Source organism: Bos grunniens, chromosome X (genome assembly GCF_055505025.1).
Source record: "Bos grunniens cultivar Pamir isolate PY7600 chromosome X, Bosgru_T2T1.0, whole genome shotgun sequence".
Taxonomy (NCBI): domain Eukaryota; kingdom Metazoa; phylum Chordata; class Mammalia; order Artiodactyla; family Bovidae; genus Bos; species Bos grunniens.
Window position 1 is genome coordinate 88,293,172 of NC_141194.1, and position 288,358 is coordinate 88,581,529.

General features: G+C 37.6%; 3 protein-coding genes across 34 annotated transcripts; 2 read left to right on the forward strand and 1 right to left on the reverse strand.

Moving 5' to 3' along the window:
• Nucleotides 1-4,207: 4,207 nt before the first annotated feature.
• DNAAF6 (dynein axonemal assembly factor 6) lies at nucleotides 4,208-53,183 on the reverse strand. 2 transcript variants are annotated; one of them, XM_086389649.1, is made up of 7 exons: nucleotides 53,046-53,183; nucleotides 46,155-46,292; nucleotides 41,318-41,381; nucleotides 38,984-39,089; nucleotides 36,156-36,252; nucleotides 10,562-10,647; nucleotides 4,208-4,406 (listed from the first exon to the last, which is right to left on the reverse strand). In XM_086389649.1, the coding sequence occupies exons 2-7, from the start codon at nucleotides 46,287-46,289 to the stop codon at nucleotides 4,277-4,279; spliced, it is 618 nt and encodes a 205-aa protein (XP_086245775.1). In that variant the 5' UTR covers nucleotides 46,290-46,292; nucleotides 53,046-53,183; the 3' UTR covers nucleotides 4,208-4,276. The 2 variants fall into 2 exon arrangements, with proteins under 2 accessions (XP_086245775.1, XP_086245774.1); XM_086389648.1 differs by having other exon boundaries at nucleotides 46,152-46,292.
• Nucleotides 53,184-53,241: 58 nt separating this feature from the next.
• Nucleotides 53,242-155,510, forward strand: NUP62CL (nucleoporin 62 C-terminal like). Of its 15 annotated transcripts, none has more exons than XR_015159812.1 (12): nucleotides 53,344-53,431; nucleotides 65,596-65,678; nucleotides 103,054-103,157; nucleotides 104,696-104,794; nucleotides 109,502-109,658; nucleotides 111,510-111,693; nucleotides 111,951-112,000; nucleotides 112,141-112,272; nucleotides 115,481-115,592; nucleotides 126,576-127,534; nucleotides 128,789-128,855; nucleotides 154,373-155,510. XR_015159812.1 is itself a non-coding variant. In XM_086389641.1 (11 exons), exons 3-11 carry the CDS (start codon nucleotides 103,100-103,102, stop codon nucleotides 154,459-154,461), a joined length of 915 nt encoding a protein of 304 aa, XP_086245767.1. In that variant the 5' UTR covers nucleotides 53,271-53,431; nucleotides 65,596-65,678; nucleotides 103,054-103,099; the 3' UTR covers nucleotides 154,462-155,510. The 15 variants fall into 15 exon arrangements, 9 of the variants coding, with proteins under 9 accessions (XP_086245766.1, XP_086245764.1, XP_086245770.1 ...); XR_015159815.1 differs by having other exon boundaries at nucleotides 111,543-111,693; XR_015159814.1 differs by lacking the exon at nucleotides 65,596-65,678 and having other exon boundaries at nucleotides 53,242-53,431; nucleotides 111,543-111,693.
• Nucleotides 155,511-159,606: 4,096 nt separating this feature from the next.
• Nucleotides 159,607-235,087, forward strand: RBM41 (RNA binding motif protein 41). Of its 17 annotated transcripts, XM_086389659.1 has the most exons (10): nucleotides 159,607-159,664; nucleotides 160,232-160,341; nucleotides 162,855-162,971; nucleotides 163,533-163,725; nucleotides 164,196-164,400; nucleotides 166,260-166,331; nucleotides 200,119-200,522; nucleotides 225,250-225,397; nucleotides 227,873-228,053; nucleotides 234,372-235,087. In XM_086389659.1, exons 4-9 carry the CDS (start codon nucleotides 163,570-163,572, stop codon nucleotides 228,037-228,039), a joined length of 1,152 nt encoding a protein of 383 aa, XP_086245785.1. In that variant the 5' UTR covers nucleotides 159,607-159,664; nucleotides 160,232-160,341; nucleotides 162,855-162,971; nucleotides 163,533-163,569; the 3' UTR covers nucleotides 228,040-228,053; nucleotides 234,372-235,087. The 17 variants fall into 17 exon arrangements, 12 of the variants coding, with proteins under 12 accessions (XP_086245785.1, XP_086245776.1, XP_086245781.1 ...); XR_015159818.1 differs by lacking the exon at nucleotides 160,232-160,341 and having other exon boundaries at nucleotides 159,607-159,971; nucleotides 200,119-200,223; XR_015159821.1 differs by lacking the exon at nucleotides 160,232-160,341 and having other exon boundaries at nucleotides 200,119-200,223.
• The last annotated feature ends 53,271 nt before the right edge of the window (nucleotides 235,088-288,358 follow it).

Here is a 288,358-nt window from a genome sequence, read left to right on the forward strand (position 1 = left end):
TCCAGAATGTATCTAAATTCTGTTCATAAACGTCATGCCTAAAACATACAGGCATGGAAAGTGATGGGAAAAGATACGCCAGGCAGGTACTAAAAAGTTGATGTAGCTATGTTATTGTTAATCACAAAATATTTAAAGCAAAAAATATTATTAGAGATAGAGTGTGTCACAGAATATTGATGAAAGGAATAATCCACCAGGAAGATAGAACAATTTTAAGTCTGTCTGCACCTAAATATATTGTCTTAAGATATATAAAGCAAACAAGGAGATTTGACCAAATCCATCATCATTGGTAAATTTTAATACACCTCTTCATGTTGCTACAGAAAGCAGGCCAAAAATTAACAAGAATATATAAGATTGGAACAACACTGCTTTAAAATATTTAAGTTGAAACACAACATTATAAATAAACTATACTTCAATAAAATTAAAATATTAAAAAAACCTTGAATTTATATATGTGTATAGAATTCTGTACCCAATAATTATTGAATATTCATTATTTAATATTCATTCTTTAAAAATACACACGGATCATTTATCACACTCTTTTATCACAATGCAACACAACTGGAATTTCCAGAAACAGATGATAAAAAAGAATGCAGTTGGAAATTAAAAGAATGTAGGTTATAAAACCAGTTTGTGTGTTATCTTCCTATTTGCAGAAAAATAATATCTATATTATGCATTAGAAAAAAGGGTTAGAAAGAAGCATTAAAAATGGTTAAGAGTGGTTATTTATGGTTTGTTTGCTTACAGGTGATTTTAATTTTTGCTTTATTTTTCCTTTATTTCTTTTTCTAAAAGAAAAATAAAACTTTCTGGCCGCTCCCCCTGTCCCAGGACGAAGGGCTCTTTGCACTGGACCCTGGTCCCGACCCATGGTAGGAAATTTTTGCTTTATTTTTGAAGAGCTTTTCTGTATTGTTAAAGTTTCCTGCTTGGACTGTGTAAGCATGCAGTTTTTTTTCTAATTAGAAAAAAATTAACAATGAATTTTACTTAGGATGAAGTGTAGAATAACTTGCCTGGGCTATAGTCTCCTAAGTGGTCTCCCCATTTCCATTCTTGCCTCCCAATACATCCTCTTCTCCAAAACACTTAGAATAAATTCAAATTCCTAACCTTAGCCTGTAAAGTTTACATGACATTGCTGCAGCCTGCATTTCCAACGTTACCACCAGTCATTGCCAGGTTCATTCTACTCCAGCTACACTGACTTTCATTTCCTTGAACTCTGTGCTCCAGGTTGTTTCCATTCTGGGTCTTCACATTTGCTACTCCTAGCATCTAGAAGCCCTATTACCTTCCTTCCCTCAACACTCTCTTTGCATGGTTAAATCCTAGGTGTTCTCCATGTTTCAGTTGAGTATCAAATCTTTTGGGAAGCCTTTTCTTCTCTCTTTTCCCAGACTAGGTTTGGTTTTTCTGATATTCTCAAAAGCACCCTTTCTTTTCCTTCATACTAATAATAAATTTGAAAATATGTGTTTATGTGTTTACTTGGTTATTGTTGGGTCTCCTTTGCTAAACTACTTGCTCCATGAGGACAATGACCATATCTAGTTTGCTCATTGCTATATGCCTAGCATCTAACATAGTGCCCAGCATGTGATAAATGCTAAGTAAATATCTGTTGAAAGAATTAATTAATGAGTGCATGAATGAATGAATCTGTACAAACTCAACCAGAGATTATAAAACCAACAAGGGAGGTAAAGTTCATGAAGGAGAAGGTTAATAATATGCCACAATCCTGGTTTTAACTTCCAGTTCTCTGGGTCATGGCTGAGAGGCCATGAAAAATTCTGAGAAGATAAATTTCCTTTTATATTCTCTTTATCTACACTTGCTTTAGTGGAGGATTTCTATTTAAAGGAGAAAAGTCCTGTGAATTAGTTTAAAAACAAACAACAGTGATAATGAAGTTGTTACTTCTGAAGCCAAAGACAGTGAAGTAGGATGATTTCTGGATGGGTATAAATTACTGGATCACGTTTCATTGTCTTGAAGCTCTGTTTCATTATAAAACTGATACAGTATCACATAACCAAATCCTGATTCAAGTTGACCTGGATATGCTCTATCTTCTCTTCCAGGGACAACTTGTACACATTGTCAGTTTGAATAATAATGGTCTTTGTAATTAGGGCCAGTACACAGGGGGAAAAAAAGATACAATTTCCACTGACTCAGTGTTGCTCTCTAGAGAAGAAAAATATTGGTTACTGTTTAGGCTTATTCCAGAGTTTAAAGTTTAGGGTGCAATCTTAAATTCTTAAAATGCAGCTTTTTAAAAAGATCTTATGAAAGCAAAGTAGGACACTCTTCATTCTGTAACATCATGGACTTAAATTCACAGACACTAATTTCCTTTCAGTTAATACCACCCTCAACTCCTGCCTCCAGAGAAGAAAGTCATGGTGGTAATTTCAAAGTCAAATTCTCTGCAAGAATTTAGTGTTTTAACACAACCACTTTTCCCAAATTCTCAGTCTTTTCCTTTTACTTGATCTAGTCACAAACTAGATGCTTAATAGTTGTCTGTATAATTAAGCTTAGAAAATATCTGGATGAAACTGGAACCTATTATACAGAGTGAAGTAAGCCAGAAAGAAAAACACCAATACAGTATACTAATGCATATATATGGAATTTAGAAAGATGGTAACAATAACCCTGTGTACGAGACAGCAAAAGAGACACTGATGTATAGATCAGTCTTATGGACTCTGTGGGAGAGGGAGAGGGTGGGGAGATTTGGGAGAATGGTATTGAAACCTGTATAATATCATGTATGAAACGAGTCGCCAGTCCAGGTTCGATGCACGGTACTGGATGCTTGGGGCTGGTGCACTGGGATGACCCAGAGGGAGGGTAGGGGAGGGAGGAGGGAGGAGGGTTCAGGATGGGGAACGCGGGTATACCTGTGGCGGATTCATTTCGATATTTGGCAAAACTAATACAATATTGTAAAGTTTAAAAATAAAATAAAATTTAAAAAAAATCAAAAAAAATTAAAAAAAAAAAAAGAAAATATCTGCTTGAGTATTTAGCTCACATCACATCATAATAGCTCACATCTTTCCATGATCTCTTTTCAAAACTTACCCCCAGGTAACTCCAGATTTCTGCAATGATGTGTAAGACTAAGCCACACAAGTTTTAAAATATGATTTATTAATAAATAATTCTAAAATAAACTTATGCTATATAGCACAGAAGAGGTAGGGCACATTGACATAATTCACAAAATAAGTATGTCCAATTATGAATAAATATAGGAAATGAGAGAATAGCATTTGTAAATGCACACATTTTTCTTTGTATTCAAGTGTCAAGGAATTCAACGACTAAATATAAACACAGTACCCAAAGAGGCATTGTTAATAATTATTAGTGCACAAAAGGAAAATATTTTAACCTAAATAGATCCAAACACTGAGAACAAGACTGAGGAAGCCGAATAACACTGTGTGTTCAAGAGTATTTCTTATTCAAGTAAAACAGGTTGTTAGTATGGTGCATCAAACTATTTATGTGTTAGTTGTGTGTGTTAGTTGCTCAGTCGTGCCTGACTCTTTGTGACCCCATGGACTGCAGCTCAACAGGCTCCTCTGTCCATGAGATTTTCCAGGCGAGGATATTGGAGTGGGTTGCCATTTCCTTCTCCAGGGGATCTTCCAACCCAGTGATCCAACCCTGGTCTCCTGCACTGCAGGCAGATTCTTTACCGACTGAGCTACAAGGGAAGCCTTGTATATTTATAATCTTCTGTTATTTGTATGCTCCTGAACAATAGTGAGAGCCTAAACAGAGAACACTAGAAATCCTTTGATTAAATGAAAAAGGAAATCAATTAAACTTTTCTGGTGATCATAATGACCAATTCCTATGTTACTAATTGTATCATGGTATAATCAAATGGCTTAAGGCCTTTAGACTATTGAAGTAAGTGAACCAACCATTTCTTGGTCATATTTCAGTTATTTAATTGGCATGTAGCAATCTAACTGGTTAACCTGTAAATTCCATCCAGCTATCACTATAAAAATGGGATAGCTTATTAGTATGAGAAAACACTATTTCCTACTAGATTAATAGAAATGACTGTAAATGATCAGAATAGCACTAGAATTGAACAGAAGCCCATTTTTCAATATGTCAGAATAATAAAGAGAAGACAGAAAACATTAGCTAATTTTGTCAAAGGTTTTTATTTTTTAATCAGTGTTATTTGCCACTTTTCATCCTTGTCCACACTGTTTCATAAGAAATTAATGAAATCCAACTCTCGTTTCATAGTCATGGTGACTTCGAGAGTCTCAACATCAAGTATATAGAAGGCGTTGGCACTGCTGCAGTCCACAGGATGGGGAAGGGTTAGCAGCAGCTTCCTGAAAAACAAAATAAAAACCTAGAACCAGTGACATCAAGAAGATACCACTTTTAATAAAGGCAATGGGAAGCAATATATATCATCGCAATGTTAGGAACCAAAAAACTAGACAGTATGAATACTGGATCAAAAATATGCCTAATTAACACAAATACTATACCTTTTTTTTTCTTGGCCCTAAAACTCCAAGCAGCGGTTTGGACCACCCCTCAATGCAGGAGACTTAAAAGACTCGGATTTGATCCCTGGGTTGGGAAGATCCCCTGGAGGAGGGCATGGCAACCTACTCCAGTATTTTTGCCTGGAGAATCCCATGGATAGAGGAGCCTGGCGGGCTACAGTCCATAGGGTCACAAAGAGACAGACAAGACTGAAGTGCCTTAGCAAGCAAGCAAGCTTATTTTTTCTAAATTGACCTCATTTTGCATTATATAAACATAGTCTCAGGCTATGTTTATTGGCATAGAAATAGAACCACTGCAACTTTAAGTTGTTTGGACAGATCTCTTGCCAGTCATCCTTATGTGTAGAAGAAATGTGACTGCCTGACAGAAATCTGAAATTCGAATAGTTCTACAATAATTCTGCTAACATTACTGTAAACTGAGTCTCTACTCCAGGTGTAGTTATTGAAATTCAGGCCTGCAGTGATTTCAATACCCAATCAATGAAAGTGCTTTCTTTTGCTTGCCTCTGGTTCTTTCTACTTTACATTGACAGAAATTTCCTGTGAGAGACTGCTGAGTGTAGTTTGTAGTTTATGGCTCAGTTGCTGGATAGCTGTATGCTTCAGACGCATGGCTGGGATGAGACATCCATAAATATGTCATAGTGGTATGAATCGGAATTATGCATGGGGTCAGCACATGCTGGTATCTGAAGAAAATTAAATACATGAAGCACTTGTTACCTCACATTCTCAACAGAGAAGGCTTGAGGATCTCTATAAAAAGTGGACAGAAAAGCTCTTTTAGGAGGTATAAGACCCAAACTGGTAAAGGAATATGGTAATTTGGGTAATTTTTAGGGGGTACTTATTGAATACTTGTACAAAAAACTAGTATTTGAAAACAAAAGCCTCGAAAATCAGTCTCCTCATTATTCATTTGCAAAGACCTAAATTCAGGAAACTGGGCTCATTAAAAGTATTTATCACACAGCTCTGGAACCTAAAGGAGAAGTTTTCTGTTACTTTTGTTCCATTCCAGATATTTAGGGTAGGAGAAACAATTCTCTCCACTTGAAGTAATGAAATCGCAATGTATTTTAATATACCCTGTAATATTTGGAATCTTAAAAAAAAAAAAAGTGGGTGCAAAAACCATGTAGAGTCCATCTTTTTTTTTTTTTTTTTTGACTGTGCCATGAAGCTTGCAGGATCTTAGTTCCCCGACCAGGGATTAAACCATGCCCTTGGCAGTAAAAGTGCCAAGTTCTAACCACTGGACCTCCAGGGAGTTCCTGAGAGTCCATCTTTTTAAAGTTGTTTACAATATAGGTTGTACTAGAGTTAGATTTGCTTCATCCCTTATTCTACAAATGATAATATATTCACTTTTAAAAGAAAGCAAAGCTCAGTGGTGACAGTTTCATTGCACCAAAAGACAACTATAAATCAGCTGAAGAAGTTCCAATGATAATGTGCACTTCTCTGTCCAGACAGAAATAAATTAAAAAAAAAAGACAGTTAGTGGCCATTGGAATGATCCATCCATCCCTGCATTTTTGTCTAGTCCTTAGTAGTATAGCTTCACATACAAAAATTTTGAGTAGAAACTGTATAACTTATTTAGGCTTTTAAAAGAAGGAAAGTATTATTTGTTGAGTGAATGAATAAATGAATTAAAAGCAAATAGGTCACTACAAAATGATATTTGAATAACTAGTATAGATCAGTACTATAATAAAATATGAATGAACATTTAAACCCAATCTCTCTGCCTTTACATTGAAAAATATTTGCTTTTTAAAAAGCTAAAGTTTAGTCACTGATCAAATGTTTATCCAGTGTTAAATGGATAACCAACAAGGTCCTACTATGTAGCACAGGGAACTCTGCTCAATGTTATGTGGTAGCCTGGATGGGAGAGAAGTTTGGAGGAGGATGGATACATGCATATTGGCTGAGTCCTTTTGCTGTCCACCTAAAACTATCACAACATTGTTAATTGGCTATACTCCAATATAAAATAAAAAGTAAAAAAACAGTCTCTCCAGTGTTGCTTTTCTTTAGAAATTATTTAAATGCAAATAATAATATATGAAAGTAAAAACAAAAAAATATCTATACAGTGAATTCTAGTTTAGAGACTTATATGCTTACATTTATATTAGAGAATTCAAGTTGATGTTTCTTGCCAAGAGATTTAAATATACAACAACCTTGTTCTGTGCATATTCACATAATGTACTTTTTATTTTATGTAGTTTATGAATTATTTGATTTACATATCTGGGCTTAAAAAAGATATGGCCTTTTTAAGGTTTCCTGTTGGAGATATAACTATTTTCAAAGAAAGCAGAAACAGCTACTGAGCTGCAATTCACTATTGCATTTAGAAAACTTTTTTTTAGGTGTTTATGTCTTTGAATATCAGTCAATTCAATCTAAATCAAAGGAGCACAGCAAAAGTGAGATAATCTAAAGTAACAAACAACCAGAAATTAACTCATGTTTATCTTTAGAATGTGTTTTTATTATCACATTCAAGGAATTCATTGAAGATATTCTTAGAATCCATCTTAAAAAATAATGAAACCCCATATGAAGATAAAGTCCGGAGATTTTGAGACATTATACAATTTCACCTATCTTTCTTCCTTTCTACCTACCCTGTTGGGAATCTATATGCCAAAACAACCAGTTTTTTTAAAATGAAGGATTCAGCAAACATTTCTTTTCATTCTATAATGCTAAAAATCTGGGTTTTATTCATAATTTTAATGCAATTGACTATCAATAGATTGATATCTAGTCAATTTAGTTAAAATAATTCCACTCATTTTCCCTTATAGGTACATGAACAGAATGTCCACTGTTATGCTTCTTGAAACCAGTAAGCATAGTGTTACAGGGTGTCAAAGTTAGAAACTAAAGAAAGTAGATGTGAATATCGGCAAACTCAAAGCAAGACACATTTCCAATAATACTAGTTCAGATAATATCAGGGCTCCAAAGAATGTTTGAGTTTTTAGGAAAAGTAATAAAAATTTTAATTCTTTCTTCTCCCTTAATTAATGACCTTTTTCTTAACAGACAGTACTTTTATGTGCTGAGCATTTAATATATTAGTACTGTATGATCCAAATGACCTACTGCAGCCCACATTCTATTTGGAAAAATATCTCTGTGTGAGTCTTTCATTTAGTGGGCTTTGAAAGGTATCTGGAATGACAGCATAGCCAGAGCAGCTGCCTAAAGATTGATGGAGACAGTGAGAACCGCTACGGGAATGGAAATTAACTCCATGGTGTGTAGATGTCTGTGCTTTTAACAAGTGCACAAATATCATGGAAGATTGACTGCTCATTTAACCAACTTCCCTTGCAAAGGTTGTGTGGAAAGAGTAAATGTGTGTATAGCATGTAATGAAAAAATTACTATACTCCTTGATGTCAATGGTGAAAATAAGGAATGTGATTTTCATAACATGAGACAATTTTTGAGTGAATACATTTTTAAAATTATATTAAGGAGAAAATATTTGATATGTATTCCTCTGTAGGTCATTTGTGGTTAAATTCCTCTATGGTAGAAATCAAAGTTAAGCTACTCATGTACATTGGTGTGTTTACACATAGAAGTCTTTTGTAGCAGAGATCAGATTTTGTTATTTTCTCAAAGCCCTATGATCAACAGAGAAGAACTATAGGTACTGATAATGGAAGGAAGATAATATGCTAGCATCTGACTGCTCCCCACACCCATTTTGAAATGTCTATGAGTTAACAAAGGTCCACTGCAGTCAACCAAGTGTGCTAACTGCTACACATCCAGCTGAAAAGTGAACAAAGCAATGAGATATTCAGATATTTTATCTAGCACATGCCAGGTTCTATTGATTCCTTCCTTATATAGTTAGTTTTGAGAGACAGGGTTGATTTATCCAGGTTTCAGGATAAACATTTTATCAGAATTTTACCTTATATATTGTGTTTGGGGAACAGCATTTGAACTTGTATAATAACAAGACTATTTTTGAACATATCAAATGTTTAATTGAATTATTCCATTATCATCTGCATTAATTTAAAATGTATTCATGCAACTTGAGGATCCAGTGATAAATTAGCTGTTAGATTTTTGTTTTAGGTAATTGATAAGTCTTTTCATTGATTTTTAGATGAATATAATCAAACAACCTTATGCTATGCTATGCTAAGTCACTTCAGTCGTGTCCGACTCTGTGTGACCCCATAGACGGGAGCCACCAGGCTCCCTCGTCCCTGGGATTCTCCAGGCAAGAACACTGGAGTGGGTTGCCATTTCCTTCTCCAATGCAGGAAAATGAAAAGGGAAAGCGAAGTTGTTTTGTGGAATTTACTCGACGTTTAAATGCTCTTTTGATGAATTTGTGGGGGAGAAAGTGTTCTCCCCGTCCTACTCCTCCGCCATCTTGGCTCCTCCGACCCAATCAAAAAATGGGCCAAAGAACTAAATAGACATTTCTCCAAAAAAGACATACAGATGGCTAACAAACACATGAAAAGATGCTCAACATCACTCATTATCAGAGAAATGCAAATCAAAACCACTATGAGGTACCATTTCACACCAGTCAGAATGGCTGCGATCCAAAAGTCTACAAATAATAAATGCTGGAGAGGGTGTGGAGAAAAGGGAACCCTTTTACACTGTTGGTGGGAATGCAAACTAGTACAGCCACTATGGAGAACAGTGTGGAGATTCCTTAAAAAACTGGAAATAGAACTGCCTTATGATCCAGCAACCCCACTGCTGGGCATACACACTGAGGAAACCAGAAGGGAAAGAGACACGTGTACCCCAATGTTCATCGCAGCACTGTTTATAATAGCCAAGACATGGAAGCAACCTAGATGTCCATCAGCAGGTGAATGGATAAGAAAGCTGTGGTACATATACACAATGGAGTATTACTCAGCCATTAAAAAGAATACATTTGAATCAGTTCTAATGAGGTGGATGAAACTGGAGCCTATTATACAGAGTGAAGTAAGCCAGAAGGAAAAACATAAATACAGTATACTAATGTATATATATGGAATTTAGAAAGATGGTAACAATAACCCAGTGTACGAGACAGCAAAAGAGACACTGATGTATAGAACAGTCTTATGGACTCTGTGGGAGAGGGAGAGGGTGGGAAGATTTGGGAGAATGGCAATGAAACATGTAAAATATCATGTAGGAAATGAGTTGCCAGTCCAGGTTCGATGCATGATGCTGGATGCTTGGGGCTGGTGCACTGGGACGGCCCAGAGGGATGGTATGGGGAGGGAGGAGGGAGGAGGGTTCGGGATGGGGAACACATGTATACCTGTGGCGGATTCATTTTGATATTTGGCAAAACTAATACAATTATGTAAAGTTTAAAAATAAAATAAAATTAGAGATAAAAAAAAAAAAAAAAAGAAAAGGGAAAGCGAAGTCGCTCAGTCGTGTCTGACTCTTAGCGACCCCATGCACTGCAGCCTACCAGGCTCCTCCATCCATGGGATTTTCCAGGCAAGAGTGCTGGAGTGGGGTGCCATTGCCTTCTCCGCAAACAACCTTAGAGCCCCACAATATCCAAAACGCTTAAAGATTGCTTCTTTCATGCCATCACTGTACAAAAAAATATCACACGCAAGACTTACAACTTAAAAGATTTTCACCTCCAGCTGTTTTTCGTCATAGATAAGCAAACTGTATCTGAATGTCAGGGACTATGTTTTGGTGGTATCAACCTACTCCAAATCTATGCATGTAAAGTGGTAAAAAATCTAGGTATTTACAAATATATTTATGTTTATATTAACCAGATCAAACATCTGAATGATTAACTGACTTTTTCACTTTTCTTCTGACTTTGGGGGTGATACAAAATAACTACATACACTTTTATAAAGGATATTGACAAAAGATTCATTAATATTATAACATTCATTATTCTAGCTCCAAGTTTTACTCACTTATTAGGAGTACGGAGGTCAAGGATCGTCTCCTGAATGTCAACTTTAATATCAGAAGGGTTGGTGTTTGGTAGTTTAATTTTCACCTGAAAGAAAAAATGAGAAGAAAAATACTGTTGTCTTGAAGAACAATTTGAAGAGTCCAATAAAATAAGAGGGAATGAGAACTAAAATTTATTTAAATGCCAACTATGTGCCAGACTCTGCTCTTATAACAATCTTGAGAAGCAGTGTTTATTATCTTCATTGTACAGATGGAGAAACCAAGATCCAGAGAAGTTTAGTGAGTGAACCAAGGCAACCATCTGTAATTTGACTAAGATTCTTCTTCTTCTAAGTCGCTTCAGTCGTGTTCGACTCTGTGCAACCCCATAGATGGCAGCCCACCAGGCTCCCCCATCCCTGGGATTCTCCAGGCAAGTACACTGGAGTGGGTTGCCATTTCCTTCTCCAATGCATGAAGGTGAAAAGTGAAAGTGAAGTCGTTCAGTCCTGTCCGACTCTGAGCAACCCCATGGACTGCAGCCTACCAGGCTCCTCCATCCATGGGATTTTCCAGGCAAGAGTACTAGAGTGGGGTGCCATCACCTTATCTGCCTTCAAAGTTATTATTGAAACACTTTGGTTACATGCCAGTACCTTCATTGCTTGAAGGTGCATGCTAGTACACCTGCTAGAGCTGGGAACCTTCCACTGCCTTTATATCACTGGGTACTTTGTATAAAAAATGGTTAGTTCTCATGTTGGGTGTGGGTTGGTGATGCTATGTTGTAGTCTCCTGGCATTAATTCCCATGCCACATTTCCTAGAGAACTGTAGGAGTCCAGAAAACTTGCTAATATAACAAAAGAGAAATAACAATATGACCACTACTCAAAAAATGGGACTATTTATTGATTTAATAAGATTTCACTCAAAACTTGTCTCATCTCAATTACCACACGGCCCAGCAATTCAACTCCTGAGTATATATATGTGTGTGTGTGTGTATTCAAGAGCATTAAAAACAACCAAACAAAATTATGTACATAACGTTTTTTGTTCAGGGCAGCATTATTCACAATAGCCAAAAGGCATCAAAAACCCAAATGCACATCAACTGATGAATGGATAAACAAAGTGTAGTCTAATCCCTACCGTGGAGTATTATTCAGCTATAAAATGGAATGAAATACTATAACATGAATGATCCTTGAAAACATTAAGCTAAAAAGTCACATATTGTAGGATTCTAGTTATCTGGAATATCCAGAATAGGCAAATCTATAGAGAATGAAAACAGATTAGTGGTTACTGGAGGGACTGGGGAAGGAGAAAAGAGGTGTGACAAAAGGATTTCCTTTTGGGTTGATGCAAATGTTCTGGAATTAGATAGTGGTGATGGTTGTGCAACATTGTGAGCACACTACATGTCACTATGGTAAATTGTATATTATGTGTATTTTATCACAATACAAAGTCTAATCTCTAACTCTAATCCATTCTCTTTTCAATAGAAGTTGATCTTTCTCTCAGCATGTAGTTTCCATGAACAACTTTAAGTTAAATTATGAAGTCTTCACTAATATGAGCTAGAAGACTTGAAATTCTGAACATCTGTTGAGTTCAGAGCTGGAATAACAAGGATAAAAGCAATACATTACAAAGGAAATACCTATCAAATAGTGGGGAAAAAATCAGAATTTCTTACAAGAAGCTTAAAATAGGCGATAGTGTTTTCACAATATAAAGTATGTGAATAAATACGTGTCTGTGAGTTATATTTTACTTTATTAAATCTGTATATAAACAAACATTTGTAAATAGAACTCTAGAGGTCCTACCATCTAAATGTATCCTTTGGTTCATATTTTCATTAAACAATTACCTCCTAATTTATATTTTGAAAATTCAAATCTACTAAAAAAGAGATGCTTTTAATGAGAGAAACAGAACATTTCTCAAAGAGGAAGTTATAGGGGCTCTACCTCAAATTAAATGAGCAGTCTATTGGACAAGAAAGACCAATTTTTCCACAAAAACATTCAGATAGGATAGTCCGGTTGAGATGTTCTTTAGTTGCCAGATGATTCATTTCACTTGGACTCAGAAATACAAAAATTTTTCTTTAGTTTGAAATGTTTATATCTTTCAAGGTAAAAGATTATTTCCCCAGTGTTGAAATGACATTTGAGTTTAAAAAAATGACTTACATGAAATTTTGATACAACTTTTGGGTAGAAACTTCAAAGTGGTTCTTAAAATCGTTTGCAAGTCTAATTAAGGGTAATTCAGAAACAACTCAGTAATTTTTCCTTTTGAGGAAATTAAAATTGTGTACTAAAATGGTTTCACAGGACAGGAGAAAGAACAAATTAAGTGGAATGGTACACATTAATATCTCATAAAGTAGAAGATTTGATGAAGAGTCAACAGAAAGACTCCTCCTGAAACATGAATCAGACTTCCTCAAAAATACTTTTAATGAATACCTGGAAAATAGACATGGCTACTATTGACTTAGAACTGACTGTACCCAAGACCTAACGTGTCCAGTATTAGTAAACACAGTATTTCACTGACCAAAGGAATTGATGTTCCTCTCTTTACATAGGATACAAATGGAATTCATTTAAAAATGTATTTTAATAGGTAACTAAGGAAAACTGATAAAAATTTCATTGGCAAATTTTTGATCTTTTGGGAGATCAACCTTTGGAATCAAATTTGGGCTTGAATTCTGGTTCTGCTACCTATTGTTAGGGTGGTGCAAAAGTAATTGTGGTTTCAGACTGAATTTTAAATAATTATAAATAGGCTCAAACACATCTTTATTAATCAAAATAAGAACCATTACAATCAACACATTTTTGCCAACAAGAAATAAGTTGATTTAATCATGTAGCATAAAAATCCATGCTTCGAGATTTGACGAACTCTTGGAAAACATTTTCTACATCCTACTGGTTGTGGAAGCATATTCCCTGCAAAAAACTGTCAAGATGCTTGAAGACAGTTGGCAAGAAGTCAGGGGAATATGGCAGATGAGGCAAAACTTCATAGCCCAATTCGTTCAACTTTTGAAGTGCTGGTTGTGTGACATGTAGTCAGGCATTGTTGTGAAGAATTGGGTCTTTTCTGTTGACCAATGCCTGCTGCAGATGTTGCAATTTTCAGTGCATCTCATTGATTTGCTCTGAGCATACTTCTCAGATGTAATGGTTTTGCCGGATTCAGAAAGATGGATCAGGCTGGCAGCAGACCACCAGTGACCATGACTTATTTTGGTGGAAGTTTGGCTTTGGAAAGTGCACTGAGCTGGTCGTTGCCAGTTTGTCATATAAAATTCACTTTTCGTCACACGCCACAATCCGATCGAGAAATGGTTTGTTGTTTCGAAGAATAAGAGAAGACAACACAACAAAATGATTTTTTTATTTGCAATCAGCTCATGAGACACCCACTTATCAAGCTTTTCCACTTTTCCAATTTGCTTCAAATGCTCAACGACCATAGAATGGTCGATGTTGATTTCTTCGACATCTTGTGTAGCTGTAAGAGGATCAGCTTCAATGATCCTTTCAATTGGTTGCTGTCAACTTCTGAAGGGTGGCCACTATGCTTCTCATCTTCAAGGCTCTCATCGCCTTTGCAAAACTCCTGAACCACCAGTGCACTGTACATTCATTAGCAGTTCCTGGGCCAAATGTATCGTTCACGTTGTGAGTTGTCTCTGCTGCTTTACGACTCATTTTGAACTCAAATATGAAAATCACTTGAATTTGCTTTTTGTATAACATTATTCCCATAGTCCAAAATTAATATAAAATAAACAGCAAGTAATAAGTCATTTCCCTGGGTTGAGAAGATTCCCTGGAGAAGGGCATGGCAAGCCACTCCTGTATTCTTGCTTGGAGAATCCCCATGGACAGAGGACCCTGGTAAGCTGCAGTCCATGTGGTCACAAAGAGTCGGACACGACTGAAGCGACTTAGCATGCATGCAAAGTCATTAGCAAAAAAAGCATAAAGTGAGAAATGCACATTGAAATGATGTACAACATAACCACATTTATTAAGAATGTATTTTAACATCAAAAGGCAAATTTCAACAATGCAAAAACTGCAATTATGTTTGTACCAACCTAATAGTTACTGTTTATTAGTTATCTATTGTGGTATAACCAAAACCAATTATACTTCCTCCCTCCTTAATTTATGACTCAAAAACAACAATTAACATTTATTATCTTATATATATTCCATAGGTTAGGAATTCAGAAGAGGCTTAGTTAGGTAGTTCTGTCTTAGGTAGGGTTTATCATGAGTTTGTGTTCAAGATATTGGCTGAGCTGCAGATATCTGAAGGCTTTATTGGGGCTAGAGAATCTGCCTCCAAGATGACTCACTCACACATCTGATGGCAAGAGAACTCAGTGTTAAGGGAATCACTGACCAAAACCACCTACACTGGCTAGGCACCACAGTAACCATGTGTATGAGTTATCTTACAACAGGAGGTCCTGGTAAAGAATGTGGAACTAACAAGCTACCACGAACAGGAAGAATTCAGGAAAGGTCAAAAGGAGAGAGGGGATGCTAGTTCAGATGTCCTACCAACCTCCCAGAATCCTTCTCACTGGAATCCATCTTGGCTGAGAGATACACCATTAGGAAGGACCCTGAGTCAGAATGATTGGCCAGAGACAGTCCAGAAACTAACTCCATTACTATAAACTGAAGACTGTGAGCCACGTGGCAGAGAAGTTCTTCTATGTTCCCTTACCCTGCTACTCTCCACCCAGGCACCCCTTTCCAATAGTCTCTTGCTTTGTCAGCATGTGTGTCTCTTCAGATAATTCATTTTCAAGTGTTAGACAAGAGCCCATTCTCGGGCCCTTGAAGGAGTCCCCCTTCCTGCAACATCAGTTCTTCAACACATGGACTTCTCAATAGGACTTAGAGCCTTGACTGTCCTTATGACACAACAGCTGTCTTCTCCCCTGAGTGAATGATCCAAAAGTGTGAGACAGAAGGCATGCCTTTTTCAGAAATGTAGCCTCAGAAGATGTATACTTTCATTTCTATAATATCCTAGTGGTTATACAGGTCAGCCCCATTCGATGTGAGAGTGGAATACACAAAGGGAAGGATATCAGAAGGTGAGAATCATTGTGGGCCATCTCAAAGCCTGACTACCGCTGTACCCAAGACTAACTTTAGTTTACACTTCTGCCTTCCAGCCATGTGGATAAAACAGGAAAAGAGTCCACTAATTTAAAGTTTGTGAGATTCCTTCTTTCCACCTTCAGCTTTTCTTCAGGAGAGTAGTCAAAACTACTTCTTCAGGCTCTTTAGGAATTCACTTTGAGGCTTTCCTGGAAATGGGTAAATGTAGGTCAAATTGCTTATCAATTGTTTTCACTGTCTTTCATTTATTCTCCCCTATGTGTTGTAACAGAGCTAGTTTAATATCCCTAAGCTTTTGGGAGTGGGGTCATTAATGTGAGATTTTCATTTTGAGGTTTAGATTTCCTCTTTATTGTCTTATTCCTATGTTAGATTTACATGACAAGATGGTTCTTAAAGACAGTATATTCCTATAATCTGTAGGTGATTAATATAGACTTTCCAGTTCCTCTGATAAGTGTCTTTGATCATATTCTAAGTTGTTTGAAAATCAAAATGAGAAAGTCAAATAGCAAGTGTTTGTTAGAAATCAACGATTTTAGGCTTTCTCCTGAACTATCACTTCCTGAATGCCAGAACATAAGAATAAGTGATGCATACCTTATATATGTGACTTGACCAATCTATGAGATCTACTGAAATTTTAGTGAGGCTTAATATATACAGAAAAATTTGAAAAACAGCAGCCATCTCCAGTATATTTGATTCTTGACAACGAAGTTAAGACTATATGAGTTTCCATTTGAAACACAAAAATATTAGGAGATTTTGATTAACAGAAAAGTTTGGTTAAGTCTCATTTTGAATTGCTTCAGTGATTTAACTTCCCATTGTTTACCTATGGAAACACATGTGAGATATTTTTTTCAGTGCAACCATAGTATTTTATAAAAACTCTCAGGAGCAATGATAATCTATAGGAAAATGAAAAAAAAAAAATTAAAGGGATAGATCCCCGTACTTTGAAATTGTATAAATATTTACCTCTGGATATAAAAATATGGAGGTATATGTTCTCAAAAACTAAGATATGAAACCAACAGATATCTTTTAAAAGTAGTGGATACATTTTCTATAACATTCCAGTACCATATGGCCATGTCTGTTTCATAAGATCATGAGCATGATTCCTCTCCTTTCACAGGAGTCCAGAGTAAGCCCAGCTCATTCTGGAGTAAGAACACTCATCTAGAGGACCTTCATACTTCTGTTGGTACCCACATTTATCCCCAAACACAGCCTCACTGCCATTATCTGTTTTGAGGCTGTTGGAACTAAATTCATTATACTTTTTATCTCTGCTGCTGCTAAGTCGCTTCAGTCGTGTCCAACTCTGTGCAACCCCATACACGGCAGCCCACCAGGCTCCCCCGTCTCTGGGATTCTCCAGGCAAGAACACCGGAGCGGGTTGCCATTTCCTTCTCCAGTGCATGAAAGTGAAAAATTAAAGTGAAGTCGCTCAGTCGTGTCCAACGCTTAGCGACCCCATGGACTGCAGCCTACCAGGCTCCTCCGACCATGGGATTTTCCAGGCAAGAGCACTGGAGTGGGTTGCCATTGCCTTCTCCCTTTTTATCTCTATTTGTCAATAAACACAGGAAGCCTCAGATTTCTAAGTCTTTCCTTATCACTTAATAATTACCATCTGGTCTTCCTAGCTTCTATTTTGTTTCCATTTCCTACCCCTTACCAACTCATGAAACCCTTCCATTAGATCTTCTGGAACACTAGTACAACATCCCTTATCTCATTAGCCTCTCAATATTCTCTGCAATTTTTCTTAAACTGATGGTTTACCTTAGTTTACCTTGATGACACTGATTCCCTTATAGTCTTCTCAATTTGTGCCTGTCTTTTTTTTCCCCCCTCCCAATTTTCGTATATCATTAGGCCTGCCTCCGCTTCCTTGCATCTTTTTAAAAATAAATCTCATGTCTTCATACTATACCACCAATTACCCTCCTTGTTGGCACCATCTACCAATTCCTGAGTCAGATTTCCTATACCTATTTCTCTAAGAATAGTTCTTTGTTCTCTATTGATATTTCTAACATTAACTGGTATCTTAAACATTGGTGATTTAAATATCCACTTAGATAACTTTCCAGCATCCTAGCCTCACTTCCTGATGGGGAGAGATGCCTTCAAGTCTTTGCACAAATTGCCTTCTCAGTAAGGTCTTCCCTGATCACAGAATTTAAAACTGCAGCCACTAGCTTCCCTAGTACATGCTATCACTTCACCTTGCTTTTTCCCCCTTCATAGCATTAATCACCTTCCAATGTAAAATACAATTTTGCATTTATTTTGTTCATTCAACTCTCCCACTGAAAGTATGCTTTGTGAATACAGTGATATTTGTGTTTTGTTTATTACTATGGGATATCATAGGTAATCAATAAATATGTGTTGAGTAAATGAATTTATACAAAGATGTTTCAATATTAAGAAACTGAATATACCAGTAGATCAAAAAGTAAAAATATCATGTTGTTGCTGCTAAGTCACTTCAGTCGTGTCCAACTCTGTGCAACCCCATAGATGGCAGCCCATCAGGCTTCCCCATCCTTGGGATTCTCCAGGCAAGAACACTGGAGTGGGTTGCATTTCCTTCTCCAGTGCATGAAAGTGAAAAATGAAAGTCAAGTCGTTCAGTCATGTCTGACTCTAGCGACCCCATGGACTGCAGCCTACCAGGCTCCTCCATCCATGGGATTTTCTAGGCAAAAGTACTGGAGTGGGGTGCCATTGCCTTCATTAAAAAGGCATTTGATCAATCAGAATAGATGAACAGGTTCTTAACACACAACACAAAAGTTAGTATCAGGGTGAATGAGGAAACATCAGAAATATTCTAAAGGGGAGAAATAAATAAAACCATTATTTACTACTATTATGTAACATAGTTCTGGAGGTACTAACTCATGCAATTCAACAGGAAAGAATTAGGAGGTAATTATCACTATCTGAAGGAAGAGCGGCAGCAGCTGTACGGTGCTGGAGCTGCTGCAGCTGCGTGGCGCTGGAGCGACTGTGGGGAGATACCCCACACTAAGGGCAGAGAAGCCCCAGCAAGACGGTAGGCACTGGAGCAACTTTGAGGAGATACTCCATGTCCAAGGGCAAAGGAGAAGCCCCAGCAAGACAGTAGGAGGGATGAAATAGCGTTTAGAATTAAACCCCATACCCGCCAGAGACGCTCAGAGGAATCAAACAAACCTTATGCGCACCAGGACCCAGAGACACCACAGAGACCAAGACAGAACTGTGTTTGAGTGTCTCCTGTGAATGTACGGGTCAGCAGTGGACTGCCGCAGGGGCAGGGGCTCTGGGTGCAGCAGACATGGGCTGAGTGCAGCTGACTTGGGTATGGCATAAGCCCTCTTGGAGGAGGTCACCATTAACCCCACCACAGGGTTGCCAGAACTTACACAGGACTGGGGAAACAAACTCTTGGAGGGCACAAACAGAACCTTGTGTACACCAGGACCCAGGAGAAAGGAGCAGTGACCCTAGAAGAGACTGACCCAGACTTGCCTGTGATTGTCCAGGAGTCTCTGGTGGAGGCGTGGGTTGGCAGTGGCCTGCTGTAGGGTTGGGGGCACTGAGTGTAGCAGTGAGTGCATGGAACCTTTTGAAGGAGGTCGCCATTATCTTCATTACCTCCACCACAGTTTGGTCCCAGGTAAATAACATGGAGGGAACACAGCTTCACCCATCAACAGAAAATTGGATTAAAGATTTACTGAGCATGGCCCTGCCCATCAGAACAAGACCCAGTTTCCCCCTCAGTCAGTCTCTCCCATCAGGAAGCTTGCATAAGTCTCTTATCCTTCTCCATCAGAGGACAGACAGACTAAGAACCACAATCAGAGAAAACTAACCAAACTGATCACATGGACCACAGTCTTGTCTAATTCAATGAAACTATGAGCCATGCCTTGTAGGGCCACCCAAGATGGACGGGTCATGGTAGAGAGTTCTGACAAAACATGGTCCACTGGAGAAGGGAATGGGCAAACCACATCAGTATTCTTGCCTTGAGAACCCCATGAATGGTATGAAAAGGCAAAAAGGTAGGACACTGAAAGATGAACTTCCCAGGTCGATAGGTGCCCATTATGCTGCTGGCGAAGAGTGGAGAAATAACTCCAGAAAGAATGAAGAGACAGAGCCAAAGCAAAAACAACACCCAGTTGTGGATGGAACTGGTGATAGAAGTAAAATCCGATACTGTAAAGAGCAATATTGCATAGGAATCTGGAATGTTAGGTCCATGAATCAAGGCAAATTGGAAGGGGTCAAACAGGAGATGGCAAGAGTGAACGCTGACATTTTAGGAATCAGCGAACTAAAATGGACTAGAATGGGTGAATTTAACATAGATGACCATTACATCTACTACTGTGGGCAAGAATCCCTTAGAAGAAATGGACTAGCCATCACAGTCAACAAAAGAGTCTGAAATGCAGTATTTGGATGCAATCTCAAAAACGACAGAATGTTCCTTTCCAAGGGAAACCATTCCATATCACAGTAATCCAAGTCAATGACCTGATCAGCAATGCTGAAGAAGCTGAAGTTGGATAGTTCTATGAAGACCTACAAGACATTCTAGAACTAACACCCAAAAAAGATGTCCTTTTCATAATAGGGGACTGGAATGCAAAAGTAGGAAGTCAAGAAATACCTGGAGCAACAGGCAAATTTGGCCTTGGAGTACAGAATGAAGCAGGGCAAAGGCTGATAGAATTTTGCCAAGAGAACTCACTGGTCATAGCAAACACCCTCTTTCAACAATAGAAGAGACGACTCTATACATGGACATCACCAGATGGTCAACATCAAAATCAGACTGAGTATGTTCTTTATAGCCAAAGATAGAGAAGCTCTATACAGTTAGCAAAAATAAGACTGGGAGTGGACTATGGCTCAGATCATGAACTCCTTATTGCCAAATTCAGACTGAAATTGAATAAAGTAGGGAAAACCACTAGACCATTCAGGTATGACCTTACGATTATACAGTGGAACTGAGAAATAGATTCAAGGGATTGAATCTGATAGGCAAAGTGCCTGAAGAACTATGGATGGAGGTTCATGACATTGTACAGGAGGCAGTGATCAAGACCATCCCCAAAAAAAGAAATGCAAAAAGGCAAAAAGGTTGTTTGAGGAGGCCTTAAAAATAGCTTAGAAAAGAAGAGAAGCTAAAGGTAAAGAAGAAAAGGAAAGATATACCCATTTGAATGCAGAGTTCCAAAGAATAGCAAGGAGAGATAAGACCACCTTCCTCAGTGATCAGTGTGAAGAAATAGAGGAAACCAATAGAATGGGAAAGACTATCTCTTCAAGAAAATTAGAGATAGCAAGGGAACATTTCATGCAAAGATGGGCACAATAAAGGACAGAAATGGTATGGACCTAACAGAAGCAGAAGATATTAAGAAGAGGTGGCAAGAATACACAGAAAAACTATACAAAAAAGATCTTCATGACCCAGATAATCATGATGGTATGATCACTCACCTAGAGCCAGACATTCTGGAGTGCGAAGTTGAGTGGGCCTTAGGAAGCATCACTATGAACAAAGCTAGTGGAGGTGATGGAATTCCAGTTGAGCTACTTCAAATCCTAAAAGATGATGCTATGAAAGTGCTGTACTCAATATGCCAGCAAATTGGGAAAACTCAGCAGTGCCCATAGGACTGGAAAAGGTCAGTTTTCATTCCAATCCCAAAGAAAGGCAATGCCAAAGAATGCTCAAACTACCACACGATTGCACTCATCTCACATGCTAGTAAAGTAATGCTCAAAATTCTCCAAGACAGGCTTCAACAGTATGTGATCCATGAACTTCCTGATGTTCAAGTTGGTTTTAGAAAAGGCAGAGGAACAAGAGATCAAATTGCCAACATCTACTGGATCATCGAAAAAGCAAGAGAGTTCCAGAAAATTATCTATTTCTGCTTTATTGACTATGCCAAAGCCTTTGACTGTGTGGATCACAATCAACTGTGGAAAATTCTTAAAGAGATGGGAATACCATACCACCTGACCTGCCTCCTGAGAAATCTATATGCAGGTCAAGAAATAACAGTTAGAACTGGACATGGACCAACAGACTGGTTCCAAATTGGGAAAGGAGTATGTCAAGGCTGTATATTGTCACCCTGCTTATTTAACTTATATGCAGCGTATATCATGAGAAATGCTGGGCTGGATGAAGCACAAGCTGGAATTAAGATTGCCAGGAGAAATATCAATAACCTCAGATATGCAGATGACACCACCCTTATGGCAGAAAGAGAAGCGAAGATCATGGCATCTGGTCCCATCACTTCATGGCAAATAGATGGGAAACAGTGGAAACAGTGTCAGACTTTGTTTTTTTGGGCTCCAAAATCACTGCAGATGGTGACTGCAGCCATGAAATTAAAAGACAATTTCTCCTTGGAAGAAAAGTTATGACCAACCTAGACAGCATATTAAAAAGCAGAGACATCACTTTGCCAACAAAGGTCCATCTAGTCAAAGCTATGGTTTTTCCAGTCGTCATGTATGGATGTAAGAGTTGGACTATAAAGATAGCTGAGCACCGAAGAATCGATGCTTTTGAATTGTGGTGTTGGAGAAGACTCTTGAGAGTCCCTTGGACTGCAAGGAGATCCATCAGTCCATCCTAAAGGAAATCAGTCCTGAATATTCATTGGAAGGACTGATGCTGAAGCTGAAACTCCAATACTTTGGCCATCTGATGAGAAGAGCTAACTCATTTGAAAAGACCCTGATGCTTGGAAAGATTGAAGGCAGGTGGAGTAGGGACGACAGAGGATGAGATGGCTGGGTGGCATCACGGAATCAATGGCATGCTGCTGCTGCTGCTAAGTCGCTTCGGTCGTGTCTGACTCTGTGTGACCCCATAGACGGCAGCCCACCAAGCTCTGCTGTCCCTGGGATTCTCCAGGCAAGAACACTGGAGTGGGTTGCCATTTCCTTCTCCAATGCATGAAAGTGAAAAGTGAAAGCGAAGTTGCTCAGTCCTGTCCGACTCCTAGCGATCCCATGGACTGCAGCCCACCAGGCCCCACCGTCCATGGGATTTTCCAGGCAAGATTGGTACTGGAGTCGGGTGCCATCGCCTTCTCCGACTCAATGGCATAAGTTTGAGTAAACTCTGGGAGTTTGTGATGGACAGGCAGGCCTGGTATGCTGCAGTCCATGGGGTCATAAAGATCAGACATGACTGAGCAACTGAACTTAACTGAAGGAAGAGCCTTCCAACTGGAATGAACAGAAAGAACCAGGTAATAACTTGACATACTGAAGGAACAGAAAGAAGGCCAGGGTGGCTAGAACATAATGAACAAGGAAGAAAATGTGGCATTAGATGAAACTGAAGAGGATGCAGGGGCAGATCATCTAAGACCTCAAGGATTAAGATAAAAAATTTGGATTTTGTTCTAAGTGCAATAAGAATCCACCAGGGGTTCTGAGTGAAGAATTCATGTGATACACTTTTTATTTTTATTTTTTTGTTTTTATTTCAGATCTGTATTCCATCTAGAAAGTATTTTTATTTATGGCATGACATAGATATATAACTTAATTTTTCCCCATATGTTAAACCTATTGTCTTAAATCCATATGTTGAACAGTATACCCTTTCCCCATAATTTGTAATAAATGCTGCATTCATTACAAACTGGATTCTACATTTATGTAGGTCTGTTATTTGACTATGCATTGCTCCATTGATCTGGTTTTCTATCCCTGTAGTCTTTCACTTGCCCCTCTGGCAGGCATATCTGGGGCTCTGATTCTCTTTGATTTCATCTCCGTTTATCTAATTCTATACAACAATGAAATTAAAAGACACTTGCTCCTTAGAAGAAAAGTTATGACCTACCTAGACAGCATATTAAAAAGCATAGATGTTACTTTGCCAACAAATTCCATCTAGTCAAAAATATGGTTTTTCCAGTAGTCATGTATGGATGTGAGAGTTGGACTATAAAGAAAGCTGAGTACCAAAGAACTGATGCTTTTGAACTGTGATGCTGGAGAAGTCTCTTGAGAGTCCCTTGGACAGCAAGGAGATCCAACTAATCCATCCTAAAGGAAATCAGTCCTGAATATTCATTGGAAGGACTAACGCTGATGCTGGAATTTCTCTGGACACTGTGGGAAGTTTCCAAAGGAGCAAGAGTGGGAGCAGGGAGATGAATCAAAAGAGAATCATAATGGTCCAGTTGAGAGGTGATGGTGGTTTGAAAGATGATGGTAGTTGTTGTGGTAATAACAATTAGATGGATTTAGAATATATTTTGAAAGCAGAGCCAATGAGACTTGCTGATGAATTGCACATGAGGTATAAAGAAGAGAGAAATAAGAAATGATTTAAATTTTTAGCTTGTGTAATTGGGTGAATGTTGTCTTCTCTTGAGATGAGTAAGATCAATAGGAAATAAGGTTGGGGAAGACAAGAGTTCTGTTTTGGACATGTTAGGTTTGCACTGCCTATTAAACAAGTGGGAGATGTCAAGTGAGAGGTTTGTTATAGGACTCTGAAGCTCATTGAAGGGATTAAGACTATACAGATGAGCAGCATTTAAAACCATGGGACTAGATAGAAATATATTAGAGAAATAATAATACATAGGTCTTTTTCAGAGACCTAGAGAACTTCAGGCAGGAGAAGAGCCAGTGATCTGGAAGCAAAGGAGATGAGGAATGTCCAGAGATTTTGGAGGAAAACCAGGAGAGTGAGGTCATTAAAGAGAAAAAAAGTGTTTAGGGTAAAATAGAAAGTGTCTTGCTACAGGGAACTAATGAAAAAGTGGTCAACCACAGAGTCTTTAAAAAATAAGAAATTCTCTACCATCTGAAAGTAGTTCTTGTTGGTGCCTTCATTTTAAAAAAGCACTCTTTAAGATTAAAATGAAATGTTTTCTGACAAAATAGACTTCATTTAGTTACAGAGTCTTAATATAAAACAATTAGAAATTGAGTGCTGTTTGTAAAAGAGTAACATCAAATCAGCTAGAGAGATAAATGTATCATGTTTTGAATTAGGTTTTGTGAGTAGACAGATTAAAATTCTATTTTAAATATAAAGTTTATTAAAATAAATACTTTTGTATTCAAAAAAAGAAGGAAGGAGTAATCAACAGGGTAGAATATTGCTGAGTGGTCAGTCTCATGTCTTCAACCTCTCTTTTTCTAATTTTATCTAGGACAACTCTTCATTTTTTAGGATTGTTCCTCTTATTGCAGGATTTAGAGAATTCCTGGCCCCTGAGTACTAAAGGTCAATAACATCCTGTAGCCAAAAATGCCTTTACCCATTTCTGTGTGCATGCTGGTCATGTCCAACTCCTTCCAACCCCATGGACTGCAGCCTTGCCAGATTCCTCTGTCCATGGAATTTTCCAGGCAAGAACACTGGAGTGGGTTGCCACTTCCTACTCCAGGGGATCTTCCCCACCCAGGGACCAAACCTGAGTCTCTTGCATCTGTTGCCTTGGCAGGCAGATTCTTTACCACTGAGCCACCTGAGTAGCCTCTACCCAATTCTAGAAGTCCCCTAAGGGCCTGTACCATGACTACTTCTTTATGGTTTGTTCATTAAGTCTAATGACATATAGTAGTCACTCAATAAATATTATATGAGTAAGTGAATGGATTCCTGTCATTAACTGAAAAGTATTCTTTCAAAAATCCCTAAATCAGGCCTCCTCTTCACCACCCATCTCCTCTCTCTCCTCCCTTTCACTGGTAAACTGTCTCAAAGAATAATCTATATTTACTGCCTTCTCTTCCTCATTTCTTCTCCACTTCTCAGCTTTCTGCAACCCAGTGTTAACCCCTATCATGCCTCTGAAGCTGCTCTCTTTCAAAAATCACCAGACTTCTTAATCCTGCTTTACTTCTCTGCAGCCGTAGATACTATTATGGTTTTCCCCATCTCTGTATATCCTTTTCTGTTCCTTTCCTTTATTCATCCCTCAAATATTTATATTTTCTATGGTCTATCTGTGAATCCACTTGCATGGATTCAGAAGGTTCTTCCAGTTCTGGTTCAAGAATTCTGGACCATATAATTAAAATATTTGATGAAACCTCCTCCAAATGACATAATCAAAATGTAAAATTACTGATTTTGCTACCAAGTAATATATATAGGACATCTTTCACCCTTATTCAATCCATGACCTTAAGCCCATTTCAAACTCCCTCCCTCCCTCTCTCTCTCTCAATCTATCTATCTATACCTTTCTCATTACAGGGAACTTTTTTTTTTATTACATACTGCAGCTAATGGGATCTTCCCTAACCAAGGATCAAACTTGCATTCCCTGCAGTGGGAGTGAGGAGTCTTAACTACTGGACCAGTAGAGAAGTCTTATAGGGGACTTTTATTTTCAACTCTACTAATTTTGGTATTATTTAAAACTTTAAATATATATAATTTCCATCATCAGATATATATTAAGTCTACACAGTTAGATTAGCTATTAAGGAGGTATTCATCCCCCTACCATCATTGTGGAAAAATATTATGATATTAACCATAATGTATGTATATTACTGAAAGAACTATTAGAAATTTAATTGAAGGTTTACTGTGCTGCCTGGAGCTGATAATGAGGAATTGTATTACAGCTCAAATATCTTTATCCCTGCCACACAGTCTGATATATAACCAATCAAGTAAAGTTAGCATAATCAGAAAGCCTAGAAAAAAAGGTGTCCATTCTCCAGAATTTTAAATGGAAAAGAGAATCCATTCCATTATCAAGCAGCCAAATCTATTTATTTATAAGAAGTAAATGAAAATGACTGTTTTAACCTTGAGAGAAATTGGGATTTGAGAAGCATACCATTCAAAAAACAAGTGAATTCTCAGAGGATGTGCAGACACTTTGCTCAGAATGATTGCTAGCTCCTTCTGAGATGAATACATGTGATAAACATGTGACTCCTGATTGTGTCTGCCAGATGGTGACTGACTCCCATCCTATCCCTGACTCTCACTCCATTCCCAGTTAGATTTAGAGATGGAGTAAGGCTCATATCCCAGTGAGGAGGTGACAATGAAAAATAAAAACAGGCTTAATGTCTTGTTTTCAAAGTCACATCAGCATGTTCCCTTATCAATAGAAATCCATTATAGTAGGAGCACCAAAATATTATATATCCATTGCAGCTCAAAAAGAGTATGAAGCCATCTGCTGGCTTGTTCCTGCTCCTAGAACAAATGATGGGCCATTTGGCAGAAAATCAAGAAACCTAGTCATTCATTTTTGGATTTTAGAGATAGTGAGCTGTTAAACACCCATGGGTAAAGATGGAAATCCACTGACCTACCTCTCCACTGCACCCATCCTCATTCCTGCCATCAACAGTCCTATGGGGAGGCCTCCTTACACATCTTTAACACCTAAAATTCCTTTTTCACACTCCCCAGCTTACACCCAAGAGGTCAGGTACCACAGACATCCCTGTTTGTCAGGGATAGGCAGGCTCCCATTCTTCTCACCTTGCTTCTATGACAGTTTCCTGGCTTCTCCATCATCGTCTGTATCTCTAAAGCCATGCCACAATTCCAACCTCATTTTGTTGACCTAACGTCTCTCAGTTTTCAATACCTAGCCTGGAAATTGACTGATAATTTACAATGTCTATTTGAACTTTGATTATTGAGCCTTCCCAGGGATCATCTATTCTGTCTTCAATTAGTCCCATTTCTGCAAGTTTCCTAGTATCCCTCTCCATACTTCCCCCTCTCCAAACACACACACTTACTACTTAAAAACAGTTCTACTTCATTCCAAGCCAGACGCAAAGCCAGCAAGCAGTCTGTGGTAGTATATTCTAACCCCTACAGAGAATAAACAGCAATCTGAAAATCAACATCTCTAGTCTCTATCTTTGAATTCCATACATATTTGTATTTCAAACTCAGTATAGCCCAAACTTAATATTTTTGTTCTAGAACTTGTCTTCTTTCTTTTGCACTCCATACCCGATCCCTAAAAAACAAATAAAGCCACCTTTTGTTTACTCTCATTCTAGAAGTAATACAGAGTAGTTATACAAAATACAGAAGATTCAGATGAGCAAATATGAATTAAAAAACATAAGCCTGTTATCCAGATATAAACCACTTTACCTTCCCATATCTTGATTAATGCCATCACCATTCACCCAGCCACCCAAGCTAGAAATCTGACTCCTGTTTCTCCCTTACACACCACATTCAACCACTTTCTAAATACTATCAATACTACAATTGAGAGCTTCCCTGGTGGTAAAGAATCCGCCTGCCTATGCAGGAGACACAGTCCAATCCCTATCTGGTAAGACCCCACATGCTGCAGAGCAACGAAGCCCACACGCCACAACCACTGAAGCCTGCCCACTTAGAGCCCATGCTCTGCTTCAAGAGCATGGGCTGCATGCAAGCCACCTCAGTGAGAAGCCTGCACACTGCAACAAAGAATAACCCCTACTCACCACAACTATTAAAAAAAAAAAAGCCCACGTGGCAACAAAGACCCTGCATAGCCATAAATTAATTAATTAATTCAAAAAATACTACAATTGATCCTTGAACAACATTGAGTTTGAACTGTGTGGGTCCACTTATCTGTGTATTTTTTTTTTAAATACATACATACTACAGGACTACACATCTGCAGTTGGTTGAATCCATGGGTGCAGATTCACAGATGTAGAGGGCCAACTATAAAGTCAGAATTAGATTTCTGACTGTATGGAGTGTAGGCACCCCAAACCCCCACATTATTCAAGAGTCAACTGTATCTCCAAAATGTCTACTGAAACCACTTTTTCCTCTCTGTCCCCACAGCCATAGTCCAGGCTCTTATTTCTCTTACCTGAACTAGTGCAACTATCAGCTGGTTTTCCTATCACCAGTCTCCCAAACTCACACTCATCTTTTACCATGATGCTGCTGCTGCTACTGCTAAGTCGCTTCAGTCGTGTCCGACTCTGTGCGACCCCACAGACAGCAGCCACCAGGCTCCCCCGTCCCTGGGATTCTCCAGGCAAGAACACTGGAGTGAGTTGCCATTTCCTTCTCCAATGCATGAAAGTGAAAAGTGAAAGTGAAGTCGCTCAGTCGTGTCCGACTCATCGAGACCCCATGGACTGTAGCCTACCAGGCTCCTCCATCCATAATCTCTACCAAATTCTCCACCATAATCTGCCAAAATAGAGTTGTTCTGAAATATACATCTACTCATTTAACTCACCCACTTTAAAATGTCTAAGAACTCTAAACCCCACAGTAAGTCCAAATTTCATGGCATCTGAGTCTGCTCAGGCTACCAAAACAAAGTACTATAGACTGGAAGTCTGAGTATGCCAGACATGCCAGCATGATTGGCTTCTGGTGAGAGCTCTCTTTCTGGCTTATAGATGGCTACCTTTTCATTATGCTCACATGGCAGGGATAGAAAGCAAGCAGAGAAAGCACTCTGGTGTCTCTTTTATAATGGCACTAATATCATCATGATGGCCCTACCCATGTGACCTCATCTAAACCTAGTTACCTGCCAAAGGCTCTATCTCTGAATACCATCACGTTGGGAGTTAGGGTTTCAAGATACAAACTGAGGGCGACACAATTCAGTCTGTAACATATGGTATGATATTCAAAGACTTTTACAACTAGCTCTAAGCTGGGTATTCTGTTTTATTACTCCATGCCAAAGAATCTTGGGGCTCGAAGACCATTACAAATAGTTCTCAAAACACACTGTATATTATACTTCCACAGCACTACACCTTTGTTCACCCTACTTACGCTTCTTAGACAGCTCCAACCTGGCAAACCATTATGTCCCTCAGATGTCATCAGATGCCACCTGTATTGTGAAGTTTACCCCAATTTCCTCTTTTTTGTACCCAGATCACTTTGCATACACTTCTATCAAATTCAAACTGGGCCTAGGTTCAAACTGTAGTTCTGCCAGAGTCTAAATGCATGACCTTAAGCAAGTTACTTAACTTCCTTGTGCTTCAGGAACTGTATTTATAAAACAGGAATAATAGCACTTATTTCGTCAAGTTTTGATGTGAAAATTAATGAGTTACTATGTGCAAAGTTCTTAGGGAAATGCCTGACACATAGTAAGCATTGTATCAATTGTTTGTTGTTATTATATCATGTTAAGTGAAAACAATCAGGATAAAAACTTTTATTTATGGACTGCAAATGTAGGGAAATGGCTTCACCATGGCACTCTGGCAATCTTGCACTATTCACATAGGCCATGTAGGCAAGGCTCAGCTGCAGTCTGCCCGAGGTCTTGGCAGAACATCCTGTAATTATCTTGGAGCTTGAGAAGACAGGTGGTCTTGTGAGGAGCTGTCTCAAGGCTGTTTCTTATCTGTCTTTCCACTTTGTGGGAAGCTCCCTATCTTGCAGGAGGCTGTCATGAGGTTCCAACAAAGCAAAGGACTTTCCACCTCCCTTGCCCTGGGTATAGATGCAAGCTATAAAACCGCTTAGCTGCAGTCTAGAGTTGGTTCTTCAGCAAGAGTGTCTCACTACTCATGTTACCTGTCATCTGGCTCCTGTAGTTCACTGTTGTCCTGTGGGGCAAAGGGACATGGGGATCTGACACCATGGTGATTCTGCTTATGCCATTTGTGTAAATCATAAACTACATCCTTTGGGGCTTATTTCCTTATTGGATGGATCTATGAAAATCTGTGCTGCTTATGGACTGTTTGATCTCTTAACAGTAATCACCTGGAGAGAAGGAGAACCTTACATTTATTTTGTTTAACACTGCATGTCAAGTATCTGGCCTACAGTAAATGCTCAATAAGTATGTGTTGAATTTTAAAAATTACAGAAAACAATGATAAATATGTATTCAAAGATAGGCATCAAATCCATTATAGTAGAAGTCTTGTGGGGAGGAATGGAGAGTATAGAAGATAAAAGATAAAATATGATTTAAGATAAAATAAAATAGAAGGATTCTACTCACGAGGATTAAAGAAAAACATGCATGCCATCTAGGAGAAAAGGCCCTCTAGACTCTCTTATGTTAGTATAAGAGACCTTGTAAGCTTGACCTTATTTTCTCAACTGTAATATAAGGAGGAAATCCTAAATCAACATCTTTCAAACTGTGTTCCAAAGAGCCCCAGTTTTTCTCCTAGGAGCTGTGTCATGGATGATAGTACCCGTTTAACTAAGGCAGCAGTATTTGTTTTATATGTTTGGCTTTCTCATAGAATTTTGCTTGAAGAAAAGGGCTGGCAACCCAAAACAAAACAAACATGCAAACCACTGGCCTAGTTCTAGCTCTAAAATTAATGTACAGCATGGTAATAGTTGATAATGCTGTACTGAATACTGGGAAATTGCTAAGAGAGTAGACTTAAGGTGCTCTGCCCACACACACACACACACACATAAATGGTAGGCAAGGAGATGGTATGTTAATTAGCTTGACTGTAGGAATCATTTCACTATGTCTATATATATTAAATTAACATATTATATGCTTTAAATATACACAATTTTATTTAAAAATAAGATGCCTAAATATAGATTAAGGCAAGGGAAGCTTGGTAGCTACAAACTCAGAATTGGAGCAGCAGGCATAATTTGGATAATGGAACTCTCTGGTTGGGGTTAGAAGGAAAGGGTGGAAGGTTTGCTGAAAACATGCATATTCCTAACTCTGATTTTTGTTTAGGACTCACTCTTTGATTTAGGACTCATAAATCTTGCTTTCTTATAAGGAGTCTGGAGAGGGTAAAGGAAAGCTGGCTCTTATACATTTTTAAACCCCAAATCAGTCCTTGTATTTAAATAGATTGTTTATGGTCCTATTATTGGGTTGGCCAAAAAGTTCATTCAGGTTTGCCTGCAAGATGTGATGGAAAACACGAACGAACTTTTTGGACAACCCAGTACCTTCCTCAGCTTTAGCAGATGGCTTCTTCTTAAAGTCTCTGTGTCAGATTGTTACATAGAAATCAGATCCAGGCCCCAAACATCATATTTAGCTAATTCTAAGGTGCTATTTTCCTCACATTTTTATGTTTCTCTTATTGGGATGAATCACACAATCAATGTTCATATTTAATGTGGTAGTATACGTATTTTTCCTTTGTTGCTAAACAAATGGCATATCTACAATTTGATGATGTCGTAGAGTTGAGGAAATGCCATATTATTAACAGAAATACTAAGCTTAAAATTTGTGCAAGAAATGTTTGAGATGAGGTCATCAACCTCTGCAGTCAGAGCCTTCCCAGTGGGGTTAAGTAATGACAGTGGATGTCATCATAAAATTCAAGCAAAAGCTTTTTTGAGAGACAGCTTACCAGTACACCATTGTCCACAATTATTCTTTATTCTTGCTTACACTCAATGCTTACCCAAATAGGCCATTCTATTTCATGCCTGGATACCTTACCATGTGCTCTTTCTTCTGCTTGGAATGCTCTTCTTGGAATGTTGTCCATTGGAGAAATCCTATCCACCCAACGTTGATCCCTTTCTACTTTGTCACCAAATACCTGGTATTGCCTCTAAATATGTACTTACCACACTGAACTACAATGATTTATTAGGTTTCCATTCCCTTAACTGTAAATTCCTTGATGGTAATTGACTGTTTATTATTTGTCTTTGCATCCCTAATACTTAAGGACAGTGCCTAATAAGCAGTAGTATTCAATAACTATTTAAAGATTGAATGTATGAATAAAAAGAATGCTATACATGTGGTGTAGTGCCATAGCATGAACAAATATTTCATTTGTTGCTGGCATTCAAAGGTATTCATGTCTTGTCCAAACCTTCTGAACTCCTGGTAAAATTACAATTGTCAACACAGAGCATAATTGTTAGTAAAAAATGAGTTAATTTGTGCTAGTTTTATTTCTCCAATCAATTATAAGATCATTAGAGGGGGAGATCAAGTCTTTTTCTGTACATACCTGTTTCAGATAAACTATACACTCCTATTCTGAGGTGTGATTTAGTTTCCAAGATTCTTCACTCAGAATACCTTTATTATTGATGCTAGTCAGGACTGGAAAAGGTCAGTTTTCATTTCAATCCCAAAGAAAGGCAATGCCAAAGAATGCTCAAACTACCGCACAATTGCACTCATCTCACACGCTAGTAAAGTAATGCTCAAAATTCTCCAAGCCAGGCTTCAGCAATACGTGAACCATGAACTTCCAGATGCTCAAGCTGGTTTTAGAAAAGGCAGAGGAACCAGAGATCAAATTACCAACATCTGTTAGATCATCGAAAAAGCAAGAGAGTTCCAGAAAAACATCTATTTCTGCTTTATCGACTATGCCAAAGCCTTTGACTGTGTGGATCACAATAAACTGTGGAAAATTCTAAAAGAGATGGGAATACCAGACCACTTGACCTGCCTCTTGAGAAACCTATATGCAGGTCAGGAAGCAACAGTTAGAACTGGACATGGAACAACAGACTGGTTCCAAACAGGAAAAGGAGTACGTCAAGGCTGTATATTGTCACCCTGCTTATTCAACTTATATGCAGAGTACATCATGAGAAACGCTGGGCTGGAAGAAGCACAAGCTGGAATCAAGATTGCTGGGAGAAATATCAATAACCTCAGATATGCAGATGACACCACCCTTGTAGCAGAAAGTGAAGAGGAACTAAAAAGCCTCTTGATGAAAGTGAAAGAGGAGGGTGAAAAAGTTGCCTTAAAGCTCAACATTCAGAAAACAAAAATCATGGCATCCAGTCCCATCACTTCATGGGAAATAGATAGGGAAACAGTGGAAACAGTGTCAGACTTTATTTTTGGGGACTCCAAAATCACTGCAGATGGTTTGCAGATAATTCTCCAATCAATTATAAGATCATTAAAGGGGGAGATCGAGTCTTTTTCTGTACATACCTGTTTCAGATAAACTATACACTCCTATTCTGAGGTGTGATTATTCTGAGGTGTGAATTTTTCCAAGATTCTTCACTCAGAATACCTTTATTATTGATGCTAGTCAGGACTGGAAAAGGTCAGTTTTCATTCCAATCCCAAAGAAAGGCAATGCCAAAGAATGCTCAAACTACCACACAATTGCACTCATCTCACACACTAGTAAAGTAATGCTCAAAATTACTGGACACCAGATTTACTAGTGTCTATTGCCAAAGTGAGTTGCATTTCACACTCTTGGTTAGATCCAGTAAGGTAGTCTCACTGATATCACTGGTATCGCCATTGTTACACAGAAAGAAACATCCTTTGCTTGGCAAATGATTTGATTTAATTTCATTGCTGAGCCATGAAATTAAAAGACGCTTACTCCTTGGAAGAAAAGTTATGACCAACCTAGATAGCATATTCAAAAGCAGAGACATTACTTTGCCAACAAAGGTCCGTCTAGTCAAGGCTATGGTTTTTCCAGTGGTCATGTATGGATGTGAGAGTTGGACTGTGAAGAAAGCTGAGCACCGAAGAATTGATGCTTTTGAACTGTGGTGTTGGAGAAGACTCTTGAGAGTCCCTTGGACTGCAAGGAGATCCAACCAGTCCATTCTAAAGAAGATCAGTCCTGGGTGTTCTTTGGAAGGAATGACGCTAAAGCTGAAACTCCAGTACTTTGGCCACCTCATGCGAAGAGTTGACTCATTGGAAAAGACTCTGATGCTGGGAGGGATTGGGGGCAGGAGGAGTAGGGGACAACAGAGGATGAGATGGCTGGATGGCATCACTGACTAGACGGATGTGAATTTGAATGAACTCTGGGAGTTGGTGATGGAAAGGGAGGCCTGGTGTGCTGCAATTCATGGGGTCGCAAAGAGTCGGACATGACTGAGCAACTGAACTGAACTGAACTGAGCAATTTTCATGGGAGAAATAGAAAGGCTCATAATAGTTTTATTTATTTAGGGCCTAAAATTTCTTTAGAGTTTAGAGTAATTCGCAATATCAAACATCAAAAACATAATCTTACAGTCATTTAAGAGAGAGAAATTTGAATATTACTGGTAAAACCCTGGGAGCTAATTACTTCAAGATCACTTGAAACCTAACTCGTTAGAGCTTGAAAAATCTCCTGAGGTCCTTAAAGATGCTATTCTCATTATTTTATTTGATCCATTGAATGTCTTAGATTTTGTTAATAAGAGAAAACCTGAAATTTATGCAAAAGAGAATCCATTTACCATTTGCTTAAGGAAAAATCTTAAGCATCTCCTATGGGCACCTCAGTATTCTATGTCATAGAGTATTCTAAGAGAGGGATGGGAAAATACAGATGCACAGCCTCTACTCTCAAAAAATAAACTCCCAGCACCAAACACCATAATTACTAGTGTATATTGCCAAAGTGAGTTGCATTTCACAGTCTTGGTTAGATCCAGTAAGGTAGTCTCACTGATATCACTGGTATCGCCATTGTTACACAGAAAGAAACATCCTTTGCTTGGCAAAGGATGCTCTCCAACATGCTGTACGTCATTCAGATAAGGGAGCCAAAAAACAATTTGGATGTCTTTTTAGAGTGTTAAGTCGGTAGTTCAGATCCAAAATTTAAGAGAAAAAAAATCCCCTTTTACATTCCCTAATGTAAGCTGAGTCATTAAAAGATATAGTATATTAATGCATATATATGGAATTTAGAAAGATGGTAACAATAACCCTGTATGTGAGACAGCAAAAGAGACACAGATGTATAGAACAGTCTTTTGGACTCTGTGGGAGAGGGCGAGGGTGGGATGATTTGGGAGAATGGCATTGAAACACGTGTAATATCATATATGAAACGAATCGCCAGTCCAGGTTTGATGCGGGATACAGGATGCTTGGGGCTGGTGCACTGGGATGACCCAGAGGGATGGTATGGGGAGGGAGGTGGGAGAGGGGTTCAGGATGGGGAACACGTGTACACCTGTGGAGGATTCATGTTGATGTATGGCAAAACCAATATAATATTGTAAAGTAATCAGCCCCCAATTAAAATAAATAAATTTAAATTTTAAAAAAGATACAGATATAAGAGATAAGACAGATTCAGGGAAGGAAATATTTCATTCTGATTGACTGTCAACTCATCAGAAATTAATAACCAATCAGATGCTATGGATAGGACAGAACTAGGATGAAAGAAAATTCAGTCCAGATTGGGTGGTGCTATTAGGCTAGAAACAGTGTGTTACATCATACGATTCTATTTATTTGTAAATCTTATCCACATGTGTAAACTTTTTATTTTGTACATGTTTACCAATTTTAAACAAATAGTCTATTCTATTATTTCCTTAGTGCCTCAAACATAGCAACCACTATTTTTAAAGGGCTTACAGCCTTGCATAACAGTCAATTTAACTATAATGGTCATATGGAAAATGGGGAAGAGGGGAGAGGCTTACCACCAGATCTTTGCAACATGCAGTTGACGCATCCTTTCTGGTCAATCCTAGGAACATATCTTCTGTTCCCACTTGCTGTTTGTACACAATTTCATATCTGAAAAAAAGCCAGTGATATAGAGACTCAAATGAAAGAGCAATTTCCTGTCACAGAGCAGAAAACTAGAAACTTATGAGGACGTAGTACTACAAAAAATAAAAGGACAAAATAAATAAAGTGCTTGCAGTTTTTCAGGCATAAAGAAAATAGAAGTCAGAAATTTAGTCAAAAACACCTAAAACTGTAAAGCAGGATTTATGTTGTATATACTTAGTTGTCTAAAAATAAAAGTTAACTGTTTCAGAGCTATACAAACAGTAAAAGTAGAAGGAAAAAGGAAGGTCCTTTCCTGGAAAACAATGGCTCAGAAGAATAGTGGGCCCATAATCTAGGGTTTCATGGATAGAAAGAAACCTTATGCCAAATTTAAGCCACAGAGTGAGAAAAATCCAGGCTTAGTACTCTTTCTGTCATTAACTGTATGATCTTGGTCAAGTCCCAAACTCATGTGGTCTCAGCTTCTGGATTTGTACAATTTATGCAAAGGGGTGAGTTTGAACTAAATGATCTCTATTGTCTTTTCCACCTCAAAAATTCTACAGTAGAAATACTGATCATGTAGACAACACAGCTACAACTACAGTGTTTAGAATCTACAGAATCCTTAGTTCAAGGAATGATTTTCCTGGTATTTTACCTCACACAAGACAATCCACAAACTTTCCTAGGCCCCAAATTTGGGACCCTAGGGATACAACCCCCAGCCATAAGTGAACCCTATCTTTTTAGATGGAATGAAATAAGCAAACATTTACAAATAATCTTGTCTGTTTAATCCTACTCTAATGAAGAAATGGCAAATCTCTGGATAGAAAGACTAAAGGACAACATTGAACTTCTGACCACTTGCGAACTGGAATACCCAAGGATGAAAGAGGGATTTCTCTGAGTTGGAACAGGACTAAGAGTAAACAGCATTTTGAGATGGAACACTTTTTTCTTAATAGACTATAACAGCTCCCAGGTATTTACACAGGTGAAACCGGGTTAAAACAAAACAGAAAGATATTGATCTACATGCCCTGAACTCCCACATGGATTTGCTCTAGCTGTTGCCCTTCCCCTCATCTCCAGATGCAATTTTCCAACTGCCTTCTATGTATATTTGCCTGAAGGTCCCACGGCACCTCACAATCCACACACCCAAAATCAAACTCCCACCACTTCTACTTCACTACATTCCCAATCGCAGTTAATGGCTTCACTCTTCATCCAGTCACCCAAGCGACTAATCTCAGCATCATCTTTGATGTTTTCCTCTTATTCATCATATCTAATCAAATACCAAATCTTCCTTCAAATATCTCTCAGATAAAGACCCTCATATTTCTCCCTAAGGTCAGTGACTTAGCTCAGCTCCTTATTATTTTTATTTGGTAACTTGTTATTCTTCTTTTGTGACCTGCCTGTTCCCATTCTCTATCCATTTTGTTCTTTATCAACTAGGACATTTTGAAATGTATTTGCATAAGATAGAAAATAAAGATTAAAAAATCTTATAAAGCAATTTTCTTCATATCCTTACTGGAGTTCTTGTTCACTTAAAATTTTGAGGGATATTCTTTCGCAGAACATCAAACATCAGGATGAAAAGTAAAAATTTACTCAGATTTGGAGCTTGCCACATATGGCTGTTTGACATTCACTAAACTATATGACAAATGAATGATTTAATTCTTACTTTCACAGGAATGTGTGGGCACTGTATAAACATAACCTGGGATTCACTCCCTTGATATTTAAGATGCAGACAGAAACCTTTTAAAATCCCCTTTGATTTCTCTTTTTATGAGATTTATTTTTTTTAAACATTGTTTATTTGAAAGTTGACTACTTTTTTTCCAGTTAATTATCTGCAGCCTCCCACTGCTTCTATTTTCAGAACTGAGGTAGAAGATAGAGGCATAGTTTTTTTTTTTTTTTAATATTGGACACAGTTTTACAGTTGGAATTAGAAAATTTCTGAGATCACTTACCATAGAAGTTTTCAATAAATTTTAAAGTACATTGTAATTCAATAAGTATTGCCTTTGTTTTTCAAGCTATTCTAAATATTCAACCAAGATTTTATTTTAACATACATATATTTAAAGCTTAGTGTATTTAATCGTTAATTTCAATTATGTATGTAAACATACTTTAATCTTAAAAGAATGAGTGATTTCATTTATTAGTATGCAAGGCTTTTATGATAATTCTAAAATTCATATTTATGATTCCTATTGAAAAGGCTAGAAAGCAAGCCTTTAATCCTGCCTGCAAAATATACTAAACACAATACTAAAATAAGTAGTAAATAGGTCCAGGTAACAGCTGATAATTGGTGGGAGAACATAGCATTTTACTCAGATTATGGAACACTAAGTAATTAAAAGCAAGTCTTTGACACAAAAACATGGCATAATAATTTAGTTTGTATGAATGCCTGTAATTTAATGGGCTGGTTTTATCCACTGTTACACACTATACAACTAAATGATACTAAATTTATAATGGAAGTGACTGTATTTTTCATCTTTTGCTAGATAATAACTGAAAGAAAGGTATTATGTTTTATTGTTTCTGCTCTAGAAGGAAAAAAATAATCAATTACACATGCCTTCTGTGTGTCACCATAGTTTTATCTTTTATGTGGTAGAAATTACTTTGTGAATCTTGTCAAAAATAGAACAGTATTAGATGACACATCTAAAACTCCCAAACATGTTCCTGACTTCATTTGACTTACTCTGGTGTGTCTCTAACATCGCACACATCATGATGCTCTGCTCCTTCTGAAACTTCCTCCGGATTCCAGATTTCTTCACAATTTTCACTACTAGTTTGAGGGATGACTGTGAAGAAAGGGGAGATAACACTGAACCTCCTGCCCCTTTTACTCCTTGAAATTCCCCCTGTCCTTCTTCACATTAAGTTTGGGATCACTGAAGTGAAACATTTTCTATTTGTAATCACTAGCTTGTTTTTTGGTCAAAGGAAGCTAAATTAGTAACAATTGACTTAAAGTTTTTAATTAACACACAACCAATACGTTGAAGAGTTGTAATAATGTATGTAGAAAATTTGGAAAAGATATATAAGCAAAAAAGAAGAAAATAAAATAATCTATAATCTATAATCCAACCACTCATGTTAGTCAATGATAGCATTCTGGTGTATATCTTCCTAGTCTCTCTCTGTATACGTGTATATACACATATCTCTCTATATCTACAAATATATATGTACACATACATATATGTGTATATACACATATAAAACATATAATATATAAATATTTAGTACATAAAATAACATTGAATATTAAATATATATTATAGATAATATATTTCACGACATATGTGCAAAGAAATATTACACTGTTTTACAGAAACAAGTAGGATCATATGTAAAATATTTTTACATCAAAGAACAAATCAAACATGCAATCAAGATGATTTGGGTAGAAATATTTTATCTTGTACTAAGCTATATTATTGAAGGCAGGAGAAGGGGACAACAGAGGATGAGATGGTTGGATGGCATCACCAACTCAATGGACATGAGTTTGAGCAAGCTCCAGGAGTTGGTGATGGACAGGGAAGCTTGGCATGCTGCAGTCCTTGGGGTCGCAAAGAGTCAGACATGACGGAGCAACTGAACTGCATGCAAGCCTGATATAATTCTTTAAAAATTCTATCAGTGAAAGAAATTGAAAACAGTTGAGACAATGATCGTTTTTAATCCAGTATTTTACTCATGTAGACGTGAGCTCTAAAGAAAATGTCTTTTACTTGTCTTTTATGTCAAACTGAGCATATTCCTGGGTTTCTACATGTCATATTCGAATGTTTAAAAGTAAATAAGCATGCAAAATCCTAGCTTGAATTTGTTCCAACTATTGGGGCAGCAAATGGCAACTCACATTAGGTGCAGAACAGTATTTTGAGTCTTTCAAGCATTCTCAGAAATGTACCTGGTTGTCAGGTTTTCAATACTGCCAGTTCTTTTGAAATGATCTGTGTCTATTTAACATGGGCTTTGTAAAGCATAATTACAGTTTTATATATAAAGTTTTATGTATGACTCATTGTTCTCAGAGTTTCGAGATTATTAGACATAACATTATAAGAAATACAGGCAGCACAGAAATACATCCAAATTTGAACTAGTCTTCTATGAAGTGAATATCTCTTGAATAACGCAAATATACTCTTGAGTATGTAGAATAATAACTAGTGAAATTTTAAAATTGTCCACTCAGACATCATTTTAGTCATTATTTTAAACATTTTTCCAGACAAATTTTTTTACAATTACCTAAGTACTTCATTTCCTTTCCCAGTCCATCCTCTGGTAACTGTGATCACAAGCAATAGAATTAGAACTTTCTAGATTTTTAAAGTTGTGTAAAACGTTCAACTCTGTGAAAATGTACAAGCCAAAACACAAGTAAAACATCCAAAAAGTATTTATTCTAGTTTATTGGACCCATGACTTTATAAGTCACCCAATGTGCTTTAATTTATGTTTTTCAACATTAGATGAAATCTTGTGGTTATTTGTTTTATTTTGTTTTCCAGAAGACTATTAGTTCAAAGGGGGCAATGACTCTATTTTGATCTCCATAATAGTCTCAGAGATGACCATACTACTTGGTACATAATAGGCCCTCAACAAATATTTATTTAATGAATTCATGAATGAATTCTGTGAAACTGCCTGAATACAGCAGCACAGAAGGTGAAGAAGCTAAGCATCTTGGTAACTAGACCCTAAATAATTAAAAAAAAGTTCTCTAACCACATGGACTTTCTTGTTTTTCCATCTCAGGAAACATCCCCCAAAATGTGAATAACTCAAGGCAAATTAACTTCAATTACTAGAAAAACAACTTACCGGCAACATAGAGTAAAAACTGCATCTTTATATGTAAATAGCTGTTCATCATCCCCACAATTATTTGAGTTCATCTTTGATAAGTGCTAGTGTTAGCATTACTCTCCCTATAATTTTGCTCCCAAAGAAGAGAGTATACTGATTATATTGATCTATATGCTATACTTCTTATAGTATAACTTACCTGTATTCTCTTCTATTTTTGGTGGTCCAATATTTCCGGGTCCCATGGCTCCCATTGCTGATGACTGGAGGAGAAGAAAAAAGTCCAATGTTCTATAATTACTACTTGTATAACTTATATGACCAGTAATACTTTAAATTTGATAAGATTTCCAGGTACAATTTAATTGAGCTACCCAGTTTAATTATCCATTGTTGTTATACAACCAAGAGACAGATGTCAAGTATTATTTTGAATAGGCAATGGCACCCCACTCCAGTACTCCTGCCTGGAAAATCCCATGGATGGAGGAGCCTGGAAGGTTGAAGTCCATGGGGTTGCTGAGGGTCAGACATGACTGAGTGACTTCACTTTCACTTTGCACTTTCATGCATTGGAGAAGGAAATGGCAACCCACTCCAGTGTTCTTGCCTGGAGAATCCCAGGGACGGGGGAGCCTGGTGGGCTGCCATCTATGGGGTCACACAGAGTCAGACACGACTGAAGTGACTTAGCAGTAGTAGTAGCAGTAATAAGGCAGAATTGATCTTTGATCAGACTAAATCCCCAGTTCCAGACCAGTGAATCATGTATTTCTGGGGATAGGAGAGTGAGCGACATTCATCTCTTTGAAGATTATAACCAAGCATTAGTATAACATGGATTTTGGATTTTGGCAGTTGTCTGGTCATAGTTAGATGGGGAACAGAAGGATGGGAAAGTTTTATAGAAATGGAAACAAACAACTAAATAGAGTCCAACTATTTAGACATCAAACAACTCATTTAAAAGTCTTAATAGCTTTTACTTCTTTCCACCGTGGGTATGAAATACTTCGTCTCACCACCTCATGACATTAAATGAGTGAATTTAAACAGCAATCCCAAAGTAATAGTGTCAAACACATGATGAACCACTTCAGTCTTCATGCAAATTCAGATTTACTTCACCATCTTCTGTACAAGCATACATACCCCCCAACACACAGCTTACAGGACTGCCTCTGGCTCACCAGCAGAATAGTTTTCTTTTTTCAACTAGGTATACCACTCATTCAGTTCAGTTCAGTTGCTAAGTTGTTTCTGAATCTTTTTAACCCCACAGACTGCAGCACGCCAGGCTTCCCTGTCCATCACCAACTCCCGGAGCTTATTCAAACTCATGTCCATCCAGTCGGTGATGCCATACAACCATCTCATCCTCTGTCATCCCCTTCTCCTCCCGCCTTCAATCCTTCTCAGCATCAGGGTCTTTTCCAATGAGTCAGTTCTTCACATCAAGTGGCCAAAGTATTGGAGTTTCAGCTTCAGCATCAGTCCTTCCAATGAATATTCAGGACTGATTTCCTTTAGGATGGACTGGTTGGATCCCCTTGCAGTCCAAGAGACTCTCAAGAGTCTTCTCCAACACCACAGTTCAAAAGCATCAATTCTTCGGCACTCAGCTTTCCTTATAGTCCAACTCTCACATCCAAACATGACTACTGGAAAAACCATAGCTTTGACTAGATGGATCTTTGTTGGCAAAATGATGTCTCTGCTTTTTAATATGCTGTCTAGGTTGGTCATAGCTTTTCTTCCAAGGAGCAATTGTCTTTTAATTTCATGGCTTCAGTCACCATCTGCAGTGATTTGGAGCCCCCCAAAATAAAGTCTCTCACTGTTTCCATTATTTCCCCATCTATTTGCCATAACACACATTACACCTTCAATACACTGGCAACCACTTCATTGGTCCCTCTCAGGAGTTCTTCGATATTTCAAGAAAACCCCAATTTTTTTTTACTTATTGTTCTTGCTGATGTCAGATTCTATGGCTCCAATTCACTCCGTTGCTGGCAGTCAAAACTTCTTATCACTTGGCCCTGGCCAACCAGCACCTCTAACTCTCCCTTTCCAGGATCCTGCCCTTATCTCCCAAGATTTCAGACAAGTACAAAAGTTAAAATGTCCTGTTTGGGCGAGAGAAATAGGGTCTGTCCTTGAAAGCTGGTGGAAAAATCTCACCTGTCTTTATTATGCTAAATTATTCCAACAGCTGTAGGTTATTAGTTATAAATTAATCATAACATTCCAACAGTTTCTCAGGCAGTAACTATTCCTTTCCAGAAAGTTGCTTCAAAAGTGCTATGTCTGTGGTTAAGGTGTTGTTGTTTAGTTGCTAAATTGTGTGATTCTTTTGTGACCCCATGGACTGTAGCCCGCCAGGCTCCTCTGTCCATGAGATTCTCCAGGCAAGAATACTGGAGTAGGTTGCCATTTCCTCCTCCAGGGGATCTTCCTGACCCAGGGATTGAGCCCACATCTCTTGTGTCTCCTGCATTGCAGGCAGAATCTTTACTACTAAGCCACCAGGGAAGCCCTTAAGGTGTTACAGGCATTTTAATGTGCAACTCTGTACTTTTTTTTCTTTTAAATCACTAAAGTCATATAAAATTGCAGTGCTTTTCTTAAGTTATTAATCACCAGAATACTAATAATACTAATAGTCAATCAGGGTAAAGAATTTTTTGGAACATGAGGGCCTCTTGTTTTGTTGAGTGCTTCCTTCCATAGCAAATAAAAATCCATAGAAATAAAAACTTGAACATTCCCGACAAAAATTGGTATGCCCCCTATGAACACTGATGATTGGATCAGTATATCAGAACAGAGGGGGAGTTTAAGTTGATTAACATAATGAAAATAAATAATTAAAAATAAAATTTTCACGTGAAAAGATGGATCAGGATAATGAAAAACAGTAAAACCATCTGGCAATTGTTTCTATAAGATTATCATTTCAGCCTCTACCATGAATCTACACCCAATTATCAGAGCAATTTATCATTGCAATTCATGCCACCCTGCAATATGTAAGAGAGTTAGAACATCCTTGGTATGTTATCTGTGCAAAGTGGTGAACCTTATTTCCCAAGGTCTTAAAATCCCCTTGTGAGTTTAAAAGATAACAGACACATTCTTTCCCAATCTCCTATATTCTTAAAAATTCATGGTGAGGATAGTGTAAATAAACCAATGTGTATGCAACAGTTCTAAATGCTGTTTACAGTAAGTGTATTTTCAAAAAAACATCACTCTTGTAATCATTCTGCAGTTCCCAAGATTAATGCATGTTAAAAAATGAAAAGCTATTTCTCTCCTGGAAAATTTAATAGTTCATTAGAAACATTAATTATTCTCCCACTGTTCTGATACTCCAATTCTATATCCTCTAATGATATCTGTACTGTGGCGTCTGAATGACCAATTATCTCAAAATTGCTTATAACCCAGATATACAGAATTGTACATTATTATAGTAATTTTCCTCTATAAATTGTACAATTTGGTAAAATGATTCTAGTGTCTTTATTCTCATAAGCACTCATCTTTCCCCTGAAAACGCCTCTAGTTGCAAATAAACATCACCATGCATAAATGCCAAAGGAAACAGGCTTTGTAACCAGGATAAATTCTTATCTATGAATCTGTTCCAGTTACAAGTTCCATTTCACTTTATTCAAGATCACTATTTCTCAAGCACTGACTATAATTTTTCTATATGGCATAACCTTACCTTTCCCAGGATGTACCACTCTATCTCAGCTAAGGTAGCAAAAATGAGTTTGCCTTCCCAACTTATCGGTATATTGCTCTTAACTTTTTCTTCTGTGTCTTATTTGTTGTATATCTTCAATGCTGTTACTAATGACCTGATTTTTCTTTCTTTGGCCTCTACTAAGAATTTTCCCTGATTAAAACTTCTTGGTTACTAATTCTGGCTTGGCTCCAAGCCAACTCAGTTCCCCTCTTCTACAAATTTTATTTCCATCTGCAAGTCTTACTTGCCCGGTTCCACCTAACTTCTTCCTGGAGGGTAGAAGCTCAATCCAGTGTCAACCTGAACCACTGAACTGGCTGCCTATTTAGATTATACTATTTGTTTTTCCACACTATGGGAAAAAAGAATTTGGGGAGGAGAAAGTTGATATGTATGTTCATGGGAGATGGTTTATTCATGGTAAACTGGCCATGATAACAAAGAACATTAAAATAATTTAAAGCAAATTGATATATTCTGCTATACTAGGAGATTTATGCCTTCAAACAAATTTTGTGTGCCTTCACATTGGCAGTCTGATAGTCAAAGTTTGCTAATGTCCACGGAGATGGAGAATGGAGACCAAGGGGTTACATGGAAGTATTTTGAGTATTCTGAGCATACTGGCAGTGAGTGTGAAATAGTCAAAGGTCAATTCATGCAACTCTCCTACCCAAAATGAAGCCCATCTTGCTGCTGCAAGACTCCCCAAGGTTCCCTTTCCTGACCCCAAATGCTATTTGGCTAACTAGATTCTGCAGCTCTATCTGAGCATACAGCTGGAAACCAATTTTAATAGGCTGAAGCTAGTTTGTCCCATTATTTGGCTCAAAATATTTTCTGTTCTGCTTTCATGTGTAGACAAATCAAAAAAATTAAGGGTTTTGGGGGTTTAATTAATACTGCCTAATTAAAATTATTTGTTTTATAGAAATATTGTCTAGGCTTAAAAATCCTAGCTACCACTCTTTGCATTGGTTGTCAAGCATTCTCTGGCCATAAATATAAATGACAAACATTTTGAAATGTGGCTATTGCTACCATAGTTACAGAACTATTTTCCTATTCAGTGTTCAGGTAGTTTAGAAAAAATATAATTATGTTTGCTAGAAAGGTACTAGAGGTTATACTCTCATGCATAATGAGCCCTGCAACCTCCTGTGAATATATTAGATGACACAGCCCTGCTCTCACAGCAAGGTTGGAACAAGTTGTTCAAATACAGTTTCATGACTTAGTGTGATCAGAACTAATTCATCTGTAAGTATACAACCACCTGTCCGGACTCAAAGTCATCCTCTTCAGGATAGAGTAGCTTAGAGAGAGCCTGTAATGCGGAAACGGAAGAAATTGTTTCAAAGTCCATATTTTCTGTTTCCATATTTTCATTTTCTGCATTTTCAGATTCCATATTCTGAGGAAGAAGATAATCAGAAAGAGGTTTTTAGTTTTCTATTTTATTTAAGACATGAAGATTTTTCTAAATTGTCCTATCTCCCTTCTTTCCCTGGGTCACTCCATGATCTCTTATTCCTCCTTGAAAATCCTTGTAAACTCCTTCAAATATATATATTGTGCTGATTCACAGAGACTCACAGACTCACAGGGCATCAAGTAGACAGAAGTATTCAGCTTGCTTTATTAAAACTTCATGCTTAATCTAACAAGCATTTCTTGAGCACCTACCTAGTGGTTCTCAGGTTTTAGAGTGCTTAAGAATCACTGGGGAGTTAACTAAAACTGCACATTCTTAAACTCTACCTCTAGAGAAAAGGTATGTCAGTGTCATGTAGAAAGTACATCATTATTTAGAAATGAACTTATGTAGACTACCTTTTTACCTTGTCTCTTTTACGCTAAGTTGTATATTCTATTTAGTGAACTGAAAAGGATGTTTGCTGGGGTGAATGTCTCAAGGAAAGTTACTCATTTCACACTTTTGCCTCAGGCAGCCCTGTACTTTCTGTTATTTAAAATTTTAATCAACCCTTGATGATGCCTCGCATTATATGGCTGTTTGAGGCCTCTAGTGAGTTGGTTCATTAACTTTAGTGAAAGTTTATGGAAACATATTTGTTTTCTCTTGATTATAATAGTGATACTATGTATGTCTATTGTGGAAATTTTAGGAAATAATACATTAAAAGTAGAAATAAGAAAATCACAAATACCTGTACTCCTACCAACCAGACATCAGTCTTTCAAAATACTCTCTACCATTGTATTTAGAGTAGGAGTTCAGGATTTTTAAAAATCTCGAAAGTGTCAGACTCTAATGAAAAACCTGAATAAAGACTGTAGAATTAGGCTTATTATTAGTGATTTGGGCATAAATATAATAGGAATCTTTTCTACACTTCTGCTGATATTTTTCAAACATTATTCCATAAAATTAATTGATAGGAAAAATTTCTTTAGCACTTATATTAAATGATCCATTAAAATGTTTCCATTGTGCACAGAAAAGTAATATAAAAGGATTCTCAAAAGAGTGCTGGTACAATCTCCTGTCAAAATCAACTGCATGTAATGGCAGTTTACAAATCTATTGTTTTACTCTTGTGTTTTACCATTATTATGACTTTCCTTTGTAAAAGAAAAACTGATCTGAATACTTATTGGAGATGTCAAGGGTATGAAACAAATGTTAAATAACTCTGTACATCTAGCATAGAGGCAAGTATATCACAGTGGTTAAGGGTAAGGGCTCTGGAGTCATGCTGCCTAGGTATGTATCTATCATTTACTTCCTACTCTGTGACTCTGGACACATCATTTAATCTCTCTATACCTCATTTTCCTTATCTATAAAATGGGAATGATAATAGTGCTACTTCATAGGGTTGTTACAAGCATTAAGTAGCTTAATACACATAAAAGAGCCAGGAAAAGTGCCTGGCACATAGCAAGTACTCAACACATGTTAGCTATTATTGGTTCTTTAAAATTTTAATTTTGCTGGGCATGAATATCATTTCTAATAATGATGTCAAATAACTTAATGATAAAACTCATTACCCTGAAAACTCATTAAATTGGAAAAGGTGAAATAAGAGGCAATAAAACAATCTTCTCTCACAGTATGGTCTGGTAGTCTGCTATGGAAATGAATAATTGACACATTAAATTAATGAAGAGGCTCCTGTTTATATTTTTAAAGTCCTAGCTGATTATGTGTTCATTAAATATTTACTTAACATTAAAAGCAAAAAGTTTACTGAAACATTTTCTACCTTAGACAATGAAAGAGAAAAATGGATCCAGATATCAGATGCAATGATATAAGTGGCATTTTGAGTTGAGATTGTACAATGAGACTTTTAAAAAACAAATATAGCAGAAAGTGCTTTATTATTCCAGCATTATCTACCTCACAGTATTGTTGTGATGGCTATATTATGCAATGTGGGTGAAAGAGTTTGCTAAAATATGAAAAGCTTTCTAAAAATATCATTATTATTTGGTACATAGTGCCAGAACCACAGGTACACAATGATGAAGACTGCTAGAAATCAATGGTGGGCTGGTGAGAGAGGAAGAAACTGGAACCAGTAGAGCTAACCCAGAAGAAGGGCATTCAGAAGTCCCAAATACAGCATCTGAGATAGCAATCAGAACTTCTATTCATGCATACTCATCAGCTTGACAGTGACATGGCAGCGAGAGTTTCAGGACATGAACACTGTTTCAGCAGAAAGGTTGAATAGCCATGGTTACAGCGAGGTCTATTTAGGTAAAGCAGGACCCTGGTCCACAGGTAGGGGTACAGGAGGCAGGGTGGGGTTCTTGAGGTGGGAGTTGGCAGCCAGAGAAAGGTTCAGAATATGGTAAGGTTCAACATCACAGCTAGAAAAGAGAAGAGGAACCAGAGACTCCATCAGAGGCTTTCTAATGTCCCAGGAGAGGTTATGAAAGAAGGCTGCGGTTCATTAGGTACATTGGATACTGTATTTAGGAAAAGCAGATTAATTCTAAATGCACATCAGTGGGGAAGTACCTCTGGCCTTGTTCTCATTTGGTGAGAGACAGAGCAGTGTGGGCAATGGGAAGCTACACCTGGAAGCTGAGTGTCTTCAGTAACTAGAGCCGGCATGTAGTCAGCAGTTGGTGAATACTGAACAAAGCATGACTAAATTCATACAAAAGTTGATTTCCTAGTCATCTTGGAAGGTTATACATTGATGGAAATTATGCTATCAATACTCAAAATATTTTGGAATTGCCTTCATATGTATCACCAAAAAAACAGGTGTTGCTATGGTATCACTCAGTTTGATTACACATCAGATTTGTCTCCAAGTGATTTCTAGCTATATCTAGATATCACATCTACTTTCAAACTATGAAGATCTGATATTTGAGGATATTCAAAAGAATGAGCTACAAGCCTTAAGGCGATTCTAAAAGAGTAGTTTCAAAAGTAATTTGAACAATAACAACAGCATTATAATAAGTGGATAGTCTCCCAAAGTGACTGCTTTGAAGGGAATACCACTCCTTGGGATGTAATACAAATCACAATAATTTATAATAATGCTCTTTATATCTGAAGTATATTAGGAATCAGACTTCTTAAATTTCAAATCATGCTGGCATAGAATGGCATAGATTCATACTTAGATAGATTGAAGTAGAAATATCAAAATAAAGTTGGTATGCCAGCAAAAATAATTTTTACCATAGCAACTATAACAATCACCTATAAGCACAAAATAATAAACCATGACAAGCTTCTTGATATTGTATTCCAACAAACAAAAGAATCAGCAATATTAATCAAAGAACAAAGTCTCTAAAGAGAAAAACAAGAATTTGAATTGTTAGAAAACTATATTCTAAGTTCAATGGAAATGAAGATTCTACTAGCTTTTTTAGAAGTCTAACAAATCAAGAATAATTCATTAAACTATTAAAAACTTATTGTAATTCATTTGATATAAATAGATCACATTGGAAAAATCAGAGCAAGATGCCTTTTTATGAGTTATGCACTGTTATTTATTTGTAGGACTATCTTTTATTTGTAAATTTCATATAAAATTCATTTTGAGCCTGGCAATCAAGGACCTTCAGGATATAACCCCAGCCTAATTTTCTGCCTTTGCCTCCTATTATTCTCCTACATGTAATCTGCATTCTGCTAAAAACTGAACTTCTAATTAAACATACCCTATAATCTCCTGCCTTTGTACTTTGGAATGTATTCTTCCTTTTGCTTACAGTAGTTGAGAGCATAGTGATTTTTCTGGCATGCCATTTAAACAGTCCAGGAATAAATTTAAGGCCAGTTTAAGCACGAATTTCATTTTAAAAATATATTGCTAAATGTTTTCTTTGAAGTTTGGTTATATAGAAAATAAATTTTCTAGACCTCCCCCCCTTTTGTTTTCTCTCACTCGCTTTTCAGAGAAGGCAATGGCACCCTACTCCAGTACTCTTGCCTGGAAAATCCCATGGACCGAGGAGCCTGGTGGGCTGCAGTCCATGCGGTCGTGAAGAGTCGGACACAACTGAGCGACTTCACTTTCACTTTTCACTTTCATGCATTGGAGAAGGAAACGGCAACTCACTCCAGTATTCTTGCCTGGAGAATCCCAGGGACGCAGAGCCTGGTGGGCTGCGGTCTATGGGGTCGCACAGAGTCGGACACGACTGAAGCGACTTAAGCAGCTGAAGCAGCAATAGTAGCACTCTCTTTTGTTGGCCAGTTCCAGTGGCAGAGTTTTCTAGACAATACCTTTCATTTTTCCCATATCAACTTGAAACCTTAGGGCCTTCACAGGTAATGGGGGGGATCTCTCTTGGTACTAGCCACAGTGAGCTAAAGGGGCAAATGCTTCAGGATAAGCTCTTTAACCAAAATATTGGAGCCATTTAGGGACTGCTGCTGCTGCTGCTAAGTCGCTTCAGTCGTGTCTGACTCTGTGCGACCCCAGAGACGGCAGCCCATCAGGCTCCCCCATCCCTGGGATTCTCCAGGCAAGAACACTGGAGTGGGTTGCCATTTCCTTCTCCAATGCATGAAAGTGAAAAGTGAAAGTGAAGTCACTCAGGTTGTCTACTTGAAAGTTACACAGTCATGTCCGACTCCTAGCGACCCCATGGACTGCAGTCTACCAGGCGCCTCCGTCCATGGGATTTTCCAGGCAAGAGTACTGGAGTGGGGTGCCATTGCCTTCTCCGATTTAGGGACTAAACAAGATAAAATAGGATTACTCCAGACTCATAGTACTGAAACAATAATATCAATAACTTGAGATTAAGTCAGACTGTAGTTAAGAGGGCTGGGGTCATGCTTCCTTTTTATTTTTACCTTTTATTTCTTTTTATTTTTACAGTGTCAATAGGAATGGCTCTCTGACTTGAACTAATTGGAGGAAAGTCTAGGTTAAATTGGTGAAAACTCTGAACTACACACTATTCAAAAAGAAATGATATCTTATTGATTCAAGTTTATATAGCAAATAAAATTAGAGTAATAAACACTTATCAAATATTATCATTTGGGAACTTGTTTAATAGGTAAACACATATCCCCATGTAGAGTGCTGTTTACAGCTGAATGATTTGAAAGCATTAAAAATTCATTTACTCTCAAAATTAGCATATCTTCTGCAACTTTATTTACACAGTGCCTTATTTAACAATTCCTGTATTAAAATTCTTCCAAAAACACAAAAGTAAACATCATCGCTGCCTATGTCTGAGTTAAACTATAATGTACTGGTTAACTGGGTTGTTTTTTTTTTTTTCCTTTCATTTTTGACAACTATACACTTCAATGCTTCCCTATTTTTGTTTTCCTTCTTTTTTGGCTGCACCATGCTTGTGCATGCTTTAGGAACTTCCCAACCAGTGATGGAACTGGTGACCCCTTCAGTGAGAGCATGGAATCTTAACCACTGAACGACCAGGGAAGTCCCTCCCTGACTATTAAAACTAATTCATTTTGACTTTGTTTTTAAAATACCAAGAATAATTTTCTTATTTTAGGTCTCTAACTTTCACTGCCATCAAGTGTACTAAGTCGTAAGTAACTAAGGGGACTTAACAGAGTTTTAATTACAATTTTAAAATATTTAATGGAGGATGATTTTTGAAAGTACCTGGGATATTTCATAAACATAAAGGTCAAGAAATGAGCTGCTTGATTTAGCATTTCCTATATCCATTATTTTTTATTTTAGCCAAACTTAATACACTTGCCAATAATTTTTGTTCTTTCTGTCCCATTCCCATACTTCATCTTTATCTGAAAAGTTGAGATGGCTCATTGTCCTTTAGTACTTTTAAATTTTCTCCCCAAGTCAACAGGTCTGTTTTATTCATTTCTTCAGGAAATAGACTCTATTCTGAATCAAAGCTCTTAGGAGAAATGACCCCTAACTCTAGGCTCAAATTCTATTCTTTACCCTCACTCAGATTTTATTTTTTGTCACAGTCTGTTTTTACCTTTTGATGCGACCAGTTCAACAACAATATAATGCTATCTCAATCAGCCCTTGGTGAGTAGCAGGTTTGGTAGGTACAAGTAGTCTTTTACACACCACGCTCCAGACCTCCAAGTGCCGTCTGACTGCTTCTCACTCAACTGATCTGACCAACATTCGTCAGAGCTCTCAGGCCACAGCGTTCACATTCCCTCACAAAGGGCATTGTCCACGTAGCAAGGGACAGTCTGAACAGCAAAATATCCCCTAAAAATATATCACAACCAAGCATGCTGGTCCAAGATAAATCATGCCTATACGTATAAAACAAAAAGTACACTGGCTGCTCCAACTTGGAGCACCCAGATCTACATACAAGGAAAAAGTTTTCACTCTCAAATTAGCGATACAACCATTAAGTGCGTGTGAGTGTCTAAAGACATGGGTAAGGCGTCACAGGCTCATTTTGGCCTTCTGACATTCAAGAAGCATCCATCCCTTGTCTAGTAAAACTGGCTCATATCACTCACATTCTAATACACTGAGTTTTGTTAAAGCTGAATCCTGCTTCTAGCAAGGCTGGGGGCATTTAGAACAAGACTGTTCTATCTGCAACTTGTGGCGTTTGCGGGGTATCTCTCAGAGCCATTAGTATTTAGAGGCCTCCCTAGTTTCTCGGATAGCTAAAGTATCTGAGGACCCCTTCTTTTCCCCTCCTAAGGGTCAGGTTTCCTCACCTGTGTCACTTTTGGGGTGACTCTCTTGGCTCCGAAAATAAACTGCGGAGAGCTCTGCGTCGCTCTGTTGCCTGGGTAACAACTTTGTTTCCCAACTCCCCCAACCCCCACCTCCGGGTTCCCGCTTGACTTTGCTGGCCAATCATGGAGGAGTCTTCTTTGACCCCCTCATGGGAATCAACCAATCGGAGCCCGTGCCTGTTGGGGTCTGTAGCCGCCCTTTCTAATTAACTAGGTCTACCCCTTTAAGCGTCGGTCTCAGTGAGCGTCGCTCCAGAGGGAACGCGCCCACTGCGGAGACCGGTTTTTTCCGGCCCCAGAAGGCCCCGACCCCGCCTCTCTCGCTGTCTCGGCCGCTTCACGATTTACTTCGAAGTGCCACCAGGGTAAGTTTGCGGGGTTTCGTTTGTTACGGGCATCAGCCAGTTCCCTCTTTACTTTTTTCCTGAGCGTGAATTCTAGGTCGGACTGTTTGTTCTCCCGCCGATCTGGAGCAGGGGGATGGAACGGTGGGCTCGGTGGCCCGGGGGTTGAGATTTTGCTGCGGCTTCGCTCGCGCTCTCCACGCCCCCTTTCTGCCCGGTGTTAGAGACGCGTGTTGTGATAACATCCTGATTTAAACCGTTTGTGTGTATGTGATGGCACCCCACTCCAGTACTCTTGCCTGGAAAATCCCATGGACGGAGGAGCCTGGTAGGCTGCAGTCCATGGGGTCGCTAAGGGTCGGACACGACTGAGCGACTTCCCTTTCACTTTTCACTTTCATGCATTGGAGAAGGAAATGGAACCCACTCCAGTGTTCTTGCCTGGAGAATCCCAGGGATGGCAGAGCCTGGCCCGCGGCCGTCTATGGGGTCGCACAGAGTCGGACACGACTGCAGCGACTTAGCAGCAGCAGCAGTGTGTATGTGTGTGTAGGGTGGGATCGCGTTCCCCCCACCTCCGCTCTCGTGGTGTGCAAGCCTTCGGGATCCGGAGCCCCAATGGGGAGCGCCTCTTCTGCTGCTGTGAGGCTACTAGAGGGCAGGAGCTACGTGTTGGTCCCACTCCCAGGAACGTCGCCGGACTCTGTGCCCTGCGTTTCCCGCCTTGGAATGGAGAAACGCAGGCATTCCGTGGGTTTGTCATTGCTTGACTATCCGAGTGTTTGCCCTTCGTCTAGAAGTTCCGTTGTGACCCTCGTTTCTCCAGAATCCTGTGGTTTGTTTGGCTTAATAAATATTTGGAGTGTTCAGAACTGACCGGCTATGTTCGCTAGTGGGTCGCTTCATACAGTATTTGTGTGTTGTAAGTGAGGAGAAATAGGGCGGCTTTAATGGATGGTTACTGTTGGTTTTCCAGGGCTTGGAATTCAGTTATAAATTAACTAAATTGTTTTTCTTCTTTCTGCTGTCTGGTAAATAGTAAAGCTTGAGTAATTTGTCTATTCTACTTGTTATTAGCACAGAAAACAAAAAGCGAACGTAGAACATTTAAGTTTTGCCTAACTTTTGGCTTTTTGGCCAAGTTACCTATGCCGTAATTCCCTTTATTACTGTAGGTGATCAGAGTTGAAGTGTATTAAATATTATGTCTCTCAGGTACTTGTGGAGCTTAAGTTATGTAAGCTATGCTGTCTCTTCTTTCTTGATTGCTTTTATCTTTCTTGTTCTCCCGCCGACCTGGAGCAGGGGGACTGAAGGGTATAGGCTCGGTGGCCTGGGGGCTGAGGAGATTTTGCTGTGGTTTCTTTTTTTTTTTTTTCATTATTATTATTTTTTAATTTAAATTTATTACTTTACAATATTGTATTGGTTTTGCCATACATCAACATGAATCAGCCACGAGTGTACAGGTGTTCCCAATCCTGAACCCCTCTTCCACCTCCCTCCGTGTACCATCCCTCTGGGTCATCCCAGTGCACCAGCCCAGAGCATCCTGTATCCTGCATCAAACCTTGACTGGAGATTCGTTTCTTATAAGATATTATACATGTTTCAATGCCATTCTCCCAAATAATACCACCCTCACCCTCTCCCACAGTCCAAAAGACTGTTCTATACATCTGTGTCTCTTTTGCTGTCTCGCATACAGGGTTATTGTTACCATCTTTCTAAATTCCATATATATGCGTTAGTATAGTGTATTGGTGTTTTTATTTCTGGCTTACTTCACTCTGTATAATAGGCTCCAGTTTCATCCACCTCATTAGAACTGATTCAAATGTATTCTTTTTAATGGCTGAGTAATACTCCATTGTGTATATGTACTACAGCTTCCTTATCCATTCATCTGCTGATGGGCATCTAGGTTGCTTCCATGTCCTGGCTATTATAAACAGTGCTGCGATGAACATTGAGGTACACGAGTCTCTTTCAGTTCTGGTTTCCTTGGTATGTATGCCCAGAAGTGGGATTTCTGGGTCATAAGGCAGTTCTATTTCCAGTTTTTTAAGGAGTCTCCACACTGTTCTCCATAGTGGCTGTACTAGTTTGCATTCCCACCAACAGTGTAAGAGGGTTCCCTTTTCTCCACACCCTCTCCAGCATTTATTGCTTGTAGACTTTTGGATCACAGCGATTCTGACTGGCATGAAATGGTGCCTCATTGTGGTTTTGATTTGCATTTCTCTGATAATGAGTGATGTTGAGCATCTTTTCATGTGTTTGTTAGCCATCTGTATGTCTTCTCTGGAGAAATGTCTATTTAGTTCTTTGGCCCATTTTTTGATTGGGTTGTTTATTTTTCAGGAATTGAGCTGCAGGAGTTGCTTGTATATTTTTGAGATTAGTTGTTTGTCAGTTGCTTCATTTGCTATTATTTTCTCCCATTCTGAAGGCTGTCTTTTCACCTTGCTTATAGTTTCCTTTGTTGTGGAGAAGCTTTGAAGTTTAATTAGGTCCCATTTGTTGATTTTTGCTTTTATTTCCAGTATTCTGGGAGGTGGGTCATAGAGGATCCTGCTGTGATGTATGTCGGAGAGTGTTTTGCCTATGTTCTCCTCTAGGAGTTTTATAGTTTCTGGTCTTACGTTTAGATCTTTAATCCATTTTGAGTTTATTTTTGTGTATGGTGTTAGAAAGTGTTCTAGTTTCATTCTTTTACAAGTGGTTGACCAGTTTTCCCAGCGCCACTTGTTAAAGAGATTGTCTTTAATCCATTGTATATTCTTGCCTCCATTGTCAAAGATAAGGTGTCCATAGATGTGTGGGTTTATCTCTGGGCTTTCTATTTTGTTCCGTTGATCCATATTTCTGTCTTTGTGCCAGTACCATACTGTCTTGATGACTGTGGGTTTGTAGTAGAGCCTGAAGTCAGGCAGGTTGATTCCTCTAGTTCCATTCTTCTTTCTCAAGATTGCTTTGGCTATTCGAGGTTTTTTGTATTTCCATACAAATTGTGAAATCATTTGTTCTAGCTGTGTGAAAAATACTGTTGGTAGCTTGATAGGGATTGCATTGAATCTATAAATTGCTTTGGGTAGTATACTCATTTTCACTATATTGATTCTTCTGATCCATGAACAGGGTATATCTCTCCATCTATTAGTGTCCTCTTTGATTTCTTTCACCAGTGTTTTATAGTTTTCTATATATAGGTCTTTAGTTTCTTTAGGTAGATATATTCCTAAATATTTTATTCTTTTCATTGCAATGGTGAATGGAATTGTTTCCTTAATTTCTTTTTCTATTTTCTCATTATTAGTGTATAGGAATTCAAGGGATTTCTGTGTGTTGATTTTATATCCTGCCACTTTACTATATTCATTGATAAGCTCTAGTAATTTTCTGGTGGAGTCTTTAGGGTTTTCTATGTAGAGGATCATGTCATCTGCAAACAGTGAGTTTTACTTCTTGTTTTCCAATCTGGATTCCTTTTATTTCTTTTTCTTCTCTGATTGCTGTGGCCAAAATTATGTTGGATAGTAGTGGTGAGAGTAGGCACCTTTGTCTTGTTCCTGACTTTAGGGGAAATGCTTTCAATTTTTCACCATTGAGGATAATATTTGCTGTGGGTTTGTCATATATAACTTTTATTATGTTGAGGTATGTTCCTTCTATTCCTGCTTTCTGGAGAGATTTTATCATAAATGGATGTTGAATTTTGTCAAAGGCTTTGTCTGCATCTATTGAGATACTCATATGGCTTTTATTTTTCGATTTGTTAATGCGGTGTATTACATTGATTGATTTGCAGATATTGAAGAATCCTTGTATCCCTGGGATAAAGCCCACTTGGTCATGGTGTATTACCTTTTTAATATGTTGTTGAATTCTGATTGCTAGAATTTTGCTAAGGATTTTTGCATCTATGTTCATCAGTGATATTGGCCTGTAGTTTTCTTTTTTTGTGGCATCTTTGTCAGGTTTTGGTATTAGGGTGATGATGGCCTCATAGAATGAGTTTGGAAGTTTACCTTCGTCTGCAATTTTCTGGTAGAGTTTGAGTAGAATAGGTGTTAGCTCGTCTCTAAATTTTTGGTAGAATTCAGCTGTGAAGCTGTCTGGACCTGGGCTTTTGTTTGCTGGAAGATTTCTGATTACAGTTTCAATTTCCATGCTTGTGATGGGTCTGTTAATATTTTCTATTTCTTGCTGATTCAGTTTTGGAAAGTTGTACTTTTCTAAGAATTTGTCCATTTCTTCCACGTTGTCCATTTTATTGGCATAAAATTGCTTATAGTAGTCTCTTATGATCCTTTGTATTTCTGTGTTGTCTGTTGTGATCTCTCCATTTTCATTTCTAATTTTATTGATATAATTTTTCTCCCTTTTTTTCTTGATAAGTCTGGCTAATGGTTTGTCAATTTTATTTATCCTTTCAAAGAACCAGCTTTTGACTTTGTTGATTTTTGCTATGGTTTCTTTTGTTTCTTTTGCATTTATTTCTGCCCTAATTTTTAAGATTTCTTTCCTTCTACTAACCCTGGGGTTCTTCATTTCTTCCTTTTCTAGTTGCTTTAGGTGTAGAGTTAGGTTATTTATTTGACTTTTTTCTTGTTTCTTGAGGTATGCCTGTATTGCTATGAACTTTCCCCTTATCACTGCTTTTACAGTTGCTGCGGTTTCACTCGCTCTCCCCATGCCCCCTTTCTGCCTGGTGTTAACAGACGTGTGTTGTGGAATTCTGGAAAATTCTCTGAAACTTCCAATTTTATATGTGTGTGTGTGTATATATATATATATATATGTGTGTGTGTGTGTGTATATATATATATATATAATATGTATATTTAAATGTGGACCACTACCCACTAATGAATTGTCATTCACACTTTGAAAACTCTGGTCTTAGATCATTGGTTTTCAAACTTGTGTGTGTTTAGGAATTATTTAAGATGTCTGTTACAAATGCAGGTTTCCCTAGCTTACTACAGGAACTGGTTCTGTCCCTCTGTGGTGGGCTCCCCCCAAAGGTTCATATAACAAATATAAAGTGCTGGGCAAGGTACTAGATGCACAAATATTTAACAAATAATAGTTTTCTTCTTGGGAAACAAATGCTATTTATGTTTAGGGCTATAACTGTCTCTTCATTTTGCCCCTGCAAGGTTGAATCCATCAGTTCAGTTCAGTCGCTCAGTTGTGTCCAAGTCTTTGCTACCCCATGGACTATAGCTGCCAGGCTTCCCTGTCCATCACCAACTCCCAGAACTTGGAAATAATTCAAATTCATGTCCATCCAGTCGGTGATGCCATGCATCTATCTCATCCTCTGCCGTCCCCTTTTCCTCCCACCCTCAATCTTTCCCAGCATCAGGGTCTTTTCAAATGAGTCAGTTCTTCCCATCAAGTGGCAAAAGTATTGGAGTTTCAGCTTCAGCATCAGTCCTTCCAATGAATATTCAGGACTGCTTTCCTTTAGGATTGACTGGTTTGATCTCCTTGCAGCCCAAGGGACTCTCAAGAGTCTCTCCAACACCACAGTTCAAAAGCATCAATTCTTTGGCGCTCAACTTTCTTTGTAGTCCAACTCTCACATCCATACGTGACTACTGGAAAAACCATAGCTTTGACTAGACAGACCTTTCTTGGCAAAGTAATGTGTCTGCTTTTAAATATGCTGTCTAGGTTGGTCATAACTTTCCTTCCAAGGAGTAAGCATCTTTTAATTTCATGGCTGCAATCACCACCTGCAATGATTTTGGAACCTCAAAAAACAAAGTCTCTCACTGTTTCCATTGTTTCCCCATCTACTTGCCATGAAGTCATGGGACTGGATGCCATGATCTGAGTTTTCTGAACGTTGAGTTTTAAGCCAACTTTTTCACTCTCCCTTTTCACTTTCATCAAGAGGCTCTTTCGTTCTTCTTCACTTTCTGCCATAAGGGTGGTGTCATCTGCATATCTGAGGTTATTGATATTTCTCCCAGCAATCTTGATTCCAGTTTGTGCTTCTTCCAGCCCAGCATTTCTCATGATGTACTCTGAGTATAAGTTAAATAAGCAGGGTGACAATATACAGCCTTGATGTACTTCTTTCCCAATTTGGAACTGGTCTGTTGTTCCATGTCCAGTTCTAACTGTTACTTCTTGACCTGCATACAGATTTCTCAGGAGGCAGGTCAGGTGGTCTGGTATTCCCATCTCTTGAAGAATTTCCCACAGTTTGTTGTGATCTACACAGTCAATGGCTTTGGCATAGCTAATAAAGCAGAAGTATATGTTTTTCTGGAACTCTCTTGCTTTTTCAATGATCCAACGGGTGTTGGCAGTTTGATCTCTGGTTCCTCTGCCTTTTCTAAGTCTAGCTTGAACATTTGAAGTTCACAGTTCATGTAATGTTGAAGCCTGGCTTGGAGAATTTTGAGCATTACTTTGCTAGCGTGTGAGATGAGTGCAATTGTGCGGTAGTTTGAGCATTCTTTGGCATTGCCTTTCTTTCTGGCTTTGACTGCTAGTTTGATCTTAAAGTAGGGAAACTTGAGAGATCCGAAAGATAAAAAAGACAACTAAACGTTTCTGTGAGTTATAGGTGTGACAAAGGGATATAGTTTAGCTAATTGTAATTCTTTTATAATATATAAACTGTTCTGAAACACTAATTAAATAATTTATTAAACCAGAATTAAAAGAAATTAAAGACGAAAGATTTCCCTCAATTCTGTTACCAAGATAGAACTGATATTTCTGTTTCTCTCCTATTTTATCCAAATGTATTGATTTTTTTTGCATGACCTTAATCCCTGTTTATACAATGCTTTGTTCCTTTTATTTAATACAGTTCTGGGAATTTTTTCTGTGTTGTTTATAGTCCTCATGTTTTTCATTATTGATGGCACCTTGATATTCCATAAAGTGAGATGTCCATAATTTACTCAGCCTAACTAAACCAACAACAGAAGATTTAGTTCTGATTATTCCATGTTATTGATAACACTGTAAAGTCTTGACTATTTAAAATCATTTGTATAGCTTTTACCTTCCATACACTCAAGAGGAATCCTAACAGGAAGGCCAGTGATCTGGACCTGAGCTGTGAGTTTTTGCCCCGTTGGATGTATGGATTTGCCCATCTATGTTTCTATGTGCTGGAGCAGCGGTTATCAACCAGGATATTCATTTTACGTATGAGTTAGGTTGAATATATTTTTAAACTAATAAATATGGACATTTTTAAAAGGATACACTTTAAGAAAATATATGAATCAAAGCAGATTCAAGTGCCATAATAACAGTCATGGTGATTAGCTTTCTTTTTGAATATCTTTTCCAAAGATTATATGAGTGTGTATTCATTTGTAATTTAAATTTTTATAAAGGAAGCAATTAAGTTGACTGGGAGAATAAAATCTGTAATTGTCTGTATTAACACATTCCCCGTTTTCAAAGCATACGAACTGTCTTGTTTTCTGTCATTCTAAAACATTAACTAGCCACTCTTTCTAAAGTTGTAAAATATTTCAAACAAAAAAGTACAGGCTGTTATACATTATCATCCATGTACTACCAAAGATTTAGCAAGTGTTAACCTTTTGCTATATTTTCATTAGGTACTGTTTTTTTTAAAGAACCAAGCATTACACTAAAATTAAACATAAAGCTAAAACACTACTTCTTTGTACCCCTTCCCAGCCACATTTCCTTCCCATCCCAGAGATATTTGTCCTTCTGAAGTTATTAAATATTTTTCCTTGTTTTTAAGTGCTCTCAAATATAGATGACCCATAATTGATTTGTAATATATTGTTTTGTATGTCCTTTAACATTTACAAAAACAGTCTACTGTATTTACTCTTCTGCAACTTTTTTAAGGTCAACATTGTTTTTGAGATTTATCTGATATTTATCAGTTTATATTGATAAATGTAGATAAAGTTAGTAATCTGGGGGTAAGATAGATTGGTAGATTGGGATTGACTTATACACACACTACTATATATAAAAGATAACAAGAACCTATTCTCTATATAGCACAGGGAACTCTATTTGGTGCTCTGTAATGACCTGTATCAGAGAAGGCAATGGCACCCCACTCCAGTACTCTTGCCTGGAAAATCCCATGGATGGAGGAGCCTGGTAGGCTCCAGTCCATGGGGTCTCTAAGAGTTAGACACGACTGAGCGACTTCACTTTCACTTTTCACTTTCCTGCATTGGAGAAGGAAATGGCAACCCACTCCAGTGTTCTTGCCTGGAGAATCCCAGGGACGGGGGGCCTGGTGGGCTGCTGTCTATGGGGTCGCACAGAGTCGGACACGACTGAGCAACTTCACTTTCACTTTCACTAATGACCTGTGTAGGGTTCCCAGGTGGTGCTAGTGGTAAATAACTCGCAGGTTTGATCCCTGGGTTGGGAAGATTACCTGGAGGAGGGCATGGCAATACACTCCAGTATTCTTGCCTGGGAAATCCCATGGACAGAGGAGCCTGGCAGGATACAGTCTGTAGCATCGCAAAGAGTTGGATACCACTGAAGTGACTTAGCTCGCAATGACCTATATGGGAAAGAAATCTGAAAGAGTGTGGATATATATACACTATAATCATGTATAATTGATTCACTTTGCTATACAACAGAAACTAACACAACATTGTTAATCAACTATATGCCAATAAAAATTAATTAAATAAAAATTTTAAATTATATAACATATATATAACTCACATAAATACTAAAATGTGAAGTGGTTTTTTATTTTTCAAACAGTTATTTCCATAACACAAAATATTCAAAAATGCTATCTTGCCATTTAATATGTACAATCTTCATAGGCTTCTCCCAGTGAAGTTATTGCACAATCCAGGAATAAAGCTTAAAACAGAAAATCACTTAGGAGTAATAAAATCTAAATTAACTAAAAAAACACTTAGTTATTTTTATTACTGTAAGGTAGTCTTTATATAACTATGCCACTTAAAAATTCCACTGTTGTTGTTAGACATTTAGGTTGTTTCAGGTATACAAATGTTCATGTAAATCATACAAATATTGTATGATTCCACTAAAAGAGGTCCCTAAAATAGGCAAATTCATAGAGACAGAAAGTAAAATAGAGGTTACCAGGGGCTGGAGGAGTGGGCAATAGGGAGTTATTGTTCAATTGGTGCAAAGTTTCTGTTTGCAGTGATAAAAAAGTTCTTAAATAGGTAGTGGTGATGGTTGAGCAATGTTGTGAATGTATTAGTACTTAATACCACTGAATTGTATACTTAAAAATGGTTAAAAGGGTAAATTTTACATTATGTATATTTTGCCACAATAAAAAGTTACAAACATAAGAATTACACTTATTTTTTGGAGACATATACTCTATGACTTGTTTTTTGTGGAGTAAAGCCCTGAGAAAAGTGAAATGTATTTTAAAAATAAACAAATTAAGTTGTATTAGCCAGATCTGTTTTTCCTGGTAAAATCAAATTTTTTGAAATCTTTAGATAATGCTTGTGAAATCTTTACACAATGCTTTGTAAGATTTTTATGAATACTGTACTTCAGAAGTCTCCAGTTTTTTTTTGGTTCTTTTTGCTTTTTTCCCTCTAAGGTTTTGTGGGAGGATACTTCTGAAAGTGAGTAGGCCTTTGAGGCTGTATTTTGCATTAGAATACCATTCCTCTTTCATTTCTTGGGCTAGTTTTCTCCGGTGATTTACTTTCCTTTCTCCTCCCCTCTCCCCCAACCCTGTTCTTTCATTGCTGCCCCCGCCCCATACTCTGCCAGTGCCTCCCCCAAGCTCTGCCCTTTTGGATCCCTCTGCCTTCTTTCCACTTAGCCCAGCCTTCTCTTTGGGTTTCTCCACTCTCCACTCTCGTCCTCTCTTGAGTACCACCCCCATCCCCCCACCCTCCCCCACTCCTGCATCCTTCTCAGCTCCTCCCAGATTTCCCCTCTCTTGAGTCCTTCTGCTCACCCTCCCCTTTGATCCCATCTCTGGTCTTTTCCAATTTTGTAACTGCTGAAAATAAGACCTGTTTTATGGAAAGTTACAGTCTTCTGAGGTGTCAGACTTGTAATATTTGGAAAGTTTGGTCTTAATTTGGGGATTTGAAAAACTCTTTCTAGTCCTTCCCTTCAAGGGGGCTTCCCTTGTGCCTCAGCTGGTAAAGAAACCGCCTGCAATGCGGGAGACCTGGGTTTGATCCCTGGGTTGGGAAGATCTCCTGGAGAAGGGAAAGGCTACCACTCCAGTATTCTGACCTGGAGAATTCCATGGACTGTGTAGTCCATGGGGTTGCAGAGAGTTGGACATGATTGAGCAGCTTTCACTCACTTCTAGCCCTTAAAATAAGATTCAGACATTATGGCCTTGACAAGTTAAAGTAAAAAGGAAGAGAAAAGCACTTAATGTGAATGATAATTAATGTGTTACATTGCTTAAGATGTTTAATATGAACTGAAATCATTTTCAGTAGCTCTATATTTTAGTTTGGCATAAAGTACAAATGATCACCATTAGAAGTTTGACCCCTTCCTATTTCCTTTACAGTGGCTGTATCGATCTCACCTCTCCCTATCCATTTCTCTTTGGGGACTCAAACATTTAGGATAAAATATTGGTAACTCAGTTTATACTTCCAGAGTTGGCATCAATGACTGTCAGTGCAAATAAGGACCTGCTGTACTTTGAGGCTTCAATTTTCCTAGTTTCTTCTTTAGTTCCATTTCTGTAAGGCTTTTCTTGGTGGAACAAGAGGTTTCTTCAGTGATTTTGTACTTTTCCTTTGCTTCTCTGCGTTTCTCCTTAGTTTGATAATTAATGATATGTTAAGGAACTGTATGTATCATCAGAAGTGACTATTTATAGGAATGGTTTTATAACATGACTAATCACATTGCATGAATTTTCAGACCAGATCGTTTAGTCATGATGTTCTTGAGAAGGTGAAGTGAATTCATGACACTTAATGGTTATCAAGTAACTAGGCATTTTAGGGAGAATACTGTCTCCAAAGATTTGCTTCCAAGAAGGTGGGGAAGTTTTTAAATCAGTTACAGGGCTGAACTTTTATACTAGTCACGTCTTGACAGTCATTTCTCAAAGTAATGTAGGGAAATAATGGCATGAGTGATCCCCCCAAATCATTTGTACTTTGTGAGACAGACGCCTGTAAACATTTATGCTGAAATGGCTTATAATAGGTACCCAGACTTGAACTTACTTTGAATCTGCCCTTTGAGAATCAAATTTATCTTCCTAATCTGTGTTACTTAAACTAATATCACAGTGAAAGTATTATGTCCAATTCCTTCACTTGCTACTTGTTTGACCTTCGGAAAGTGATTTAGTATCTTAGAGCCTCAGTTTCTTCAGCTATAATATGGAGATCAAAATAGTTTGTTGTAGGTAATTCAAAGATGAGGAATTTTAGATTCAATAAGTGATTTTGTCATTTTCCTTTTATATAAGAGATTCAAGAACTTAAGAGATAAAAATGGTGTATCCTGAAATGACCTACCATTATTTACTGATCCTCAGTCAGATTTCTTACTACCCAAAAGACTCCCGGGATCTATAAATGACGATTGATAGTATACAGAGAAGATAATTTGCATGCTGATAAATGAGATAGTCATGTAGTAATATTTTTAAATTGTAATTTGAAATGCAATTTATGTTCACTCTCTGGGCCAGCTCAGAGAGTGTTCAGTAAATATCCCTGATTGACTAATGCTTCACTGATAGTGAGGAGAACCCCAGCATTATATTTTGGAAAACTTTTGTATAGCACTTTACATTAGACAAGACAATATATGTGGAGGGCCCTTTGTAAACTTATTTTTAAGAAAACATTTTGGTTTCTTACTTAGTGGAATTGCCAGAATTTTAGAGGTGATTAAACTGAGATTCTAATGCATTTAAATGACTAGCATGGTCAGATAAGCAGTGTTACTCAGTTGTGTCTGACTCTTTGTAATCCCATGGACTGTAGCCTGCCAGGCTTCTCCTCTCCATGGAATTCTCCAGGCAAGAATACTGGAGTGGGTTGCCGTTCCCTTCTCCAGGGGATCTTCCCAACCCAGGGATCAAACCCGGGTCTCCTGCATTGCAGGCAGATTCTTTACTGTCTGAGCCACCAGAGAAGCCCTACGATAGGCAGTAACACTCATTGAATTGTTTTCTTCCTATCCAGGTATTTAATTAATTAATTGGACTACCAGACAAGGATCATCTGCCCATTTCCAGGAGCCTTTCCAGGGAGCTCTGGTGATTTCTGTATGCCTAGTGATTTTTCTGCAGAAGTCCTTTGCATGTATGAGAGTGTGTGTGTGTGTGGCGGGGGGCGGGGGTGTGTGTAAAGGACTCAGTTGAGTCGTTTACCACTTATCATTTCTTTATTTGAACATGTGTGCTTGCATTAAGGCATCCAGGGTGGAACTGTAAGCTGAGTTCAACATAAAAAGCTGTAGTTTTATGAACTTTAGGCTCCTACTCAGACAGTGTGGATAAGGAGAGAGCTTTGAAGAGGAATAGAAGTTGGCTAGAGGAACTCAACACTGAAAAAGACTCATAGCCCACTCATAGCCACATAAAGGGAGTACAGACTTGTTTTCCATTTTTTTTTATTAAAGCATTGATATGCAGAGAGAAGCTGAAGTGTGCTAAGATCTTTTTTGTTAAAAATGATATAGAATACTCATTAATTTCAGGTTTTGTTAGAAGAACATAAATTTAAACATGTTAAAATAAATAATTCAAGAGAAACTCATACAAATAAATATACTTAGAATATGTAACTTTTCCAAAGTATGGGAAAAATGAAGGAATACAGAAAATTTCATCAATCCAATTATGCAGAAAAAGATAAAAGATAATCAGTTCAGTTCAGTCGCTCAGTCATACCCAACTCTTTGTGACCCCATGAATCACAGCACGCCAGGCCTCCCTGTCTATCACCAACTCCCGGAGTTAACTGAGACTCACGTCCATCGAGTCAGTGATGCCATTCAGCCATCTCATCCTCTGTCGTCCCCTTCTCCTCTTGCCCCCAATCCCTCCCAGCATCAGTCTTTTCCAATGAGTCAACTCTTCACATGAGGTGGCCAAAGTACTGGAGGTTCAGCTTTAGCATCATTCCTTCCAAGAAATCCTAGGGCTGATCTCCTTCAGAATGGACTGGTTGGATCTCCTTGCAGTCCAAGGGACTCTCAAGAGTCTTCTCCAACACCACAGTTCAAAAGCATCAATTCTTCAGCACTCAGCTTTCTTCACAGTCCAACTCTCACATCCATACATGACCACTGGAAAAACCATAGCCTTGACTAGACGGACCTTTGTTGGCAAAGTAATGTCTTTGCTTTTTAATATGCTATCTAGGTTGGTCATAACTTTTCTTCCAAGGAGTAAGCGTCTTTTAATTTCATGGCTGCAGTCACCATCTGCAGTAATTTTGGAGCCCAAAAAAATAAAGTCTGACACTGTTTCCACTGTTTCCCCATCTATTTCCCATGAAGTGATGGGACCAGATGCCATGATCTTCGTTTTCTGAATGTTGAGCTTTAAGCCAACTTTTTCACTCTCCTCTTTCACTCTCATCAAGAGGCTTTTTAGTTCCTCTTCACTTTCTGCCATAAGGGTGGTGTCATCTGCATATCTGAAGTTATTGATATTTCTCCTGGCAATCTTGATTCCAGCTTGTGGTTCTTCCAGCCCAGTGTTTCTCATGATGTACTCTGCATATAAGTTGAATAAGCACGGTGACAATATACAGCCTTGACAGACTCCTTTTCCTATTTGGAACCAGTCTGTTGTTCCATGTCCAGTTCTAACTGTTGCTTCCTGACCTGCATATAGGTTTCTCAAGAAGCAGGTCAAGTGGTCTGGTATTCCCATCTCTTTCAGAATTTTCCACAGTTTATTGTGATCCACACAGTCAAAGGCTTTGGCATAGTCAATAAAGCAGAAATAGATGTTTATCTGAAACTCTCTTGCTTTTTCGATGATCCAGCGGATGTTAGCAATTTGATCTCTGGTTGCTCTGCCTTTTCTAAAACCAGCTTGAACATCTGGAATTTCACGGTTCTATAATTCAAGCCACGTTGTAATGTGGCAAATAAATAAGACAAAATAGGGTGGACTAAATAAGTGTCAAGTTGTATCAGTAGTCATATAAATGTGAATAAATTAAACTCAGCTCATTAAATTTCAGTGTCTCTGTCTATTCTATTTGCTATGTTGTATTATCTTTTATCTTTTTCTGCATAATTGGATTGATGAAATTTTCTGTATTCCTTTATTTTTCCTATACTTGGGAAGTTACATATTCTAATAATATTTGTATGAGTTTCTCTTGAATTCTTTAACATGTTTAAGTTTATGTTCTTCTAACAAAGCCTGAAGTTAATGAGTATTCTATATCCTTTTTAACAAAAAAGACTTTATCACACTTCAGCTTTTCTCTGCATATCAATGTTTTAATTTAAAAAATGGAAAACAACTCTGTACTCCCTCTGGGTGGCTAAGAGTAGGAATATCTGTCTCTGTCAATGTTGAGTTCCTCTAGCCAACTTCTGTTTCTCCTCAAAGCTCTCTCCTTATCCACACTGCCTGACTAGAAGCGTAAAGCTGGCAAAACTACAGCTTTTTATGTGAAACTCAGCTTACATTTCCACCTTGGATGAGATTCTTAGACTATATTTTAGGGTCTCCAAGGTGCCTCAGTGGTAAAGAATCCATCTGCCAAGTAGGAGATGCAGGTTCAGTCTCTGGGTTGGGAAGATTCCCTGGAGAAGGAAATGGCAGCCCACTCTAGTATTCTTGCCTGGAAAATCCCCTGGACAGAGGAGGCTGGTGGACTATAGTCCATGGGATTGCAAAAGAGTTGGACATGACTTAGCGATTAAATGACAGCAAAAACAAAACTATATTTAAAAATTTTGAGCTTTGATATTTATAAAAAACACACTGAAAATGACTCAGAGAGATTGAAAACAAAATGATGGGAAAAGATACACTAGGCATATGCTGAACCAAAAGAAAAATGGTGAAGCAACATTAATGTCAGATGAAATACTGTTTAAGGCAATTTAGTATTAAACAGATACTTCACACTGATGAAAGAAGGGAATCTACCAAGAGACTATCGACCATGAATCTGTGGCCCTTACAACATAGTCTTGAAATATATAAAGCAAAAGCAATGGGATTATAAGGAGAAATTGACAATCTCTAATAATAATGAGAGACTTAAAACACTTTTGTCAGAAACTGGTTAAGCAAAATAGATTAAAAAAATTTTTTAAGTACAAAGATGTGACAGATATATGATCTAAATGAGATGGAAAGTAAATAATCTTTAACTCCAAATTCTTAATGACAAAGAGCCATTTTTAATCCAAAGGTGATTTTCATTTATTTTATTTTTCAAATTCCTAAGGAAGAAAAAATTTGAATGTACATGCTACATTAAATAGAGAAATTCTAATAAGGTAACTCTTAAATTACTTCCAAATGAAAAGAAAGTCCAGAAATGCAAGAGCACAGAAAAATTCCACCTTTTGGTGGCTACCAGAAGTTTTAATTTGACCTACAGTATCACATTGATGACAGTACCCAGTCTGAAAGGATCAGTTTCTATGACAGTATCAGAACAATGGTTTGACAACAGTAGTTTTTCTATCAGCATTTGTAATATTACCATATACTTGCATATCATAAATATGTATATATAATTATATAACATGATAATGTAATATTATAATTTATAACATAATGCCTATAATCTCAGGAGATTAGTACCTTTGGGAATAGAAGACTAAATCCATGAGGACTTGCCTGTCAGTCTAGTGGTTAAGACTACACTTTCAGTGCAACGTTTGATCTCTGGTCAGGGAACTAAGACCCCACATGCTGGCCAACAAAAGAGAAAAAAGAAAATACAGCAAGGGCCCTTATTCTGTACAGAATACCTTTCTTTCTATGCCTTTCAGGACTGAGTTATTACATCATTGAAATCACCCTTTGGAGCTCACATTTTAAAAGTTTTAAGATGTGTATGACATAAAAATAAGCATGTCATATTAACATATTTAGATAAATTTTGTCCCTCAGAGTTCCCCTTGGGTAGGTGTTCACTTGTAACACTAACACTACTCAAGATACTGTGTTTAATCAATTTTAAGAGGTACAGTTTTCCATATTTTAACATCTCTGAAATTGAAATGAGTCTTAATAATTGATAGTATCTTACAATCCCTTTTGGCTCGGTGGCAGTTGTGAATGTCATAGTTGTTTCCATATGCACATGTAATATCAGCACATTTAGGATCAAAATCTGCATAATGGGTGGCTTGAGTGAAAATCCCAGAGAAAATAGGCAATCGCCTGAAACTCCTAGAGACCAGTGGTTGTGGGGAGTCAATGGAGAAGATGGTTAATCAAGTTTAGTTATTGATTATGCTGAAGTGGGAGACAAAAGGAAGCTAGTCTACATACTGGCAAAGCTTACTTGAAAGCACAGCAAAAAATGGCTTTTAGTTCTCTTGTGAGTTCTTTTAAGAATTGCTGCAGCAACAATGCTCCTGGTGGCACAGAAGACCTCAAGAAATTTGAGTTGAAAATTGAATTCTGAATATTTTTCTTAATGTATGCACATTTGATTAAAATCTGTGTCTAAACTGAAAGAAGCTCTTTCAAAAAGTGTGGGAAAATGTAAATGATAAGAAATTGTGACAGGTTGGTATATTTTTTTCCTTTTTACTGGTGCATAAAGTAATGGGGCTCTTAAATTTGATGAAATATTTTTGATACTAATTTCTTAGAATAGCCTTTCAGAGCTATTGTGTAAAAATTGATTGTTAGTCACAACCCATTTTATAAATCTTGACTGAGATAAAGTTATAAGTACACAGTGATTTTATCCTTACATTTTAAAGGATATTTAGAGATATTATTTCATCTTCTTCTAACATTTATGTTTGCTAATGAAGAGCCTGCTGGCAACCTGGTTGTTACTCCTTATTAGGTAAGTGTTTTTTTCTCTTTAGTAACTTTTGGATTTTTTTTCTATACTTAATATTCTAGGGTTTCATTGTAAAGGCTGTGTGTGTGCATGTGTGTGTATGGTGATGGGAGGGGTTACCTCCTTGCACTTGGTGGGTCTAAACGTGAGCACTCATTTTTCTTCAGTTTTAGCAAACTCATTTATTAACTCTGAATATTGTCTCTGCTATTCTGTTATTTTCCTTCTAATATTTCTTTCTGGATATATATTTGAACTTCTCTGTTATATTCTCATTATCTCTTTCTCTCTCTCTTCTTTCCCATCACTTTATCTGCCCTGTGTTCTGGCAGGTTTCTTCTGTTCTCTCTTCCTCTTTAATGTATTTTTCCTCTTCAGTTATGTCTAGTCTACTATTTAAACCTGTTCTTTGAGCCATTTTATTGCTAATACTGTAACCATTTCTTGGATATCTCCATGGTCCTTTTTCACATTCACTTGTTTGTTTTTATGGATATTATTTCTTTCTTGAGCTCCTTGAACACATAAAACATCTTAATATGCCATTCATATTGGTCTATTATCTCTAATTCCTTAGATGAGAATTTCCTCAATTTTCAGGTCTATAGACTACTTACTTAGATGTTTTATAGTCCTTTTTTGATATAAATTTATTTATTTTAATTGGAGGCTAATTATTTTACAATATTGTATTGGTTTTGCCATACATTGACATGAATCCTCCATGAGTGTACATGTGTTCCCCATCCTGACCCCCTCTCCCACCTCCCTCCCCATACCATCCCTCTGGGTCATCCCAGTGCATCAGCCCCAAGCATCCTGTATGATGCATCGAACCTGGACTGGCGATTTGTTTCACATATGATAATATACATGTTTCAATGCCATTCTCTGAAATCATCCCACCCTCGCCCTCTCCCACAGAGTCCAAAAGACTGTTCTATACATCTGTGTCTCTTTTGCTGTCTCACAAACAGGGTTATCGTTACCATCTTTCTAAATTCCATATATATGCGTTAGTATACTGTATTGGTGTTTTTCTTTCTGGCTTACTTCACTCTGTATAATCGGCTCCAGTTTCATCCACCTCATTAGAACTGATTCAAATGTATTCTTTTTAATGGCTGAGTAATACTCCATTGTGTATATGTACTACAGCTTCCTTATCCATTCATCTGCTGATGGGCATCTAGGTTGCTTCCATGTCCTGGCTATTATAAACAGTGCTGCGATTAACATTGGGGTACACGTGTCTCTTTCAGTTCTGGTTTCCTTGGTATGTATGCCCAGAAGTGGGATTTCTGGGTCATAAGGCAGTTCTATTTCCAGTTTTTTAAGGAGTCTCCACACTGTTCTCCATAGTGGCTGTACTAGTTTGCATTCCCACCAACAGTGTAAGAGGGTTCCCTTTTCTCCACACCCTCTCCAGCATTTATTGCTTATAGACTTTTGGATCACAGCGATTCTGACTGGCATGAAATGGTGCCTCATTGTGGTTTTGATTTGCATTTCTCTGATAATGAGTGATGTTGAGCATCTTTTCATGTGTTTGTTAGCCATCTGTATGTCTTCTCTGGAGAAATGTCTGTTTAGTTCTTTGGCCCATTTTTTGATTGGGTTGTTTATTTTTCAGGAATTGAGCTGCAGGAGTTGCTTGTATATTTTTGAGATTAGTTGTTTGTCAGTTGCTTCATTTGCTATTATTTTCTCCCATTCTGAAGGCTGTCTTTTCACCTTGCTTATAGTTTCCTTTGCTGTGTAGAAGCTTTGAAGTTTAATTAGGTCCCATTTGTTGATTTTTGCTTTTATATCCAGTATTCTGGGAGGTGGGTCATAGAGGATCCTGCTGTGATGTATGTCGGAGAATGTTTTGCTTATGTTCTCCTCTAAGAGTTTTATAGTTTCTGGTCTTACATTTAGATCTTTAATCCATTTTGAATTTATTTTTGTGTATGGTGTTAGAAAGTGTTCTAATTTCAGTCTTTTACAAGTGGTTGACCAGTTTTCCCAGCATCACTTGTTAAAGAGATTGTTTTCTCTCCATTTTATATTCTTGCCTCCTTTGTCAAAGATAAGGTGGTCATAGGTGCGTGGATTTATCTCTGGGCTTTCTATTTTGTTCCATTGATCTATATTTCTGTCTTTGTGCCAGTACCATACTGTCTTGATGACTGTGGCTTTGTAGTAGAGCCTGAAGTCAGGCAGGTTGATTCCTCTAGTTCCATTCTTCTTTCTCAAGATTGCTTTGGCTATTTGAGGCTTTTTGTATTTCCATACAAATTGTGAAATCATTTGTTCTAGCTGTGTGAAAAATACCGTTGGTAGCTTGATAGGGATTGCATTGAATCTATAGATTGCTTTGGGTACTATACTCATTTTCACTATGTTGATTTTTCTGATCCATGAACAGGGTATATTTCTCCATCTATTAGTGTCCTCTTTGATTTCTTTCACCAGTGTTTTATAGTTTTCTATATATAGGTCTTTAGTTTCTTTAGGTAGATATATTCCTAAGTATTTTATTCTTTTCGTTGCAATGGTGAATGGAATTGTTTCCTTAATTTCTCTTTCTATTTTCTCATTATTAGTGTATAGGAATGCAAGGGATTGCTGTGTGTTAACTTTATATCCTGCAACTTTACTATATTCATTGATTAGCTCTAGTAATTTTCTGGTGGAGTCTTTAGGGTTTTCTATGTAGAGGATCATGTCATCTGTAAACAGAGTTTTTTCTTTTCCAATTTAGATTCCTTTTATTTCTTTTTCTTCTCTGATTGCTGTGGCCAAAACTTCCAAATCTATGTTGAATAGTAGTGGTGAGAGTGGGCACCCTTGTCTTGTTCCTGACTTTAGGGGAAATGCTTTCAATTTTTCACCATTGAGGATACTGTTTGTTGTGGGTTTGTCATATATAGCTTTTATTATGTTGAGGCATGTTCCTTCTATTCCTGTTTTCTGGAGTGTTTTTATCATAAATGGATGTTAAACTTTGTCAAAGGCTTTGTCTGCATCTATTGAGATACTCATATGGCTTTTATTTTTCAATTTGTTAAAGTGGTGTATTACATTGATTGATTTGCAGATATTGAAGAATCCTTGCATCCCTGGGATAAAGCCCACTTGGTCATGATGTATGATCTTTCTAATGTGCTGTTGGATTCTGATTGCTAGAATTTTGTTAAGGATAGTCTTTGTCTTTGAGTTAATTTTCTCAGGGCTTTTTGGATTATGGAATTAGAAACATAGAGATACCTCTGATAAGTGATGTCGTGCACAACCTGCTTGGGCCCTGAAAGTTTCATCAGCTCCTAACTAGTGTTTATGCTAACATCTTAGTTTGAAGTTTCCACACCACAAAGGTAAATTGAATTCAGGCCGTCTGTGTATATCTTCTGTATCAGCTTGGGGTTCCTATGTGTCTCCATTGTCTTTTCCATCCTCCTATACGGATTTCCCAGATTTAAGCTTCACTAGGGCTCTATTGATTGAGGAGCCTGTGACCTTACACTGTGGCCTCAGATTTACCCTCAGTCTAGCATAATTCCAGCTTTTAGGGCACATATTCATTCAAGTCACCCCCTTGGATTAAGCAGCTTCAGCTTCTGCTCATAGATATGAATTCCCTGTCTGGCACCTGGAAATTTGTCTTTCTTTCTTTAAAAACTCTGGTTAGTATTTTTAAAATGTCTTTTAGCAAGTGCATTTAAACTGATACTTCATGGAGTTTGGAGTAGAAGAGAGTTGATTCCAGTGTGGATCCCAAAGTCTCCTTGAGATCTCTAGAATTTCTCTTTTTCCACTCCTCTCTTACTCTCATTTAGGGTTTGGAGTCAGGTGCTGGCTTATTTTTGGAGGAACTGGTACCCCTACAGGTTGGTTCACTTCTGGCTCTGCAAAGACAACCACTTCAGCTACAGGGTTTGCTTTCTCTACTCCTTGTATAGTAAGATTTAACTTGCGGATTCCATTCCAAACAGTTTCATCTTCTGCCAACCTGTTTTCATTCAGTAACACAACTCCAGATAGGCAGAATACAGGATTCAGCTTTGGAGTACCAGTTGCCTCAACTTCTATCCCAGTAGGAACTTGATTTTCCATGGGGTAAGAAGAGGAATATGATTCTTTTAGTGGCTACAAAGGTAATCATCTTTGAAAGACAAACTTTCAATTCAGAGTGTGGAGAGAAGGTAAAGGGATGGTATGGCATTTCTAAGTCAATTATTAGGAATTATGTCACTCATTCCCAAGATAGCCCTATAAATTGAAGTCATTTCTGATTTGAGACACAAGGCACATTGAATTCTGATCTGTAGTATCCTTTCATTTAATGTGAGCCATAGGAAGAGTATTCACTGGTTTTGAACATATATCATCTTGAAATTAGACCGCTTGCTTGTTAAATGTTTCTCTCTAGAGAGATCTTTGTCTATTGATCATTGTAATGACCTTGTATATACATTTTTTCCTCCTGCATCTCAGAATTTTTAAAGGGAGCATTTTTTAAAATGACTTTCTATGTAAATTCAGTTGGATCCAGCCCTTTCTTTCAGTAATACCTGATAGCCTGACAAAAACTGGAGTATTCCCACTGGAATTCTCCTCTATACTGTTAGTTATCTAATAACTTGTAATTGAGTGTTAAATAACCTTCCTTAGGATGGGTAATTTAAATACTGAAGCACATTTTTTCATGGGTCATGAAATACATTTAAAGTTTTCTAGAAACTCTATTAGAGGTATGCCTCTTGTATGACTTTATGATTCAGTGTCTAAAACAAAAAATTACATTTTTAATAAAATCTGTCAGATTCATAGAAGGAGTGTAGGTTCTTTTGTTGCTACTGAAAATAAACATTTCTGAACTACTCCTTCCACATTAAAACCTTTAAATCTTTTAGTTCATCTTAAAGTAGACCAAATGAGGTACTTTAAGGTAAACTAAAAGATTTAAAGGTTTTATCTGTGGATGAACCTTTATCTGTGGATGAACAGATAGGGAGCTCTGTACATGTATTCCTGGATTAATATCTGGTTGTCTTTCCTTCTGTATTGAGATGAAATAACCAATAGAGTAAAATCTTATAAAATGTTCATATTTAAAACTTAATTTGGAAGGGAGAACAACATGGTGGAGGTGTAGGTGGAAGTGGAGTACATCTCTCTCCACAGATACAACAGGAATACACCTTCAGACACAGAAGTGCATGCAGAACACCAGCTGAGAGAGGACAGGAGTACCTGACCAGCAGAAAAGAACATATAGACCCATGCAAAACTCGGTAGGATGAAGGAACTAGGGGGAAAAACAGGAGTGTTAGTAGGACTAAATGTGCCCTTGGCAGGTGGGGGAACTGGAGCAGGGGTCCGATCCCCACATTGGGGCAACTGTCTGAATCAGAGGAGAAACATTTAAGGTTGAGGGTGAAACAGCTGATCTGTGGCAGCCTAAATGGAATGAGAATCAGTCCTTGCTGCAGCCATACATACCCCAGGTGGCACAGTGGCTGGGAGCTGGAGTTTAGGGATTGTGGAGCAATCCTAGGGAGAGGGCTGCTGTTGACTGTGGAGAGATGGACTGAGGGGATATGAGGGAGGAGATCGTGTTGGGAAATGCCTTTGGAGGAAAGCCAGGCAGCCATGGAAGCAAGGCGATACTGCTGAGTCACACATGGGGGTGGAGCCATCACCATAGTGGGAGCTTCACCTCTCTCCCACAACAGGCCAGCACTGGCAGTTGAACAATAGAGAGGCTGGCCCATCAAATGCCTGATGCAACCTGTAGGGTTGCTTCAGTAGTGTTTGACTCTTTGCGACCCTGTAGATTGTGGCCTCGGAGAAGGCAATGGCAACCCACTCCAGTACTCTTGCCTGGAAAATCCCATGGACAGAGGAGCCTGGTGGGCTCCAGTCCATGGGGTTGCTAGGAGTCGTACATGACTGAGCGACTTCACTTTCACTTTTCACTTTCATGCATTGGAGAAGGAAATGGCAACTCACTCCAGTGTTCTTGCCTGGAGAATCCCAGGGACTGTGGAGCCTTGTGGGCTGCTGTCTATGGGGTCACACAGAGTTGGACACGACTGAAGCGACATAGAAGCAGCAGCAGCAGCAGACTGTGGCCTGCCAGGCTTCTCTGTCAGGGAGGGGAGTTCTCCAGGTAAGAATACTGTAGTGTATTGGCCAATACTGGTTGCCATACCCTTCTAGAGCACTATATTCCCTGTTGCCCTAGCTGCCAACTCCCCTGAGGACCTGATCCTGCCAGAACCCCTGCAACCCAAGCAACTGCACCACGTCCACACCTGGCCTGCACAAAGACAAACTGAAGTCCTCCAGGAAAGCCTCAGAAGCAAATACCAGTGGACAACCCACATACAGAGGTGGAAATAAAACCACAATTGAAACGCAGTGTCAGTGTAACTAAGGAAGAAGACCCAACACCCTCGCACCAGCTGTATCAGTTCAGTTCAGTCACTCAGTCGTGTCCAACTCTTTGCAACCCCACGAACTGCAGCACGCCAGGCCTCCCTGTCCATCACCAACTCCCGGAGTCCACCCAAACCCATGTCCATTGAGTTGGTGATGGCATCCAGACATCTTATCCTCTGTTGTCCCCTTCTTCTCCTGCCCTCAATCTTTCCCAGCATCAGGGTCTTTTCAAATGAGTCAGCTCTTTGCATCAGGTGGCCAAAGTATTGGAGTTTCAGCTTCAACATCAGTCCTTCCAATGAACACCCAGGACTGATATCCTTTAGGATGGACTGGTTGGATCTCCTTGCAGTCCAAGGGACTCTCAAGAGTCTTCTTCAACACCACAGTTCAAAAGCATCACTTCTTCGGCACTCAGTTTTCTTTATAGTCCAACTCTCACATCCATTCATGACCACTGGAAAAACCATAGCCTTGACTGGACGGACCTTTGTCGACAAAGTATTGTCTCTGCTTTTTAATATGCTATCTAGGTTGGTCATAACTTTACTTCCAAGGAGTAAGCGTCTTTTAATTTCATGGCTGCAGTCACCATCTGCAGTGATTTTGGAGCCCAGAAAAATAAAGTCAGCCACTGTTTCCACTGTTCCCCCATCTATTTCTCATGAAGTGATGGGACGGGATGCCATGATCTTAGTTTTCTGAATGTTGAATTTTAAGCCAACTTTTTCACTCTCCCCTTTCATTTTCATCAAGAAGCTCTTTATTTCTTCGCTTTCTGCCATAAGGGTGGTGTCATCCGCATATCTGAGGATATTGATATTTCTCCTGGCAGTCTTGATTCCAGCTTGTGCTTCCTCCAGCCCAGCGTTTCTCATGATGTACTCTGCATAGATAAGCAGGGTGACAATATACAGCCTTAATGTACTCCTTTTCCTATTTGGAACCAGTCTGTTGTTCCATGTCCAGTTCTAACTCTTGCTTCCTGGCCTGCATACAGATTTCTCAGGAGGCAGGTCAGGTGGTCTGGTATTCCCATCTCTTGAGGAATTTTCTGCAGTTTATTGTGATCTACACAGTCAAAGGCTTTAGCATACTCAATGAAGCAGAAGTAGACATTTTTCTGAAATTCTCTTGCATTTTCTGTAATCCAGCAGATTTTGACAATTTGATGTCTCTGCCTTTTCTAAAACTAGCTTGAACATCTGGAAGTTCATGGTTCACGTATTGCTGAAGCCTGGCTTGGAGAATTTTAAGTATCACTTTACTAGCATGTGAGATGAGTGCAATTGTGCTGTAGTTTGAGCATTCTTTGGCATTGCCTTTCTTTGGGATTGCAATGAAAACTGACCTTTTGCAGGCTTGTGGCCACTGCTGAGTTTTCCAAATTTGCTGGCATATTGAGTGTAGCACTTTCACAGCATCATCTTTTAGGATTTGAAATAGCTCAATTGGAATTCCATCACCTCTACTAGCTTTGTTCATAGTGATGCTTCCTAAGGCCCATTTGGCTTCACATTCCAGGATGTCTGGCTCTAGGTGAGTGATCACACCATCGTGATTATCTGGGTCATGAAGATCTTTTTTGTACAGTTGTTCTGTGTATTCTTGCTGTATAAGCTACAGATTAAATCCACATGATCAACTAGGCAGACTCTGTGTCTATGGAATACATAAAATGTCATTGAGAGCTCCCACAAAAGAAAACACACTAGTTCTGATAGCTGTGGACATTGGAGGCAAGAACACAGAGGAGTAGGGCAAGAACAGAATCTGAGCTCCCCCCAACAGCAGGTCCAGAGATCAGCACAGTGTTAGAGGGCATCCTAGGGAGGTGAAGTGGACTATGACTCCCAGCAAGGGAAAGGAATCTGACAGCAGTGGCTCAAGAAAAATATTTATTATTCTTATGTTTTGACTTGTTTTATTGATTCCTTTGGATTTTTTTCCTCCCCTCCCCCCCCCCCCCGTTGTAGTTGTCAATTTTATTGGCTGTATGAAATCTAATTAAGCTTTTGAGCTTTCTTTTTTTTCTGGTTTTTTTTTTTTTCTCAGTCACATTTTTTATTGTTGTTATAAACCTCTGCCTCTATCTTTTGCAGTTCTGGGGACTTTTTTTCCCCCCCCTCTCTTTTTTAATTTTAATTTTTTATTTTTTAAACCTATTATTATTTCTTCTCCATTTATTCCCTTGTTTGCTTTTCCTACTGTTCTTTCCCCCTTACAGTTACTCTTTAATATATATAAATCTTCTTTATCTACCACTATTTAACTTTACATATCTATTCTTTCTTTCTTTTCTTTCTTTCCTGTAGTCTCAACATATTTGTTAGTTTTATTTTCATTGCTTTATTCCCCAGTTGACACCTTGCTTTAGTTTTGTTTTCCAGTTTGTGCTTTAGTCTTGTTCTTAACTGGTAAATATAATTTTTTATTTCTTTTGTTCACCATGTCAATCTCTTGTACTTTATTTTTGTTGGTCTCTTTTGACTTTGCTTATGGGTGTATATGTATATGTGTATGTTCCATTATTTTAATTGTTATTTGCCTTATTTTGTAAATGTAACTTGTCTGGGGTTCATCTTTGGTTTCTCATTTTTGGATATTTGTTTTAATCTTACTTGATGCCATAACAAACCACACGTGGAATCTTCATACCTGACAAGATCTAGCCCTGAGCCTTTGGAGTGGGAGCACTGACTCCAAGACCCTAGATTACAGAAAACTAACCCTAGGAGGGTATCAAATAGTGAGAACTAACACAGAGGAAACCGCTGGAATAGAAGACCTGACATCACCCAGCCACCAGTAGCACTCTGTGCAGGATGCCTCATCTAAACAACAACAAAACAAAAATACAAACCAAATCATCAGCAGACGGGATAACCACCTGACTCAGCATTGCCCATCAGAGGAAAAACAAATGAACAAAAACTCAGCTTACACAAACCACTGGACCAAACTTAGGAGGGCAGAAACCAAAAGGAAGAAAGAATTCAACCTTGAAGTCTGGGAAAAGGAGACCTCAAACACAATAAGTCAAAAAAAATAATGAAAAACAAACAAGGGAATACAAACAAGAGAAATAATACATAAATGAAGGAACAAACTAGAAACACAGAAGTCCAAATAAATGAAGAGGAAATAGGCAAACTACCTGAAAAAGAATTCAGAATAATGATAATAAAGATGATAAAAAAAACCTTGAATGCAAAATGGAGAAAATGCGAGAATCAAATAACAAAAACCTAGGAGAATTAAGGTATAAACCTGCAGAGAAAAACAATGCAATTACTGAAATTAAAAATACTATAGAAGAAATCAATAGCAGAATATCTGAAGCAGAAGAATGAATCAGTGAGCTGTAAGATAAAATGGTGGAAATAACTTTTGAAGAGCAGAATAAAATAACAAGAATGAAAAGAACAGAGAATAGTCTCAGAGACCTCTGGGACAATATCAAACACACCAACATTCGAATTATAGGGGTCCCAGAAGAAGAAGAGAAAAAGAAAGGGTATGAGAAATTTCTTGAAGAGATTATAGTTGAAAATTTCCCCAACATGGAAAAGGAAATAGTCAATCAAGTCCAAGAGGCACAAAGAGTCCCATACAGGATAAACTCAAGGAGAAACATGCCAAGACACATATTAATCAAACTAACAAAGACTAAACACAAAGAAAGAATATTAAAAGCAGCAAGGGAGAAGGAACAAGTAACATACAAGGGAAACCCCATACACGTAACAGCTGATCTTTCAGCAGAAACTCTGCAGGCCAGAAGGGAATGGCAGGATATATTTAAAGTACTGAGAGGGAAAAATCTACAACCAAGATTACTGTATCCTGTAAGGATCTCATTCAAAATTGATGGATAAATAAAAAGCTTTTCAGACAAGGAAAAGTTAAGAGAATTCAGTACCACCAAATAAGCTTTACAACAAATGTTAAAGGAACTTAGTCAAGAAATACAAGAGAAGAAAAAAGATCTTCAAAATCAACCCCAACAATTAAGAAAATGGCAATAGGAACATATATATCAATAATTACTTTAAATGTAAACAGATTAAATGCTCCAACCAAAAGACACAGACTGGCTGAATGGATACAAAAACAAGACCCATATATATGCTGTCTACAAGAAACCCACTTCAGACCTAAAGACACATATAGACTGAAAGTGAGAAAATGGAAAAGTATATTCCGTGCCAACTGGAAGCAAAAGAAAGCTGGAGTAGCAATCCTCATATCAGACAAAATAGACCTTAAAATAAAGATTACAAGAGATAAGAAAGGACACTACATAATGATCAAGGGATCAATCCAAGAGGAAGACATAACAATTGTAAATATCTATGCACCCAACATAGGAGCACCACAATACATAAGACAAACACTAACAGACATAAAAGGAGAAATTGACAGTAACACAATAATAGTAGGAGACTTTAACACCCCACTCACACCAATGGACAGAGCATCAAAACAGAAAATTAATAAGGAAATACAAGTCTTAAATGATACATTAGATGAAGTGGATCTCATTGATATCTTTAGGACATTCCATCCAAATGCAGAAGAATACACCTTCTCAAGTGCACATGGATCATTCTCTAGGATAGACCACATCTTGGATCACAAATCAAACCTCAGTAAATTTAACAAAACTGAAATCATATTAAGCATTTTCTCCGACCACAACACTATGAGACTAGATATCAATTACAAGGAAAAAAGTGTAAGAAACACAAACACATGGAGATTAAACAACACGTTTCTAAATAACCAACAGGTTACTGAAGAAATCAAAAGGGAAATAAAAAAATTTCTAGAAACAAATGACAATGAAAACATGACAACTCAAAACCTATGGGATACAGTGCAAGCAGTTTTAAGAGGGAAGTTTATAGCAATACAATCCTACCTCAAGAAACAAGGAAAACATCAAATAGACAAGCTAACTTTACACCTAAAACAACTGGAAAAATAACAACAACAACAAAAAAAAAATAGTAGAAGGAAAGAAATAAAGATCCAAGCATAAATAAGTGAAAAAGAAATAAAAGAAACAATATTAAAGATTAATCAAACTAAAATCTGGTTCTATGAGAAGATAAACGAAATTGACAAGCCTTTAGGCAGACTCATCAGGAAAAAAGAGAAGAATCAAATCAACAAACTTAGAAATGAAAAAGGAGAGGTTACACCAGACAATGCAGAAATACAAAGGATTATAGGAGACTGTTATGAACAACTATATGGCAATAAAATGGATAACCTGGAAGAAATGGACAGATTCTTCAAAAAGTTCAATTTTCCAAGACTGAACCAGGAAGAAATAGAATTTATGAACAACCCAATTACAAGCACTGAAATTGAAGCTGTGATTAAAAATCTCACCAAAAACAAAAGCCCAGGACCAGATGGCTTCACAGGAGAATTCTATCAAACGTTTAGAGAAGAGCTAATGCCTATCCTTCTAAACCTCTTTCAAACAATTGCAAAGGAAGGAACATTTCCAAACTCGTTCTATGAGGCCACCATCACCCTGATACCAAAACCAGACAAAGACAACACAAAAAAAGAAAACTACAGGCCAGTATCACTGATGACCATAGATGCAAAAATCGTCAACAAAATTTTAGCAAACAGAATTCAGTTACATGTCAAAAAGCTCATACACCATGATCAAGTTGAGTTTATTCCAGGTCTGCAAGGATTCTTCAATATATGCAAACCAATCAACATGATATACCATATTAACAAATTGAAAGATAAAAATCATATGATCATCTCAATAGATGCAGAAAAAGCCTTTGACAAAATTCAGCACCCATTTATGATTAAAACTCTTCAAAAAATGGGCATAGAAGGAACCTACTTAAACATAGTAAAGGGTACATATGATAAGCCTACAGCAAACATTATTCTCAATGGTGAAAAACTGAAAGCATTCCCCCTGAGATCAGGAACAAGACAAGGATATCCACTTTCACCACTATTATTCAGCATAGTTCTGGAAGTCCTAGCTATAGCAGTTAGAAAAGAAAAAGAAATAAAAGGAATCCAGATTGGAAAAGAAGAAGTAAAACTCTCACTGTTTGCACATGACATGGTGTTGTACCTAGAAAACCCTAAAGACAGTATCAGAAAATGACTAGAGCTAATCAGTGAATTTAGCAAAGTTGCAGGATACAAAATCAGTACCCAGAAATCACTTGCATTTCTATATACAAACAATGAAAAATCAGAAAGAGAAATTAAGGCATCAATCCCATTCACCATTGCAACAAAAAGAATTAAATATCCAGGAATAAACTTACCTAAGGAGACAAAAGATCTATACACAGACAATTATAAGACACTAGTGGAAGAAATCAAAGACAACATAAACAGATGGAGAGATATTACATGTTCCTACGTAGGAAGAATCAATATTGTGAAAATGACTATACTACCAAAAGCAATCTACAAATTCAGTATGATCCCTATCAAATTACCAATGGCATTTTTCACAGAACTAGAACAAAAAATTTCACAATTCATATGGAAACACAAAAGACCCCGAATAGCCAAAGCAGTCTTGAGAAAGAAGAATAGAGCTGGCGGAATCAACCTTCCTGACTTCAGATTATACTACAAAGCTACAGTCATCAAGACAGTATGGTGATGGCACAAAAACAAAAACACAGACCAGTGGAACAAGATAGAAAGCCCAGAAATAAACCCATGCACCTATGTGTACCTTATTTTTGACAAAGGAGGAAAGAATATACAACAGGGCAAAGAGCCTCTTCAATAAATGGTGCTGGGAAAAGTGGACAGCTACACGTAAAAGAATGAAATTAGAACACTTCCTAACACCATACACAAAGATAAACTCAAAATGGATTAAAAACCTAAATGTAAGACCAGAAACTGTAAACAACCCTTAGAGGAAAACATAGGCAGAGCACTCGATGACATAAATCAAAGCAAGATCCTCTCTGACCCACCTCCTAGAGTAATGGAAATAAAAACAAAAGTAAACAAGTGGGACCTGATTAAACTTAAAAGCTTTTGCACAGCAAAGGAAACTATAAGCAAGGTGAAAAGACAACCCTCAGAATGGGAGAAAATAATAGCAAATGAAACAACTGACAAAGTATTCATTTCCAAAATATACAAGCAGCTCATACAACTCAATGCCAGAAAAACAAACAACCCAACCAAACAGTGGGGAAAAGACCTAAACAGACATTTCTCCAAAGAAGACAAACAGATGGTTAACAAACACATGAAAAGATGCTCAACATCACTCATGATTAAAGAAATGCAAATCAAAACCACAATGAGATATCACCTCACACAGGTCAGAATGGCCACCATCAAAAAGTCTACAAACAATAAATGCTGGAGAGGGTGTGGAGAAAAGGGAACACTCTCGCGCTGTTGGTGGGAATTGGTGGGAATGTAAATTGATACAGCCACTATGATTCCTTTATTTTTTTTATTTTTTATTTTTTTGAGATTCCTTTATTTTTTTATTTTTTATTTTTTTGAAATTCCTTTAAAAACAAGGAATAAAACCACCGTATGACCAGCATTCCCACTCATAGGTATATATCCTGAGGAAACCAGGGTTAAAAAAGACACATGTATTCTACTGTTCATTGCAGCACTATTTACAGTAGCTAGAACGTGGAAGCAACCTAGACGTCCATCGACATATGAATGGATAAAGAAGCTGTGGTACGTATACATGATGGAATATTAATAAGTATAAAAAGGAACACATTTGAGGCAGCTCTGATAAGGTGGATCAACCTAGAGCCTATTATACAGAGTAAAGTGAGTCAGAAAGAGAAAGATAAATATCATATTCTAACACATATATACAGAATCTAGAAAATGGTACAGAAGAATTTATTTACAGGGCAGCAGTGGAGAAACAGACATAGAGAATAGACTTATGGACATGGGGAGAGGGGAGGAGAGGGTGAGATGTATAGAAAGAGTAACATGGAAACTTACATTACCATATGTAAAATAGATAGCCAACAGGAATTTGCTGTATGGCTCAGGAAACTCAAGCAGGGGCTCTGTATCACCTACAGGGGTGAGATGGGGAGGGAGATGGGAGGGAGGTTCAAAAGGGAGGGGATATATATATATTCCCATGTCTGAGTCATGTTTAGGTTTGATAGAAAACAACAAAATTCTATAAAGCAATTATCCTTCAATTAAAAAAAATTGACAGGAGCTATACTATAGTACATGAGACAGAGATTAAGACCATCCCCATGGAAAAGAAATGCAAAAAAGCAAAATGGCTCTCTGGGGAGGCCTTACAAATAGCTGTGAAAAGAAGAGAAGCAAAAAGCAAAGGAGAAAAGGAAAGATATAAGCACCTGAATGCAGAGTTCCAAAGAATAGCAAGAGATAAGAAAGCCTTCCTCAGCGATCAATGCAAAGAAATAGAGGAAAACAACAGAATGGGAAAGACTAGAGATCTCTTCAGGAAATTAGAGATCCCAAGGGAACATTTCATGCAAAGATGGGCTCGATAAAGGAAAGAGATGGTATGGACCAAACAGAAGCAGAAGATACTAAGAAGAGGTGGCAGGAATACACAGAAGAACTGTACAAAAAATATCTTCATGACCAAGATAATCATGAAGGTATGATCACTCACCTAGAGCCAGGCATCCTGGAATGTGAAGTCAAGTGGGCCTTAGAAAGCATCACTATGAACAAAGCTAGTGGAGGTGATGGAATTCCAGTTGAGCTATTTCAAATCTGAAAGATGATGCTGTGAAAGTGCTGCACTCAATATGCCAGCAAATTTGGAAAACTCAGCAGGGGCCACAGGACTGGAAAAGGTCAGTTTTCATTTCAATCCCAAAGAAAGGCAATGCCAAAGAATGCTCAAACTACCGCACAATTGCACTCATCTCACATGCTAGTAAAGTAATGCTCAAAATTCTCCAAGCCAGGCTTCAGCAATATGTGAACCGTGAACTTCCTGATGTTCAAGCTGGTTTTAGAAAAGGCAGAGGAACCAGAGATCAAATTGCCAACATCTGCTAGATAATCGAAAAAGCAAGAGAGTTCCAGAAAAACATCTATTTCTGCTTTATTGACTATGCCAAAGCCTTTGACTGTGTGGATCACAATAAACAATGGAAAATTCTTCAAGAGATGGGAATACCAGACCACCTGACCTGCCTCTTGAGAAACCTATATGCAGGTCAGGAAGCAACAGTTAGAACTGGACATGGAACAACAGAATGGTTCCAAATAGGAAAAGGAGTACATTAAGGCTGTATATTGTCACCTTGCTTATTTAACTCATATGCAGAGTACATCATGAGAAATGCTGGGCTGGAAGAAACACAAGCTGGAATCAAGATTGCCAGGAGAAATATCAATAACTTCAGATATGCAGATGACACCACCCTTATGGCAGAAAGTGAAGAGGAACTAAAAAGCCTCTTGATGAAAGTGAAAGAGGAGAGTGAAAAAGTTGGCTTAAAGCTCAACATTCAGAAAACGAAGATCATGGCATCTGGTCCCATCACTTCATGGGAAATAGATGGGGAAACAGTGGAAACAGTGTCAGACTTTATTTTTCTGGGCTCCAAAATCACTGCAGATGGTGACTGCAGCCATGAAATTAAAAGACGCTTACTCCTTGGAAGAAAAGTTATGACCAACCTAGATAGCATATTGAAAAGCAGAGACATTACTTTGCCAAGAAAGGTCTGTCTAGTCAAGGCTATGGCTTTTCCAGTGGTCATGTATGGATGTGAGAGTTGGACTGTGAAGAAAGCTGAGTGCTGAAGAATGATGCTTTTGAACTGTGGTGTTGGAGAAGACTCGTGAGAGTCCCTTGTACTGCAAGGAGATCCAACCAGTCGATTCTAAAGGAGATCAGCCCTGGGTGTTCTTTGGAAGGAATGATGCTAAAGCTGAAACTCCAGTACTTTGGCCACCTCATGTGAAGAGTTGACTCACTGGAAAAGACTCTGATGCTGGAAGGGATTGGGGTAGGAGGAAAAGGGGATGACAGAGGATGAGATGGCTAGATGGCATCACCGACTTGTTGGACGTGAGTTTGAGTGAACTCCAGGTGATGGATGGACAGGGAGGCCTGACGTGCTGCGATTCATGGGGTCGCAAAGAGTCAGACACAACTGAGCGACTGAACTGAATTGAATGAACTGATGCTATCTAGCTGCCATTTAATGTATCAGAGAACTGCTTTATTTTTTTAATTATTTATTTATTTATGGGTGTGCTGAGTCTTTGTTGCTATGCCTGGGCTTTCTGGGCTTTCTCTTGTTGCACGGATGGGGCTGCTCTTCATTGCACTGTGCCAACTTCTCATTGCAGTGGTTTCCCTTGTTTTTGGAGCAGGGCTCTTAGAGCACATGGGATTTAATAGTTGTGTCATGTGGGCCCAGTAGTTGCAGTTCCCCAACTCTAGAGTGGGGGCTCGGTAGTTGTGGCCTACAGGCTTAGTTTGTCCTTAGCATGTGGGATCTTCCCGGACCAGGGATCAAACCCATGTCTCCTGCATTGGCAGGCAGATTCTTAACCACTAGACCACCAAGGAAGTCTGGAGAACTATTATGCTAATTTTTGTTCTTTTTCTATTTAGAGTAAATGCACAAAGATAAACAGGCAACACAGTTTTTACACAACCTACAGTAATTATAGGGGCTTTTAGGCTGGGTGAAGTGAATTGAAGTGAAAGTTGCTCCATCGGGGCCGACTCTTTGAACCCCCATGGATTATGCAGTCCATGGAATTCTCTAGGCCAGAATACTGGAGTAGGTAGCCTTTCCTTTCTCCAGGGGAAAATCTTCCCTACCCAGGGACCAAACCCAGGTCTTCTGCCTTGCAGGCAGATTCTTTACCAGCAAAGCCACAAGGGAAGCCCAAGAATACTGGAGTGGGTAGCCTATCTCTTCTCCAGCAGATCGTCCCAACCCAGGAATCAAACCTGGGTTTTGTGGCTCAGCAGATATAGAATCTGTCTGCAATGTGAGAGACCTGGATTCAATCCCTGGATTCGGAAGATCCCCTGGAGAAGGGAAAGGCTACCCACTCCGGTATTCTGGCCTAGAGAATTCCATGGACTATATAGTCCATGGGGTCACAAAGAGTCGGACACGACTGAGCAACTTTCACTTAGTCTGGGTGCCAGCATCCATACTAATGCTATAATAAGCAGAGCCCTATCACCCCAGGTAACAGCATCTACTCCTTTTGTTTTTGGCCCTGCTATCTCTGTTACTCAGTTACTCAGTGTGCAACTGCAACAGGCTTCTTATTCACATTGGTGGAAGTGCACTGCAGACTGGTTGCACCAGTTACAATATAGTCTTGATGAGGAATGCAGCATTTGTAGGATTACTCTTCACTCCTGCTACATGGGCATCTAGTGGAACAATTGTTACATAATCAATTGCTCTTTTCAACCATAGTGGACAGTCCACTGGTAGGGTTTGAACTGTGCTTTCTAATGGAGAAGCACAATATTGGATAATGGAGAAGAAGATTGATTTTGAGATTCTAATTTGATTGACTCATCCAAATATGACTTCCTTCTCTTTTTGGAGATTAGTAGTATTGAAGAATGTGATAGAAATTAAATCTAAACTGCTACTTCTGATTTTGCAGTTTTAGGTTTAGAACCAAGGAATGTTTGAGGGGGAAAGTTACAACCTTCTGAGAATGAGTAGTCTAGAGTCTAGACAAATTGGCCTCTAGTAATAATAGAGTTACCCTGAAGTGTTTTGTTCAACTTGCTTAATGCTTGTATTTACCAAGTATATATTTTTTCACAATCTGTTGCTATGTTCTGTTTTCCTTTTTAAAAATAAAACTTCCTAAATGAAATTGATCAGGAGGTACAATAGAACAGAAAAGAACATTTTTTTTGCAGTAGTATAAAATTTTAGAGAATATTAAAATAATGATGCAGTAATAAAGTGAGTTATATGGCATAGTTGGGAGATGGTAAAATATTTAGGCTAGTAGAGACATCTTACATGCATGGGTTATAGTTTCTAAATAAGTAGGATTCAGTAAAATACATTTAACCTAACTGGAAATTATTAGAAGAGATTTAGGATCTTACTAAAGCAAAATGCAACTAATAAAGAGTACTGGTTTATAAGCCATATAAGCATGGTTTTATTGTAGATGCCTCAGATGTTTTTTTTCTCACCAACATTATTTGACAATTTATTCTTTTTTTTCCCCCAGTGGACTGTGAAATTTTCCAGTTTTTATTTTTATTTTTGTACTTTACAATATTGTGTTGGTTTTGCCATACATTGACATGAATCCACCACGGGTGTACACATGTTCCCCATCTTGAACCCCCCTCCCAACTCCCTCCCCATACCATCCCTCTGGGTCATCCCAGTGCACCAGCCTCGAGCATCCTGTATCATGCATCGAACCTGGACTGGCGATTCGTTTCACATATGATAATATACATGTTTCAATGCCATTCTCCCAAATCATCCCACCCTCACCCTCTCCCACAGAGTCCAAAAGACTCTTCTATACATCTGTGTCTCTTTTGCTGTCTCACATACAGGGTTATCGTTACCATCTTTCTAAATTCCATATATATGCATTAGTATACTGTATTGGTGTTTTTCTTTCTGGCTTACTTCACTCTGTATAATCGGCTCCAGTTTCATCCACCTCATTAGAACTGATTCAAATGTATTCTTTTTAATGACTGAGTAATACTCCATTGTGTATATGTACCATAGCTTTCTTATCCATTCTTCTGCTGATGGACATCTAGGTTGCTTCCACGTCCTGCTGAGTGAGATATTTAAGCATTTTACTTTATGGTATATTTTTTTAAATTACATATTCATAGTCATGATTTCAGAGCTTTTAGAATCAACCAAAAAGGTAAAGTATTTTTATAATTACAGATAATAGAGAAATAACTTACTTATCATTTGTAATAGTGGTTATTGAACCAATTTTAATTGATTGGTTTGGCATTGTAGGACACAAAGATATGAAGTAGAGCATTAAAATCATTGTGATGCTGGAATAGTTGGTCACTGTCTTGGGGCATTATTTTAATTATGCAGAAATGAATTTTTGATACTACAAATAATACATATCTGTTATCAAAAAAATAGCTACAAAATAAATGTTTGAGTCTTGGCTCTGATATTTACTAGTTCTCTGACCTTGGAAAAGTTACTCTAATCTCTTAATATTCGGTTTGCTCATCAATAAGTGCTCAACATTTTACCTTGTAGGGTTATTGTGAGGATTGGGCATGTTAAGTGAATATAAATAAAGTAAATGCTTAGAACCCTGTCTGACATGCATGTAATAGGTACTCAATAAATAGTAGCTATGTTTGTTATTTTTATGAAAGTATACATTTCCCTGCAGTATTAAATATGTTGGATATTATCCCTTTTGTTTGTTTGTATTTTAAGCTTTGGTAGTTTAACACTGAAAATAGTATCATAGCATCGTGTTCATCTACATTTTCTTTAATTATTAGTAAGACTGACTTCTCTTCAAATTATTGATTAATTGTACTTGTATTCTTTTGGTATATGTTTGTGTGGGGAGGAGAGTGGGAATTGAATGAATTCCCTTTTCCCTTTTTGTATCTTTTGTTGCTCAGTTTCTTTTTTTTTCCCTTTTTTGGCCATACTGCGTGGCATATGGGATTTTAATTCCCTGACCCAGGATTGAACCTGAGCCCTCAGCAGTGACAGCATGGAGTCCTAAGCATTCAACCACCAGGGATTTCCCTGCTCAGTTTTCTAATATAGTGCTTATCTTTTTTCTTGTTTATATGCAGTTGCGATATCTTAACTCTGATATTTGTATAAGAAGTATTTTCATACCTGTGATTTCTGTTGGTGACAAAAATCACAGGTAATGCTAACCTTTGTAATTTGTTGCCTACCTTTATAATTAAGGGAAATGCTCAATTTCTGCTAGACATTAGTGAAGAGAGATGTAATTCCCCCCCCAAAAAAATAATTATTTTCCCCCATTTGTTTGTTTTATTTTTCTTAGAACTTTATGGATATTAAAATATTTTAAATTTTTAAATTAAGCTTTTTATTTTGATATAGATTCTCATGCAGTTGTATGAAAAAATACAGAGACCCCACCCACATCCCCTTTGTCCATTTTCTTCTGGTGGTAACATATTGCAAAACTACAGTACAGTATCACAACCAGGATGTTGATATTGGTAGTCAAGATATAGAATAGTTCTCACTACTACGATTCCCCATTTTACCCTTTGATAGCAACACCTACTTTTCTACTGCTCCCATACTCTTTAATCCTGGCAGCCATTAATCTTCATTACTATGATTTTGTCATTGCAAAAATGTTGTATGGGGCTTCTGTGGTGGTGCAGTGGATAAGAATCTCGGGACACAGGTTCGATCCCTGGTCCAGAAGATTCTACATGTCGCAGAGCAACTAAGCCTGTGTGCACCACAACTACTGAGCCCATGCTCTAGAGCCTATGAGCCACAACTACTGGGCCCACATGCCCTAAATACTGAAGCCCATGTGCCTAGAGCCTGTGCTCTGCAACAAGAGAAGCCACCTCAGTAAGAAGCCTGCATACCACAACAGAGAGTAGCCCCCACTCGCCACAACTAGAGAAAGCACACACACAGCAAAGAAGACCCAGTGCAACCAAAAATAATAAATAAATTTTAAAATGTTGTATGAATGGAATCATATGGCATATAATCTTTTGGGAATGGCTTTTTTCACTCAGTATACTTTTCTTTAGATCATCCAGATTGTTACATGTGTGTTTTTTGTTTTATTGCTTCATGGTGTTCCATGATATGGATGGACCTCAGTTTGTGTAACTATTTGTCATTTGAATGATTTTTCCTCTATAGGTCAGATGCCGGCTTTCTCTTGCTATTTTCAATATTTCTTCTTTGTCTTTAATTTTCAGAAATTTAGTTGTTATTAAGTGTCTTGGTGTGGATTCCTATCATTCTGTCATCGAGTTCACTAATCTAGGATATCCCCTCTAGTTGACTGCTGAGTCCTTTTGCTTAGCTTTAACTTTGCATTTTGGTTATTGGTTATCTGGTTATCTCAGATTTCCACTTGGCTCTTTTTTCTGTCTTCTGTTTCTCTGTAGAGATTTTTATTTCTTCTTCTTCTTCTTTTTTTTTTTTTTTTTTGTTGCTAAGGCTATTTTTTCTTGTGTTTTAAGTGTGTTCATAATTTCTTCTTGATGCATTTTTATCATGGATGCTTTAACATTTGTCATCTTGGTATTGTCTTTTAAAATTCCATCTAAGATCTTTCTGGTTCTTGGTGGGATGAGTGATTTTTAACTGAAACTTGGACATATTATGAGACTCTAAATCAGATCAAAGATTTTTGCTTTAGCTGGGTTTATTTGTCATGATAAAGAAGAGTTTCACTGTGTTACTGTAAGGTGGGAGTAGAACTTTGTTTTCCCCAGTTCGTCTCCATTGCTACCCGAGCCAAGTTCTGCTAGTTCTTGCTGGGCAGGAGTGGAAGTTCCTGCTTCTGATGTGGTTTCCACTGACACTGTGAGGACATGGTTCATTAACTGCTGGCAGAGATGACATCCTGGCTCCCTACTTGACCTCCTCTGATACTATCCTGGCTGGGATGTTGAGACACCTCACTGTAGCTTCACAGTGGCAGAAGTTTAGGCTCCTCGCTTACTGTTCTCTGGGATAGGTAGGTTGTGGGGCCACACATTTTTTCTGTGATGTTTGGTTACTGGAGAGTGGTTATTGTCTAAAAGTTTTCTTATTGCTCTGTCTCTTTCTTTGTCTTTTGTCTAAAGAGCAGGCTTTTGTTGGGTTTTGTTTTTCTATACCCATTGTTGTTTCTTGCTGGCCAGCCTGTCTGACTCCATGCCTGGGAAGTATGAGACAGAAAGAAAACCTATGGAATTCGTTACTACAGTGTTTCTTGGGTCTCAAGATCCCTAGCTGATCTGCCTTCTTCTCTCCACCTTTCGGTGTTTTCTTGTTTGTTTTATATATAATGTCCAGGGGTTTTAGCTGTATGTAGGAGGAGGAATAGGGGAAAGTACATTTTCCTGGAAATGGAAATCCTTAAGATTTAAATTTTCATGTTTTCAAATCTCTCATTCTTCTGAATTTCTCTCTCTGGACTTCTTTGTATAGACATTTTTCATCTTAAGATTTAATTCTTTTTGTTCTTTTGTGGTTTATATTTTTAGGAATTTCTTGCCTTCCTATTGATTACTTGAACATCTTTAGGAATCTGATTTTTTCTAAATGATCAGTGAATTAAACCATCGTATTTAATTAAATAACCATTCTTTCCCTACTGATTTGAGATGCTGCCTTCCTCATACACCAAATTATTATATATAGTTAGTTCTGCTTCTGGGTGTCCTATTTTGTTCTATTGATTTGTCCTTTCTTGTTCTAGTATCACCATTTTGTTATTGTAGCAAGTGCCACTATCTTGTAAGGTATGGCCACCTTCCCCTATTCTGTTAAAAAAAAAAATCATGCTTACTTTCTATGGTAAACAATTTATTAAGATAGTTGATATTTTCCTGTGTTCATAAACATGAAGACATTAAGGCTGATTTTCTTACCCTTATAACACTAGATGGAGAAAATTGTGATATTGAACTCTTCCTCTTGTCCAGTAGAGGCGATTTTCGCCCCCTCTCCCAGAGGATGTTTGGCATTATCTGGAGACAATCTTTTAAAATAATATTATTTATTTATTTATTTTTGGCCACGTCGAGTCTTATTTGGGGCCCTGGGGCTTCTCTCTAATTATGCACATGAGCTTAGCTGCCACGCTGCATATGGTATCTCAGGTCCATGACCAGGGATCAAACTCTCGTCCCCTGCATTGGAAGGTGGATTCTTAACCAGTGAACCACCAGGGCGGTCCCTCTGGAAACATTTTTGGTTTTCCAAACTGTGTAAGTGTTCCTGCATCTAGTGAAGCCCAGGGATGCTGCTAAATACTTTGCAGTGCACATAAAGGAAATTTTTACTGTCCTTGACACACAACACTTTTGACACCAAATATGTGGGGGTTCTTCCCATACCAACTAATTCTCTCAACTCTCCAGACTCCATCTGGGTATTCTACAGTTCAGTTATGATGCTCACCACCTCAAAGAACTCTGGAAAACACTTGACTTACAATTTCTGGTTCATTATATATGCTGCAGTTTAGGAACAGCCAAATAGAGAGACGCTGTAAGGCTGAGTATGGGGGAGCAGCACAGATCTTTCGTGTCCTCTCCAGGCACCAACACCGTCCTAGCACCTACACCAACCCAGAAGCTCTCCAAACCCCTTCCTTTAGGGTTTTGATGGAGGTTCCATTATGTTGGCATGAATGATTAAATCTTTTGCCTCTGATGATTAGACTCAGTCTCCAGTTCCTCTCCTCTCCAGGGAGGTCAGAGGGTTAGGCTAAAAGTTCCAACCCTCTAATCACTTTGTTGGTTCCTCTGGTAACCAACCTCTCAGCCTGAGGGGCTTTCTAAAGTTCACCTTTCTAACATAAATCAGATGTGGTTGAAACCTTTATTGCTCTTGGAGCTGTTTCTGGAACTGTGAAGAAAACTCAAATAAGCTTCTGTCTCTCTCATTACTTAGGAAGTTACAAGGGGTTTAGGATCTTTGTCCCAGAAAGGGGACAAGACCAAATATACATGCCTTATATCTTACCATGGGACAGCCCTCTGCCATAAAGAATTATTGGGTCCAATGTCACCAGTGCCATGTTGAAAAACTCTGCTGTAGTCCTATGATTAGGAAAATGAGACTTTGTTTTTTAAAAGAAGAGCTATTGGTTTTGCATTATTTATTTAGTAACTGGCCCGTATTACTGAAACCTCTTCAATAAAGAGTAAGGCTTTAGCTTGAAAGCAAGTCTTATTAAATGGTATTTGTTTCCTTAGTTACCTCTGGGTATGTGATTTAAGGTCAGGCTCCTGAAATTATGCCAGTATCCGAGACACATGATCAAGATTTTAAAATATGGGCATAAATCAAGTGTAAATTTAATTAGTGCTAGTGAAGAGGTTTAAGTAATGCAGCCAGTTACAAAATAAATAATGCAAAAAACAATAGCTTTCCCATGTTTAAGCAGTAGTAATTGGGAAATATAATGGAGGAAGTTCCCATTAACAATTTCAACCAAAAGTATGAAGTACCTAAGAGTGAACTTTAAAAATGTGCATAACCTATATGAAGATGACCATAAAAGTTTACTGAGGCATATAAGAAAAGACATGAATAAATGAAGACTACACGGACTCAATAGTATAAGAATGTCATCTAGCTCCAAATTAATCAATGCATTTAATATCATTCTTATAAAACCACAGTGGGAATCTTTGGGGGAAGGAAAAGAAGGAGGGTCTCGACAAGATTCTGAAGTTTAAATGGAGGGGATAAATGCATGAGATTAGTGATCTCTTGTTTTTTAAGGAAAGTAATGATAGCTTGCTTGTAGAAAAACATGAAAATATAAGTTTATTATCTGACTGTAAATTTAAAATATTTACTATAAAACTAAATGAGTTCTAGTGCTTCAATAATTGGAAATCTCTTGTAGAACAAGGATAGAAAGAAAAATCAGTGAAAAATTTTAAAGTACAGAATCAAACCTGGGTTTATGAAGATGACATTTCCATTCTGGAGAGAAAGGATGGAATAGTGAATAAATGAATTGCAGTAGCAGGCTAGCCAGGTGATTTGGGGGAAGCGGGTTATGTTTTGCCTAAAGAGGTTAACTGAAATAAATACTAGGTGAATTAAAGCTAGAAATGAAACCATAAATATTTAAATTGTATAAATATGAATATGAAAATGTATAAATAATAATTGTTGGGTTGGAGAGAGGACCACTTATTGAAGTATAATTTAAAAATATATAATATAGTCAGTCAAATGGTTCAAGAATAAGACTATAAACATAGTATAAATAGGTATACTGTCCCCCATCTACCTTGTATTACTCCCTCCCCCCTCCCCCCATCTATTCGGCTAACCACTGTAATTGTATATATCCTTCAAAAGTTTCTTTATGGCTTTGCTAGCAAATAAAAATATGTATTCTTAGCCCTCTGCTTGTTTTAAAAATATAAATAATAGTATATTCTACACACTGTACCTTGCTTTTTATTTTTTTTATTTTTTTCTACTTTAAGTTTATTTATTTTAATTGGAGGCTAATTACTTTACAATATTGTATTGGTTTTGCCATACATCAATATGTACCTTGCTTTTTAAACTTAAAGCTTTATACACTTATTTTAAACATTTTGTAGCTCTTTTCACATCAGTCAGTATATGAAGAGCTTCATCAGAATTTTTATAGCATCATACATTGTCTGCATGTGCTATAGTTTATCTAGACCCTTGCCGGTGGGTGTTTGGGTTGTTTCCTCTTCTGCTAATATAAACAGTGGTGCAATGGATATCATTTTACATGTCATTTTACAGATGTATATCTTTGTAGATAAATTTCCAAAAGAAGTATTACTGGTTCAAAAGATAGATGCATTTGTACTTCTTAAAACATTGGCCACTTATTTTCCATAGGGATTATACCAGTTTACACAACCATTAGAAGTCACAGAAGTTGCCCCTTTCTTCACAGTGTCCTCAAACAGTATATTACTAGATTTTTAAAAAAAATGTTTCTTCCCATATATTAGGTAAAATTGTTCTTAAGGTAGACATAATTTGTGGTTTTCTCCTAAAAATGAGGTTGAACATTTCATGTTTGAAGGAATTTTGAAACATGATATGGAGACATAAACCATAAAGGAGAAAACAGTGGAAAGATTTGACTACATAAAAAATAAAAACAAAATAAGAAAAGCAAATGACAAACTGGGGTTGGGAAGTACTTGCAACATTTGACTAAATAGTTAAAAATCAGTAATAAGAAGATATTAATCCAGTGAGAAAATGGGCAGATGATATGAATAGGCAATTTTGAATGAAGAAATTAAAGTAACCATTAAACCTATGATAAAAATTTAGTCTCACTGATAGGTATTGAATTAGAAATATTAAAACACCTTTGTGATAATTGGTTATTTCTTTAAAAGTATATATGTTATACATGTGGTGCTTCTCTTAAGTGAAACATAGGGATATTCTATGATATACATTTTATTTTATTATATTTTTAAATAATGCAATGCTACCATTTAAATTTTTTTCTTGCTATTATTTTATTGAAGGATAATTGGTTTAGAGAATTTTATTGTTTTCTGTCAAGCCCCAACATGAATCAGCCATAGGTATACATATATCCTCTCCCTTTTGAACCTCCCTCCCAATCCCACCCCTCTAGGTTGATACAGAGCCCCTGTTTGAGTTTCCTGAGCCATACAGCAAATTCCCGTTGGCTATCTATTTTACAGATGGTAATATAAGTTTCCATGTTACTCTTTCCATACCTCTCACCCTCTCCTCCCCTCTCCCCATGTCCATAAGTCTATTTTCTATGTCTGTTTCTCCATTGCTGCCCTGTAAATAAATTCTTCTGTACCATTTTTCTAGATTCTGTATATGTGCATTAGAATATGCTATTTATCTTTCTCTTTCTGACTCACTTTACTCTGTATAATAGGCTCTAGGTTGATCCACCTTATCAGAGCTGACTCAAATGTGTTCCTTTTTATACTTATTAATATTCCATCGTGTATATGTACCACAGCTTCTTTATCCATTCATATGTCGATGGACATGTAGGTTGCTTCCATATTCTAGCTATTGTAAATAGTGCTGCAATGAACAATGGGATATGTGTATCTTTTTTAACCCTGGTTTCCTCAGGATATATGCCTACGAGTGGAAATGCTGGTCATATGGTGGTTTTGTTCCTTGTTTTTAAAGGAATCTCCATACCATCTTCCATAGTGGCTGTATCCATTTACATTCCCACCAATTCCCACCAACAGCGCGAGAGCGTTCCCTTTTCTCCACACCCTCTCCAGCATTTATTGTTTGTAGACTTTTTGATGATGGCCATTCTGACCTGTGTGAGATGATACCTCATTGTGGTTTTGATTTGCATTTCTTTAATCATGAGTGATGTTGAGCATCTTTTCATGTGTTTGTTAACCATCTGTATGTCTGCTTTGGAGAAATGTCTGTTTAGGTCTTTTCCCCACTGTTTGGTTGGGTTGTTTGTTTTTCTGGCATTGAGTTGTATGAGCTGCTTGTATATTTTGGAAATGAATCCTTTGTCAGTTGTTTCATTTGCTATTATTTTCTCCCATTCTGAGGGTTGTCTTTTCACCTTGCTTATAGTTTCCTTTGCTGTGCAAAAGCTTTTAAGTTTAATCAGGTCCCACTTGTTTACTTTTGTTTTTATTTCCATTACTCTAGGAGGTGGGTCAGAGAGGATCTTGCTTTGATTTATGTCATCGAGTGCTCTGCCTATGTTTTCCTCTAAGGGTTGTTTACAGTTTCTGGTCTTACATTTAGGTTTTTAATCCATTTTGAGTTTATCTTTGTGTATGGTGTTAGGAAGTGTTCTAATTTCATTCTTTTACGTGTAGCTGTCCACTTTTCCCAGCACCATTTATTGAAGAGGCTCTTTGCCCTGTTGTATATTCTTTCTTCCTTTGTCAAAAATAAGGTACTAATAGGTGCATGGGTTTATTTCTGGGCTTTCTATCTTGTTCCATTTTGTGTTTTTGTTTTTGTGCCAGTACCATACTGTCTTGAAGACTGTAGCTTTGTAGTATAATCTGAAGTCAGGAAGGTTGATTCCGCCAGCTCTATTCTTCTTTCTCAAGACTGCTTTGGCTATTCGGGGTCTTTTGTGTTTCCATATGAATTGTGAAATTTTTTGTTCTAGTTCTGTGAAAAATGCCATTGGTAATTTGATAGGGATCATATTGAATTTGTAGATTGCTTTTGGTAGTATAGTCATTTTCACAATATTGATTCTTCTTACACAGGAACATGGAATATCTCTCCATTTTTTAAAATTAATCTATTTATTTTAATTGGAGGCTAATTACTTTACAATATTGTAGTGGTTTTTGCCATACATTGACATGAATCAGCCATGGGTGTACGTGCGTCCCCCATCTTGAATCCCCCTCCCACCTCCTTCCACATCCCATCCCTCAGGGTTGTCCCAGTGCACCAGCTTTGAGTGCCCTGTTTCGTGTATTGAACTTGGACTGGTGATCCCTTTCCCATGTGGTAATATACATGTTTCAATGCTATTCTCTCAAATCATCCCACTCTCGCCTTCTCCCACAGAGTCCAAAAGTCTGTTCTTTATATCTGTGTCTCTTTTGCTGTCTTGTATATAGGGTCATCATTACCATCTTTCTAAATTCCATATATATGTGTTAATAGATGTATTGGTGTTTTTCTTTCTGACTTATTTCACTCTGTATAATAGGCTTCAGTTTTTTTAATTAATCTATTTATTTGGCTGCACTGGGTCTTAGTTGTGGCACCCAGGATCTTAGTTGCTGCATGTGGGATCTAGTTTCCTGACCAGGGTTCGAACCCAGGCCCCTCACATTGGGGACTCAGAGTCTTAGTCACTGGGCCACCAGGGAAATTCCCCATGATAGTTTGAGGTTGGTGGTAATGTTCCCAGTTCCTTCCCAGCATCTCCTCCCTGTCCCCAAACCCCCAGTGGCCTTACATGTTTTGGATAGCAGGGTCTTATTTATTGTCATAAATTGTTTAACAGTTGGATGTAGGCAGCAACAGATTCAAATGCAGTTACTTATTAAGAACTTTTTTTCCCTTTGAAAAGGAAGAAGAATATCTGTAATTATGTATTGGAGTCTGGAAACGGTTGGTTCAGGTCAGCACAAATATTTATTGAGCACTTAGTATCATGTGCCCTGTGCAGTGATCTATAGTGAAGATGAAAAGATAAACTATTTTCTGTTAACCAGTTAATCTTATTTGTGTCTTCATGTACTTGATTTCTCAAACTTTATTTCTTTTATAGTTTTTATTTTAAATTTTCAAGCAAGCGGCCAAGTAATGTTTTCTGAAACTTTATTCCAGACTTCTATTTATTATTTTTTCTCACAGACTTATTGTATAATTCACATACCACATAATTTACCCATTTAGAGTGCACAGTTGATTGGTTTTTAGGATAGTCACAGAGTTATGCAGTCATTGCTGAAGTCCGTTTTACAACATTTTCATCATCCACTGAAGAAACACCATGCACATTATCAGTCACTGCCCATTCTTTCTTCACCCCAGTTCTGGCAATCACAAATCTGCTTTCTGTGTCTCTAGACTGCTCTGTTCTGGACATTTCATATAAATAGAATCATACAATATATGGTATTTTGTGATTAGCCTCAGCATGTTTTCAAGGCTTATCCATGTTTTAGCATATATCAATACTTCTTTTCCTTTTTATGGCCAAATAAAATTCCATTGTATTAATATACTACATTTTATTCATCATCTCCTCAGTTGATATTCATTTGGATTGATTTCTTTCATCTTTTATTATGAATAATGCTTCTGTGAACATTCATGTACATATTTCAGTGTGGATCTCTATTATCATATCTTTTGTTTGTGTTCCTAGAAGTGGAATTACTGGGTCATATGGTAACTTTATGTTGAACACTTTGAGAAAATGCCATACAATTTTATTGAAGAGACTACACTGTTCTACATTCCTATCAACATTGCATGAGGTTTCCAATTTCTCCATCTCCTTGCCAACACTTGATATTATCTGTCTTTTTTACTTTAGCCACTCTTTTTTATTTTTTGATGTGAAAGTTGCTCGGTTGTGTCTGACTCTTTGCAACCCCGTGGACTATACAGTTCATGGAATTCTGTAGGCCAAAATACTGGAGTGGGTAGCCTTTCCCTTCTCCAGGGGATCTTCCCAACCCAGGTATTGAACTCAGGTCTCCTGCATTGCAGGCAGATTCTTTACCAGCTGAGCCACAAGGGAAGTCCTTAGCCATTCTAGTTGCCATGACATAGTATCTCATTGTGGTTTTGATTTGCAAGTTCCTAATGACTGATGACATTAAGTATGATTTCAAGTGTTAGGTGACCCTTTGTACCAACAACTTTGCATCTTTCTGACCATTCTTGTTTAGTCACCATCTTCTTCTGACCACAGCCTGGAAAGGATCTCTACATTTAAGGATTCATGTCCTTACTTTTGCTTACCTGGATAATCCAGGATAAATTCCCTATATCACGTTACTTAACCAATTTGACCATTACCTCATCTATAAAATCTCTTTTGTCAAATAAGGTAATGTGCTCACAGTCTCTGGGTATTAGGATGTGACCATCTTTGGGGGACCATTTTTCTGTCTACCACACCATCTTAACAATATAAAAATTTCTGATTCATGCACATGAGATCTTTCCATTTATTTAGGATGTCTTTCTTTTAGTACTATTTTATGTTTTTCTGGATACAAGGCTTGCACTTCTTTTGTTAGGGTTGTACATAACTATTTTATTCATTTTGAATAATCATAAATGAAATATTCTTAATTTCATTTTTGGATTGTTCATTGATAATATATAGAATTGAAATTTATTTTTATATTGATCTTGTATCCTGCAACTTTGCAGAACTTGTTTATTGTTCTAATATATTTTTTATGGATTCCTTAGGTTGTTATGTATTCATGATCATATCATCTGTTAATAGAGATAATTTTATTTCTTCTTTGCAATCTGGTTGCCTTTGTTTTCTTGCTTAATTGTCGTGGCAAAAACTTTCTATGTATTATTCAAGTGGTAAGAGCAGACATCCTTGTTTTGTTTTTGGTGACAGTGGAAAAGTATTCAGTCTTTCACTATTAAGATTGATGTTAGCTGTAAGTTTTTCATAAATACCCTTAATCATGTGTAAGAAGTTCCCTTCTTTTTCTAGTTTGTTGAGTGTTTTCATCATGAAAAAGTGTTGGATTTTCTCAAATGCTTTTTCTGCTTCTATTGAGATGATCATGTATTTTTAAAATGATGAGATAATTAAGGTATAATTCATATATTTTAAAATTCACCCTTTTGAAATGTACAATTCAGTGTTTTTTTTTAATGTATTCACAGAGTGTGTAACTATCACTACTGTGTAATTCAAGAACATTCTCATCACCCCAAGAAGAAACCCTGTAACCGTCAGCAGTCACTCCTCATTACTCTCTCCTCCCAGCTCCTGATAACTAACCATTATTATACTTTCTGTCTATGGATTTGCCTTTTCTGGACATTTCATATAAATAGAATCATACAGTATGTAACCTTTTGTGTTTGAAAGTGAAAGTGTTAGTCGCTCAGTTGTGTCTGACTCTTTGTGACCCCATGGACTGTAGCCACCAGGCTTCTCTGTCCATGGGGTTTTCTAAACAAGAATACTGAGTGGGTTGCCATTTCCTTCTCCAGGGCAATCTTCCCAACCCAAGGATCCAACCCAGGTCTCATGCATTGCAGGCAGATTCTTTACCATATGAGCCACCAAGCCCAAGTATTCTTGCCTGGGAAATCCCGTGGACAGAGGAGCCTGGTGGGCTACAATCCATGGGGTTGCAAAGAGTTGAACACAACAGAGTGACTGAGCACACACGTGGACTGTAACCCACCAGGCTTCTCTCAGTGGGATTCTCTAGGCAAGAATACTGGAGTGGGTTGCAATTTCCTTCTTCTGGGGATCTTCCTGACCCAGGGACTGAAGTCACATCTTCTGCACTGGCAGACAGATTCTTTACCACTGAGTCACCTGGGAAGCCAATACTAAGCAGTACTGATAAACTATTTTTTAAATCAGAATTTTACTATGTCATGACAGGACTTTCCCGGTGGCTCAGACGGTAAAGCGTCTGTCTACAATGTGGGAGACCTGGGTTCGATCCCTGGGTCAGGAAGATCCCCTGGAGAAGGAAATGGCAATCCACTCCAGTACTATTGCCTGGAAAACCCCATGGACAGAGGAGCCTGGTAGGCTACAGTCCATGGGGTCGCAAAGAGTCGGACACGACTGAGCGACTTCACTTTTACTATGTCATACTTATTAATTTTCCTTGCTTTGTTGTTATTTCTCTATATAAGTAAAGTTTGTTATAATTGTGTTACTTGTTAAAAAATGATTTTGACTTTTTTCTTTTTGCTTGTTACTTTAATTTAGGGTTACTCCAGCATCTACTTTTGCTGCCACTGCTAGTTCAAACACCATGCTATTTACCCCATTTTCAGATTCTTCTATCTGCACTGCTGCTACTGGGCCCTCATGTAAGTTACTAGTTGCAAAGAAAATACTATTATTTCGTATTAGGCCATTTAACTCAATTTGCCAGTATAAGCTATGGATCTCTGACACCTCATAAGTTATCATTATGCTCGATCCCATCTGTAATTGCTGATATCAGTACTAGCTTTGCTTAAGAACCTAATTGTCATGGCTTCCGTTGTGAATTTTATATTAACATGATTATTACAGCTTAACGTAATGATTTTAAGCATATAATTCATTAACATTGTAATGTTTTGAAACAACTTCTTGAAGCTAATGGGAATAGGAAGAGTGGGAGTTTTGCCAAGTATGTTTGAAGGTTAGAACTCTTATTATCCTTGTGAATCAGATAAAATGGGAAACAAATGTTGGAGCCTTGCTGTATTTTATTCTTCTATATAGACCAGGTTTGTGATCCTTACATTTTACCTATAAGAAGTGTTACATGACAAAAGGACTAGCTGTAGTATTGTACTTTTATGACACTGTGAGATGCCTCCTGTTCTCTCCTCTTAAAGATGAACACCTGGATGTTTTGAGCTGAGAAGTGGGACATTAATTATCTCATAACCCAACTTCTTTGCTACACATCTTCCATTAGTAGAGTAATAACAAATGTTGAGAATATTGAATTCTGTATATATCTTAGGTAATTATTTTTTACAGGTCCACATAAACTGCTGGTGCTTTGGAGGCATCTGCACAGTGCCATGATAGTAACCATTAGACTTTGTTATTATAATCCTAGCAGTAATATGGTCCTCCCAAAGCTCTGTTATAGCAAAATTGTCACCATTTCTGGTAATAAAACTTGCCAGGAATTGCTAATACGTAGTTCAGCATGAAAAATGGTGGCTTGCCATTCCCATCATCTTGTGCAGTTGGCATAGGTGAACATTGGTTGAAATTGCAGGTTGCCACTTGAGTTGTATTTTCTTCCAAGTAGGGATGATTTTCATCTTGAGACATGACTGAGATTCTGGAAACCTCTTGATATATAATATCTTTCTCAAGTATAATAGATGTTGTGAATATGACCCTATCTGAGGTTGGGAGTTAGAATTATTGAATGAATTCCATTTTCAAAGTCTTGACTTCTGACCTTTGATAGGTTTTTTTTTTTTTCTTTCCTGTCCTTGATGTCCTTGCCTACAAAATGAAAAGAAATCTTGACCACATTGTTTTTTAAAATTAACTTTAATGAGGAGGTATAATCTACATGTCATAAAATTATTTTAAGTGTATATTTCAGTGATTTTTAATAAATTTACTGAATTGTATAACAATCACAATAATCCAGTTTTAGAACATTTGTATCATCCCAATGAGATCTCTCAGCCCCAGACAACTACTGATCTATTTTTTGTCTCTATCTATGCCTTCTCTGCACTTTTCATTTAAATGGGTTGACTATAGTTTTTTTAAGTTTAGCCAAAGTTACTAAAGGACTCCTCAGATGAAAAATACTCTATATAAATTCTTCATTCACTATTTTTGATTAAAAGGGTAATAGGTAGTTTTATGTTATTCTCTGCAGTTGATGCCCCAGTAACTTCCACTGGAATGTTTGGTGATACATCTTTGGGATTTGGATTAAGTTTCTCTGGAGCATATGGAGCAGCTGCTGTTGCATCTAGTAAGATTTTACGATTATTGGGATGTATTTGGATGCTCACTGGAAATGTAACAACAGTAAGTAGGTTGTATTCCGTAGTTTCTAGGATTCAGTTGGTTTTGATCATCTCATTGGAGTATCCAAAAGGTACATCAATGTTGAGAATTGTCGAAGCGTGGAAGGACATAGTTGATACCAATGATATTACTTCTTTTAGATGACTATAATCAGAGCCGCTATCAAACTCTTGTCAACTTTGAAGCTTAAACATTTTTATTATTGATCATACTGTTTAAAGTGACCCAATATATTGGGATTCCTAGTTTTAGTCTAAAAATTAATCTAAGATTTGACCTGTGTTGATCCTCTCCTAAAGTTAATTACAAGAGTTTCTGTAGATGTATCCTAAATTTATTTCTGCCAGTTAGGTACTAGGTAGGTTGTAAATTAAAGAAAACTTAGTTATCCATTAGTGAAAGTGTTAGTTGTTCAGTAGTGTCCTACTCTTTGCAACCCCATGGACTGGAGCCCACCAGGCTCCTCTGTCCATGGAATTCTCCAGGCAGGAATACTTAAATGGGTAGCCATTCCCTTCTCCAGGGGATCTTCCCAACCCAGGAATCAAACACAGGTCTCCTGCATTGCAGGCAGGTTCTTTACCATCTGAGTCACCAAGGAAGCCCCTAGTTATCCATTGCCTATTACCTATAGTTATCCATTGACTGTTACCTATTGTGAGCTGGGTGGTTAGAGGTCAGTTACTACTTAAACCTATCATTTAAGTTAGACTCCACTTTAGGGAAGTGTTGTTTGTTTTCACTTTAAAAAGTTTACTTAGGGCTGAAATGAATCTTTCTTCAAACCTGTCATAAGCTAAAAGTCAGCCCCTCTTAAGTTTAAAGTAATTATTCATAAATGGAGATGTACACCATCTTTTGCATGACCAACACTTAACTGAGTTTCTACTGTGTATTTGGCTAACTGGCCATCCTATGAGCATTATGAAGGGTATGGCTTGAGAACTTTTTAAGTTATTGTATTTACAAAAAAAATGTAACACATAGTTTCCCTTATAAAATGCTGAACAAAAAATTGATTCTTTCAGTCCTGGGTTGAGTCAGTGAAGTATGAATTTGCAAGCTCTTTGATGACTCTGCCGTACCTCACCCCCACCTAAGTCTTCAAATTCCTTCCTGCATACTGGCACCACTGCTACAAGCCCATGTATCTACCATTGCCTTGTGTTGTTAACCCACCTCCCATCAGATATGTTTCAACTCAGTACACCCAGCCCAGAGTTGTTTTTTTCCCTACTCACCTTTCTTTCTCCCCAAGTATATTTACTTGCTCAGATTCATCTCACAAATTAGCCCTGTAGGGCAGCTCTCAGATATCTGGGTCTGTAAATCTATCACTGTTTGGGATTGTTTTCTGTCCTAGATATAATCAGCAAGTTTTAAGAGAAGCTTGTTTGTTGTCAGTCTCATCTTTTGCATGAGTCTTAAGAAAGTGAATCTAAAGTGAGTCTTAAGAAGTGAGTAATGCTGTCCATTCCTAGCATGAGGTACATAGTTGTTGATCAGACAGGATAGGAAAATTGAATTGTGGGGTCTTTTAAAGGATGGCCTCACTATTTTAGGCTTCCCAGGTGGTGCAGTGGTAAAGAATCCATCTGCCAGTGCAGGAGATGCAGGAGATGTGGTTCGATCCCTGGGTCAGGAAGATCCCCTGGAGGAGGAAATGGCAACCCACTTCAGTATTCTTGCCTGGAGGATACCATGGACAGGGGAGCCTGGTGGATTACATACAGTCCATGGGATGTCAAAGAGTTGGACACTACTGAGCACACTGAGCATAGCACATTGAGCACTCACTTTGTTATGTATTGATTTTTAAGATGATCAGAATGAGATTTATTTAAATGTAAATCCAAATTTGTTATGTAATTATTTTCTATTATTTATAGAACAGTGCTTTCCTTTTAGTACACAGATAACATGGAGTTGACTCGTATTTAGTTTTGACCAGAGCTGTAACTTGTAAAATCAGACTGTGATAGAATCTTTATTCTCAAAACTATTGCTTCTTTTGGAATTAGTTGAAATATTATTGTCATTTTAATATTGTCTACTATGACAGAGCTAATTTATACCTTTTAAAAATACCATAAAAATAAGGAATAAAAAAAGACTATATAAAAAAGTTTAAAATAATCATACTATTTTTTATGACTTGATTCCTTTGTGTTTAGACTGACAGGTATTAATTTTCCTGAAGGTATCACACAGCATCTTTGGAGAGGCATTGATTTATGTTAATTTCTTTGTTTAGTGGTAGTGATGGTAGTTGCTTTTCTAAATATTACAGAAACCATATACACATGCATACATACATATATCACACACTCTAGAGGGAACAGTATGGTTCTTTCCTTAACAGCCTTTTTTCCAAACACATACAAACATACACTAAATGTGTTTGTTGTTGTTGTTGTTGTTTTCAAAAAATGGGATACACACACTTAATCTTAGAATTTGCCATTTTCTTAAGTATATATTATCTTTGGACATCTGTCCATGTCAGGAAATGCTGACTTAAAAAAATAAAAAAACTTCTTTGGGTGAAGATAAGCTCCTTTACAAGAAAGACTTGTGTTCTTCTTGATGGTTTATCTGTTTTTCTGTCTTGAATGTAGTAATTATACAATGTTAGAATGATTAATCAGTAAAGGGGGGGTCTTGATAATGGCATTAATTTTCAGCATTTCTGAAGAAGGAATTCTTTTCAGATCAGGTTTTTTATTCTTAGATGAAGAAGGTGATGACTTGTGTCAGTAAAGAATGCTATGTGGGATCTAGTCTGTAATCTCTGCAGTGTTTTAAATGATGATGACCCCAGAGATCTTTGGTATTTGGGCATGATCTTCTCTTGCCCATTCCACTTTCTAACACAAAGAATGGGAGAATTATTATAAGGATCCTTGTGGCCAAAAGGGAAATGAAATCTTGTGGAAAGCTAATACAGGTATTATCATGGCAATGAACTTTAAGGAAATTAGAATTTAGAAGTTGTTTTAAAGTCAGCTTTAGGGACCTCCTGAATTTAATGTTGCATAAACATAATTTAGCCATTCTCCTTTTGTCTTTTTTAAAATCTTTTTTAACTTCTTTTTGGTTTCTATGCCCCTTTTTCTGCCATACTATTTTAGCTTATTTTTAATTTTGACTTGCTCATGACTCTTTAATTTTACTTCTCGTTTTCCCTCTGTCAGTCCTTTCAGCTCCCCTCTGTTTATTGTCTGATTCTTTCTACATGTTTGGAAATATTTCCAAATTTCTGCTTAGAGTCTGATGCTTTCCATATTTCTGGAAATACTTCCATATTTTTACCTGCCATCTGATTCTTTCCACAGTTCTAAATTTTTGAAACTGAGATTTTGACCCATCTTTTATCCCTGTTTGGCTAGAGCTTTTTGTGCCAGACCCTCTCATAGGCTGCCAGTAGTGTAGATGCCCACCCTTGTGATCTAGGATCAAAGGATAGAGTTTTAGTAACTCTATCCTTCCCCATGTTTATTGCCCACTTCTCTTCTACCTGTAGTTCTCTCTTAGTTTTCTGAACTTTTATGTCAGTTTTGGTTCCTTCTTACACAATGAGCACTTAACAAACAATGCACAAAACAGTGGGGCTTTTAACTATAATACTGGCTAAGATGTATGCCAATTATGAGCTATGGTGTAGAGAAGCAGCAGTCTTCCCTACTGATAGGAGTACAAATTGGCAATATTTTTTTGACAGGGGAATTTGGAAAGAAATAATTACAATTTAGAGCATGCTGACCCTTTGGTCTAGCAATTTCATTTCTAGGATTAATTACACAGATGTATTCAAGTAAGTATGCAAGGTTAGAGATGTACAGAGATTTTGTGTAAGATTGCAATTATTCTTCTCTTCAAAGTTTAGCAGAACTTACCAGTGAGGTTGGATGTGAGAGTTGGACTGTGAAGAAAGCTGAGTGTCAAAGAATTGATGCTTTTGAACTGTGGTGTTGGAGAAGACTCTTTGGAGTCACTTGGACTGCAAGGAGATCCAACCAGTCCATTCTAAAGGAGATCAGTCCTGGGTGTTCATTGGAAGGACTGATGCCTCAAACTCCAATACTTTGGCCACCTCATGCAAAGAGTTGACTCGTTGGAAAAGACCCTGATGCTGGGAGGGATTGAGGGAAGGAGGAGAAGGGGACTGACTACAGAGAATGAGATGGCTGGATGGCATCACTGACTCGATGGACATGAGTTTGAGTGAACTCCGGGAGTTGGTGATGGACAGGGAGGCCTGGCATGCTGCAATTCATGGGGTTGCAAAGAGTCAGACATGACTGAGTGACTGAACTGAACTGAATGAACCAGTGAGGTTATCTGGGTCTGGAGTTTTCTTTATGGGAAGAGTTTAGAGGATTGATTCAATTTCTTTAATGGTTATAGGTCTGGTTAGGTTATAAATTTTATTTTTCTACACATTTATCCAAGATTTTCAGTTTTTAGCAGGAAGCTTAATCCAGGTAACTGGCCTGCCATATATTATAACAATGTTGAGTTAAAACCCATTACAACTTTGAATTCAAATTCACATTAAAAAGCACTTCTATGGTTTTTTTATCCTGAATGATCAAGTGCTGAGTTTTAAAATTTCTTACTTATTATTAACATTATACACTTCATTTTCCAGCTATAGCATCAACCACCACTACCACCACTGTTACCACCACCACCACTACTACTGCCACTAGTAGCTTTACCTTGAACCTAAAACCACTGACATCAATTGGGATTAATAACACTGTTCCAGTCAGCATTACATCTATACCTTTTACTCCGACTGTTAAGTAAGTATTCATTTGAAAATTTGTATCAGTTTCATTTTATTTGTCATACACAAGACATAGTTTGCTTGTATATCTTTAGAATAGTGTTTGAAAGTTAGGTAAATGACTCAGAGTCAAGGAGCAGTTAGAGAAAGGCTTTCTGTTTCTTAGAAGTTGAACAACTAAAAGGATACTTTTGTCTTCTGAATATCATTATAATACAATTATTACTGTTGCGAATAATAGATAATATTTATTATGTGATTACTATATGTTGAGCAATATGACAGTGCTTTACACAAACATCATATCATTTAATCCTCACAATAACTTTATGAGTTAGGTACTATTTTGTTCTCACTTTATAGATGAGGAAACTAGACCACATTAAGATTTTATAATCTGCCTCTGGTCATATACTTGGTAATGGTTGAGCCAGGATTAAAATTCAGGCAGTCAAGCTCTAGAGCCTGAATTCTTATAATTTATGCCAGTTTGGGGCTATTATGAGTAAAGCTGCTATGAACATTTGTGTACAGGATTTTGGTGAACCTGGGCTTCTCTGGTAGCTCAGATGGTGAATCTTCCTGCAATGCAGGAGACCCAGGTTCAATCCCTGGGTCGGGAAGATCCCCTGAAGAAAGGAATGACTACCCATTCCAGTATTCTTGCCTGGAGAATTCCATGGACAGAGGATCCTTTGGGGCTATGGTCCATGGGGTTGCAAAGAGTCGGACTTGACTGAACAACTAACACTTTTGGTGAACCTAACTCTCATTTCTCTGTACAGCCCATCTGTACAGTTACTGGGTGGTATGGCAGTTGCAAGTTTAGTTTTTAAGGAAATTGCTATAAATTTTTTCCAGAGTGGCTGTGCCATTTTACCTCTCCAACAACAATGTATGAGAGATCCAGCTTGTCCATATTCTCACCAGGATTTGGTATTGTCACTATTTTTTCATTTTTGTTGTTCAGTTGCTCAGTTGTGTCCGACTCTTTGCCACCCCATGGACTGCAGCCTGCCAGGTTTCCCTGTCCTTCAGTCTCTCCCAGAGTTTGCTCAAACTCATGTCCAATGAGTCGGTGATGCCATCCAGCCATCTTATCCTCTGTTGCCCCCTTCTTCTCCTACCCTCAATCTTTACCAGCATCAGGGTCTTTTCCAGTATTCAACTCTGCATCAGATGGCCAAAGCATTGGAACTTCAGCTTCCAGTATCAGCCCTTCCAATGAATATTCAAGGTTGATTTTCTTTAGGATTGACTTGTTTGATCTCTGCAGTCCAAGGGACTCTCAAGAGTCTTCTCCAGCTCATAGTAGTTTTAATATGCATTCCCCTGATGACTAATGATGTTGGACATCTTTTTATATGTTTATTTCCCATCTGCATATCCTCTTTGATGAAGTGTCTGTTCATACCTTTTGTCCATTTCTACTTGAATTTTGTTTTTACTAAGTTTTGAGAGTTTTATATATTCTAGATACCTGCCCTTTGTCAGATATGTGGTTTATGAACAGTTTTTTCTAACTCTGTAATTAAAGAGTGTTTCACCAAACAAAACTTAATTGACAAGGTCTGATTTATCACTTTTTCCTTTAATGAATGTGCTTTTAGTGTCAAGTTTAAGAACTCTTTGCCTAGATTCCAAAGATTTTCTCCTAATTTTTTTCTGAAAGATTTATCGTTTTACATTTGCTGTATTTCCTTAGGATAACTTCCAGAGACTTTGAATGGTTGTTTTTGAAATAATCTTTACCAGTTTTGGTGGTTTTGTTAGGGAGCAGGTTGGAGAAATGTCTGTAAAATGTGATATTTTTTCCTCTAAGTTCTTCTGTGTTATACTTTTAAAAATCTGATCATACTTTGGAAAGTATGATCATCCGATCATACTGTATCCTTTTTAGTGCAATCATAACTCCTGTGATGACATATGGTCAGCTGGACGGTCTGGTAAACAAATGGAACCTTGAGTTAGAGGATCAAGAGAAATACTTTCTTCACCAGGCCACCCTGGTCAATGCTTGGGACTATACATTGATGGAGAATGGTGAGAAGGTAAGAAGATGTTCTCATTAATTTACCTGCATTGTATAAGTATTTTCTGATGAACACAGGAAAATAGACCCATGTTTCATGGTTAATTTTTCTTTTCAATATTAGTGATAAACTTAAAAATATTTTCCTTAGGTAATAAGTGCCCTGAATTAGGAACTCTTTCATACTTGAAGTGTATATTACAAAATAAATATTGCCTTACAGTTACAATATAAATTCAAATATTTATACTATTATATTCTTATTTTCCTTTATAGATAACTGCTTTACATGGAGAAGTAGAAAAAGTGAAACTGCATCAGAAAAGGTAGAACCTTAGCTTCCCTAGGTTGGAAGATTAAAGATCTATGTCTTTGTCTGGTTGTTTTTCCTTGTTATGGTTTACTGACATTTATTGTGTCACTCAAAATTCGTTTCATCAGCCTTTCTATTGACTTTTTTTTCCAGGCTGGAACAAGAATTGGATTTTATCCTGTCACAGCAGAGGGAACTGGAAGATCTCTTTATCCCTTTGGAGGAGTCTCTAAAGGACCATAGTGGGTCTGTTTATCCACAGTATATAGATGAGCATGAGAAGACGTAAGTAACTAAAGATTGAGGAATAGGGCAGGTCTTAGCTACTAAACAAAGATAAAAATGACTTTGAAGGCAGGGAATAAAAATTGGGAGAAAAGTGCAAGTTCTGGTAGTTGCCATTTATCAACTTATTTGATTGCTGTTTATATTTTCAGGATGCTTGAAAGTGAAGTAGTCATTCTGGCAGTTTTGTTTTGTAGCATTTTGTAAACTGTTATTAATCTCAGGATTAGACATGACCACTGTTAAGTTTTTATATTTGTCAAGTTTGTTCTTAAATTAGAAATACAAATTTTATGTGTGTGGTATCATGATATTACAGAATATTTATGACCTCCTATTTATACTGACTCTTTTAAACCTAATGTTGATGCGATTGCTTCAGTGATAAGTCCATTTCTTATTTTAAAGGAAATTTGTTAATCTAGGCGCAGACTGTGTGGCTTTTAAACATTGAATGGTTTTGTCGATGTCTTAGATTGAATATATTTTATTTGTGTGTGATTTGGTCTTTACCTGAATATATTTTATTTGTGTGTGATTTGGTCTTTACCTGAATATATTTAATTTGTGTGTGATTTGGTCTTTACCTGAATATATTTTATTTGTGTGTGATTTGGTCTTTACCTTTGGTCAATATATTGCCAATATTCCCACAGTAACTTTATTTCTTTAGAACTGAGATTTGGTAATAAGGCCAAATTATAAAATGTTATTAGAAGAACATGTATGAATGTGCTACGTAAACTAAATCTGATTGATTTTATGAATGGCTTATTAGTGAATTAAGACTGAGCTTATTTTTTAAAACCTTGCAAGTTAACTTTTTGTAGATGTATTAAATGTGGTAAGTACAGCTAATCTGTATGAACTCTAGCTCTCTGTTTCTTCTATTGTATTTCAGCCTTTGTGAATCTTTTCATTTCACTGATTATCCTATGCATTCTATCATTTTCTTGGAAACAGAGTTACATTTTCAGCCATGTGATCCTACCTGTAGGTTGAAGAAACACTCACTTCAATTCAGTTCAGTCGCTCAGTCGTGTCCGACTCTTTGTGACCCCATGAATCATAGCACGCCAGGCCTCCCTGTCCATCACCAACTCCCGGAGTTCACTCAAACTCATGTCCATCGAGTTGGTGATGCCCTCCAGCCATCTCATCCTCTGTCGTCCCCTTCTCCTCCTGCCCCTAATCCCTCCCAGAATCAGGGTCTTTTCCAATGAGTCGGTTCTTCACATCATATGACCAAAGTATTGGAATTTGAGCTTCAGCATCAGTCCTTCCAATGAACACCCAGGACTGATCTCCTTTAGAATGGACTGGTTGGATCTCCTTGCAGTCCAAGGGACTCTCAAGAGTCTTCTCCAACACCACAGTTCAAAAGCATCAATTATTTGGTGCTCAGCTTTCTTCACAATCCAACTCTCACATCCATGCATGCCCACTTGAAAAACCATAGCCTTGACTAGATGGACCTTTGTTGGCAAAGTAATGTCTCTGCTTTTTAATATGCTATCTAGGTTGGTTATAACTTTGTTCCAATAAGTAAGTGTCTTTTAATTTCATGGCTGCAGTCACCATTTGCAGTGATTTTGGAGCCCAAAAAAATAAAGTCTGGCACTGTTTCCCCATCTATTTGCCATGAAGTGATGGGACCAGATGCCATGATCTTCGTTTTCTGAATGTTGAGCTTGAAGCCAACTTTTTCACTCTCCTCTTTCACTTTCATCAAGAGGCTTTTTAGTTCCTCTTCACTTTCTGCCATCAAGGTGGTGTCATCTGCATATCTGAGGTTATTGATATTTCTCCTGGCAATCTTGATTCCAGCTTGTGCTTCATCCAGCCCACCGTTTCTCATGATGTACTCTGCATAGAAGTTAAATAAGCAGGGTGACAATATACAGCCTTGACGTACTCCTTTTCCTATTTGGAACCAGTCTGTTGTTCGATGTCCAGTTCTAACGTTGCTTCCTGATCTGCATATTCTTTCTGATTGCTTTTAGGTAGTCAGATTTATATTGCATTGGAATCTTTACTAGAATCTTCAACAATCTAGGCAGCCAATTATCTATAAGTAGTTTGGGACAGAAAGGCAGTAGTTACAAATAAATTTAATTGAATTATTTAGTCTTTATAGACAAAGGTCCCTCTAGTCAAGACTATGGTTTTTCCAGTAGTCATGTATGGATGTGAGAGATAGACTATAAGGAAAGCTGAGTGCTGAAGAATTGATGCTTTTGAACCATGGTGTTGGAGAAGACTCTTGGGAGTCCCTTGGACTGCAAGGAGATCCAACCATTCCATCCTAAAGGAAATCAGTCCTGAATATTCATTGGAAGGACTGATGCTGAAGCTGAAACTCCAGTACTTTGGCCACTCGATGGGAAGTACTGACTCATTTGAAAAGACCCTGATACTGGGAAAGATTGAAGGTGGGAAGAGAAGGGGACGACAGAGGACAAGATGATTGGATGGCATCACCGACTCGATGGACATGAGTTTGGGTAAACTCCAGGAGTTGGTGATGGACAGGGAGGCCTGGTGTGCTGCAGTCTATGGGGTTGCAAAGAGTCAGATATGACTGAGCAACTGAACTGAACCAAACTGAACTGATAGACATTGAAAAATCCTTTGCTCACTTTAATTCTCATAAACATATTCATTGACTAGGTTAACTGTGTGTGTGTACACACACAAATACTTGGGATGGAAATCTTGAGAATTTAGCCAAATAATCGACTTGTTGTGAACTCAACAGATTTTTCTGACTTTGATTGTTATGAGTCTCATTTCTTAAAATATCTTTTCTTGGATGATGGTATGTATTTGTATGAGATTTTACTTTGAAAATTTATGTATTCAAAATTGTTGCAGACATCTCAGCATTTCTTAAAATCACTAAACACCAAAATAACTTCTCATATAACTAAGTAACCTATGGATTTATTCTGATATCTAATAGGTGAGGTAATGGGTGACTGTAAAAATGGCAAAGTGCATAAAAGCCTTCATCTATGTAGTCTTTTTAGAATATAGTCGTGAATGTTACATCCATAAAAATGTGCTGTTAGTCGTAACGGAGACACAGTGAGAAGATAGGGGAACGAGGGCAAATTCAATTGGCAGTATCATTCTTTGTATGTCAGTAACAGTGCATAGTGGAGAAAACATTTTTTTGTTAATCCCTTTATTTTACCTTCCTTTTCAGTTACAAGTTTGCAGAAAATGTAGATGCTCAGATGAAACAAATGACCCAAGATCTCAAGGACATCATTGAGTACCTGAATATATTTGAAAGTCCTGCTGACTCTACTGACCTGGTGTGTTAACTGCTTTATCTATTTAGACAACCAAAATTTAGTATGAAATTAGCATTCTGTTGTTCCTTTACCTAGTCACCTTCTCCTGTCCTCTATAGTGTTCCTTACATGCCTCCAGAGGTGCGAAGTTTTGGGTGTAGTTAGTGGAGCAGGAAATATTCAGGAGCACAAAAAGGTTGTGAGTTTTTTGTGATTATTTCCAGGAGGGTAAAAAAATTAATGGTCTCCCAAAATTTTCAGGGTTTTCTTTCTGTTCTTCCAATAAGTATGTCTCTATTCTAATTTTTCTATTCACTTACTCATTAGCTAGTTTATTTGCCCTTTTACATATTCATCTACATGTTGATATAATTGTGAGTATATGTGTGTATATATACATACACATGTTCTGAGTCTTGTAGGTATATCCAGGCAATCCTTAATTTATAATTAGCTTATATTTTAAAAGTTCAAAATGTCAACTACTCAAGACTTACAGTATATTTTTCCATAGAAATTTTAAGTATAGTTATTAGGTTTCCACCTGCCTTGTGGAATCCTAGTTAATTCATAATGTAAATTTATTATAACATGAGAAAATACAGCCGAGGCTCCAGTTAGAGAGTTGAGATGTTTTAAATTGATTTGGTGGTAAGAAAAGATTGATTTATTTTCCTTTATCTATACTCTAATTAAAGAACTTATTTCCTCTGCCTTTCCCTATTGTCTTAGTAGCTACATGGAGCCCTTTTCCCCACTCCCACCCCATGACAGTAATGATAAGAGAAGTCTCCTGTTGTGGGAGCTCAGGCTGTACTTTCTTTTTTTGTCTTTTTTTGAATACAAATTTATTTATTTTAATTGGAGGCTAATTACTTTACAATATTGTATTTGTTTTGCCATACATCAACATGAATCCACCACGGGTGTACACATGTTCCCCATTCTGAACCTCCCTCCCACCTCCTTCCCCAAACCATCCCTCTGGGTCATCCCAGTGCACCAGCCTCGAGCATCCTGTATCATGCATCAAACCTGGACTGGCGATTCATTTCACATATGATATTATACATGTTTCAATGCCATTCTCCGAAATCATCCCACCCTCGCCCTCTCCCACAGAGTCCATAAGACTGTTCTATATATCTGTGTCTCTTTTGCTGTCGCATACAGGGTTATCATTACCATCTTTCTAAATTCCATATATATGTGTTAGTATACTGTATTGGTGTTTTTCTTTCTGGCTTACTTCACTCTGTATAATAGGCTCCAGTTTCATCCACCTCATTAGAACTGATTCAAATGTATTCTTTTTAATGGCTGAGTAATACTCCATTGTGTCTATGTACTACAGCTTTCTTATCCATTCATCTGCTGATGGACATCTAGGTTGCTTCCATGTCCTGGCTATTATAAACAGCACTGTGATGAACATTGGGGTACACATGTCTCCTTCAATTCTGGTTTCCTCGGTGTGTATGCCCAGAAGTGGGATTTCTGGGTCATAAGGCAGTTCTATTTCCAGTTTTTTAAGGACTCTCCACACTGTTCTCCATAGTGGCTGTACTAGTTTGCATTCCCACCAACAGTGTAAGAGGGTTCCCTTTTCTCCACACCCTCTCCAGCATTTATTGCTTGCAGACTTTTGGATCGCAGCCATTCTGACTGGCGTGAAATGGTTTTGTGGTTTTGATTTGCATTTGCATTTTATTTGCATTTCTCTGATAATGAGTGGTATTGAGCACCTTTTCATATGTTTGTTAGCCATCTGTATGTCTTCTTTGGAGAAATCTCTGTTTAGTTCTGTGGCCCATTTTTTGATTGGGTCGTTTATTTTTCTGGAATTGAGCTGCAGGAGTTGCTTATATATTTTTGAGATTAGCTGTTTGTCAGTTGCTTCATTTGCTATTATGTTCTCCCATTCTGAAGGCTGTCTTTTCACCTTGCTTATAGTTTCCTTTGTTGTGGAGAAGCTTTGAAGTTTAATTAGGTCCCATTTGTTTATTTTTGCTTTTATTTCCAATATTCTGGGAGATGGGTCATAGAGGATCCTGCTGTGATGTATGTCGGAGAATGTTTTGCCTATGTTCTCCTCTAGGAGTTTTATAGTTTTTGGTCTTACATTTAGATCTTTAATCCATTTTGAGTTTATTTTTGTGTATGGTGTTAGAAAGTGTTCTAATTTCATTCTTTTACAAGTGGTTGACCAGTTTTCCCAGCGCCACTTGTTAAAGAGATTGTCTTTTCTCCATTGTTTATTCTTGACTCCTTTGTCAAAGATAAAGTGTCCATAGGTGCGTGGATTTATCTCTGGGCTTTCTATTTTGTTCCATTGATCTATATTTCTGTCTTTGTGCCAGTACCATACTGTCTTGATGACCGTGGCCTTGTAGTAGAGCCTGAAGTCAGGCAGGTTGATTCCTCCAGTTCCATTCTTCTTTCTCAAGATTGCTTTGGCTATTCAAGGTTTTTTGTATTTCCATACAAATTGTGAAATTGTTTGTTCTAGCTCTATGAAAAATACCATTGGTAGCTTGATAGGGATTGCGCTGAATCTAGGAAATGGCAACCCACTCCAGTGTTCTTGCCTGGAGAATCCCAGGGTCGGGGGAGCCTGGTGGGCTGCCGTCTATGGGGTAGCACAGCGTCAGACACGACTGAAGTGACTTCGCAGCAGCAGCAGCATTGAATCTATAGATTGCTTAGGGTAGTATACTCATTTTCACTATATTGATTCTTCCAATCCATGAACATGGTATATTTCTCCATCTATTAGTGTCCTCTTTGATTTCTTTCACCAGTGTTTTATAGTTTTCTATATATAGGTCTTTAGTTTCTTTAGGTAGATATATTCGTAAGTATTTTATTCTTTTCGTTGCAATGGTGAATGGAATTGTTTCCTTAATTTCTTTATTTTCTCACTATTAATGTATAGGAATGCAAGGGACTTCTGTGTGTTGATTTTATATCCTGCAACTTTACTAAATTCATTGATTACCTCTAGTAATTTTCTGGTGGAGTCTTTAGGGTTTTCTATATAGAAGATCATGTCATCTCCGAACAGTGAGAGTTTTTACTTCTTCTTTTCCAATATGGATTCCTTTTATTTCTTTTTCAGCTCTGATTGCTGTGGCCAAAACTTCCAAAACTATGTTGAATAGAAATGGTGAGAGTGGGCACCCATGTCTTGTTCCTGACTTTAGGGGAAATGCTTTCAATTTTTCACCATTGAGGATAATGTTTGTTGTGGGTTTGTCATTATATGGCTTTTAATATGTTGAAGTATGTTCCTTCTATTCCTGATTTCTGGAGAGATTTTATCATAAATGGATGTTGAATTTTGTCAAAGGCTTTGTCTGCATCTATTGAGATACTCATATGGCTTTTATTTTTCAATTTGTTAATGTGGTGTATTACATTGATTGATTTGCGGATATTGAAGAATCCTTGCATCCCTGAGATAAAGCCCACTTCGTCATGATGTATGATATTTTTCATATGTTGTTGGACTCTGTTTGCAATAATTTTATTAAGTATTTTTGCATCTATGTTCATCAGTGTTATTGGCCTGTAGTTATCTCTCTTTCTGGCATCTTTGTCTGGTTTTGGTATTAGGGTGATGGGGGCCTCATAGAATGAGTTTGAAAGTTTACCTTCCTCTGCAATTTTCTGGAAGAGTTTGAGTAGGATAGGTGTTAGCTCCTCTCTAAATTTTTGGTGTAATTCAGCTGCAAAGCCATCTGGACCTGGGCTTTTGTTTGCTGGAAGATTTCCGATTACAGTTTCAATTTCCGTGCTTGTGATGGGTTTGTTAATATTTTCTATTTCTTCCTGGTTCAGCTTTAGAAAGCTGTACTTTTCTAAGAATTTGTCCATTTCTTCCAAGTTGTCCGTTTTATTGGCATATAATTGCTGATAGTAGTCTCTTATGATCCTTTGTATTTCCGTGTTGTCTGTTGTGATCTCTCCATTTTCATTTCTAATGTTATTGATTTGATTTTTCTCCCTTTGTTTCTTGATGAGTCTGGCTAATGGTTTGTCAATTTTATTTATCCTCTCAAAGAACCAGCTTCTGGCTCTGTTGATTTTTGCTATGCTCGCTTTTGTTTCTTTTGCATTTATTTCTGCCCTAATTTTTAAGATTTCTTTCCTTCTACTAACCCTGGGGTTCTTCATTTCTTCTTTTTCTAGTTGCTTTAGGTGTAGAGTTAGGTTATTTATTTGATTTTTTTCTTGTTTCTTGAGGTATGCCTGTATTGCTATGAACCTTCCCCTTAGCACTGCTTTTACAGTGTCCCACAGGTTTTGGGTTGTGTGTTTTCATTTTCATTCGTTTCTATGCATAATTTGATTTCTTTTTTGATTTCTTCTGTGATTTGTTGGTTATTCAGCAGCGCATTGTTCAGCCTCCGTATGTTGGCATTTTTTAACAGTTTTTCTCCTGTAATTGAGACCTAATCTTACTGCATTGTGGTCAGAAAAGATGCTTGGAATGATTTCTATTTTTTTGAATTTACCAAGGCTAGATTTATGGCCCAGAATCTGATCTGTCCTGGAGAAGGTTCCGTGTGCGCTTGAGAAAAAGGTGAAATTCATTGTTTTGGGATGAAATGTCCTATAGCTATCAATTAGGTCTAACTGGTCTATTGTATCATTTAGTTTGTGTTTCCTTGTTAATTTTCTGTTTAGTTGATTTATCCATAGGTGTGAGTGAAGTATTAAAGTCTCCCACTAATATTGTGTTATTGTTAATTTCCCCTTTCATACTTGTTAGCATTTGCCTTACATATTGCGGTGCTTCTATGTTGGGCACATATATATTTATAATTGTTGTATCTTCTTCTTGGATTGATCCTTCGATCATTTTGTAGTGTCCTTCTTTGTCTCTTTTCACAGCCTTTGTTTTAAAGTCTATTTTATCTGATATGAGTATTGAAACTCCTGCTCTCTTTTGGTCTCTATTTGCATGGAATATCTTTTTCCAGACCTTCACTTTCAGTCTGTATGTGTCCCTTGTTTTGAGGTGGGTGTCTTGTAGACAACATATATAGGGGTCTTGGGGTTTTTTTTTAATTTAAATTTATTTATTTTAATTAGAGGCTAATTACTTTACAATATTGTATTCGTTTTGCCATACATCAACATGAATCCACCATGGGTGTACACGTGTTCCCAGTCCTGAACCCCCTCCCATCTCCCTCCCCATACCATCCCTCTGGGTCATCCCAGTGCACCAGCCTCAAGCATCCTGTATCCTGCATCAAACCTGGACTGGCGATTCGTTTCTTATATGATATTATACATGTTTCAATGCCATTCTCCCAAATCATCCCACCCTCTCCCTCTCCCACAGAGTCCAAAAGACTGTTCTTTACATTTGTGTCTCTTTTGCTGTCTTGGTTTTGTATCTATTCAGCCAGTCTTTGTCTTTTGGTTGGGGCATTCAACCCGTTTATGTTTAAGGTAATTATTGATAAGTATGATCCCATTGCCATTTACTTAATGGGTTCGAGTTTATACACCCTTTCTGTGTTTCCTGTCTAGAGGAGATCCTTTAGCATTTGTTGGAGAGCTGGTTTGGTGGTGCTGAATTCTCTCAGCTTTTGCTTGTCTGTAAAGCTTTTGATTTCTCCTTCATATTTGAATGAGATCCTTACTGGGTACAGTAATCTGGGCTATAGGTTATTTTCTTTCATCACTTTAAGTATATCTTGCCATTCCCTTCTGGCTTGAAGAGTTTCTATTGAAAGATTAGCTGTTGTCCTTTTGGGAATCCCCTTGTGTTATTTGTTGTTTTTCCCTTGCTGCTTTTAATATTTGTTCTTTGTGTTTGATCTTTGTTAATTTGATTAATATGTGTCTTGGGGTGTTTTGCCTTGGATTTATCCAGTTTGGGACTCTCTGGGTTTCTTGGACTTGGGTGATAATTTCCTTCCCCATTTTAAGGAAGTTTTCTACTATTATCTCCTCAAGTATTTTCTCATGGTCTTTCTTTTTGTCTTCTTCTTCTGGGACTCCTATGATTCGAATGTTGGGGCATTTAACATTGTCCCAGAGGTCTCTGAGATTGTCCTCATTTCTTTTCATTTGTTTTTCTTTTTTCTTTTCTGATTCATTTATTTCTAACATTCTATCTTCTACTTCACTAATCCTCTCTTCTGCCTCCATTATTCTACTATTTGTTGCCTCCAGAGTGTTTTTTATCTCATTTATTGCATTATTCATTATATATTGACTCTTTTTTATTTCTTCTATGTCCTTGTTAAACTTTTCTTGCATCTTCTCAATCCTTGTCTCTAGGCTATTTATCTGTGATTCCATTTTGGTTTCAAGATTTTGGATCATTTTCACTATTGTTATTTGGAATTCTTTATTAGGTAGATTCCCTATTTCTTCCTCTTTTGTTTGGTTTGGTGGGCATTTATCCTTTTCCTTTACCTGCTGGGTATTCCTCTGTCTCTTCATCTTACTTATATTGCTGAGTTTGGGGTGGCCTTTCTGTATTCTGGAAGTTTGTGGAGTTCTTTATTGTGGAATTTCCTTGCTGTGGGTGGGTTTGTATGGGTGGCTTGTCAAGGTTTCCTGGTTAGGGAAGCTTGTGTCAGTGTTCTGGTGGATGGAGCTGGATTTCTTCTCTCTGGAGTGAAATGACATGTCCAGTAATGAGTTATGAGATGTCAGTGGGTTTGGAGTGACTTTGGGAAGCCTGTATATTGAAGCTCAAGGCTGTGTTCCTGTGTTGCTGGAGAATTTGTGTGGTAAGTCTTGTTCTGGAACTTGTTGGCCCTTGGGTGGTGCTTGGTTTCAGTGTAGGTATGGAGGCGTTTGATGAGCTCCTGTCGATTAATGTTCCCTGGAATCAGGAGTTCTCTGGTGTTCTCAGGATTTGGATTTAAGCCTCCTGCTTCTGGTTTTCAGTCTTATTTTTACAGTAGCCTCAAGACTTCTCCATCTATACAGCACCATTGATAAAACGTCTAGGTTAAAGATGAAAAGTTTCTCCACAGTGAGGGACACACAGAGAGGTTCACAGGGTTACATGGAGAAGAGAAGAGGGAGGAGGGAGATAGAGATGACCAGGATGAGATGAGGTGAAATCAAAAGAGGAGAGAGCAAGGTAGCCAGTAATCACTTCCTTATGTGCACTCCACAGTCTGGACCACTCAGAGATGTTCACAGAGTTACACAGAGAAGAGAAGAGGGAGGAAGGAGACAGAGGTGGCCAGGAGGATAAAGGGGGGAATCAAAAGGAGAGAGACAGATCCAGCCAGTAATAAGTTCCCTAAGTGTTCTCTACCATCTGTAACACACAAAGAGATTCACAGAGTTGGGTAGAGATTCACAGAGTTGGGTAGAGAAGAGAAGAGGGAGGGAGGAGATAGAGGCAACCTGGTGGAGAAAAAGGAGAGTCCAAAGGGGGAGAGAGCATTCAAGCCAGTAATCTCACTCCCAAGTAAAAATGGGTACTGAAGATTGGGTTCTTAAAGGTACAAAATTGATCCGAAATACCAAAAAGCCAAGATTAAAAGTCTAGAGTAGAAGTTGGATTTTCAAAAATACAATATTAACAACAAAAAAAAAATAATAAAGTCACAAGAACTATAATATATATATATGAAGATTGCTTTAAAAAATAGGGTCTCTTTTTTTTGCAAAGTAACAGTAGGTTATAAAAATGAAAATTAAAGGAGTAATAGAGGACTTAAAATTAAAAAAATTTAAAAAAATAAAAATTAAAGAATGATAGGAAAAATAGTAAAAATATATGTAGGACTTTTTCTGGTGTTGTGGACAGTGTGGAGTCAGTTCATTTTCAGATAGTTCCTTGATCTGGTTTATATTTCTCAAGATCTATAGGCCCCTTCCTATGTAGTCGGTACTATCTACAGGGTTTTAATCTATTGCACCTGTCACTTCCAAGGAGGGTCCCTCTGTTTTAGCTTCTTCTGTTTGCTGGTCTCTTCAGTGTCTAATTTCTACCCTGACTCAAGGGGGCAGTGGTGGACACTTTTTTAGGCTCACTTGTTCAGTCGTGCTGTGGGGAGGGAGGGACGCTGCAAACAAATAACACTGGTGCATGCTTGCAGTGTCTTGGCCACACTGGGTTTTCCCCCACTCAAGGCGTGTGTGCTTTCCCTGTCTACACTGCTTAGGCTCTAGGTTGCTCTGCCGGGAACTGTCCGAGGCCGGCCCTGGGTTGTATGCACTTCCCAGGTCTAAGCTGCTCAGGTTCAGGTACTCGGGTGGTCCTCAGACGGGCAAACTCAGTTGGGCCTGCGTTTTGTGCCCTTCCCAGATCCAAGCAGCTCAGGTGACCAGGTGTTTGCTGAGCACGGTCACTGTGACTTATCACCTCCCCTGTCCCTGCCGCTCAGTTTTCTGGGTGTACAACTGACACACCTTCTCAGGCGGATGTTGACCGTCCAGAATTCCAAGAAGTCTTAGTTAGCAATGAAGCCTGCTTGCAGTTTGGTAGATAATGCATCTCTGGGGCCTCAGTTGCCCCCTTCCGGCTCTGGCTGCCCTCGCCTGCCTGTCACCAGAGGGGGATAGGCTGGTCTGCAGGCGGCTAGCTCTGCTCAGTCCTTTGTTCTGTGAGCGGGCCTGACGGTATCTTAGGTTATGGCTTTTCTCGTAGCTCTAGTCAGTCCTTTGTTCTGTGACCGGGTCTGGTGGTGTCTTAGGTTAGGTATTTTCATGTGGTAGCTATCCCACAGTCTGGTTTGCTAGCCCAAGTTAGTTCCCTCAGATTGCCCTCGGGGCATTCAGGCCCGGTCCTTATTCTAAGCAATGCAGCCCTCGCCTCCCTGCCCAGCCCCCACTTGCTAGTGGCGGGTGCAGGCGTCTGCGCTGCTTCTCCACTGGGGGAGTTACCGTTGGGCACGTAATCTGTGGGGTTTAATTATTTATTTATTTTTCCTCTCAGTTGTGTTGCCCTCTGTGGTTCCAAGGCTCACCACAGACTCGGCAGTGAGAGTGTTTCCTGGTGTTTGGAAACTTCTCTCTTTTTTAAGACTCCCTTCCCGGGACGGAGTTCCATCCCTACCTCTTTTGTCTCCCTTTTTATCTTTTATATTTTTTCCTACCTCCTTTCGAAGACAATGGGCTGCTTTTCTGGGTGCCTGATGTCCTCTGCCAGCATTCAGAAGTTGTTTTGTGGAATTTTCTCAGTGTTCAAATGTTCTTTTGATGAATTTGTGGGTGAGAAAGTGGTCTCCCCATCCTGTTCCTCCACCATCTTAGGACCGCCCCCCCCAGACAGTTGTTTATATAACATTTTACTAGCTTTTTTAATTAGAAGGAGACAGCATGGTATAGTTGAGAAAATACTAGAATTTTATTTAAGTCACTTAATCTAAGTCTTGGACCCTTTTGTAGAATGTCAAGGGTGGACTAAATGATCTTGAATTTTCCTCCAACTATAAAAATTTGCTATTCTCTACTTCAAGTGAATCTAAAATTGAACAAAAACAAATATAAATTAGTCTGAGTTTACACATGCTACCATCTTCCTGCAAGAGTTAACATTACAGACCTTCTTTTTAGTGAAAGATTAGATCACCATTGTGATTCCAAAATTCAAGATTGTTTTGTCATAGAACTTTGATGCATAAATAAATACATATAGATTTAGACATAAGGCAGAGCTGATGTCTTGTCTCTATCTTGAATTAATGTAAGATAAGTGTTCTAAACAGAGTACGTGAAAGGAAACTGTAATCCTATCCTTATTCTTTATCTCTACTAAGCCTTGGATTGTTTTATTTTGTTTTAGTAGTAGGGAGTAAATGATTTGAGTCTTGCATTTCTGTTTTTCCTGGCAAGAGTGATTGAGATGTTTAAGATGAGTGAATGCAAGGATAATTGCTTCTTGATAGCAGGACAAAAGTAGCAAGAAATCAGCAACAATTCATCTCTTTTCTCAGATAGCATAAATCATTGGACAGGAAGCAGAGAAAACATTTGCTGACCAATAAAATTCTTGTAGATAATTAATTATAACCAGATCAACAAAGCCTTATTACTGTAGGCCAATACACTAGGGTAGAAAAATAGCAAGTGTGTTCAACAATATTCACAGTGATGGGATTTACTTGTTTATTTTTACCATATTCAGGGGGACATAGGAAAGACCACTTACTTTCTGGAATTTTTATCAAACAAGTTTATATTATGGTATATGATATTCAGCCATAGATTTTTATAAAATTTCATTGTTCCTACTACAAATCTTATTTCTGTTTGTTATATTAATATACACTAAATCTGTTATTTTTATTACATACCACTTAAGTGTGGTAACATTTTCGTTTCTCCTTGTTTTTCCATATTATCCTGGACTTTGCCAGTATATTTGTCTATTTGTCAAAATTATTCTAACATTTTTAAAAGGATTAGTATTTTTGTTACAAAATAAATACATATGCTTATTCAATGTGTTCAGCTTAGAAAATATGAGAATCTGTAAAGAAAATTAAATCCCCTGTGTTACCAGTATTCTGCTAATACATTAGTATATTTCTTTCAAGTATTTTTGCTATACAGGTAAAAATACTTATTTTCTTTTAAATGGTATTGGAAACACATCTATATAAAGTTTTGGATTCTGTCTTCATTTAATATTCTTTCATGGTATTTTTCGCAAATTTTAACCATTCTTTGAAAATATGGTTATAATAACTGTATAATATTTCATTAGAGATGACTTTACCATAATATATTCAATTATTTTTTATTGATGGAGATATTGTTGCAAAATTTTACCATTTTGAAATTAACCTGGTGTATGTTTAGATCTCATTATTTCTTCTGGACAGATTTCTAGAAGTAGAGTATACTGAGTTAAAAGGTAAGACTTTGATGTGAAAGTCACTCAATCGTGTCCAACTCTTTGTGACCCCATGGACTGAATTCTCTAGGCCAGAATATGGGAGTGGATAGCCTAACCCTTGTCCAGGGGATCTTCCCAACCCAGGAATTGAATCTAGGTCTCCTGCATTGCAGACGGATTCTTTACCAGCTGAGCCACAAGGGAAGCCCAAGAATACTGGAGTAGATAGCCTGTCCCTTCTCCAGAGGATCTTCTCAACCCAGGAATCGAACCAGGGTCTCTTTCATTGCAGGCAGATTCTTTACCAGCTGAGCTACCAGGGAAACCCTGATAGCTCAGGGTTTGATATATATTTATAAATATAAATATTTGATATATATACACACATATATATATATCAGAATTCTGATATATATATAATATATATTATTTGATATATATCATAGTTTGATATATATATATATATATAAGACTTTGATATCTATTGCAAAAATTTACATTTTGAAGGGCTGGGTCAATTTATATTATCATAGGCTGTGTATGAATGTACCTATTTTCCACACACACTTGACAACTGAATATTACCACTTATTAAAAATTGATGATTTGGGAATCTTGCTGTTTGAGATAACATGGATGGACCTTGAGAGCATTATGCAAAGTAAAATAAGTCAGTTAGAGAAAGACAAATACCATATTATCTCACTTATATATGGAATTTTTGAAAACAAAAAACTAAAACTAAACCAAGCTTGGACTGCAAGGAGATCCAACCAGTCCATTCTGAAGGAGATCAACCCTGGGTGTTCTTTGGAAGGAATGATACTAAAGCTGAAACTCCAGTACTTTGGCCACCTCATGTGAAGAGTTGATTCATTGGAAGAGACTCTGATGCTGGGAGGGATTGGGGGCAGGAGGAGAAGGGGACGACAGAGGATGAGATGGCTGGATGGCATCACTGACTCGATGGACATGAGTCTGAGTGAACTCCGGGAGTTGGTGATGGACAGGGAGGCCTGGCGTGCTGCGATTCATGGGGTCGCAAAGAGTCGGACACAACTGAGCGACTGAACTGAACTGAAACCAAGCTCATAAATACCCAGAACAGATTGGTGATTGCCAGAGGATGGAGGTGAGTGGTGGGCAAAATGGCTGAAGGGAGTCAAAAGGTACAAACTTCTAGTTACAAAATGAAAAAACCATGGTAGCTACAGTTAATAATACTATATTACATATTTTAAAATTCCTAAAAGAATAGATTGGGAAAGTCCTTATCACAAGAAAAAAATTTTTTGTAACTGTATGGTGAATGTTAACTAGACTTAATGTGGTAGTCATTCCATAATATATATGAATATCAGATCATTATTGTATACACCTGAAACTAATATAATGTTATATGTATCAATTATACCTCAATTTAAAAAGTTAGTTTGGTTGATAAAAGGTCATATTTTAAAAGTTTTATATGAATTTCTTGTTCTGTCAAATGTCTCTTAATGTTCTTTACTTATTTTTGTACTATAGAAGTTAGGTGTTTTTTTTTTACTGAATTATAGGAATTGAATTCTTGACAGTTGAAATAGGTTGAACTAATATATGAACATTACAAATATAAAATAGCAAAAAAACCCATGCAATTAATACTTAGCATATTCTCAGTAAATTTCTTATCAGAAGAAATGTAAATAACTTCCCTAATTTCATTTTTTATGTTTATTTTTTGTTTACCATATCAGAATAATCATAATCTAAGAATCCTTTGTGGCTTTTTTGTGTGTTTGTTTGTTTTTCCAGTTTTTTAAATTTAATTTTTTAGTTGAAAGATAATTGCTTTACAGAACAGTTTTTTTATTTTATTTTATTTTTTGGTTATTCAAAAATTTTATTTTATTTTAATATAAATTTATTTATTTCAATTGGAAGCTAATTAGTTTACAATATTGTAGTGGTTTTTGCCATACATCAACATGAATCAGCCATGGGTGCACATGTGTTCCCCATCCAGAACCCCCCCTCCCACCTCCCTCCCCATCTCATCCCCCAGGGTCATCCCAGCACACCAGCCCTGAGCACCCTGTCTCATGCATTGCACCTGGACTGGCGATCCGCTTCACATATGATAATGTATATGTTTCAACACTACCCTCTTAAATCATCCCACCCTCGCCTTTTCCCACAGAGTCCAAAAGACTGTTCTTTACATCTGTGTCTCTTTTGCTGTCTTGCATACAGGGTTATCATTACCATCTTTCTAAATTCCATATATAAGCATTAGTATACTGTATTGGTGTTTTTCTTTCTGACTTACTTCACTCTGTATAATAGGCTCCAGTTTCATCCACCTCATTAGAACTTATTCAAATGCGTTCCTGTGTGTTTTTAGCTCCAGTGGATCTGCAGAATTCTGAATGTTCATTTGGACTTTCTACAGTGGATTAATCATACTTCAGGTGGGAGTTTATTTGTACCCCAAGTTATCTGTAAGTAGAAAATGTGATACAAGTCAGATTTTGTGCACCATGACCACACTCAAATAAGAGCTCAGTTGTAAGAGTACTATTTAACACGTGTTATGTCTGTATTAATTCTGAGGAACTGTAATTGCTTATTTTTATAAAATGAAATATAGGAAGGATAAACTAGAAACTAATGAAAGTAGGGGGTGTTTAGGAATGGAGTGGAGAAGGTAGGAATGGAAACAGGACTTTTCTGGGTATGCCTTTTTATACAGTTTTGGCTTCTGGACCATGTAAAAGTTTAAATATTCAAAAATTAAAATTAAACCAAAAATAATGGGAAGAAAGACAAATGCTAAAACTGAATACAAAATGAAACCAAACAAACCTGTGTAACTAATTTATAACATAAATATGCAGTTCAGATAACTTTTGTACATTGTGTTTTTGATCGTGCATCCTTACTAGGATGTAATCTTAATGATAAAAAGAACTACAAAGAAATCTTAAGCTTTCTTAATAAGTTTATCATTAGTTTCAGGATGATGCTATATATTACATATGTGTATGCTTGCTAAGTCACTTCAGTCGTGTCCCACTCTTTGAAACCCTATGGACTGTAGCCCACCTGGCTCCTTTATCCATGGGATTCTCCAGGCAAGAATACTGGAGTGGATTGCCATACCCTCCTCCAGGGGATCTTCCCGAACGGGATCAAACCTACATCTCTTACATCTCTAGCATTGGCAGGCTGGTAGCACCTCCTGGGAAGCCCATCATTATAAATATAGTAGAAAGCAAATGCACACATTTATTAATAATAGAAACCAAGATTTTCACTAAAAGATAAAGCAGAAATAAGATATTTTTCTTCCATATTTTGTTATAAATTTGAATTGCAAACATCAGTATGAATTACTGTTCCCTTTTTCTATACATGGAAAGGGCCAAGAAACAATGATATACCCTGATAGCAGCGAACACATCTAGCACCTTGATCTTGGTTTCTAGATACCATTACCATTAAAATGAACCAAGGCTTCTTAAAGAAATATCTGATCTCAGGTCTTACACAGGGAAACTACAGGATGAGTTTGGCACTTTTTATGCCAGAAAACAAAGATTATTCAAAAACTAATGAGATAGTCAGGACACGAGATGGTGCTTTAATGGGCTTCTACTGGCCAAATCAGGTTTCAACATTAAAAAAGAATAATGGCAGTGATGTATTATAATACACTGAAGGAGAAAAACCTCATGAGACTACAGTGAAATTCCCAAAAAGACAGAGACAGAGAGAGAAATGGGAGATGCAGTGAAGAATCTTTATAGAAGCATGGAAGCTAATAATTATAGAAGGAATGATTGTACAGCTAATAATTGTAGAAGAAATAGAGAACGACCATTTAAAACATTTTCAAACGAATACTTTCATTAAGGTTTCCATGATGTTGAATACCCTACCTCATTTATATTTAAACTGTCAGTCATTTCTTGGCCAAAAATATATATATATATACAGATAGGAAATGGATCAAATATGGATTACAAGTTACTGAGTGATTTTTAACTTTATTTAGGTATAGTTTATATACTCAATTTATATGCAGTCATTTTAATTGTACAATTTAATGAGAAAGTTACCATTTTGTAGCCCTGGCTTATCGATTGATTCTGGCAAGGGTCATCGAGGAATGCTAAAACCACTTAGTAATGCTAAAACTCTACCCATTATTTAAAAATTACAAAGGAGAAAATGTACCTTTGCAACAGTGCTATCTGACAAGTACCACTTTCATCAAGTGATCAAATTTAATATCACTAGTATTGCAATGAATTGACATTGTGTGCGTCTTGATCTGACGTGAGAAGTGCATAATATCCCATATGTAATATTCTTATTAAAAATGTTTAACCTGAATCTAATGATAAGAAGATAATCAGACATTCTATGGATAATATATTCTGAAAGATAATTGACTTCAACTCTTGAAAAATCAGTCATGGGTATCTAGAAAATTCAAAACAAAAAAAAATTAAGGGGATTGTTATAGATTAAAAGAGATATAACAATCAAGTCTACCATGTTAACTTTGATTAGATACTGGATCAAAGCCAAGAAGACATTATTTAGAACATTTAGGGAAACTGAGTATGAACTGCACATTAAATATTAAGGGATTTTTTATTTTCCTATGTATGTTATTATGGTTATGCAAGAAAATATTTTTACTCTTAGAAGCTGCATGCTACATTTAGAGAATAAAATTAGCTGCATGCTAATTTTATTTCAAGTGGTTCAACCAAAATCATTTGTGAAGAGAAAAAGATGGAGAAATTTGTGGCAAAATGGTAACAGTGGGTTAACCTAGGGAAAAGGTATTTAAATTTGTGACTTTTACTACTCTCTCAGCTTTTCAATAGATTTAAAATAAAAACTGGTTGGAAATGATTGTCATAGACCTTTGCCTAAATATGGAATATATTGAGATGTCAGTAATTGAGACAAATGGGAGCTAGTTAACCAATTTACTATTGGTAAAATAAATAGCTAGTTAACTATTTTTAAAGATGTGGTATGAAAATAATACAGATCTTCTTTGGCTTTATATATTCCTCATTCTCTGCATTACTAGAGGTCATCAACCATGAACTTCTGTTTCTTTCCCTTCCAAATATACCTATATCATCATCATCCATGTTTACTTCCTTCTTTCCTGTGTTAAAAGAAAAAATGTCCTATTTTATTCTAAACTATGGTTTGAATCATCAGAGGGAGGTTAAATTCTATATTGCTTTAGTTTGTGGTTCAGCTGGTAAAGAATCCACCTGCAATGTGGAGACCTGGGTTCAATCCCTGGGTTGGGAAGATCCACCAGAGAAGGGAAAGGCTACCCACTCCAGTATTCTGGCCTGGAGAATTCCATGGAGTGTACAGTCCATGGGGTCGCAAAGAGTAGGATACGACTGAGCGATTTTCGCTTTAGTATTAATTACCTGATGGGGAGAGGTTTCTGAATCAGATAGATATGGATTCAAGTCAAGGGATGTGTGTGTGTGCATTCTCAGTCGTGTCCAGCTCTTTGTGACCCTATGGACTGTAACCTGCCGGGCTCCTCTGTCCATGAGATTTTCCAGGCAAGAATACTGAAATGGGTTGCTATTTCCTACTCCAGGGGAATCTTCCCAACCCAGGGATTGAACCCCCATCTCTTGCATCTCCTGCATTGGTAGGCAGATTCTTTACCACTATGCCACCTGGAAGCCCTCAAGTCAAGGTATTACCACTTAAAAGTTGTGTGACCTTAATTGTAACTCAGTTTCTCTGAGTCCGTTTCCTCATTTTAAAAATGAGTAATATTTACCTTTTAGGGCTTTTGTAAGGATTAAAAGAAGCAACATTGACGTTTCCTTAAGCAGTGCCTGTTCTATGATTGGTGGTCGGTAAATGATAGCGGCAGAACTGGTTGTCAGAGTTTGCTGTGGGTGGAGATGGGTTGGGGGAGAAAGACAAAAAGGGTCATATGGTTCAAAAGGTAGCTATTAAATTGAGTCTAGAGAAGTCAGTTCCACACATTATCATTGAAAACCACTTACCTAGAGAAGTGGTTAAGAACAGCTGTGATGTGGAAGCCTGTTGGTGGCTAGAGAACACTGAGGAATGAGATCACACAAAGTTTGACTCAGTTGTATTCCTGTCTGTTGCATATTTTCCTACAGTGAACAATGCTTGGATAGAGTTGGGGGGATGTCAAAATGTAATTAGGTAAAGAAAGATTATAATGATTTTTTTTTCTCTTGGCTGGGATCCTCTTTGTCATAAATGAAATCTCAAGGCTCTCAGCCACTGTTTTCCTACTAATAAAATTAAGGTTGTTAGTGCTACCAAGAACGTACTGTATTATGTAAATGAAGGTAATGTGGTTCAGAGAGGTTAAACGACTTCCCTAAGAACACACAGTTAATTAGTGGCAGAGCTCAGACCAGAATAATAATCAGAATAGTATTCTTTCTACTGGTATGCTCTTAAAACAATTCTAATGTGGGCATCACTGGATATAAAAACAAATCCCAATCATTTACTTAACAGTAGAGGACATGGGTTTTCAAAATATAATGGTAGTACTTGGGTAGGATGTAAATTCTAGTGGTCTGGGTAAAGCTTCAGTCAACACAGTAAAAAGGTAAGACAATAGAGAGTAACGATTACTTGGAGTTACTTTTCTGCTAAAATTGAGTTGAGCTGAAGAGGCAACGAGAGCTCATACAGGTTCTCAAATGAGATGGAGAGGCCATGATAATGGGAAAAAGCCTAGAGATTCTTGATACTGTGGGACCCTTTTTTCTGTTCCCACAAGAAACCTTTCTTTTTCTTTTTTTTTTTTTTTTCCAATTTTATTTTATTTTTAAACTTTACATAATTGTATTAGTTTTGCCAAATATCAAAATGAATCATATCAGGAAAAGACTTGATCAGGGAATGGAGAGTGGCAGGATTTAATTATGCTAAGAGGGTTTTTTTTTTTTTTTGGTGGTGGTGGTTTATTTTCCTTCTTAATAATTAATGGCATCATGTCTGCTGAAATGGTCTGTGGACTGAGAAATTTTAAGGTTAAACTTTTCAATGAATCTCTTTATTCACATCCAAATAACAGTTTTTTTAAAACCCAAAACATATGTTATTTTAACAATAGAAATTTTAATGGAATTTAGAAAGATGGTGACAATAACCCTGTATACGAGACAGCAAAAGAGACACTGATGTATAGAACAGTCTTTTGGACTCTGTGGGAGAGGGAGAGGGTGGGATGATTTGGGAGAATGGCATTGAAACATGTATAATATCATATATGAAACGAGTCGCCAGTCCAGGTTTGATGCACAATACTGGATGCTTGGGGCTGGTGCACTGGGACAACCCAGAGGGATGGTATGGGGAGGGAGGTGGGAGGAGGATTCAGGATGGGGAACACATGTATACCTGTGGCGGATTCATTTTGATATATGGCAAAACCAATACAATATTGTAAAGTAAAAAAATAAAATTAAATTAGAAATTTTAAAAATTGTAAAGAGAAATCTCTAACTGGCAGTTTTTTCTAAAAAAATATTTTAAAGCTGAAATCTATATTGAAACATTTCTGGGAAATATTTTTATGATTTGGTATCTTTAATGACAGTACAGAATTTTTTCCTGCTATGAAACATAACTGTTGTGCTATATATTTAACTTAAAAATCAGCTTATCTTTAAAAGTGATTTGAAAATCACACATTACACTTTATATATGTTAAAATATTATACTGTCCAGTCAACTTTTCAATATCCATGAGTAAGTAGAGAACTAGGCCCCTTTCTTCCTCTAAATTACATAGAACTTCACTGATGGAACCAAACCAGGAAGAGGTAAGTATAAGAGTTTTGAGTGAGAGAGTGGCTTCCCAGGTGGCTCAGTGGTAAAGAACCCACCTGCTCAGTGCAGAAGACACAGGTGACGCAAGTTTGATCCCTGGGTCAGGAAGATCCTTTGGATGAGGAAATGGCACCCACTCCAGTATTCTTGCCTGGAAAATCCCATGGACAGAGGAGCCTGGCAGGCTACAGTCTATGAGACGCAAATAGTCGGACACAACTGAGTGACTGAGCACACTGAACATATATGCTGCTATTGTTGTTCAGTTGCAAAGTAGTGTCTGACTCTTTGCAACCACATGAACTGCAGCATGCCAGGCTTCCCTGTCCTTCACTATCTCCTGGAATTTGCTCTAACTCATGCCCATTGAGTCGGTGATGCCATCCAATCATTTTGTCCTCTGTCGTCCCCTTCTCCTCTTGCCCTCAATCTTTCCCAGCATCAGGGTCTTTTCCAATGAGTTGGCTCTTCTCATCAGGTGGCCAGAGTATTGGAGGTTCAGCTTTAGCATCAGTCCTTCCACTGAATATTCAGGGTTGATTTCCTTTAGGTTTGACTGGTTTGATTTCCTTGCCATCCAGGAGACTCTAAAGAGTCTTCTCCAGCACCATAGTTTGAAAGCTTCAATTCTTCAGCACTCAGCCTTCTTTATGGTTCAACTCTCAGATCGTACAGGACTACTGGAAAAACCATAGATTTGACTAGATGGACCTTTGTCAGCAAAGGGATGTCTCTGCGTTTTAATACACTGTCTGGTTTTGTCATAACTTTTCTTCCAATTTTTTCAAATTTTATATTTATCTATTTTAGAAACATTTTCTATGTCTCTTTTCCCCATGATTAATATAGCTAACTGAAAATTAATAGTAACTATAGTCAAATACTGGTTCCCTCTCTTGTCTTTCTCTTTGTGCAAACTTATGTCATTATTTCAAGATTGGCTTGATGGCAGTGCTGCAGTCACACATCTGTCTTCTCAATTGGCAGTCACTGAAACTGCAGCAGCTCCAGCTCTGCTGGGACCACTTATGACAGGGTTGGCAATCAATCTGAGCCAACTTGTTATTCATTTTAAATGTATGAAGCTACTTCTTTTAGAGCAGGGAGGTAGGGCTGAAGGTTAGGTGTTTTGTATTTCTTCATTTAATCAACCTTGTCTTGTCTGTTAATATTTATCAAACACCATAATAAAGAGACAGGCAGTGGAAAATCTTATGCTTGTCATTATTTGAAAGTTCCTTGAGTATTTTGATGGCATTTGCTTCTTTCATGAAGTGTCCCAGAGCTTTATGATGATAATAAGTGACTAAAACATATTTTACCCATAATCATTGTAGTCTCTCATGGATTACCCCATAATTATTTAATAGTTGCTCACAACATTTAGATTACTATTTATGACAGAAAGAGAAGAATCCTTAGAGTAACTAAAATGCCATGAGTTTTGTGATATTTCTCCAATATAGTTTATTAGCACTGATCTGTGAACACCTTAATTATTTATTTTTGACATAAAACATATTTGGTCATCTAGCATGATTCTACTAACTTGCATAAAATACCCTCAGGATCATTTTAGAGAAGCAGCTTTTTGTGATATGTCATAATCATACTTCACTTTTACCCAGTGTTAGCAGTTATTGTTTGAGAGATTATTTTAAATTGGATTTTTCAGGTCAGGGCATGTTTTTATCTTTTTTAAAAAACTGAGGTATATTTGACATGGAGCATTATATTAGTTTCAGATGTACCACATGATTCAATATTTGTACACATTACCAAATGATCACCACGACGTCTAGTTAACATCCGTCTCCTTACATAATTACCAAAACATTTTTTTCTTGAGATGAAAACTTTTAAGATCTACTCTCTTAGCGACTTTCAAATATGCAATACAGTATTAGTAACTATCCTGGAGAAGGAAATGGCAACGCATTCCAGTATTCTTGCCTGGAAAATCCCATGAACAGAGAAGCCTGGTGGGCTACAGACCATGGGCTCGCAGAGTTGGATGTGACTGAGCACTCATGCATACACACATTAACTATAGTTACCGTGCTGTATTTTTAAAGAAGCTTTGGCCCAGATAAGAAATGGTTAAAAAAATTTTTATTAATTACTTTTAGCCCTTTCATATCTGAAGCGTATCTAATGCTGAGATACCAAAAGACACCTTTGAATTTCAATCAAAGTGTCTTTTTCCTATTTCATCTTCTAGAGCAGAATCTGATTTACAGACTGAGCTGGTTTCTTTTACCTCTTTTTCTGAAATTCCTTGGGAAATCTTTGTGACACATTGGTTGATCGATGAGATCATCTCTTGTGTTCTGGAGTATAATGTTCCACTTCAGATACTTCAGAGGTGAAAGCTCTTGATCTGTCAGAGATGTGGCAACAACACAAAGACTCATTTTAAAGGTCTCTTTAAGCTCAACAGACAGCTACTTACTTGCCTGTTCCCATTGCCTATTAATTGAAAGGTATTTTATATCTTTCCATTGTTTAATGAGCTACCCACTCATCTCTGTTCCCCATTACAGACAAAATAGATTTATTGTCACACGATTTCTCCTTGATCCTGAAGAATTTCTTGTAGGTTAGATTAGAGTACTAAGATTAAAAATGATCAAGTCTTTAGCTCCTGTTAGCAAAGAATGCATGATGGTTAACATTCTCAGAGCTCCTCTTCCCAAACTTCTTTTCTATATGTAAATCCAGATTTGAAATGCACTCAATACATCTGCAAAATTAGATTTCCACTAATCCTCCTTGTGTACATTTTGTGCCCAAGTGAATTTCCTCAAGCTGGAGCGTTTCCCCAGATGAATTATATGTAACATCATTTAAATCACTCCCGAATAGTAGAATTTATATTGTTTGTGAGATATACAGATTTTTGTCCAAAGCAATTTTCTTCCCGTTAGTGACTAAAAACTATAAATATACTGGAGCCTTGCTATAATGCAGTTTAGGGGCCCACACTCTATGGCTACCTCATCTATGAGGTACTTTATCTATATAGTACTTTATCTATAAAGTGGACTGATAGTATTTCACCAATGAAATTTCCCCAGTTGGAGTTTAGATAGGACTGCCCTATTTTGAGCACTTCACTATGTGAAGGAATAACAAATAATGTTATGTTGTGGTGCCAGTTAGTACATTTTATTTAAAATTTTCATAGCATTTGACATACAGATGCATTGTAATAGATAAAGCATTATTAGATGGGAGTCTGAAGATATGAGTCCTGTTACCAATTTTCATTACTTTTGGCTTTTGGGAAGCCACTGAGTATTCTGGAGTTTTTAGTTATTCTCTTCATCCTAAGCTATTGTGGGAACCAAATAAGGTAATATGCTTAGGCATTTTGCTCAAGTGCTATATAATGGAACGTGTTCTTTTAGATGCAAGTCAAAACCACAGAGTAGTGATTCTCAATACAAAGCACCTACTATGTGTCAAGGTGTTCTCTTAAATCGGTGTAGGAGATATAAATATCAATGGCATGCATCTCTGCCTTGAAAAGTTTCAAAGTGCAAGTGTGGGGTCAGTAAAGAAAGAGAAACCTATCTTCTGTTGGTTTCCTAGAAGAGCTAGAATTTGAAGTGAGACTTGAAGATTAAATAACATTTCAACAGGTCTGAGGACCACTTCAAGTGTAATAATTCTACTATCTTTCTCCCACCCTGGCCTCCAAGAATTCACAATACCTTTACCATCTTTTGTTTTTATTCCTTTCCTTGAAACATATTTTTTATTAATTTTGAGTAAGCAGTAGTGCTATATACAAGCAGACTGTGTTATCATCATCACCTTAATGTATCAATGATAAGATCAAGATGATAAGATCAACTCATGGCAGAGTTGAGAGCTTTGTACGTCCCTATAAACACTCTTCTTTCCATCAGGCCATAGTTAGCACTAAGAATTCAAGTGTGTTTATTCTGAGTGTTACTTTAGTTTCAATAACCTGGGAATCTTCTTAAAAGTACCAATGACAAGTAGGAGGATAGTGTTCTCTCTCTCTTTTTCTCCCTCCTTCCCTCTTTCTTCCTCTCTCCCTCCACCTCTCTTCCTCTTCCTACCTCCTTCTTTTTGAATGAGAAATAAACCTTAATTAGGTTAAGCTCCTGAGATTTCAAGTTTGCTTTTAAACAGCAGCCTAACCTAGTATATACTACAGTAACTAAAAACCTTTAAATGTGCCTTTGGCTTAGCAATCGTACAGCAGTGAAGAAACCCATATTGGAAGCTGAAAAGATGGCCAACCATCCTAAGCAGTGAGAATAAATTTGTTAAAGCAGTTTGTTGCCTCACAAAAATTTGGGGTCATATTATGTGCCTAATCAGCAGGCACTTCTAGAAGAAGTTGGGACTCAAAATCTTATTTGTGTGGCTTAGTCTTTTACACTAATGAAATTTTTACTGAGGTAATTGTGGATTCACATATAACATAAGAAATAATATAGGTAATAAAGAAATAATGTAGAGTTCCTATTTCTTGTTACCTAGTTTTCGCCAGTGGTAACATCTTACAAAACTGTAGTACTATATCACAACTGGGATATTAATATCAGTAAAATCTGTCTTGTTCAAATTTCCAGTTTTACTTGTGCGTGTGTGTGTTTAGTCATAAACAAGTTTATATCCACAACCATAGTCAAAAATGCAGAATAATTCTATCACCACAAGAATTCCTCATATTCCCCTTTTATTGCCACACCCACCTCTAATCCCCCTAATCGCTGCTCCCCAGTTCTTGGCAACCACTAATCTAGTCTCCCTTTCTAAAATTTTGCCATTTTATAATACTATATAAAATGAAATCATATAGCATGTAAAATTTCGGGGCTGGATTTTTATCATTCAGCTTAGTTCCCCAGAGATTCATCTAAATTGCTATGAATATTAATATCAATGATTTGATCCTTTTAGTTGCTCAGTACTTTTCCATGGTTTGGATGTACTACAATTTGCTTACACATTCACCTGTTATAGTACATCTTAGATGTTCTCAGTTTGGGGCTACTTATGAGTAAAGCTTCTATGAATGTTTATGTACAGAGTCTTATGTGAACATAAGTTTTTATTTCTCTGGGATAGATGCTCAAGAGTGCAGTTGCTAGGTCATGTGGTAGTTGAGTGTTTAATTTTATAACAAACTGTTACACTGTTTTCCAGAGAGACTGTACCATTTTTTACATGCCCACCAGTGATGTACAAGTGATCTAATTTGTCTGTGTCCTAAACATTTGGTACTTTCACTATTTTTTTTTCATTTTAGCCATTCTGATAGATGTGTAGTGATATCATTGAAATTTTAATTTGCATTTTCCTGATGACTAATGATGTTGAACATCTTTTTCATGGGCTTATTTGTCATGAGCATATCCTTTTTGATGAAATGTCAGTTTTCATCTTTTGTCCATTTTCTAATTGGATTTTTAAAAATTCATTGCAGTTGTTATTTGTAATGACATAGAACATATAGCAACCCAAATATCCATCAATAGGAGCATGCATAAATAAGTTGATGTTATATTTGTTCAGTGGGATATTGTACAAGTATTTAAAAATTCACATGAACAAACTTGACTTACATCAACATAGGTTAATTTTAAAAACATAATGTGTGAAATGTGCGAGTTGAAGAATTATGTGTAGAATATATCTATTGTATCAAATATAAAAGTCTTCTGAATCACATTGTGTAATTTTTATGAAGATATATATATTCAGCAAAATATAGTACCATTGCTGGCAATATTTAACCACAAATTCAAGTCTGTGATTATGGCAGGAAAGGTAAGAAGTATATGGTATGATTGTGGGAAGTTACACAAAGGGCATCGTTGCTAGCTGGAATCTCATTTTATTAAAAACAGGAAAAGAAATAAAGTTATCAGGGTAAGATAAAATAAACCTTTATGTGGCATATAGCCATATTTATTATATCATTATTTTTCTACTATGTGTCATTAAAATATTTTAAAATAAGAAAGCACTTTTTAAAAATAATAAATTAATACCAATATGTAACAATATATTTCAACTTTATATGTTTATTTATTTAGAACATTATGAAGCTTGATTAGATGATTAATTTGGTTACTGAGAATTATATATTGTTGGTTACTATTTTTTTAAACTTTTTATCTTGTATTGGGATATAGCTGATTAACAATGTTGTGATAGTTTCAGGTAAACAGCAAAGGGACTCAGCCATATATATACATGTATCCTGCTGCTGCTGCTGCTAATTCACTTCAGTCGTGTCTGACTGTGTGTGACCCCATAGACGGAAGCCCACCAGGCTCCCCCGTCCCTGGGATTCTCCAGGCAAGAACACTGGAGTGGGTTGCCATTTCCTTCTCCAATGCATGAAAGTGAAAAGTGAAAGGGAAGTCGCTCAGTTGTGTCTGACTCTTAGCAACCCCATGGACTGCAGCCTACCAGGCTCCTCCCTCCATGGGATTTTCCAGGCAAGAGTACTGGAGTGGGGTGCCATTGCCTTCTCTGATATATGTATCCATTCTCCCCCAAATCCCCTTCCCATCCAGGCTGCCATATAACATTGAGCAAAGTTCCATGTGCTATACAGTAGGTCCTTGTTGGTTATCCCTAACTGGATTTTTTAACTGTTGTTTTGAGAGGTTATTGTGTATTCCAGCTACTACTAGTCGTTTGCTAGCTATGTGGTTTGCAGATATTTTCTCCTACTCTGTAGCTTGTCTATTCTTAACAGAGTTGTTCATAGGACAAAAATTTTACAATTAAGTCCAGTTTATCAGTTTTTCCTTTTATGAATCATGCTTTTGGTGTCAAGTCTAAGAGCTTTTTGTGTAGTCCTATATCCCACCCCCCCATTTTCTACTGTTTTTTTCCTACAAGTTTTATTGTTTTATATTTTACCTTTAAGGCTATGATCCTTTTTGAGTTAATTTTTGTATAAGATGAGAGGTTTAGATCAACTTTTTTTCCCTTTATGGAAAATTTTCCCTTATCAAATTGTTTCCTAGAATCACTGTTCCATAGATCTATGTCTTTCCCTCCACCAATGCCACACTCTCTTCATTAATGTAGCTATATACTAAGCCTTAATATCTTGGAGACTGATATCTCCCACTTTATTTTTCTCCATCAAGGTTGTTTTTGCTATTTTAATTTCTTTGCATTTCTATAAAAGTTTGCTGGGCTGTGATTTGATAGGGATTACATTAAATTTATATCATTATGAGCTACCAGGGGCTTCCTTGGTGGCTCAGATGGTAAAGAACCGCCTGCAATGCAGGAGACCCGAGTTCTTTCCCTGGGTTGGGAAGATCCCCTGGAGGAGGGCATGAAAACCCACTCTAGTATTCTTGCCTGGAGAATCTCCATGGACAGAGGAGCCTGGTGGGCTACAGTCCATAGGGTCACAAAGAGTCAGGGACAACTGAGCAACTAAGCACACACACATTAAATTTATAGATCAGTTTGAGGGGAAATGGACATCTTTCCCATGTAGAGTCTTCTCATGCATGAACATAGTATGTCTAAATATTTATTTAGGTCTTCTGTGATTTCTTTTATCAGCATTTTATAATTTTCAGCACTCACATCATATATATGTTTTGGTTTTGTTAGACTTACACTTAAGTGTTTCATTTTATTTGTAGTGATTATAAATGATATTGTGTTTTAAATTCTGGTTTCCACAGGTTCATTTTTACTACATAAAATCACAATTTTTAATGTTGATCTTGTATGCTTGCTGAATTCACTTCTTAGATCTAAGAGTTTGATTTGGGGAGTTTTGTTTTTTGTTTTTGATTCTTTGGGATTTCTACAGAGGTAGTTACATCATCTGCAAAAGGACGGTTTTCTTTCTTTCTTCCAATTGGTATGCTATTTCTTTCTTTTTGTTACATTGCACTGGCTAGAGCTTCAGTACCATGTTGAATAAGAGTGATGAGAGCAAACATTTTTGCCTTGCCTCTGAGTTTAGTCTTTCACTAGAAGTATATGATTTTAGCTATATGTTTTTTAATAGATGCTTTTTATTTTTTTTTCATGTTTTAACTCTGATTTAATACCCTTTTAATATAGAGTTTGATCTGAAGGTAAAGATCACAAATCAGTTTCCACAAAATTAAATTCTAAAATACTGGTTCAATTCTTCTAAATCAATCTTTTGTTCTTGTGTTCTAATAGATGCTTTTTAAATCAAATTGAGTTAATTCCACTCTTTTCCTGACTTCTTTTTAATCACTAATTTTTATCATTCATGAATATTGGATTTTGTCAATGCTTTTTCTACACCAATTGATATAATCATATGATTTTTCTTCTTTAACTTATTGATATGGTGGATTACATTGACACATTCTTTAAAAATATTTATTTGGCTGTATCAGATCTCAGTTGCAGTACACAGGATCTCTGTTGGGGTCCAGAACATGCAGGTTCAGCAGTTGCCGTGTGTGGGCTTGGCTGCCTCTGCAACATGTAGGGTCTTAGTTCCCTGACCAGAGATCAAACTTGCATCCTTACATTGCAAGGCAGATTCTTAACCACTGAACAACTGGGGAAGTCCCTACATTGACATGGTTTTAAACATCAAATGAATCAGCCTTACATTTACGGAATAAATTCTACTTGGTCCTAGTTTTTAGTTCCTTTTTTATATTATTGGATTTGGTTTGCTAGAATTTCTTGAGGATCTTTAAGTGTTTGAGAGATTTAAAAAATTTTATTTTACATTGGAATATATTTGGAATATAACATTGGAATATTACATTGGAATATAACATTTACAATGTTGTATTAGGTTCGGGTGTACAGCAAAGTGATTCAGTTATATATATCCATATATCCATTCTTCTTCAGATTATTTTCCCATATAGGTTACTACAGAGTATTGAGTAGAGTTCCCTGTGTTATACATAGGTCTTTGTTGATGATCTGTCTTTTATATAGTAGTGTGTATATCTTAATCCCAACCTCTTAATTTATCCCCCTCCATCTCTCTGCTGCGGAGAAGGCAATGGCACCCCACTCCAGTACTCTTGCTTGGAAAATCCCGTGGACGGAGGAGCCTGGTAGGCTGAAGTCCATGGGGTCGCTAAGAGTCAGACGAGACTGAGCGACTTCACTTTCACCTTTCACTTTCATGCATTGGAGAAGGAAATGGCAACCCACTCCAGTGTTCTTGCCTGGAGAATCCCAGGGACGGGGGAGCCTGGTGGGCTGCCGTCTATGGGGTCGCACAGAGTCAGATACGACTGAAGTGGCTTAGCAGCAGCAGCAGCAGAGAGATGTTGATCTGTAGTTTTCTCCTTTTTTATACTGTCATTTCTAGTTTTGTTATTAGGGTAATACTGGCTTCTATTTTTAGAAGCATTTATGAGCTGTTCTTGATTCTTCTTTAGGTATTTAGTATAATTCTCCAGTGAAACCATCTGGGCCTGGATATTTCTTTTGGGAAAGCTTTTTACATACAAAGTCAATTTATTTAATGCTTCTAGGTCTATTCAGATTAGCTTGGTTGAATTTTCATAATCTGTGGTTATTATAATTTGTGGTACACTTCTGCTAGGTCATTTAATTTATAAGCATAAAGTTGTTCATAGGATTTTTATCCTTTTATTGGCTGCAGGGTCTGTAGTGATATACCCTGTTTTATTTCTATATTGGTGATTTGTGTTCTCTAATTTATTTTTCTCTATTTTGGTAAAGGTTTATCAATTTTACTGATATTTTTTTGTGAAGAATTAAGCTGCTTGTTTCATTGCTTTTACTCAGTAGTGTTCCTGGTTTCAATTTCATTGATAACTGGTCTTATCTTCATTATTTCCTTCCTTTTGCTTGCTTTGGGTTCATTTTGCTCTTTTTCAGTTTTCTGGAATTAGGAAGTTAGATTTTTATTTGCAACCTCTCCTTGTTACTAAAAGAATTCTCTTCTAAGGCTTTCCTGATAATCAGCATTTTTGAAACCTCAGTTGTCATCTCTAACCATCAGTTTCACTAATGTTTCTCTGACTATCTGTTCTGAAGCTTCATGTTAACAAATATCTGCACATAAGATATCCCATGGCACCTCAAATTAAACTTATATAAAACTAAATTCATTATCTCCACTCTCTCCTGGGCCTCCCAGGTCTGTAACTCCTTCTACTTTTCTTTTTTTTCAGTTGATTGCTGCTATTTATTCAGGACTTAAGGTAGGCTGAATAAATTTCATTCAGTTGAATCAGTTCAGTTGCTCAGTCATGTCCTACTCTTTACGACCCCATGGACTGCAGTGTGCCACTCTTCCCTGTCCATTGCCAACTCTCTGAGCTTGCTCAAACTCATGTCCATTGAGTCAATGATGCCATCCAGCCATCTCATCCTCTGTCGTCCCCTTCTCCTCCCACCTTCAATCTTTCCCAGCATCAGGGTCTTTTCCAGTGAGTCAGTTCTTTACATCATGTGGCCAAAGTATTGAAGTTTCAGCTTCAGCATCAGTCCTTCCAATGAACACCCAGGACTGATATCCTTTAGGATGGACTGGTTAGATCTCCTTGTAGTCCAAGGGACTCTCAAGAGTCTTCTCCAACACCACACTTAAAAGCATCTATTCTTTGGTGCTCAGCTGTCTTTATAGTCCAACTCTCACATCCATCCATGACTACTGGAAAAACCATAGCTTCAACTAGATGGACCTTTGTTGGCAAAGTCATGTCTCTGCTTTTTAATATGCTGTCTAGGTTGGTCATAGCTTTTCTTCCAAGGGGCAAGTGTCTTTAATTTCATGGCTGCAGTCACCATCTGCAGTGATTTTGGAGCCCCCCAAAATAAAGTCTCTGACTGTTTCCATTGTTTCCCCACCTATTTACCATGAAGTGATGGGACTCTACGCCATGATCTTAGTTTTCTGAATGTTGAGCTTTAAGCCAACTTTTTCACTCTCCTCTTTCACTTTCATCAAGAGGCCATTTAGTTCTTCTTCACTTTCTGCCATCAGGGTGGTGTCATCTGCATATCTGAGGTTATTGATATTTCTCCCGGCAATCTTGATTCCAGCTTGTGCTTCATCCAGCCCAGTATTTCTCATGATGTACTCTGTATATAAGTTAAATAAGCACGGTGTCAATATACAGCCTTGACGTACTCCTTTCCCAATTTGGAACCAGTCTGTTGTTCCATGTCCAGTTCTAACTGTTAGTTCTTCACCTGCATACAGATTTCTCAGGAGGCAGGTTAGGTGGTCTAGTATTCCCATCTCTTTAAGAATTTTCCACAGTTTATTGTGATCCACACAGTCAAAGGCTTTGGCATAATCAATAAAGCAGAAGTAGATGTTTTTCTGGAACTATCTTGTTTTTTTGGTGATCCAACAGATGTTGGCAATTTGATCTCTGGCTCTTCTGCCTTTTCTAAATCCAGCTTGAACATCTCGAAGTTCATGGTTCACATACTGTTGAAGCCTGGCTTTGAGAATTTTGAGCATTACTTTGCTAGCGTGTGAGATGAGTGCAATTGTGCGGTAGTTTGAACACTCTTTGGCATTGCCTTTCTTTGGGATTGGAATGAAAACTGACCTTTTCCAGTCCTATGGGCACTGCTGAGTTTTCCAAATTTGCTGGCATATTGAGTGCAGCACTTTCACAGCATCATTGTTTAGAATTTGAAATAGGTCAACTGGTTTCCATCACCTCCACTAGCTTTGTTCATAGTGATGCTTCCTAAGACTCACTTGACTTCACATTCCAGGATGTGTGGCTCTTGGTGAGTGATCACGCTGTCATAGTTATCTGGGTCATGGAGATCTTTTTTGTATAGTTTTTCTGTGTATTCTTGCCACCTCTTCTTAATATCTTCTGCTTCTGTTAGGTCCATACCATTTCTCTCCTTTATTGTGCCCATCTTTGCATAAAATGTTCCCTTGGTACCTCTAATTCTCTTGAAGAGATCTCTAGTCTTTCCCATTCTATTTTTCCTCTATATCTTTGCATTGATAACTGAGGAAGGCTTTCTCATCTCTCCTTGCTATTCTTTGGAACTCTGCATTCAAATGGGTATATCTTTCATTTTCTCCTTTGCCTTTAGTGTCTCTTCTTTTCTCAGCTATTTGTAAGGCCTTCTCAGACAACCATTTTGCCATTTTGCATTTCTTTTTCTTGGGGATGGTCTTGATCACTGCCTCCTGTATAATGTCATGAATGTCCATCCATAGTTCTTCAGGTACTCCGTTTATCAGATCTAACTCCTTGAATCTATCTATCACTTCTACTGTATAATCATGAGGGATATGATTTAGGTCATACCTGGATGGTCCAGTGGTCTTACCCACTTTCTTCAATTTAAGTCTGAATTTGACAATAAGGAGTTCATGATCTGAGCCACACTCAGCTCCCAGTCTTGTTTTTCCTGACTGTATAGAGCTTCATGTTTGGCTGAAGAGAATATAATCAATCTGATTTCCTTATTGACCATCTGGTGATGTCCATGTGTGGATTCATCTCTTTTGTTGTTGGAAGACAGTGTTTTTTATGACCAATGAATTCTCTTGGCAAAACTGTGTTTGCCTTTGCCCTGCTTCATTTTGTACTCCAAGCCCAAATTTTCTTGTTACTCCAGGTATCTCTTGACTTCCTACTTTTGCATTCCAGTCCCGTATAATGAAAAGGACATCCTTTTTTGGTTTAGTTCTAGAAGGTCTTGTAGGTCTTCATAGAACCATTCAGCTTCAGCTTCTTCAATATTACTGGTTAGGGCATAGACTTGGATTTAGTATTGATATTCAGCAATGAGTAAACCTATGTTTCTTGTGTCTCCTGCACTGGCAGGCAGATTCTTTACTGCTCAGCCACCAGGGAAGCCCATTGATGATTATACTTTTTAAATAGCTCTTGAATCTTTTCTTTTAAGTAGATTTCTGTTACTGCCTTATTTAGGGTCTTCTTCATCTCCTACATTAAAAATAGAGCAGTTTTATTAGGTTTATGAAAAATATCAGCCCTTTGTCCACATCACATTTCCCATTCCCTGGAAACATATTCATTGTTTTAGCTGTTTTTTAAAAAAGAAACATTTCTACATCTGTAAAAACTGTATATACTATTACTTTGTAGTTTTTCCATTTTAGGCCTTCTTTTTACCACACCCATTTCTTTCTCTCTATCCATGTGTAATATATTATTAATAAAATATGAATGCAATATACAATTTTATATATATATATATAATTATGCAATACATATAATATATGTGGGGCTTCCCTGGTGGCTCTAATGGTAAAGAATCTGTCTGCAATGCAGGATACCCCAGTTCAATTCCTGGGTTGGGAAGATGGCAACCCACTAGAGTATTCTTGCCTGGAGAATTCCATGGACAGAGGATCCTGGTGGGCTGCAATCCAGGTGGTCACAAAGAGTCAGACACGACTGAGCGACTAACACCACCTTTCATAATATGTATACCACCATGGGTATATGGCGTTTATATTTTATATATACACACACACACACACACACACACATATATATATATCCCCTCCCGCCCCCCCCATCCCACCTTTCTGCTACTGCTACTACTGCTAAGTCACTTCCGTCATGTCCCACCTTTCTAGATGATCACAAAGTACCAGGCTGGGCTCCCTGTGTTATACAGCAGCTTCCCACTAGTTACCTGTTTTACACATGATAGTATACACATGTAAATGCTAGTTTCTCAGTTGATCTTACCTTCTCCTCCTTCCCCCACTGTGTCCACATGTCTGTTCTCTATGTCTCCATCTCTATTTCTGGCCTGCAAATAGGTTCGTCAGTAGTATTTTTCTAGATTCCATATGTATACATTAATATATGGTATTTGTTTTTCTAACTTACTTCGCTCTGTATTACAGGGTCTAAGTTCATCCACCTCACTACGACTGATTCACATTCATTCCTTTTTATGACTGAGTAATATTCCATTGTATATATGTACCACATCTTCTTTATCCATTCATCTGTCAATGAACTTCTGGGTTGCTTCCGTGTCCTAACTGTTGTAAATAGTTCAGCACCGCTTTAAATTACCTTTTCCTGCTAATTCCAAATCCTTTCTAGGGTTCAGATGTTACAGTTCTCAAAATTTTGTTCTTGTCTACTTTATTACATCTTTGTCCTTGTGGTTTTGTGCTTTTATGTTTTTCTTCTTTTTTTTTTAATCTCCTTACTGCCATTTCACAAGTGTTTTGGAATGCAGCAGCAATAAATGCATGTTTACGTCTTTAATTAGTCTTTTATTGGTCTCATTTTCCCAGTGTTACCCCAATCCGATTCACTTTTACACAACTGCCAGATTGATTTTGATATAATGATACTCTCTGCTAATCATGTCTTCAGTACTTCCCATTGCTCTATATTTTTTATTTGCATAATATACAGAGTGCCATGTATAATCTAGCCCCTACCTATTTTTCAGCCTCATCTTTTGTTTGCAGCATTACTTTTCCAAATTGAAGTAGAGTTTATTTACAATATTGTGTTAGTTTCAGGAATACAGCATATGATTCAGCTATCTTGCAGGTTATGTTCCATTATAGGTTATTACAAAATATTGAGTATGGTTTCCTGTGCTATGCAGTAAATCCTCGCTGCTTAACTGTTTTATGTATAGTGGATTGTATCTGTTAGTCTCATACCCATAATTTGTCCCTCCTTTCCTTTCCACTTTGGTAACCATAAGTTTGTTTTCTGTGTTTGTGAGTAATATTTATGGTTTTGCAAACACTCAGTTTTTGTTTATCCATATTTTTAGATATTTAGTTGATTCTCCCAGCATACCCCACCCCATCATTGTCTGCCTGGTAATTGCTCCCATGTCAGATCATCTCTTCTATGAAGCCTTCCTTGACTCCTGTTTTTAATAGCTTGTTCTATATACAATAATGTCAGCATTTATCATACACTGTTGTAGTTATTTATTCACATATTTACCTTCATTACTGGGATTTGAGCTTCTTGATGATAGAGGTTATATTTAGTTATTTCTCTATCTTCAGAACTTAGCATTGTCTGAGATGAACTTGAGCTTCCCTGGTAGCTCAGACAGTAAAGCGTCTGCCTGCAGTGCAGGAGACCTGGGTTCAATCCTTGGGTCAGGAAGATCCCCCTGAAGAAGGAAATGGCAAGCCATCCCAGTACTCTTGCCTGGAAAATTCCATGGATGGAGGAGCCTGGTAGGCTACAGTCCATGGGATCGCAAAGAGTCAGACATGACTGAGCAACTTCACTGGTTCACTGGAGATGAACTTGCGGGCCAGTATATATGTTTTTAATTTATTTGTCCCCTGGTATTTACACTGCACACTGTACTCAGTCTTTGATCGTAAAACAGATACAGAGGTAACAGACATGTGTACATGAATATTATTCCATGTTATTAAATAGTCTACATTTTAATGGTTGTTAAATTTTACATTATAAGGATACACTATTATTTAACTAGTACCTGTTGTTACATATTAGTTAATGTTTCTAGCTTTTTGCTTTTTTAAATTGTGCTTCAGTGAGCCCCAATGTAGGTAAATTTTAGGATATATCCATGGTTATTGGACGTAGATAAAGTTCTTAGAAGTTAAAATGCTGAATTAGGAGTAATATTTGTTTTAAAGGCTTTTGATTTAGGGTTCTTTCCAAGTAAGGTGCCCTAATTATATTTTCAACACCAATTCATTGTTGTTGTTCAGTCACTAAGTCGAGTCCTACTCTTTGTGACCCCATGAACTGCAGCATGCCAGGCTTCCCTGTCCTTCACTATCTCCCAGAATTTGCTCAAACTCATATCCACTGAATCAATGATACTATTCAACTGTCTCATCCTCTGTTGTCCACTTCTCCTCCTGCCTTCAAACTCTCCCAGCATCAGGGTCTTTTCCAGTGAGTCAGTTCTTCACATCAGGTGGCCAAAGTAATGGAGCTTCAGCTTCAGCATTAGTCCTTCCAATAAATATTCAGGGTTGAATTCCTTTAGGATTGACTGGTTTTATTGCCTTGCTGTCCAAGGGACTCTCTCAATAGTCTTCTCCAGCATCATAATTCAAAAGCATCAATTCTTTGGTGCTCAGCCTTGTTTGTGGTCCAACTCTCACATCCATACAATTCATTAGGTACCCATTTTTCTGCACCTGAAAGCATCATCACTACCACCATCATCATTGTTATCATTCCTTGCTCAAAGTTATAGATGAAAATAATATTTCCCTTGTTTAATTTACATTCCTGTCATTAATGAGGTTGAGTCTTTTAAAAATGTTTATAAACAATTTCCTAGGAAACTTCATTTCCTAAGTTGCCTATTTGTGTCTTTTGATCATTTTTTGTCAGATTATTTTTTCCTTTAATACCTCAATTGTTTTTCTAAAAGGAGAATAAGAGGTATACTATAGTAATGTTTATGAGAATACTTTGCTTCTGTTGATAGTGAATTTAATAGCATCTATGACACACCCTTATGGCAGAAAGTGAAGAGGAACTAAAAAGCCTCTTGATGAAAGTGAAAGAGGAGAGTGAAAAAGTTGGCTTAAAGCTCAACATTCAGAAAACGAAGATCATGGCATCTGGTCCCATCACTTCATGGCAAATAGATGGGGAAACAGTGAAAACAGTGTCAGACTTTATTTTGGGGGGCTCCAAAATCATTTCAGATGGTGATTGCAGCCATGAAATTAAACGACGCTTACTCCTTGGAAGAAAAGTTATGACCAACCTAGATAGCATATTCAAAAGCAGAGACATTATTTTGCCAACAAAGGTCCGTCTAGTCAAGGCTATGGTTTTTCCAGTGGTCATATATGGATGTGAGAGTTGGACTGTGAAGAAAGCTGAGTGCCAAAGAATTGATGCTTTTGAACTGTGGTGTTGGAGAAGACTTGAGAGTCCCTTGAACTGCAAGGAAATCCAACCAGTCCATTCTAAAGGAGATCACCCCTGGGTGTTCTTTGGAATGAATGATGCTAAATCTGAAACTCCAGTACTTTGGCCACCTCATGCGAAGAGTTGACTCATTGGAAAAGGCTCTGATGCTGGGAGGGATTGGGGGCAGGAGGAGAAGGGGACGACAGAGGATGAGATGGCTGGATGGCATCACCAACTTGATGGACGTGAGTTTGAGTGAACTCTGGGAGTTGGTGATGGACAGGGAGGCCTGGCATGCTGTGATTCATGGAGTCACAAAGAGTCAGACACAACTGAGTGACTGAACTGAACTGAACTAATATTTATAGGTATAACTTAAAAGTAATTACAGTAGAAGGCTATGCTTGTGTTTAATGACCAAATTGCTAATTTTCATAAATTTCTGTGAAAATCTTGCAATCTTTATCTGACATATTTGCAAGTAGACTAAGTAAGGTAAAGAAAACGTCTGTCCCTAAACAGAATGGAGCTAGCTGGAAGCAGTTTTACCAGAACCTTTTTGGGGGAAGTCATTTTTAAGAAATGTTTTAAACACACAAATATACTGTCTTAAACAATAGCTGTTTGAAGGCCTGTGCAATAGGCCTGTGCAAACATCACACCATCCACTTTTAGAACATTTCCATTACCTCTAAAAGTTCTCTCTAGCTTGTTTGTTGTTAATCCCCATTCCTACTCTGAACCCTAGGCAGCTACTTATTTACTTTGTCTTTATTGATTTGCCTTTTCTGGAGAGTTTAATTAAATGGAATCATATTATATATGGCCTTTTCTGTCTGACCTAATGTTTTCCAGGTTCATCTGTGTTGTAACATATCTCTGCATTGTATTCCTCTTCATTGCTGTGTAGTAGTCCAGTGTATGGACATATCATATCTTGTTTATCCATTCATCAGTTGTTTGACGTTTGTGTTTTGTCTTCCAAATATAATTTTAGCTCTTTAGGTTTAACCAGTAGTCCACCTTGTTCACAGTTAGAGGTAGGAATTCAACTTCATTTCCATGTAGACATGCAGTTGTACTCGTATTATCTGTTGAAGACTATGCTTCCCCCATTGAATTATCTTGGCACCTTTGTTAAAAATGAATTGACAATAAATATAAGATTTTTTCTGGACATTTTTTCTGTTCCATTGATCTCTGTGGCTATCCTATGATAATACCATACTGTCTTGATTACCGTTGCTTTGTAATAAGTTTTAAAAGTGGGTGATATAATTCCTGTAATTTATTATTCTATTTCAGATTATTTTAGCTGTTTTGGGTCCTTTGTCTTTCCATGTAAATTTTAAAGCTTGTTTATTTCTACAAAAAATAGCCCGCTGGAATTTTCATAGGCATTGCATTGAATTTGTAGATCAATTAGTGGAGAATTGACATCTTAAAACTATTGAGTCTTTCAGTCCATGAATATGGACTATCTTTTCATTTTTTTAGATCTTCTTAGTTTCTCTTAGCAGTGATTTATAGTTTTTATTGTACAAGTCTTATAGTTCATTTGCTGTTTATTCCTAAATTTATCTTTAGTTTATTTATTCCTGAGTATTTTAATTCTTTTTTATGCTCTTGTGAATGGAGTTGTTTTATTAATTTCAATTTCATATTGTTCAGTACAGTTCCTTTGTAAATAATGGCAAATGTGTATGGTGTATTTCCCATCAAATTTCAACTATTACTAGCATTTTACTTCTAGTATATCATATAATTTAATAGGCCTGCAGCAGTAAAAGAATCTGCCTGCAATGCAGGAGACACAGGAGACTCAGGTTTGATCCCCGGGTTGAAAAGATCCCCTGGAGGAGGAAGCAGCTACCCACTCCAGTGTTCTTGCCTGGGAAATCCCATGGGCAGAAGCGCCTGGTGGGCTACAGTCTATAGAATCACAAAGAGTTGGACACCACTGTAGTGGCTTAGCATGCACATGTGCAGGGACTAATCACTGATGCATATCATGGGACCATTACTCTGGGCGGTTAAGTGCCTAGGTGCAGTTTTTGCCCTTAAAGAATGACACTTCTGAAAAATATGAAGTATGTTAATACAGAAATAGTCTTGAGAATTCAATTTGAAAACATGACAAAATATTTATGGTAAAGCTTTCTTAATAATGCTGACTTGTGTTTCTCAACATTTCATTGATTTTTAAAAATGTTTATAAATTTACTCCTTTGCATTTAATATATATCAATCAGCAAATTAAGTAGATTGTGCTTATGTTGACACTTCTGGCCTCAAGTTAATGATTTGTTGTAGTGCTCATTTGTGCTTTTATCACATTGAAAAATGTTATTTAGGGGGAAAAATTGCACCCTGCAGTTTGTTATTTCAACAGAAAGGAGATGTTTTTTGCCAGACTGTTTTCCTACCCTTTCAGTAGACAACCATCATTTAAATCACTTGTTCTTAAAAGATGTGATCTTATAGTGCCTGTATGTCATAAGATAAAATGAGATATTATACTTCAAAAACTCTGTAACATCTGTTCTTTTCCAGTTGGCTGAAGAAAAAGTATAGTGCTCTACATTTTTTAGTTTTTCTCTTGTAAAATTTTTCTTAAATTTTTGGGCCCAGTTATTGCTTATCAGCCAGTGAGCATTAATGAACACTAAAACAAATGACCACATTTATTTATGCACATTAATTAAAAAACTCAGATTATCACACTTACTTCAACAGCTTATTTTTACTACAGAAAATTACTGTTTTATATTGTAAAACTAATGGTATTTTGTGTTGCTCTGCTCTGAGCAAATTTAAGGACCACCAAGTTAAATTAATCATTAAAATGAAATAGAAATATGAAGCTACTCAGTGTACTAATTTGCTTATAGGCAACAAAGATCTACACATTCAATTTCATGGCAATCCTGTATGGCACTTTTAGGCTGTAATGAGTAAAAAGCAGTTAACACTTCTCTTCAGCAAAACATAAATATCAGGATAGACCATAATTTCCATGAAAGCTAGGGAGAGAAAATCAAGAACACTCTTGTCCAGTAGTTTCCTACCAGATAGACACATGTTTTTCTCATCTTTTAATACTTAACACTATTAAAATTGACATGTAAAGTTTTATCAATCATATGTTGAAGGGAGAATTAAGTTATTATGTTCCTGGGATATTTCTACCTGTGAGTAATGTTGTGTGCCTTTTCCCCTTATAGACATGCTGCAGAGGAAGGTAGAAGAGGTAACACAAATTCTAGAGGATCATCGTTGGGAAGAATACAACGTCAAGATGGCTTTTGATTAAATGACCCTATTTTGAGCATGTTGTTTTTGGATTATACATTACCTTCAAATTTTGATGGTGTTCATTAGAATAGTATTTACAGCTACTATTCCCTCTTTGGTACAATAAAGTATGCATGCATTTTTTCCACTTAAATATTGTGCTGTTTGAAAATGATACTGTAGTTTGGCTTTTAGTATTAGCAAATCAAAACTTTATCAGCTCTTCTGTCTAGGCAGCAACCTCTTTGATGTTGACCCTGTGTGTCTAATTCGTGGCTTACTCTCCCAGATTCCATGTCTTACTGCCAGTACACATTGTCCTTTTCACTCCAGCCAGATCATAGAGAAATGTTTGCCAAAAAATAGATGCCAGCCAGTCTTTACTGGGTGCTTGTTAACATTCAGCATATAGTGTTAGCTACTGTGAAGTCTCTCTCCTCAAAGGCACTTACTGTCTCCTTTGAGATACAATTAATACAATTAATTTTCTATATGAAAATAGTATACACAATACAAGAAAGTGTGTTATGAATTACAGAAAGTATGCTATAGAAATTCAGAGAAGTGGGACTTTCCTAGTGATCCAATGGCTCAGTCTCTGTACTCCCAATGCAAGGGGCCCTGGTTTGATCCCTGGTCAGGGAACTAGATCCCACATACTACAGCTAAGTTCACATGCCACAACTAAAGAGTTCATGTGCCACAATTGGAAGTCCTTGCATGCCACAACTAAAGACTCTGCCTGCCTTAACTAAGACCCAGCTCAGCCAAATAAATAAATAAATAAAAATATTAAAAGAATTTCAGAGAAGGGAGGAAAAGTTAGAGTGGATTTAGGGCTTGAATTAGGCTATTTTTAAAGGGTATGGTTCAGGCAGTTTATTTTTAATGTGCAAATTATCTGGCATTTTACTTGATTTTAGCATGTGATTAATACTTGTGGGGTTTATGTATTTATTTGTTTTTCAAGAAAAAGCCTTGTTCTTAGCTTCTGATTTCTTGTGTTTTGTGTTTTACCTAAGTCATAAATAAAGGCAATGCTCTGAAAAATAAACTACTTAAAAAGTTTTTGAGTGACTAGTGCTAGTTGCTTGTCATTACTGTGCTGAATTTCTGTTGTACTGACTGAACATGACCATCCTGAAGGAGACATATTATGGAAAGAAAATATTTTTGAAATGAGTATTAGCGATTTACATCACCTTATGAGGAAGCCAAATATCAATACTTACATGGCCTCTTTTTTTTCCTACCCACACTTCTCAAAGTAGCAGCTTCTAATCAGATAAGTTTTTATTACCTCTCAAAGTTATAGAATATGAAAATTCAGAGGCCATTTAATTTTATGGATGATTTCTGTAGGTATACAGCTTTTGAGTATAATCTTGAGTAATCTTTAATGTTTGAGTACAATATTATTACTACTGTACCCTAGATAAAGAGATTTTCTGTATTTTTTTGGTGATTCAACTCTTGTAGTCTGTGAATACATTGTTTCACATTCAGGAAAGAGAACATAATATATAGAAGAAAACACTGGGTTTATTCTTGTCCCTGCTTGATTAACTGGACAGATACTTTCATTTGGAGAATTATCTTTTGTCTACAACATAATAGAGTTGGACCATATGAAAGTTTTCTCAACTGGAATAAACTAGTTTCCACTTCTCTCAAGTTTTGTGGTTCCTTTATATCTTTTCACTACCAGTACATGCTTACTATAAAACTTCCTCAGTAAAATAAGGAGGGGGCTATAGTTTTCCTGTTGACTTTGCATTGAGAGGTCTAATATTTTTTTTCTAGGACATAAAAGAGGCAAGTGAATGGCAAGTGACTTCTAAATCAGTGCAGTTACACTGTAAGTTTACTGGTGGATCTCTGTACTGTTTGGAGCCTTGGACTAATTTGTCTTTAAGGCTTCTGACTGTGGTTCTAACATGTATCTAAAAGACGTGGCTTCCCTGATAGCTCTGTTGGTAAAGAATCTGCCTGCAGTGCATGAGACCCCGGTTCGATTCCTGGGTTGGGAAGATCCCTTGGAGAAGGGATAGGCTACCCACTCCAGTATTCTCGGGCTTCCCTGTGGCTCAGCTGGTAAAGAATCCAATCCTGCAATGCAGGAGACCTGGATTCGATCCCTGGGTTGGAAAGCTCCCCTGGAGAAGGGAAAGGCTACCCTACCCACTCCAGTATTCTGGCCTAGAGAATTCTGTGGACTGTATAATCCATGGGGTCGCAATGAGTCGGACATGACTGAGTGACTTATACTTTCACTTTTTCACTGACTGTGGTTCTAACGTGTCTAAAAGATGTGACATTGTTGAGCAGACATGAATTACAAGATCAGAAATAACCTATTCATGCCAGTAATTTTAAGTCTACATTTTTGCTAGGTACTGGATTCTTGAGACCCCTCCACCCCTCAACCATTGTTAAAGACCAGCTGTATTAGCTGAAGGAGAATTCTTAAATTTGTCATGCTGACACTTTCCCAGTGCTTATCTACTTTTTTTTTTTTTTTTTTTTTTGTCCTTTGAAAAAGATGCTATATTTGTTCTCTCTGTAATGGCATTTATGCTATCTAATTTGGAGAATTTGAAAGACATGCACAATTGTTTACTCTTAATATTAGATGAGTGATGTTCTCCCTCTTCAAGAGAAGATTTTTGGTTTTAGCATCTTTCATATCTGGAAATTATAATTGCTTCATAATATATTCATCAAAAGTGTGTTGTGAACAAAGCACCTAAAAAGGACAAAGCCTGAAAATATGTCTATGTTAAGGAGGAACTTCTGGCTTAATTAAACTAACCTTGTTAAATTGTCAGAAAGACAAATGAGGCATATTTTTCAGCTTGTCATAAATTATTCTGGGGTGAATTTGTGAAATTACCTCATGATAAGATCTCTGTGCCCATGAATAACATCTGGAAATCTCAAAGCTTTTTATATACTGTCCAATATCCTTATGAACTAGGGAGAGGATGCTGTGGGAAATGGAATAGCTATTATTCCACAGTTAATAAATTTGGCAGAGCTAGAAATAGCCCAGTTTTCCTTTTAGTGCAATTTTCTAAGTGTTTGTCCCTTGCTACCTACCACTAAACTGGCTACAATTATACACAGGTACATAGAGCACTTCCTTATGACCTTGCTTTCTAGTAATTCCACTTCGTGTATGTCTTTTTAGCCATTCATTCTCCACTCATCCCACCTAGTGGATTTGTAATGTAGTGTGTATCACTTCAGTACAATTAGGATATATGTTTTATTAGAAGTTGCGTACAAGTCTGGTGTGGTGGTCAGTGTAGTATTTGTTCCACCCTTTGCCACCTTCCCAGGGGACAGACACACTAGCAACCTTGGTGTATTTTTCCATTTCATCGTGTATCACTCTGTCAACTGGACAGTTTGGTTGAGCAGCAGAATTCAGCCCCACCACCACAGAATTTACCTGATGTGGACTGTGATATGACCCACACTGTTTTTGCTTAGATTCTGACCCTGTTCTGTGCAAAAGCCACAAAAGGGCATGTTAAAGCTGTATCCATTCACCTGTGTGCTTCAGAAGCACAGTTGTTTGCATATGCCAGGTTTTGCTTGGTGGATCAGACAGCAGTAAAGAATCTGTCTGTAATGCAGGAGACTGGAATTTGATCTCCAGGGGACAAGAAGATCCCCTGGAGAAGGGAATGGCTACCCACTCCGGTATTCTTACCTGGAGAATCCCATGGATATAGGAGCCTGGCAGGCTACAGTCCATGGGGTCACAAAGAGTTGGACACGACTGAGTGACTAATACACAAGGCCAGGTTTTGGATAACTAGTATTTGCCATGACAGTCTCATCTTTTAGAAATTCTCAGGATAGGAAGTATGTCTTTCTTTCCCACAAGGTATTCTGCACATACAAGCAAGCACACACAAGATAGGTTGCCTAGTACAGAATTCTGTATTCTTCCACTTAGTGTTTACATCATATATAACTTCGTATATTTGTCACAGCTAATGAACCTTACTATTAACTAAAGTGCATAGTTTGCTCATATTTCCTTATTTTTTATTCAGGGCTCTTTTTCTGTTTCAGAATCCCGTCCAGGATACCACATTACATTTAGTTATCATGTCCCTTTGATTCCTTTAGCTATGACAAGGACTTTTAATGCTTTGGTCACCTCGACAATTTGGAGGACTTTGACTTTTCACTTTCATGCATTGGAGAAGGAAATGGCAACCCACTCCAGTGTTCTTGCCTGGAGAATCCCAGGGATGGAAGAGCCTGGTGGGCTGCCGTCTATGGGGTTGCACAGAGTCGGACACGACTGAAGCGACTTAGCCGCAGCAGCAGCAGCAGCAGAGGTCAGATATTTCATAGTCCATGTACTTTGAAATTTACATGTCACTTATGAGTGAGATTAAACGTTTTTCTTTTCACATACTTAAGGACATAGTGGAGAAGGAAATGGCAACCCACTCCAGTATTCTTGCCTGGGAAATCCCACGGAGAGGAGCCTGGCAGGGTACAGTCCATAGTGCAAGAATTTGACACAACTTAGCAACTAAACCACCACCACCAAGGATATATGTATTTCCATTTCTAGAAACTAGGAGCCCATTATCTTAACTAGTATGCTCTACCAGTCTCTTGAGTTATCTTAATTATCAATAAAAACATTCATGGGCTTGAGTATATGTGGTTGTCTGATTCTCAGGAAGTACAATGTCTTGTAAGCTTCTGTTAGAGATAGAGGTGAACCATTGATGCTAGTGATGTGGTCACTCTCTGATCTCTCTGGCTACACTGCAGAGGGTGGACCAGAGACTCGACTGGAAATAGCAAGTAGGCAGAATGTGGGATAAGAAGTCCTTGAAAGCAGAAGCAGGGTTGATATGGACACGTTCGAGGAAAATTAGAAGGGCCGGGATCTGGTGATACTGGATGAGAGAGTTAAGAAGTCAAAGGCGACTCCTAGGTTTATGAGCTGGATATTTTGGGTGTTATATTTAACCTATTCGAGAAATCCAAGAGAAATATTCGGGCAATTTACAATATACCGGTTGCTCAGTACGGGCTTTCGATTTCTAGCTCCGCAAGACTACAATTCCCAGAGCACCACGCTCCACCACAAACCCCTTCGAGTCGGCCGCGCAGAGTTCTGGGACTTGAAGTCCGCGGCCTGTTGTACCCAAGTTAGATCTAGGGGCCTTTGGAAACATGAAGAGGTAAGGGATTGTCTGAGAACAGACGGCGAAGGGCGCTCTGTTCTACCTTTTGACTTTTCAAATGGCTTTTGTTACTTTGGGTTTGGGGTATGTCACGTTCTGAGCATAGGTTTTCGTGTGAGCGGGAAGACAGAGGAGGAGGGAAAAGGGGAGACGGGCTGGACAGGCCTGTAAGGCGAAGTTCAGGAAGGGCCGCCGCCGCTGCCGGTCCCCGTAGGGATGCCCTCCTGGCACAGGCACCTAGGCAGCGGCGCTGGCCCCGGGACAGATGCTATGGCTCCTTTATGTTTCAGACCGACCCACTCAGGTAAAAGGGTCTTGATCGATTGATGAAACCAGTCTGTGCCGTAGAAACCCGGGCCAGATCCTTCCTGTCCCGCCCGACCTCCTCTCCCTCCTCAGAAATGGGCTCAAGGTGGGCGCGTTTATGTGCAGTGTTTGTGTTTATAGCGGATTTTTTCGGGCTCAGAGACTGTTTAGTACTTTCAGACCTGAAAGTAAGCAAGTGATACTTTGTTTCTACAAATTTGGAAGCAAAGTAACAAACCCGTATCCATCTATTGTAAGAAAAGAAAGGCACCGCTGCGAGCAGTTCCCCCTACCGGTTCTGCAGGAAATGGCAGCTTTAACGTGGCTGATCTTTGTTGGAAGCCTGCGCTGGCAATCGAGTACTGACGGTACACGAAACCTTTTTTAAGACTCCTTATCAAATTAGTTTTGTATTCATTCTGCAAGTAGAATAATCACTGGAATAAGGCGGTGCATTTAAATTCTTACAGGTATGATGCTGTCCTGCACCGTTAGTTTCTGCATCTTAAAAAAGTAGTTTCTGATTTTCCCTGCTTCAAAATGCCTTTAAAATTTTGTTTATAATATCTCTCATACATGCAAAATTATGAATATATACAGGTTAAAAAATAATAATAGAGTCGTCCTCACTACAATAGAACATTACCAGTATCAGAAGTCTGCTTGTGTGCTCCTGAGTGTTTCTCTTCCCTCCCTGAGAGGATCACTATCCAGTATTTTGCCTTAATCAGTTCTTTGCTTTTTTTCTTTTTAAATAGTTTTGCCACATATGAATTTATATCTAAACAAAATGTCGCTAGTGTTATTCCATTTTCAGCTCTATATAGACACATATTGTATGAATTTTTCTGGCACTATTTTCACTGTACATTTCTTTTTGAAATTTATGTGTGCTGATGTATTTAGCTATGATTTATTCATTTCAAAGCAACTTCAAATTTAGCAAGAACTTTCAGAATTCTAAATAATAAGGAAATATTAAGATACTTGAAAGGAATTTTTTAAAACCCTGGGCCTATGGATCTTAAAGTTGTTATAAGTCTTTCTAGAGTGTGGGAATTTTCTTTATAACTATGAGAGATATATCTTCTGTTGCTGCTAAGTCACTTCAGTCGTGTCCAACTCTGTGCGACCCCATAGATGGCAGCTCACCAGGCTCCCCCCTCCCTGAGATTCTCCAGGCAAGAACACTGGAGTGGGTTGCCATTTCCTTCTCCAATGCATGAAAGGGAAAAGTGAAAGTGAAGTCGCTCAGTCCTGTCTGACTCTTAGCGACCCCATGGACTGCAGCCTACCAGGCTCCTCCATCCATGGGATCTTCCAGGCAAGAGTACTGGAGTGGGGTGCCATTGCCTTCTCTGATACATCTTCTAGGTCTCATCATAAACCCAATAGTAAAGGGCTAAGAAATGTATTTAGTATTTATTTTCCTCATCGAGTTAACTCACTTTGCTTTTTTCTTTTAAAATCTGTTCTTGCACACTTAAATGGTCCTGCTATTTCTTTATGCTCAGAGTTTTTCGTTATTTAGCATTACCTAGATATCCACACAGTAGTGCTTAAGCTATAAAATGTTATGATCCCCTTCACCTTTGCTTCTATACTCTATCTTTTGGAGATCTCCTCTCTCACAGCTCCAGATCCTGACAATACAGATGACTCAAGATTTCCATGCGCAGCCTCAGACTCTCATCTATACAACACTTCTTCTCTCTCTCACTTTCCTTCTAGCCAATATCACCTTCTGTCACCTCAGGCTCAGTATGTCTTTGAAGCATTCCTGATACTTCATGCTGGTATTTCAATTGTAATAGTTAGTTGACTCAACATGGCTAAAAGAAGAATGACTTCCCTTTCCCAAACCATTTACTCCATTTGGAACTTCCTCTTTAGTTCATTGGTCCCATCGCTCAGTTACACAGCTTGAAATTTGGGGTTATTTTTCATTTCTTCCTTACCCCTATGTTCAAAAGGCCTTTCTCATTTAAGCCTTCCTTTCTATTGTCACTATTAGCACTCCACTTTGAACTTTCATCACCTCATGTTTGATAAATTATATAGTTTCCTAACTAGTTCTTCTGGTTTTGTTCTTACTAATTCATAAGGCTTATTATAACCACATTCGTTTTCCTAAACCATCGCTTGTACCATGTCACTTAACTGCCTAATAAATTGCCTTCTAATACCTGTCCATTAAGTTTGAGACCTCTTAGTTGGTGTATTTAAGGCCATTCACAGTCTAACTATCCCTCCAACATGATCTCCCAAGGTTGCCATACATGAATGCCAGATAAATTAAATTTCTTATTATCCCCCAGAACATACTTCTGTCTCTTCATGCTCTCTCTCCCTGTTCTTTCCTTCATCACACAGAGTCCTTCAAATGCCAGTGTAAGAATTACCTTTCCAAAGTCTTCATTTACTACCTTGCCTCCCAGTTATTTCTTCTGTGAACTCCTACTGATTTGGCATATGCTTCTTTATATCGTTCTTCTCTTCTTTCTTTCTCTCTCCTCTCTCTGTCAGTCTCTCCCTGTGCTTTTCATTCTCCCTCCCTCCCTCCTTCCTGCTCTGCCCTCACCCTAGGCACCTGTATACAACACATCCATATCTATTACTTTTCCCTAAATAAATTGCAGGCTTCTTAATGAGAGGGACTGTGTCTTGTGTATCTTTGACTCCATCAGTACCCAGCAGAGTGCATTCATTGTGTATAAACAGGTACTTAGTTAATGTTTGTGGAATGAGTGATAAAGGGCAACAAATAGAGAAGTATCTTTGAACAAATGGGATCACTAATGGTAGATAATATAGCTAAAGAATATATTTTGAGATTCAGTGTCACTTCTACTTTCTGTATATATCCTTGTATCTATTCCAGGGTAAATAGCTGTGTCAAGAGTGATGAGCATGTCCTGGAGGAGCTGGAAACAGAAGGGGAGAGGCAGCTGAAAAGCCTCCTTCAGCATCAACTGGATACCTCTGTCTCCATTGAGGAGTAGGTATTGATTTTGCAAAAAGAGTATCATAGACCCTCAGCTCCAGGTGACAGATAGCTCTTCAAGTCTGGGTGGAAGACTGCTCTCTCACCCCCCCTTTCCTTGACAGATTTCTACTGATTAGTCAGGGTTTTACTTCTGTGTCTCTTCTAGGAAGCCTTCCATATCCTACTCTGTCTGGGCTGAGTACCATTCCTGTGTCTTCCTTTAACATTCATAGTACTTATAATCCAGTAGTGTTATTGCCTGCTTACTTGCCACTCTTCTACAGTTCCTTGCACAAAGCAGAAACTGTTGTCTTTTTTACTGTTAAATCCTCAGTACCTGGCACAGTGTCTGATGCATAGTAAGTGTTCAGTAAATAAATATTTGATTCAGTCATTTGTTAGTCCTGGACTACTGGTGGAATTCCGTATCATTGTAGTAGTGCTTTAACCTAGAAATAGGATGTAGGAGAGAAATTGCCCCTGAGTTTCATTGTGCCTTCTAATGGCACGCCCCATTTCTGTGCATTGTGGTAACTTGAAGATGTTCTTACTCTCTTCCTGCTTGTTTTGCAGATGTGTATCTAAGAAAGAGAGCTTTGCTCCTGGTACTATGTATAAGCCCTTTGGGAAGGAAGCAGCTGGGACTATGACTTTGTCCCAGTTCCAGACACTGCATGAGAAGGACCAGGAGACTGCTTCTCTCAGGGAACTGGGGCTTAATGAAACAGAAATCTTGATTTGGAAGAGCCATGTTTCAGGTGAAAAGGTGAGTGGGGCAATTTTTTTTTCTGGAGAATAAAAAGGACAATTTCTTCATTTGATACTGAGAACATTCTCATTTTGAGTTCTCAAAACACTGAGCTTGTATCTAAATCTTCTTTGGTTTTTAAGGTAAGGACCTTGGTAAAAGAGATGCTGCTCCTTGACTTTTTTTTTTTAACAAATAGGATTTTATTTTTTTAATTTTATTTATTTTTGGCTGTACCATGTGGCTTATGGGATCTTAGTTCCACTACCAGGGATTGAACCTGTACCCTCAGTAGTAAAAGCACAGAATCCTAACCACTGGACCACCAGGGAATTCCCGCTCCTTGACTTCCTAGCTGACATATCTATAAATGACCATTTTGGCGCCCTGATCATTTTCATTCTTGTTTAAGGCATCAGATTGTCACTTTCAGGGTGTGTCCTCTGTGATATACGCCATCTCAGGCCGTCTCATTTCTCCAATTTCAGAGAGCGAGACTTAGGGCAACCCCTGAAGCAATACAGAACCGTCTTCAAGATATTGAGGAAAGGATCTCAGAGCGTCAGCGCATCCTTTGCCTGCCACAGAGATTTGCAAAGAGCAAACAGCTGACCCGGCGAGAAATGGAAATAGAAAATTCTTTATTTCAGGGAGCTGATCGTCACTCTTTCCTCAAGGCTCTTTATTACCAAGGTATGTGATCACCACTGACTTGATATACGCTTTCACTGGCAGAAAGATTTAACATCAGGGCCTTAACTATGAAGAGTTAGTGGAGGGAGTGGGGGAAAAATGAACTATTGCTACTCTTGAGGAATGTATATATAGTCCCACGAGAAAGACAAATATGTACCTAGTTAGTTGCAGTACACCCTGGAAATTGCTATTGTAGAGATGTAAATGATGCTGAGGGGACCTAAGACATAGAGCATCTAAGTCTAGTTGGGGGAGTCAGGAGTTTATATTTGTACTTGTACCAAGTCTTGATGGATCAACAGGCATTTGTCAGTAAATAGTGGGAAGAGGGTGTTTATGGATAGTAGGTGAGTAGGAACAAGATTGTGAAAGAACCTGGTGTGTCTAGGGAACAGTGAAAAGTTCATTGTGGCAGGACGTGTAGGACATGGTGAGGACTGGCAGAAGATGACACTGGAAAAGGTAGGTGAGGCTAGATTGTGAAGGGTCCTGAGGTGGAACTATAAATTAGCACAAAATATACAGATAAATGTGTGTCTTAGCCAGAAAGAGTGGATTTAACAGAGAAGTTTTGCTAGGCGCTATGGAAGGTATGCAGAAGTTTAAGAAATGACTTCTTGACTTTGTGCCAGTTGGAATCTAGTTGGAGAGAGAAGTGCACAGCATTTAGTAACAAGGCTAGATACAGTTGTTAAGTGCTGTAGGAGTTCAGAGAAGGGAAAGGTCACTGTGCATTGATGTGACTAAAGATGGCCTCTCAGAGGAGATAAGATTTAAATGTTCTTTTAATACTACCAAGTCTTCAGGAAGGAGAGGGAGGGGCATTTCACTTGTAGCAGATGTCATGAACTAAGTCATGTTTGGAGGTATTGTGAGAGACAAAGTTAAAAAGATAGCTAAAATTTTTGAACTTTATTTGGCAAGTAGTATAGATCTACATGGAGTTAGTTATTCAGTTAGTCATCTTGGGTATAGTTAAGGTCTTTGAACCAGGAGTAACATAATAAAAGCAGTGTCTGAACTTGATGAATCTGGTGGCCAGTAAATCAAATACATGAGCGGGAGAACTGGAAGCAGGGAAAAAATTTAGGAGTAATCACGGTCATTTCTTCAGGAAGAGCTGCACTAGGATGATGACAAAGAAATTGGAAAGAGAAGTAGGTATGGTTATAAGAGACATTACAAAAGAACAATTGGTAAAACTTGTTGACTGAGAATGAAGGTTAGTGGAGATCCTGTGTCAAAGATATCCCAGGTGTTTCAAGGCTGTGTGACTTAACAGTTGGCAAAATTAAGAAAGCCTTTATGGGAAAATTTTGAGGAAAGATGATGAGTTTGATTTTAAACATGTTAAATTTTTGAGACTGCAGGATCATCCAGTGCAGATATTGAGGAGGCTGATGGAAATGTAGCAGTGAAACTCCAGGGAGAGGGCAGAACTAGATCCATAGAATCAGGACTCCTCTATGCTTAGACAATAAAGTCAATAGAATGAGTGGTTTGTTAGAGAGAGAGACCATAGACATGGAAGAGCAGTGGTGAAGGAAGGAATGAAGAAACAGCTTTTGTGGAGAGACATTATAGCTTGCTGATCAAGAACATGGGCTGTGGAGACAGACTGCTGGGAACATCCTGGCTCCCCCACTTACTATCTAAAGATGTGGGGCAAGTTACCATACTGTGCTTGATTTCCTTCAAGAGAATATTAATAGTAGCTGTATTGTAGGGTTGTTAGGATTAAGACAGGTAATACATGTAAATCACTTAAAGCAGTACCTGGTATTTGGGGTGGGTGGGTAGTGTATGAATCTGTTCTGTTTCCTATCTTTGAAACTCCTTGCTTTACACCTTCACAGCATACCACAAAAAGACAAGTGCAGACAAGTACATGACCTCAATGAAGAGGAAGATAAAATTAGGCACAAAAGGCAAGTCGAGAGTTTTCTTACAGTGTTAGATTTAGGAATGTAACCTAGGGTCCCAGACTTCTAAGTTGAGTTCTTATTTAATTTCATATTCAGTATATGACAATGTTTGTAGGACATGATCCACAGGGAGCATATAATCCTGATACAGAATATTAAAGAGGAGTTAGAAGTTTAAAGCTTTAACATTTAGTGTTGTTGATTTTTTTCTCTATACCTTTTAAGTTATTGTACCAGACATAAAATGACCTTAATGTCTTTTTGATCCTATTTCATAATCCTGAATATTTTTAATCAGTAAAGTATAACTATTGATGATGATATAGTAGCTAATATTTTACTTTATTTTTGAAATGAACTTACAATAAAATTGCCTGTTTATTTGGGGGGGAGGTGTGTGTACAATTCTGTGAATTGTAAATCATGTTAATCACATAGATTCATGTAATCACCACCACAATCAGGATAGAGAACAGCTCCATCACCCTCAAACTCCTTCATACTATCCATTGAAGTCACTCCCAATTCCACTCGTAATCTCTGGCAATCAATCACTGATCTATTCTCCATCACTGTGATTTTGTGTTTTAGAGAATGTCATACAAATAGAATCATACAAAATGTAATCTTTTGAGAGTGACTTCTTTCATGCAGTGTAGTGCTTTTGAGATTCATCCAAGTTGTGTGTATCAGTAGTTCATTTTTGCTGAGTAGCATTCCATTGTATGAATGTTCCAAAGTTTGTCTATCCACTCACCCATCAAGTGCATTTGGGCTGTTTCCAGGTTATGGTGATTATGAATAATACTGATATGAATATTCTTGTACAGGCTTTTGTGTGAACATGAAATTTTTATTTCTCTAAGGTAAATATCTAGGAGTGGGATTACTGGGTCATATGGTAAGTGTTTGTTTAACTTTATAAGAAACTGCCAAACCATTTTCAAGAGTGGCTGAACCATTTTACATTTTCACCAGCAATGTATGAGAGTTCCAATTGCTCTACATCTTTGTCAGCATTTGGTATTGTTGGTATTTATTTTAGTTATTCTAATAGCTGTGAAGTGGTATCTCATTGTAGTTTTAATTTGCATTTCCTTAATGGCTAATGATATTAAACATCTTTTCATATGCTTATGTGCCATCTTTATATCCTATTTGCTGAAGTGTCTGTTCAAATCTTTTGCTGTTTTTCATTTAGTTGTTTATTTTTTCCTGTTGACTTTTGAGAGTTCTTTATATAGTCAAACACAATTCTCTGTTGGATATATGATTTACAATATTTTATCCCAGTGTGCAGCTTGTCTTTTCATTCTCTTAACAGTGTCTTCTGCAGAGCAAACTTTCTTTTATTGTGGTAAAATATACCTAACATAAAATTGACCATTCTAACTATTTTTTAAGTGTACAGTTCTGTGGCATTAAGTATATTCACATTGTTCTGCAGCCATCATCGCCATCCATCTCCAGAACTTGTTCATCTTCCCAAACTGAAACTCTGTACCCATTAAACACTAACTCCCCACTCTCCCCTTGCCTTACCTTCTACCAACCACCATTCTGCTCTCTCTCTCTATGAATTTGAATATTCTAGGTACCTCATGTAAACAGAATCATAGTTTTTGTCTTTTTGTGTCTGGCTTATTTCACTTAGCATCCATATTGTAGCATGTATCAGGATTTCCTCCCTTTTTAAGGCTAAATAATATTTTATTGTATGTATCTAGTACATTTTATTAATCTATTCATCTGTCAATGGACACTTATGTAATGTCTGTCTTTTCGCTATTGTGAATAATGCTGCTATGAATCTGGATGTACAACAGTCTGTTCCGGTCCCTGCTTTCATTCTTTTGAATATGTTAAGTGGAATTTCTGGATTATATGGTAATTCTATGTTTAATCTTTTGAGAAACCACCATACTGTTTGCCATAGAGACTATACTGTTTTAAATTCATACCAGCAATGTACAAGGATGTCTTTTGCCCGTTTTTAAATGGGTTGTTTGTTGTTAAGTTGCAGGAGTTCTTTATGTATTCTGGATATTACTCCCTTTTCAGATATATGATTTGCAAATATTTTCTCCTATTCTATGGTTGCCTTCTTATTCTGTCAATAGTATCCTTTGATGCACAAAAGTTTTTATTTTTGATAAAGTCCAGTTTGTCTATTTTTTTGTTCCCTGTGCTTTTGTTGTTATATCCAGTAAATCTTGCCAAGTCTGATGTCATAAACTGTTTTTCCTATGTTATCTTCAAAAAGTTTTATAGTTTTGGCTCTTATGTTTAGGTCTTTGATCCATTTTGAGTTAACTTCATATATAAGGGGTCCAACTTCATTTTTTGCATGTTTGATATCCAGCTTTTCCAGTACTACTTGTTGAAATGACTGTCTTTCCTCATTGAATGGTCTTGGCACACTCTCTGAAAATCATTTGAGTGTAAATGAAAGAGTATATTTCCAGACTCTCCATTCTATTCCATTGGTATACATGTCTGTCTTTATGTTAGTACCACACTTTTTAAACTACTATAGATTTGTTGTAAACTTTGAAATCAGAAAGTACGAGACCTCCAACTTTGCTCTTCTTTTTCAAAATTGTTTTCATTGTTTGAGTCCCTTGAGATTCCATATGAATTTTAGGATAGATTTTTTTATTTCCTTTTTTTCTGCCATGCCACATGGTTTGTGGGATCTTAGTTCCCTTACCTGGAGAAGGCAATGGCACCCCACTCCAGTACTCTTGCCTGGAAGATCCCATGGACGGAGGAGCCTGGTGGGCTGCAGTCCCTGGGGTCGCGAAGAGTCGGACACGACTGAGCGACTTCACTTTCACTTTTCACTTTCATGCATTGGAGAAGGAAATGGCAACCCACTCCAGTGTTCCTGCCTGGAGAATCCCAGGGACGGGGGAGCCTGGTGGGCTGCCATCTATGGGGTCGCACAGAGTCGGACACTACTGAAGCGACTTAGCAGCAGCAGTTCCCTTACCAGGGATCAAACCCAGGCCCACAGCAGGGAAAGCACCGAGTCTTTAACCACTGCACTGCCAGAGAATTCCCAGATTTTTCTATTTCTGCAAAAAACATCATTGAGATTTTGATAGTATTGCTTTGAATTTGTATATCACTTTGGGTGGTACTGACAACAATGCTAAATCTTCAATCCATGAACACAGAATGTCTTTGTATTTGTTTATGTCTTTTAGCAAAATTTTGTAGTTTTCTGTATGCAAATTTTTTGCTTCAGAGCAAATATTTTAAATTTTGATACAGTCCAGTTTATCCATTTTTTCTTTAATGTATTGTGCTTTATTATGTCTAAAAACACTAGATTTTATGAAAAAGGTTTATTCCTTTATTTTCTTCTAACAGTTTTATAATTGTATATCTTACATTTAAGTCTATGATCCACTTTGACTTAATGTTTATATAAGGTGTGAGGTTTATGTTAAGGTTCACTTTTTTGCTTATGAATATCTGATTATCCAGTACTAATTGTTGAAAAGAGTGTTCTTTCTCCATTTACTTGTCTTTGCATTTTTGTCAGAAATCTATTGGCCATTATTTGTCTTAATAATTAACATCATAGTTAATGGTGAAAAGATTGAAATTGTCCTTCCAATACCAAGAATAAGACAAGGATGTCCACTCTCACCACTTCTGTTTACAGTGAAAGGAAATTAGAAATCAATAATAGATGGACAGAGGAAATTTACAAATATGTGGAAATTATTTAACACTCTACCAAATAACCAAGGATCAAAAAGAAGTTGCAAGGGACATTAGAAAGTACTTTGAGATGAATGAAAACAAAATATACAAAAACTTCAGGAATGCAGTAGAAGAGGTACTCAAGGGGCTTTTTAAAGCTGTAAATGCCAATATTAATAAAGAGGAAAACCCTCAAATTTATAACCAAAACTTCCACCTCAAGAAACTACAAAAATTTGTCCAAACCCTTTGGATATATGATACCAAGAGTAAATGGTAAACTACAGACTTGGAGTAATTATGATGTGTCAGTGTAGGCTCATCAGTTGTAACAAATGTCCCACTCTGGTGGGAGGTAATGAGGGAGACTAAGCATGTGTGGGGTCTGGGGAATAGGTGGGAAATCTCTGTAACTTCCCCTCAATTTTGCTGTGAAGCTCTAAAAAAATTGAAGTTTAATGAAAAAAGCTACAAAAAGAAGGCAAATAAACCCATATCTAACTTAAGGAAAGAAAGAAAGATTAGAGCAAAAATAAATGAAAAATGAATAAAAAATAGAGAAAATCAAGAAAACCAAAAGTTGGCTCAATGGAAAAGGCAATAGAATTCACAGTCCTTTAGCTAGAATTACCAAGGAAAAAAGACTCAAATTTCTTGTACTCTGCTTTACTTTCTTTTTTGCATAGAGTATCTTTTTCTGTCCTTTTACTTTCAACTTTTTAAAAAACCAAAGTGTCTCTTATAGACAGCAAATAGTTATTTAGAGCATGTTTTTCTTAAATCCCTGCTTCCAATTATGTAGAGTGTTAATTTATATTTAATGCATTTAAGTGGAGTCTGTTGATAAGGTAGGTTCTACATCTGCCATTTTGCTATTTATTTTTGATATGTCTGTATCTTTTTGTTACTCTATTACTCCATTTATTCCTTAATGTTAAATCAGCTTTTACAGTGTGTCATCTTAATTAACTTGTTGCTTCTTTTACTATTTTTGTTACTCTTTTAGTAATTTGCCCTGGGGATTATAATTAACACCTGAGCTTGAATAATTTTGTTTGTATTAGTGCCAACTTAATTTCAATAATGTTCAAAAACTGCATTCTTATTTACCTGTGTTCTGTCCTTCCTCCTTTGTACTATTATTGTCATACAAATGACATCTTTCTAAATTTTAAGCCTACCAACAGAGTTTTATAATTATTGCTTTATGCGGTTATCTTTTATCTTTTAAGTCAGATGGACAACAACAAAAAAAAGAGCACAGGGATAAAAACGTTTATACTGTCTTTAATGTTTACCTATGTAGTCAACTTTGCTAGTGTCCTTTCTTTGGGTAAATTTGAGTTATTATTTAGTGCCCATTTATTTCAGTCTAAAAGACTCTGTGTAGTTTTTCTTACAGGGCAGATCATCTTGTAGTAAACTCTGTTTATCTTGGGATGTTTTAATTTCTCCTTTAGTTTTACATTATAGTTTTTTCCTGGACATTGAATTTTTGGTTGGCAGTCTTCTTCTTTTAGCAGATCAAATGTATCATCTCAACTGCCTTTTGGCCCCTTCTAATTTCTATTGAGACGTCAACTATTAATCTCAGGACCCCTTGTCCATGGTGAGCCTCTTCTTACTGCTTTCAAGATCTGTTCTTCATCTTCTACTTTTGACAGTTTGACTACTTGTTTAAGTGTCTCTTTGGACAGACTTCACATAGGTACCTTCGAATTCATCCTTCTTGTAGTCTGTTGAAGTTCCATGATGTATGGATTAGTGTTTTTCATCAATTTGGGGAAGCTTTTGACCATTAACTCTTCAAATATTCTTTTTGTTTCTTCTTCTTCTGAGAGTCCATTATGCATGTGTTGGTATGCTTGCTTGTCTCCCATAGGTTCCCAAGACTGCATTGTCTTTTTCTTTACTCTTTTTTCTTTCTGCTCCTAAACTTTAGTGAGCTTCCTCAGATTATGTAGTTGACATATCTTCAGGTTTGATGATTCTGCTGTCAATTCACATCTCCTGTTGAGCCCCTCTAGTGTATTTTTCATCTCAGTTATTATACTGCTTGAAAATTTCTATTTGATTCTTTATTATAATTTCTATCTTTTATTTTTATTCTGTATTTGGTAAGATATTCTGAAACATTCTTTAATTCTTTATACGTGGTTTCCTTTGTTTGAATAACTTATAATAACGATTTAAAGTTGTTTTTTTTTTTTTTTTTTTTCTGAGAAGCCCAATGTGACTCCTCAGGAGAGTTTCTATCAACTGTTTCTTTTTTCTGTGTATGGATCATACTTTCTCGGTTTTAAGGTGGGGGGTTGTTTTTTTTTTTTTTCCCAATGCCTTTGTCATCTGAGGCTGTTATAACAAAGTACCAAACTGGGTGACTTATAATCAACAGAGATGTATTTCTCACAGTTCTAGAGGCTGGAAATCTAGGATCAGGGTTCCAGCATGGTCTAGTTCCAATAAGAACCCTCTTATGGGTTTCAGACTGCTGAATTCTTACTGGATCCTCACCTGGTAGATAGCAGAGAGAAGAAGCAGGCTCTCTGATGACTATAAGGGCATTGATCCCATACATGAGGGCTCCACTCTTAGGACCTTATCCAATCCTAATTACTACTCAAGCATCCCCACTTCCTATTACTATCATATTGAAGGGTGGGGATTCAACATATGAATTCGGGGGTGGGGGCACAAATATTCAGTCCCTTACAGTCTTATAATTTTATTGTTGAAAATTAGACATTTAAAATAATATTATGTAACAACTCTGAAAAGTCAATCAACCCCTCCCCACCCAGGGTTTGTTGGTTGCTATTTGTTTGTTTAGTGATGTTCCTGAACCAATTCTGTCAATTTTTAATTCTTTGTCATGTAAAGTTACTGAAGTCTCTATCCACTTAGCATGCTGCTGCTAAGTCACTTCAGTCGTGTCCAACTCTGTGCAACCCCATAAACGGCAGCCCACCAGGCTCCCCCGTCCCTGGGATTCTCCAGGCAAGAACACTGGAGTGGATTGCCATTTACTTCTCCAATGCATGAAAGTGAAAAGTGAAAGTGAAGTCGCTCAGTCGTGTCCGACCCTCAGTGACCCCATGGATGGCAGCCTTCCAGGCTCCTCCGTCCATGGGATTTTCTAGGCAAGAGTACTGGAGTGGGGTGCCATTGCCTTCTCCAGTTAGCATAGTAAGCCACTAATGATTGGAGAGTTTTTCTTAAATGTCTTAAATCAAAAAGTATATGAGCCTTTATCAAGGGGCTCTGTGTGAGTGTGTTAGGTTACTCTTTCAGTGTTCAGGGAAGCAGTTTGCAACTCTGTCTTAGACTTCACTTCCCGCTTATGCTGAGCCTCAAGATCAGTTAGAAGTGAGAGATTAGGGACTTCTGAGGGCCTCACTTTCCTTGGCATACACTTACACATGCACATGTATCTCACTGTGACTTTGATTTGCATTTCCCTGATGATTAGTGATGGTGAGCACCTTTTCATGTTACCTGTACAAATGTTGGCCATTTGTATATCTGCTGTGGAGAAATGTCTATTCAAATACTTTGTCCTTTTTTTAATCAGGTTTTATTTTTATGCCATTGAGTTGTAGGTATTTCCTATACGTTTTGAATATTAACCCCTTAACAGATATGTTGGAGAAGGCAATGGCACCCCACTCCAGTACTCTTGCCTGGAAAATCCCATGGATGGAGGAGCCTGGTAGGCTGCAGTCCATGGGGTTGCTAGGATTTGGACACGACTGAGCGACTTCACTTTCACTTTTCACTTTCATGCATTGGAGAAGGAAATGGCAACCCACTCCAGTGTTCTTGCCTGGAGAATCCCAGGACAGCAGAGCTTGGTGGGCTGCCATCTATGGGGTCACACAGAGTCGGACACGACTGAAGCAACTTAGCAGTAACAGCAACAGATATGTAGTTTGCAAATACAGTTGACTCTCGAACAACATAGGGGTTGGGGGCACTGACACTCCAAGTAATCAAAAATCCATGTATGACTTTATAATCAGCATTCTATATCCATGGTTTCACATCTATAGGTTAAATCAACCACAAATCTTATAGTACTATAGTGTATATTTACTGCAAAAAAGAAAATCTGCATTAAGTGGACCTGTACAGTTCAAACTGGTGTTGTTCAAGAGTCTACTATATATTCTCCCATTCTATAAGTTTCCTTTTTACTCTATTCTTTCTTTTGCTATGATAAAGCTTTTTAGTTTGATGTATTCCCACTTCTCTATTTTTGCTTTCATTACCTATGTTTTGGAGGTTATAGCCAATAACATTGCCAACACTAATTGTCAAGAGGGTTTCTCCCTATGTTTTCAATAGGAGTTTTAGAATTCAGGTCTTATGTTTAAGTTTTTAATCCATTTTGAATTGAGTTTTGTGAAAGGCATAAGATAAGGGTACAGTTTCACTTTTTTGCATGTGGATATAGACTTCCCTTGTGGCTCAGACGGTTAAGCGTCTGTCTACAATGTGGGAGACCCGGGTTCGATCCCTGGGTCGGGAAGATCCCCTGGAGAAGGAAATGGCAATCCACTCCAGTACTATTGCCTGGAAAATCCCATGGACAGAGGAGCCTGGTAGGCTACAGTCCATGGGGTCACAAAGAGTCAGACACAACTGAGCGACTTCACTTTCACTTTCGTATACTTTTCCCAGCACCATTTGTTGAAGAGACTATCCTTTCCTGATTATGTATTCCTGGCACCCTTGTCAAACATCGGTTGACTATACATGTGTAGTTTAATTCTGGGCTCTCTATTCTTTTCCACTGGTTCACATATCTGTCTTTAAGCCACTACCATATTGTTTCAGTTGCTATAGCTTTGTAATCTATTTTGAAATCAGTGTGATCCTTATTCCCTATGTTTCCTTTTAAGTTTTGTTTGTTTGTCAGCCTTCTCTTAGCTCTAGCTGGTAATGCCACTCAAGTAGCTGCAGGGTTAAAAAAGCTCCATTGATCGCTCTTGACATGATCTAGGTATGAACCAAGTCAAAGACAAACCCTCAGAATGTAGCTTTTCAGTTCAATTCAGTCGCTCAGTCATGTTCAGCTCTTTATGACCCCATGGACTGCAGCACACCAGGCTTCCCTGTCCATCACCAACTCCCGGAGCTTGCTCAAATTCATGTCCATCAAGTTGGTGATGCTATCCAACCATCTCATCCTCTGTCATCCCCTTCTCTTCCTGCCTTCAAACTCTCCCAGCATCAGGGTGTTTTTCAGTGAGTCAGTTCTTCGCATCAGGTGGCCAAAGTACTAGAGCTTCAGCTTCAGCAGCAGTCCTTCCAATGAATATTCAGGACTGATTTCCTTTAGGATTGACTGGTTTGATCTCCTTGCAATCCAAGGGACTCTCAAGAGTCTTCTCCAACACCACAGTTCAAAAGCATCAATTCTTTGGTGCTCAGCTTTCCTTATAGTCTAACTCTCACATCCATACATGACTACTAGAAAAACCATAGCTTTGACTAGATGCACCTTTGTTGGCAAAGTAATGTCTCTGCTTTTCACTATGCTGTCTAGGTTTGTCATAGCTTTTCTTCCAAGGAGTAAGCGTCTTAATTTCATGGCTGCAGTCACCATCTGCACTGATTTTGGAGCCCAAAAAAGTGAAGTCTCTCATTGTTTCCATGGTTTCCCCATCTATTTGTCATGAAGTGATGGGACCAGATGCCATGATCTTAGTTTTTGGAATGTTGAGTTTCAAGCCAGCTTTTTCACTCTCCTCTTTCACTTTCATCAAGAGGCTCTTTAGTTCCTCTTCACTTTCTGCCATAAGGGTAGTGTCATCTGCATATCTGAAGTTATTGATATTTCTCCTGGCAATCCTGATTCCAGCTTGTGATTCATCCAGCCTGGCATTTCTCATGATGTACTCTGCATAAGAAGTTAAATAAGCAGGGTGATAATATACAGCCTTGATGTACTCCTTTGCCAATTTGGAACCAGTCTGTTGTTCCATGTCTGGTTCTAACTGTTGCTTCTTGACTTGCATACAGATTTCTTAGGAGGCAGGTAAGGTGGTCTGGTATTCCTCTCTTTAAGAATTTTATTGTAAAGTTAAAAAATAAAATAAATATAAAAAATAAAAAGAAACAGGTGAAATTAAAAAAAAAAGAATTTTCCACAGTTTGTTGTGATCCACACAGTCAAAGGCCTTGATGTAGTCAATAAAGCAGAAGTAGAAGAAAATCAAATAGTGATGTTCTCTGAGAATGGAAGCTCTGGAACTGCTCTGCTTCCTTCAATGTAAGTTAGGCTAATGCTTTTCACAACTATCATAGTAGCTGCTGAAAAACTGGAGAGAGGGAAATGGGATTATGAAAAGTTAAAATGCAACAAATCTTACTATTCTTACTGCAACTCAGCTATTTTTCTTGAATACTATTCCTCGTATTGTTATAAGGCTTAATTTAATTTCCAGACTTACCAAAAGTTTTATTTTGACTTTTCCCAGTGTTCTTTTTGCTTTTATGGAGCAGCAGATTTTCAGAGGTCTTTACTCCAACATTCCAGAATTACTTTTCATTTTACTTTTATCCTATTTATATTATATTTGAAAGTGAGTTTCATATTTTGAAAAAAAAAACAAGTTTCTTATAGAATGTAATTGGATCCTTTTTTTCACTTCTTTATTGAGTTATCTTTTACATACCATAAAACTCATTTTAAATGTACAATTGAGTGGTTCATAGTAAATTTACAGAATTGTTCAACCATCACTACAATTGAATTTTAGAACATTTTCATCACCCCAGAGATTGTTCTCAGTTACTGTTTTCACTCCCAGCCCAGAGAGCCACTAATCTACTGCCTATCCATATGGATTTGCCTATTCCAGACATTTCCTATAAATGGAATCACATAATATAATCATCTTATATAATATATGGCCTTCTTTAGTTTAAATTATTAACAGTGTTTTAATTATTTCTAGAACTAGTATTTTTCCCAGTACTGAGGGATTTCCCAGTTCTGAAGGACTTTGTGTGCAAGCCAAGGACATCATCAACAGTCAACCAGGCAATTAACTCCATTGTAGCCTTCACTCCCTGCTTGCACAGAAACTCAGTATTAGTCAGCGGTGAGAGCTCAGGGATTTTTCAGGTCTTTCCTGAGTACACACAAAGCTTTGGCCATGTGGACAGCTCTGTGCATGTGCATGGCCTTTTAGATTCTTCAAAATATGTCAGGGCCCCTAATGACATTTTATTCTCTAGGATTTCCTTCTAAGCATATTGGTAACCTATTGTTTGTCTCAACTCCACCACCTCAGCTAGCCACAAAATTCAACAAGTGTCTCTGATTGTTTTTGACAGAAGTTCTCAGGAAAAAGGCTGTTAGCACTGGATGAACTTTGAGCCAGGTCAGATTAAGAGAATAATGCTTGTGAGATTTACTAGATAGATCAAGTAATGACAGTTCTCTGGGAATGGGGCTTTGAAGGAACTCCAACTCTGTTTTCCTTCTTTACTGGTTTTCTCTGACATGGGATTGTTGGTTTCAAGGTTACTACAGACCTGGGGAAAAAGGATGAGGAAAAGGCAAGTTAAAATGCTATAAAACTTATTATTCTTACTGATATTCAGCTATTTTTCTTCAATAAATGTTTCCCAGATTACTACAAGCCTTTGATTAATTTTCAGAGTTCTGAAAACAAGTTGATTTTGACAGTTTCTGTCAGTGTTCTCCTTTAAGAGATTCTTAACTCTGCCATTTTCACTGATACCACCTTTCCTAACAGCATTTTCTGAAGCTTGAGAGTTTGTGATTTTGATGAAGTGTAATTTTTTTATGACTTCTGCTTTGATCTTGTAACTAAGATTTCTTTCTTTTTTTTTTTTTTTTTTTGATCTTGTAACTAAGATTTCTTTCTAACCCAGGATCATAAAGATTTTCTTCATATGTGTTCTTCTAGAAGATATATAGTTTTAGCTCATACATTTAGGTCTATGAACCATTTTGAATTAATTTCTGAATTACACATAGGGTGTAAGGCTGTGTGTGTGTGTGTGTGTGTATGCTCAGTTGTGTCCTACTCTTTGCAACCCCTTGGACTGTAGCCCGCCAGGCTCCTCTGTGCATGGGAATTCTCAGACAAGAATACTAGAGTGGGTTGCCATTTCTTTCTCCAGGGGATATTCCCAAACCAGGGATCGAACCTACATCTCCTGCATTGCAGGTAGATTCTTTACCACTGAGTCACCTGGGAAGCCTGGTGTAAGGTTGCAGCTACTGCTAAGTCGCTTCAGTCGTGTCTGACTCTCTGCGACCCCATAGACGGCAGCCCATCAGGCTCCCCCATCCCTGGAATTCTCCAGGCAAGAACATTGGAGTGGGTTGCCATTTCCTTCTCCAATGCATGAAAGTGAAAAGTGAAAGTGAAGTTGCTCAGTCATGCCCGACTCTTAGTGACCTCATGGACTGCAGCCTACCAGGCTCCTCCATCCATGGGATTTGCCAGGCAAGAGTACTGGAGTGGGGTTAGGGTTACATTAATCTCTTTGCATATGTATGTCCAATAGTCCTGCCACTTTTCACTGAAAAGATGATCCTTTCCAAATTAAACTGTCGTGGTACTTTTTAAAGAAAATCAATTAACCATAAATTTATGGGTTTTTAAACTTTTTGTCCTTATTCCTCTACTTTCTTTACTTTTCAGCAGTTTGATTATGATTATGCTGTGTCTGGGCATGAGTTCTTTGTTATTTCAAGTTCTAAATTTCTTATCTATTCCAACTTTTGCTTTGTAGTTTTCACCGTTGTCATGTACTCTGTGTAGTCTCTTTAGTTTTATAGCTATATTCAGTGGGAGAGGCAAGGTGAAGAATCTTACCTGGAGAGAGAATTCCTAATAGCTAATAATTTTGAGGGTTTATTTGTGCTTAGTCCTTGTGCTTAGCATTTTTCACATTAACTCATTTAAACCTTACAGTAGCCCTATAATATAGTATCTATATTACAGATAATGAAATAGAACTTCTGAAAGAATGAATTTCTCAAGGTCAGTTATTAAATAACCAGGCTAGAACTTAAATCTAGATCTGTTCTTAACATGAAAGTCTGTGCTCTTGATCATGGTATTTGTATACATGATTTTTAAAGATTTTTTGGTTTTTTTTAAGTGTGATTTTTACTGTATCTTGAGATAACACTGTATTTATGTTTAAGTATTACATATCCCATTTTCTAACCTTAAACCAGTGGGAAAACAACATATAGTCTCCCTAGAAATATACTTCTTCTGAAATCTTAAACTCCAGTATACTACTCTTAACCATAACCTTTCTCTTATCCTTCTGGCTCTCACAACTCTCTTAACAATCATTTTACCATTCCTTCAACCCTGTTAAAATCTCGAGGTCCTTGACCTTTGTTTTTTTTCTCCCAATCTGTCATCCCCTTCCTGTTTCCTCTTCCTTTCACATCTCGCTTAGACTCCATCGTGCATTATTTACCCAAGTTCTTGCCACTGAGTCATTTTCCTTGCTTCTTTTTTTGTGCATCATACCCACCCAGCAAATCCTCAACCCTGAATCAATCCAACTGATTACCTTCTTTATTGTTGCATGATGGATTTTGAGCACTACTAGAGAAAAGTAGTATAACTGTGTTGATTAGTGCCTCTACAAATTCCTCATCTCTGGTATCATCTAGAGTCTTCTTTCTTGTTTGGCAACGTCTCCTAGTCTCTGGTCAGCTCTCTGTTTCATTCCTTAAAAATACTATTTTATATCTTCATTACTATTTCCTATCCAACTGCTATTTTATTATTTTTAGCAGGTAGTCTTCTTTCCTATTTCAAAGGAAACAATGCCATCAGTAAGAACCTTCATCTACTTTCTGCCTGACTCTGCTAACTTCTGTATCCTAGCCATCATTTTCTTCCATTTCAACTCAGTGCTGAGGACATCCTTCCTGCCAAAGGTTACTATTTATTCCTTTGTTCTAGGTCCTCTCCCTCTTATCTCCCCAGGGACCTCAGTCAGCTATCCCCAATATTACTTCTTTCCTTTCAAGAATTTCACATGATTTGTACCATTTGCCAATGTCCATCGTGTACATACTCCTACTGTGAACTATCTTTTAAAAAGTGATAAAAACAAAAAATGCCCTTCAGTTGTTTTGCTACTTGAGCAAATAATACGTTTAGATTCCCTCCCTTCACTGTATACTGTAACAAGTAGCAATTGGTTTAAACAATGAAATATAAAAATTGAAGCCCAAAAAAGATAGGGTTAAAGTACATGTGTTAATATTTTTAATATCCAAATGGGAAAATATTTTTCCAGTATTTAATGAAAAATTTTAAACCCACAGAAAGGTTGAAAGAATTTTATCACAAACACCCAGTGATGGCTGGCTAGATTATATCATTAATATTTTACTGATTTATCACATCTGTCTATCCATCTAGTAAACCATCTTACTTTATTGATTTATTTAAATGGATCACCAATGTAAACACATGTACCCCTAAATATGTCAGTACATATATTGTTAGCTAAAAATGTATATGAACATTTTTTCTTTTGATGTAAAATTTCCATGCAATGAAGTGCACAAACCTTAAGTATTCATTTGCTAACTTTTGACTTGGGTATACATCTTTGTAGTGATGTGTTGGCAAATATTTAGCGGCCAGCTCTCCAGGAAAAAAGATTCTTATCTGTATTATTTGCCAGTCCATGATATACATATTCCTACAATGGCCAATTTCAAGATACCAATGTGTTATCACACAGTCATTGGACCAACCATGTTCAACATACCTGCATCTGTGTGACCTAACACGTAAAAGGTTACCATCACCCCCAGAAAGTTTCATCATACTTCTTCTCAGTAACTCCCACTCCACTCTCCCAGAGGCAACTAGTATTTTTATTTTTTTCCATTATAGGTTAGTTTTGCCTGTTATAGAACTTCAGATAGCTGTAACCATACAGTTATATTCTTTGCATAAGATTCCTTTAACTTACACAATGTTATAATGTATAATGTTTTTGAGATTCATTGATACCATGTGTATCAATAATTTTGCCTTCTCTCTATGAAGCAAAATTTCTTGGAAGAGTTTTCTAAAATCACTGTTAGTTTTCTAATGCTGCCATAACAAATCTAGTGGCTTAGAACAACAGAGATTTATCCTCTCATGGTGGCTAGAAGTCTGAAATCAAGGTGTTGACAAGGCTATGCTCTTTCCTAAGGTTCTAGAAGAGGATCCTTCTTCATCTCTTCTAGCTTCTGGTGATTGCCAGCATTCCTTGGTGTTCCAAAAGCATCACTGTAGTCTCTGCCTCTGTTATAACATGACAGTCTCCTTGTGTGTCTGTGTTTCTGTGTCTGCACATGCTTAGTGCTCAGTCACATCTGACTTTTTGTGACCGTGTGGACTGTAGCCCGTCAGGCTCCTCTGTCCATGGCATTTCCCAAGCAAGAATACTGGAGTGGGTTGCAATTTCCTCCTCCAGGAGATCTTCCCGACCCAGGGATCAAACCCGAGTCTCCTGCTTGGCAGATGAATTCTTTACCTCTGTGAGCCACCTGGTAAAACATGTCTTTACATAGCATTCTTATTAAGGACACTAGTCTTTGGATTTAGGATCCATCATAATCCAGTATGGCCTTATATTAACTAATTACATCTGTCAACCCCCTATTTCTGAATAAAGTCACATATTGAGAAACTGAATGGACATGAATTTTGAGGGTTCACTATTCAACCCAGTATAATCAGCCCTCTGGCCTCCTCCATGAATTCATATCTGTCTTACATGCAAATACATTCACCTCATCACAACATCCCCTAAAGTCTTAACCTATTTCAGCATCAAGTCTAAGTCCCAAATCTCATCTAAATATTAACTCAAAAAGTCTGAAATCCCATTATCTAATTCATCTAAATCAGGTGTTGGTAGACTCTGAGTATATTACATCGGGAAAATGCCCTTCTGTCCAGAAACCTACGAAACTAGGCAACAGTGAGACAGGCGTAAGGTGGGCATTCCCATTCTAAAAGAGTAGAAAGGAAAGAATAAGGGGGTTACTGTTCTAAAGCAAGTTAGCAGCCCAGCAGGGCAAATTCCATTAGATTTCAAGGCCTAAGAGTAATGTTTTGGCTTCAGGGCTCTGTCCTGTGGTCGCCAGGGGTAGCCTTGCTCTCTAGGTACTCTGGGACAGCTCCATCATCTTAGCCTACCAGGGCAGCTGCAGCCCCACCCTCTCTGGCTTTTGTGGCTTCATTTTACCTTCCTTCATTTTAGCTTGTCTCTGTCACTTTTACATCAGGCTGCACTGTTTCTGCTCGTATAAAATCCTTATAAACCTTCTTGGTTTCTTGTGTATGTCAAGAGAGCCACACCATTACATATGAGGATTGTTGACAGATCCTTTCTGGATAACGCCTTGTCTGTTCCTGGCTTCTGCTGAAAAGGTTGACTGGATCCATGAGTCACATACATAATCTCTTCAGTGAAAGATTGTCTAAAGTTTGTCTAGCCACATACCATTGGCCCTTTTTCTAGGGCTATCTAGATTGGCTCAGAATTCTCCAGATCATCAAGTTCTGAATTTCTTTTTAAACAGGTACTTACTCAATTTAACTCACTCCTCTCTCATTTTACAACTGTCAGTGAGAAACCAGGCTACATCTTTCACACTTTGCTTGGAAATCTCTTCAGCTAAATATAGAAGAGATACCCACGTCCAAGGTAAGAGAACTCAAGTAAGATGGTCGGCGCTGAGAGAGGGCATCAGAGGGCAGACAGACTGAAACCACGATCACAGACAACTAGCCAATCTGATCACATGGACCACAGCCTTGTCTAACTCAATGAAGCTAAGCCATGCCGTGTGGGGCCACCCAAGACAGAGGGGTCATGGTGGGGAGGTCTGACAGAATGTGGTCCACTGGAGAAGGGAATGATAAACCACTTCAGTATTCTTGCCTTGAGAACCCCAAGAACAGTATGAAAAGCCAAAAAGATAGGACACTGAAAGATGAACTCCCCAGGTCAGTAGGTGCCCAATATGCTACTGGAGATCAATGGAGAAATAACTCCAGAAAGAATGAAGGGATGGAGCCAAAGCAAAACAACACCCAGATGTGGATGTGACTGGTAATAGAAGCAGGTTCAATCCTGTAAAGAGCAATATTGCATAGCAACGTGGAATGTTAGGTCCATGAAACAAGGCAAATTGGAAGTGGTCAAAAGGAGACGGCAAGAGTGAACATCAACATTCTAGGAATCAGTGAACTAAGATGGACTGGAATGGGTGAATTTAACTCAGATGACCATTATATCCACTACTGTCAGCAGGAATCCCTTAGAAGAAATGGAGTGGCCATCATAGTCAACAAAAGAGTCTAAAATGTAGTACTTGGGTGCAATCTCAAAAACGACAGAGTGATCTCTGTTCATTTCCAAGGCAAACCATTCAATACATGGTAATCCAAGTCCATGCACCGACCAGTAAATCTGCAGAAGCTGAAGTTGAACGATTCTATGAAGACCTACAAGACCTTCTAGAACTAACACCCCAAAAAGATGTCCTTTTCATTATAGGGGACTGGAATGCAAAAGTAGGAAGTCAAGAAACACCTGGACTAACAGGCAAATTTTGCCTTGGAGTATAGAATGAAGCAGGGCAAAGGCTAATAGAGTTCTGCCAAGAGAACACAATGGTCATAGCAAACACCCTCTTCCAACAACACAAGAGAAGACTCAACACATGGACATCACCAGATGATCAACACAGAAATCAGATTGATTATATTATTTGCAGCCAAAAGTGGAGAAGTACTATACAGTCAGCAAAAACAAGACCAGGAGCTGACTGTGGCTCAGATCATGAACTCCTTATTGCCAAATTCAGACTCAAATTGAAGAAAGTGGGGAAAACCACTAGGCCATTCAGGTATGACCTAAATCAAATCCCTTATGACTATACAGTGGAAGTGAGAAATAGATTTAAGGGACTAGATCTGATAGAGTGCCTGATGAACTATGGACTGAGGTTCATGACATTGTACAGGAGACAGGGATCAAGACCATCCCCAAGAAAAAAAAAATGCAAAAAAGCAAAATGACTGTTGCACAAGGCCTTACAAATAGCTGTGAAAAGAAGAGAAGCAAAAGCAAAGGAGAAAAGGAAAGATATACCCATTTGAATGCAGAGTTCCAAAGAATAGCAAGGAGAGATAAGAAAGCCTTCCTCAGTGATCAATGCAAAGAAATAGAGGAAAACAATAGAATGGGAAAGATGAAAGATCTCTTCAAGAAAATTAGAGATATCAAGGGAACATTTCATGCAAAGATAGGCTTAATAAAGGACAGAAATGATATGGACCTAAGAGACGCAGAAGATATTAAGAACAGGTGGCAAGAATACACAGAAGAACTGTACAAAAAAGATCTTCATGACCAAGATAATCACAATGGTATGATCACTCACACTCACTAAGAGCCAGACATTCTGGAATGTGAAGTCAAGTGGGCCTTAGGAAGCACCACTACAAACAAAACTAGTGGAGGTGTTGGAATTCCAGTTGAGCTATTTCAAATCCTGAAAGATGATGCTGTGAACGTGTTGCACGCAATGTCTGCAAATTTGAAAAACTCAGTAGTGGCCACAGGACTGGAAAAGGTCAGTTTTCATTCCAATCCCAAAGAAAAGCAATGCCAAAGAATGCTGAAACTACCGCACGATTCCACTCGTCTCACATGCTAGCAAAGTAATGCTCAAAATTCTCCAAGCCATGCTTTAACTGTACGTGAACCGTGAACTTCCAGATGTTCAAGCTGGATTTAGAAAAGGCAGAGGAACCAGAGATCAAATTGCCAACATCTGCTGGATCATCAAAAAAGCAAGGGAGTTCCAGAAAAACATCTATTTCTGCTTTATTGACTATGCCAAAGCCTTTGACTGTGTGGATCACAATAAACTGTGGAAAATTCTGAAAAGATGGAAATACCAGACCGCCTGACCTGCCTCTTGAGAAACCTGTATTCAGGTCAGGAAGCAACAGTTAGAATTGGACATAGAACAACAGACTGGTTCCAATTTGGGAAAGGAGTACGTCAAGGCTGTATACTGTCACCCTGCTTATTTAACTTATATGCAGAGTACATCATGAGAAATACTGGGCTGGAGGAAGCACAAGGTGGAATCAAGATTGCTAGAAGTATCAATATCCTCAGATACGCAGATGACACCACCCTTATGGCAGAAAGTGAAGAGGAACTAGAGCCTCCTGATGAAAGTGAAAGAGGAGAGTGAAAAAGTTGGCTTAAAGCTCAACATTCAGAAAACTAAGATCATGGCATCGGGTCCCATCACTTCATGGGAAATAGATGGGGAAACAGTGTAAACAGTGGCTGACTTTGTTTTTCTGGGCTCCAAAATCCCTGCAGATGGTGATAGCAGCCATGAAAATAAAAGACGCTTACTCCTTGGAAGGAAAGTTATGACCAACCTCAGATCAGATCAGATCAGTCACTCAGTCACGTCCGACTCTTTGCGACGCCATGCACGCCTCCCTGTCCATCACCAGCTCCCGGAGTTCACCCAGACTCATGTCCATCGAGTCAGTGATGCCTTCCAGCCATCTCATCCTCTGTCGTCCCCTTCTCCTCTTGTCCCCAATCCCTTCCAGCATCAGAGTCTTTTCCAATGAGTCAACTCCTCGCATGAGGTGGCCAAAGTACTGGAGTTTCAGCTTTAGCATCATTCCTTCCAAAGAACACCCAGGACTGATCTTCTTTAGAATGGACTGGTTGGATCTCCTTGCAGTCCAAGGGGCTCTCAAGAGTCTTCTCCAACACCACAGTTCAAAAGCATCAATTCTTCGGCGCTCAGCCTTCTTCACAGTCCAACTCTCACATCCATACATGGCCACAGGAAAATCCATAGCCTTGACTAGACGAACCTTTGTTGGCAAAGTAATGTCTCTGCTTTTGAATATGCTATCTAGGTTGCTCACTACAGCATATTAAAAAGCAGAGACATTACTTTGCCAACAAAGGTCCATCTAGTCAAGGCTATGGTTTTCCCAGTAGTCGTGTATGGATGTGAGAGTTGGACTACAAAGAAACCTGAGTGCCGAAGAGTTGATGCTTTTGAACTGTGGTGTGGGAGAAGACTCTTGAGAGTCCCTTGGACTGCAAGGAGATCCAACCAGTCCATTCTAAAGGAGATTAGTCCTGAGTGTTCATTAGTAGGACAGGTCTTGAAGCTGAAACTCCAATAGTTTGGCCACCTGATATGAAGAGGTGACTCATGTGAAAAGACTCTGATGCTGGGAAAAATTGAGGGCAAGAGGAGAAGGGTACGACAGAGGATGAGATGGTTGGATGGCATCACTGACACGATGGATATGGGTCTGGATGGACTCCGGGAGTTGGTAATGGACAGGGAGGCCTGGCGTGCTGCAGTTCATGGGGTCGCAAAGAGTCGGACAGGACTGAGTGACTGAACTGATCTGAACTGAAATATGCAAGTTCATCATTTATACTTTCTACCCAGCACCAGAACTCAATTCAGCCAAGTTTCTGCCACTTGATAACAAAGATCACCTTTCTTTCAGTGTTCAATAGCATGTTCATCATTTCCTTCTAAGGCTTCACCAGCAGTACTTTTAATGTTCATATCTGTAGCAAAATATTGTTCATGATGATATTGGTGTTCTCTAAGATGATAGAAGTTGATAGAAGTTTTCTTTACTGTCCTCTTTACTTCCTTCTGAGCACTCACCAGAACTGGAATTAGCATTCTTTTTTCTACCAATGGTCCCTTCAAAGTAACTGATCTTTTACTATCAAGCACCTCAAAAATTCTTCCAACCTCTACCCATTACCCAATTTCAAAATCACTTCTACAGTTTTAGGTGTTAGTTTCCCAGGACTGCTTTAACAAAATACCACAAACTGGATGGCTTTAAGCAACAGAAATTTATTCTTTCACTGTTCTGGAGGCTAGTTCAAATCAAAGGTGGCAAGGTTGGCTTCTTCTGGAGGCTGTGAGGATGAATCTGCTCGACACCTCTCTCCTAGCTTCTAGTGGATGCTGACAGTTCTTGGCTTCTAGATGTTTCACCTGTCTCTGCTCCTATCATCATATAATATTCTCCCTGTGTGTCTGTGTCTTCACATGGTCTTCTTAAAAGGATATAAGTCATTGAATTTAGGACCCACTCTAATCCACCATGACCTCATCTTACCTAATTATATATGCAAATACCCTATTTCCAAATAAGATTACATTCTGAGGTTCTGGACATGTGGATATTTCCATTTGTGGTGGTGTAAGTATCCATGCTGCTACTGTGATCATTCTTGTATATGTATCTTGGGACACATGTGCAGGAGTTTCTGGGGCTCTAAGAGTGGAGTTAAGGCGTGAAGAGTTTACACATCTTCAGCTTTAATAGATATAAACTCTTTTATGAAGGAATTGTCCCAAGTTAAAATTCCACCAACCATGTGTGAAGGTTCAGGTTGCTCCATATCTTTGTCCTTACTAGGTATTGTGAGACTCTAATAGGTATTTGCTTGTATTTTATTGTATTCTTTTTCCCCTTTCTGAACACTTAGCATTCATTTATATTACTTTTTATTTTCTTAATCTTTAGTAAAGTGTTATTTTCCATGCTTTCTATTTTTAAAATTTTAAATGTGGAGAAAAATAGAAAGAATAATACATCTATACCCCTCACCTACATTTAACAACTGTTGGCATTTTGCCACGTTTGCTTTATGTCTCTGTTCATCTGCATGAAAATGGTGTATAAGTGTATGTGTGGTTTGTTTATTGCTTAAATATTTGAAAATAAGAGGCATTAAGTTTTACTCCTAAATACTTCATTATATATTTCCTAAGAATACATCCTCCTATGTTATCACAGTATTATGATCACTCTTAAAATATTTAACACTGTTAAAATAATATTATCTAAAAGTTTATAATTAGATTTCTCAATTTTAAATCCAGGATGCAATCAGGGATCACATATTGCATTTAGTTTGCTCAAGGACAGTTTCCCTGACTGTGTGTGTATGTGTATGTGCATGCAAGTGACTTTCTGTCTGTGTGTCTGGTTTTCAGGACATGGATATTTTTCAGGAGTCTAGGTCTATGTTGTTTGTTTCAACTGATTTTAATTTTATTTTCTTGATAGCTAATGAGGTCAGAAACCTTCTCAGACATTTATTGACCATTCAGATGGCCTCCTTTGTGAAATGGCTCTTTAGTTATTTTGCCCATTTAGGAAAAGTAGAAATGTCTTTTTCCTGCATGAATATCTTTCCATCTGTTTGTATCTGTGTCCAGATGCAGTCTCTTTTCTCTTTTAAAAACTTTTTAAAATTTTATATTGGAGTATAGCTGATTAACTATGTTATAGTTTCAGGTGGACAGCAGAGACTCAGCCATACATATACATGTATCCATTCTCCCCCAAATTCCCATCCTATCCAGGCTGCCACATAACATTGAGCAGAGTTCCCTGTGCTATACCTTGTTGGTTATTCATTTTAAATATAGCAATGTGTATAACTAGTGAGGACCTACTGTGCAGCACAGGGAACTCTGCTCAATGTTAGATGGCTGACTGGATAGGAAAGGAGTTTAGGGGAGAATGGTACATGTATATGTATGGCTGAGTCTCTTTGTTGTCCACCTGAAACTTTCACAACATAGTTAATTGGCTATACTCCAATACAAAATAAAAAGTTCAAAAATAAGTAAGTAAAGTGATGTGTACATGTTCATCCCAAACTAACTAAATATTCAGATGCAGTCTTGTTTCAGAGGTCACTAAGCATATATCAAAACAATAGTTCAACCCCAAAGTCCTAGGATATGTATAGCAGATCTCAGTGATTACTACTTACTTCAGTACTGCTATAGAGAAGAGGATGTTAGAAATATGTTGTGATTATATGTCATGAATAGTCCATCTCCAAATTTCATCTCTAATCTTATATGCATTTCTTATAAATTTGTACAAGTTCTTTATCATTTTGTATACTTACACTTTGTCAACTTATATGTGTTGAAATTATCTATTCCCATTCTTTGGCTTTTCATTTCACTACCTTTATGGTATCTTTTGATGAATCAAAAGTTCTTCATTTTTATGTAATAAAACTTATTAATTTCTCATTTCTCCTTAGTGCTTTTGTGTTTTGATTAATCAATCCTTCCCTACATAAACTCAGGAAGATACTGTCCTTTATTCTAAAAGCTTTATGATTTTTTCTTTCACATTTAAGTCATTAAATTGATTGATTTATATGTATAATATGAAATAAGGATTCCAGTTTCTTTTTTTTTTCATATAGATAACCCTCTATCCCAACACCATATATTGAAAATATTGTTCCTGCACTGTTATAGTATTTCTAGCTCTGTCATATATCAGGTATTCATATATGCGTGGGTATTCTTCTGGGTTCCTTTGATCTTTTTAACTATTATAGAATCAGTATCATAAGTTTAGCTTTTTTATGTCTTGATACCTTGTACAGTGGAAGGGCAATTTCTTCCACCTTGTTCTTCTTCAAAAGAGTTTTATCTACTTTTGGCACTTTGCTTTTCCATGGAAATGTTAGAATCAGCTCATCAAGTTACACACACACACACACACACACACACACATGCATGCACACGTTTACACAAAAACATATACTCTCTCTGATGTGGTTTTGATTGAGTTTCCATCAAAGAAATCAGTTAAGGACAATTGACATTTATAATATGTATCTTCAAATCTTGGAATGTAAATATGATATATCTTTTCATTCAATCAATTGTTCTTTAATATTTCAGTATATTTTCTTTATTCTGTTTCTTATAACATTTTATGAAAATGATTAGTTTTTCTTAATTTTTAAAGCAGCTTTTGTTGTTTAGTCACTGAATTGTGTTCTCAACTCTTTGGGACCCCATGGGCTGCAGCACGCCAGGCTTCTCTGTCCTTCACTATTTCCTGGAGTTTGCTCAAACTCATGCCCATTGATTTGATGATGTCATCCAATCATCTCATCCTCTGCCTCCCTCTTCTTTTGCCTTCAGTCTTTCCCAGCATCAGAGTCTTTTCCAAACAGTCTCCTCTGTTATCAAGTGGCCAAAGTATTGGAGGTTCAGCTTTAGCATCAGTCCTTCCAATGAATATTCAGGGTTGATTTCCTTTAGGATTGACTGGTTTGACCTCTCTGCAGTCCAAGGGACTCTCAAGAGTCTTCTCCAGCACCACAATTCGAAAGCATTAGTTCTTCAGTGCTCAGTCTTCTTTATGGTCCAGCTATCACATCTCTACATGACTACTGGGAAAACCATAGCTTTGACTAGACAGAACTTTGTCAGCAAAATGATGTCTCCGCTTTTTAATATGATGTCTAGGTTTGTCATAACTTTCCTTCCAAGGAAGTTTTTTTTCATTTCATGACTTCAGTCACCATCCTCAGTGATTTTGGAGCCCAGGAAAATAAAATCTGTCACTGTTTCCACTTTTTCCCTTTCTATTTGCCATGAAGTGATAAGAGCAGATGCCATCATCTTAGTTTTTTCAATGTTGAGTTTTAAGTCAACTTTTTCACTCTTCTCTTTCATTCTCATCAAGAGGCCCTTACTCCCCCTATAAAGAAGTATAAGGCAGGTAAGGTAGTCTGGTATTCCCATCTCTTTAAGAGTTTTCCACAGTTTGTTATGATGCACACAGTCAAAGGCTTTAGTGTAGTCAACAAAACAGAGGTCGATGTTTTTCTGGAATTTCCTTGCTTTCTCTATGATCTAGTGAATGTTGGCAGTTTGATCTCTGGTTCCTCTGCCTTTTTGAAACCCAGCTTATACATCTGGAAGTTCTCAGTTCATGTACTACTGAAGCCTAGCTTGAAGGATTTTTTTTTTTTTTTTACTTTACAATATTGTATTGGTTTTGCCATACATCAGTATGAATCCACCATGGGTGTACACATTTTCCCAATCCTGCCCCCCTCCCACATCCCTCCCCATACCATCCCTCTGGGTCATCCCAGTGCACCAGCCCCAAGCATCCTGTATCCTGCATCGAACCTGGACTGGTGATTCATTTCTTATATATTATACATGTTTCAATGCCATTCTCCAAAATCATCCCACCCTCTCCCTCTCCCACAGAGTCCAAAAGACTGTTCTATACATCTGTGTCTCTTTTGCTGTCTCTCATACAGGGTTATTGTTACCGTCTTTCTAAATTCCATATATATGTGTTAGTATACTGTATTGGTGTTTTTCTTTCTGGCTTACTTCACTCTGTATAATAGGCTCAATGGAGTATTACTCAGCCATTAAAAAGAATACATTTGAATCAGTTCTAATGAGGTGGATGAAACAGGAGCCTATTATACAGAGTAAAATAAGCTTGAAGGATTTTGAGAATAACCTTATAGCATGCAAAATGAGCACAATTGTGTGGTAGTTTGAACATTCTTTGGCACTGCCCTTCTGTGGGATTGGAATGAAAACACCTTTTCTAGTCCTATGGCCATTGCTGAATTTTCCAAATTTGCTGACATATTGAGTGCAGCACTTCAACAGCATCATCTTTTAGGATTTGAAATAGCTCAACTGGAATTCCATCACCTCCACTAGCTTTGTTTGTAGTAATGCTTCCTAAGTCCCACTTGACTTCACATTCCAGGATGTCTGCCTCTAGGTGAGTGACCACACCATTGTGATTATCCTGGTCATTAAGACCTTTTTCATATAGTTTCTTCTGTGTATTCAATTTACATATGATGAAATTCACCTATTGTGTTCAATTAGGTACTTTTTATTAAGTTTATTGAATTGTACAGTCATTAATTACTACATCCAGTTTTAGGACTTTTCCTTGACTTTGCAAAATTCCCTTGAACTGATTTATAGTAAATAAATTCCCATGTCTACCCTATATCTTTGTCTCTATGAATATATCATTTCTAAATATTTCATATAAATAGAATCTTACAATATTCGATGTTTGAAATTTTGCTTCTTTCAGGTGGCATGATGTTTTTTAAGTTTGCTCATGTTGTAGCATGTATCAGTAATTCGTTCCTTTTTATTGCTAAATAGTTTTCCATTGTATAGATATACCACTTTTTGTTTATCCCTTCACCACTTGATGACACCAAGTTGTTTCCACTTTGGGGCTATTATGAACAATGCTATAAACATTCATTTACAAGTTTTTGTGTGGATATGTTTTCATTTCTCTTGAGTGAATATTTTCTGGATCAAACTCTATGTACAAATGTTTGAGGAACTGCCAAATGGTTTTCCAATATGAAAGTATCATTTTACCTTCTCATCAGTGATGTATGAGCATTCCTACGTCTCTACATCCTTGGCAACAATTGTTATTGCATAGTTGTTATTTGGCTCTTCTTATGGGTGTGTACTGGTATCTAATTTTAGTTTTATTTTTAATTTCTATAATAAATAATCTTGATGCTATTTCATGTTTTTATGAGCCATTCGTATGTCTTTTTTGATGAAATGTCTATTCAAATTTTTTACCCAGGTTTTTTTTTTTTTTGCTTTTTTATTATAAATTTATTTTTTTAATTGAAGGATAATTGCTTTGTAGAATTTTGTTGTTTTCTTTGAAACTTCAACATGAATCAGCCATAGGTATACATATATCCCCTCCCTTTTGAACCTCCCTCCCATCTCCCTCCCCATCCCATCCCTCCAGGGTGATACAGAGCCCTGTTTGAGTTTCCTGAGCCATACAGCAAATTCCTGTTGGCTATCTATTTTACATATGGTAATGTAAGTTTCCATGTTAGTCTTTCCATACATCTCACCCTCTCCTCCCCTCTCCCTATGTCCATAAGTCTATTCTCTATGTCTGTTTCTCCACTGCTGCCCTGTAAATAAATTCTTCTGTACCATTTTTCTAGATTCCATATATATGTGTTAGAATACAATATTTATCTTTCTCTTTCTGACTTACTTCACTTTGTATAATGGGCTCAAGGTTCATCCACCTCATTAGAACTGACTCAAATGTGTTCCTTTTTATGGCTGAGTAATATTCCATTGTGTATATGTACCACAGCTTCTTTTATCCATTCATCTGTCGATAGACATCTAGGTTGCTTCCATGTTCTAGCTATTGTAGATAGTGCTGCAGTGAACAATGGGATACATGTGTCTTTTTCAATTTTGATTTCTTCAGGGTATATGCCTAGGAGTGGAATTGCTGGGTCATATGGTTGTTTTATTCCTAGTTTTTTAAGGAAACTCCATACCGTGTTCCATAATGGCTGTATCAATTTATATTCCCACCAACAGTTCAAGAGGGTTCCCTTTTCTCCACACCCTTTCCAGCATTTATTGTTTGATGATAGCCATTCTGACTGGTATGAGGTGATATCTCATTGTAGTTTCAATTCGCATTTCTCTAATAATGAGCAATGTTGAGCATCTTTTCATGTGTTAGCCATCTGTATGTCTTCTTTGGAAAAATGTCTGATTAGGTCTTTTTCCTCCTTTTTGAGTGGGTTGTTTGTTTTTCTGACATTGAGTTGTGTGAGCTGCTTGTATATTTTAGAAATGAATCCTTTGTCAGTTGTTTCATTTGCTATTATTTTATCCCATTCTGAGGGTTGTCTTTTCATCTTGCTTATAGTTTTCTTTGCTGTGCCAAAGCTTTTAAGTTTAATCAGGTCCCACTTGTTTGTTTTTGTTTTTACTTCCATTACTCTAGGAGGTGGGTCAGAGAGGATCTTGCTTTGATTTGTGTCATCGAGTCTTCTGCCTAAGTTTTCCTCTAAGAGTTTTATAGTTTCTGTAAATCTTTTACCCAGTTTTTGATTGGGTTGTTTGCTGTCTTAGTATTAAGTGGTAAAGGTTCTTTGTATATTCTGAATGCAAGTCTTTTACAAGATATATGCTTTGCAAATATTTTCTTCCAGTCTATTTCTTTTTATTTTCTTAATAATGTATTTTGAAGAACAAATTTTTTAAATTTTAAAGAAGTTCAATTTATTAATTTGTTCTTTTTTGACTTATGCTTTTGGTATCGTATCTAAGAAATCTTTGCTGAATTCAAGGTCAGAAAGATTCTCCTATGTTTTCTTCTAGAATATTTATAGTTTTAGCCTTTATAGTTACATTTATTATCTATTTTAAGTTCATTTTTCTGTGTTAAGTAAAGGATTGAAGTTCATATTTTGTGTTTGAATATCCAGTTGTCCCAGCATTGTTTATTGTAAAGATTATTATTTCCCCATTGAATTGTCCCTGCACTTTTGCAGAAAAATGGTGATGGTTGTGTAGTCACTAAGTCATGTCCAACTCTTGCAACCCCGTGGACTATAGCCACCAGGCTCCTCTGTCCATGGGATTTCCCAGACAAGAACACTGGAGTGAGTTGCTATTTCCTTCTCCAGGGTATCTTCCTGACCCAGGGATTGAACCTGGGTCTCCTGCAGTGCAAGCAGATTATTTACTGACTGAGCCACCAGGGAAGATTTTTTTGTAGAAAAATCAGTTGATCAAAAATTTAAGTTTATTTCTGGACACTCAGTTTGGTTTCCTTGATCTATATGCCAATATATATGCCTATCCTTACACTCTGAACCTCCTTACCTTTATAGTAAGTTTCAAAATCAGATGGTATAATTCCTCCAATTTTGTTTCTCTTTCTCAAAATTGTTTTGGTTATTCTAGGTCCTTTATATTTCCATGTAAATTTAGAAGCAGCTTGTCAATTTTTCTACAAAAAAAAAAAAAAAGGCCTACTGGAATTTTTATAAGGATGTACTGAATCTGTAATTCAATTTTGGGGAAATTTCCATTTTAATAATATTGAATATTCTAATCCATGAATATGGAAGGTATCTTCCTTTATTTTGATTTTCTATAATTTATTTCAGCAATAGTGAGAGCAGACATCCTTGCCTTGTTCCCAGTCTTAGGGGGAAAACATTCAGTTTTTAACCATTAACTATGATCTTACCTCTAAATTTTTTGCGCATGCCTTTAGAAATGTATTACTTTCTTATGGATGCTGTAACTAATTACCATAAATTTAACAGCTTAAAGCAACACAGAATTTTTCTCTTACAGTTGTAGAGGTCAAAAGTCCTAAAATCAAGATGTTCACAGGGCTGTATTCCTTCTGGGGTTCTCTAGGGGAGCCTTTTTCAGCTTCTGGAATCCACCTGCATTTCTTGGTTCATGGCCCCTTCCTCACATTACTCTTACCTCTACTTCCATCCTACATTTCTACTGTTTCTGACCCTTCTTCCTCCTTCTTGTAAGGACCCTTATAATTACATTGGGCCCACCTCCATAATCAGTGACAATCACATCTGCAGAGTCCCTTTTACCATGCAACATTTTCAAAGATCACAGGGTGCAGACATCTTTGGTGCCTACCCCATGCAGGTTGAAGAGGTTCCCTTCTATTCCTAGTTATTTGAGAGTTTTTTGAAAATCTTGAATGGGTGTTAGATTTCGTTTACTGCTTTTTCTGCATCTACTGTAGTGAGTATGTGGTTTAAAGTTTTAGTCTATTAATATGACATTTTATTACTGCTCTTTATATGTTAAAACAATCTTTCATTCCTGGGATAAACCCACTTACAAGTATATCATAATAATCATTTTTATATGTTGCTGGATTAGGCTTGCTAATATTTTATTGAGGATATTTTTTGTCTATTTTCATGAGAGATATTGGCCTGTGATTTTTCTTTGCTTGTGGTATCTTTTTAAACTTTGGTTTCAGTGTAATAATGACATAATAGATAAGTCGGAAAATATTACCTCTTCCTTTATTTTCTGAAAGTGTACAGGATTGATATTATTTCTTAAATATTTGGTAGAATTCACCAGTGAAACCATCTGAATCTGGACTTTTCTTTGTGAGCAGTTTGTTGACCACTAATTCAAGCTCTCTTATTATAAGGTTTTCAACTATACTTTTTCTACTTAAGACTGCTTTGGTAATTCATATCTTCCTAGGAATTTGTTCACTCATCTAAGCTTTCTCATTTGTTGGCCTAAAGTTATATATAATTTTCCCTTTTAATTGTTTATATTGGTATAGGATCAGTAATGATGCCTCCCTTTTAATTCTTGACTTTAGTCATTTTTGTCTTCCTTATTTTCTTGGTTTGTCTAGCTAAGAATTTGCCATTTTGTTAATCTTTACAAAGAACCAGCTTTTGGTTTCATTGATTTTTCTCCATATTTCCCCTGTTTTCTGTTGCACTGATTGTATAATCTGCAATCTGTAAAACTGCCACTGACATGTGGTATTGGTATTCTTTTTTATTTTTTGCCAATATGGTATTTCCTTCTTAATTAGTATTTCCCTGAATTCTGATACTGAGCACTTTCCTTGTATTTATTAGCAAATGTATTTCCTCTTTTGCAAGGCACCTTTTTCTGTCTTTTGCCCATTTTCCTAGTGATTCTCTTCTTTATCAATTATTTGAACAACAAATATCTTTTCCCATTCTGTGAGTTTTTTCTTTAGGATATTTTTGATGAACAGAAGCTTTTAATTTTAATGTAGTTGAATTTGTCAATATATTCCTTAATAGTTACTGCTTTTTAGGTCTTAAGAAATCCTTTCATAACTATTCTTATACCTTGCTGGTGGAAATACAGAATAATACAGTTCTTACAGAGTGAAATTTAGAAATACATAGAGAAAAATTTGTTATACATTTACCCTTTATCTCAGCAGTGCCGGTTCTTAGAGTCAATTTTAAAGATATACTGAGAAAATACAAAATCCTGTATGCACAGGCTGTTTGTCAGGGCATTATTCACAGTAGCAGTAAAGACTGGAAACAACACCAGGGTGCATCATTAGGGGAGTAGTTGAATAAACTCTTGTACATCCACACAGTGAAGTACTTTGCAAATATAAGAAGGAAAGGGAAGAGCTCTATACATTAACATGGAATTATTGCCAGGTTATATTGTTAAGTGCAAAGAAGTAAGTTGTAGAACAGTGTTTATAGTAAGTTACCTTTTATATAGGAGAAAGGGATATACTGAATTTTGTGTATATATATATATATATATATATATGAAGGAAATAGCAACCTACCCCAGTATTCTTACTTGGGAAATCCCATGGACAGAGGAGCCTGGTGGGCTACAGTCTGTGGGGTCGCAAAAGAGTTGGTTGGACATAACTGACCAACTGAAAAAAAACATAAACACACATACGTGTGTGTGTGCATGTGTTATGTGTTTGTGCCTATTTACTTATATTTCAAAAAAGAAACAATGGAACCATAAAACCAAAACTAGTAAAATTATTATTTATGGAGAAGGAAAGGAGTGGGATGAAGTTTACAGAGATGGAAAGCAAGACTTCTTTGAAGGTACTGTATAATACAGTTTTCACTTTAGTGAAGTGAAAGTTGCTCAGTCATGTCTGACTCTTTGTGACCCCGTGGACTATTCAGTCCATGGAATTCTCCAGGCCAGAATATTGGAGTGGGTAGTCTTTCCCTTCTCCAGGGGATCTGCCCAACTTAGGGACTGAACCCCGGGCTCCCGCATTGCAGGTGAATTCTTTACCACCTAAGCCACAAGGCAAGCCCAAGAATACTAGAGTGGGTAGCCTATCCCTTCTCCAGCAATTCTTCCCAACCCAGGAATCAAACCGGGGTCCCCTGCATTGCAGGCAGATTCTTTACCAACTGAGCTATGAGCGAAGCCCTCGTTTTCATTTTAGACCCATGTAAATGTTTTGCATAATTTTAAAAATTAATCAAAAGGGAAAAATAAATCCCTAAAATTTATAAACAGCCTGAAGCAAATTAGCCTAACTATGAATAAAGTTGGTATCATAACCATACAGAGAAAATGATTTAAAATAATATTTGCATATTCCTAATGGGATATAATTTAAAGGACAAAAGTAACTACAAAGAATTTTAAAACTGTATTCAGTAGTTTTATTGTTGATAATCATGTTAGTATTGTTTATTGACATTTAAAAATTCTATATATTGTAGGAAAAAGCTAATAAATAATTTTGTTAATATCATTAGGAGCCAGTATCCTAAGCACATGTGAGAGAGATACAAGTCAAAAATCATGGACTTGAGTAATAATCTTGTAATCTTAATTTGAAGTGGAAATACCAGTATAAATTTATGGTTTATTTTTCATAAAAATTTTCCTACTTTTGTTCACTGAAAAAGGCCTAGAAGCAACAACTCAACATTTATGAACAGATTTAGCAACATATTGTTGTTTCTAAATACTATTTCACATTAACAGGAGCCAGTGATCCTTAGAGAAATATTTCAGTTTTGAGTCAGGAAATATGTAAGATGAACTTAAGATATCTTGCTATGCCAGAAAGCTAGAAAGCAGTACAGGAGCCAATTTTAAGGGACTTTCACTGATCCTAGGGCTTCCCCGGTAGCTCAGTGATAAAGAATCTGCCTGCAATGCAAGATCCTCAGGAGACATGGGTTCAATCCCTGGGTGGGGAAGATTCCCTGAAGGAGGGCATGGCAACCCACTCCAGTATTCTTGCCTGGAGAATCCCCGTGGACAGAGGAGCCTAGCAGGCTACATTCAATAGGGTTGTAAAGAGTTGGACACATCTGAAGCAACCTTGCACACATGCACTGATCCTAAGTGGAATGACTTGATCACTAAAAAGAATGACTACATTTAATTGAAACACATGAAATATATGAAAATACATGTCTCACAATTATACTAAAAATAATCATTGGTCACCATTGGACACTTTTAAAGTACCAACTCATTAAACTCTTATAGTTGAAAAATAATGGGAAACAAATCAAGCATTTGTCCTACTTTTCCTATATGAACTTATGTAGCGAAACCAAATAGTTGATGATGGTAAGTCCATTATAGGATTCCAAATAATTAATACAGAAGAAATAATAGAAATAATAAGTACAAAATAAATAATAGAATTAGGGGAGCCCCTCTTTACAACTCTGAATAAATTAATGGATTTAAGCAATGGTCATCAATGGATGCAAACCCCTTAGTTAAAAAGCAAATGGGAAAACTTAATAATGGAAGGATCAGATCAAAAGCACCTGAATCTACTGATCAATTTTAACATCACTAGAAATGGGACCACTGAACATTATGTGCCTAACGATATGATGTAATAGGAAATACACATCTATATAATATATGGAGGATTCTTGCCTAAAAATATTGAACTCAAATCTAGACCAGCAATATCCAATACAACTTTTCACAATAATGTAAATGGTCTTTATTCTGCCCAGAATGATATCTAGTAGCCACATGTGCTTTTTGAACATTTGATATTCGTAGTTTAACAGAGGAACTAACATTTACAAAATCAATTTAAATAGACTCATGTGGCTAGTGGCCACATGGTAGCATAGCTCTAGATTTGACTACCAGTTTGTAAGAAATAGAGGGGATTGAGGAACAAGTTAAATAATATCATGAGGAACAACCAGTTAAATTCATGTGGCTTCTCTAATGAACAAGTGGGATTGGGGGAAAAAAGGTTTGAGGGCTGAGAAAGAAGGGAAGCTCTGTGTGTGTGTGTGTGTGTGTGTGTGTGTGTTTTAATGAGGCTTTAAAGACAACAGCCAATGGCTGGTTTAGATCTTGAACCAAGTGTAAAAAGACATCTTTGAGAAAATCAGGGCCATTTGAATATGAATTCAGTAGTAGATAATGGTAAGGAATTATTATTAATTTTGTGAAGTGTGATAATGCCATACTAGTTACATTTTTTCAAATGCCTTTATCAATTAGATGCATGTACTTGCATGACCCTGAGAGTGAGCACCTCAAATTTTGGACCCCAGGTGCCTCACTTGCCTCACCATAGTCCCGGGCTTGCCCAAGATGCACTGTAATAACATAGCTATATATCATTGTCATTTTTCACAGGTTGTAAATACCTGTCCCAGCAGAGTTTCATTATCTGAGATTCAAGATTTAATTTTTATTAATTTGTTAAAGGTTGTTTTGGTAGGCTTTGTAGAACTTCCGTATCTCTTTGTCTTGATCCAGATGAACCCCAAAAGAAGAACAAAGGTGATCCCATGAACAAGCTGGAAAGTTTTTACCAAGAGATGATAATGAAAAAACGTCTTGAAGAGTTCCAACTAATGAGAGGTGAACCCTTTGCTTCCCACTCACTGGTCTCAGCTACATCAGTGGGAGATAGTGGCACAGCTGAGAACCCGTCATTACTCCAGGACAAGGGAAAACAGGCAGCACAGGGTAAAGGTCCCAGTCTCCATGTGGCAAAAGTTATTGATAATTCACCTGAGCAGTGTTGGACTGGGCCTAAGAAGCTGACGCAGCCAATAGAATTTGTCCCAGAAGATGAGATCCAGAGAAATCGTTTGTCAGAGGAGGAGATCCGAAAAATTCCTATGTTTTCTTCATATAATCCAGGGGAGCCAAACAAGGTATAGGCCAAACCAAGAAAAAAAATGGGTTGTTTTCATTTTTATTAACCTCTACTTAAAGTAATACTTTTGTATTAGCTTTGATTATACCAAAGAATCATGACATAGGCACAGTGACTGTGTTTTTCTTTGACCTTTACTATTAATTCTCTGCTATATAAGTAGCTCTGACTCTAAAAGTAGCCTATTTCCTATGATGTTCATTGTGGTTTTCTAACGTCATAAGCTATCCTTAGAATTTTATTTAAAAAAACAAGAATTTTAAAGAAATCTTGATCAGACTCTAGTCCATGCCCACTAGAAACCCTAAACTAAAGAAAAACTCATAGGCCCACCATATCTAGTAGCCATGTGCCTGGTTGTGAGTAGGGTTTGCTATACCACATGAGTTTTCTCTTCAGAATGCTTCACCTGGCTTTCATATGACATATGACTTAAATTGCTGGTAGCTTAGCAGCAAAGTGAAAGCACAGGGCCTGTAAGCCTTGAGGAATTGGCGAATATCTAAGAAAAGTTGTAAATAATCCTCATTTGGTTGGTCAGATCATTATGTCATATTCATGGTATGTGTTACATCCAGAAGTGAAAATTTCATTATCATGTCACTAAAAAAAGCAACACAAGCCCCTGGAGCATATACTTGTGTTCAATTTAAAAAACAAAACCAGAAAAATAATGTTAGCTTCTGGCTGTCCCTAAATTTTTAAAAAGGTGTTGTCAAGGATTATTAAGCAGTTTCCTTTGAGTGATTACATTTCTAATATATTCTTGATGTTCAAGGGTAGCTAGATTTTTATTTTTTATAATGAAAATTATTAATTATGAAAAGTTATAGAGAATAATATAGCAAGAATCTTTGTACCTAACCAACTCTCTTTACCAATTCTTGCCTTTTTTTTTCCCTTGGCTGCGCCACACGACTTGTGGGATCTTAGTTCTCTGACAAGGATTGAACCCAGGCCCTTGGCAGTGAGAGTGCGGAACCCTAACCACTGGATTGCCGGGGAATTCCCTATCAATTCTTAACAATTTCCATATTTGATTGATTTTTAAAAATAAGGCCTTACAGAGACACCTGGAAACTTTCATGTATCCCTCACTACTCCCATTCCCCTTTCTCTTTTCCAATGGTAACCACCATCCTGTGTTTGCCATTTATCATTCCCACGCATGTTTTATACTTTTACTATAAATCTGTATATTCATAAACAACATGTAATTTTATTTATTTTTAAACTATCCTTCTACAACTTGCTTTTTGACTCAATATACATGTTTTTTAAATTTATTTCTAAAAAAAAATTTATTTCTAAAGATGTGAGAACTATGTAGTATTCCATTGTAGAAAGATACTATAATTCATTTATCCATTCTCCTGAAGATTTTTTCTTTTCTTTTTTTTCCATTATAGACAGTTTTGCAACAAATACAATTGTACACATCTCCTGTTGCACATGTACAGGAGTTTCTCTAGGACAGTTTTTCAAACTTTAGATTACTATTAGTAGGTCACAAGCAGCAATTTTTTAAAGGAATAGAAAATATCAAAGTGCAGTCCATAGATTACTAAGGATAATTATTGTTTTTTTGAAGCTTTTGTTTATTGTGCTTTTGTGTGTGATATGTGTGTGGGCCAGAATATAAAATGCATTTCTTCCTATATATCTCAGTCAAAAGGGCCAGAAAAACATTGCTCTGTTGCAGTGATTCTCAAACGTTAGCATGTACCAGAATCCTCTGGAAGGCTTGTTAAAACACAGATTGCTGGGTTCTGCCCCTAGAATTTTTTGTTCTGTACATCTGGAGTAGGACCTGAGAATTTGCCTTTCCATGTTCCCAGAGATACTGATGATGATGCTGGTCTGAGTGACGTTTTAAGAATCACTGTTCTAGGTTATATATCTAAGAGTGGAATCATGGTAATATAAGATACATATATTTTCACCTCCATGAGCAGAGTTTAAGAAATCTCTTTCACATCTTCGCTAAGACTTTAAAATATTTGACTTTTTATTTTGGCCAGTCTAATATATTCGAAAGGTATCTCATGGTTTTAATTTCAATGTTCCTGATTTCCAATGAAGTTATGCATGTATTCATACATTCATTAGCCTTTCAGGAACCGTCTGTGAATTGCCTGTTCTGTTTCTTTCCCATTATTTATTTAGTTTTTAATAGTATTTATAGATTTTGATTGTTTAGGTTTTGGTATTATCTATAGATTTTATTTTAGAATTCTAGATACAAACCTTTGCTGCACCAGGTGAGTAGCTTGTATTTTTAACATTGTTTCTGATGTCTTTTGTTAAGCAGAAGTCTTTCATTTTGACATAATTAAATCATCAGTATTTTTTTGATGGTTTGTGCTTTTTGAGATATTTGAAGGAAATCTTTCTCTATAAATCAATAAGAAAGAGACAAGCAATCCAATAAAAATGGCCAGAAGATATGAACAGGCAGTTCATAGGGGAGAAAACACAAATGACCAGTTAACATATAAAGTCTCATTAGTAATCAAAGAAATGCAAAATAAAACTACAATGAGGTACTATTTAATATCATTTGATACCTTTTTTACATTTGGCATACATTTAAAGGCCTGACAATGCCAAGTACTGGTGAATGTATGGAATAGTAAGAATTCTTTAATATACTGCTGGGTGAATATAAATGAGTATAACCACTTTCAAGAACATTGTGGCAATACTCAGTAAAATGAAAGATGCCCAACACTGTAGGTCAGTAATCCCACTTCTTGATATCTATCCTAGGGAAACTTTTACACATGCACATTAGGAGATGTTATAAGGATGCTCATGTTCATAAGCAAGAGAATGAATAAAGCATGGTGAATTCATAAAATAGAATATGATATGGAAGAAAAAAATGAATGAAACACAACTACAGGTATCAACATGGATGAAACAATGTTGAATGAAAAATGTTTTGTTTGAGACTTTGGGTTTCAGTGCCAACATGTAAACTGCTTAGAAATCATCACTACTGTCTTACAACAGGAAGAACAGCTGAACAGACTAAAAAATCAATGACTTTTCTTGGATTCATCAAAGATTTGAAGTCAGAGAGCAAACTGCAACCATGAAATCTGGAGAGACAGGCAATTACAAAGAATCACTTCCCAGATCTGCTTATCAGAAGCAGAAAGCACTGAGCCATAAATTGGTAGAAACACTTAAGTGGTAACTTTGACAAATTGCAGGAAACAGAGTATAGATTAGTGTTTGAGTAATAAACTTCTGGAGGCCACAGTCTAAGGGGGCCCCCACATTTTCACGACTTTTACCTCCAGGAACCCCACTGGGTTCTCAATGTAAAGAGCCAAGAATAAGTCTTCTGTTTCTGGCATGTTGATAGGAAAAGGAATCAACTTGAAATACATCCAGAGCGTCTACCTAACAAAGAGCTATCTAGAAAGTAAAACAACTTAACCAAAGCCTTCTCTAGTGTGGGAGAAGGGAAATAACTGAACTCCAGGCCCCTCTAGTCTTACTGTGTCATCTACGAGAAAGAGAATAAAAGCTGTGAAATACTTGTGAAGGTTACAGGCTGGATACATGGGCACAGTAAATGCCTGAGACTTAATTATAAGATGCAGAATGTTTTCCCATACCCTGCACCTTACTACCACATCAACAGGTCTTCAGTATGATAACTATGAATTATAGCTGAAGAACCTGCAAGGCTCAAACTCTAAAATGTTTTTAGGGAAACTCAAAGAAAACAAGGGAGACAAAAACAAGGATATTAGAGGAAACTGAAAAACTTCTTACACCTACAGCTAAAGCAAACATTAAACATAGCCCAACTTCTAGCCAGATTAACATCAAACCTCACATGAAGGGCCTGTTTATCTCAGTTTCTACCCTGTTACATATAATGTAACAAAAAATAAATGATTTTTTCCTTTCAACAAAAAAGAAATGATATGGCTTACCAAAAGATAAACCACAGACTCAAGAGACAAAACCAACATCAGAACCAAGCTCAGATATGACACAGGTTTTTTTAAAAATAGCTATAGCTAATGTGCTAATGAGTCTGCTAGAAATAGTTTTCAACATGCAAGAACAAATGGCTAATATAAGCAGACAGATAGAAACTCTAGAAAGAGATGTAAGAAATCAAAAACAGTGTAACAGAAATGATGCCTTTGGGAGTTCCCTGTGGCCTAGTGGTTAGGATTCTGCGCTTTCATTGTCAGGTTCAATCCCTGGTCAGGGAACTGAGATTCTGTAAACCATGTGGCATAGCCAAAAAAAAAACAACAAAAACAAAAACAATGCCTTTGATAGGCTTATCAGCAGACTGGATACAGACAAGGAAAGATTGAATTAGTAGCTTGCTGCTGCTGCTAAGTCACTTCAGTCGTGTCCGACTCTGTGCGACCCCATAGACGGCAGCCCACCAGGCTCCCCCATCCCTGGGATTCTCCAGGCAAGAACAATTGGAGTGGGTTGCCATTTCCTTCTCCAATGCGTGAAAGTGAAGTCGCTCAGTCGTGTCTGACCCTCAGCGACCCCATGGACCACAGCTTTCCAGGCTCCTCCATCCATGGGATTTTTCCAGGCAAGAGTACTGGAGCGGGGTGCCATTGCCTTCTCCGGTTAGTAGCTTGAAGACATGTCAATAGGAACCTTCCAAACTGAAATGCAAAGATTGAAAAAAAGAGACTTTAAAAATGTAACAGAATATCCAAGGACAATTTCAAAAGGTGTATCATGCATATTATTGGAATAGTGGAAGAAGAAATGAGCAGAAGGGGAAAAAAAGAAATATTTGAAGTAAGAATGACTGAGAATTTTCTAAAATTAATGACAGACACTGTATTACAGATCCAGGATCCAAGCAAAGAACACAAAGTAGGATAAATAGCCCCCCCCAAAAAAACACCTAAGCATATTATGTTCGAACACAGAAAACTGAAGACCAAGAGAAAATCTTGGAAACCACCAGAGAAAAACTCTTTTACCAATAGAGAAATAAAGATAATAATTACATTGGATTTCTCCTCAGAAATCATGCAAGCAAGAAGAGATTGGAGTAAAATATTTAAAGTGATGAAAGGGAAAAATACCTACCTATAATTCAGTATCCAGGAAAAACAGTCATTCAAAAGTGGAGGAAAAATAAAGACTATCAAAGAAAAACTGAGGGAACTTATCACCAGGAGACCTGCCTTAGAAGAAATATTTCTGTTTAAAAGTTCTCCAGAGAGAAGGAAAAATTATATATGTCAGAAAATAAGATCTCTATAAAGAAAGGAAGAGTGTAGGTGAAAGGATACATGAAGGTGAAATAGAATTTTTAATTTCCTATTTTTAAATGATCTGAAAGATAACTGTTCCAAGTAGTAATAGCAACATGATAGGTAATTAGAGGATATGAATAAGTGTAATGGATGGCAGGAAAGATAGAATGAAGTATGGAAAGAAGGAATTTTATTTGGTGTGTATAACTGTTACAGGATATCTCTACTATCTGTCAAGTGGTATCATATTATGTGATAGTGGACTTAGTTTTAAAGCTATATTACAAACTCTAAGGTATTTTACTAACAGTTATAAAAAGATATAATTGATACACTAAAAGAGAGCAGAAAATATCCATTCGCTACAGTCTTTTCCAGAAAATAGAAGCAAAAGAAATACTTTCTTACTGACTTTGAAACCAGCCTTAGGTTAATACCAAAATCAGATAAAGATATTACAGTAACGAAGGACCATGAACCAATATCTCTCTTGAGCATAGATGCAAAAGTCCTAAATACAGTAGTCCCCTATTATCTTTGGGAGATACATTCCAAGACCCCCAGTGGATGCTTGAAACCACAGATTGTACTGAAACTTAGTTTTGTTTTTGTTTTTTTCTTATATATGGATGTGAGAGTTGGACCATAAAGATGGCTGAGTACCGAAGAATTGATGCTTTCAAAATGTGGTGCTAGAGAATACTCTTGAGAGTCCCTTGGACTGCAAGGAGATCAAACCAGTCAATCCTAAAGGAAATCAACCCTAAATATTCATTGGAAGGACTGATGCTGAAGCTCTAATACTTTGGCCATTTAATGTGAAGAACTGACACACTGGAAAAGACTCAGAAGCTGGGAAAGATTGAGGGCATGAGGAGAAGGGGGCAACAGAAAATGAGATAGATGGTTGGATGGCATCATTGACTCAATGGACATGAGTTTGAGCAAACTCCCGGAGATGGTGAAGGACAGGGAAGCCTGGCGTGCTGCAGTCCATGAGGTCATGACAAGTCAGACTTGACTGAGCGACTGAGCAACAATACCTACCTATGAAAAATTTTAATTTATGGAATATCCAAATTGGCAGCATCACTAATCTTGAGCTTCGTGGCCATTATTAACTTATGTTTAACTTGTTAAACATAAGCACTGCAATACTGTGATGGTTGATCTGATAACCAAGATGACTATTTAATGGGGCATACAGGGTGGATATGCTGAACAAAGGCATGATTCATGTCCTGGGTGGGACAGAGCAGGATAGAGTGGGATGGTACAAGATTTCATCGTACTACTCAGAATAGTGTACAGTTTAAAACTTATGTATTGTTTATTTCTGGAATTTTCCATTTAATATTTTCAGACCACAGTTGACCTTTGTAACTGAAACCACAAAAATTGAAACTGGATAAAGGGGGACTGTTCTATTAGGAAAATAAAAATATTTTGATTAAAAAGTGAAATATTAGGAAATCGAATCCTACAATGTATCAGAAGAATTATATATCACTATTAAATGGGATTTCTTCCAGATATCCAAGACTGATTCAACTTTTGGAAACCAATTAATGTAATCCACCACACCAACAGACTAAAGAAGAAAAATATTATTTCAGTTGATGTAGAAAAGGCATTTGACAAAATACAAACACCCATTAATGACACAAACTCTCAGCAAACTAGGAATAGAGGGGAACATTTTCAACTTGGTAAAGTATATCAACAAAACCCCGCAGCTAACATCATACTTAATGGTGAAAGCCTAGGTGTTTTCCCCTTTGATCAGAAACAATACAAGTATGTCCCCTCTTTCAATTTCTTTTCATCTCTGTATTGGAAATTCTAGCTAGTGCAAAAAGAGAAGGAAAGGAAATTAAAAAGCACACAGATTGGGAAGGAAAAAATAAAACTATCTTTGTTAACAGGTGACATGTATGTCTTTGTAGAAAATTCCAATCTATCAACAAGAACATGAAACAATTACTGGAACTAAGGAGTATGTGAAAGTTGGAGGATATAAGATTTGTATTTGAAAAATCAATTGCTTTCCTGTATACCAAGAAATGAACCATTAAAATTGAAATAAAAAGCACAACACCCTTTATAATACCACCACAAAATAGTGAAATACTAAGGTACAAATCTAACAAAATATGTGTAGGATCTATATGCAGAAAAATATAAAACCCTGGTGAAAAATTAAAGACATAAATAAATGCAGAGATATCCTCTGTTCATAGATGGGAAGACACAGTCCCAAAAAAAATCCCCAGCAAGCTATTATGTGGATATAGACACACTAATTCTAAGTTTATATGGGAAGAGAAAATATCCAGAATGCTCAACACAATATTGAAGAAGACAAAGTTGAAAGACTGATGTTACCTAACTTTAAGACTAACTACAATCAAGTAATTTGATGCTGGTTGAAAACAAAAGAAATTGAGTAAAATAAAGACTCCAGAAATAAACTTTCACAAATATAGTGAACTGATCTTTGATAAGGGAGCAAAGGCAACTCAATGGAGAAAGGATAATTCTTTCAACAAATTTTGTTAGAACAACTGGATATCCACATGCAAAAAAAGAATCTAGACACAGATTTTACATTCTTCAAAAAATTAACTCAGACTAGATTATAGATTTAAATGTAAAACATAATATTATGAATCTTCTAGAAGAAAACAGAAAATTTAAGTGACATTGTGTTTGGTGATGTATTTATAGGTATAACACCAAAAGGATGATTTATGAAACAAAAAAATTGATAAATCCTACTTTATTAAAATTATAAACTTTGCTATATGAAAGATGGTTTTAAGAGAATCAAAAGACAAGCCACAGACTGGAAGAAAATATTTCAAAACACATGTCTCATAAATTATTTATATCCAAAATACAACAAAGAACTCCTAACACTCACCAGTAGTAAAACAAACTACCCAATTTATAAATGAGCAAAGGAACAGATACCTCACCAGAGAAGTTATATACGTGTCAAATAGGCATATGAAAAGGAGCTCATCATCATTTGTCACCTGGAAATTGCAAAATAGAATAATAATGAGATGCAGAATGGCTAAAATTGACAATACCAAATACTATTGAGGATGCTAAACAACAGGAACTTTTATCCATTGCTCTTATGCAAAATGGCACAACCTCTTTGGAAGATAGTTTGGCAGTATCTTACCAAGTTAAACATGCTTTGCCATACAATCCAGTAATGAAGTTCCTAGTTATTTACTCAATTGATTTAAAAACTTTCATACAAAAACCAGCATGTGACTGTTAACAGCAGTTTTATTCATAATTACCAGAAACTGGAAGCAATCAAGGTGTCCTTAAGTAGATGAGTGGATACATTCATCTGTGCTACATCTATACAGTGGGATATAATTCAGCAATAAAAAGAAATAATCTGCCAAGTCACAAAAAGACAGAGGGACTATAAATGCTTATTAATAAGTGAAGGAAGCCAGTTTGAAAAGACTACATATTGTATGATTTCAATTATATGACATTCTGAAAAACACAAGACTGTAGGAACAGTAAACAATGGTTGTCAGGACTTCAGGAGGAGTGGAGAAGAGAGGAATGGGTGAACACAGAGGATTTTTAGGGCAGTATAAGTTTTCTGTATGATAGTATAATAGTGGATGTGAGGAATGCATTTGTCAAAGTCCATGAAACTGTACAGCATAAAGAAGGACCCTTAATATAAATATTTTTTAAAAAATCATTTAGGAGATTGAGTAACCCCTGGAAAGAATGCAGACTGTGACGAGAATTTAACTATTACAAATATATAACACAACCTCAATGAAGGAATGGGAGAAAAGATGCTGAACATCTTGTAGTGCAAGAAAGTAAGCAGGTGCTCAAAATAATGTAAAAATATTGTTGGGGATATGTCAAAGGCACACAGGAGCCAACTGAGAGTTTCCAATAACTAAAGATAGAACAATTTGTACAACAAACTGAGTAAATTAATATTGGATTATAACCCAAAGTATAGAATATCTGTGAGTCAATACTGATAATAAAATCATTGAGTGAATCAATAAATGAGGGAGAGGAGACAAATATCACATGAAGAAGAATTGGAAGCAACCTAGATGTCCATTGGCAGATGAATGAATAAGAAAGTTGTGGTATATATACGCAATGGAATATTACTGAGCTATTAAAAAGAATGCATTTTACTCAGTTCTAATAATGTAGATGAAACTGGAGCCTATTATACAAAGTGAAAGAAAAGCACCAATACAGTATATTAACATATATAGAATTTAGAAAGATGGTAACAATAACCCTATGTGCAAGAGAGCAAAAGAGACAGAGATATAAAGAACAGACTTTTGGACTCTATGGGAGAAGGCGAGGGTGAGATGATTGGAGAGACTAGCATTGAAACATGTATATTACCATATGTGAATCAGATCCAAGTTTGATCACCAAGTTGGATCACCAGTCCAAGTTTGATGCATGAAGCAGGGCATTCAAAGCCGATGCACTGGGACAACCCAGAGGGATGGGATGGGGAGGGAGGTAGGAGGGAGGAGGAGGGCTCGGGATGGATGGACACATGTACACCAGTGGCTGATTCATGTCAATGTATGTCAAAAACCACCACAAAATTGTAATTACCCTCCAATTAAAACTAATTAATTAAAAAATAGTTTATGTACTAGCAGATTCTCTGCCTCAAGGAAAGGAAGCATAACTCCCAACCACTTAATTTTGAGCTACTCTTAGTGACTTCTTTCCAAAGAGTGCAGTATGGAAATACAGGAAAAAAAAATCATGTTACAGTGTAGAAACCTAACAAACATTGCCTCAGTCAGGCAATCAAAGCAAAGGTCAGTCATAAATCATGTTGATAGTATGTATGCTTGATATAATGTGATCAGAGTTGCTTCTTTTTCCCTATAATCTTCCTTCTAGTAATCCATAACCACAATATAACCATGAGAAAACAGCAGAAAAATTCTAGTAGTAGAACATCCTATAAAATATCTGACCAGTACTCCTCAAAAATGCCAAGATCATTAAAAACAAGAAAAGTTTGAGAAACTGCCATAGCAAAGAGGAGGCTAAAGACATAGGAAAACTAAATGTACTATGATATCCTGGATGGAGTCCTGGAACACAAAAAGGATGTTAGAGGAAAACTAAGGAAATCTAAATCTAAATGGACTTTATTGTTTTGTGTTTTTTGGCTTTTGTTTTTGTTTTTTTTTTTTTTTTTTGGAGTATAATTGCTTTACAATGTTGTGTTGGTTTCTGCTATACAACATGAATCATCTGTAAGTACATATATATCCTATTCCTGTTGAGCTTCCCTCCTACCCCAAACCCCATCCCACCCTTCTAGGTCATCACAGAACACTGGCTGAGCTTCCTGTGTTATACAGCAGCTTCCCACTAGCTATCTGGTAGTGTATATAATGGCAACCCACTCCAGTACTCTTGCCTGGAAAATCCCATGGCTAGAGGAGCCTGGAGGGCTACAGTCCATGAGGTCACTAAGAGTCGGACACGACTGAGCTACTTCACTTTCACTTTTCACTTTGATACATTGGAGAAGGAAATGGCAACCAACTCCAGTGTTCTTGCCTGGAGAATCCCAGGGACGGGGGAGCCTGGTGGACTGCCGTCTATGGGGTCGCACAGAGTCGGGCACGACTGAGGCGACTTAACAGCAGCAGCAGCAGCAGCAGTGTATATATGTCAATCCAACTCTCCCAATTCATCTTACCTTCCCCTTCCTCTGCTGTGTCCACATGTCCATTCTCTACATCTGTATCTCTATTCCTGCCCTGCAAATAAGCTCATCTGTACCATCTTTCTAGATTCCATACATATACATTAATATACAGTATTTGTTTTTCTCTTTCTGACTTACTCTATATCACAGCCTCTAGGTCCATCCACATCACTACAAATGACCCAGTTTCATTCCTTTTTATCGCTAAGTACCACATTTCTATCCATTTATCTGTCAATGGGCATTTAGGTTGCCTTCATGTCCTGGCTATTGTAAATAGTGCTGCAGTGAACATTGAGGGTACATGTGTCTTTTTGCATTATAGTTTTCTCAGGGTATATGCCCAGTAGTGGGATTCCTGGATCATATGGTAGTTCTGTTTTCTGTTGTTTAGGGAACCTCCATACTGTTCTCTGTAGTGTTTGTATCAATTTACATTCCTACCAACAGTGCAAGAGGGTTCCCTTTTCTCCACACCCTCTCCAGCATTTATTGTTTGTAGATTTTTTTGATGATCATTCTGATCAGTGTGAGGTGATATATCACTGTAGTTTTGATTTACATGTCTCTAATAATGAGTGATGTTGAGCATCAAACAACTAGCAGGATAGGAACCCATTATCAGACAGGCTGCCTAAAGTCATACTAAGCTCATAGACACCCTAAAGCACACCACCTGACATGGCCCTGCCCACCAGAGGGACAAGATCCAACCTTCACCCACCAGAACAAAGGCACCAGTTCCCTACCACCACCAGAAAGCCTACCCAAACCACTGGACCAACCTCACCCACTTGGGGCAGACACCAGAAGCAAGAGGAACTATGACCCTGCAGCCTGTGGAAAGGAGACCCCAAACACAGTAAGTTAAACAAAATGAGGAGACAGAGAAATATGTTGCAGACAAAGGAGCAAGGTAAAAACCCACAAGATCAAATAAATGAAGAGTAAATAGGCAATCTCCCTGAAAAAGAATTTAGAATAATGATAGTAAAGGTGATCCAAAATATTGGAAATAGAATGGAGAAAGTACAAGAAATATTTAACAAGGACCTAGAAGAATTAAAGAACAAACAATGATAAACAATACAATAACTGAAATTAAAAATACACTAGAAGGAATCAGTAGCAGATAGAGGAAGATCAAATAAGTGAGCTGGAAGATAGAATGGTAGAAATAATTGCCAAGGAACAGAATAAAGAAAAAAGAATGAAAAGAATTGAAGACAGTCTCAGAGAAGTCTGGGACAACATTAAATGCAGCAACATTTGAATTATAGAGGTCCCAGAAGAAGAAAGAGAAAGAGTCTGATAAAATATTTGGAGAGATTATAGTCAAAAACTCCCTAATATGAGAAAGGAAATAGTCAATCAAATCCAGGAAGCACAGAGAGTCCCAAACAGGACTTTAGTTAATAATAATACACTAATATTGATTTATTTATTTTAAGAAATGTACTGTAATAATGTAAGATGTTAATTATAAGAGAAACTGGGTGTGGGGTGTATGGGAATTCTTTGTACTATCCCCTCAATTTTTCTATAAGTCTAAAACTTTTAAAAATAAAGTCTATTTTTTAAAAATTTAAACAGGTAGATGCAGAAGAACGCGTGCAGTATAACACCATTTATATAAAGTTAAAAAAATATAAAACAATAATTGCAGAGGAATACCAGGAAGAGTTTCATCCTCTATTATCACTTGAAGTTTCTGTTTTTCCCTTTCACAGAAATATTTATCTTGTTTTTGAGCCTAGTTTTGTCTTTGTGTGTATCTTTGTATATATGAATATGTATGTATGTTGTAGATATATACATACATACATAACCATGTATATTGTATGTATATATGCATGCTTATATGTATATTTTTGGAGCAGAGAAGATGCATCTATGCAAGAAGTGACCAAGCCATCTTGACCAGATGTCCTCTTGATTTTTTAAAAATGTTCATGTCAAAGGCAATAATTTTAGTATGGATCTTTCCTACTTGGTGAGAAACTTGCAATGTTTCACATACCTCTTCCTTTCTATGGTTATTTAATTTAATGATGCTTTTATAATGAGTATTTCAGAGCCAAAACTAGATCACCTGAAATTACTTAAGTGAACCACAAGTCAGTTATTCTATTCCCTTGCCTTTAAGAGTATAGTTAAATGCTAAATATGTGAATATCCAGCTTGTAAAGGGTTTGAGACATAGTCTACTGCTTATTGCAGTGTTCAACATATTTACTCATATGTTTCAGTGGATAAGTCATTTAAGCTGGTTCTGTTTTCTAGCTCTTTGCTTTTGCTGCTCCTATCTGAATTTTTTCTCAAGTTTTTTTAAGTTATAAAATAAGTAACTTATGCATCTCTTTCTCCTCCAGTGTAGTAAAATACATGTAACCTGAGATCTACCTTTAACAGTATTTCAAGTGTATATTATAGTATGTAAACTATAGGCATAATGTTTTTTACAGCATATCTCTAGAACTTTTTCATCTTGCATGACTAAACTTTATACCCACTGAACAGCAACTCGCCATTTCCTCATCCTCTCAAGTTCTGGCAACTACTATTCTATTTTCTGTTTCAGTGAGTTTAACTACAATAGATACCATATAAAGTAAAATTATGCAGTACTTTTTCTTCTGTGACTGGCTTATTTCAGCACAGTGCCCTCAAAGCTCATCTACGTCATAGCATATTACAAGATTTCCTTCCTTTTTTCTAGCCAAATCATATTCCATTGTATGTATATGCCACATTTGATGTTGTTGTTTTAATTCATTCATCTGTGATGGACATTTAGGTTGCTTCCACCTCTTGGCTATTGTGAACAGTGCTGCAATAAACACGTGAGTTCAGATTTTCAAAATTCTGATTGTAATTATTTTGGATAAATAACTGGAAGTGGGATTCTTAAATCATATGGTAGTTCTATTTTTAATTCTTTGAGGAACCTCCATACTGTTCTGTATAGCAGCTGCACCATTTTCCATTCCTACCAAAAGTGCACAAAGATTCAATTTCTCTACATCCTCATCAACACTTATTTTATGTGTGTGTTCTTTGAAGAAATGCCTATTTATGTCATTTCCCCATTTTTTCAGTTTATTTGTCTTTTTGCTATGGAGTTTTTGTAGTTAATTATATATTTTCGATACTAACCTCTAATCAGATATATGGTTTCCAAATATTTTCTCCCATTCTGTAGGTTGCCTTTTCACTTTAGATTGTTTTCCTTTGCTGTGCAGAAGTGTTTTAGTGATATAATCCCACTTTACCTTTGCTTTTGTTACCTGTGCTTCTGCTGTAATATCTAAGAAATCATTGCCAAGGCCAGTATCATGAGGTTTTCCCCCTATGCGATCTTCTAGAAGTTTTAGAGTTTCAGGCCTTATGTTTAAATCTTTAATCTAATTTGAGCTGATTTTTGTGATGATATAAATGAGGCCAGTTTTATACTTTTGCATGTGGATATCAACTTTTCCCAACACTATTGGTCAAAGGGACTATCCTTTCCCCATTGTGTATTCTTGCCCCACCCCCCTGCCATTAATCAGTTGACTGTATACGTGTGAATTTATTTCTGGGCTTTATATTCTCTTCTATTAGTCTACATGTCTATCTTTATGCCAGTATCATACTGTTTTGATCACTGTAGATTTGTAACATACTTTGAAATTAAGAAATGTGAGGCCTCCCCAGTTTTGTTCTTTTTTCTCAAGATTGCTTGGCTATTTAGGGTTCCCATCTCATTCCTTATGAATCTTAGGGTTGTTTTTGTATTTCTACAAAAAATGTCATTGGGATTTTTATAGGAATTACATTAAATCTGTAAACTAATTTGTATAGTATGTATATTCAACAATTTATTCTTCCAGTCCATGAACATGAGACATTTTTTCATTTATTTGTGTTGTCTTTAATCTCTTTGAGCAGTGTGTTGTGGTTTTCAGTATATAAGTCCTTCACTTCCTTGGTTAAGTTTTTTCTTTTTAATTGAAGTATGTTTGACATTATAAAAAAGCTGAGCATATTTAATGTATGCATTTTGTTGGGTTTGAAGGTACATATACACAATCACCAATACAATGCCCTAAACTTGACCGTCACCTCCAGAAATTTCCTCCCTCCAGTTTTTCTTTTGATAAGAACATTTAACATAAGATCTATCCTTTTAACAAAATTTTAATTATCAAATACAGTATTGTTAACTATCTATGCTATGCTATATGATAGATCTATAGGATTTATTCATGTTGCATATGTAAAACTATATACCCTTTGATGAACACTTCCTCAGTTACCCCTCTTCCTAGCCCCTGATAAGCATGATTCTCCTCTCTGCTTCTATGAGTTTGACTACTTTCGATTCCTGATATAAGTAGGATCATGTAATATTTTTTCTTCTGTTTCTGGTTGATTTCACTTAGCAGGTCTTCCAAGTTCACCTACGTTGCAGCAAATGACAAGATTTTTTCATTTTTAAGGCTAGATAATATCCTTTTGTATTTATACACCGTATTTCCTTTATCCCTTCATCTCTCAATGGACATTTAGATTGTTCCCATGTCTTTGCTTTTGTGAACAATGCTACGGTGAATATGGGAATGCAGATTTTTCTTCCAGATTTTTATTCCAGTCCTTTTAGATATATAGCCAAAAGTGGGATTGCTGGATTATATGAGTTCTAGTTTACATTTTTTAATGATCTTCCAACTGTTTTCCATTGTGGTTGTAACAGCTTGAACATTCCCACCAACAGTGCATAAGGGATAAAATTTCTCCACATCCTCACCAGCACATCTTCTTTTTTTTGCTTTTGAGTTTCAGGAGTCCCTTATATATTTTGGGCTTCCCACCTGGTGCTATTGGTAAAGAACCTGCCTGCAAATGCAGAAGAGACATGGATTAGATGTTAACCCTTTATTAGATATATGATTTGAAAATACTTTCTCCCATTTTGTAGGTCACCTTTTAAATTTACTGATTGTTTTCTTTGCTACGAATATGGGTTTGAGTTAATGACACTTGTCTGTGTTTGCTTTTGTTCACTGTGCTTTTGATATCATATCTAAATTATTGCCAAGGCCAATGGTCAAGAAGATTTTTCTGTTTGCTTCTAGGAGTTTTAGAGTGTCACATCTTATTTTCAAGTATTTAATATTTTGAGTTGGGTTTTGTGTATGGTATAAGAGAAGCATCTAATTTCATTTTTTGTCCTGGATATCCAGTTTTCCAAACACCATTTATTAAAGAGATTGTTTTTTCCCCATGTGTATTTTTGCCCTCCTTGTCTAAGACCAGCTTACCATAAATGTGTGGTTAATTTCTAGGCCCTCTATTCCAGTTCATTGGTCAATATGTACTTTTTTATGCCAGTACCTTACTGTTTTGATTACTGTAGTTTGAAATCAGGATATATAACACATACTACTTTGTTCTTCTTCCTCAAGATTGCTTTGTCTATTCATGGTCTCTGTGGTTCATATGAATTTTAGGATATTTTTTATTTACATAAAAACCATCATTGGTATTTTGATAAGAATTGCATTGAATCTGTAGATTGCTTTGATTAGTATCACATTTTGACAGTATTAATATTTCCAGTCCTTGAGTATGGGATGTCTTTCCATTTATTTCTCTATTAATTTCTTTTTATATTTTTTTTTTACTAAAATATAGTTAATTTACAATGTTGTGTTAGTTTCTGGTGTACAGCAAAGTGATTCAGTTTTATATATATATATATAAAACAACTTTTATATTTATATTATATATATATATAATTTTTAGATTATTTTCCATTATAGTTTGTTGCAAGATATCAAATATAGTTTCCTGTGCTGTATAGTAGGGTCTTGTTGTTTATCTTTTTTATATATAGTAGTTTCTACCTGCTAATCCCAAACTCCTAGTTTATCCTTCCTCCCTGCCTTTCCTCTTTGATAACCATAAGTTTGTTTTCTATGTCTGTGAGTCTATTTTTGTTTTGTGATTTGTATCATATTTTAGATTCCACATGTAAGTGATATCATATGATATTTTTCTTTCTCTATCTGACCTACTTCACCTGCTATGACAATCTCTTGTTCCATCCATGTTGCCACAAATGGTATTATCTCATTTTTTATGGCTGAGTAGTATTCCATTCGGAGGAGCCTGTTAGGCTGCAATCCATGGGGTCACTAAGAGTCGGACACGACTGAGCGACTTCACTTTTCACTTTCATGCATTGGAGAAGGAAATGGCAGCCCACTCCAGTGTTCTTGCCTGGAGAATCCCAGGGATGGGGGAGCCTGATGGGCTGCCGTCTATGGGGTCGCACAGAGTCGGACATGACTGAAGTGACTTAGCATAGCATAGTATTCCATTGTATATATTAATATATACCACATCTTCTTCCCATTCATCTGTTGATGGATATTTAGTTTGCTTCCATATCTTGGCTATTATATATAGTACTACTATGAGCATTGAGGTGCATGTATCTTTTTGAATTAGTTTTTTCCAGATATATGCCCAAGAGTGGGATTGCTGGATCATATGGCAACTCTACTTTTAGTTTTTTAAGGAACCTCTGTAATGTTCTTCATATACACCAATTTACATTCCCACCAACAGTGTAAGAGGATTTTCTTTTCTCTACATACTCCAGCATTTATTATTTGTAGACTTTTTGTTGAAGGTCATCCTGACCAGTGACATAATACCATATTGTAGTTTTGATTTGCATTTCTTTAATTAGCAGTGTTGAACATCTTTTCATGTGCTCATTGGCTATCCATATGTCTTCTTTGGTGAAGATCTTCTTTACTTAGATCTTCTGCCCACTTTTTGATTGGGTTGTTTGTTTTTTTGTTATTGAGTTTTATGAGCTGTATGTATATTTTTTAAATTAACCCTTTGTCGGTCACATCTTTTGCAAATATTTTCTCCCAGTATGTAGGTTGTCTTTTAGTTTTGTTTATGGTTTCCCTTGCTGTACAAAAGCCTATAAGTTTGATTAGGTTCCATTTGTTTATTTTTGCTTGTATTTCTATTGCCTTCAGAGACTGACCTAAGAAAACATTGGCACATTTTATGCCAGAGAATGTTTGCCTATGTTCTCTTCTAGGAGTTTTACGGTGTCCTGTCTTATATGTAAATCTTAAAGCCATTTTGAGTTTTTTGTGTGTATGGTGTGAGGGGGTGTTCTAACTTTATTGATTTATATGTGGCTGTCCAACTTTCCCAACACCACTTGCTGAAGAGACTGTCTTTTCTCCATTGTATAGCTTGCCTCCTTTATTGAAGATTAATTGACTATAGGTGTGTGGGTTTATTTCTGGACTCTCTATTCTATTCTGTTGATCTATATGTATGTTTTTGTGCCAGTACCACTCTTTTGATTACTGTAGCTTTGTAATTGTCTGAAGTCTTGGAGAGTTATGCCTTCTGCTTTGTTCTTTATCTTCAGGATTATTTTGCCAATTCTGGGTCTTTTTTGGTTCATCATAAGTATTAGACTTATTTGTTCTAGTCTGTGAAAAATGTCATGGGTAATTTGATAGGGATGCATTAAACCTGTAGATTGCTTTGGGTAGTATGGCCATTTAACCATATTAATTTTTCCAATCCAAGAATATGGTGTATCTTCCCATTTCTTAAAATCATCTTCTTTTATCAGTGTTTACAGTTTTCAGCATATAAGTCTTTCATTTCCTTGGTCAAATTTAATTCCAAAGTATTTGATTTTTATGCAGTCTTAAAAGGATTTTTTTTTCTATTTTCCCTTTCTGATATGTTTATTGTAAAGAAAGGAACAGGTTTCTGTAAGTTAATCTTGTATCCTGCTACTTTGCTGAATTTGCTTATTGGTTCTTATATCCTGCTAATTTGCTGAATTTGCTTAGGAGATTTTGTGTGGAGTCTTTCAGTTCAGTTCAGTTCAGTCACTCAGTTGTTTCCGACTCTTTGCAACCCCATGAACCACAGTACGCCAGGCCTCCCTGTCCATCACCAGCTCCCAGAGTTCACCCAAACCCATGTCCATTGAGTCAATGATGCCATCCAACCATCTCATCCTCTGTCGTTTTCAAATGAGTCAGCTCTTCTCATCAGGTGGCCTAAGTATTGGAGTTTCAGCTTCAACATCAGTCCTACCAATGAACACCCATGACTGATCTCCTTTAGGATGGACTGGTTGGATCTCATTGCAGTCCAAGGGACTCTCAAGGGTCTTCTCCAACACCACAGTTCAAAAGCATCAATTCTTCAGCGCTCAGTTTTCTTTGTAGTCCAACTCTCAAATTCATACATGACTACTGGAAAAACCATAGCCTTGACTAGACGGACCTTTGTTGGCAAAGTAATATCTCTGCTTTTTAATATGCTGTCTAGGTTGGTCATAACTTTCCTTCCAAGGAGTAAGTTTCTTTCAATTTCATGGCTGCAATCACCATCTGCAGTGATTTTTGAGCCCAGAAAAATAAAGTCAGCCACTGTTTCCACTGTTTCCCCATCTATTTGCCATGAAGTGATGGGACCGGATGCCATGATCTTAGTTTTCTGAATGTTGAGCTTTAAGGCAACTTTTTCACTCTCCTCTTTCACTTTCATCAAGAGGCTCTTTAGTTCTGCTTTACTGTCTGCTATAAGGGTGAAGTCTTTAGGGTTTTCTATATATAGTATAATGTCATCTGTATATAATGGCAAATTTACCTCTTCTGTTCCATTTTTGGATACCTTTTATTTTTCTTGTTTTATTGCTATGGCTAGAATACTATGTTGAATAGAAATGGTAATAGTGGGCATCATTGTCTTGCTCCAGATTTTAATAGGTAGGCTTTCAGCTTTTCACTATTGAGCAATGGCTGGGGGTTTGTCATAAATAGCTTTTACAGTAAGTCCCCTACATGCGAACCTTCAAGTTGCAAACTCTCAAAGATGTGAAAGTGTGTATCATCAATGTCAGGTGGGAGTGAAATTGTAACCTGCCCTCCATCTCCTATTTCTGATGATCCTTCAGCTCTGCCATCTCCTAGCTCCTCTCCCTCCTCTAGTCAGTAACTCTTCTTGCCTGTTCACTCAATGCCAGCCCCTATATGCCAGCTGTTGTACTGTACTACTGTACTTTTCAAGGTACTATATTATAATATTAAAGATATCTTCTTTATTTTTTCTGCTTGTTTTTTATGCATTATTTGTGTGAAAAGTATTGTAAACCTATTACAATACAGTACTATATAGCCAGTTGTGTTAAGCTGGGTACCTGGGATAACTTTGTTGGACTTATGAACAAATTGAACTTATAATTGTGCTCTTGGAACAGATTATGTAGGTGACTTACTGTATTATGTTGAGATATGTTCTCTCTAGACCCACTTTGATAAAGAGTTTTTTATCATGAATGGATGCTGAATTTTATCAAATGCTTTTCTGTATATATTGAGATGATTATGTGAGTTTTATCTTTTCTTATGTTGATGTGATGTATCACACTGAATGATTTACATATGTTGAACCATCCTTATGACCCTGGGATAAATCCTACTTGATCATGGTGTATGATCTTTTTTTATGTGTTGTTGGATTTGTTTTGCTAATATTTGGTTGAGGATTTTTTGCATCTGTATTCATGAAAGTGAAAGAAAGAAAGTGAAGTCATTCAGTCATGTCCAGCTCTTTGTGACCCCATGGGCTGTAGCCTACCAGGCTCCTCTGTCCATGGGATTTTCCAGGCAATAGTCCTGGAGTGGATTGCCATTTCCTTCTCCAGGGGATCTTCCCAACCCAGGGATTGAACCTGGGTCTCCTGCACTGTAGACAGACGGTTTACCGTCTGAGCCACCAGGGAAGCCACCAGGAAGTATTCATCAAAGATGAATGTAATTTTCTTTTTTGGTAGTGTTTTTGTCTAGATTTGGTATCAGAGTAATAGTGGCTTCATAGAATGACTTTGGTAGTATTCCTTCCTCTTCAATCTTTTGGAAGAGTTTGAGAAGAATCAATATAAGTTCTTCTTTGTATGTTTGGTAGAATTCCCCAGTGAAGACATCCAGTCCTGAACTTCTGTTTGCAGGGAGGTTTTTTGTTGTTGTTGTTTTTTAATTACAGATTCTATTTCACTTGTAGTGATTGATGTGTTCAAACTATCTATTTTTGATTCAGTTTTGGTGGGCTGTATGTTTCTAGAAACTTATCCATTTCTTCTAGGTTGTCCAGTTTGTTAGCAAATAATTGTTCATAGTATTCTTGTGTGTGTTTTTTTTTTTGCATTTCTGCAATATCAGTTGTTATTTCTCCTTATTTAATTGGGGCCTTCTCTCTTACTGAGCATGGCCAGAGGTTTGTCAATTTTGTTTACCTTTTCAGTTCTTGTTTTCATTCATTTTTTTCTATTTTTATCTTTATTTTATTAATTTCCTCCCTGATTTTTATTATTTACTTCCTTCTGTTGACTTTAGATTGTTCTTTTTCTAATTCTTTTAGGTGGTAGTTTAGGTTGTTTATTTGATTTTTTTCTTTTTTTTTTTTTTTGAGGAAAACGTTTATCACTATGAAGTTCCCTCTTTGGACTACCTTTTCTGCAACTGGTTGAGTTTTCATTGTCATTTGTCTCAAGATATTTTTTAATTTTCTCTTTGATTACACTGTTAACCTATTAGTTTCTTTAGTAGCATGTTGTTATGTTTCTATGTTATCTTTTTTCCTAATTTCTCTTTCTGTGGCTGATTTCTAGTTTCATGCTATTGTAGTCAAAAAGATGCTTGAAATAATCCCTGGCCTCTTAAATTTCTTGAGGCCTATTTTGTGTCCTAGTTTGTGGTCTATCATAGAGAATGTTTTATGTGCACTTGAAAAGGATGTGTATTCTGGGTTTATTTTTAATTTAATGTCCTGAAAATAACAATTAAGTCTAGCTGTTCTATTGTGTCATTTAGTATCTCTGTTGCCTTACTGATTTTCTGTCTGGAAGATCTGTCCATTGATGTCTATTGAAATGATTTGTGATTTTTATCCTTCATTCTATTAATGTGCTATATGATATTGATTGATTTTCATATGTTGAACCATCCTTTCACCCAGGGATAAATCACATTTGGCCATGATCCTTTTAATATGCTTTTAAATTCAGTTTACTACTTTTCTGTTAAGAATTTTTACATGTGTATTCATCACGGATATTAGCCTTTAGTTTTCATTTCTTATAATATCTTTTTCTGTTTTGGGTGATGTTAATGCTGGCCTGATAAAATTAGTTTGGAAGTGTTCCTGCCTCTTCAAGTTTTTGGAAGCATTTTAGGAGGATTGGTATTAATTCTTTAAATATTTGGTAGAATTCACCTGTGAAGCCATCTGGTCTTGGGCTTTTCTTTGTTGGGAGATTTTTAATTACTGAATAATTTTATTGCTAGTTATAAGTCTATTCAGATTTTCTGTTTCTTCATGATTTCATCTTGGTAGGTTTATGTTTCTAGGAATTTATCATTTTCTCTAGATTATCCAATTTGTTGGCATATAATTGTCAGAGTAGTCTCTCATAATCCTTTTTTATTTCTGTGGCATCAATTGTAAAGTCTCCTCTTTTATTCTGAATTTTATTTGAGTCTTCTCTTTTTTCTTAGCCTAGCTAAAAGTAGTCAATTTTGTTGATCTTTTTAAAAAACAGCTCTTAGTTTGGTTGATTTTTTTCTATTATTTTCCTAATCTCTATGTCAATTATTTCTGTGTAAACTTTATTATTTCTGTCCAATAACTTTGAGCTTAGTTTGTTTTTTTTTTCTAGCTCCTTAAAATGCAAAGTAGTATGAGAGCTTTCCCCTTGTTTAATGTAGGCATTTAATGCTATAAACTTCCTTTTTAGTATTGACCTAGTTGCATTCCATAAATTTTGGTATGTTGTGGTTTCATATTCCTTTGTATCAAGGTATTTTCTAATTTACCTTTTGATTTCTTCTTTGACCCATTGGTTTTTCTAGATTATGTTGTTTAGTTTCCACATATTTGTGAATTTTCTAGTTTTTCTTTTGCTACTGAAAGTGAGGTATTGAAATCTCCTAGTAGTATTGTGTTGCTGCTTATACCCCCCTTCAGTTTTCTCAATGTTTGCTCATATATTTAAGTGCTCTGATGTTGTGTGCATATATATTTATAGTCATTATGTCTACCCTTTTATCATTATATAATGTCCTTTTTCATCTCTTTTGAAAGTTTTTGACTTCAAGTCTATTTTATCTTGATTAAACATGGCCAACCTTATTCTTTTTTGGTTGCAATTTGCGTGGAATTTCTCTTTTTATCCTTTCTTTTCCAGCCTGTGTATGGCCTTAAATCTAAAGTGAGTTTCTTGTAGACAGCACTTAGTCACATTTTGTTTTGTGTTTGTTTAACCACTCTGTCTTTGACTAGGGAGTTTAATCCATTTATATGTAAAGTAATTATTGACAGAGAGGATTTACTATTGCCATTTATTAGTGGTTTTCTGTTTTATAGCCCTTATTGCTAATTTTTTGGTAGTGAATTGCCTTTTTCCTTTCTCATTTTGTGTGCCTTCTATAGGTATTTTAACTATGATTACAAAGGTACTTACTTAAAACACCTTGTAATAATCTATTTTAAGCCAATGAGAACTAAAGTTCCATCACATTTAAGAGCTCTTTTTGTTTATTTTCTTGAATGTTTCTTTTTAAAAAAGCATTTCATTCCTAATAGATGAAATATTTTCTCTTCTTTCTCTGAGGATATTAGTGATGGCTCTTTGAAGTTATTTTTTTTTTTTCTCCTTGCATAGTTTCTGTTTTCTCCCACTTGCTTTTATTTATTTTTTGTTCTGTCTTTTTCACATTAGTTGCTTTTTTCAGATGCCTGATAATTTCTGCTCATATTTATGAGTAGGAGCCAAAAACGGATTGGAAGCTCTGATCAAATGAGTGATCCTTATTGAATTTAAGTTTCACTTAAAGTCATCTGGCTCATTCATTTGTTGGAGAAATTCCCCATTCTAAATCAGCATTTTTAGACCTTTCCTCTTGGGGCTGATTAGATTTCCCAGAAAAGACTTCAGAACTCTCACTTGGGGAGGGTACCACCAGCATTGTAGGAGCCAAATGAAGGAAAATGTTTTGGATATCCTCATCATTCAGAATGCATCATTTCTCTTAAAGCCTAGTTTTCAGGAACAGTATTCACATCCTCAATGGTGTCTAACATTCCCCATGTTCAGAGAATGAACCTTCAGTATACAGCAGGATTGGGAGTGGTCTTTACCCAGTAGCATTTTGTAGGGGAGGGTGTTTAAAGATATAATCTAATCTTTTAAAGAACTTTTAACATAACCACTTTATCTTAACTCCAGCTCTTTATATCCATTTCCAGAGACACTAGAATATATCAGTTCCTAAAACATTTCAGGATTCTTAGATGTAGATTGGGTTAGTTCTTGGTTTCCCCCACTGCTGATTTAAGATTCAGCTTTCTCGAGTATGCTTGTTCAGTTATTTTACAGCTTCCAGAATATTGTTGCTATTGCCTCATTTCCTTGTTCTTCCTTACTTTTTTAAAAAGTCCCTATAGTTTTAAAGGTTTTTGGAGGGATTGAAATTAGATGCATGTATTCAATCCACCACCTTTATCTGAAACTAAGTCCTTCCACAATGAAATAGTTTCCTTATCTCTCTAATGTGATATTTCTGTTGATCCTTGGTTTGTATTAGGTGTTATACCTGAAGAACCTTAGCCCTCGGGTGACTGAAAGAGATCTTGTCTCATTATTCGCTCGGTTCCAGGAAAAGAAAGGACCTCCAATTCAATTCCGAATGATGACTGGACGAATGAGGGGGCAGGCTTTTATCACTTTTCCCAGTAAGTAGCTTCATCTGGATAATTACTCAGTTATGGCTGAGTCACTAATAAGTTCATTAGCAACTACATATGCCCTCTCTAATTTAAATATAGCCCACAAAAGAAGCATATCAGAGGAAGGAAAGAGAACTTAGGAAAACATGTTCTTTTTTTTTTTTCTATTCTCCCTTCTGTGTTTCCTCTCCTTCTTTGACAGTGCACCACCACCTTACACCATTGTTCTCTCTTTTCCCCAACTTGGCACTTCCTACTCACTGTATCAAAATTTACTTTCCCTCTGCTGAAAGTAATATTTCTAGTCCAAGTTATAATTACATCGATTATTAATATATTGGTATTCTTATCAGAACACTTATAGTTGCATTATGCCTTATTCCTTTAGGAGTAAGACTGCAAGCTATTGTGATATTATGCTATATTATGCTAATTAATTAGTAATTCATAATTAACTAGTGGGTGATATATTGTTTAACTGTTGTTTGCATCCTAATACATGACTTCAGTATCCTAAACCATAGGGAAGAATAATACAGGCATGTCTCAGGGATACGGCAGATTCAATTCCAGACCACTGCAATAAGGTGAATTATCTCAATAAAGTGAGTTGCATGAATTTTTTGTTTTCCTAGTACATATAATGGAGAAGGCAATGGCACCCCACTCCAGTACTCTTGCCTGGAAAATCCCATGGACGAAGGAGCCTGGTAGGCTGCAGTCCATGGGGTCTCGAAGAGTCGGACACGACTGAGTGACTTCAGTTTCACTTTTCACTTTCATGCATTGGAGAAGGAAATGGCAACCCACTCCAGTATTCTTGCCTGGAGAATCCCAGGGATGGGGGAGCCTGGTGGGCTGCCATCTATGGGGTCGCACAGAGTTGGACACAACTGAAGTGACTTAGCAGTAGCGGTACATATAAAAGTTATATTTACACTATCGGAGGCAGATTATCACCATAGACTGGAAGAAAGGGTGCATGCATGCATGCACTGTCACTCAGTTGTGTCTGACTCTTTGTGACCCCATGGACTGTAGCCCACCAGGCTCCTCTCTCCATGGAATTTTCCAGGCAAGAATACTGGAATGGGTTGCCATTTCCTCCTCCATGGGATCTTCCCAGTGCAGGGATCAAACCCACGTCTCCTGGATCTCCTGCAGGCAGATTCTTTACCTCTGAGCCACCTGAGAAGCCTTGTGTTTATACTATACTGTAGTATATTAAGTGAGCAGTAGTATTTAGTCCAAAAAACAATGTACATATCTTGATTTAAAAATACTTTCTTAGTAAAAAATACTATCATCTAACAGTTCAGGGTTGCTAAAACCCTTCAATTTGGAAAGAACACATTATCTGCAAAGCATAATAAAACAAAGTGTAATTAAACAAGTTGTATCTCTATAGGAATTCCAGTTTCTATGACAGACCAGACTATCTTTCTTTTTTGGTGGAGGCTAGGTAGGAACTGTGCCTTTTATTATCCCTAAACTATCATAATTTATATACTGCATAGTAATGTATTTAAAGGCAAGTGCTTTTGCACATGAGCAATGCCAAATTCCCCTACAGTCTTCTTATACAGCATTGTACCATCTTTCCTATCTCATTGAACGTTTTTGTATCCTCAGCTCTAGTGATTTTCAGTCTTTTCAAGTGTAAGAACCCTTTTAAACTTAAAATATTATTTCATGTACCCCCCCACCTAATATGATCCATTAGTTGAAAATATATATAATAAAAAGGCTTTATACACTAAGTACTTTTAAATAAATAGCTGTTTTACTAGTTATGAATACATTTGAAAATTTGTAGAGCATACATATAAGACATAAATTGGTTCAATCTAAAACCATTGCTTGTCTACTTAGGATCTGACAGACTCTGGGCGATAAGTCCATTCCTTCCTAATTTCCCACATCTAGACTCTGAGACCCATAAATTAAATCCTCCTGCTATACCCTATATACTCTTACACCTCAAGCTTCCATATGCCTACAGGGATTCTTAAACTTACCCAAGTGAGGGCTCTGACAACCACTGTCTAATCAAAAGGAAAAGTATTAATAGGAAAATGTCCCCAGTACCATAATAACTTCTTTCTGTGTTTTCTATTTTGAAAATTATTTCATTCTCTTAGCACCTATAATGTGTTATCTAAGATACAGGTTTGTGTATTATTAGATGTAGCTTAGCCCTCTTTAGCACACTGTCTGTATCCTTGTTTTGTTTTGTTTTACCTATATCCTTGAATTAGGAGATACTCAAGCATCCTTTTAAAGATTCTATTGTAATTATTCTTAGCTATTTAATCTTGCTGAGTTATACAAATTTGGGATTGTGGAAAACACAATAAACTCAAATAACTACATGACCTTATAGCCTACATTGTACTCCAAGGCAAAACAACATAAACTAGACTTGGAATAAAATTGAATTATTAAGCCATACATAAACTGGTGGTTTTCTTTCTCTTTTAGATACAGAAATAGCATGGCAAGCGTTGCGTCTAGTAAATGGATATAAGCTACGTGGGAAAATATTGGTGATAGAATTTGGAAAGAACAAAAAGCAACGGCCAGATCTCCAGGCTGCTTCTCTAATATCATCTACTACAGATAATACTACTGAAATCAGTGGCAGTTAGAAGATACAAAAACTGTGAGTCCCAGGAGGTCTTTTTACATCAGAATTTAGGATCTAGGTTTTGTGTATAGAGAGCAGTTTGTTTGGAATTGAAGAAGAGAAACTGAGGGAAAGAAAGCAAAATTAAGACAATCCCTTTCAGCTTTTGGAAAGAATTGGCAGAATACACTTTCTATAATCAAAGATTATCTAGGATAGACAATATAATGAGTATAGAGGGTTGGTTATAAAGAGTATCATTTTCTCAGGATAAATTACAGTAGATTTCTTCCAAGGATTTTTTAAATCATTGTAATTTATATGAGGTCTTATATATTTGTCCCTAGAGATGACATTCTTTCTAAGACTGCCTCCTATATATATATAAAACTAAAAAAACTAAGTAAATGTTGAAATATTTATATCTAGAGCCCACTTGTCCCTAATTTTATTCACCTAGTAAATAAGTGACCAGGGGCCTAAACGTCAGCAAATGCTGTTGAATTAGACCTTCAGCAGTAACAGTAGGTAGTTTTCATAGGTTACTCAGAAAATATTTAATGCACACTCCCTATTAAGTTATCAGTATCTTCAAAAAGCTGTTCATTTTTTCTAATGAAAGAATTTAGATCAAAACATTAATGTTCTCACAATTATTTACACTAGCTACCATTGAATAATGATTGAATTCAAAGCAATAAGCATTGAATCATTGTCAGTACATGTTAGGAATTAAATATATGAATTTTAGAAGAGGAACATACTAGCAAAGAATACCAAAGGAGGGTAGAAAGAAAGAGCTTTCTAGAAGAGAGGCAGCCAGCCCCAAGTCCCCCAGTTGTTTGTTTATAGTTGCTGGAGAATAGAAAAATGACATGATATGGAGGAAGTAGTATAAACTTTGGAATCAGACCTGTTTGAACTCCACAGCCATATTTAACCACTCTATGACTTTGGCAAGTCATTAAATCTGAGCCTCAATTTTTTTCATCTGTAAAAATGAGGATAGTAATATTACTTCATTGGATTGTGATAATTAAATTTGATCGTATCCAGGATGAAGATCAGAAAGAAAAAAGAATGAAAACATAACAGAGTATACAACCATTAAGCACTCTAATGTACTTATAATGGGAATGTCAGAGAAAGAAAGGAGCAGAAAAAGATATTCCAATACATAATGGCTGTAAACACCCCAAATTTGATAAGAAACTATCTACACATCCAAGAGATCTCAATGAATCCCAAGTAAAATAAACAAGAAATCCACAAACACACCACAATAAGAATGCTAAAACCCAAAGATGAAACTTTTGAAAGCAAAATGAGATAGATGAAGCATCATTTACAAGGAAACTTCAATAACAGATAAGTTCTCATCAGAAACAAAGGAGGTGGTAGTGGGAAAATTTACTCAGAGTGTTGAAATGAAAAAGAACTGTCAACATAGATTCCCTATTCAATAAAACTGTTTATCAAGAATGAAGATGAAATGAAGACACTCCCACACAGTCAAAAACTGGGAGAAAATGTTGCTGTCAGACCTGACTAGCAGGAAATATCAAAAGAAGTTCTTCAGGTAGAAAGCAGGTGACCTCAGACAGTAATTTGAATCTACACATACAAAAAATTAGCACTGGTAAAGGTAATTGTGTAATTAGATAGTCAAAATACATTTTTCTTTCTTAATTGATTTTAAAAGCTATTTTATCAAGCAATATATATGTAATTGCATTATTAGATCTATTACATATAAAACTAATATATTTACCAATAGCAAGACAAAGGTAGAAACAAAGCTGTATTGAATTAATGACTCCAGGTGATAACTCAAATCCATAGGAACAAGTGAAAGTAACAAGAAATAGGAAATAAGAAGGTTAATATAAAAAAGCTATAAATAATATACTTGCTCTTTCTTCTGTCAGCTTCTTTAAAAGACATAAAATTATACTAAGTAATAATTATAATGACATATTACTGGGTTTATAACATGTAGAGATAACACTACTAACAATAATATCACAAAAATAAGAAAAGGAATAGGTTTACATAGGAATAAGGTTTTTATATCTCATTGGAATTTAGTTAGTATATAGCTGAAGCCAGTTAAGACGTGTATGGTAAACCCTAGAGCAACCACTAACAAAATAGCTAAAAATATTTAGTAAAAATATTAAATACACTTAAATGTCTTATTAGAAAATGTCTAATGCAAAAGAAAGTAAAAAGAGGAATGGAGAAATAAAAACTTGAGACATAAGTATGAATGGATTAAACAATCTAGTCAAAAGGCAGAGATCATCAAATGGGAAAAACAAACAAGACTTACCTCTATGCTATTTATTGTAGTCACACTTTAGATTCAAAGATACAGATTGAAGGTTAAAGGATATAAATATCAGGCAAATGGCAAGTATTAGAAAGCTGGAGTGGCTATACTATTCAGATCAGATCAGTCGCTCAGTCGTGTCCAACTCTTTGCGACCCCATGAATCGCAGCACGCCAGGCCTCCCTGTCCATCACCAACTCCTGGAGTTCACTGAGATTCATATCCATCGAGTCAGTGATGCCATCCAGCCATCTCATCTTCTGTCATCCCCTTCTCCTCTTGCCCCCAATCCCTCCCAGCATCAGAGTCTTTTCCAATGGGTCAACTCTTTGCATGAGGTGGCCGAAGTACTGGAGTTTCAGCTTTAGCATCATTCCTTCCAAAGAAATCCCAGGGCTGATCTCCTTCAGAATGGACTGGTTGGATCTCCCTGCAGTCCAAGGGACTCTCAAGAGTCTTCTCCAACACGACAGTTCAAAAGCATCAATTCTTCGGTGCTCAGCCTTCTTCACAGTCCAACTCTCACATCCATACGTGAACACAGGAAAAACGATAGCCTTGACTAGACGAAGCTTTGTTGACAAAGTAATGTCTCTGCTTTTGAATATGCTATCTAGGTTGGTCATAACTTTCCTTCCAAGGAGTAAGCATCTTTTAATTTCATGGCTGCAGTCACCATCTGCAGTCATTTTGGAGCCCAGAGAAATAAAGTCTGACACTGTTTCCACTGTTTCCCCATCTATTTCCCATGAAGTGATGGGACTGGATGCCATGATCTTCGTTTTCTGAATGTTGAGCTTTAAGCCAACTTTTTCACTCTCCACTTTCACTTTCATCAAGAGGCTTTTTAGATCCTCTTCACTTTCTGCCATAAGGGTGGTGTCATCTGCATATCTGAGGTTATTGATATTTCTTCCGGCAATCTTGATTCCAGCTGTGTTTCTTCCAGCCCAGCGTTTCTCATAATGTACTCCGCATATAAGTTAAATAAACAGGGTGACAATATGCAGCCTTGACGAATTCCTTTTCCTATTTGGAACCAGTCTGTTGTTCCATGTCCAGTTCTAACTGTTGCTTCCTGACCTGCATACAAATTTCTCAAGAGGCAGATCAGGTGGTCTGGTATTCCCATCTCTTGAAGAATTTTCCACAGTTTATTGTGATCCACACAGTCAAAGGCTTTGGCATAGTCAATAAAGCAGAAATAGATGCTTTTCTGGAACTCTCTTGCTTTTTCCATGATCCAGCGGATGTTGGCAATCTGATCTCTGGTTCCTCTGCCTTTTCTAAAACCAGCTTGAACATCAGGAAGTTCACGGTTCACATATTGCTGAAGCCTGGCTTGGAGAATTTTGAGCATTACTTTACTAGCGTGTGAGATGAGTGCAATTGTGTGGTAGTTTGAGCATTCTTTGGCATTGCCTTTCTTTGGGATTGGAATGAAAACTGACCTTTTCCAGTCCTGTGGCCACTGCTGAGTTTTCCAAATTTGCCGGCATATTGAGTGCAGCACTTTCACAGCATCATCTTTCAGGATTTGGAATAGCTCAACTGGAATTCCATCACCTCCACTAGCTTTGCTTGTAGTGATGCTTTCTAAGGCCCACTTGACTTCACATTCCAGGATGTCTGGCTCTAGGTCAGTGATCATACCATCGTGATCTAAAGTCTATTTAAAATGAGCTTTAAAGCAAAAAAAAATTGCTGTAGATAGTGACATCTATTATAAACACATATGCATCTAACAACAGAGTACCAAAATACATGGATCAAAAACTGAAATGAATGGAGAAATATAAAAGTATACAACAAAAAGTCGGGGAATAAGTATCCCATTTTCATTAAGAACTAGACAGAATTATGAACAAAGGAATAGAAGACTTGAATAATGCTATAAATCAACTAAACCTTAAAGATACTTATAGAACACTTCACCTAACAAGAGCAAAACACACATTCTTCTCAAATACACATGAAACATCTCCAGGATAGACCATATCACATTTTGTTGTTGTTGAGTCACTCATTCTTGCCCAACTCTTTGCAACCCCATGGACTATAGCACACCAGGCATCCCTGTCTTTGACTATCTCCCAGATTTTGCTCAAATACATGTCCATTGAGTCAGTGACACCATCCAACCATCTCATCCTCTGTCACCCACTTCTCTTCCTGCCCTCAATCTTTCCCAACATCAGGGTCTTTTCAAATGAGTTGCCTCTTCACATCAGGTGGCCAAAGTATTGGAGCTTCAGCTTCAGCTTCAGCATCAGTTCGTCCAATGAATATTCGGGGTTGAATTCCTTTAGGATTGACTGATTTGATCTCCTTGTAGTCCAAGGGGCTCGCAAGAGTCTTCTCCAGCACCACAGTTTGAGAGCATCTGTTCTTCAGCACTCAGCCTTCTTTATGGTCCAGCTCTCACATCCATACATGACTACTGGAAAAATCATAGCTGTATCACATACCATTAATCAAATCATGGTCAATTAAAGTGTATCAAACTATGCAAAGTTTGTTCTCTGACCACATAGAATGAAACTTCTGTTAGAAATCAATAACAGAAAGTCAGGAGACACAAATAGAAATCAGATACATTTTTAAATGACCAATATGTCAAGGAGTTACAAGGTTAATTTGAGATGAGTGAAAATGAACATACAACATCCCAAAACTTATGGGATGCACCTAAAGCAATGCTTACAGAAAATTTTATAAGTGTAAATGCTTGTAATTAAAAAGAAGAAATATCACATATCAATAACCTCACTTTGTACATTAAGACACTGGACAAAGAGAAGAAAACTAACTAGAAAAAGCAGAAGGAAGGAAATATGAAAGATTAGATAAGTAAATGGCATAGAGAATAAAAAGTTAATGAAACCCGAAGTTGGCTCTATGTAAAGACCAACAAAATTGAAAAAAAAAAAGACTCAAATTGCTAGGATCAGAAATGAAGGAGGGAAACATTACTACAAATCTTATAGAAATTTAAAGAAAATTATGAAGGAACATCATGAACAATTTTATGCCAATAGATTAGATAACTTATTTGTAATGAACACATTCCTAGAAAGACACAAATTACTGAAACCAATTGTTGAGAAAGGGAGAACAAAGAAACTCTGAAAATACCTATAATAAGAGGTTAATTAAAACTTTTTAAATACCCAAAAAGAAAAGCATAAACATAAATGGATTATCAGATTAATTATCACAAACATTAAAGAAGAATTAATACAAATTCTTCAAAAATTCTTCCAAAAAGTAGAAGAGGAGGGAACATATCTGGTAAATATGCTATAATATGAAAGGATGCTGAAAACATGCTAAATGAAAGCAACTATTCCAAAAGACTGTATATTATATGATTCCAAATATATAGTGACAGAAAGTAGATTAGTGGTTGCTTAGGGCTGGGGCAATAGCTGAAGTGTATAGGGTTTCTTTAGAACTTGATGAAAATGTTCTAAAATTGATTGTGATGATGATTGTACAACTTGTTTATTATAGTACAAACCATGAATTATATACTTTAAATGGGTGAATTTTATGATATCCAAATTATATTTTAATAAAGTCACACACACTGAAATAGTGGGTACAACCTAAATGTCTGTCAGTGTGAGAATGGATAAATTATGATGCATCCATTTGGTGGAATACTGTACAGCCGTTAAAATAATGGAGGTATATCTATTAATGCATTCTGATCTGTATAGTGTCTAGGATTTTGTAATAAGTTAAAAAGTAATATATATGTATATGTGAATACTTTTTTTATAAACAAAAGCATTTGTATATATATGATATATGTATATATAGATATTTCTGAATAAACTTAGGAAAAACCTGGAAAATATACATACCAAATTGTAAAACTTTTAGAGATGTGATTGGATAGACTGAAAAGGGACTTTTGCTTTATAAAATTTTTAAAGTGTGATTTGGGCTGATTTTTACTTTTTTCAGTTTTTTAATAAAGAAAAATTTAATACTCTGCCAATGATTTGCATTTCAGAATATTTGTCAGGCCTGCTCTGAGGATATCATCTAACTATACTCAGGAAAAACATCTATTCCTTTGATAAACTGCTCACTTTGGATTAACTCTAATTTTAAATATAGTTTAAAGGACAAGAAGTAAGTTATCCTGGTATAACCTTTTGCACATGTTACCTAGGAGCATACTTCTAAGGTGGACTTTTCAGAAGAAACTTCTTCCTGTTGTATAAAATCTCACCTCTGCCCTTTACTAGACCTACAGACCATTAACAATAAGGGAAAATAAAAACAGAGAATGTCCCTCAACTGGTGTGTAGATAAACTGTGGTATACCCATACAAGGGAATCCTACTCAGCAATAAAAACTATGATGAGCTATATGATACATGCAACAGCTTGGATAGAGTTCACATGCATTTTGCTAAGTAAAAGAGCCAAACTCAAAAGGCTACTTACTGTTAGATTCCATTTATATAACATTCTGAAAAGGACAAAACTATGGAACAGAACAAGTTAGTGGATGACGGGTTAAAAATAAGAGAGTAGCACAAGGAATTTATTTAATAATGGAAATTTTCTGTATCTTGATTATAATTACATGAGTGTATGCATTTGTGATAACTCCTAGAATTGTACACCAGAATGGTAACTCCTAGAATTGTACACCAGAATGGATGAATTTTACTGTATGTAAATGTTTAAATAAATGTAACTTTTAATGGAGGAAAGAAAGTTTCTTAAAGTCATTTCCATAAAATATTCCTATTCTGTTGTCTTTGGATTACTATTGATAACTTAAAGCCACTTGACTACTATTCCTTATTTTCTGCCTACAGGTCAGCAGAAATCATTTAAAAAATCTATATACACATAAACACAGTAACCCACCATAAAAAAAAATCAAAGGTCAAACTGGAAAATAATTTGCCACATACAGGAGCTAATTTCTTCAATATAGAATTCATATAGTTTTCTTAGTATACTTAAGTCAGTAATCCAATTAAAAAGTGGGTAAACAAAAAGAAAATTTATAGAGAAACAAATATAAATGATAAACTTAGAAAATTTAGAATGTTCAGAGTATTAATACAAATTAGGACAATTAGCTCTCTTTTTTGTTTTTTGTTGTTGTTTTGGCCATGCCATGTGACTTGTGGGATCTTAGTTCCCCAACTAGGGATTGAACCTGGGCCCTCCACTGTGAAAGCATGGAATCCTAACTACTAGACTGCCAGGAAATTTACAATTAGCTCTTTTTTAAAAAGCCTTTTTCGGTTTATAGAAAAGTCAAATAGTAAAAGAGTTCCCATATATCCTTCACTTAGCTCCCCCGATGTTAACATCTTACATAACCATAGAAAAGTTAACTAAGAAAATAATATTGATGCAGTAATATTAGCTGATGTGCAGACCTTATTTGATTTTCTCCATCTGTCCAACTAATGTCTTTTTATGATCTAGGATCTCACATTGCACTTTGTTATGTATCCTTAATCTGTTCCTAACTGTGACAGTTCTCATTGGTCAGTTATTTTGTACAATGTCCCTAATTGGGGTTTCTCTGATATTTTGTCATGATTATATTGATGTTATGCATATTTGGTAAGGATACTGCAGAAATGATGTTATGTCCTTTTTAGTACCTCATATCAGGAGATATCTGATGCTGACATGTCTTAATACTGGTGACATGTAACCTTGATCACCTGGTTAAGGTAGTGTCTGCTATGCTTCACTGTAAAGTTAATATTTTCCTCATTAGAACTAATAAATACCTTATAGGAAGATATATTCAGTTCAGTTCAGTCACTCAGTCATGTCCGACTCTTTGCAACCCCATGAATCGTAGCACGCCAGGCCTCCCTGTCCATCACCAACTCCCAGAGTTCACTCAGACTCACGTCCATTGAGTCAGTGATGCCATCCAGCCATCTCATCCTCTGTCGTCCCCTTCTCCTCCTGCCCCCAACCCTCCCAGCATCGGAGTCTTTTCCAGTGAGTCAACTCTTCGCATGAGGTGGCCAAAGTACTGGAGTTTCAGCTTTAGAATCAGTCCTTCCAAAGAACACCCGGGACTAATCTCCTTTAGAATGGACTGGTTGGATCTCCTTGCAGTCCAAGGGACTCTCAAGAGTCTTCTCCAACACCACAGTTCAAAAGCATCAATTCTTTGGCGCTCAGCCTTCTTCACAGTCCAACTCTCACATCCATGCATGACCACAGGAAAAACGATAGCCTTGACTAGACGAACCTTTGTTGGCAAAGTAATGTCTCTGCTTTTGGTTTTGTTTTTTTTTTTAAAGGCTTAAAATGTATTTTAATAAGTTCATGTTGCATTATTCATTTCTCAGAAAAACTTCAAAGGTATTAGGGACAAATCAAACATGGTACACCAATAAAAAATGCACAGCATAACTACCTAAGATAGGCAAAGCTAAGAGCTACCGTCTGACACTCAGCATACAGCAACCCTGTTCTCAAGATTGTACTAGGCCTATCAAGAAAGCTGTGAATGGCAACATCACAGACATAAAAGGGCCATTTCTGGGTTGTCCTTAGCCAAGAAAAAGATGGAGGCAAGTTTAACACAAGATTTTTTAAAGATACACTAAATGAAAATCTCTAAGAGAAAATGTCTTCCTTGGGACATGAAAGGGTAATATATGGGACATAACAGAACTGTGTGTATGTTGTCTGTGACCTCTGTGGACATGTGCCTGAATTCCCACCTGGGAGTGATTGGAACAGTGGGGCCAAGGTCATTGGGGGATGTTTGGTTTTTGTGGTATATGTGGCAGGATCTCTGGGGTGAGACAGTGCACTAAGTCGTGTCCGACTCTTGCGACCCCATGGACTGTAGCCTGCCAGGCTCCTCTGTCTATGGGATTCTCCAGGCAAGAATACTGGAGTGGGTTGCCATGTCCTTCTCCTGTCTCTGCTTTTGAATATGCTATCTAGGTTGGTCATAACTTTCCTTCCAAGGAGTAAGCGTCTTTTAATTTCATGGCTGCAGTCACCATCTGCAGTCATTTTGGAGCCCAGAGAAATAAAGTCTGACACTGTTTCCACTGTTTCCCCATCTATTTCCCATGAAGTGATGGGACTGGATGCCATGATCTTCGTTTTCTGAATGTTGAGCTTTAAGCCAGCTTTTTCACTCTCCTCTTTCACTTTCCTCAAGAGGCTTTTTAGTTCCTCTTCACTTTCTGCCATAAGGGTGGTGTCATCTGCATATCTGAGGTTATTGATATTTCTCCCAGCAATCTGGATTCCAGCTTGTGTTTCTTCCAGCCCAGTGTTTCTCATGATGTACTCCGCATATAAGTTAAATAAGCAGGGTGACAATATACAGCCTTGACATACTCCTTTTCCTATTTGGAACCAGTCTGTTGCATGTCCAGTTCTAACTGTTGCTTCCTGACCTGCATATAGGTTTCTCAAGAGGCAGGTCAGGTGGTCTGGTATTCCCATCTCTTGAAGAATTTTCCACAGTTTATTGTGATCCACACAGTCAAAGGCTTTGGCATAGTCAATAAAGCAGAAATAGATGTTTTTCTGGAACTCTCTTGCTTTTTCGATGATCCAGCGGATGTTGGCAGTTTGATCTCTGGTTCCTCTGCCTTTTCTAAAACCAGCTTGAACATCAGGAAGTTCACGGTTCATGTATTGCTGAAGCCTGGCTTGGAGAATTTTGAGCATTACTTTACTAGCATGTGAGATGAGTGCAATTGTGCGGTAGTTTGAGCATTCTTTGACATTGCCTTTCTTTGGGATTGGAATGAAAACTGACCTTTTCCAGTCCTGTGGCCACTGCTGAGTTTTCCAAATTTGCTGGCGTATTGAGTGCAGCACTTTCACAGCATCATCTTTCAGGATTTTAAATAGCTCAACTGGAATTCCATCACCTCCACTAGTAGAAGGATGCAAAGAAATAGAGGAAAACAACAGAATGGGAAATACTAGAAATCTCTTCAAGAAAATGAGAGATACCAAGGGAACATTTCATGCAAAAATGGGCTCGATAAAGGACAGAAATGGTATGGACCTAACAGAAGCAGAAGATATTAAGAAGAGGTGGCAAGAATACACAGAAGAACTGTACAAAAAAGATCTTCACGACTCAGATAATCACAATGGTGTGATCACTGACCTAGAGCCAGACATCCTGGAATGTGAAGTCAAGTGGGCCTTAGAAAGCATCACTACAAACAAAGCTAGTGGAGGAAGATATAAAACATTGTTTTGTCGTTGAGAGGGTAACAGGCAGGAAGGCCAGGAGTCTCAAAACGGAGGAAATATCCTGCAAGTGTCAGACATTTTTATCTCTCTTAAGTGGCAGGAGTAAACAAACAAGTGATATTTTTTTCTTCTCCATACAAATTTAAAAGGAGGTTTCTCTTAAAATATTGTGTTGCCATAATGACACCTGGTTTCACCTGAAGATAAGTATTCTCAAACCTTGAGATAACCAATGCATTTTTCTCATGGAAATATTTGTCTTAAGCTATGCTAATGTACTATGCATTTACCCCAGACTCTGTCTTCAAGTCGGGTCCACCTAATGGCTCAGAACCTACTTGACAAACCAGTATGTTATACTCAGATATTGTTCCCCTAATCTATGTAAACGAAACTATTTGTATGGTAATCTGTCCTTCTACAAGATTCAAGTTAATCATTTTATGGCCCAGGATGAACCTTTTGGTGCCAAGATTAACCCAAAATGCATCTTACCGGTGAGGGGCCTGGTGCCATTCTGAGTTTTAAGACATTCCTTTCTTTCATTAACAGACTGCTAGTGACTATCTAACATCCAGCTGAAGACTAGCAGGGGGGTACTCTTTCTGCCCCCTTCTGATGCCTATGTCAGGAGATTTCTCTATGTCCTTTATACTGTAATAAAACTTTATTACACAAAAACTCTGAGCGATCAAGCCTCGTCTCTGGCCCTGGATTGAATTCTTCTCCTCTGGAGGCCAAACATCCCAGCATCTTTTCGTTCAGCAACAACCTTTCATCATCATACTTTTGCCCACTAAGTTTAGCTTTCATCAGTGGTTCTTATAATGACAATTAACTACTGTGGTGTTTACCTAATGGTGATTTTCTATTTCTTCTATTTCATCTGTTTTTATTAATTGAAATTCTATGAGGAAGATGACCTTCCTCGTGCGTTTATTCACAAATTTACTTATAGCAGTGTAGACTAATAGATGTTTATTTTATTTTATGACTTATAACCTAATGCTGTCATTGTTTTGTTGTTCAAATTGTTCCAGCTTTGGCCATTGGGAGCTTCTATGTCATTTTGATGTCTCCATTTTTTGACTACTTTATTTTCTGGCACTATAAGATTTTCCAGGCTCATCTTGTGTATTCCCCACCCCAGTACTAGAATCAACCATTTCTACATGGTTCCCTAGTTCCTTTTATTGGGAAAAAAAGTGATATTTAGAAACCAAGATCTGCACACTATGTGTTATGTTTCTACAACCTTCAGAAAGTCAATATTGTAAAGATTGATAACATCATATGTTTCCAAGGATATGGAAAATAGACACTCATATACATTGGATGGATGTACAAATAAGTGTAATCTTTTCAGAGGACAATTGGCAATATCCTTTAAAATTTTAATTGCAAAGATCTAGAAAATCTAATTCTAGAAGTCCATTATACATAAATACTTATAAATATGTTCAAATATTATATATATATATGTATATATATATATATACACACAAGAATGTTCAAACTACCAAAATCTCACATGCTAGCAAAGTAATGTTCAAAATTCTCCAAGCTAGGCTTTAATAGTACGTGACCCAAGAACTTCCAGATGTTAAAGCTGGATTTAGAAAAGGCAGAGGAACCAGAGATCAAATTGCCAACATCCCTCGGATCATAGAAAAAGCAAGAGAGTTCCAGAAGAACATCTACTGCTTCATTGACTATGCTAAAGCCTTTGTGTGGATCACAACAAATTGTGGAAAATTCTTAAAGAGATGGGAATACTAGACCACCTTACCTGCCTCCTGAGAAATCTGTATGCAGGTCAAGAAGCAACAGTTAGAACTGGACATAAAACAATGGACTGGTTCCAAATTGGGAAAGGAGTACCTTAAGGATGTATATTGTCACCTTGCTTATTTAACTTATGCAGGTTACATCATGTGAAATGCCAGACTGGATGAAGCACAAACTGGAATCAAGATTTCAGGGAGAAATATCAATAACCTCAGATATGCAGATGACACCACCCTTATGGCAGAAAGTGAAGAGGAACTAAAAAGCCTCTTGATGAAAGTGAAAGAGGAGAGTGAAAAAGTTGGCTTAAAGCTCAACATTCAGAAAACGAAGATCATGGCATCTGGTCCCATCACTTCATGGCAAATAGATGGGGAAACAGTGATAGACTTTATTTTTCTGGGCTCCAAAATCACTGCAGATGGTGACTGCAGCCATGAAATTAAAAGACGCTTACTCCTTGGAAGAAAAGTTATGACCAACCTAGATAGCATATTGAAAAGCAGAGACATTACTTTGCCAACAAAGGTCTGTCTAGTCAAGGCTATGGTTTTTCCAGTGGTCATGTATGGATGTGAGAGTTGGACTGTGAAGAAGGCTGAGTGCTGAAGAATTGATGCTTTTGAACTGTGGTGTTGGAGAAGACTCTTGAGAGTCCCTTGGACTACAGGGAGATCCAATCAGTCCATTCTAAAGGAGATCCATCCTGGATGTTCTTTGGAAGGACTGATGCTAAAGCTGAAACTCCAATACTTTGGCCACCTCATGCGAAGTGTTGACTCATTGGAAAAGACTCTGATGCTGGGAGGGATTGGGGGCAGGAGGAGAAGGGGATGACAGAGGATGAGATGGCTGGATGGCATCACCAACTTGATGGACATGAGTTTGAGTGAACTCCAGGAGTTGGTGATGGACAGGGAGGCCTGGCGTGCTGCAATTCATGGGATCGCAAAGAGTCGGACACAACTGAGCGACTGAACTGAACTGAACTGAATGCAATTGTAAATAAGATTGTTTCATTCATTTGTCTTTCTGATAGTTCATTATTATTGTATAGAAATACCACAAATTTTTGTATATTGATCTTTTATCCTGTGACTTTACTGAATTCATTTATTAGTTCTACAGTGTTTTGGTGGAGTCTTTAGGGTTCTCGCTATATAGTTATCGTGTCATCTACAAATAGTGACAGCTTTATTTCTTCTTTCCCAATTTGCATGCTTTTAGTTTATTTTTGTTGCCTAATTGCTGTGGCTAAAACTTCCATTACTACGTTGAATGAAAGTAGCCAGAGTGGGCTTCTTTGTCTTGTTTCTGAACTCAGAGGAAAAACTTCCAGCTTTTCACCATTGAGTATATTAGCTGTTGCTTTATTATATATGGTGCTTATTACTTTGAGTTATAGTCCATCTATACCTACAACTTTGTTCAGAGTTTTTTTTTTATCATAAATGGATGTTTAATTTTGTTAAATGCTTTTTCTGCATCTATTGAGATGATTATATTATTTTTATCCTTCATTTTGTTAATGGGACATATCATGTTGATTGATTTGCAAATGTTGAACCATCCTTGCATCCCTGGAATTAATTCCACATGACTGTGGCATATGATCCTTTTAAAGTACTGCTGGATTTGGTTTGCTAATATTTTGTTGAGGATTTTTGCATGTATGTTCATCAGGGATATTGGCCTGTCATTTTCTTTTTGTGTGTGTTGTTCTTGTCTGGTTTTGGTGTCAATATAATGCTGGTTTTGCAAAATGTGCTTATAAGGTTTCTCTCCCCTTCAGTTTTTTGGAAGAGTTTGAGAAACATAGGTATTAAATTTTCTTTGAATGTTTTATAGAAGTTAGCAGTGAAGCTATCTGGTCCTGGGTTTTTGTTTGTTGGAAGTTTTCTGATAATTATTTGCGTCTCCTTACTAGTAAACTGTCTATTTGGATTTTCTATTTCTTCACAATTCAGTCTTGGAGTACTGTATTTTTCTAGGAATTTATCCATTTATTCTAGTTTATTCAATATGTTGGCATATAATTGTTTATAGTAGTCCCTTGTCATGTTTTGTGTTTCTGTGATATCAACTGTAACTTCTCTTTTCCTGATGTATTTGAGTCCTCTTTTTTTTTTTTCTTGGTTAGTCAAGCTGAAGGTTTGTCGATTTTGTTAATCTTTTCAAAGAACCAGCTCTTAGTTTCATTGATCTTTTCTACATTTGTTTTTTAGTCTTTATTTCATTTATTTCCACTCTGATCTTTATTATTTCCTTCCTTCTAATTTTGGGCTTCTTTTGTTATTCTTCTTCTAGTTCCTTTAGTTATAAAGTTAGATAATTTATTTGGGATTTTTCTTGTTTCTTGAAGTAGGCCTGCATTGTTATCACCAGGGAAGCCCTATTTTATTCATACCTAAATAATTATTGTAATTTTAGTTAATTTTATTGCTTTTGACTTTTAACCTTTATGCTTGCTTTATAAATGATTGATCCACTACCTTTATTATATATTTACCATTTCCAGTGAGATTTTTACAATTATATGATTCCTGATTAATTAGTGCCATTCCTTTTTCAGCTTAAAGAAATCCCTTTAACATGTCATGAAGGGCCAGTTTAGTGGTGATGAACTCCTTTAACTTTTGCTTATCTGGAGAACTCTTGATCTCTTCTTCAATTCTGAATGATAATCTTTCCAGGTAGAGAATTCTTGGTTGGAAGTGCTTTTTTTCCTCTCAGCACTTTGAAATATGTCATGCCAGTCCCTTCTAGCCTGTACAGTTTCTGCTTAAAAATATGCAGATAGCCTTATGGGGTTTCCCTCTACATGACAAGTTATTTTTTCTCTTGCTAATTTTAGTATTCCTTCTCTATCCTTAACTTTTCCAGTGTACCTTGGTGTATGTTTCTTTATGTTCATCTTATTTTGAGTTCTCTGCTCTTCCTGGATCTGGTTGTCTGTTTCCCTCCCCAGACTTGGAAATTTATTAGCCACTGTTTCTTCAAATTTTTTGTCCCTTTATCTCTGTCTTCTCCTTCTGATATTTCTATAATGTGAATGTTATTCTTGATGTTGCCCCTAAGGTCCCTTAAGGTCTCTTTACTTTTTTAAATTCTTTTTTTCTTTTTGCTTCTCTATCTGGGTGAGTTCCATTGTCTTGTCTTTCAGCTCACTGATTGGTTCTTCTACATCATCCAGTCTGCTACTGAACCCCTCCAGTGTATTTTTCATTTCAGTTATAACTTCTGTTTGGTACTTTCTTATATTTTCTATCTCTTTGCTGAAGTTCTTACTCTGTTCATCTATTCTTCTCCCATATTTGATGAGCATCTTTATGACCATTACTTTGAACAGTTATATCTGGTAGACTGCTTTTCTCCATTTAATTTAACCAATTTTTTGAGATTCATCTTGGTCTTTCTATTGGAACATATTCCTGTGTCTCGTCATTTGGCCTAATTATCTGTATTTGTTTCTATGTATTATGTAAATAATGGCTTCTCATGTGGCTCAGTGGTAAAGAATCCACTTGCCAATGCAGGAGATGTGAGTTTGATCCCTGGGTTGGGAGGATCCCCTGGAGAAGAAAATGGCAACCCACTCCAGTATTCTTGCCTGGGAAATCCCATGGGCAGAGGAACCTGGTAAGCTACAGTCCATAGGGTCACAAGAGTTGGACCTGACTTAGCATCTAAGCAACAACAATTATGTAAATCAGCTGTATCTTCCAGTCTTGAAGGAGTGGCCTTATTTAAGATATGTCGTATGAAACTCAGAGGCACAATTTCACCTGGCTACCAGACCCAGGCACTGAAGTAGTGTCTCCTATGTGGGCTGAATACACTCTCCTTTCTTGGCAAGGATGCAGCTACTGCTGCAGTCTCTAGGTGGGTGAAGTTGGTCCCTGGAATTACTGTGAAACCTGATTGCAGCTGCAAGAGTACACTGGTGGGCACAGGCACCCCCAGATTGGCTGCAGGACCTGGCTGTGGCTACCACATGCACTGGTTGGCATGAATATGACTTGGTTGACTGAGAGGCCTAACTAATGTGCATGGGTGGGTGGGGCTCTTAACTGGATGTGCCCATTTGTGCTCCCAGTATAAAAGGAGAACTTCATAATGGTGTCCACCAGCACTGGCATTAGCAAGATAGCCTGAGCTCACATCAACTGCTTCTTCCAATGTACAATTTCCCACATAGCATCCCAGCTAATTTATGTCTTTCTGGAAGATACTTAAAGATTAGTAAATGTGTCCCCTTTACTTAGGATCCATGCAATTTTTATTTATTTATTTATTTTTGTTGAGTGAATCTGTACAGGGGCCTTTACGAGAGGATTCTCCATTCCCTATAGTTCTGTTTTTTCCTGGACCTAGTTCTCATTGATTTTCAAAGCCAGATGTTTGAGGAGCTTATCTGTCTTGTGCAGGATCTAGCAGTTGGGGTACCTGGTGTGGAGCTCAAATCCCTTGCTCCCCTGGAAAATGATATGTATTTTTGTGATCACTCCTGATTGTGAATCAACCATGGATATAATGTGCTTTTATCCTTGGCAAGAACACATCTTTGTCTTTTCTGTCCATCTCAATGCTGTCCTTTGATGCTTTGTTGTGAAGGCTCTGTTTACTTAGTTTTCAGGTCCCTTTCTGGAGGAACTATCCATATGCAGTTGTAGATTTGTTGTGTCCATGTGATGAGGTGAGCTCAGAATTTTCCTATGACATGATCTTGAACCCTTTCCTCTGAAACACTAGTTTCTTAACTTCTATACACCACAATCCTGGTTTACTTCCTACTTCATTGATAAATTCTCTGTCTCCTTTATGACCCATTCTCTGCTTCTTTAAATATTATACTGCCCCAGGTCTCCCTCCCTAACCTGTTCTTTTCTGACTTTTTTTCTCTCCTTGAAGGCTCTCAACTAGTTTCATGACTTATACTACGATCTATAGGTTTATGACTCACGTATCTACTGTTTACTTCCAGCTTAGACCTGTCTATTGAGCTACAGATTCTTATATCCAACTGACTCCCTGATAAGGCTACCTGAATGTCTAAAGCTATCTCAAATGTAACATGTCCAAAATAGAAGAATATTTATTTCCCCCAATGAAATCTTAGAACAACCAGGGTGTTGCTTGATGAAGAAGGAGGCTGCTGATTTCTAGTAAGAGAGTATTATGACATTTTTCCTACCTTCCCCCAATCAACAGCTCGCTGACAATAATGGAATGGTGAGCTTATGGGTGCCAAAATGAGATATGCAAAACTTTTTCTCAAAGAGTTGTGGTTTGGGGTTTTGACTGCTTGATTGCTTACCAAGAGATCAGCTAAGGGACTTGCCTGTGTTTTGCCATTCCCTGCTTCCAAACTCTCAGGACTGGAGTCTCCGCTTGGGTGGTGATTTTTTTCACAATTAAAAAAAAAAAAAACTGTATTAAAATATACATAACAGAAAATATGCCATCTTAATCATTTTTAAGTGTATGGTTCAGTGCCATTAAGCACATTCATATTTTGGGGAGCATCACCACCATCCATCTCCAGAACTCTTTTCATTTTGCAAAACTGAAGTTCTATAAACAGTAATTCCCCATTCCTCCCTCCAAACAACAACTGTCAACCACCATTCTAATTTATATCTCTATGAATTTGACAACTATAAGTAACTCATACAGGTGGAATAATACAGTATTTGCATTTTTATGACTGGCTTATTTCATTTAGCATAATGATCTCAAGCTTCATCCATGTTCTGACATACATCAGAATTTCCTTCCTTCTTTAAAACTAAATTCCATTCCATTGTATGTACATGCCATATTATGCTTATGCATTCTTCCATCAATAGACATTTGCATCACTTCCATCTTTTAGCTATTGTGAATAATGCTGCTGCTGCTATGAACATGAGTGTACAAATATCTCTTCAAAGTTCAGCTTTAAATTTGGGGAATATATTCCCAGAAGATGAATCACTGAATTATATGATAATTCATTTTTAACTGTTTGAGGAACCAACAGTTCTCCACAGTGGCTATACCATTTTACGTTCCCATGAACAGGGTACTAGTGTTCCAGTTTCTCCACTTCCTTGCCAATCCAATACTTGTTATTCTTTTTCTTTTTAAAAATATTTCTCAACCTAACTGGTGTAAGATAGCATCTCATTGTGGTTTTTATTTTGAGTGGCAATTTTATAAAACATATAAAAGCATATGGTAGAACTTCCCTGGTGGCACAGTGGATAAGACTCTGCCTGCCAATGCAGGGAACATGGGTTCAATCCCTGGTCCAGGAGGATTCTGGATGTAACAGAGCAACTGAGCCCATGTGCCACTGCTACTGAGCTTGCATGCCACAACTACTGAGACTGTGTGCTACAACTAATGAACCCTGCATGCCCTAGAGCCTGTGTTCCACAAGAGAAGCACTGCAATGAGAAGCCTGCACATCGCAACTAGAGAAAGCCTGTGCAAAGCAACAAAGACCCAGCACAGCCAAAAAAATTAAAATTAAAAAAAAATTAAAAAGCTTATGGTAGCTGTAGCTGCTTGAGGCAAGGTTGGATAGAAGGTACAACTCAGGAGGAGGAATAAGTACTTTGAAAGCTCCTACATATACTGAGGGATCTAGAAGACCGTGCATGTTCAGTAATAAACATGTGCCCAGAAAAGACTACAGAAACCCTAAGATGTCACCTTTGGCTGATATTTACTCCGTGTAAATGGGAAATAAAGACAGGCAGAGTTGTAAATACCGTTGCTAAGCATTGAAGGAGGACACCAAACTAGAGTCAATTTATAAAGACCAAGACACTATTTTTATTTGGTTTGCTTTTTTGCTCTAGATATTTAAGGAAATCACTAAGCTAACAGAACAGAGACTTCGGTGACCACATACAACAAACACAGTCATTATAAAAATATCTTAGAAAAGTCACCACATAAATAACTGCTGCTGCTGCTGCTGCTAAGTCACTTCAGTCGTGTCCGACTCTGTTCGACCCCATAGACAGCAGCCCACCAGGCTCGCCCATCCCTGGGATTCTCCAGGCAAGAACACTGGAGTGGCTTGCCATTTCCTTCTCCGGTGCATGAAAGTGAAAAGTGAAAGTGAAGTCACTCAGTCGTGTCTGACTCTTAGCGACCCCATGGACTGCAGCCTACTAGGCTCCTCCGCCCATGGGATTTTCCAGGCAAGAGTACTGGAGTGGGTTGCCATTGCCTTCTCTGACATAAATAACACACCACAAATGGCAACAACAAATTATGGTAAGGAGGGATAATCTATTATTTAGGGTTGTAATGTTATACTTTCCAAAATATCCAGTTTTCAACAAAAATTATGAGATATGCAAAGAAATAAGAAACTGGGGTCCACAGGAAAAATATATTACAAACTGCCCCTGAGGAAGCCCAGAAATTGGACTTATTAGTCAAAGCCTTTAAAATAACAATCTCTTTTTTAAGACTAAGATTTTTTTGATGCAGACCTTTTTCAAAGTCTTAATTGAATTTGTTGCAATATTGCTTCTTTTTTATGTTTTGGTTTTATGGCCCTTAGGCATGTGGGATCTTAGTTACCCAACAAGGGATTGAACCCATACCCCCTGCATTGGAAGGTGAAGTCTTAACCACTGTACTGCCAGGGAAGTCCATAAAATACCACTCTTAAATATGCTCAAAAAGCTAATGGAAACAATGCACAAAGAAACAAAGGAAACAGGTAGAAGAATGTCTCACCAAATAGAGAATATAAAAATGGATAAATTATAAAGGTAAATCTGGAGCTGAAAAAGTACAACCACTAAAGGAATTCAACAACATTTATGAGCAGGCTTAAGAAAGAATCAGTAATTTAAAGACATAATGGTTGAAATCATACAGACCTAGGTGCAGAAAGAAAGAAAGGAGAAAAATGAACAGAGGTAGAAAAGCCTAGGTAGAAAAAAGGGGGAAATCTACCAAAAGGGAAGGCTCTGTAAAAATTTAGCTCTTAACACTTTTAATTATAACTAAGCCTTCGCAGTGGCTGTGGGACGGCACAGGAGCGGCCGAGAGGAGCTACCCCACGTCCAAGGTAAGGAGCAGTGGCTGCGCTTTGCTGGAGCAGCCCTGAAGAGATACCCAACATCCAAGGTAAGAGAAACCCAAGTAAGACAGTAGGCGCTGAGAGAGGACATCAGAGGGCAGACAGACTGAAACCACAATCACAGACAACTAGCCAATCTGATCACACGGACCAAGCTTGTCTAACTCAATGAAACCAAGCCATGTTGTGTGGGGCCACCCAAAATGGAGGGGTCATGGTGGGAAGGTCTGACAGAATGTGGTCCACTAGAGGGGGGAATGGCAAACCACTTCAGTATTCTTGCCTTGAGAACCCCACAAACAGTATGAAAAGGCAGAAAGACAGGACACTGAAAGAGGAGCTCCCCAGGTCAGTAGGTGCTCAATATGCTACTGGATATCAGTGGAGCAGTAACTCCAGAAAGAATGAAGGGATGGAGCCAAAGCAAAAACAACACCCAGTTGTGGATGTGACTGGTGATAGAAGTGAGGCCCAATGCTGTAAGGAGCAATATTGCATAGAAACCTGGAATGTTAGGTCCACGAATCAAGGCAAATTGGAAGTGGTCAAACAGAAAATAGCAAGAGTGAACGTCGACATTCTAGGAATCAGCGAACTAAGATGGACTGGAATGGGTGAATTTAACTTAGATGACCATTATATCTACTTCTGTGGTCAGGAATCCCTTAGAGGAAATGGAATAGCCATCATAGTCAACAAAAGAGTCCAAAATGCAGTACTTGGGTGCAATCTCAAAAATGACAGAATGACCTCTGTTCGTTTCCAGGGAAAACCATTCAATATCACAGTAATCCACATCTATGCCCCAACCAGTAATGCTGAAGAAGCTGAATTTGAACGGTTCTATGAAGACCTACAAGACTTTCTAGAACTAACACCCAAAAAAGATGTCCTTTTCATTATAGGGGACTGGAATGCAAAAGTAGGAAGTCAAGAAACACCTGGAGTAACAGGCAAATTTGGTCTTGGAGTACAGAATGAAGCAGGGCAAATGCTAATACAGTTTGGCCAAGAGAACACACTGGTCATCACAAACACCCTCTTCTAACAACACAAGAGAAGACTCTACACATGGACATCACCAGATGGTCAACACTGAAATCAGATTGATTATATTATTTGCAGCCAAAGATGGAGAAGCTCTATACATTCAGCAAAAACAAGACTGGGGGCTAACTGTGGCTCAGATCATGAACTCCTTATTGCCAAATTCAGACTCAAATTGAAGAAAGTGGGGAAAACCACTAGACCATTCAGGTATGACCTAAATCAAATCCCTTATGATTATACAGTGGAAGTGAGAAATAGATTTAAGGGACTAGATCTGATAGAGTGGATGATGAACTATGGATGGAGGTTCATGACATTGTACAGGAGACAGAGATCAAGACCATCCCCAAGAAAAAGAAATGCAAAAAAGCAAAAGAGCTGTCTGAGGAGGCCTTACAAATAGCTGTGAAAAGAAGGAAGTGAAAAGCAAAGGGGAAAAGGAAAGAAATACCCATTTGAATGCAGAGTTCCAAAGAATAGCAAGGAGATAAGAAAGCCTTCCTCAGTGATCAATGCAAAGAAATAGAGGAAAACAATAGAATAGGAAAGATTAGAGATCTCTTCAAGAAAATTAGAGATACCAAGGGAACATTTCATGCAAAGATGGGTTCAATAAAGGACATAAATGGTATGGACCTAACAGAAGCAGAAGATATTAAGAAGAGATGGCAAGAATACACAGAAGAACTGTACAAAAAAGATCTTCATGATCCAGATAATGACGATGGTGTGATCACTCACCTAGAGCCAGACATCCTGGAATGTGAAGTCAAGTGGGCCTTAGGAAGTATCACTATGAACAAAGCTAGTGTAGGTAATGGAATTCCAGTTGAGCTATTTCAAATCCTAAAAGATGATGTGGTGAAAGTGCTACACTCAATATGCCAGCAAATTTGGAAAACTCAGCAGTGGCCACAGGACTGGAAAAGGTCAGTTTTCATTCCAATCCCAAAGAAAGGCAATGCCAAAGAATGCTCAAACTACCACACAATTGCACTCATCTCACAGGCTAGTAAAGTAATGCTCAAAATTCTCCAAGCCAGGCTTCAGCAATACGTGAACCATGAACTTCCAGATGTTCAAGCTGGTTTTAGAAAAGGCAGAGGAACCAGAGATCAAATTGCCAACATCCACTGGACCATGGAAAAAGCAAACGAGTTCCAGAAAAACATCTATTTCTGCTCTATTGACTATGCCAATGCCTTTGACTGTGTGGATCACAATAAACTGTGAAAAATTCTGAAAGAGATGGGAATACCAGACCACCTGACCTGCCTCTTGAGAAACCTATATGCAGGTCAGGAAGCAACAGAACTGGACATGGAACAACAGACTTGTTCCAAATAGGAAAAGGAGTATGTCAAGCCTGTACATTGTCACCCTGCTTATTTAACATATATGCAGAGTACATCATGAGAAACGCTGGGCTTGAGGAAGTACAAGCTGGAATCAAGTTTGCCGGGAGAAATATCAATAACCTCAGATACACAGATGACACCATCCTTATGGCAGAAAGTGAAGAAGAACTAAAGAGCCTCTTGATGAAAGTGAAAGAGGAGAGTGAAAAAGTTGGCCTAAAGCTCAACATTCAGAAAACTAAGATCATGGGATCCGGTCCCATCATTTCATGGCAAATAGATGGGGAAACAGTGGGAACAGTGGCTGACTTTATGTTTTTGGACTCCAAAACCACTGCAGATGGTGATTGCAGCCATGAAATTAGAAGACACTTACTCCTTGGAAGGAAAGTTATGACCATCCTAGATAGCATATTAAAAAGCAGAGACATTACTTTGCCAACAAAGGTCCATCTAGTCAAGGCAATGGTTTTTCCAGGAGTCATATATGGATGTGAGAGTAGGACTATAAAGAAAGCTGAGCGCCAAAGAATTGATGCTTTTGAACTGTGATGTTGAAGACTCTTGAGAATCCCTTGGACTGCAAGGAGATCCAACCAGTCTATCCTAAAGGAAATCAGTCCTAGGTGTTCATTGGTGGGACTGATGTTGAAGCTGAAACTCCAGTATTTTGGCCACCTGATGCAAAGAGCTGACTCATTTAAAAAGACCCTGATGTTGGGAAAGATTGAAGGCAGGAGGTAAAGGGGACGACAGAGGATGAGATGGTTAGATGACACCACTGACTCATTGGACATGAATTTGAGTAAACTCTGGGAGTTGGTAATGGACAGGGAGGCCTGGTGTGCTGCAGTTCATGGGGTCACAAAGAATTGGACACGACTGAGTGACCGAACTGAAGCAGAATTATAACTAAGCAGGGCTCCCCTGATAGCTCAGCTGGTAAAGAATCCACCTGCAATGCACGAGACCCCAGTTTGATTCCTGGGATGGGAAGATCTCCTGAAGAAGGGATAGGCTACCCACTCCAGTATTCTTGGCCTTCTCTGGTGGCTCAGATGGTAAAGAATCCCCCTGGAATGAAAAAGACTTGGGTTTGATCCTTGGGTTGGGAAGATTCCTTGGAGAAGGGAACAGCCACCCACTCTAGTATTCCAGCTTGGAGAATTCCATGGACTGTATAGTCCACGGTGTCTCAAAGTGTCAAACATGACTGAGAGACTTTCACTCACTTGCTCAAACAGAATTATAACCACAACAATGCTAACCTAGCTCAATTCCTAATTGGTTTGAGATGATTAGCTCTTTACTCACTTCCCTGACAAAGAAAAGACATTATCCTATTTGGGAGGAAAAAAAAAAAATTGGCATCAGACTCTATGGTGACTTTAGGCACATGTTGAGCATAGAGAGAATTATGAGGCACATAAAGACACAGGACAGTGTGACCCATATCAAGAGGAAAAACAGTCAATAGAAGTAGACCTACTGTAATCCAGACGTTGCATGCACTCACATACTACAACATGGCTGTACCTGAAAACATTATGCTAAGTGAAAGAAGCCTGACACAACAGATCATAGCATTTGATTATACATGTTTGAAATGCCCAGAATAGATAAATACATAGAGACAGAAAGCATATCAGTGGTTGCTAGGGTCTAGGAGGAAAGGAGAATGGGGAGTGACTAATTTATTAAGTTTTATCTGAGGTGATTAAAAAGTTTTGAAACTAAAGATAGTGATATCACATCATTGTGAGTGTACTAAATGCCACTGAACTAGCACCTTAAAATTGTGTTTGCATATATCATGTCAATTAAAACAAATAATTTCTCATATGGGTTTATTAGCAGGCAGATGAGAGGAATCAGTTCAGTCACTCAGTCTTGTTCAACTCCTTACAACCCCATGGACTGCAGTGCGCCAGGCTTCCCTGTCCATCACCAACTCCTGGAGCTTGCTCAAACTCATGTCCATTGAGTCAGTGATACCATCCAACCATCTTATCCTCTGTTGTCACCTTCTCCTCCTGCCTTCAATCTTTCCCAGCATCAAGGTCTTTTCCAATGAGTCAGTTCTTCACATCATGTGGCCAAAGTATTGGAGTTTCAGCTTCAGCATCAGTCCTTCCAATGAATATTCAGGACTGATTTCCTGTAGGATGGACTGGTTGACTCTCCTTGCAGTCCAAGTGACTCTCAAGAGTCTTCTCCAACACCACAGTTCAAAAGCATCAATTCTTCTGTGCTCAGCTTTCTTTATAGTCCAACTCTCACATCCATACATGACCACTGGGAAAACCATAGCCTGGACTAGACCTTTTTTGACAAAGTAATGTCTCTGCTCTTTAATATGCTGTCTAGGTTGGTCATCTGGGCTTCCCTGGTGGCTCAGAGGTTAAAGCATCTGCCTGGAATGCAGGAGACCTGGGTTCGATCCCTGGGTCGAGAAGATTCCCTGGAGAAGGAAATGGCACCCCACTCCAGTATTCTTGCCTGGAGAATCCCATGGAGGGAGTAGCCTGGTAGGCTATAGTCCATGGGGTTGCAAAGAGTCGGACACGACTGAGCAACTTCACTTCACTTTCACTAGGTTGGTCATAACTTTTCTTCCAAAGAGCAAGCATCTTTTAATTTCATGGCTTAAGTCACCATCTGCAGTGATTTTGGGGGCCAAGAAAATAAAGTCTGTCACTGTTTCCATTGTTTCCCCATCTATTTGCCATGAAGTGATGGGACTGGATGCCATGATCTTAGTTTTCTGAATGTTGAGCTTTAAGCCAACTTTTTCACTCTCTTTCACTTTCATCAAGAGGCTCTTTAGTTCTTCTTCACTTTCTGCCATAAGGGTGGTGTCATCTGCCTATCTGAGGTTATTGATATTTCTCCTGGCAATCTTGATGAGAGGAATAGTGAACTTAAAATCAGTCCAATAAAAGCAAATATTGTGTATTAACACATATATATGGAATCTAGCAAAATGGTACTGATAAGCCTATTTGCAGGGCAAGAATAGAGATACAGACTAGTGGACACAATGGGGGAAGTAGAGGGTGGGACGAATTGAGAGAGTAGCTTTGAAACATATACATTGCCATATGTAAAATAGATAGCTAGTAGAAAGTTGCTGTATAACATAGGAAGCTCAACCTGGTGCTCTATGACAATCTAGAGGGATTGGATGGCAGCAGGAGTGAGACAGAGGTTCAAGAGACAGGGCATATATTTATACTTATGACTGGTTCATGTTGTTGCATGGCAGAAACCAACACTATATTGTAAATCAATTATCCTCCAATTAAAAATAAATTTTAAAAAGTCAATTCAATAGAAACGATTCAGACTGAAACATGAAAAAATGATGGAAAGAAGAGGGGAAAAGCATAATAAATTCATGGTAGATTGTTAGGCAGTTTAATATATGTGTAATTTAAATCCAAGAAGGAGAAGAGCATGAGAATGAGGCAGGGAAAAAAAAGAATTGATCGATCCCAATGATCAAATGACTTAGTGATGATACTCTCCCCTGAAGCTGAGCAGTGGCCGAGAGTTGAACCCACAACCATTCTGTTTTTCACTTTCAGTTCAGTATTCATTATCTTACATGAGATATTCAACACTATTATAAAATAGGTTTTGTGTTAGATGATTTTGCTCAACTATAAGTTAATATAAATGTTCTGAAAACATTAAAGGTAGATGAGGCCATGCTATGATGTTCAGTAGGTTAGATGTATTAAATGCATTTTTTCCTTATGATATTTTCAATTTATGATATCCTTATCTGTATGGAACCCCATCATAAGTTGAGGACGATCTGTAAAAATTTATTATTTAAGGTAACAATAATATTAGTGCCTTGTGGTCAAATGCATATAGAAGTGAAATATATGATAAGAGCCCAAAGAATAGGAGCAGATGAATGGATCTTCACTGTTGTATAATTTTTGAATCTGTCATAAAGTGGCAACATGCTAATTTAAGGTAAACTAATAATAAATCAAGGACACGTGATGTAATCTCTAATCCTCTGTAGCAAGAATTCTAAACCCTGTCACTCTCTGATAGCTCTTTGTTGTGGGGGGCTCTCTTGTGTATTGCAAGAGTTTTAACTTTAAAAGAGTTTTAGCCTCTACCCAGTAAACACCACTAGCACCCCCGCTACAAAGTGTGATAACCAAAAATATCTCCAGACATAGGACAAAATCACCCCTGAATGTCTATAATAACAACTGAAAACATTAGAAAATGATATAAACAAAATAGCATAAGAAGAAGAAACGTGATTAATCCAAGGTAAGTCAGGATAAGAGGAGCAAAGAAACAACGGACAGATGAAACAAACAGAAAACAATAAAAATGCAACTGCATTATTAATTACATTCATATAAACAAACTAAATGCTATTTACCAGAAACATTTTACATATAAAGATACAGACAGACTGAAAGTTAAAGGATGGGAAAAATACCATGCAAACACCACCCCCACCAACAAAGCTGTCATGGTTATATTAATGTCAGACAAAATAGTCTTTAAGGCAAGAGGTATTACTGGAGATAAAGATGCACATTTTGTAATGACAAAAGTGTCAATTCAAAAGGAAGACAACAGTCCTCATTCTATGAGGTAGATACTATATTTTTTATTATTCCAATTTTTATAGGTGAAGAATCTAAATCACAGGAACATTATGAGACCTACACAGTACATAATGGATCAAGAACAAGCTTCTGCTTTTAAACACTACACAGTATTCTCTGGCAAAAACAAAAATGAAATGAACCAAAACCAAAAACCAAATCATTTCTTTTCCTGATTGAAATTAAAAGATTGCAAGACCCAAGGAACAATGCCACTTTTCTATATTTCTTTAGAGAAGCAGAGCGATTTCCCCACAAAGGCATTAATGACTTAAATTTAAACTTCAACCAAAATGAGGTCTTGGGATCTCATTTCAGTTGTGAAAGTAACAGAAAAATGTTCTATGATACCATATCCTAAGTGTAAAGGTGTATTCAGCACAGCTGTGGTCTAGGATCCTCATAGAACTCTTCAAGCTACTTCCAAAAATCAAGTTCAATCATCACTTTTTAGATTGCTGTAAAATAAAGCGGAAACTTTCTTTTTCCATTACTACTCAAACTGCTTCAACAAAGCAAGTCCTATATTCCTGAGAGGGAAGCATAGAAAGGATATGAGTGAAATTTAATTTTATCAGAAAAGTAAATAAAAAATAAATTTCCAGTAAGTCATAGCCCTCTGTTCTCTGGGAAATAACATTTTCAGTGTCTGAATCTCCTGAAAGAGGCTCTGGACAGGTTGGGAAGCCACTAATCTTCAGAGAGTCATTTGGTCCTTGACAGAATTTTTCTACATTTAAATGTAAAAAAAAAAAAAAGTAAATAAAATAAAATGTATTATTAGTTATGTTATTATAGAACTAATACATACCTGGAAAGGGAAAAACAAACTTTAATGTGGAGAACCTTCAGAAATACCACTTTAACCAAGAGATCAATGTTAACATCAGCAGTGATAAAGCATGTTGATTTTATCATGTACTCTTATCTAATGCAAAGGAGTTATATCACTTCTGTAGTATTAAAAAAAAAAACACCTCATAACCCTAGTCTAATCATGATTAAAATAGCAGATAAACACAAATTAAGGGGCATCCTACAAAATACCTGCCCAATACTTCTCAAAACTGTCAAGGTCATGAAAAACAAGGAATGTGTTACAAATCAGAGCTGACTAAGGAGACATGGCAACTAAATGCAATGTGGCATGCTGCATTAGATCCTGGAAATGAAAAACAAAATTAGTAGAAAAACTGGTAAAATATTATTTAAGTCTGAGGTTCAGTACCCTTGTCGCATTCCTAATTTTGATAAATATGCCATGGTAATGTAAGATGATCACATTAAGAGAAACTGAAACTGTACAGGAAACTGCAACTTTTCTGTGAATCTAAAATTATTCTGAAATAGTGTGTTTTAAACTGTACTACATGACTGTGGTGGAAAGAAAAAAATGAAAGAATAAAAAAGTGAAAACGAAATGGGAGACAGGAGGGAGGGAGGGAAGGAAGGCAGAAAAGAACAAAACAATAACAAATGTAAAAAGTAAATAATGTAAAAGGCAAACAATTATATAAAAGTTTTTGTGTGTAATTCCAAACTTTTCTTCCATACACTGAGGCATATTCAGATAATATGGTTTTTTATACAAAGAAAGATATGCATGTCTTATAACTTGATTTTTCACTTAATATATAAGGACTGTATTTCCATTAATTCATACATTCATTTAGTCAGCAAATATATAGTGACTATTTCCCTGATGCTGGGAAAGATTGAAGGCAAAAGGAGAAGGGGGAGGCAGAGGGTGAGATGGTTAGATAGCATCACCCACTTGATGGACATGAATTTCCACAAACTCTGGGAGGTAGTGGAGGACAGAGGAGCCTGGCATGTTGCAGTCCATGGGTTCTCAAAGAGTCAGACATGACTTAGTGACTGAACAACAACAGCAAATTATTCAAGAGGAGAAAGTATGTGAATGTGGCTTTTAGCATTTCCTGAAGGTATTATTCTGCAAGTCATGAGAGGTATCAGAGAAAGAAAAGAGAAGAGTTGAGTACATAGCGAGTATTTTTTAAGACTGAATCTTTGACAAAGGATTCACAGGGAGGGACAGATATTATTTGATGTGCCCAGATTCCTTAGGTCTGAAGATACTTCTACAGCCCAAAGTCTAGTCATTTCACATGAAAATCTAGACCTGTTCTTGGGATAGTTGGTGGGGAAAACAATTTAGCCTCTTGTGAATCATGAGGGATGAAGGACTTAGGATTATAGCTGTTGCCAGTGTAAGTCCACCTGAAAGTGAGACTCAGTTTCCTATTTGAAAAATAGAATGCTTGATTTTAAAACAGGCTCTTACCCAGAGTATGTTTACATTGTGCCTTTTCAGATGTACTGCTGATCTAGCTGTACTGCTGATGAATGCCAAGCTAAGTGATGTTGGCAGTAGCACTAATAAAACTTAATTTCATTATTCAATAGAATATTTTCTATAGAGCTGGGCCCAAGACTAAGATATTGATGACTCATAAATGAATCTCTCATAGCACATACCAACAGATTATTTAAACTATCTCCAATGAACGGTTTGGGGCAATCTGTAGCTCTCAAAGTATAGGACACTTGAGTGAAAAATCACCAAAAGCTTGGGGCTGCTGCCTCCAGAGATCTATGGTGGTGAGCAACTCTATAGTCATGGCAGTTTGTGTCAATGTCCCAACTAAGAGTAAGTCCTGAAGGAAAGGACAATGGACAAAATGCAACTTAAAATGGTACGTGCATGCTCAGCTGTTCTGTCATGTCCAACTCTTTGGACCAGAGTCCTCCAGGCTCCTCTGTCCATGGGATTCTCCAGCCAAGAATACTAGCATGAGTTGTCATGCCCTACTCCAGGGGTCTTCCCAACCCAGGGATGGAACCTGCCTCTCTTACATCTCCTGCATTGGCAGGCGGGTGCTTTACCACTAGTGCCACCTGGGAAGCCCTAAAATGGTGAGTTAAAGGAAAAGCCAAAGGTCTCCCAGGAGAAACTTACATAAACCATCTCTGCTTATAAATAGTTTTGTTTGAGGAATAGCATAAATGAGTGCTGGTTAATGAAATACTACATGTGTCACGACCGAGCGCTTAACACTAACACTACGATCCTGTGCAAGGGCTAGGAAAACAATTGGTTATACCTCAAGAATTTGTTCCTGAGGTTGTTAGAGTTTCTCATGATGGCATTAGCTGTTTGGGAAAGGAAAGAACTGTAGACATAGAATCTAGTTTGGGGCTGAAAATAACTAAGGGCACCAGAGTCAAATGTGAAACTTCTCTCTGCATTCGGTGTAAAATGTTGCCACCTCTTCTGCCATGGGAGTATACAACAGGCAGCCTGCAACCCAGAAGAGGGCTCCCTCACTCGACCATCTGTGCTCAGTCGCTCAGTCGTGTCCAACTCCTTGTGACTCTATAAACTGTAGCTTGTCAGGCTCCCCTGTCCATGGGATTTTCCAGGCAAGAATACTGGAGTGGGTTGCCATTTCCTCCTCTAGGGCATCTTCCTGACCCAGGGATCAAACCCATGTCTCCTGCATCTCCTGCATTAACAGGTGGATTCTTTACCACTGAGCCACCATGCTGACACATTTCCAGCCTCTAGAACTTTTGAGACATCAGAAATCTGAAATCAGTTTTGCTGCACTGAAGTCAAAACATTGACAGGACAAGGATCCCAGTCCCATAGCTGCAAGGAACTAAATTCTGCCAGCGGTGAGCTTGGAAGAAGACTGTAAACCTTGGATGAGAAAGCAGCACAGACTGACATGCTGACTGCAGCATCGTGGGACCCTGAAAGGAGGACTTGGTCAAGATGCACTTGACTAAAGACCCATGGGAATTGTGAGTTAATAAACTAGTAATGAAAAAAAAAGATTTTTTTTTTTAATGTTGCCAACACAGCAGCTTCCCTGGAAGTCATTGAAAGCCAAATACTCTTCGAGTTGGTAAGTGTTGCTCATTTACTGTGCCCTGAATACTAAAAGAGAACACAATAAAATGCATCCCCAAAGAGACAAATCTTATTCTTAGCCAATCAGCCACGTGCCTAGAATCCAGAATGTGTAAGAAAGGTTTCCCCTTGCAGGAGAACTTAAAGTAACGTTTCCAGCACTAAGCAGCTCATCCTGCCAGCTCTACTACACATGTGTGTTGAATCTTTGTCTTGATTCTTGGAGCCGCTCATGTAGTCACCTTTCTCCTAGGGAATCTCTTCCCCTTGGGGAGTATTATTTCTTCCCTCATTACTTCACAAGTCCCTCCTGCTCTTAAACCTCTTTGCTTTCATCTTCTGTGTCCACCTTCTGTTTGCCTCAGTCTTTAATCCAGGTTGTTTGTCATTTGTTCCATCTAGTTCTCTCATAAAAAATGGAAAAGTCTTTAAACCCATGGAGAAGAAAGATAGGATGAAGGAAGCCACTCTGATCCATCTGGCATGTGAACATAACTTCTTTGAGTTATTATGTTAACAGAGTCCCAGTCTCTTTAGTCTATTTATTGTTGCATTTCAAATAGCACTCTTTTATTATCTTATTTCCTGTGTACTTGTGTCCACACACACACCCCCAACGCACACATCATTCTAAGAAAGGATCAAGTAAATCAAATGATGGTAAATTTTACTGTTGTGAAATGATAATGGAGAATTTGTGCTGGTTGAAGCTAGTGTGATGAGCTCCCTGTTCACTCTCTACAACTCAGAATCCATTTATCTCCATTATAAACTAGGAGAGATTTTTGTTTTGCTTTATTTTGTTTTGATTATCGGAGAGGAACCAGAAGAGATGAAGAAAGAGGATAGAGGTGATGCTATAGAACATATCTCCAGCCCTGTGGACAGAGTGACCTCTTGTGGTTATAGAGGATGAGAAAGCTAGAAAAATTCAAGAAAGATTCTGGGGAATTCCCTGGTGGTCCAGGGGTTAGAACTTGGTGCTTTAACTGCCAGGCCCCGGTTTGGTCCCTGGTTGGGGAACTACAATTCCACAAGCCAGGGAGCTCGCTGCCCCTTGCCTCCCCAAAAAAGGCTCTGAAACTCTGGGTACTAACAAGTCAGCTTTAGAACACAGATAATGCAGTGTAACACAGAGTAAGGAGGCTCTTTCCTTTGCCTCTTCAGGGGACTCTGTACAGGTCTGGCACAACAAAGATTGGGCATTTTAGAAGCAACCCAGGTGGCACAAGAGGTAAAGAAACCGCCTGCCAATGAAGGAGACCTGGGTTTGATCCTTGGGTGGGGAAGATTCCTTGGAGGAGGACATGGCAACCCACTCCAGCATTCTTACCTGGAGAATATCATGGACAAAGGAGCCTGGCGGGCTACAGTCCATGGGGTCGCAGAGTCAGAAATGACTTAGCAACTGAACAATAATAACAACAACCATGTTGTTATCAAAAGAAATGAACCTACAACTTGAAAGTGGCCCTTTCTCCTTAAAGGCCTCTACCTTGAAGTTGTCCTGGAAGATGTCATAGTATCTGTCTTTCTGGCCCTCAGCTGGTGGACATGAAAGTAGTTCTTGAGGATAAAAGAAATTCAGGATTCATACAAGATCAGGAGAATAACTTTAAAAGGATCAAAAAGAATGTACTGCTCAGGCAGGTGCAGAAGCTATAAATTCAATGAAAGAGGGTTTTATTTACAAGATTAATGAGACAAACCAACTGGCATTAAGCACGTAGCAAAGGAAGTAGAGGAAACCAAGACAATTTGATGACAGCAGCTCACTGTGTAATCCCGTATGATTCAAGTGACAAATAGACTGAAGGGATTAGATCTGATAGACAGAATGCCTGAAGAACTATGGATGGAGATTCATGACATTGTACAGCAGGCAGGGATCAAGATCATCCCCAAGAAAAAGAGAGGCAAAATGGTTGTCTGCCTTACAAATAGCTATGAAAAGAAGAGAAGTGAAAGGCAAAGGAGAAAAGGAAAGATGTACCCATTTGAATGCAGAGTTCCAAAGAATAGCAAAGAGAGATAAGAAAGCCTTCCTCAGTGATCAATGCAAAGAAATAGAGGAAAACAACAGAATGGGAAAGACTAGAGATCTCTTCAAGAAAATTAGAGATACCAAGGGAACATTTCATGCAAATATGGGCCCAATAAAGGACAGAAATGGCATGGACCTAACAGAAGCAGAAGATATTAAGAAGAGCTGGCAAGAATACACAGAAGAACTATACAAAAAAGATCTTCACGACCCAGATAATCATGATGGTGTGGTCACTCACCTAGAGCCAGACATCCTGGAATATGAAGTCAAATGAGCCTTAGGAAGCATCACTATGAACAAAGCTAGTGGAGGTGATGGAATTCCAGTTGAGCTATTTCAAATCCTAAAAGATGATGCGGTGAAAGTGCTACACTCAATATGCCAGCAAATTTGGAAAACTCAGCAGTGGCCACAGGACTGGAAAAGGTCAGTTTTCATTCCAATCCCAAAGAAAGGCAATGCCAAAGAATGCTCAAACTACCACACAATTGTACTCATCTCACATGCTAGCAAAGTAATGCTCAAAATTCTCCAAGACAGGCTTCAACAGTACGTGAACCATGAGCTTCCAGATGTTCAAGCTGGTTTTAGAACAGGCAGAGGAACCAGAGATCAAATTGCCAACATCCACTGGATCATCAAAAAAGCAAGGGAGTTCCAGAAAAACATCTACTTCTGCTTTATTGACTATGGCAAAGCCATTGACTGTGTGGATCACAACAAACTGGAAAATTCTTAAAGAGATGGGAATACCAGACCACCTGACCTGCCTCCTGAGAAATCTGTATGCAGGTCAGGAAGCAACAGTTAGAACTGGACATGGAACAACAGACTGGTTCCAAATAGGAAAAGGAGTACGTCAAGGCTGTATATTGTCACCCTGTTTATTTAACTTATATGCAGAGTACATCATGAGAAACGCTGGACTAGATGAAGCACAAGGTGGAATCAAGATTGCCAAGAGAAATATCAATAACCTCAAATATGCAGATGGCACCCCCTTATGGCAGAAAGCAAAGAACTAAAGAGCCTCTTGATAAAAGTGAAAGAGGAGAGTGAAAAAGCTGGCTTAAAACTCAACATTCAGAAAACTAAGATCATGGCATCTGGTCTCATCACTTCATGGAAAATAAATGGGGAAATAATGGAAACAGTGACAGACTTTATTTTGGGGGGCTCCAAAATCACTGCAGATGGTGACTGCAGCCATGAAATTAAAAGATGCTTGCTCCTTGAAAGAAAAGTTATGACCAACCTAGACAGCATATTAAGAAGCAGAGACATCACTTTGTCAACAAAGGACCGTCTAGTCAAAGCTATGATTTTTCCAGTAGTCATGTATGGATGTGTGAGTTGGACTATAAAGCAAGCTGAGCACTGAAGAATTGATGCTTTTGAACTGTGGTGTTGGAGAAGACTCTTGAGAGTCCCTTGGACTGCAAGGAGATCCAACCAGTCTATCCTAAAGGAAATCAGTCCTGAGTATCATTGGAAGGACTGATGCTGAAGCTGAAACTCCAATACTTTGGTCATCTGATGTGAAGAACCGACTCATTGGAAAAGACTCTGATGCTGGGAAATTTTGAAGGTGGGAGGAGAATGGGATGACAGAGGATGAGATGGTTGGATGGCATCACCAACTCAATGGACATGAGTTTGAGTGAACTCCGGGAGTTGGTGATGGACAGGGAGGCCTGGCATGCTGCAGTCCATGGGGTCGCAAAGAGTTGGACACAGTTGAGCAACTGAACTGAACTATTCACTGTGTGCTTGAAAAGTAGCCAAGAGCAGCTTAAGGGGGACAATTCTAGGTCCAAATTGTTGTAAGGTGGTTACTGGGCTTCCCAGGTAGGGCTAGTGGTAAAGAATCCACCTGCAATGAAGGAGCCATAGCAGACAGACGTTGGATCCCTAGGTCAGGAAGATCATCTGGAGGAAGGCGTGGCAACCCATTCCAGTATTCTTGCCTGGAAAATCTCATGGATAGAGGAGCCTGGTGAGTTACAGTCCATGCTGCTGCTGCTAAGTCACTTCAGTCGTGTCCGACTCTGTGTGACCCCATAGATGGCAGCCCACCAGGCTCCCCCGTCCCTGGGACTCTCCAGGCAAGAACACTGGAGTGGGTTGCCATTTCCTTCTCCAATGCATGAAAGTGAAAAGTCAAAGTGAAGTCGCTCAGTCTTGTCCGACTCTTAGCGACCCCATGGACTGCAGCCTACCAGGCTCCTCCGTCCATGGGATTCTCCAGGCAAGAGTACTGGAGTGGGGTGCCATTGCCTTCTCCGTATAGTCCATAGGGTATTGCAAAAAGTCAGCCATATCTGAAGCAACTTAGCACACACATGCACACATAAGGTGTTACTATTACATAGCGCAGTTGTGGAAAGATTAGAGGAAGGTTATGGAGTAAGTGGAGAAAAGAAGAGTATAAAGTCAGAAAAGAACCGTGTCCATTGGGGAAAGAGAAAGTTACTTTATAAATACCATGTGTTATTGGACTGCATTCTCCTACTGTAGGAAAAAGCAAAAAAACAGCTCTGAAAAAATGCTGTAAGATACACACAAATAATTGTGACTTGTTGTACTTGAAATTATACACCCTATAAAGTGTGGTATAAAAGAGTTTCAAGTGCCAAATTATTCCCAAGGAACACTAGGCTCATTAGGGGAAACAACTTTTCAAACCCCGAATGTGATCTCTGTTACTTAGCTATTTGTTTGGCTGTGATTTCTATTTCTAAATAATCATTGTACACAGATGGACAGGGTAAACATGGAATCAGTACAATAAGTTGCCTGTCTTGTAAGCCAGAAAAGAGAATATTTATTTCATTTTGATGTTTTAAGGTTCTCTGGTGGTTAGAAAAATTGACTTTACTGAAATTTGAATTGTTTAAAAATATAAATATATATGTACCTACCAGGTCAGATATCTTAGTTTATACTGACTACTTCTAGGTAAATTATAAGGAAAGCCCCTAAACGTTATGTACATGCCTGTGTGTTCAGGTGATAAGTCATGTCTGACTCTTTGTGACCCCATGGACTGTAGCCCATCAGGCTCCTCTGTCCATGGACTTTTCCAGGCAAGAATACTGAAGCGGGTTGCCATTTCCTCCTCCAGGGGATTTTCCTGACCCAGGGATCAAACCTGCATCTCCTGTGTCTCCTGCACTGGCAGGTGGATTCTTGAGCCACTGGGGAAGCCCAAACATTGTGTACAGCAAGGTAGAGAAAAAGAAAGGTTCCTTATCATTTCTCAGTGGTAAAACTTAGAAATTGGTGGTCTCTCCCTGCAGAATTCTGCCTTTCCAACCATAGTTTGAAAGAGGTGAATGTAAGCTAACTTTTGTGCTGAAAGAGAATAGTCCCTGTGGTGCTTAAGTACTCTGTTTCTTGCTGTGGAATACTCTTCACAAAGACCTAGATCAAGTATGACTAATCGACGACATTTTGATGAGGGTAATTTACTCCTGGTAACCTCCTGTTACAAATATCTGAGAGTAAGAGATTCCTGCTTCTTACCACATTGTGTAACTCTAATTCAATGGCAGGTGTACAAATATGTGTCAAGGCAAATACCCCCTCATGTACTAGTCTTGATGTATTTTGGTATTTTCTGCAGGAACAGATGGCATATTTAGATATTTAATGAATCATGTTCTAAGAAGCAATAGTTTAAGACATCACCACCTGATCAATTTATTTATAGGCTATTCATTATTTGTCAATTTGATCTTATCTACATCTTTGCAATGATCAGCATATATATGTCCCACAGAAAATGTTCACAAACTCTAAGTTATTTTGGTGGGTTTATATTAAGATGGATGTTGTAGAAATCAGCCCTTTTCCAATGGGAAGGCAATCTGACTAATGAAGGCAAAATCTCTCCAAGTGAAGAGAACAGTGTCATCAGACACTTAAAAACAATGAAGTTCATTTAATTGACTTTTGAGTTTAAAAGCAATTGAGTTCATGGAATAATAAGCTTTAAAAAATATTCAGTTGAAGTTTTTCAGTACTTTTAACTTAGTGTTTCTCCACACTAAACACAATTGAAAATATGTCTAATTTTTTCTCAAGAGAGAACAAAATAAATTTTGTCCCTTTTAATCTATGAATTTATATGAAGTTGAGTAGGTCCAACTAGCCAATTTGCAAATGGGACATTTCTTTCAGGTAGGGCTTAATATTCACATATTATTTCTCCTGTTGAGTAATTCCATGATACTCCTTGCTACAGTTCATTAGACTTCAAGTATTATTGTTGATCTGTGCTTCCTCCTTTAGCATTAGTAGCCCTTGAATTATCTGTTAGGTCCTTGGAGGACTCTTAGGTTTATAGCAGGGTCAGGAGAAAACTGTATGGGAGTCAAAGCAATATACAGATGAAAGAACTTCCTCCCTACAAGGGAATGTGCGGTTCTGTTTCACCCAGAAGGAAGGAGGAAATAGGTCTGGTTGGAGTTTTCACAGTAATAAGGGAGGGACCATTCAGAAATCTGCTGCTGTACTAAAATAAATAATTCCTCTGTTGCTATGGCTTTATAATTTATCCAACAAACATCTAGAAAGATATCAACATGTTCCAAAAAAGCTTAGAGATGTTTTTAAAAGTTTTATATTTATTCATAAGGGAGATTTTGGTGCATTACATATGCCAATGTTTTATATTATCCTAATGCCTTCAGAGACTCTGCTTAGAGTTAGTAAGCCTTCTGATATGGTTTTAATTCAAGTTCCAATAAAAGTGTTTTCCCCTTTTCTGTGATGATGACTGAAGCCAGTGAAAAATGATGTCTGGATGCACACACGCACACACATTCACACATGCACACAAGGGAATCAAGGGAACGTGATTCTCCATTTTGATAATACCAAGGAGTTCTGACAGCTTTGAGATTTTCTCATTTGACTCTTAAGAGAAGTTTTCTGACCACTAGAGTACACTTTTAAAGGCTCTGACAGTAGCACACATGTAAATAGATGGGGCTTATTTAAAAAGGTCATTGGGAATTTCCTTCCAAGTGTAATTTTAGAGGGCATTTCATTCATTCATTGGTTCATTCAAAGGAAAAGAATTATGTAAAACCCCATGAGGTTCTGGAGACAATAATGGTCAATAATACAGACCTTGGCCCCAAAAGTCAGTCACACTAGTTGGCAAGTCAAAGTAAACACTCAATTTAAAATATATATGTATATATATTTATTTGATTTATTGTTTATTTATTTGGCCGTGCTGGGTCTTAGTTGTGGCATGCAAAGTCTTTGTTGTGGAATGTGGGATCTAGTTCCCTGATGAATGCAGGCCCCCTGCATTGGGAGAATGGAATCTTAGCCACTGGACCACCAGCAAAGTCCCTAAACCCTTGATTTTAATACAGTATGATAATTACCAAAATAGTGATGAGACGAATGAATGAGAAGTTACACTAGGAATCCTCTTAGGAGCTTGAAGATGAGTTATTTGGAATCCCTCTCTCCTCAGCGAGAAGGACTGCACATGACCTCAACTTTCCCCAAAGGCCTCCAGGTATTGAGAAACTGGCATTAGCAGCAGCTTCTAGAAAAACTGACACCTAAGCTCAGATCATCTGGTATCAAATCTTGAGCTCTTTTTGCTCTTCTGATAAGGCTGCTCCCTCACAAGCTCTATAAAAAGGGATAGCAACAGGGGCCTGATTAATTTTCCTAGAGCACAGACCCAAGTTGTCTAGCTGCATCTGGCCTTAGAACAGCTCTTCCCAGGATTTCAGTAGAACAGGGAACTGTGTAGCTGCTCCTGTGGCCACCTGGGTGCTGTGTGTATGGCATGTGAGAGTTCAGTGGAAGCAATTAGAAGTTCCCACTCTGTCTGGGTCATGGATGCTTCTCAGAGGCAGTGATGTCTAAAATTAAGCCATGAGGATGAGAAGTTACTTAGGTAAGGAGGAGGAAAAGCAAGATGAGAACACCTCAGGCAGAAGGAACACCAGGCTGGCAGACTTGAAGATGAGCAAGTTAGGGTCTTAGGGAAGGTGACACTGTTCAGCATGGCAGAACTATCTTGAGAAGAATGAAGAAAGATGAAGCCTCAGAGGTTAGCAAAGGATAAATACGAATGAAGTCATAGCAAAGATTTAGAGTATACCTTAAAAGCAGTGAGAGTGTGACTGTATGTTTTTAAGAAGGAAATGATCTTGATCAAAATTATGATTTAAAGGGTCATCCCTGGTGGTCCAGTGGCTAATACTCCATGCTCCCAGTGTAGTGGGCCCAGGGTTCGATCCCTGGTCAGGGAACTAGATCCTGCATGCTGCAACTAAGAATTTGCATGCCACAACTAAGACCTGGTGCAGCCAAATACATAAAAATATTTTTTCATTTAATGCTATTTAAAGAACACTATGCTTTAAATAGACCACTCTGTCTCAAATATGGAGAATGGATTAAGAGGAACTAGATAGGCAATCCGATTGCTTATCTAGTCATTCAGTAAATGTGTATTGAGCACCTACTAGGTGCTAGACATTGTTCTAGACTCTGAAGATATGGAAGTGTAGAACAAAGAGAAGATCCTTGTATTCATGGAGCTTCTTACATTCTAGCAAACCATCAACAAATAAATTAAAAGAGAAAAAATTTAAGTTGTAATAAGTGATAAGTAATACATTAAAATAAAGCAGTGTGGTTGAAAGTAGGCTTAGAGCTGAGTGGCAGGAAGGAACCAGCAAAGTGAAAATCAAGGTAAAAACATTCCAGATGAAGAGAATGGCTAGAGTAAAAATGGGTGCCATTAGACATGTCCAGAAAGACCCATATGAATTAATAAATGTGGAATCATGTAGAACAGTGGTACATATTAAACACCATTTCAGTATTATCTGTTACTATGGTGATGATGATGATTAAGCTTTTACTAAAGTATAACATAAATATGAAAATAAGCCTTAACTATTGTATGCTCAATTGACAACATATTTGCTAACTGACAACTGATGAGGAAACAGAACAACCCACACACAGAATCCTCCTTGTGGTTTCTTCTGTCACTACCTGCCCCACGGGTAACCACCAGCCTGGCTTCTAATAATTCAGATGGGTTTTGCTCATTTTTGTACTTTATCAAAGTGAAATAATACAGGTTGTGCTTTTTTGCATCTGGCTTCTTCAGCTCAATGTCGCTTCTGTTTTCCATTCTCATTACTATGAGCTATCCTATTGAAAACGAAGATCATGGCATCTGGTCCCATCACTTCATGGGAAATAGATGGGGAAACAGTGGAAACAGCGTCAGACTTTATTTTGGGGGGCTCCAAAATCACTGCCGATGGTGACTGCAGCCATGAAATTAAAAGATGCTTACTCCTTGGAAGAAAAGTTATGACCAACCTAGATAGCATATTAAAAAGCAGAGACATTACTTTGCCAACAAAGGTCCATCTAGTCAAGGCTATGGTTTTTCCAGTGGTCATGTGTTGATGTGAGAGTTGGACTCTGAAGAAAGGTGAGCGCTGAAGAATTGATGCTTTTGCACTGTGGTGTTGGAGAAGACTCTTGAGAGTCCCTTGGACTGCAAGGAGATCCAACCAGTCCATTCTAAAGGAGATCAGCCCTGGGTGTTCTTTGGAAGGAATGATGCTAAAGCTGAAACTCCGGTACTTTGGCCACCTCATGCGAAGTGTTGACTCATTGGAAAAGACTCTGATGCTGGGAGGGATTGGGGGCAGGAGGAGAAGGGGATGACAGAGGATGAGATGGCTGGATGGCATCACAGACTCAATGGACGTGAGGTTGAGTGAACTCGGGGAGTTGGTGATGGACAGGGAGGCCTGGCATGCTGTGATTCATGGGGTTGCAAAGAGTTGGACATGACTGAGCAACTGAACTGAACTGATCCTATTGTGTAAATATACAACAATCTGTATTTTTGTTCTACTGTTTATTTTAATTTTATTTTTAAAATTATTTTATAATTTGTCAAAATATCACTAGGCAAAGAAATGGCTAAAAGTGGATATCTGTTTTGCATTGTAAACCTTTCCATTTTATTAATTTTTAAAATATGCAAACATTACCTCTACGTATTTATTCATAGTTGAAGAAGTAGCTACCATTTTACAATTGACCCTTGAATAATGCAGGGGTCAGGGGCACTGACACTCTACACAGTTGAAAATCCATGTACAACTTATGGTTGTCCCTCCCTATATGTGGTTCCTCCATATCTGTGGTTCCACATCTGTGGATTCAACTAACTGCAGATCATGTAATACTGTAGTATTTACTACTGAAAAAAAAATCCACATAAAAGTGAACCTGTTCAGTTCAAATCCATGTTGTTTGAGGATTTTAAAAAATTTATCAATTTTACATATTATGATATTACAATCATGTCATTCTGAGTCTGTGAATGATGATGATTTAAGTCAATAACACTGTTCTTAATTTTAGTGTTTTATTATTTTTGGTCTTTGTAAACTAAATAATATGCTTGAATTTTCCTATCTAATTTTATCTTAACAGTATCTATTATCTCCTACTCTGTGAAATAAAGATATTGGTACCCAGGCTCCTACCTCACTTTCACCATCCTGATACATACCAGCTTACCATCTTGGAAAAATTAACATTATATTCTGTTTTATAACCAGGTTAAGTCTGCCATGCTTTGTCTATGTGTTGATTCTAAAGTTTAAAAACAAAAACCCAACTACCACTGCTTCAAGCATCTCAACAACTTTTTACAGGCAAAATGCTTCCACAACCAGCAGGAGGCAGAAAATGCTCTCCAAGAGTTCGTCAATCCCGAAGCATAGATTTTTATGCTACAGAAATAAACAAACTTATTTCTCATTGACAAAAAAGTGTTGATTGTAATGGTTCCTACTTTGATTAATAAAGATGTGTTTGAGCCTATAAAAATAACTAAAAACCAAAACCCAACGTTACATTATGATAACTACCTGAAGACTCATCACTTATAGGTTGAGTGGTTTGCCGGGTTATATTCTTATTTCTGCAGGTCCAGTATCAATCCCATGTCCAGTTCCCCCATTGCCCAAAATGATGCAGTATACTTGGACACATTTCTGGGTTTTACTATAGTTTCTAGTTGCTTTACTCACTTTCAAAGAACCTAAAAAAAATCCAAGAAGAACTTTAGGGCCCTGGTCCATAAATTCAGCTCAGTATATTCCCCAGAAATCCCCTCTATATTTTTAGTTTTATAAATTCTCAGTGAAGTGCTTGTTCCAGATAAATTCTGTAGAGACTATTGATGTGAGTCTGGGTCCAATATGTATGCCTTATCATTCCCACAGAGTTGCTGTGTGCCTTTGCATGTTTGAGTTGATGATATATCCTCAGTCCTTTGCTTGAAATTCACTTATTAATGGAGCCAACTTTATGACTCAGCAGTTTCCTCAGAGGCTCAGAGTCAGCCAGGTCCCAGCAACAGCCTGTGTCCTGGAGAAAGTTGCTGGCTTGCTTTCTTCCTGCTCAAAATTGAGCTCTGGGGCTTCTCAGACTGGTCATGTTTGTCATCCTTTTCCTAGTGCTTCATCCAGCTGAAAAAGGCTGTTCTCTGTGGGCTTTTATCAGTTGGATTTCCAGAATGAAATGAAGCTGAACTTACTACCAATCCTACAGTGAAGAGGACTATGATACCTGGGGTATCTGCATCCTGAGAACAAAAGAACTTGATCTCTTTGACTTGTCCAATAATCAAATCTTCAGGTAGATGTGGACTGTTTATTTAACACTTGATGTGGGATATCAGAAAAAAAAAATGGAAACCCAGAATTTTGCCACTCCATAAAAATAATGGTTAAAATGACAAAAGCCATCAGAACTGACATTTTAGGAAATCTTGAAACTGACAGTAGGTTTTCAGCAACATGGGGAAATCATGTTTTTCTTATTCAAGAAAAACAGCTGATTCTCAGTAAGAATAGCATGTTTCATGGTGTTTTAATTTGCTCTAGTTTTATCCCCATCCTCCAACAGAGGATAACTTTGAAAATATCAGCCCATGTTCCCAATACCAGAAGGAGCAGAATGGACTACATTTACAAAGAATTTATTCTTCACAGCTAAAAAGTGAAAACAACCCAAATGTTTATCAACTGATAAATGGATTAACAAAATGTGGCACATTTATACAATGGAATATTACTCAGCCACAAAAAGGAATGAGATAATGATGCATGCTACAACACAAATTAAACTTAAAAATATTGTGCTAAATAAAAGAACCCAGATATAAAAGGTCATATATTATATTACTCTACTTATATAAAATGTCCAGACAAGGCAAATCCATAAGGACAGGCTAGGCAAACCCATAAGGTTTCTAGAGAATGAGGGGAGAGGGAATTGCGAATGAGGTAAGATATTTCTTTCTACAGTAATGGTAATGTTTTAGAATTAGATAGTACTGGGAATTTCCTGGTGGTTCAGTGGTTAGGGGTGGGTGCTCTCACTGCTGTGGCCCCAGATTTGACCCCTGGTTGAGGAACTAAGATCCTGCAAGACATGTGGCATGGCCAAAAAAAAGAAGGAATTTAGGTAGTAGTGATGATTGCACAGGCTTCCCAGTGGCGCTAATGGTAAAGAACCCATCTGCCAATGAAGGTTAGACATAAGAAACACAAGTTCAATCCTTGGGTTGGGAAGATCCCTGGAGGAGGGCACAGCAACCCACTCCACTATTCTTCCCTGGAGAATCCCATGGACAGAGGAGCCTGGCGGGCTACAGTCCATTGGGAGGCACAGAGTTAGACACAACTAAAGTGACTGAGCATGCAGCACAATGATTGCACAGCATTGTGAAAATGATAAAAAAAATAAAGGTACACATTAAAATGATGGACTTTATGCTGTTTGAATATCAATGTAAAAATTGCTCTTTCTCAAAAAATAAAAATAAAAAAACAATTGTTCACAAAGCTTGAGGCGATCCACAACTTCCCTATCCCCCTACCAACTATAGCTTTATGATTTGATCAGCTTCAGAATTCCTATTAAAGTTGGAGTAAGTAGAGGCATTGTCTGTAAAAGTGGCTAAGATGTTAACATGTGGAAGGGTGGGTGCCCCATTACCTAGGAGAGCTGGTTTGGGTCACATGCAAGCTGTCATCATGGACTGTTCTCATTGGACTTGAGATCAATTTTAAGAGTTATAAAGATCTTGGACACAGTCTTCCAAGAGGAATGGGAAAAGTCAGTGTCACATAGTGTCAACGTAGTGTCAGTGTTGAGGAACAGCTAACATCTTGAATTCCATGAAACAAGACTGAAACAAACAATAATGATGGAAAACAACCTACAATTAGTTGCGTGTAAGTGACCGAATTCTAAGTAGGTTCCTAATATGAATATGAAGTGGAAAGAAAGAAGAGGAAGTCTACAGTCTTCATCTGAATGATTTCCTTCTTGTTTCATGGCCATAATTGTGCATGAGTATAAGCGGTGCCCTACAGCTCTGGATACCTTTTATGTGCCAGACCCTGGGAAATATGCTTTATCTGTTACTAAATACAGAAAGTAGTACTATTATTCTTATTATACTTTTAGAATGAGTCTCAAAGAAGTCAAGAAGATCCAGGATTGGCACACAAAGCCTATGATCCCAGATTCTTCCCCAAACCATCCCCATGGGTGCCTATCTGCTAACCAACTCAGTCAGCCTCTCATGAACATCTTAGACTGAATTGCCATGTTTTGTTGGCATTCAGACACTGAATAGAGACAGTTCCTCTGAGAACCTGGTTGCAGTCCCTTCAGAGGTGTTGCACAGCTGTGCAGGCCTTTGGGGCAAAACCAGTTCCCACATCAAGGTCAATTCCTTTTGTGATCAGAAGGTAAACCTAGACAGATGTTCCCAAAGGAACCGTGGGGTCAAGTGAAAGACTCTTAAGGAAGAGTCATAGGTTCAGACAGTGGATGCTAGAAAGGAAGAGCAGATTTGGATCTGAGAAAGTTATAGGGAACTCAAGAGCAGAATCTCCAGGTTCTGTAGTCCAGACCTCACCCAAAAGGATGGGATTTGAATCCTGACTCTGCATGCATCCTTATGTGTGCCTGCTCAGTCGTATCCAACTCTTTGCGACCCTATGGACTGTGGCCCACTAGGCTCCTCTCTCCATGGAATTCTCCATGCAAGAATACTGGTGTGGGTTGCCATTTTTCCTTCTACAGGGGATCTTCCCGACCCGGGGATCAAATCTGCGTCTACCTGCGTCTCCTGCACTGAGGTGGATTCTTTACCACTGAGCCTCTGGGGAAGTCCATGTATCCTGATAGCCAGCCACTGGCTTGATTGAGCCTTGTTCCCTTGGTTATAATCAAATAAAAAGGGGCTTCCCAGGTGACACAGTGATAAAGAATCTACCTGCCAATATAGGAGACACAGGTTCAATTCCTGGGTCGCAAACCATTCAATATCATGGTAATCCATGTCTATGCCCCAACCAGTAACGCTGAAGAAGCTGAAGTTGAACAGTTCTATGAAGACCTACAAGACCTTCTAGAACTAACACCCAAAAAAGATATCCTTTTCATTATAGGGGACTGGAATGCAAAAGTAGGAAGTCAAGAAACACCTGGGGTAACAAGCAAATTTGGCCTTGGAGTACAGAATGAAGCAGGGCAAAGGCTAACAGAGTTCTGCCAAGAGAATGCACTGGTCATAGAAAACATCCTCTTCCAGCAACACAAGAGAAGATGCTACACATGGATATTACCAGATGGTCGACACTGATTGATTATATTCTTTGCAGCCAAAGATGGAGAAGCTCTATACAGTCAGCAAAAACAAGACTGGGAGCTGACTATGGCTTGGATCATGAACTCCTTATTGCCAAATTCAGGCTGAAATTGAAGAAAGTGGAGAAAACCACTAGACCATTCAGGTATGACCTAAATCAAATCCCAAATTCCACTGCCTATACAGTGGAAGTGAGAAATAGATTTAAGGGACTGATATATATATAGGGACTGATATATATATAAGGGACTGATATATAATAGATCTGATAGACAGAGTGGCTGATGAACTATGGACAGAGGTTCATGACATTGTACAGGAGATAGGAATCAAGACCATCCCCAAGAAAAAGAAATGCAAAAAAGCAAAATGGCTGTCTGGGGAGGCCTTACAAATATCTGTGAAGGGAAGTGAAAAGCAAAGGAGAAAAGGAAAGATATACTCATTTGAATGCAGAGTTCCAAAGAATAGCATGGAGAGATAAGAAAGCCTTCCTCAGCGATCAATGCAAAGAAATAGAGGAAAACAATAGAATGGGAAAGACTAGAGATCTCTTCAAGAAAATTAGAGATACCAAGGGAACATTTCATCCAAAGATGGGTTCAATAAAGGACAGAAATGGTAGGGACCTAACAGAAGCAGAAGATATTAAGAAGAAGTGGCAAGAATACACAGAAGTAATCATGATGGTGTGATCACTCAGCTAGAGCCAGACATCCTGGAATGTGAAGTCAAGTGGGCCTTAGGAAGCATCACTATGAACAAAGCTGGTGCAGGTGATGGAATTCCAGTTGAGCTATTTCAAATTCTGAAAGATGACACTGTGAAAGTGCTGCACTCAATATGCCAACAAATATGGAAAACTCAGCAGTGGCCACAGGACTGGAAAAGGTCAGTTTTCATTCCAATCCCAAAGAAAGGCAATGCCAAAGAATGTTCAAACTACCGCACAATTGCACTCATCTCACAGGCTAGTAAAGTAATGCTCAAAATTCTCCAAGCCAGGCTTCAGCAATACGTGAACCATGAACATCCAGATGTTCAAGCTGGATTTAGAAAAGGCAGAGGAACTGGAGACCAAGTTGCCAACATCCATTGGATCATCGAAACAGCAAGAGAGTTCCAGAAAAACATCTATTTCTGCTCTATTGACTATACCAAAGCCTTTGACTGTGTGGATCACAATAAACTGTGGAAAATTCTGAAAGAGATGGGAATACCAGACCACCTGACCTGCCTCCTGAGAAACCTATATGCAGGTCAGGAAGCAACAGTTAGAACTGGACATGGAACAACAGACTGGTTCCAAATAGGAAAAGGAGTACGTCAAGGCTGTATATTGTCACCCTGCTTATTTAACTTATATGCAGAGTACATCATGAGAAACGCTGGGCTGGATGAAGCACAAACTGGAGTTAAGAGTGCCTGGGAGAAATATCAATAACCTCAGATATGCAGATGACACCACCGTTATGGCAGAAAGTGAAGAAGAACTAAAGAGCCTCTTGATGAAAGTGAAAGAGGAGAATGAAAAAGTTGCCTCAAAGCTCAACATTCAGAAAACTAAGATCATGGGATCAGGTCCCATCACTTCATAGGAAATAGATGAGGAAACAGTGGAAGACTTCATTTTTCTGGGCTCCAAACTCACTGCAGTTGGTGAGTGCAGCCATGAAATTAAAAGACACTTACTCCTTGGAAGGAAAGTTATGACCAACCTAGACAGCATATTGAAAAGCAGAGACATTACTTTGCCAACAAAGGTCTGTCTAGTCAAGGCTATGGTTTTTCCAGTGGTCATGTATGAATGTGATAGTTGGACTATAAAGAAAGTTGAGTGCTGAAGAATTGATGCTTTTGAACTGTGGTGTTGGAGAAGACTCGTGAGAGTCCCTTGGACTGCAAGGAGATCCAACCAGTCCATCCTAAAGGAGATAATCCTTGGTGTTCATTGGAAGGACTGATGTTGAAGCTGAAACTCCAATACTTTGTCCACCTCATGTGAAGAGCTGACTCATTTGAAAAGACCTTGATGCTGGGAAAGATTGAAGGCAGGAGAAGGGGATGACAGAGGATGAGATGGTTGGATGGCATCACAAACTGGATGGACATGGGTTTGGGTGGATTCCGGGAGTTGGTGATGGACAGGGAGGCCTGGCATGCTGCGGTTCATGGGGTCACAAAGAGTCAGACGTGACTGAGTGACTTTCACTTCACTTCACTTCAATTAGGAATATAATCTGGAGAAGAGAATGGCAACCCACTCCAGTATTCTTGCCTGTAGAATTCCATGGACAGAGGAGACTAGCAGGCTACAGTGTCAGACAGGACTGAGTTGCCAACACTTGATTAGGAATAAACTGCCAGGGGGCTCTAGTGGTACAGAACACACCTGCCAGGTTAGGTGTAAGACATGCCAGTTCGATTCTTGGGTCAGAAATATCCCCTGGAGAAGGGAATGGAAATTCACTCCAGTATTCTTTCCCGGAGAATCCATGGACAGAGGAGCCTAGCGGGCTATGGTTCATAGGGTCACACAGAGTCAGACATCACTGAAGAGACTTAGGGCAGAACGACTACTAGACTGTTAGATTTGGAGATGATTTGCTGAAGACCTGTATCTCCCTGCTGATCAACAGGGATAGTATGGCTTGCAGTAGATGGCCAGTGACGAGTCCCTATTTCTATCAGGAGCACTATGTGTGTCCTCCAAAGCTACATGTTTTGTTGTAAAGTATACTTTGTCAAAGGGCTTCCCAGGTGGCTCAGTAGTAAAGAACCTATTTTCCAATTCAGGACATGCGAGTTTGATCCCTGGGTCAGGAAGATCTCCTGGAGAAGGAAATGGCAACACACTCCAGTATTCTTGCCTGGAAAATCCCATGGACAGTGCAGCCTGGCAGGCTACAGTCCATAGGGTCACAAAAGAGTCGGACACGACTGAGCAACTAAGAACTCGTGCATACTTTGTCAAAATAAAAAGAGCCGTTCTTCCCTAGAGAATCCCATGTAGACTCCCAGAACTGAGATCCAAATATATTTGTTATAATACCTGCCGTATGTGTAATACTCCCTTAATATATAAAAATTCTTAGGACTTCCCTGGCGGTCCAGTGGTTAAGAATCCGTGCTTCCAATGAACTGGTAGAGAGTTTGATCCCTGGTCAGGGTACTAAGATCTCACATAGCACATGGCCAAAAATTTTTTAAATGATAATTAAAATTTAAAAAATAACATATATATACATATATAAATTTTAAAATCCTCCAATGAAATGAATCTCTGCTATAGAAAATAGACATTATGGCGTCATTAGATCCTGTGCTCCTCTGTATGGAAACCCTTTGAACACATCAAGAGAACAGTGAATCTAGTCATAGTAAGGTAGGATGAAAACACTTTCTACTAACGGATTTCAGTCAAGAAGAAATCTAGACATTCACACTTGGGTAAATTCAGAGAATATAAGGCTGAGAACAAGTTAAGGCTGTGACAAGCATTTTAAATAGGGAAGGTTTTTAATGTATGAGTGATAACAAGCATGCTAATCATGTGGGATATTTAGAGTTAGAAAATTTGAGTGGAATTCCTTCCTTCAGCTCTTCCCAGCTATGTGAACTTGAGCATTAAGTTAGTGAACCTAAGTCTCAATTTTCTCACCTGTAAACTCATTAGATTTTTCCTCTTGAATACTCCAGTGGCATCTTGCACTGCTTTCATTTTAGAATTGATCTCACTGTGTTTTAATTACCTAGTGACTTGTTTGCATTCCTCACTTTTTCACAGTGGCACCCCCTGTCTATAATCTAGAGATTATATGTACACTCCTACAATTCTAATTAGTGAGCCTTAGGGAGTTCTAACCTCTAGAGGTGTAATTGCTGAGTCTTAGGGAATGCTTATCAGGAGTTTCTGAATGACTCTCTAAAGTAGTTGAACCAATTTACACTCCCACAGAAGTGTGTGAGTTCCTACTTCCCAACATTGTCACCACACTTGTTATCAGACATTGATTTTTTTCAATGATGACTGTAAAATGAGCAATTGTTTTAATATGCATTTACCTGATTACTAGTAAGGTTGAATAGTTTTATTATGCTTCTTGTCCAGTTGGGTTCTTCTTCTATGAAGTACCAAATTACATCCTTGGATCATTTTCCTGTTGGACTGTATGTCATGTTGATTTGTTGCCACTCTTTTAAAAAATGAATGAATTAATTAATGTGGCTGTGCTGGATCTTAGATGCAGCACACAGGATCTTCAATCTTTGTCGTGGCATGTGGAACTTTTTTTTTAGTTGCAGCATGCAAAATCTTTAGTTGTGGCATGTGGGATCTAATTCCTGAAAAAGGATTGAATCTGGGCCCCTTGCATTGGGAGCTTGGAGTCCTAGCCCCTGGACCACCAGGGAAATCCCCTGTTGCCACTCTTTATATACTCTGTGAATAGCCTTATTCTGTGATTTTAGGAACCTTTAGTATCTCTGTGTGTGTCTTGCCTTTTAACTTTTTATGATGTGTTTTAAATCATTTACATCAAATGGCATTTATTAAATCAGTATTCTATTTGAACATTGATGCACAAGCATTTGAAACAAATCATAACAGGTTTAAATGATGGTTACAAGGAATTAATTTGGCTCAGGTGGCTCAGTGGTAAAGAATCCACCAATGCAGGAGACACAGGAGAGTTGAGTTCGATCCCTGGAATATGAAGATCTCTTGGAGGAAGAAATGGCAACCCACTCCAGTATTCTTGCCTGGAAAATTCCATGGACAAAGGAGACTGGCGAGCTGCAGCCCATGGAATCGCAGAGTCGGACACTACTGATCGATTGAGCACACACAAGGAATTAATTAAAGGTTAGTAGCACTAGGAGAATTCTTATCTTTACCTCCTTGAGTGTTGGGAGACTGAGAATAACTTCAAAGCAAAAATGCAATTATCCTAAGGAATTTCCTTGACCTTCAAAATCTAGTAAGCAGATGCTTATTTTAAAAAATTAAAAAGACAACACCAAATGCTTACAAGTATATGAAACAACCATAACTCTCATTTATTGCTGCTAGGAATGCGAAGTGGTACAGCCAATTTGGAAGACAGTTTGGTGGTTTCTTACAAAACTAAACACACTCTTACCAAATGATCCAGTAATCATGCTTTTTGGTATTTACCCAAATGAGTTGAAAACTTATGTCCACACAAGAACCTACACATGGATATTTATAGCAGCTTTATTCATAATTGCCAAAATTATAAAGCAACGAGGAGGCCTTTCAATAAAAGAATGGATAAACAAATTGTAGTACATCCATATATGGGAAATTATTCAGTGATAAAAAGAAATGAGCTATCAAGTTGATAAAAATATGGAGGAATCTTAAACAGATATTTCTGAGTTTAAAAGGCCAGTCTGTAAATTTACATGCTGTATGATTACAAGTACATGACTTTTTGGAAAAAGAAAAACTACAGAGACAGTAAAAAGAACAATGGTTGTCTGGAATTCATAAGAATGAGGAGGAATGAATAAGTGGAGTATAGGGACTTTTAGGACTGTAAATCTATTCTGTGTGATACTGTAATTGTGGATAATGACATTAGGCTTTTGCCAAAACCAACAGAGATTTACAATGCAAAGAGTCAACCTGAATGGATGCAAATTTTAAAAATCACTTATAGGGACTTCCCTGGTGGTTCAATGGTTAAGACTCTGCACTTCCAATGCAGGGTGCATTCAATCCCTGTTCAGAGAATGAGATCGTGCATGCTGCAACTAAGACCTGTCACAGCCAAATAAATAAAAATAAAAATCACTTATAAATTCCGTAAATCTCCCCAAAGAATGCAGACTGTGACAAGAGAACCTAACTGCATTACAAGTGTATGAAATAACTTCTCTGTGGGGGAGGGGGTAGGAGAAGAGGTGCTAACCTAAATAACTTTAAAACTTAATGCAGTGTAAGACTGTTACCGCCCATATCTTGGCTTTCTCTGCCCACTGAAGCTGAATAAAAAAAATACGGAGACAGTGTCTGGAGGAAACAGAAAGATGGCTTTAAACTTCAGCTGGGTGATGCGAGAACACAGCAGGCTAGTGGCTCAAGAACTGTGCCCCTCTTCCTAGGGGAACCAAGAGACTTTATATGGCCTGGATCTTGAGGTCTTAGGGTAAATGATAAGGCTGAAAGTAATGAAGGTCTTGCATTCTTCTTGCTTGCTTTGTTTCGAAATAGTGACATAGCCCGGTAGTTGGGTCCATTTGTCTCTGGTTTATTGTACAGTGGCCTTCTTTCTGAAATACAGAATCTATGAAGGGTGGTCTGCAAAGGGAGCACAGTGAAGGTACAGGATGTAATTAGTATAGAGTTAAAGGGTAACAGGTGCAGGATGTAACTCATGCAGAGTTAGAGGGCGATAGATGCAGGATGTAATTTACATAGTGTTAGATGGTGATAGGTTGGCTTCTAGTTATAGACACTACAGATTAGTAACAGTTAAAGTAAAACCAGGAGCTATCAGGCCTGTTAAATGTTTTCTTTGTCTTCTTTGTTCTTAGGAAAGGGAAAGAAAAGAAAGAAAAACTCATTCCTTAAAGAAAAACTCATTCCTCTTTTTTCCCTTTCACTTGCAACAAGACTAAAGGCAAAATGGACTGCGCATATGTTCTGCACTCTAGAAAATAAGTTCTTTACTATCAGGAATGGGTTAACAATTCTGAAAATGATATACATGTATGTGAAAATGAACAGTTAAGTGAGTAGATGGCAAATGGTGGGAACCAGATTTCTCACTGTTGGAGTGAAAATTTAAAGATAATCAGGTGGAGTATTTTAGAATGACCTATGTCATATGATAATGGAATTATGGAAACATCAATAATAATTTATGTTTAATTCAATATAAATACAATTGGCTACATATAAATGTATTTATAAATATTGTATGTGCCATTATAAAGTCTGGTCATGTAAGAATCATCAGTGGATGCTAAATCTAGGGGTACTTTTCAAGACAAACAGGACATATGCATGGTCTTAAAGGATTTCTCTGCAGAATGTTTATCAGTTGCAAGGGCAGAACCAGTTGTGTGGAAATCAGACAGCAGTTAAACCAGTTGATCATAATTAACATCACCACTGAGCGTCAGATGAACATTTTGTCCCTCTAGATGCAATACTTTGAACACATGTAGCATTCACTTATGTAGTATTTCAGCAAAGTATGCATAACCTGAACCCAATTAGGAGGAAATATCTGATAAACCCCAAATAAGGAATGTTTTATTTCTACAAAGTGAGGAGGGAGAGATCATATTCCAAAACAATTGAATGTCACACAAAAAAAGAAAGAAAAATGAGAATGTTCCAGGCTGAAAGAGTCTAGAGACATGACAAAGAAAAACACCACATGGTTGTAGACTAGATATTATATGGGAGGGAAATTATGGTTATAAAGATAAAGAACATCATTGTGTTAATTTACAGAATTGAAATTCAATGGTAGATTAGATGTTGCATTGATGTTAATTTTTTTAAAGTTGATAACTGTACTGTGATTATGTCAGATACTATTCCTGTTCTTGGGAAATACACTCTGAAGTATTTGGAGGTAAAGAGTCATGATGTATGCAACTTTCATATAAGTGAGAGGAAAAAGTCATATATACCTTATTTTCTGGCACATAATATTTCACACTCATCTTGTATATATCCTGCTCAAACCCTGAAATCAGCCATTTTCCCAAAGATCCCTGGTTACCTGTAATGCGAAAATTTATTAGAGACAAAGATGAGGCTGTTAGGTCTGCTCTTTGCCACTGGTGTGTCTTTGCTTCCAAATTCTTTCAATAGTTAGTAGTAGGAAATATTAATATGCATATACACAGATACATATATATGCACATATGCATAGGTGTGCATTTTTTTTTTCCTTCTTTCTTGGCTCTACCAAGAGGCATTTGGGATCTTAGTTCCCTGACCAGAGACTGAATCCTCACCCCTGCATTGGAAGTGTAGAGTCTTAACCACTGAACCTCTGGGGAAGTCCCATAGATCTATTTTAGAAATCATGAATACATGCTAACACCTTCAATTCCACTACATCCCCACAGGGTTCTTTTTTCTTGCTTATCTCATTCCATATTTGTAATGTCCCTTCTTTCTCAGTGAGAACCCTAGCTCCATATAACATCAACAATATTATAAGAATTAGAGCAGAAATCAGTGAAATTGCAAACAGAAAATCCAAAGAGAAAGTCAATGAAACTAACAATTGGTCCTTTGAAAAGATCAATAAAATCAATAAGTCTCAAGCAAGCCTAAATAAGAAAAAAAGAAAGAGGACACCCTTGTAGGAGAAGAACAAGTTACTAATATTAGTAATGAAAGAAGGGACATCATGACAGTCCCTCATGGACATTAAAAGGATAATAAAAGAATACTAAGAATAATCTTATGCTCAAAATTGGATAATCTAGATGAAATGAACCAATTCCTTGAAAGCCACAATTTGCCAAAATTCACATAAGAAGGAATAGATGATCTGAATAGGCCTATAGCTTATAAAGAAATTGAATCAATAATTAATAACTTTCCAAAACAGCACCAGGCCCAGATGGTTCACTGGTGAATTCTGCCAAATATTTAGGGAAGAAACTATACCAGTTTTGAACAATCTCTTTCAGAGGATAGAAACAAAGGGAATACCCTAATATCAACACCAGGCAAAGGTATTACAAGAAAAGGAAATTATAGACCAATATCTCTCATATACATAGATGAAAAATCCTCAAAAAAATATTAGTAAATCAAATCCAACAATATATAAAAATTATACACCCATAACCAAATGGCATTTATTCCAGGCATGCAAGGCTGGCTCAAAATCAATTAATGTAAATCCATCATAATAACAGGCTAAAAAATCATGTCATATCAATAGATGCAGGAAAAGCATCTGACAACATCCATTATCCATCCTCTTTTAAAAATGTATTTATTTGACTGTGCCAGGTCTTAATTGCAGCACTCAAAATCTTCAATCTTTGTTGCAGTATGTGGGATCTTTAGCTGTGGCATGTGAACTCTTAGTTGCAGCATGTGGGACCTAGCTCCCTGACCAGGGACCAGACCTGGGCCCCCTGCACACAGACTACCAGAAAAGTCTCCTGTTATCCATTCTTGATAAAAACTCTTCAGTTCAGTTCAGTTCAGTTCAGTCGCTCAGTCGTGTCCGACTCTTTGCGACCCCATGAACTGCAGCATGCCAGGCCTCCCTGTCCATCACCAACTCCCAGAGTTCACTCAACCTCACGTCCATCGAGTCAGTGATGCCATCCAGAAATCTCATCCTCTGTCGTCCCCTTCTCCTCCTGCCCCCAATCCCTCCCAGCATCAGGGTCTTTTCCAGTGAGTCAACTCTTCGCATGAGGTGGCCAAAGTACTGGAGTTTCAGCTTTAGCATCATTCCTTCCAAAGAACACCCAGGGCTGATCTCCTTTAGAATGGACTGGTTGGATGTCTTTGCAGTCCAGGGGACTCTCAAGAGTCTTCTCCAACACCACAGTTCAAAAGCATCAATTCTTCAGTGCTCAGCTTTCCTCACAGTCCAACTCTCACATCCATACATGACCACTGGAAAAACCATAGCCTTGACTAGATGGACCTTTGTTGGCAAAGTAATGTCTCTGCTTTTGAATATGCTATCTAGGTTGGTCATAACTTTCCTTCCAAAGAGTAAGCATCTTTTAATTTCATGGCTGCAGTCACCATCTGCAGTGATTTTGGAGCCCAAAAAAATAAAGGCTGACACTGTTTCCACCGTTTCTTCATTATTTGCCATGAAGTGATGGGACCAGATGCCATGATCTTCGTTTTCTGAATGTTGAGCTTTAAGCCAACTTTTTCACTCTCCTCTTTCAGTTTCATCAAGAGGCTCTTTAGTTCCTCTTCACTTTCTGCCATAAGGGTGGTGTCATCTGCATATCTGAGGTTATTGATATTTCTCCCAGCAATCTTGATTCCAGCTTGTGCTTCTTCCAGCCCAGCGTTTCTCATGATGTACTCTGCATAGAAGTTAAATAAGCAGGGTGACAATATACAGCCTTGACGTACTCCTTTTCCTATTTGGAACCAGTCTGTTGTTCCATGTCCAGTTCTAACTATTGCTTCCTGACCTGCATACAGGTTTCTCAAGAGGCAGGTCAGGTGGTCTGGTATTCCCATCTCTTTCAGAATTTTCCACAGTTTATTGTCATCCACACAGTCAAAGTCTTTGGCATAGTCAATAAAGCAGAAGTAGATGTTTTTCTGGAACTCTCTTGCTTTTTTGATGATCCAGCGGATGTTGGCAATTTGATCTCTGGTTCCTCTGCCTTTTCTAAAACCAGCTTGAACATCTGGAAGTTCACGGTTCACATATTGCTGAAGTCTAGCTTGGAGAATTTTGAGCATTACTATACTAGCGTGTGAGATGAGTGCAATTGTGCGGTAGTTTGAGCATTCTTTGGCATTGCCTTTCTTTGGGATTGGAATGGAAACTGACCTTTTCCAGTCCTGTGGCCACTGCTGAGTTTTCCAAATTTGCTGGCATATTGAGTGCAGCACTTTCACAGCATCATCTTTCAGGATTTGAAATAGCTCACTGGAATTCCATCATCTCCACTAGCTTTGTTCATAGTGATGCTTTCTAAGGCCCGCTTGACTTCACATTCCAGGATGTCTGGCTCTAGGTGAATGATCACACCATTGTGATTATCTGGGTCATGAAGATCTTTTTTGTACAGTTCTTCTGTGTATTCTTGCCACCTCTTAATATCTTCTGCTTCTGTTAGGTCCATACCATTTCCATTTCTGTCCTTTATCGAGCCCATCTTTGCATGGTTCCCTTGGTATCTCTAATTTTCTTGAAGAGCTCTCTAGTCTTTCCCATTCTGTTGTTTTCCTTTATTTCTTTGCATTGATCACTGAGGAAGGCTTTCTTATCTCTTCTTGCTATTCTTTGGAACTCTGCATTCAGATGCTTATATCTTTCCTTTTCTCCTTTGCTTTTCACTTCTCTTCTTTTCACAGCTATTTGTAAGGCCTCCCCAGACAGCCATTTTGCTTTTTTGCATTTCTTTTCCATGGGGATGGTCTTGATCCCTGTCTCCTGTACAATGTCACAAACCTCAGTCCATAGTTCATCAGGCACTCTATCTATCAGATCTAGTCCCTTAAATCTATTTCTCACTTCCACTGTATAATCATAAGGGATTTAATTTAGGTCATACCTGAGTGGTCCAGTGGTTTTCTCTACTTTCTTCAATTTATCTTCTTCCCCAATCTGTTTACCTTTTATTTCCTTTTCTTGTTTTATTGCATTAGCTAGAACCCCCAGTACAATGTTGAAAAGGAGTGGGGAGATGGGACATCTCACCTGTGCCTTTTATTTGATCTTAGTCGGAAAGGTTCAAGTTTCTCTCCATTAAGTATGATAATAGCTGTGTCCACAAGACATTCTTTATCAAGTTGAGGAAGTTCCCCTTATTCTAATTTACTAAGAGTTTTTATAAGTCTGAATTTGGCAACAAGGAGTTCATGATCTGAGCCAAATTCAGACTTATAAAAACTCTTAGTAAATTAGAATAAGGGGAACTTCCTCAACTTGATAAAGAATGTCTTGTGGACACAGTTAGCATACTTAATGGAGAGAAATTTGAACCTTTCCCACTAAGATCAAATAAAAGGCACAGGTGAGATGTCCCATCTCTCCACTCCTTTTCAACATTGTACTGGGGGTTCTAGCTAATGCAATAAAACAAGAAAAGGAAATAAAAGGTAAACAGATTGGGGAAGAAGATAAATTGGTTTTTCACAGATGACATGATCACATATGTAGAAAATTCCAAAGAATTGGCCACCACCACAATAACAAAACACACAAAGAAACCCCACAGACATCTGAAAATAATAAGCAATTATAGCAAAGTTGCAGAATATGAGACTGATGTACAAAAGTCAAATGCTTTCCTATACAACAGCAATGAACAAGATGAATTTGAAACTGAAAAACAATACCATTTACATTGTTGTTTGGCAACTCACTCCAATATTCTTGCCTGAAGAATCCCATGGACAGAGGAGTCTGGTGGGCTACAGTCCATGGGGTCACAGAGAGTCAGACACAACTGAGCAGGTGATTCTGATTCTGTTGTTGTTTAGTGGCTATGTCATGTCTGACCTTTTACAACCCCATGGACTATAGTCCACAAGGCTTCTCTGTCCATGGGATTTCCCAAGCAAGAATGCTGGAGTGGACTCCCATTTCCTTCTCCAGGGGATCTTCCTGATTCAAGGGTTGAAACTACATCTCCTGCCTCTTCTTCATTGCAAGCAGATTCTTTACCACTGAGCCACCAGGGAAGCCCCACCATTTACATTGTTGTTGTTCAATCACTAAGTCGTGTCTGACTCTTTGCAACCCTATGGACTGCAGCACACCATGCTTCTCTATCCTTCACTATCTCCCCGAGTTTGCTCAAATTCATGCCCATTGAGTTGGTGATGCTGTCTAGCCATCTCATCCTCTGCTGCCCTCTTCTCCTTTTGCCTTCAATCTTTCCCAGCATCAGGGTCTTTTCCAAGGAGTCGACTCTTTGCATCAGGTGGCCAAAGTACTGGAGCTTCAGTGTTAGCATCAGTCCTTTCAATGAATATTCAGGGTTGATTTCCTTTAGGATTGATTAGTTTGATCTACTGGCAGTCCAAGGCTTCCTTGGTAGCTCAGCTGGTAAAGAATCCGCCTGCAATGCCGGAAACCCTGGTTCGATTTCTGGATTGGGAAGTTCCCCTAGAGAAGGGATAGGCTACCCACTCCAGTATTCTTGCCTGGAGAATTCCATGATCAAAGAAGCCTGGCAGGCTACAGTCCATGGAGTCACAAAGAGTCGGACACGACTGAGTGACTAAGCACAGTACAGTATTTCCAGTCCAAGGGGCTCTTTGTGACCCCATGGACTGTGGTCCACCAGGCTCCTCTGTTCATGGAATTCTCCAGGCAAGAATACTGGGATGGGTGGCCATTCCCTTCCCCAGGGGATCTTCCTGACCCAGAGATTGAACCCAGGTCTCCTGCATTGCAGGCAGATTCTTCACCGCCTGAAGAATTCACCATTCACGTTATCATCCCTTAAAGAGAAATACTTAGTCTTACCAGTCTAACAAAATATGTATAAGATCTATATGAAGAAAACTACAAAACTCTGATGAACGAATCAAAGAAGCACAAAATAAATGAAGAGATATGCCATGATCAGTATTTCATGATTCAATATTGTCAAGATGTCAGTTCTTTCCAACTTGATTTGTAGATTCATTGCAATATCAATCAAAATTGCAATGTTATATTGTGGATATCAATAAATTGATTCTAAAGTTCATATTCAGAGACAAAAGATCCAGACTATTTGAAATTATATTGAAGGAGAACAAAATTGGAGGACTAACACTACCTGACTTCTAGACTTAGTATTAAAGGTACAGTAATCTAAAAACTGTGGTATTTGTGAGAGAACAGAAAAATATATAACTGGAAAAAAACAGAGAACCCAGAAGTAGACCTACATAACTATAGTCAACTGATTCTTGAGAAAATAGCAAAAGCAATACAATGGAGCAAAAACAGTCTTTTCAACAAAAAGTGCTGAAACAACTGGACATCAATATGCAAAGAAGATGAAAATCTTACATCTTTCACAAAAATTGACACAAAATGCATCATAGACTTATATGCAAAACAAATGATAAGACATCTGGAAGATAACATAGGAGAATACCTAGATAACCTTGGGTATGGAAGTAAAATTTTAGATATAACACCAAAGGCATGACCCATGAAAGAAAAAAGTTAAACTGCATTAAAATTAAAAATGATCTCTTCCGCAAAGGACAGTATCAAGAGAATGAAAAGACAGACCACAGACAAGGAGAAAATATTTACAGATGGTACATCTAATAAAGCAGGGTTCCCCAACATAAGGACAGAGCCTGTTAGGAACTAGGAGGAAGTGACGTACAGGAAAGCTTTATCTGACACTCCCCATCCCTCCC

What these genes read in the sequence shown, in the direction of transcription:
- DNAAF6 (XM_086389648.1), bottom strand. Translation starts at nt 46,289, where the DNA reads ATGGAATCTGAAAATGCAGAAAATGAAAATATGGAAACAGAAAATATG. An exon ending in AAAAATAGAAGAGAATACAG is followed by an intron (nt 39,090 to 41,317) that starts GTAAGTTATACT and finishes CTTTCTTCACAG; the next exon opens with TCATCCCTCAAACTAGTAGT. An exon ending in GACCTCCGTACTCCTAATAA is followed by an intron (nt 4,407 to 10,561) that starts GTGAGTAAAACT and finishes TTTGTTTTTCAG; the next exon opens with GAAGCTGCTGCTAACCCTTC.
- NUP62CL (XM_086389638.1), top strand. Translation starts at nt 103,100, where the DNA reads ATGCTATTTACCCCATTTTCAGATTCTTCTATCTGCACTGCTGCTACT. An exon ending in AGCAGCTGCTGTTGCATCTA is followed by an intron (nt 104,795 to 109,501) that starts GTAAGATTTTAC and finishes TTCATTTTCCAG; the next exon opens with CTATAGCATCAACCACCACT. An exon ending in GTGAAACTGCATCAGAAAAG is followed by an intron (nt 112,001 to 112,140) that starts GTAGAACCTTAG and finishes TTTTTTTTCCAG; the next exon opens with GCTGGAACAAGAATTGGATT.
- RBM41 (XM_086389650.1), top strand. Translation starts at nt 159,754, where the DNA reads ATGTCACGTTCTGAGCATAGGTTTTCGTGTGAGCGGGAAGACAGAGGA. An exon ending in CAAGGCTCTTTATTACCAAG is followed by an intron (nt 164,401 to 166,259) that starts GTATGTGATCAC and finishes ACACCTTCACAG; the next exon opens with CATACCACAAAAAGACAAGT. An exon ending in ATCCAGGGGAGCCAAACAAG is followed by an intron (nt 200,523 to 225,249) that starts GTATAGGCCAAA and finishes GGTTTGTATTAG; the next exon opens with GTGTTATACCTGAAGAACCT.